The 243,793-nt window shown below is 43.2% G+C and overlaps 2 protein-coding genes across 4 annotated transcripts; one reads left to right on the top strand and one right to left on the bottom strand.

The window, feature by feature from the left end:
- Nucleotides 1-19,199: 19,199 nt before the first annotated feature.
- LOC115464264 (FERM domain-containing protein 6-like) lies at nucleotides 19,200-82,292 on the top strand. The gene is made up of 12 exons (XM_030194663.1): nucleotides 19,200-19,346; nucleotides 22,125-22,215; nucleotides 38,349-38,428; nucleotides 40,589-40,665; nucleotides 45,064-45,250; nucleotides 50,690-50,845; nucleotides 56,899-56,964; nucleotides 63,629-63,697; nucleotides 72,601-72,775; nucleotides 76,297-76,626; nucleotides 81,120-81,248; nucleotides 82,288-82,292. The coding sequence occupies exons 1-12, from the start codon at nucleotides 19,245-19,247 to the stop codon at nucleotides 82,290-82,292; spliced, it is 1,467 nt and encodes a 488-aa protein (XP_030050523.1). The 5' UTR covers nucleotides 19,200-19,244.
- An 8,062-nt stretch (nucleotides 82,293-90,354) lies between these two features.
- On the bottom strand, nucleotides 90,355-184,873 carry LOC115465472 (protein unc-93 homolog A-like). 3 transcript variants are annotated; one of them, XM_030195958.1, is made up of 10 exons: nucleotides 184,800-184,873; nucleotides 177,084-177,242; nucleotides 169,007-169,188; nucleotides 165,783-166,012; nucleotides 158,269-158,403; nucleotides 153,464-153,657; nucleotides 137,988-138,123; nucleotides 110,179-110,310; nucleotides 97,512-97,794; nucleotides 90,398-90,474 (listed from the first exon to the last, which is right to left on the bottom strand). In XM_030195958.1, exons 2-9 carry the CDS (start codon nucleotides 177,222-177,224, stop codon nucleotides 97,523-97,525), a joined length of 1,422 nt encoding a protein of 473 aa, XP_030051818.1. In that variant the 5' UTR covers nucleotides 177,225-177,242; nucleotides 184,800-184,873; the 3' UTR covers nucleotides 90,398-90,474; nucleotides 97,512-97,522. The 3 variants fall into 3 exon arrangements, with proteins under 3 accessions (XP_030051820.1, XP_030051818.1, XP_030051819.1); XM_030195960.1 differs by lacking the exon at nucleotides 97,512-97,794 and having other exon boundaries at nucleotides 90,355-90,474; XM_030195959.1 differs by lacking the exon at nucleotides 110,179-110,310.
- Between the last annotated feature and the right edge of the window lie 58,920 nt (nucleotides 184,874-243,793).

The raw sequence follows: 243,793 nt of genomic DNA, 5'->3' as shown, positions 1-243,793 counted from the left end.
GGAAAGGTTAACTTGAAATCACTCTATAAATACTTTTTTTTAATAGCACAACAGCTTTGAGTTTACCTTGCTTTAGACGCATATTCGTATAGTAAAAGTGATTCGCAGAAGATGAAGTAGGTAATTAACCAGAAAAATAGAACAAATAGGGATATGCCCTCCTCCACAAACTGGACTGAAAAACTCTGCCAGAGAGACACAACCGTGTAGAAAACAAGCCCCACTGCTTTAACAGAAACAAATAATAAAAAGAAAAGCTCAAAACTTTCAGAGCATTTCTCCGGAGCTAAGAAACAACAAGGGATTGTGAAGCAATGAATGCCTTATCCATTAACCACCACAAATAACCACTTTCAGATGAAGAAAGTGCCCCCTTTTGGAAGAGAGGCAGCATCACAGTTGAGCTTTCTGAAGTAAAATCAAGTTTTAGCACCAGGAGCATCTTCTTACAGTTTCACTGGTGTTCTATAGGGCTGCCTGACTATGCTCAAAGGATAAGGGGAAATCCATGTTTCGTTGTATGTCAGTCCTGTACATGTAGAACTTAGGTTGTGTCACTATTTTTCCGAGTTTAACCATACATGTAACAATGGTATAAGGTTTATCTGATCTGTAGAAGTTGTCCAGACATCATATGGTTATATTTTCATATGGCTTGGTTGTATCATTGTTGTGCTGTACTAGTTCCTTAATAAATTTGACCTCTGGTAAATCAAAAAGTGCAGTGAGATCTGATGGAATCCAAAAAGTGTGAAACAGAGAGAAATCATCCAAAGATCAAGATAGGGCTCTGAGAGAAAGAGATGGGCTCTGTCTGGCTCCAGAGTGCATAGTCAATTCCGAGAAAAAAGAAACCAAAACAGGACAGAGGGGGGTAAGTATGCAAACGTAGACAAAATTATTTATTTATTTGTTGCATTTGTACCCCACATTTTCTGACCTATTTGCAGGCTCAATGTGGCTTACATAGTACCGTCAAAGGCGATTGCCCAGTCGGTTGATAACAAATACAGGTTGTATAGTGATCGAATGAGGTACATGCGGAGGATCGGAAGGGATGAAGATTGCGTGATGTCCAGTATGATCATTAGTCATGTTATGTTCCTTGCTGAAGAGGCTTATGTGGGGTCATTGGGGTAGGCCTTTTTGAAGAGGTTGGTTTTTAATGATTTCCTGAAGTTCAGGTGGTCATGGATTGTTTTCACCGCTTTTGGGAAGCCATTCCATAGTTGTGCGCTTATGTAGGAGAAGCCGGATGCGTGAGTTGTTTTTTATTTCAGTCCTTTGCAATTTGGGTAGTGTAGGTTTAGGTATGATCTTGATGATCCGACTCTGTTTCTTATTGGTAGATCTATAAGGTCTATCATGTATCCTGGGACTACGCCGTATATAAACACTTCTTCCAGGCCCCAGCTTCAACCTCAGTCTCCTTCTAATCCAAAGTCCCCCAGTATCAGCCTCCTTCTCTCAACCCACAGTTCCCCTTAAACACAGTTACACATAAAGTGCTATACAGACACAAATATGAGACACAGAGGGGCATTTTGGATATGATGTCTAAATCTGATTTTGGACGTTTTGCACAAAACATCCAAAATCCAAATAGGAAAGGTCATTTTTGAAAAAGAAAACCTTTTTTTTTTTTTTACAAACATACTGTTTCAAACAAGGTTTTGCACATTGGACATTTTTATTTTTTGGTCCATTTTTTGAAAAAAAAAAAAAAAAAAACCCCAAATAAGTGCAAAACATAGAGAATCATGTCATTGGGATGCAGGAGGAACCAGCATTTTTAGTTGACTGGTCCCCTACACATTCCAGGACAGCAATGGGGCACCGTAGAGGGCACTTCTGTGCAGTTCATAAAAATGCTCCCAGGTATACATCTCACCTTTGCTCCGTTATCTTGTCCCCTGAACCCTCCAAAACCCATCCAAAACTGACTACCCCCCCACACTGTACATCACTACAATAGCCCTTGTATAAATCCAACTGTACCCACATATAGGTGCCCTCTTCATCCATAATAGCCCTTATGGATGAAGGGGGCACCTATATTTATTTATTTGTTGCTTTTGTATCCCACATTTTCCCACCTATTTGCAAGCTCAATGTGGCTGCAGTAGGATTTTGGTGACTTTGAGAGGGGTCCTAGTTTCCACCACAAGTAGAGGTAGATAGGTCCCTGAGTCCCCACTCCATATTGCACTGCACTGACCACTACACTACTCCAGGGTCCTGTATGCTGCTCTAATAGACCTGTCTATAACATCTGAGGCTGTCATAGAGGCTGTCATATTATTTATTCACATTTTTGGGGATGGGAGGGGATCAGTGACCACTGGGGGGTATTGGAGGTCACCCCTATTTCCCTCCAGTGGTAATTTAGGGCACCTTTTTATGCCTTATTCATTTTAAAAACAGGTCTAGCTCAAAATGTCTTAGGTTTAGTCCTGGACAGTTTTGTTTTGTTCCATTATGGCTGAAAACTGTCTTAGGAACACCCAAATCCTGCCCTTAACACCCCCTGACATGCCCCCTTGAGATTTGGATGCACTGCAAAAGAACAGCATAGAAAAACATTTGAAAAATAGGTTTTGTGAGAAAAACATCCAAATGCTGCTTTATGCCACTTTTTTGGATGTTTTTCTCTTTTGAAAATGAGCCTCACAGTCCCTATTTTGTCGATAGGGTTACCATATTTGTGGAGACAACAATAAAAAAGGACACAAAAAAAATGAAAATGTTTACTATCTTTGCTAAGAATATATATATTTAAATGGCTTTTAGTTAATGAACACACAACAGTGAGTGACTTATAGTACAGCAGTAGACAATAACCTTCTTTTCAAAACAGGATTTGAGTTTGACTGAATCTGAGCCCACGCAAACTTTTCAGAAGAGCGAGTATCCCTCAACAACTTTGGCTGGATTCTGATATAGGTGTGAAAGTCTTTGATGACATGCTTAAAGTTGTGTTGCATGAACAAAATTCATTTGACAAATTCAATCAGCAGAGAAACAGAGAGAAGGTCAGCAATGCCTTTCTTTCTTTAACACCCCCATATGCCCAGACTGACTATTAGACAAAAAGACGGTTTGTCTAATTATGTGGGTAAAGGTGAGTTGGTCATAGGCACATAAAAAAAAGAGGATATTTTCCTAAAAATTAAAAACCTGGGGGACATATCTGAAGAAGTCCAAAAGGAGAATATGTCCTCTTAATAGAAGAGGTATGGTAACTCTATCACCTAGTCTTGAAAAGGATAGATTGAAAATAATAGTAAGAGCAGAGGAGAAAAGTTAATTGTGGAGGAGTGGCCTAGTGGTTAGGGTGGTGGACTTTAGTCCTGGGGAACTGAGGAACTGAGTTCGATTCCCACTTCAGGCACAGGCAGCTCCTTGTGACCCTGGGCAAGTCACTTAACCCTCCATTGCCCCATGTAAGCCGCATTGAGCCTGCCATGAGTGGGAAAGCACGGGGTACAAATGTAACAAAAATAAAATAGATACTATTGGAGATTCTACATGGAATGTTGCTACTATTGGAGATTCTACATGGAATGTTGCTATTCCACTAGCAACATTCCACGTAGAAGGCTTCGCAGGCTTCTGCTTCTGTGAGTCTGACGTCCTGCACGTATGTGCAGGACGTCAGACTCACAGAAACAGAAACCTGCGCGGCCACATTGGTGATCTGCAAGGGCCGACTTCTACATGGAATGTTGCTACTATTGGAGATTCTACATGGAATGTTGCTATTCCACTAGCAACATTCCACGTAGAAGGCTGCGCAGGCTTCTGCTTCTGTGAGTCTGACGTCCTGCACGTACGTGCAGGACGTCAGACTCACAGAAACAGAAGCCTGCGCGGCCACATTGGTGATCTGCAAGGGCCGACTTCTACCTAGTGGTTAGCGTGGTGGACTTTGGTCCTGGAGAACTGAGGAACTGAGTTCGATTCCCACTTCAGGCACAGGCAGCTCCTTGTGACTCTGGGCAAGTCACTTAACCCTCCATTGCCCCATGTAAACCACATTGAGCCTGCCATGAGTGGGAAAGAGCGGGATACAAATGTAAAAAAAAAAAAATAAAAATTGTAGGGCCAATAGCAGTACCAGTGGAGAGGAACAGAGAGGCCAATCTCTAACCCCCATACTCCACCAGCCAAGTTGAAAAGAGATTTATTTAAGAGGAGAATACCAAAAGCTACATGTTCCAGTGGAAATATAAAAGACCAGTTGTCTGCTCCCATGCCCAGAGGGGCAAAAAAGAAGGCAAAGTCAGTGCAGGCTGTGGAAAGAAAGAAAACCAGCAATAGGTGAACAATTGCTAGCAGAGCGATGGAGTGGGTTTTGGCAGATACAGAATCGGATGAACAATCATGTAAGAGATTTCCCAAATCATCAAATACTAAATGTTTCATAGCTGAGGAGAGTCTGGAAAATCTAGGTACTGACTTTCACCTCTGCCACTTCACTATATAGATAAGCAGTGTCCATACTGACAACTATGAGGTTGATATTCAAAACGATTTAAGTTGGCAGGAAGAGCTCCTGCCTGCTTAAACCAAGTTGTACAGGTTCGTTGCCGATCTTCAGCGACACTTAACCGGGCAGTGCTGCTGATTATTGGCTCTGACCACCTGGTTTTTAAGTAGGATGGAGAGGGGTGCTCCAGAGGCACAGTCAGAGAGGAGCTGGAAGCTATATGGGTGCCGGTAATATTCAGTACTGTTGCTGCATAACTAAACAACCAAATACTTAGATGCCAAGTAGAAAATGACACAGGGATGGGGACCGGCGGTAAAAATAAATAAAATTACCGCATATACCATGGTTGCTGACTGCGAGCTTGAGCCATGAAGTGCTGGACGTTTGGGTTGGTCTGCTCTTTCAAGTCTTGTGAGAACTTGAATATTGCTGGCATCCTCAAACTCAGTTTGACAGAGTCACAGCAGGGACGCCGGGATCCTGCTGGAGGAATGTGCCGCTGAAGCCAGGTGAGGCAAAAGAGGACTTTAGAATGACTGCACTAACTTTGAAATGCATTCAAAGCACATATTGTGAGGCGCTGTACTGCTCAGATGGCCCAAATAGTTCTGTATTGATATTTAAGTTAACAATGGATCAACAAGAACAACAAAAAAAGGGATCTGTAATAATAAAATCTTATTTGGGAGAATTCAAATTTTGTTGTTGTGGATTTTTTTTAAGCTTATATAGTGAGTGTTTGGAACTAAACATTTCCACTAAAATATATATTATTTCTTTTTTTGTGTGGGATAGCACAGGGTAGGAGAGAATGAGAGAATGTTGCTTTCAAATCCTTTGGAAGACTAAAAGTGTTGCAGATGAAATTGACTCTAGTTCCTCAAGATCTCAACTCACTACTTGACCATTAGGCAGCAGTGGGAATTGTGGGAATTGAACTGAGTTCCCCAGCTCTGCAACCCACTGCACTAACCATTAGGCCCCCTGGAAAGTGGAGTATGTGTGCATATTTCTTGTATAGATGCTAATCTACCCACATTTTCCACATGCAAGCTGTTTAACATTATGTTTCCTGAAGAATATATATTTTTGTTGTCTCTCCAAAATTAGAATTGTATTACGCCTTGTATTTTTTTAATGCCAACAATAAAAGCAGAAATGAGGACATAAGGTGGATCACAGCAGCGTTAGGCAAATGTTAAATATAATAAAGGGGGCTTTTTACTGACCTGAGACAGAATAGAGAGGAATGGAATAGTCTGCCACATGAGATCAGGAAACTATCTGTCCTTGTTTCTAGAAAAACTTTTAAATGATACCAAGAAAAAAACAAACAACATTACCAATTACCGCCCGGTAGCATCTATCCCACTGGTAGTCAAATTAATGGAAAGCATGGTAACCAAACAATTCAATGATTACATAAACAAATTCACAATACTACATGAATCACAATCAGGATTTCACCCCCTACATAGCACAGAAACAGTACTAATTACTTTCCTACTAAATTCAAACAGGAAATAGCAATAGGTAAAAGCATACTTCTCCTCCAATTCGACATGTCTAGTGCGTTCGACATGGTCAACCATAAAATACTACTAAGACTCCTAGATTACTTCGGGATTGGTGGAAACACACTCAAATGGATCAAGGGATTCCTAACCACTAGAACATATCAAGTGAAATCAAGCCCAAACATATCATCACCTTGAAAAGCAGACTGCAGAGTACCTCAAGGATCACCACTATCACCGATCCTCTTTAACCTTATGATGACCCCACTAGCCAAGTCCCTATCCAACCAAGGCCTTAATCCATTCATCTATGCAGATGACATCACAATATACATCCCTTACAAACACGATCTGGCAGAAATCACCAATGAAATTAAGCTCAGCTTGAACATCATGGACTCATGGGCAAATGCATTCCAACTAAAACTCAATACAGAAAAAACACACTCTCTCATCATCATATCCCAATACAATATGTATAAACCCACAAACATAAACACCCAGGGTTACACCCTTCCTATCTCAAACAGCCTGAAACTTCTTGGCGTTACAATCGACCGGAACCTCTCACTAGAGAACCAAGTGAAATCTACAATAAAGAAAATGTTTCACGCAATGTGGAAACTCAAACGCGTGAAACCATTCTTCCCGAGGGAAATATTTCGCAACTTGATTCAATCAATGGTACTAAGCCATGCAGACTACTGCAATGGAATCTATGCGAGTTGCAAAGCACAAATCATAAAGAAACTTCAGACCGCTCAAAACACAGCAGCCAGGCTTATATTTGGAAAAACGCAGTTTGAAAGCGCCAAACCCCTCCGAGAAAAATTACATTGGCTCCCAATCAAAGAACATATTGCTTTCAAAATCTGCACCCTTGTTCATAAAATTATTCATGGCGAAGCCCCGGGATACATGACAGACCTCATAGACCTGCCAACCAGAAACACAATAAGATCAGCACGAACATACCTAAATCTCCACTACCCAACTTGCAAAGGACTCAAATACAAATCAACTTATTCATCCAGCTTTTCCTATTTAAGCGCACAACTATGGAATGCACTGCCAAAAGTCGTAAAAACAACTTATGACCACCTAAATTTCCGGAAATCACTATAAACAAGCCTATTCAAAAAGGCATACCCCACCGACCCAACATAAAAGACTGAATAGCTGCAACACAACGAAACCAAAGCTCGGAATGGACATAACTTAACTCTTCCTCCATAAGATCCCCTAATGAGTCTGTCACACATGACCCTTATACTTCCACAATATCACCTGTATTTGTTCATACTGGAATTGGCAAACGCCGATACGGTACTATGTAAGTCACATTGAGCCTGCAAATAGGTGGGAAAATGTGGATACAAATGTAACAAATAAATAAATAAATAAAATAAAAATAAATCTATTCCAGTATCCTGCTTCCAACAGTGGCTAATCCAGGTCACATGGGCCTGGCAGAAATCCAAGTTGTGGCACAATTCCATGCTACAAATTTCAGGGCAAGTAGTGGCTTCCCCCATGTCAAGTTTCGAATTTCAAGTTTATTGACAATGTACTATCCTGCCCAACAGAACAACTGCCTGGAAGAACAATGGAGACAAACATGCAACAATGTTGCTTTCAGCACCTAACCTTTATACCTTTCAGGAAATCTAGACTGCCCCTATTTGACTGACTGTACATTTGTCCTTTAGATTGTAAGCTCCTTTGAGCAGGGACTGTCCTTCTATGTTAAATTGTACAGCGCTGCGTAACCCTAGTAGCGCTTTAGAAATGTCAAGTAGTAGTAGTAAGTAGGAACTACAATGTAAATAGGAAAGAAGAGGGGAGAAAAGAACAAGAAAGAACAAAAGGGAGGGGATAGAGTTTGCCAGGTGCTATTATAAAGGATGCCCTAGATGAACCTTCAGCCTTACACCCTTCCCCCCCATGAGCTAGAGTTCCTCAGCCTGCAGCCCTTTCCTCTAATATTTTGGATGATTGAACTCAAAGATCATGATCATCACTCAGACAGCCTATTACTGATGTTCAGAGAATGTGCAGATGGCTCTTTCAATGTTTTTGGCTGCCAGGACCCATTGTTTGCCATTGTCCGGTTCTAAGAAGCTGGTGCCTTAGTCAACGGCCACAGTTTAGTGTTTGAGTGGAGGAGTGGCCTAGTGGTTAGGGTGGTGGACTTTGGTCCTGAGGAACTGAGTTCAGTTCCCACTTCAGGCACAGGCAGCTCCTTGTGACTCTGGGCAAGTCACTTAACCCTCCATTGCCCCATGTAAGCCACATTGAGCCTGCCATGAGTGGGAAAGTGCGGGGTACAAATAAAATAAAAATATTATGTTCTTGCTAAACAGCCTTTCATTCATAAAATCAAAGCAGTGTACAGTCTAAAAGAGAAAGGAAATAACTCCAGTATATCAAAGTAAAGCATAAGAGAAGAAGGAAAAGAAACGCACAATAACAAATCAAGCTACTGGTCTCCCGGCCTAGCAAAATCCGGAAATGCCAAGACAAATAAATACATTTTTAAAACTGCTTTAAACTTGGGGAAGGAACATTCCAATCAAAGGTAAAGTGGGAGAGAGTTTCAAAGGGAAGGAGAAGCACAGAAAAAAAGCAGAGTGACAAATAGACTGAAGACAAGAACAATGCACTGGGGGTAGATCTGAGCAAGGAGCATTAGAAGGCCGGTAAGGGACAATCAGAGAAGAAAGATAGGTGGGAAGACTAATGTGAAGAACTCTGTGGTAAGACCAAAATTTTATACTGCAAGTGAAAAGTTGTAGGGTGCCAATGGTGCTGAATATGATCAAAATGAGAAGCACAAGTAAAGAGGCGAATAGCAATGTGCTCAACTAATTGTAATCTCTTCAATGCAGACAGGGGAAGACCAGTATAGATAACTTTACAGTAATCTAACTTATACAAGACCAAAGCAAGCAAGAGAGTGACACAAGCAGTATCATCAAGGAAATATCTCAAGGTATGGATATAACAAAGAAAGCAAAAACAGGATTTAATAATGAAGGAAATGTGGGGATGCAGAGATAGTTGATGATCTAACATAACATCAAGATACTTTAAAGTATGCACCAAGGTTATGGGGGAAGACCGGAGGCAATGAACAACTGTGGGGGCAGAAGCATGACCAGTGATCCAAAGAGCAATTGATTTGGCAGGGTTAAGAAACAAACGGTGGTTAAGAAGCCACTTATCAACCGAATCAAGGGTAGATTGCGAAGTAGAAATGTCGAGACAAAGAGGATCCTGAACTGAGACTAATAAGATATCATCCACATAAAAATAAAACTTAGTATTAAAGGACTGAATCAATGTGGCCAGGGGACTCAAAAAGATATTAAAAAGAAAAGGGGAAAGAATAGAACTCTGAGGAACATCACAAGAAAGAGGAAAAGACTCAGACTGTGAATCAGGCAGAATAATCCGAAAAGTGCTTTCATCTAGAAAGGAGGGAAACCACTTAAGGACAGCGTCAGATAAGACAATCTCAGCAAGTCATGGCAAAATAAGAGAATGATTTCCCAGGTCAAAGGCAGCCTTGAGGTCCAAAGATCCCAAAAGTGCTGCCCTTCCTCGGTCAAGGGCAGAATGTACATCATTAAATAGAGATGCAAGAATGGTTTCAGTGGCGTGACCAAGAAAAAATCCAGCATGTCAAATAGATGGAGCTGTCCTGACTACATTCATCCAGCTCTGGAAGTGTTCACATTATATAGTGTCAGATACTTTTACACTATTGGGTAGATTACACAGCTCCTATGTAATGCCTATATCAGTGACCCCTCAGACAAACACTAGTATCCAGTGGTGGGCTGCCAGACAAAACCACCCCCCCATCCCCACCTCAAGCAAGATGGTTGCCTTTAAAAAGAGTGCCTCCTAACTTATCCTACACTGAAAAATGACCCTTGTCTCTGATGGCTGCCACTTCCTGCTGAATCTGGCAAACTATGACAGGCTGCAGTCAGCACATGGTGCACATTTTGAATGTGATACCCTTCAGCGCTTTGCGAACTCCAAACAGTCTAAGGAATAAACAACTTTTGTATACACTTTGCACAGAGAGTTGTGTTATACATGTCAGCGGTCAAACCCTCTCATCTTCCTACCTCCTATCCTTGTTTCTTCCCTAGACAACGAGTCTTATCACAGAATGTATCCGGTCATTTTTATAACTAGCATCAGTCTGCACTACATGTATGCTTGTATCCACGGGCAGAGACCTTTCAACCAGTTTTCTGGACATTCATCTCAGGCTAAGTGCCCATCTCTATCTGTACAATCCTGTATGCAAATGGATGCTTGCAAAGTAAGGGAAGTGTTGTCTGCATTGAAATGTGCCCATATAATTATTGTTTGTATGGTAGATCTGCCAATTTACACCAGGTAGGATCAAACACAAAGCAGCCTTACAAATGGAATGCTCTTTGTGGTGGTAGAGTAGCCTTGTGGTGATGGCATGTGAATTCCATACGTTGTACCTGACATGTTCTGCTCATTCCCACAGTCTTATGCTGTTGAGAATGGAAGCTCAGCCATCCTGGGCCTATACTGGCTGTTTAGTGTGCTCCACACAACCATAGTGCTCACTGAAGTGAAGCTACTGTTTGAGGCAAAGAAATTTATCCATGTTACCCCTATATTGAGAGAAAAGTTTGCAAAATACCGAGAATTTCAATAGGCAGCTCAAAGCCTGGTGTCATCAAAGGTTTTAGGTACATAGGAGGATGGGGCAATACATGAAAAAACAAAATACTATATTGTAATGATGGGCTGCATCTCACTGTGGCAGGAAAAAAAATCCTTGGTGAGAAATTCAGACAATATGTTTCTAGATGTTTAAACTAGAAGGCGGGGGAGGCATATGGAGTCAGGTCAGTTCCAGTGGTCACTACCAGCTAAAGACAAGATATGACAGAATAAAGAAAGCAATGACCTTGAGATGGATGGGCATTGGTTGTCCACAATGAGTGGTGATGCAGAGGAGGCGCTCCAACTGTTGGTAGAGATGGTGAATGGCTTCCTTGTCAAAGCGGAAGCACCCTTTGCACTGCTCTTCAGTGAGGTTAAGAAAATGTGTCCTGTATTAAGGACAGTGTTGTATAGTAACTAAATAAATATAATTAATTACTGTACTTAAATAAAAGGTTTGTCACTTTTACTTGTAGAGAAATACAGGAAACATTTGTTACTTTTTCTTTTACCAAAGTAACAATTTTACCAATTTTTATTACTTTACCTCAGTTACAGTTGATGCTTGCAGTTAAAAGTAAAAGCAGAATCAAGACGTAAATGATGATTCCTTGGAAAACCAAATGAAACAACAAAACCTGGAACAGGATTTTGCTATTGCAAACCTTGTCAAAGAAACAGTGGATCATCTCATCTTAAGTTTTGCTGTTCAGTGAATATAGCTTAAAAGAACAGTAGAGTTACCCGTATTTGTCAAATTGGTTACTGATCTCCAGCCAAATTGAACAGTGATGAGTTGGGTCACTTTGAAGAAGAGATGAAGTTGAAGCTGGTTGCAATTCTTGGTGAACAAACATATTTCTCTATCACAACAGACTGCAGGTCTTCCTATGGAAAATGTTACATTGGGGTGACTGTCCACTGGATTGATAAGAGTTTTTTTGAGAGGAATTCTGCCTGTCTGGCCTTAAGACTGAAAGGTTCCCACACATTTATTTGATATTCTTGCATCATTTCTCAAAGATATTTGGAGTTTGTCATCAGACAAAAAATTTAGAACAACAGATGATTCCAACTTTGTAAAAGTCTTCTCTATAATTGACGATGATAACAAAGATCAAGATGAAGATGCAAGTGATGAGTTATACAGTACTACTTCTAATACAGATGATGATGACAATGATGATGATAAAGTACAGTATTCTTTGCTATAGGGAAGTCAAGTGTTTCAGACACAGATACCCTTGATCCATACCTGCAGCTGCAGACCCAGTTAGAAGACATCAGCAGTTTTTCAGCTTTGTCTGGTTTGAAGGAACTTTTTATCGGACTGAGCACTCCAGTTCCTGCTAGGGCAGTTGTCAAACACCTTTTTAGCTATGCTGGAAACAATTTGTTTCTATATCAATGCCTTTCAAGTATTTAAACGACTGTATCATATCTTCTCTGTCCCTCCTCTCCTCTAGGGTATACATATTCAGGTCTTCCAGTCATTTCTTATACGTCTGTTGGTGCAAACCCCATACCATTTTTGTTGCCTTCCTTTGGGCCGCTTCAAGTATTTTTACATCCTTAAAAAGATACAGCCTCCAAAACTGAACACAATATGGCTCACTTGGCTTTCTATTCCCTAAGTGCATCACTCTGCACTTCTCTGTATTGAATTTTAATTGCCAAACATTAGACCATTCTTCTAACTTTTGCAGATCCATTTTTCATGTTTTCCACTCCCGCTGCAGTGTCCACTCTGTTCCAAATCTTGGTATCATCTGCAAAAAATCAAACCTTACCTTCTAACCCTTCAGCAATGTCGCTCACAAATATATTGAACAGAATTGTCTCCAGCACTGATCCTTAAGGCACTCCACTACTCATCTTTCCTTCCTCCGAGTAAATAAGTTTAAATAAAGTTGGATGGCTTCTGTGCTGCTGCATATTTACCTCATTATACTTAACCATTTTTATATTGCCTTCAAATTTATTTTAATAGTATGATAATGTTTTTATATAATTGGTTCTTTAAATTATAAATGTCATTGTCTTCAATTCACCAGTAGATGGCAACAAAGTATAAATCACAGCTCCAAGGCTTTAACAATTCTAAGGGCAATTATGAACATCAGCTTTTCCTATGCAAATTACTAACACAAGTTTTGGAAAAATATCCTTTTGGTATGCCAGTAAAAGTTACACATTCTTCTGTCTGTATTTCCACAGCTATACAACAATAAGCCAGTAAATAGAAAGCCAAACAATTAAAAAAATAGTTATATCTATCTATATGGAACCCAGATCTCGCTCCCAGCACTAGCTCAGTTCCCAGTGGTTCAGATAACCCCTTAGACCTGGGCCACAAGCATAACTTCTATTAGGCTCTCCCCTCAGTTTCTCCAACTCATACAGTCTCTGGTGTCACACACACACACACACACAATTTAGTTAATGGAGGTTTTTGAGCTGATGAGGAAGTTCACACTGCAGCTTTAGTTGGAAAATTTTAGTGAATAGCTGTCACGACTGTGGTCGTGACTCCACTTTCAGTCTCACCTTGTCTTCTGGTGCTCAGCTTCAGAGGTGGCCCCAGTCTGTTCTTTTCCTTTGCATTGTTGCCCCTGCTGCTACTTCACGTGTGTTTTAAACCTCATTCTGGTGTTCAGTGTGTTTGAAGCCTCTTTTCTGTAGTGCTTCCACTTTCTGTATGTTCCAAGTCTCACTCTGGTGTTCAGTGTGTTTCCTGCCTCTGTCCTGTAGTTGTGACATCATCAGTGAGGGCCTTTATAAGGAAGTTGAGGGCCTTTGCAAAGCCAAAGGCCCCAGGTTTGTCGGTGTGCTTGTTAGCATTTCCGCCCTGTTTCCCTGTTGGTGTGCTTCTAAAGCACTTCTGTCCTGTTCCCTAGTTAGTATGCCTGTGTGGCACTTCTGCTATAGGTCTTTTGTTTGTCTGTGTGCTAGGATTAGCCCTTCTGCCTGAGTTCTTCTGTTTGTGTGCAAGGCTTAGCACCTGCCTTAGTTCCTCAGCTTGTCTGTGTACTGGTGTTAGCACTTCTATCTTGGGTTCCTATTTGTTCTGTTGTGTGTTTGTGTGGCCATGTGGCCCAGCCTTGCGCTCAGCCTAGTCTGCCTTGCCTAGAGCTCAGCCTAGCCTGCCTTGCCTAGAGCTCTGCCTACTCTGCCTTGCCTAGAGCTCAGCCTAGCCTGCCTTGCCTAGAGCTCTGCCTACTCTGCCTTGCCTAGAGCTCAGCCTAGTCTACCTTGCCTAGAGCTCTGCCTAGTCTGCCTTGCCTAGAGCACAGCCTAGCCTGCCCTGCCTAGAGCTCAGCCTAGTCTGTCTTGCCTTGAGCTCTGCCTAACCTGCCTTGCCTAGTGCTCTGCCTAGTTCTCTCTTCTTTCTGCTGTTGTGTTTGGGTTCCCGATTGGCCTTGTGACCTGCATGAGAGAGCTTTGTGTGCATCGGTTCCAGGTCGGTCTCGTGGCCCGATTGAGTGCTTTCTCTTCTGGCTTTACTTAGTTCTGTCCCTGTGTTCCCTGCCTAGTCCAGTCCGTGTTTGTGTCTTAGTGCAGCCTGTGTGCTCTGTGCACTTCTGGTCTGTTTCTGTCTGTGTGCTTATTGCACTTCTAGTCTGCTCCAGTCCAGCTTGTTTAGTCCAGTCCTGGTTGGAGGGTTTTGCCTGCTGCTGCCTCTCGTCAACAGCAGCCCAAGGGCTCACGTTGTTCCTGAGTCAGTGATAGTTTGCTTAGAGCCTGAGACTGGGACAGATTGCTAAGGCCCTCGAGGCCAAGACTGTGACAATAGCCAAGCATCTGAAGCCTTTTTCTCCTATTTAAATGAAAAGTAAATCTGATATACTTACTGTTATGTATAATAGTGCTTAACAAGTTGCACACATAAATCCAAATTGTTGACAATTATCACCAATACTCAATTAATTTGTGCATGCAATTTTAAGTGCCATTTATAGGATTCCCCTGCACAAGGGTAGACATCGTTTTACTTGCATTATTATTTTGAAAACAAAACAATTTATTAATCCAGCTGACATAAAGAGATATAAAGTGCATTTTTTAAAAATAAGGGCCCTGCTTACTAAGCTGTGCGATAGGCGCGCTACCATTTCTAGTGCGTGGTAAACAGCGCGCGCTAAAACACTTGTACACCTTAATAAATAGGGCCCTAATTGTGCCTTTTCAAATGTGATCTATATCATAAAATGTCCATGCAATAAATTATGTGTAGGAATGACCATTCAGACATTGAGACAAAGAATAAGTAAACATTGTAGTAATTACACCATATAGAGGACTGACTCTCCTTTTAATTTCACATTGTTTTGAGTTTAAACACACATTCAGTTCTCTTTCTTGTTAGGCTATAGATCATGTCCATGTTTCTTTGAGGGGAGGACAGTAGTGAATAGGTTGAAAATGGTAGCCCTGTCAGGAGTCAATGCATATAATTGAGTGGCATTACTTTTATTAATAATTACAGAAGCTAATCTGTGATTTAAAAAGAGGATATAGATTATTTAGTGTGAGGTCTAGGTTGAATCTGTAATTTGACAGCAGGTAGGGTTAGGTTGGTTAGTTAATAGCAGGGCTTTTTTGAGGGGGTACTTTGGGGTACTGAGTACTGGCACCTTTTCCATTGTCTACTAAAATTGACCCATGGTCCCCAAGTTTTAATGAAAGAGTTCAGACTCTACACACCAATTCTGCCTTGTCATAAATTTTGTGACTGGTTGCAAGGGGCCTGGTTATTTTGGGGTGGTCCCTCAGTGATCACCCCACCCATGGAGGGTGGCCTGACATTTGAGTACTGCCAACTTTTTTGCTACAAAAAATGCACTGGTTAATAGAGTAGGACTATCCTATAAAGCACTGCCAGTTAGGCATTAGATATCTTTAGTAATACCCATTCAATCTTGATATTAGAGAAGATCACATAAACCAGTTGAATTTAGTTTAGAGATTGAATTTGGCATCTGTGATATAGAGCAGGTTCTGTTTCAAATACAGTACAGTCTTGATTATCCGACCTTTGCTAATCCGACCTTTACTAATTTTACCATCTAGCATATGCAACAGACCCCCACCCCCCCATCCCACCCAGTGATAGCATTGCATTGCCATTAAGAAGTGCGCAGGCTCTTCCTGTTTTGTAGCTTCACATGCTGGTTGCAGGTTAGAATTAATAAACAATATTTTAAATACAGATCCCCTATTCCTGTAGTTTATACATAAAATATGTTTTTTAAATATATTTTTAAGGGATGTGACTGGGTGTATATCCCGTCACCAGGTGCTAGCTCCCCTGGAATAGAGAAGACATCTCCAGCCAAGTATAGGAAGACCACTTGGATTTAGTCCATTTCATCATATTCAGGGTAACCTTCTGGGATCCTGCTGGGGTAGTGGTACTTCAAGGATAGAGACTACATGGGAGGTGGCAGGGACAGACTAACCCAGTCTTAGAAGGTGGTGGAGTGGATTAGTATCGTGAGAAGAATCTGTTGAAGATATAACTTTGTCTGGAACAGTGATCTGCATGCTTATTTGCATACTTGGACTAACTAAGTGTTTGGACTGATTTAAAGCACTAAGAGATGGGAACTTGGACCCATTGGCTCTCAGGGCCTGGGGTGGGGGGGGGGGGGGAATAGAACTGAAGCCCTGGGACTTATCTGGAGTGACCTAGAAGAGTGTTTCTAGACATAGAATATTTTCACCCTGAGTAAGGGACCTGTTAAGGGGACCCAGAGGCTCAGGAGGACCAAAAAAGCAGAGTCTGATCTCTACAGAGGTCTGGATTTTGGCTTGTATTTCAGCAAGCAGTGCTTTTGGATTTCAGCTTGTGCTTTGGCAAGCAGTGCTTAATATGAAACCCTTGGCCTACACTGTCAGGTAAGCGGCTCTGGTTCACAAGGAGTTACCATTGTTTTCTGTATTATCTGACTTTTCACTTAAACAGCAATGGCTCAGTCTCATTTACATCAGATAATCAAGATTATACTGTAGTATTATCAGTTAGGCATAAAATATGCTGCAGAAAGTTGTGGCATTTTAAAGTCAATTAAAGATGTTTGTTAAATTGAACCAGTAAAAGGATAAGATTCTGTAATAAAACAAAGATAAACAGTAGTTCTGCTAAAGAGCAATAAGGATTGGTCATATCTACTCATATGACCATATTTGGTATTTTGAAGTAAGAGCAGGCACTATTTTAGATAGCATGGCTGGCTATGCATATTAGACACTACGAAAAGTATCTGAGGTTTTTATGAAAGCTCATTTGAACATGTTGGCTATACTCTATTGGTAAGAACAGGGGTGGACAGACCACTGGAACAATAGGGCATTGTCCGAGGGTCTACAGAAGTAGGGGACCCCACTTTCCCCTAATTACCAGGTAATTTAATCACTTTTGATAGGTGGAGCCCATGGCCTATATTGCGCAAGGGCCCAGAACACTGTCAGTCCGCCCCTGGGTATGAGGGTAAATGAAGAAGTACGAGAAACTAAACAGAATTTAAAATTGCTTTATTAAATCACTTTTAGCATTTTCCTTATTCAGGTTTACTTAATCGGCGGAGGGTGTTCATGTAGCACAATGAGTGCAATATAAAGGTTTTTTTTTTTTTTTAATAAAACATTTCTATCTAGTTTCTGTTTTAAGAATTAATGTTGGGGGCTTCAAAGTGAATTGATACGTCTAACCACAGTACTGAAACAGTACTGGTTACTCTCATGACCAAATTCAAACAAATGATTGCATCTGGAAAGAACATACTTCTTCTACAATTTCACATGTCAAGCGCTTTCGACATGGTTGATCATGGAATACTACTACATATCCTTGATTACTTTGAAATTGGAGGTAACGTTCTCAACTGGTTTAAGGGATTCCTAACCACACGATCATACCAAGTGACATCTAACTCGACTACCTCAGCCCCATGGATACCAGAATGCGGAGTCCCACAGGGATCTCCCCTCTCGCCGTCTCTATTCAACTTAATGATGATACCCTTGGTTAAGCTATTATCAAACCAAAACCTCAACCCATACATATACGCAGATGATGTAACAATCTACATCCCATTCAAACAAGACCTAAAGGAAATTTCCAATGACATCAACCAAAATCTCGAGATCATGCATTCATGGGCGGATACATTTTGGCTGAAACTTAATGCAGAAAAAACTCAATGCCTAATACTCACCTCTCAACATAACAAGAACAAATTCACCGCCATTAACACACCAAATCTGAACCTGCCAATTTCAGACACCCTAAAAATTCTCGGAGTTACCATCGATCGACACCTAACACTCGAAAGCCACGCGAAAAACACAACCAAGAAGATGTTCCACTCAATGTGGAAATTAAAAAGAGTAAGACCTTTCTTCCTAAGGACTGTTTTCCGTAACCTGGTAGAATCAATGGTGCTCAGTCATCTAGACTACTGCAACACACTCTACGCCGGTTGTAAAGAGCAAATAATCAAGAAACTTCAGACAGCCCAGAACACTGCAGCTAGACTCATATTCGGTAAAACAAAATATGAAAGTGCTAAACCCCTCTGAGAAAAACTACACTGGCTCCCACTTAAAGAACGCATCACGTTGAAAATATGCTCCCTAGTTCACAAAATCATTCACGGAGATGCATCAGCCTGCATGTCAGATTTGATAGACTTACCACTCAGGAATGCCAAAAGATCATCCCGCACATTCCTTAATCTGCTCTTCCCTAATTGCAAAGGTCTAAAATACAAATTAATGCACGCGTCAAACTTGAGCACACAGTTATGGAACGCATTGCCACGCAACTTAAAAACGATCCACAAACTAACGAGCTTCCGCAAACTACTGAAGACCCATCTCTTTAACAAGGCATACCACAAAGACCAACCAATGTGAATACACACAACTCCTCACATATATTCAGGACTATCTTACAATATCTGCTTGTAACACTACTATCATGTTTTACCATTATCATGTTGACCAAGATCCTTCTGTAACACTAAATGTTTATTTTCTAATATATTTCCACCATTCATGTATTGTAAGCCACATTGCGCCTGCAAAAAGGTGGGAAAATGTGGGATACAAATGCAATAAATAAATAAATACATGTTTCTCTTTTGATAAAGTGAGCCCTGAACCAGCCTAGATGGGGGAAATGTGGCCTTTTTCAGTGTCAAAATAAGGCACTGGCAGTTGTAACATGTGCTTTCTTTCAGCTAAATAATTCTCAATCTATATTTTGGGAGGTAGTTACTTTGCTGTCAGGAGTGAAGCAAAACATCTTTTAATGTATGCTTTGTGCTGCCTCTGCTTAGCCCTCCCACCTGCTCAGTGGCAGAAGAGAACAGTGTGCTTTAATTGAAATGAGTAACTGACACTAACAATTATTTGACAGGAGCTACTGCATGACGGTTGTGCTAGTCCAAATCGGTCTTGTAAAAGAGGGCAAAATCAGCAAACAGGAAGCTCTTACTGAAGACTCCGTAATGACCAAACAACTTCTTTTGCAAAGCAAGATGCCAGAACATGAGCAGCACATCATTTGTGTCTTGCTGCCTAACAGACAGCAACTCCATATTACTGTTGGGGTAAGTCTTAAACATCAGACACTAGATGTGGACCTAAATATTATAACAGCCAACATTTATAACATGGATTTTATAAACAACTCAGTTTGTGGACTAACGAATTATTCAGCCGTTGAGCATAATTGCTGTTTTCCAGGATTCAGTAAACTTGAGTGCAAATCCAAACATTTAGTAGCCAGTGTAAAAAAATATATATTTTATTTTTATATTCTTTTAACCGTATTGGCCCAATGTTCAGTTGCAGCACTGTCTGCAGTGTTTAAAGAATACGTGTATGTGGTGCCACTATCTGGATAAGTGGTGGCGCCAAATGTATGTGGCGAGGGGGACGCTATCCCCCTGATTCTTTATATGATGCCCAAAGTTTGGTTTGCTTCCAAGATTCGCTTGCACATCAATTGAATAATGACAATCAGTTATTAATGTTAATTGGCACTCTTTAATTTTTGCATGTGTATCTAGATGCAGGCTATTCTATAAGGTACGGTGCCTAAATCTCATAAAGGCCAAATCAAATCCCGCAGTCTTTGGTAACCAATAATGATATGAAGAAACAACAACCAAGACTGAAAAATGCTGTTCCACTAACAAAGCTAACAGCACTACAAATACATATGTTTAATATCTTTTTTAATCCTTTTTCAATGTTTTTTTTATTTTGCTTTTTTCTTTGACTTCTTTTTAAAGAGTGCCCGCAGCAAAAACCACTTTTTTTTTGGCAATACATTTCTTTGCCAAGCGGTATAGCACTTCTTTCATCGGGTTTCTCTTTGTTTGTATATGTGCTATTGCCTCTTTTTAATAGTGCTACTCTTTAAATAAATAAATAAATCAAATCAAAACGTGAACTTATCTCTGAACGTGTTCTATGATGTGCACAGTGTTTTCTCGCTTGTCACGTATCACTTCACTCTCCACAGCCACTGCCTCTGACCGATTGACTGGCTTTCCCTGAAAACGCCCGACTCCGCGGGTTTCAACAGTCTTTCATCAGGGACTTGGGTTAAAGCCACCCAGGAACTTGGTGTGAAGCCATCTTTTCTTAAGCAATGTGTTAAAAAAGGATTAAAAAAGATATCAAACATATGTGTTTGTAGTACTGTTAGCTTTGTTAGTGGAACAGCATTTTTCAGTCTTGGTTGTAGTTTCTTCATATCTTTAAATCTCATAAAGGGGCATGGCCACAGGCATGTCAGTTCTACATGGAATTACAGAATACTGCCTAACCACACCTAACCTGGGTGCCGGCATTTACATTAGGCTTTAGGAGGTGCGAGTGGGGTTAAATGGGCATGTAGTTGCGGACATCCAGGTATGGGAAATATAAGAAACATTCATAAGTGTAAAGTACAGTAACAAGGACATGTTTCTCACAGAACTGCCGAAGGATGTCCCTCTTACTGGCTCGCCGTCTTCACTGAGCCCTTTAAACTTTAGGATTATAGCTCAGGTAGTTTTGATACCATATTTGGATTATTGCAACTCTTTATATTGCTCAATTACTTTACAGTTAAGAAAAAGGATCCAGTTATTGCAAAATACATCCACAAGAGTGATTTTTAATTTAGGAAAGTTTCATGAAGCCACTCCGCTTCTAAATAGATTACATTGGCTCAAAATAGATTCTCAAATTCATTTTAAAATTGCCTGTACGGTATATAAGAGCTTTCATGGTTTAAATTCAGAATCTGTGGGTGGACTTCTTTTATGTACAGTAAATAGAATTCATTTGAGAAGTTAGAATAGATAGATGTTAGATTTCCCCTCTGTAAAAAAGATGTTTCAAATCTATCTGTGAACGTTCATTCGTATTCCAAAGTTCTAAGATATAGAATAATATTCTTATTGAACTTTAGTTAATAACGCCTTACTTATCTTCGTAAGGCACTTAAAACATATCTGTTTATAAAGCAATCTTTTTTATTCTCAGATAAGTTTAATTTTACTGAAATGTAATAGTGTTGCTGTTATACTCCTTCTGATTGGAAGCCTTCTTGAGATTGTAATCCACTTTGCACTATTTGGATAAAGGCGGGATAAAATCACATAATACAATACAATGCAATACAATAAAAGAGCCAATTTATATGTGTAAATCTATATTTTATGCATGGAAGTGAAGCATAAAATCATGCTCAAACTGCCCTGAAGCTAAAACATGAATATTAGATTGCATTGCTAAAGTTTATAAAAAAAGAGAATGCATTCTACTCTGTAGTGTATCCATTAATGTTTGTACTTACAGTTAAAAAGTACATACTATTCAATATTATCATGCAGCTTTACATATGCTTCAATGGAGTTGTAAGAAAAGGAAGTAAGCCCCTACAACCATAGTCCAGGAAACAAGGATCATAGATAATTGTTGTCTAACAAGCACAATTTTAATTAATTCAGAAAGCGTTTTAGATGTTAGAATACTGCAAAGTGAGCAGAGTACCTGATACACCTCCATAGCTACTGAATTATTAATTTGATTTGAAAGAGTGTTTGGATATGGGGATACAAATAGGCAGGATGTGAATAAAATTGAACACTTTACAAACTGATATCTCTAAAGTAAACACAGTCTTAAGGGAATAATATGCTTGGCAATGCTATAAGGAAGAACAAGACTGAATATACTGAATCTATCTACCCATTTTTGTAACTCTAACTTCCCCGTTTTTCTGCTCAGTTTTATGTGCAGTCTATGGGAATCAACATTCATTACCAAACAGTGGCATAAAATGTCTGCAAATTATGTTCACTGACCATGAAGTTGATGTCTTTTTGCAGATGAAAGCAACTGGTCATGAACTTTTCATCAAGGTGTGTGATGAGGTGCAGATCAGAGATTCTCACTTCTTTGGCCTCAGTGTTGTGAAAAGTAAGTAAGCACACTCCAATTTTGAGTTAGTTTTATTGTCCATGCAGCTTCTGTCTTTCTGGACATCACCTTTATTGGTCTAAATAAAATTCTCTAATCTGCTCTATATTCTTTTTCATTACCATCCTTCTTCTCTATCTCTCAGGGGTGGACTGACTATTCGGGCAACTGGGCAGTGCCCGAGGGCCAAGAGGTTCTGCCCGGATGCCCACCACTTTACCCACTCCCACCCAATACCCTCCTGCCACTGCTACCACTGCTGCTACTGCTGTTACAGCAGTGGTGACAAAAACAGAAAAAAAGATTGTGGCACGGCACCTGCACTGTTCCTGCTCACAGCTGCCAGTCCCGTTTTCCTCTAACAGAATTTCCTGTTCCAGGGCAGAGCCAGTCAGCCGCGAGCAGGAACAGTGTGGCCCCGTGTCCTGGCCTTGATCTTTTTTTCTGTTTTTGCCGCCACTGCTAAAACAGCAGCAGCGGCGGTGGCTGCAGCAGGGGGGTATTGGGTGGGAGTGGGGAGAGCCTGGTACGCCGGTGGCAGTGGGGGTGTCTGGTGGGGGTGGGGGAGAGAAGGGTTGGGTGTTGGGTGGCTGAAAAAACAGACTGAGACGCTGGATGGAGGGGAAGGGGGACAGACACTGGATGGAGAGGAGAGGGGGAACAGATGCCGGATGGATGGAAGGGAGGAAAAATGGGACCTGCTGGATGGAGGGGAGAGAAAAGACAGATGCAGGATGAGAAGGAGATTGAAAGAACTGTAAAATTGTTTTAGAGACAATTTTACAGTTCTTTCAATATATACCATCCTACAATCAGATTCAAAATTGACTACTCCTCAGAAAAAGTCAATTTTTTGGACATCACAGTTTCAATCAGCAATGGCTACATACAAACATCCATATATAGGAAACCCACAGACAAATGCAGCTACCTCCATAACTCCAGCTTCCACCCTTCACATACAAAAAAATCCATTATTCACAGCCAAGCCACAAGATACCAACGTATCTACTCTGATCCAGGGGACAGAGATAGGAACCTCAAAATCCTGACTGCATCCTTCAAACAGAAAGGCTATAACCCCCAAATAATCTCCAAGATATTGCCTCCTCCCTCAAAACACCTAGGGAAAATCTGCTACAGTGCAAGGAAAAGAAAGCCACCTCCCCTTGTAGTGACAAACAACCCTGAACTGGAAAAACTGAGGAAAATCATAAGAGATCTGCAGCCACTACTCCAGGAGAATGGATTACTGAAAGAGATATTTCCATCCCCACCAGTGCTGGCCTTCCGACAACCACCCAATCTAAAACACAAGCTAGTGAGAAGCAGTTCTCAACAGAGACCCATAAAGAAGAGAATGGCACACATCCTTGCAATATATCCAGCTGCAAACTATGCCAAAACATTTCACAAGACCCCACAGTCATTCACTAAGGGAAAATATTCAATATAAAGGAATCCTTCACATGCTCATCTTCCAATGTAGTATATGTCATCCAGTGTGACTGTGGGCAAGTCACTTAACCCTCCATTGCCCCAGGTACAAAATAAGTACCTGTATATATGTAAACCGCTTGGAATGTAGTTGCAAAATACCACAGAAAGGCGGTATATCAAGTCCCATTTCCCTTTCTCTTCTATATTATCCGAATTGTAGTTTACCCAAACCTACCCTACTCATCATGTCTAGTCCCCTACCTACTACTACTTATCATTTCTAAAGTGCTACTAGACGTACACAGCGCTGTACACTTGAACATGAAGAGACAGTCCCTGCTCGACAGAGCTTACAATCTAATTAGGACAGACAAACAGGACAAACAAGAGATAAGGGAATATTAAAGTGAGGATGATACCTATCTTTCACTTCCTTTTTCCTTGATTAGATTGTAAGACGCTCAGGTATTATTTTGTGATGGGTGGGATAGTAAATCCCATAAAAAATTTGAAACTTGGGGAAAACCTTTAGGGACTCTTTCACTAAAGGGTTGCCGGGCGGCAAACAGCCTTGCCATGCAGCAACCCATAACTACTACCAGCCCAATACAGGTAGTTCCACTCTAAAGGCATGCCATTTCTAGCACTAGCAGAAATATTTAAAATATATATCCACAGGGGATTATCCAGTGGTAACTGGGCGGTGTCACACGTTGCCTGGTTACTGCTGGGAGCTGATACCGTCACCTCAATGGGTGGCGGTAAGTGTCCCCCCCCCCCCAAAAAAAAATGGTTGCACAGCAAGTGTGAACCTACTGCATGGCCATTTCTTTTTCCGGCCTTTTTATCTGCTGTGGTAAAAGGTGCCCTGGTGCGTGGCAAAAACGGCCACCACTGCCAGTGCAGGGCTCCTTTTACCGCAACTTAGTAAAAAGACCCCTTAATGCAGTAATCAAACAAGGAAAAATAACTTACAGTTCAAATGTGCTGGGCAAGAGTTTTTGCCTTGAAAACTGGGATTCTGTTCTTAACCAGCTCTCTCTCCATGCAAGAGAAGCTGGGAGGATTTCAGTAACATACTAAGTAGTAATGCTGTTTTGGGGGTCTTTAAATGATTTCATGCCACCCTTTCAAATTACTCAAGAGAAAAGTCACCATTTAGATTTATTTGCTTATACAGGTGGAGAGTATTCTAAATTCCCTTCAATTAAGGTTTTAGATGCTTTTTCGTCTAATGTGATCTAGTCCAATCATTTTACGCTCAAGTTTAAAATCAAACGGGATCGATTTGTAGGAAGGGGTGAGGAAAACTAAAGCATAATACCTTACAAGAGGGAAAATTGATAGTACTCTTTTGGGGGAAAATCTATTCTGTAATGTTCTCATGTAGATCCAGGATGTCTGTTGTGAAAAATCCTAGATGAGATTGCTCCTATTCATACCAAGACTAAACTTATTAGGCATAGCAATGAGTGATTTGAAGAGGAACTTTTACGTTTGAAGCAAACTTGTAGGCAATTAGAACACAAGTGGTTGAAAAGTGGAAAATCTGAGGATAGGCAAATTTAGAGATCAGCAATTCACAATTATAAGGTAGCTCTTACATCCAAACGAAGGTCTTTTCATACTAAGAGAAAAGGAACTGATGTAACTGATACGAAATTCCTTTTTCATTTGGGTAACAGTTTATCTAGTATTGCTCAACATCATTATATGAGTGTAGATAATATTTCAACCATTTCTCAATTAGTGGACTTTTTTCAATCTAAAATTCATAGTGTAAGAACTACATTCTCTAATGAGATTGAATTATTTGAAATGGTTGTTGGTAATGTAGAGTGTTAGGGAATTCCAGGGGATAGATTTGGGTTGATTTTCTACCTATAGACTGGAAAGAAATTCATTATTTTTTCAAGTATTCTAAAACATATTGCCAACTAGATAGTTGTCCACCTATGTGATGTCTTCATCTCCACTTTTGTTCAGAACTTTATTGTTGGAGTGGGTTCGATCTTTACTCTTATTAGATCTAGTTCCAAAAAATTTAGGAGGAATTATTATTACACCATTATTGAAAAACACTAGGGTACCAAATCATCTTGCTTCCAACAACAGGTTGGTCGCATTGATTCCAATATTTACTAAATTTTCAGAGGGCATAGTTTATGGTCAATTGAATGAATATTTGTCTAAACATAATATTTTAAACTCATTCTAGTCAGGGTTTCGAGCCAGGTACAGTACCAAGACAGTTGTAGGATTGTTATTAGATAAAGTTAGATTCTTGCTGAGTAATACTACTACTACTACTACTATTTAGCATTTCTATAGCGCTACAAGGCATACGCAGCGCTGCACAAACATAGACGAAAGACAGTCCCTGCTCAAAGAGCTTACAATCTAATAGACAAAAAAATAAATAAAGTAAGCAAATCAAATCAATTAATGTGAACGGGAAGGAAGAGAGGAGGGTAGGTGGAGGCGAGTGGTTACAAGTGGTTACGAGTCAAAAGCAATGTTAAAGAGGTGGGCTTTCAGTCTAGATTTAAAGGTGGCCAAGGATGGGGCAAGACGTAGGGGCTCAGGAAGTTTATTCCAGGCGTAGGGTGCAGCGAGACAGAAGGCGCGAAGTCTGGAGTTGGCAGTAGTGGAGAAGGGAACAGATAAGAAGGATTTATCCATTGAGCGGAGTGCACGGGAAGGGGTGTAGGGAAGGACGAGTGTGGAGAGATACTGGGAGCAGCAGAGTGAATACATTTATAGGTTAGTAGAAGAAGTTTGAACAGGATGCGAAAACGGATAGGGAGCCAGTGAAGGGTCTTGAGGAGAGGGGTAGTATGAGTAAAGCGACCCTGGCGGAAAATGAGACGGGCAGCAGAGTTTTGAACTGACTGGAGAGGGGAGAGGTGACTAAGTGGGAGGCCAGCAAGAAGCAGATTGCAGTAGTCTAAACGAGAGGTGACAAGGGTGTGGATGAGGGTTTTGGTAGAGTGCTCGGAAAGAAAGGGGCGGATTTTACGGATGTTGTAAAGAAAGAAACGACAGGTCTTGGCGGTCTGCTGGATATGAGCAGAGAAGGAGAGAGAAGAGTCAAAGATGACCCCAAGGTTTCGAGCTGAGGAGACAGGGAGAATGAGAGAGCCATCAACAGAAATAGAAAACGGGGGGAGCGGGGAGGTGGGTTTGGGGGGAAAATGAGAAGCTCGTTTTGGTCATATTTAATTTCAGGTGGCGTTGAGACATCCAGACAGCAATGTCAGACAAGCACGCTGAAACTTTGGTTTGGATGCAAGGTGAGATATCAGGGGTAGAAAGGTAGATTTGGGAGTCATCAGCATAGAGATGGTAGGAAAAGCCATGGGATGAGATTAATGAACCAAGGAAAGAAGTGTAGATAGAAAAGAGGAGGGGACCAAGAACAGAACCCTGAGGTACGCCGACAGGCAGAGGGATAGAAGTAGAAGAGGATCCACCAGAGTGAACACTAAAGGTGCGGAGGGAGAGGTAGGAAGAGAACCAGGAAAGGACAGAGCCCTGGAATCCAAGTGAGGACAGGGTATCGAGAAGTATGCTTTGATTGACAGTGTCAAAAGCAGCGGAAAGATCAAGAAGAATGAGGATGGAATATTGACCTCTGGATTTAGCCAGTAATAGGTCATTGGAGACTTTAGTAAGCGCAGTTTCGGTTGAGTGGAGAGGGCGAAAACCAGATTGTAATGGGTCAAGAATAGCATGTGAGGAGAGAAAATCGAGGCAGCGGCGGTGAACAGCACACTCAAGTAATTTGGAGAGAAAAGGAAGGAGGGAGATGGGTCGGTAATTAGAGGGACAAGTAGTGTCAAGTGAAGGCTTCTTAAGGAGAGGTGTGACCACAGCATGTTTAAAGGCAGCAGGGACAGTTGCAGTGGAAAGTGAGAGGTTGAGAATGTGACAGATAAAAGGAATAAGAGTAGGAGAGATGGCATTAAGAAGGTGGGTGGGAATGGGATCAGAGGAACAGGTGGTACATTTTGAGGAAGAAAGGAGAAGTGTAGTTTCCTCAATAGTAACTTCAGGAAAGGAGGAAAGGGAATGAGGGGAAGGAGAGAGAGGGGGACGGACTAGTGGAGGGAGAGGTGGTGAGGTAGAGAAAGCAGGGTTTATCTTTTGAACCTTGTTGTGAAAGAATTCAGCAAGGGTCTGAGGAGATAATGAAGGGGGAGTTGGGGGAGGGGGCACCTTGAGGAGAGAGTTCAATGTGGTGAAGAGAAGTCGAGGATTAGAGCCAAGAGAGTTGGTCAGTTGGATATAATAATCCTGTTTGGCACGTAAAAGAGCAGATTGGAAGGAGGTCAGCATGAACTTAAAGTGTAAGAAATCAGCAAGGGCCCGAGATTTCCGCCAGAGGCGTTCGGCGGAGCGGGTACAGGAACGTAGGTAGCGGATATTAGAAGTCAGCCAAGTCATGGGGCCCTCATATTACAATTCGATCTTTGAAGTGCCTTTGATTTGATGAACCATGACATTTTGACATTTGAACTCGAAAATATTGGTATTGGTGGTAGAGTATTAAATTGGGTTAAAGGCTTTCTTTTCTGTAGATCTTACAGTGAAGCAGAAGAATTTTCAGATGTTTGGTGTAATCCCTGTACTACAGGGATCTCCATTATATCTGACATTAATGCCTTTTTGTATAGTTTAGGGTTAGAATTAGAATCTCAAGGGTTTGTTACATCTATACAGGTGATTTTACTGTAATGATCCCTATTTATCAGACCCTAAATCAGGAGATTGTAATATTAGAAAAGTGTTTGGCTCTTATTGGTTCCTGGATGGTAAAACATAAGCTTAAACTAAATGCTGAAAAGATGAAGTTCTTGTTAGAGGATCAGGTTTATGATTCACTATCTGATCATATTTTTATTGATCAGATAAAATATACTTTTTTCTCCAATAATTAAGATCTTAATGGGTTTATGTGGATCCAACACTGTCTCTGAATCCACATATAAATGCCCTAGTTAAAAGTTTTTGTTTTTTTTTTACTAAGAAAACTAAGATGTGTTAGGAAATTTTCAAAACTGTTCAATTTAGGGGTCCTTTTACTAAGGTGTGCTGAAAAATGGCCTGCAGTAGTATAGGCATGGGTTTTGGGTATACGCAGAATCATTTTTCAGTGCACCTGTGAAAAAGGCTTTCAAAACAAATTTTGCCAAAAATGGACGTGCGGCAAAATCAAAATTGCCGCATGTTCATTTTGGGTCTGAAACCTTACTGCCAGCCATTGACCTAGCGGTAAAGTCTCACGCGGTAACCAGGTGGCAATGACCTACGTGCGCGAAATGCCACTTGGCTTGCATCAGATATATGCAGCAGAAAATTAAAATTATTTTTTGGCCATGTTTATTGGCCATGCGGCAAAATTGGAATTACGTGGTAGCTGTCCATTAACTCCATTTTGGCACTCATTGGGCGCATGTAGATGCTTATGCGGCTTAGTAAAAGGGCCCCTTAGGTTGTTGGTTCAGAGTTTATTGCTGTCTAAGCTTATTGTAATCTTATTTATTTAGGTGGCACCAAACAAATGTTAAAAAGATTTCAGACAATACAGAACACTGTAGACTGTCTGATCTTTTCTTTAAACAAACATGATAGCATCTCAGGGTATTATATTAGGTTATACTGGCTCCCTATAGAAGCTAGGGTTTTATTCATGTTTTTATGTTTTTTATTTAAGATTTTAGATGGAGCTTCTCCAAAATATTTGTCTTCTCATTTTCAATTTATGAATCTTATTAGAAACAGGAGAACTATTAAAAATTCTCATTTTGCCCTTCCTTTTGTTAAAGGTCAGAAAAGATTTAAGATACAAGAAGAACAAACCCTCTGTACACCTCCGTGTGGAAGGATCCCACGGGGGGGGGGGGGGGGGGTCTATAGAGGGGTAGATTAAAACACTATCAAGCTCCTTAAATCTGGCAAGATATCTTTGTATGTTTTGATCAATTTTATTCCTATCAGGTTTTCAGAAGACTTTGTTATTTAAGAAATGTTTTAGGTTAATAGTTATTATTTTATATTGTATTTTTTCTGTAATTCTAATAAAATGTTGTTTTTTATTGTGCATAAGAACGTTTTAACAAGTACTCATTGACTTAGCACAAATTAATTTATGAGAAAATGTGTGTTAAATCAATTTTAATGTGTATGAATATTGTTAATGTGCACTAATGAGCCAAATGTGAACTAACCAATGCACATTCCTAGTTTCTTGATCCTACAGAGTAAAAGAATTAAAGCATGGATTTAAATCCAGGATAACCTTGCTATACAGCAAAGGTCTGTGAGCTTCAGTGATAATTCGGCAAAAGTGATCTAACAGAGAGACTCTGTTTTTACAGATGTTGATTTATATCATAGGCTGGCATGCTGACCATATTAAATTCATTAAAACTGGAATGTAGAGCTGAAATCTTGCTTAGTATGGAGGAATGTGGAGGAGCTGTGAAAGGAGAGGAGAGAGTGGTGGTATTCAGGTTGTTTCCAGATTTCCGAAGTGGAAGGGTAAAAATGTACATGCTCTAATCAAAAATGCAGAGGAGTCACAACAAATAGCTTTAATCACTACATTCCAAGTTAGCACATACTCCATGACTGATAAATAGCAATGATTAAAAACTGAAGCCACACCTGATTAATCTGTATGAGAGTAATTTTATACAGGTTAGATAAAAGGATGTGTGCTCTGTGAACATGGACCATCTAAATATGCATCTGCACTTTATAACCTCTTAGTTAAAGGGGCAGGGAAAGTACATTTCATAACCATGTGTCTGCTGGCAGTGGCGTACCAAGGGGGGGGGAGGGGCGGTGGGGGCAGTCCGCCCCGGGTGCACGCCGCTGGTGGGTGCCGCGGCGCGCGCCTGCTCCTTCGAGTTCGCTAAACTTTGCTCTTCGCTGCAGCTCCCTCTGCCCCAGAACAGGTTACTTCCTGTTCTGGGGCAGAGGGAGCTGCAGCAAACGAACAAAGTTTAGCGAACTCGGAGGAGCAGGCCCGCGCCGCGGCATCCCCCCCAGCGGCGTGCACCCGGGGGGTGTCATTTCGCCGGAGGGAGGGGAGGTGTCATCTAGCGGGGGGGGGGGGGGGGGGGGGGGGCGCATCGGCGCTCCGGCCCGGGTGCCATCCAGGCCAGGAACGCCACTGTCTGCTGGTGAAAAGTAGGTATGTACAATTTGTCTATTGTTCACCAGCAAGTGCCTACTTTTAAGCAAAAGACACAATTATATTGCATGCACATTGACATTAGGAAAATGATACCTCAGGCAAGAAATCCTACTTTTGGTTTGGCTGACAGCCTCAACCTATACTAGCTGATATGAGCAGGAAGAAGAGGCCAAAGAGAAAGAAGGAACCAGGAGAGGACATGCCTGGCTTATACACACCTCACCAGGTGTTGCGATAGATACGCCTCATACCTCAGAGGGGTATGCACCTATATTTCTGTGACCACAGGAGTCACAGGGATGGACACATAGGGAAATGGGATTATAGATGGCTTTTATTGGACTTAAATATGATTTTAGGGCCCTAGGAAGCTGTGTCGCAAAGATCATATGTCTGTTTACTATCCTAGTGTAGACCCCCACTATGATGTCATTTAATGTGTACTTGAAGGAACAAGCCCTGAAAATGTCACAGTGTTTTCCCGAAAAAAAACCTACCAGAGCCTTTGTCAAATTAAGGCAAATGTTACAAATTAACGCTTATTAAAAAAACTAAAGTAAAATTTTCTAACATCCCGTTTTTCAGGTAAGTAGTTTATAAACTAGTCTTTTAATCTTTTTCTAGATTCAGTTGTGTGAATTACTAAACTTTTTCAGACCCTTAAACAGCTATACTCCAACGAGGGTCTTCAATCAACTAAGCTTAAACACCCTTTGCATTTCTGTCTGAAAGGTGCTATTACAGCTTCTCATGTGAATAATGCTCTGTCCGGGCCCAATGTCCATTTAAAACACCACCAAAAGTCATAGGCGCCCGGTATAAGAGGCTTGGGGAGGCTAAGCCTCCCCAGCCGGGCGAGTGGCGCCGTGAGTGTCCCCTTCCCTCCCTCTCCGTTTATTACTATATCTGCCCCGCGGCCGCGCCATCTTTAATTTACCTCCGCTCCGTCCCCAGCATTGGCCGCATCATTTCAAAGCCTGCCCTGCTGCTCGTCTCTATTCTCCCCTCGCTCCCTTCACGACGTGATTCGTTCTGCAGAGAGAGTCCCGCCTTCTGACATCATTTCCTCGAGGGCGGGACTCTGTCTGAAGAACGAATCACGTCGCGAAGGGAGCGAGGGGAGAATAGAGACGGGCAGCAGGGCGAGCTTTGAAATGATGCGGCCAACACTGGGAGTGGGGACGCAACGGAGGTAAATTAAAGATGGCGCGGGGCAGATAGTAAGCAAGGGGAGGGAAAGGGGAGACCCAGGGCGCCGCTGGCCCAGATGGATGGAGGCAGGGGAGAGGAGAATCAGGCTGGGTATGGATGGAGGGGGGCAGGGGACAGAAGGGAATTGCTGGATGTGCATGGAGAGGAGGGTTGCTGGAATGGGTGGATAGAGGGGATGGCAGGGGAGAGAGGAGGGTTGCTGGACATGGGTGGGTGGCTAGAGGGGAGAGCAGGGTTGCTGGACATGGGTGGATGGAGGGCAGGGGAGAGAACAGGGTTGCTGGACATGGATGGAGGGAAGGGCAGGGGAGAGAGGAGGGTTGCTGGACATGGATGGCTAGAGGGGAGAAGAGGGTTGGTGGACTTGGATGGATGGTGGACAGGGGAGAGAGGGGGGTTGCTGGACATGGATGGAGGGAAGAGAAGACAGGAAGGAGATGCACATGAATGAAGGGGAGAAATTCTAGACATGCATGGAAAGGAGGGAAGACAAAGGAAGGAGATACACATGGATGGATGGGAAGGGAGAGAGAAAAAATGCTGGGCATGGATGGAGGGGAGGGAAGAGAGAGGAAGGAGATAAGATGAGGGAAAAGGGAGAAAACCTGCACATTGATGGAGAAAATAGGCAGAAGCTGGATCCACTGGACAGTCGAGTCTGCAGAGGACCCAGCTTTTACTTACGGATGTAAGGCAAGAAATGAAGAAGAAAGGCAGAAAGTAAAGAAATAAATGGAAAGGAAGCCCTGGAAACGGAGTTAAGAGGACAGATAGCAGCAGAATCGGATACTTGGCCAGCATGATCAGAAAAACAGTCACCAGACAACAAAGGTAGAAACGATCATTTTATTTTCATTATAGTGTTTGGAATATGTCCACTTTGAGAATCAGATGCTCAACATTAAAAGTTTATATTTTTTACTTATTTATGGCATTTCATCCCACATTAAACATGAATTAGGGTGTTTTGTGGCTCTACATGAGAATTGTGGTATTATGATCCCTTGTTTCATATTGTTGATGGGCTGAATTTTCCGTATGGGTGGTATATTGGTGTATTAGGTTCTGCCCAGTGTAATATTTATGGTACAGTAAGGTTCTAAGTGTGTTTTTGCACAAAGTTGTGCATAGTGTTTTGCAGTTGAGCAATTGTGGTTAGTATATGCTTTGAGCAACCACTTTATTCTTTGACATATGATACATAGCTAATATCTAAATTTAATAAAAGGTATTAATTGAATTTTTTTTTCTGTGTGTTATCAGACAATTATGGATTTAAGCTCCTCCCATGGCCCCACCCCTAACCCCGCCCCCTTTAGCCTCCCCAAACAGTTGGGCCACCGACCGCCTATGCCAAAAGTTGTCATTTGTATGCAACAATGAACAGAGTGTGCACTGACAAAAAAAAAATATTCAAAACAACTTCACCGGCTCATGTGCTTTCTTATGGTGGGTACCTTAGGTTTCCAGCAGCTGATTTGGTCTCCGGTTGCCCTCACTGGAATCTCTTTTTGAAGATGCTCTCAGACCTACTAACCTTCTTAAAGAAATCAAAGAAGGAAGTCCCTGACTCCCTGTGTGTGTAACTGATTCAGTATCTTCTTTGGCAGAAAAGCTGTGTATACTAACTATAAAATACAATTATGAGTCCCTGTATTAATGTCCCAAGAACCCCATTAGCTGCGTCTTTAATTCCCATGCAGCACTGAACCATCTATGCTGCTTCTAGCGTTGCTCTCTATGCCCCAACATTCTAAAGCTGCCTGAAGCTTTCGTCACTGCAGCTTCTCTTAAACATGAAATCATCAAATTAGTAACTGTCCTTAATAATCTTCTGTTATATCCCTAAGAGAATATTATTTCTTAAAAATTCCCTACTCTTTAAACTCTTTCCAGAGCTCTGACATCAACTACATTCTAATTAAATTCTAGTTTCCAATGATTTTTTATCCCCTGAACCCCCCCCCCCCCCCGAAATTCTTTTCCCCTTCCTCACTGAAACAGTACCCTTAATCTCCCAGACTACTAAATTTTTAAAACTGGAGACTTACTTTCCTGATGACATCACAGTTTCCTAATCCTTTCTCAAACCCACAGCAGTCACTCTGCCTTGCAGTATCTCAGACAATGCTCCTAACTGCCCCTGAGCCTGACTATCCTGCTTATTTTTGAATGAGAAGGCCGGCCATCTTCCGACACAAATCGTGAGATGGCCGGCCTTCTCCTAAAGCCGGCCAAATCGGTATAATCGAAAGCCGATTTTGGCCGGCTTCAACTGCTTCCCATCGCAGAACCGGCGAAAGTTCAAGGGGGCGTGTCGGCAGCGTACCAAAGGCGGGATGGGGCCGTGGTTAAGAGATGGCCGGCTTCGGCCGATAATGGAAAAAAGAAAGCTGGCCCTGACGAGCATTTGGCCGACTTTACTTGGTCCCTTTTTGTTCACGACCAAGCCTTAAAAAGGTTCCCCAACTGACCAGATGACCACCGGAGGGAATGGGGGATGACCTCCCCTTACTCCCCCAGTGGTCACCAACCCCCTCCCACCCCCAAAAATACATAAAAAACATTTTTTTTGCCAGCCTCTATGCCAGCCTCAAATGTCATACCTAGCTCCATGACAGCAGTATGCAGATCCCTGGAGCAGTTTTAGTGGGTGCAGTGCACTTCAGGCAGGCGGACCCAGGTCCATCCCCCCTTACCTGTTACACTTGTGGTGGTAAATGGGAGCCCTCCAAACCCCCCCAAAACCCACTGTACCCACATGTAGGTGCCCCCCTTCATCCCGAAGGGCTATGGTTGTGATGTACAGTTGTGGGGAGTGGGTTTTGGGGGGGGGGGGTTGGGGGGCTCAGCACACAAGGTAAGGGAGCTATGCACCTGGGATCAATTTGTGAAGTCCACTGCAGTGCCCCCTAGGGTGCCCGGTTGGTGTCCTGGCATGTGAGGGGGACCAGTGCACTACAAATGCTGGCTCCTTCCATGACCAAATGCCTTGGATTTGGCCGGGTTTGAGATGGCCGCCAGTAGTTTCCATTATTGGCGAAAACCAATGGCGGCCATCTCTAACGCCGGCGATCTCTAAGGGCAGGCCAAATGTTGAGATTTGGCCGGCCCCGACCGTATTATCGAAACGAAAGATGGCCAACCATCTTGTTTCGATAATACAGTCTGGTACGCCGCTTGACGGGGCTATCGTTAGAGATGGCCTCCCTTATAGATGGCCGGCCCCCTTCAATTATGCCCCTCTATGTCAAACAACTTTTCCCCTGTTACTGAGCCTTGGCTCCGCACACGCAACTCATTGACACTCTCGGGCCAACGAGACCTCAAAGCAGCCCAAGATGGCTCAAAAGACCACTGGGACCACCCCATTTACATAAACCCCCAACCCTCGGGAAAAAAGGTAATTTTTATTTATTTTTTTTCTCATTTACACTAGATAGGTACTTGTTATGTAGGTAGTCCTGCTCTGTCCTTGTCCTCTTCTAGTGTCAGGGCCATAAGATGACAGATGATCAGGGTAGCATAGATTTCACACAGGAGCTATGTGCCATGTAAGAAGCATGCAGCAGGCACAGGCTGGAATGTGGCTGTGTAGGGATCCCGAGAGATAGCCTACTGACACACATGGTCTATAGAATCACTGAAAGTATGGACATGGTTCAAAGCAACAGAGGAGGCGCACCACACATATGCAGTGCTTTAAGGATTGAACACTAGATGACAGGAAGGCCCACTGCATAGGTGCCATGCTACCAACATGAAAGAACACATAATCTCTGTCTATCTGGACTGAGAATCTGACCCTGCATCATGCTGATTGACTGAAGGAGACAGAGTAGAAGTGGAGCCAAAAGAAACTCACATTAATGCACATCCATTACCATATCTACAGAATTGTGGACATAGCTATTACCATGTGCGTGCATGGCCCATTCACTGGCTGCCAGTCAACATATAACTGCATTTGAATATCAACCCCTAACTTATTTTATAGCCACTCTAAAAGGATAAAGCACAGGCCTGTCACACCAAAGTAGGGCTTCCTGCTAAATATTCAGGCACTTCTGCACTCTCAATGCTGCTCACAACATTTCTATTCTTCCTTCTCTCCCTGGGCACAGCAGCTTCTAACATATACTTGCCACTCATGAAAGCTCACCATGCTACCACACTTCACAGCTATCATTGTACTATGACTACTACTGCTAGTCATTTCTATAGTGCTAATAGATGTAAGCACTGCAGTACACATTATGAGCAGGTACTTTCTCTGTCCCTAGAGGGCTCACAATCTAAGATTTTGTACCTGGGGCAATGGAGGATTAATTGAGTTGCCAAAGGTCATATGAGCTGTAGTGGGAATTGCTACTAAGGAAGAGCAGTCAGTTTCCAAAACTACTCTCAGAATTTCCCATTGTGCCAAGGTCTCTGTATACCTATTATCTGATAGCTACTCCACCGTCATTCATATTTACACTGCTTTCTACTCAGGAAAACCAAGCAATGCAGTCAAAGACCAATAAAATGTGGCAGAAAAGTACAGAAATATTATCTATTGTACTGGGTGTCACAAGTCTGATTAGAAGGAATTTTAGAGTACACTTTGATAAGTTGCCTGTATAAGTTACAAGCTCTCTTTGGCACAATGCAAATACTATGGTGAGTTTTAGCAGTAAATTAGAGAGCATGAGATCATACTTCACATACCTTGGCTTAGGAATGAGGTTCATTACTGTCATGTTATGTGCAAAACTATCAATGTAAAAATAGAGATAAATCTTGGTTTAATCCACACTGTATTCAAAACAACTCAAAAACCAGTCAAGCAATGTAATTCATAACCCTTCAAATAATTTCAACTGTATTTTCAGTTATTTTAAAGTATATTATAAGGAGGGAAATGACCTCAGTAGTCTTTTTGTTATAGTACAAGCACATGTATAATACAGTTGCTAGACCATTACTGAATGGTATTAATAAACAAAATTTGAAACACACATTCCATATGCCTCTCTTTTATCCTTCATCTACTTTTCCTGTATTATCCAACTTTGATTATCCAACAACAGGTCAGTCTACTGTATTGCTTTTTAAGTGTTTGTTCATTGGTGAGCTAACTTACTTGGTGGTGTGGTAAGAATGGCATGTACTACCCTTGTTGAGATCTTCACAGAAGAGGTTATTGTGGGTTTCTCCCCCTTGGAGATAAGATTGGTTAGTTCTAGGAAGTTGATATTTGGGTACTATGGTCCACTGTTGCGGAATTTACTGTCTTTCACACCAAATATGGAGAAAGACTATTTAAATTATCGTAACTTAATGAAAGCATGGTTGTTTTAATGCTGTGAGTGGATAGGTCTATGATTAGGAGAGGGAAAGTTTTAGTTATATGATGGTGATATTAATGGAGTTGTTTTACTGCTGATTTTAATTTTATTTTTGTGATTTCATTTGATGTATGTGATATCATATACTTTTTTAATTATAAGTTTGTGTTTGGCATGCAATTTTAACATTTTAATGTATTTTATATGCATAGACACCTGATGCAGGCTTTTGCCAAAACATGGGCCATGTTGGCTCCAATATAATCTGCTTCTTCCAATCCTTGACACTGTCGTTTTTTCATCTGTGGTCAATTACACTATTATTAAATGTAAGACAAGGTAAAAAGCATTGGTATGTACCAGTAAATAAAGAAGTACAAATATCCTGCATGACCCAACCCCCAAACCTATGATCTCTAGGCATTGGAATAGCCTAGTGATTAGAGCAGCAGGCTGAGAATCAGAGAACCCAGGCTTCAGTTCTCAATGACACTCTTTATGATCTTGGGCAAGTTTCACATTGCCTCAGGTTGAAACTTAGAATATAAACCCTCTTTGGACTTACCTACAGCAGTGTTTCCTAACTCAGTTCTGGAGTATTTCCTTGCCTGTCAGGTTTTTAGGATATCCACAATAAATATGCATAAAAGAGATTTGCATACAATGGAGTCAGTGCATGCAAATCATCTCATGCATGTTCATTGTGGATATCCTGAAAACCTGACTGACAAGGGGGTACTCGAGGACTGAATCAGGTCTTTATCTGCTCTCACTTACTGTGTTACCACGTATGTTACATGAATCTCTGCAGCACTATCTGTACTTTATAAAAGGCTCAGAGCTTGTTAAGCCTTCTATAAAAGCACAGGGTGTTCAACTGAGACTGTCTATAATGCCACATTTTTCTACTGAGTGGGTTTGTTGACAGAAATTGATTTCTTTTTCAGACAATGAATACATATTTATGGACCTGGAGCAACAACTAAGCAAATATTTCACCAAGAAATGGAAAAAAAAAGGAAGTATTGTAAGTTAGACTTCTCTACAAAATAGAAAAAAAACTGCTTATCACAAACATAAGTCCCTATGGCAAGTAAATGCAAATATTTATCAGTTTTGAACAATATTTATCTTATAAAGTACATTTTTCAAGCTATATTTATTTGTTTACTTATTTATATGAAGGGCAATATTCTAAAAATCACCTATGTGTGAAAGGTAAATAGACACGTATTGTACCCACTTATATTTACACCAGTTCGAGCAGGTGTAAACATACATATTTTATAAAATATGCATATAAATCATAGCTCCCCCCCCCCTCGCCCCCAATCATAGAGAGCAGAATGGACTCCCAACCATATTTTGATACACTGGGGCCTAATCACACAGATGAACATCTGCTATATGTAAAGTCTGCATGGGGTGGAAGGAGGCCTCTGGAAGTAGCATGTTTGGGAAGAAATGGGTTTCTGATGATAATGAAAAGGAAAATGATATTCTATTTACAGTTATAGAATAGGAGGGATACAGGTTATTGTTTTGCGAGGGACGGGGAAGTGAGAAGTGCCGGACATCATATAACATGATTGATTGTATGATGAGTATTGTGAGTAATCTGGAGTTTGGGAGGGTACGAAGGAATGAAGGGAGGGGAGGGTTAAAGGGCAAAAGAGAATAGGATGGGAAATCAAAATGCAGTGGTGCCAAGAGATGTGGGAATAGGGAATGAAGGCAATACTCGAGTCAACCTTTAGTAAAAGACACCCTTAAAACAGTGCTGGGTCACAACACACACACACACTGCTATGAAGCAGAAAGTAAAACTGAATTCTACCTTTTTGTTGGCTTACTGTTACACCAACTTTTACAAGAACCAATAAATAGTTACCAAAATGGCTTTGGAGTTAATAAAAACATAAATTACATTAATAAACACTAAAAAAGAACATGTGTTCCACCTATGCATTCCAGTGATGACATAGGGGACAACATGGCCACCTCAACTAAAAACTATCTAAAAAAAAAATCTTAGCTTAAGCAAAATGAAAGTTCCTACAGGAAGGGCAGAAGCTGCTTATGTGGCTCTTATGAATAAAACTTCTTTTTATACTTTTATTTTGCTGCATAGCAGTGTGTGTGTGTGTGACATGAGACCCAGCACTGCTTTAAAAGAGGAACTACACTCACTGACATTAGATGTTGCCCGGGTGAAAACGTCCAAGTGTCCATTAGGGACGTCCTTGTTTTTTTCAATTATGGGCCAAAGACATCCAAGTCCCACCTTCGCTACGCCTCCGACAAACCCCTTTGAACTTTGGACGTCCTTGCGACAGACTGCAGTTGGAGATGTCCAAAATAGGGTTTTGATTATACCGATTTGGACGTCTCTGGGAGAAGGATGTCCATCTTCCAATTTATGTCGAAAAATGGACAGACGTCCTTCTCTTTCGAAAATGAGCCCAAGAGTCTCCCAGTCTCATAAGGTCCTTTTGCAATTTTTCACAATCCTCTTGTGATTTAACAACTTTGAATAACTTTGTGTCATCAGCAAATTTAGTTACCTCACTAGTTATTTCCATCTCCAGATCATTTATAAATATGTCTATCTTCTTTCTCTCTCAGTCCTTTCCCTTTGTTCTCTTGCTGTCCTCTTTCTTCCTTCCTTGTTTGCCCTTTTCTTCATCACCTCCATTTTTCACTTCCTCTAGCTGTTTTTTCCTTCATTTCCTAAGTCTCAGTTCCTCAGTTTTTCCTCCCAGCTCTTCACATCTTTAACCTCTAGCTCCAGTGGCCCAGCAGCCCTTCTGATGGTACTAAGGGGGCTGCACGAGCAAGTTTCTCTCCCTCAGTTTTCACATCAGGCCACATGTGCTAATCCATTTAATGGGCCTTGCCAACATCTCTTTCTCTGGTGACCCAGAGCAGCACACTCTCTTCAACACAGTTAGGCTGCTATAGCATATTTTGAACATGACTCAGCAGCAAATACATCAGGCAATCACCAGCAAAGAAAAATGTATTTGCTAGCACCTGGGATTTTTCTACTTCTGCTTTAAGTATAGTTCCATTTCAGATATGAAATGGAAACATGGCATAACAAGGATCAGCATGGAATGGAAAATCTATGAAGAAAAGAAAATTTTGAGCTGCAGTGACTATTCTTTTCTGTATTACTCTCCTGTAGGGAACAGACAAGTTCACGCCTCCCTTTATTGCCTTCTTCAGAGTCCAGTATTATGTTGAAAATGGAAAGATAATAAGGTAAAATTTTATTATTCAGTGGTCTTATTTACAATCAAGGTTTGTGCTAGATGGGCGGGAACTGTGTATGAACTGTGAACTTAATTTGACTTGAGGTAAATTGTATACCCTAAGATATACAAAGCAGAAGAAGTTGAACACATCCCAAGTATATCACATGTCCATGCCTGTTACAACGCATACACAGATACACTCCCAGATGCACAAACAAACATATACTCACACAGACCAGAAACATGACCTCCCAGCGTCATTTTGACAGGCACTGTCAAGACTCCGTTCCTTTTATCTCACTGCACCTCACGCCTGGAATAGTCTTCCTGAGCCTATACGTCTAGCCCCGTCTTTAGCTGTTTTCAAGTCCAAACTCAAAACCTACCTCTTTACCACTGCTTTTGACTCCTAACTCACTTACCCTGCCCTTTATGCTCACCTCTTTATTCCCTCACCCTTAACTCAAAACCTACCTCTTTACCACTGCTTTTGACTCCTAACTCACTTACCCTGTCCTTTATCCTCACCTCTTTATTCCCTCACCCTTAATTGTTCTGTCTGTTTACCCGTCTTATCTAGATTATAAGCTTTTTGAGCAGGGACTGTCTTCTATGTATGGTGTACAGCGCTGCGTATGCCTTGTGGCGCTATAGAAATGATAAGTAGATACATAGATAGATAGACACTTTCAAAAAGACAGGAGTGACTGGGGTTCATTCCTGCCCCAACCATCCTAGACCAAAGGGAAATGATCAGAGGTGGGGTCTTTGATTGGTGAAGAGGGGATTGGATCGTGTGTGTGTGTGATTTGGGGGGTGGGGTAGGGATTGGATCCGAGGTGGAGGTTGGAAGGATTGGACCAAGGAGGAGCTCTGTCAGCCCCTGTAAATGTCAGCCCCTGTAAAATGCAGCAGGATGCTCCCAGGCCACTGGACTACTGCTGCCCACAAGGTGGCTTGCAAGCAGTATTATTCACTTACCAAGGGAGTCAGCAACCTCGGGACTATTATACTGCAGGTTGCTGAACCTTGTGGTAAATTACCTTGTGAACTTTCCTCCTTAATGGATTTTGTTAAAGTAATAAAATATTATGACTTTAATTTTTATATAAATTAATGATATTTTTTTATACCCTGTGCTTTCCCACTCATGGCAGGCTCAATGTGGCTTAGATACTTATTTGTACCTGGGGCAATGGAGCGTTAAGTGACTTGCCCAGAGTCACAAGGAGCTGCCTGTGGTGAGAATTGAACCCAGTTCCCCTGGACCAAAGTCCACCACTCTAACCACTAGGCCAATCTTCCTCTATTGTTAAAAAGCCCAGTTTGTAATACTGAATAGAAACAACATTTAACGGGCCCTTTTACTAAAGTGTGCCAAAAATTGCAGTTACTGCATTTTAACATGGGCTTGACTACTAATTTTATGCAGCGCATTTAGAGGCCTTTCTCACTGCTTTTAGCAGATCATGTGCTAATGTTACCATTAGTGCATGGTACTTGCAGAGAGTTAATGCTAATGTCGATAATGAAATAATGCCAGTCATCTGTTAAGAAATAGTTAATCCACACAACACATACCACCGCAACATTTTTTATACTGATAGTCTGCTTTAGAATTTTGGCAGAATGCCGGTATACAAAATAATGCAAATAGCAAAAGCGATGTAAGTATAATTTTTTTCAAACAATGTAACCTCATTGCTTAAAATATTATAGGGCGGGGGGTGCTCTGGCAAATCTTTTCATTATTTATAATTTAATTGCTTTTGTATTCAATGTTATAGATATTTCACAATTAAAAGAAAGCCATAATGTTGTATAGTTAATCAACATCTGTTTATTGTCTTACAATTATTTATAACATAATTGTATATGTTTGAGCAGTATGGTGAAATATGTTTATGTATATTTACATATTTAGACTTATTTATATAAAGCTTTTCTCTGTTTATAATTGTTCTATAGATGAGATGTGATGCATCTGATGCTTGTGTAATTGAAACATGGCCACATTGGATGATTTTACTTTCCAGTCACTGATTTTATCTTCAAATAAAAATTATTATCACCAGACTGTTGTTCTTTGTGACCTGCTTTCAACTTTAGGGGCCATTTTACTAAGCCACGTTAACAGCTAGATTCTATATATGGCATCTGAAAATTCTACACAGAAATAAAAATGTGCCAGGGCATATTCTCTAAGGTATGCCTAAATTTTATACAATAGGCTTAAATTTCCGCATGGTATATAGCAGGGGCGTAGCTACGTGGAGCCATGGAGTCATGGGCCCCCGTAGATTTGGTCCTGGCCCCCCCGCTGACGACCCTCTCGATCCTCTCGACCCCCCTTCCCACCGCCAACCTGCCACCGCCGCCGGTACCATTTTCGACATTTTCGACATAAAACGGAAAATGGACGTCCTTCTCATACAGACGTCCAAATCGGTATAATTGAAACCCGATTTTGGATGTCTCCAACTGCAGTCCATCACAAGGACGTCCAAATTTCAAGGGGGCATGTTGGAGATGTAGCGAAGGTGGGACTTGGGCGTGCCTAACGCTTGGACGTCTGTGACCCATAATCGAAAAAAAACAAGGACGCCCCTGATGAACATTTGGACGTTTTCACCCGGACGTGTTTTTATTATAAACTAGTAGAAAAGGCCCGTTTCAGGCAGGAAGGAAACGGGCGCTAGCAAGGTTCCCCCCTCCCCCAGTTCCAGACCCCTCCATCGCTTTCCCCCCCGCCCCGCTCTGCTCTGAGTTCCAGAGCCCACCTCCCTGCCTTCCTCCCTCCGAATTGGAACCCCCCCTCGGAGTTCCTGACCCCCCTGTCGCGACACTCTCGAGCCCGCCTTCCTGCTGCCAAACCTCCGCAGCCGCTGTCGCGTACCTGGCCGCCTGTGTCCGTAACTTTCTGGGTCTCCGAAGCCTCAGCTGACGTCATGACGCATTACGCCATCGGAGACCCAGAAAGTTATGGACACAGGCAGCCAGGTTTTAGAACGTTGGAGGTGAGAATTATTATATAGGGTAAGGCACAAAAACGTGCCCAAAATGACCAGATGACCACAGTAGGCAATCGGGGATGACCTCCCATTACTCCCCCAGTGGTCACTAACCCCTTCCCACCCTCAAAAGCCATCTTTAAAAATATTTTGTGCCAGCCTCTATGCCAGCCTCAGATGTTATACTCAGGTCCATGACAGTGCATGCAGGTTCCTGGAGCAGTTTTAGTGGGTACTGCAGTGCACTTGAAACAGGCGGACCCAGGCCCATACCTTCCTACCTGTTATATTTGTGGAGGAAACAGCGAGCTCTCCAAAACCCACCACAAACCCACTGTACCCATATATAGGTGCCCCCTTTCATCTGTAAGGGCTATGGTAGTGGTGTACAGTTGTGGGTAGTGGGTTTTGGGGGGGGGGGTTGGGGGCTCAGCACACAAGGTATGAGAGCTATGTTCCTGGGAGCAATTTATGAAGTCCACTGCAGTGCCCTCTAGGGTGCCCGGTTGGTATCCTGGCATGTCAGGGGGACCAGTGCACTACAAATGCTGACTCCTCCCATATCCAAATGTCTTGCATTTGGACGTTTTTGACATGGATGTCTTTGGTTTCGAAAATCAACAAAAGTCAAAGATGTCCATGTCTAGGGACCTCCAAATCTAGGGACATCCAAATTTAAGGATTTGGACGTCTCTGACGGTATTTTCGAAACAAAAGATGGACATCCATCTTTTTTTGAAAATATGGGTTTCCCCGCCCCTCGATTTGGATGTTTTGCAAAGACATCCAAATCGCATCTTGGACATTTCTTTCGAAAATGCCCCTCTTTGTGACTCATTCAGCTAACTTATCCAGTTAAGCTGGGTTTCTGGATATGTTGGAGTAAAGTTAACCTGGGGGGAGAGGTAAACTTAGGTGCCCTTTTACTAAGCTGCGTAGGCACCTATGCGCGTACAATGCACGCCAGTTCAGAACTACTGCCTGGCTACTGTGTGGCCCAAGCAGTAATTTCAGTTTTTATGCATGCCCAGTATGCACGCCGGAATATTTCTGGCGTGCGGAGCTAACCGGGCGGTAATCGGCATTGTATGTGTACTGATGATTACTGGCCGGTTAACACGTGAGACCTTACAGCTAAGTGAATGGGTGGTGATAAGGTCTCAGGCCCAAAATGGATTCGCAATCTTCATTTTGCCGCATGTCCATTTTTGGCCAAAAAAGAGGCCTTTTTTGCAGGTGTGCTGAAAAATGGACCTGCGCCTGTCCAATACATGCATCTACACCAGTGCAGGCCACTTTTCAATGGACCTTAGTAAAAAGACCCCTTAGGAATTATAGTCAAAACTAAAATCATTTAATTGAGATGAGAGCTAAACCCTGTTTGTTTCCTGCAGTAGCAAAACAGCAAGGCACCTGTACTACTGCAGCCTCAAGGAACAGATACTGAGGTCATGCTGTATACACAAGGAAGAAGTCTACTTTCTGTTAGCTGCCTATGGATTACAGGCTGACCTTGGAAACTACAAGAAAAATGTTCACGTTGGAAGATATTTTGAGCCTGAAAGATATTTCCCGCAGTGGGTAAGATTGTACAGGAAACCTTCAGATTGTATTTATTTTGTATTATTTAATTATTAATTTTAACAGTGTGATATACAAAATTGTGAGTAGTAAATAATTTTAAACAGAAATTAGCCTGCAACCGTATACTGTGGAAAACATTTTTTTAATTATTATTTTTGACAGAGAACAATGATATTAGAGCATAAAATGTGATAAAACACATAAAAAACAGGTAAGTGCAGATCTCACAAGAGAACAAACAAGAAAAACAAAATAAATTAGCACAAGGTGAAAAAGAGAGAGGAGGAGTGTCGATAATGAGCTGAGTAGTAATAGTTAAGACTGTTATTAAGGAGGGCAGTGACATGTATGCAGTAGAGAATAATGATATAAGTTACGATTTGACTCAGGAATCCTTTTACTAAGGTGCACTGACAAATGGCCTGTGGTAGCGTAGGCGTGGGTTTTGGGCACGTGCAGAATCATTTTTTAGTGCACCTGTAAAAAAGGCCTTTTTAAAACTTTTTTCCGAAAATGAATGTGCAGCAAAATGAAAATTGCTGCGCATCCATTTTGGGTCTGAGACCTTACCGCCAGCCATTGACCTAGTGGTAAAGACTCACACGGTAATCGGGCGGTAATGACCTATGCGCATCAAATGCCACTTGGCGTGTGTAGCTGATGCTCACCAGAAAATAAAAAGTGCATAGCAGACGCGCGCCAAAAATGAAATTACCGCAAGGGCCACACGGTAACCGGGCAGTAACTCAGAACTGGCGCACGTTGGGCACGCGTACGCACTTATGTGCCTTAGTAAAAGGACCTCTTAGATTTTAAGCATCTTGGGGTGTCCAGTGGGTTGAAAGAATAAGGGAACAACTGCCTTGATAAGAAACATCTATGATTATGAGCAATTTAAGACCAATGTGCCAAGCATATGCACATCTGAGTTGGCCTCCTTTCCTCTTCTTTTCCATTTCCTGAATCATATTCTTCAAACTGTGCCACAACATTAAAATATGTTTAAGTGTAAAATCTATACCAGGACTCAATAAATCAAATGCAACATCTCCTAATGAAATGTTGGTGGATGAGGCTGCCTGGAAAAAACGGTCCTTCTCTTTTCTTAGGAAATCTTCCTATGCAAAGTTCCATTCCCTCATAGCAGTGGCGTCGCGAGGGCAGCTGACACCCGGGGCGGGTCGCCGCTGCACACCCCCCCCCCCGGGTGCAGCGCCACGCACCCTGCCCCCTCCATAGCGCAACCCCCCTCCCCCCCGCGAGAACATATCTGGAAGGCAGTGAGGGGTGGGTGGGCGGGAGGGCCAATCCGCCGAGTGCACGCTGCTGGGGGGTGTTGGCGCCTCGTTGGTTCCTTGCTCTCTCTGCCCCGGAACAGAAAGTAACCTGTTCCGGGGCAGAGAGAGCAAGGAACCAGCGAGGCGCCGACACCCCCCAGCGGCGTGCACCCGGGGCGGACCGCCCCACTGCCCCCCCTTCCTACGCCACTGCCTCATAGTATCACCACCCCCCCCCTGGTGCTGGGTCCCATAGCAGCAGTAGTAAAAGCAATAACCTAAGCAGGAAAATGAGTCTGTAAATGTGATGCTGCACTCACTACTGTCTTAGAACCTCACCAGCGAAGGCACAGCAACTAGAAGGGAAATAAGAGTCATATTGGCAAAAGCCCTCTGACATGCCAGGTGGTGGCATATGCCCCAGGCATCTTTTTTGGATGGCTGGAGTTTCATTTAGGGGGTAGTTATCAAGGTGCGGTAAAAGATCGCACTTTGCCGCACTTTGAATTACAGCAGCTTTCAGCAACCTGTGGACAGAACAGATTTTCCCTTCCCTCCCCCTACCCCTGGTTGAAGTAATAAATCCGGTTGAATTTATTACTTATAACCCACCCTTATCGAGGGTGGTAAACAAAAATACATACATAAAATCACATAAAAACAATCTTAATAAGTTCATCATAATACACAATCAAAAAAGAAAACTTAAAAAGATTTTTTAAAACAATGTCCAGATCCTTTAAATGGACAAAGGATCAACACCAGTGGGCACATAGGGATCCTTTTACAAAAGCTGCGCTAGCATTTTTAGCGTGCACTAAACGCTAGCGATGCCATATATTCCTATGGGCGTCTCTAACATTTAGCGCATGCTAATGATTAGTGCATGCTAAAAACGCTACTGCACCTTTGTAAAATACTCCCCTAGTGCACTAAGCATAACAGATGTGCTTTCAATTGTTGTTTAAATATTTGCACATGATGCTCATTTTTAAGTCCACTTGGAGGGGCATAATTGAACGGGGGAACCCAAGTTTTCCTGAGGGCATCCTCGGGAAGGGACGGGGCAACCTGTATTATTGAAACAAGGTGGGCGTCCATCTTTCGTTTCGATAATTCAGTCGGGGATGCCCAAACCTTAACATTTAGGTTGACCTTAAAGATGGTCGTCCTTAGAGATTGTCGTCCCCGTTTTTCAGTGATTATGGAAACCGAGGACGCCCATCTCAGAAATGACCAAATCTAAGCCATTCGGTCATGGGAGGAGCCAGCATTCATAGTGCACTGGTCCCCCTGACATGCCAGGACACCAACCGGGCATCCTAGGGGGCACTGCAGTGGACTTCAGAAAAAGCTTCCAGGTACATAGCTCCCTTACCTTGTGTGCTGAGCCCCCCTAAAAACCCCCAAACCCACTACCCACAACTGTACAACACTACCATAGCCCTAAGGGGGGCACCTAGATGTGGGTACAGTGGGTTTGTGGTGGGTTTTGAAGGGCTCACATTTACCACCACAAGTGTAACAGGTAGGAAGGGGTTGGCCTGGGTCCGCCTGTCTGAAGTGCACTGCAGTACCCACTAAAATTGCTCCAGGGACCTGCATACGGCTGTCAGGAAGCTGGGTATGACATTTGAGGCTGGCAAAAAATAATTTTTAAGTTTGTTTTTAGGGTGGGAGGGGGTTAGTGACCACTGGGGGAGTAAGGGGAGGTCATCCCCGATTCCCTCCGGTGGTCATCTGGTCAGTTCGGGCACCTTTTTGAGGCTTGGTCGTAAGAAAAAATGGACCAAGTAAAGTCACCTAAGTGCTCGTCAGGGACGCCCTTCTTTTTTCCATTATTGGTCGAGGACGCCCATATGTTAGGCACGCCCCAGTCCCGCCTTCGCTATGCTTCCAACATGCCCCCATGAATTTTGGTTGTCCCCGCGATGGAAAGCAGTTGAGGATGGCCAAAATCGGCTTTCGATTATGCCGATTTGGGCGATCCTGGGAGAAGGACGCCAATCTCCTGATTTGTGTTGAAAGATGGGCGCCCTTCTCTTTCGAAAATAAGCCTTACAGTGACTTAAATATCACCATGCTACATTTTGTCAGATTGCATTAGAGCCCTATAAGTCACGTTAAGGGGCAAATAACACAACTGAAAACCCTAACTCATCTTGATAACTTTCCCTCATAGAGTTCTGCTTCTTGATTTGTTGCCACTGCTGCTTGTTAGGAGAAGCAGCAGCGGCCACTGGTACACCAGGGAAGGAACAGAAAAGAGAAAAGACACCTAACAGAAGGGAGGGGGAGAGGTGGAAGATGTTGAATGGAAGGAGGAGGAGAAATTATGGTTAGAAGAGGAGAAATGCTGGATGGGAGAGGAGTAGAGAGAGAGAAGATGAATGGAAAGATAGGGAGAGAAAGAGGTGACATGCAGGATGGAAAGAGGTAGAGAGAGATATGCTGGGTAGAAGGATGAGAGAAAGTGGAGACACTAAGGGGGAGAGAAAGAGGAGAGATGCTGGCTGAGAGGATGGAGAGAGAAAGAGGGTATCCACTGGATGGAAGGGTAGGGCGAGTAAGAGAGGAGAGAAAGAAGGGAGATGTTGGCTTGAAGGATGGGAGAGAAAGAGAGGAAACACTGGATGGAAGGAGGGAGAGAGGGGGGACATGCTGGAAGAATGTGGAGAGAAAGAGGGGAGGCGCTGGATGGAAGGGTAGGGAGAGAAGGAGGGGATATGCTAGATGGAAGGATGAGGAGAGAAAGGGGAGATGCTGGATGAAAGGATGTGAGAGAAAGGTGCAAGATGCTAGATGGGAAGAGACAGAGGGGACATGCTGGAAAAGGGGGAGGGAGAGAAAGAGAGAGAGAGAGAGAGAGAAAGATGCTGGGTAGAAAGATGGAGGGGAAGAGGGAACACTGGATGGACAGAAGGGGAGTAAGGGTAGATGCTGGATGGAAGGATAGGGAGACACTGGATGGAGGGGTGGGGAGAGAAAGAGGAGAGATGCTGGATGGAAAGGGGAGATGGGATAGAGTTAGTAAAAGTTTGGAAGATAAGAAGAAAGGGCATTGGGGAGAACCGGGATGAAGGAAAGGTAGCCAAAGTTAAAAGATGGAAATTAAAGACTAGATAGCAAGAATGAATTAAATCTGGACAGAGAGGCAGAAAAACAAATTCAAGAAAACTGAAAGAGAAGGAAAGAGAAAAATGACAAATGGACAGGAAACCCTGGTAGGAGAGTTAAGAGAGGATGAGAGAAAGCAGAAACCAGAGACTGGGATCAACACAGTCAGAAAAAGTAAATGGCCAGACAAAAAAGGTAGAAAAAATAATTTTATTTTTACCTTAGGATAAAGTAATGTGGTAGCTGTGTTAATAAAGGTTAATAAATACAAATAAACACAAAATAGAAAAAAAGTGATACCTTTATATTGGACTACTTTTAATACATTTTTGACTAGCTTTCAAAGAACAATACTTTCTTCCTACCATAACAGCAGTATACTCTCCTGACCTGATCTGAGGCAGGAGGTTTTGGCCTCTGAAAGCTAATTGAAAAATGTATTAGGCTAGTCCAATAAAAAGGTATTATCTTATTTTCCATTTTCAAGCGCCTGAACTGAGCATGTGTGAGAATGCCTTCATTGGTGGCTGAAGCATGCTACCAACTTCCGCACTGCTTAAACAGTATCGTAGGGGGCTAGGGCAGTGGACCTCTTCTGCTGGTGGGGTTTGGCCATCCCCGCCAGCAATTCATCTGGAGCCACAGTTTTGGAGGAGTCTTAAGCCCAAAGTAGGGGGTGCCAAGGCTCCCTTGCGGTTAAGCTCCTGGGGGATTAGATGCTGGAAAGGGGGTATAATAGAGTGTACTGAAATACTTCTTCTTACCCATCCTTGCTGTCACTGGTATAAGTAGGGTACTTTCTAGAATAGTCATGAGATTGAGGTATGCCAAGAGGGTGGAGTCATGAGGTAAAGTGGGCAGGGTCAGAACAGAGTGGGGCGGGGCTGGGACATATGCTAAAACCTCCCTCAAAAATTAGGCCCCCTTGGCAGATCTGCTTACCTGAACACAGGACTACTTGTCATAGCATTTATTGTACAAATTGCTGAAATAAGGAGATAGCAAGTGAGTGATTATTTTGCCTTTTTCTGCTATTTCACAGGTAATTGCAAAAAGGGGGATTGAGTACATTCTAAGGCATACTCCTGAAATGCATGGAGAGCTGCAAGGGCTCACAGTCAACAAGGCTGTGCTGAAATTCATTAAGGACTCCTGTTTGTTGGAAGATGTTCCAATCCACTATTACAGACTACAAAAGGTAAGCAAAGCACATAAGAAATCCTATTTCTTTTAATGGTTTTTAAATGGTGGTGTCAATGATTTAAGTACACATATGTAACCTGGGTCTCATCCGTGCACTAGCTCTGGCCCTGGGTCACAAAGCAGATTAGTCACATTCAGGGCCTCTCTCACCTCACTCATCCATTCCAGTTTGCCTGTAGTCAAGCTTGGGAGTGAGTCTATGGTCCGGAATAGCGATCTGAGGGTTTGGGAGGCACTTGTACCCTCACCCTTAAAGATAGACTGTAGACACAGTATATGCAAACTCACTGTTATTTCTCTGCAACAGGCAGTACTTCAAACCTTTATTAAGCAGTCCAAACAGCATATAAACTCCAACTTAGATCCAATCCTTCTGGTGTTCCTCAGGGGAACTCCTATACCACTTCTCCTCTCAGGTATATTTACAGGGATATCTAATAGGCACCAAATATGTACATGTATACAGTTCACCTGTCCATGCCTAATCCTGATACTTCAATCGTTTCTCTGTAGAGTGCAGTGGCAGACGGATTATTTGCCAAAAGGTCTTTCATAAACTGCAAAAAACTTGGCCATTTCAGCCCAATTTTAATTGAAGTGTTTTTGTGTATTATGCATCTTTAGTTAGGTCAGGATAATTCTGGATTTTACACCACACATAGGATCCATTTGTACTGAGTTATTGGCAGAAGCATATCTAAGTGGGGTGCAAGGGGAGCGGTCACTCCCCCAAATGGATTTTGAATAAAATGGTACCTATGCGGATCAGCCAATCTGCTTCGTACTGATGCCTATTTTACAAAAGGTCTGCTTGCCTTGACATCAAAACCTGTCTATGCTTCTGGAATTGTATTGGATTTATTGGTTTTATATACTGCATTTAAGTGTCAATTAATTATACAAAATACAGGAATCATACAGTCCCATAAAAATAACATTGGAAAAGGAGGCATGGCCATGGGTTTGGAATGGGCGGGTCATGAGCATCACTAAAAACTACTACTACTACTTAACATTTCTAGAGTGCTACTAGGGTTACGCAGCGCTGTACAGTTTAACAAAGAAGGACAGTCCCTGCTTGAAGGAGCTTACAATCTAAAGGACGAAATGTCAAGTTGGGGCAGTCAAGATTTCCTGAATAGAGGTGTAGAGGTTAGGTGGTGAAGGTGACATTGAAGAGGTGGGCTTTGAGCAAGGATTTGAAGATGGGCAGGGAGGGGGCCTGGCGTATGGGCTCAGGGAGTTTATTCCAAGCATGGGGTAACTACCCACACCGTTATAGAATGCACCTGCTCTGCGCTTAACATAAGCATTTACACCAAGTTTTACTTGGAATAAATGCCCGTGATTAAATTCAGTCATGTAGTTGAATGCTAGGCATATTCTATAAACCATGCCTAACGTTAGGTGTAGTTTATAGAATATGTCTAGGCATATTTATTTATTGCATTTGTATCCTACATTATCCCACCTCTTTGCAGGCTCAATGTGGCTTACAATAAATCATGGATAGTGGAAATGAGAGGAGAATTGACATATGGTGTTACAGAAGTAGTTTGGGTAGCATGGTAATGGAAAACAAGATAATAACATGACATAAGGTATTCTTACATTGCTAGATATGTGTGGGGATTTCACAAGTTTTGGTTTTTATGGTATATCTTGTCGAAGAGATGTGTCTTCAGTTGTTTGCGGAAGTTGGTCAGTTCATAGGTCGCTTTTAGGTTCCGTGGCAATGCGTTCCAGAGTTGCGTGCTCACATAGGAAAAGGTTGATGCGTGCATTAGTTTATATTTGAGGCCTTTGCAGTTAGGGAAATGAAGGTTAAGGAATGTGCAAGACGATCTTTTAGCATTCCTGGGTGGTAGGTCGATCAGGTCCGCCATGTAGGCTGGGGCCTCGCCATGGATGATTTTGTGTACTAGGGTGCATATCTTGAACGTGATGCGTTATTTGAGTGGTAACCAATGTAGCTTCTCTCGTAGGGGTTTTGCGCTTTCGTATTTTGGTTTTCCAAATATGAGTCTGGCTGCTGTGTTCTGGGCTGTCTGGAGTTTTTTGAGAATTTGCTCTTTGCAGCCAGCGTAGAGTGTGTTGCAGTAGTCTAAGTGACTGAGTACCAGTGATTGTACCAAATTCCGGAAAACGGCTCTAGGGAAGTATGGTTTTATTCTTTTTAATTTCCACATTGAGTGGAACATCTTTTTGGTTATGATTTTCGCATGATTCTCTAGTGTCAGGTGTCGGTCGATGGTGACTCCTAAGATTTTCAGGGTTTCCGAAATTGGTAGATTTAGTTTTGGGGTGTTGATGGTGGTAAATTTGCTCATATTGTGCTGAGAGGTGAGTACTAGGCATTGGGTTTTCTCTGCATTGAGTTTTAATTGAAAGGCGTCTGCCCATGAGTGCATGATATGTAGACTTTGGTTGATTTCATTGGAAATTTCTTTTATGTCCTGTTTGAATGGGATGTAGATCATCACATCGTCAGCGTAAATATATGGGTTGAGGTTTTGTTTTGATAATAGTTTGGCCAAGGGTATCATCATAAGGTTGAATATAGTCGGTGAGAGGGGGGATCCCTGTGGAACTCCACATTCAGGCGTCCATGTGGCTGATGTTGTTGAATTTGATGTCACTTGATATGTGCGTGTAGTTAGGAATCCTTTAAAGCAGTTGAGAACATTGCCTCCAATGCCAAAGTATTCAAGGATGTGTAGTAGGATTCCATGGTCAACCATGTCGAAGGCACTTGACATGTCGAATTGTAGAAGTAGTATGTTCTTACCAGTAGCAATCGTTTGCTTGAATTTATTCATGAGAGTAACTAGTACTGTTTCAGTGCTGTGATTGGAGTGAAATCCTGACTGGGACTCATGTAGTATTGAGAACTTGTTTAGATAATCTGTAAGTTGTTTGGTGACCATCCCTTCTGTTATTTTGGTTATTAGGGGAATGGATGCTACTGGTCTATAGTTGGTTAACTCACTCGCGTTTTTCTTTGCGTCTTTGGGTATGGGGGTGAGTAGGATGTTTCCTTTCTCCCTTGGGAAGCGTCCATTTTGTAACATGAAGCTCACATGTTTCGTTAGATCTGTTATAAAGTGTTGGGGGGCCGATTTCATGAGGTTATTTGGACAAATGTCTAATTTGCAGTGAGATTTGGCGAATCTTTTAAGCGTTTGGGAGATGAGGTCTTCCGATAGTGGCTCGAATTCAGTCCAGATCCTATCTGCAGGGTATTCTCCATGGTCTGGGTCCAGACAGTCTAGTAGTGCAGTGTATTCGATGGGGCTAACAGGTATTTTTTGTCGCAGTTGTACTATTTTCTCTTTGAAGTACTTCGCGAGGTCATCGGCTCTTGGTGTGTCTTCGTCATTATTCGTGACTGATGTGGTGTCTATTAGTTTGTTCATAAGTTGGAAGAGTTTGTGTGTATCCTTGTAATTTGGTCCTATTTCGGTTTTGTAGTATAATCTTTTGGTTTTTCTTATGGTGTATTTGTATTTTCTTCAGAGTTGTTTCCAGGCATTAAGTGTGGATTCGTCTTTATTTTTATTCCAGGCGCGTTCTAATTTTCTAACTTGTGTTTTCAGTGTTTACAGTTCTTCGTTGAACCACGGTAATGAGTTCTTTCTGTGTGAGGTTCTGGTTTGAATTGGGGCGATGTTGTCTAATATTGTTCTGCATCTTTTGTCCCATTCTTGGAGGAATTTGATTGTGTCTGTCTTTGTTGTCCATTCGTTATCGTAGATTGGTTGCCAGAATATAGTCGGGTCTATCTTTCCTCTAGTGGTGTAGGTTTCTCGTTCTTGTTTTTTGGTTGTAGTTTTCGTCCTCCATTGGAGGGAGATGTATGCTTTGTAGTGGTCTGACCAAAGTGTGGGTATCCATTTTGTATTTGTTAATATAAGGTTTAGATCTGGGTCAAATTTGTATGCGATAATGTCTAGTGTGTGTCCTTTGTTGTGTGCCGGTTGAGTATTAGGTGCGTGAAGATCCCATAGTTGTAGGAATTCCTTGCATTCTTGGGTGCTTGTTAGGGTGGGATCTTCCAAGTGCAGGTTGATTTCGCCTATAATGATAAGGTTTGAAGTAGAGATGCATGTGTTCGATATGAAGTCCATAAGGTGTATTTGAGTGTCTTGCCAGCTGCCTGGTGGTCTGTAAAGTAGGATAGTGTTGAGGTGTTCCTGCAGGTTTGGGTGATTGATTCTTACCGATGCAATTTCGAGTTGAGGTAGGATGGATTCAGCTAGGGTCCTGATTTTTAAGGCACCATATATAGAATATAGCCCTGTATTCCTATTGGTGTCTTAGTAAAAGGACCCCTTAGTATGATATCTCGTTTCATGAATCTTTAGACCACAGGAAGAAATATATAGGATAATCATTGTGAAAGCCACCTTTAGGTGTTTTCTCCCTATTTTACATTGCAAATTTTTTATTTTATCTATACATTTGCAAAGACCATAGTGTATTCGATCTTAACATTTTGTTGGTACGTGGTACTTATGCATTACAAATATGAATTACAATAAGATGAGCTGTTTGGTGTAGATGTGGACTTAGTAGACTCAAAGATTTAATTACATGAAGTGTGTGAAGTGTTTAATGGTCATTCTTCCTCCTGATTTCTCTTGCTTCTCTTTCTATCATACCAGCCGTTCAGCCCATAAAAACGGGCTAGTATAGGAAGGGGGGGGGGTTTAAAGGCCCCCCCACCCCGCCGCCGAATTCGCCGCTGCCGCTCCCCTTCCGAGTTGCCCCCCCCCCCGGAGCCGTTGCCACCCACCTTCCACCCAGTCGGGCCCTCGCTCCGCTATTGAAACAGCAAGGGCACGCAGCACACAGCTCTACTGCTGAGCTGCTGTGGCAGCCATCTTCTTCTCTGCCTGTGTCCCACCCTCGTGTGACGTAACGTCGTCGAGGGCGGGACACAGGCAGAGAAGAAGAAGGAAGGCCGACGACGGCAGCTCAGCAGAGCTGTGTACTGCGTGCCCTCGCTGTTTCAATAGCGGAGCGAAGGCCCGACCAGGTGGAAGGTGGGTGGCGGCGGCGACTCCGGGTGGGGGGAGTGTTAGCGACGGCTGTGTCCCTCACAAATGCGCAGTAGAGACCCTCTCTGTTCCGCCCCCGTCATCACGTATTGATGCGGGGGTGGGGCAGAGAGGGTCTCTACTGCGCATTTGCGAGTGAGTACGACACTCGCCATTTATATATATTGATTTTACTCTTTGCTGTATTATATCAATGCAAAATCAAACAAAGTTACTGAATTGAAGAAAGTGTCATCACATAGAAGGGACCTACTTAAATGAAACAGCCAGTGAACTGGTGAAAGAGCAATAATGTTTGATATTGGAGAATTAGTTCACTTTGCGTGCATATTATTTGTATTCATTGGCAAAATGCTAATTTGTATACAGAGATTAAGACAAATTTAAATGGTGTGGGAAACTTGATTCCATTATTTTTCTCTTGATTTACTTGAAATGAAGTCAGATTGCTGAATGAATATCAAGGGAAAGAACAGTGAAAAGCAGAGATGTGCATTCATTAGTTTGGCTTGTTAGTGCCTCTTAAAAATGCATTCTAAACCAATTTATTTCACATTAACATACAATTTAACATGATTAAAGTCAATTAGTGCACATTACAAAGTTTTGTGTTTTTTTTATTAATAACAACGTGTGAAATGAACTGAAATAACATCTAAAAATCAGGGAGAAAAAAGCCCAAACAAACTGAAAACAAACAAAACATTTTTTTGCATGTGGCCTTTTTTTTACATTTTACTGCAGACAAAAGAATAATCTGACCGGTACAGTGGCAGAATAATAGCTTGATTACAGCATTTCTAAAATTTAAAAAATAGGAATGCATTTTTAGTGTTGAGCAAAGAGCAGACAAGATGCTTGAAAAGAAAAGATAAAAAGAAAGATTGCTTCATTATTTGAACAGAATTCCTGAGACGGACATCACATTGCTGATAAGTAGCAAATTAGTGCTAAACTAATCTATAGTACTGTTCTTATGTTGTTACAGGATAAGAAGGAAACTTGTCAGACTGTTGTCCTGGGCTTGACACTGCAAGGAATCCATATATATCAGGTGAAGTGATGACAATTTATGCAAGCAGTTGCTGATAATTTTTTTATTTATTTTTTGTTTGTTACATTTGTACCCCATGATGTCTGACTCATGGCAGGCTCAATGCAGCTTACATGGGGCAATGGAGGGTTAAGTGACTTGCCCAGAGTCACAAGGAGCTGCCTGTGCCTGAAGTGGGAACTGAACTCAGTTCCTCAGGACCAAAGTCCACCACCCTAACCACTAGGCCACTCCTCCACTCACCCTGGTTACTGAGATACTTTTAAGGGGTTAGAGCAGATAGTGGTTGGACCATAAGGACAGAGCCGGGTGGACTTCTAAGATCTATGTCCCAGAAACAACAAAGACCATGAGCAACTATATATCATGTTCATTGTTGATTTAATGTTGAATTGAGAATGAATGTGACTGTTAGGCAGAATGGATGGACCATATAGGTCTGTATCTGCCATCACTATGTAACACATAGTATAACAGACCATGATCCAGGTGACTTTTTAACTGGGCAGAGAAAAATCAAGGATTCCTTTCTTCCTAATAGCATCTGATTCTATCACATCACATAAGTACATAAGTACATAAGTAGTGCCATACTGGGAAAGACCAAAGATCCATCTAGCCCAGCATCCTGTCACCGACAGTGGCCAATCCAGGTCAAGGGCACCTGGCACGCTCCCCAAACGTAAAAACATTCCAGACAAGTTATACCTAAAAATGCGGAATTTTTCCAAGTCCATTTAATAGCGGTCTATGGACTTGTCCTTTAGGAATCTATCTAACCCCTTTTTAAACTCCGTCAAGCTAACCGCCCGTACCACGTTCTCCGGCAACGAATTCCAGAGTCTAATTACACGTTGGGTGAAGAAAAATTTTCTCCGATTCGTTTTAAATTTACCACACTGTAGCTTCAACTCATGCCCTCTAGTCCTAGTATTTTTGGATAGCGTGAACAGTCGCTTCACATCCACCCGATCCATTCCATTCATTATTTTATACACTTCTATCATATCTCCCCTCAGCCGTCTCTTCTCCAAGCTGAAAAGCCCTAGCCTTCTCAGCCTCTCTTCATAGGAAAGTCGTCCCATCCCCACTATCATTTTCGTCGCCCTTCGCTGTACCTTTTCCAATTCTACTATATCTTTTTTGAGATACGGAGACCAGTACTGAACACAATACTCCAGGTGCGGTCGCACCATGGAGCGATACAACGGCATTATAACATCCGCACACCTGGACTCCATACCCTTCCTAATAACACCCAACATTCTATTCGCTTTCCTAGCCGCAGCAGCACACTGAGCAGAAGGTTTCAGCGTATCATCGACGACGACACCCAGATCCCTTTCTTGATCCGTAACTCCTAACGCGGAACCTTGCAAGACGTAGCTATAATTCGGGTTCCTCTTACCCACATGCATCACTTTGCACTTGTCAACATTGAACTTCATCTGCCACTTGCACGCCCATTCTCCCAGTCTCGCAAGGTCCTCCTGTAATCGTTCACATTCCTCCTGCGACTTGACGACCCTGAATAATCACAGTTAAGTACATCCATATCCAATATCATGCATGCAGCAGCAAAGTCCTAACTTACTTTTTCAGCATGATGGAGATAAATTGTAGAAAAATGCCAACAAACAAGATTTCCTTTCTGATGTTCTCATATTCCTTCTAGGGACATTAACAGACAGTTGGGCCAAATGACCTAGGTGTAAAAGATTATCCTCACCCCTCCCATGAAAGAGGTTTTCCAAAGCCTTGATTCTCTTTTATAACTATTTTTGCTTGAAATGTCAGACACAGAGCAAATAACAGCTACTACTTTATTGGCTACAGTAGCGTTAACTTCTGACAAGGTCTGGATCTTAAAGAAATTCTTCCAGAAAAAAGAAAAAACCTTTTCGAGGTTTACAAACTCAGGAGTGCTATATACATAAGATACCAAAGATTAACAAAGATAGCGATGTCTACAAAAACATTCCATTTCCAAAGGCTTCTTCTCATTTACCGTGCTGGGAATCGTTAGCTTGATTTAGAAAAAAAGGTCCTTAGCTTGAGATGGTTTGTTTCCCACCGGAGACCCCTGTAACAGTAAAACCAGAGGGTCTAATGGTAGTGTAAATCCAAATCTTTACCTATTCCTCCAAAACATTTGAATGAGTGGACACCCCTACCATATATGAAGGCAAGTACCCACCATGCCACACCCTCTCCAGCACTGATTGGACACTCCTTTCACAAACTTAGAAACACAACTTGGGGGCATATACCATTGAAATAGCAACTTAACCCTTTATTCTATTAAATTAGTTTGAGAAACAGAGTTTTTGTTGTTTTGATGAATAATTTGCCAATCCTTCTCAGAGATTGACCTTCCCAAGTTTTGTTCCCATCAAAAGATCATAAAGATTAGAGATCATTTTCCTTTAAGAAGCCCCTCCTAACAAAAGCTCTTCAAATGGTAATACTGGCCCATTTAAACTGGATTCCACCAATTTGTCCTGTAATAAATTACACATCTAGAGAAAAATAAAACTCAGATCACGGAATTCCATATGTTTCCCACATTTGTTGGAAAAAGTGCGGTGTGCCACCAGAATAAGACTGTCCCACCCTAGTTATACCATAAGCCTCCCATCTGCTAATACTTTTACAAACTCCAGCAAGGAGAAACAACAGAAGAGCCTTAACAGGTGCCGCCATAGACAGTCTTTTCTGGCCCACTAGAGATCTCCATACTCTGGCCCAAAGTGAGATATTGTGGGGCATAATCGAAAGGAGTGCCCAAGTTTTCCTGAGCACGTCCTTGCAGGACGTCCCGGCGAAGGGGCAGGGAAATCTGTATTATTGAAACAAGATGGGCGTCCATCTTTTGTTTCGATAATACGGTCGGGGACGCCCAAATCTTGACATTTAGGTCGTCCCTAGAGATGGTCGTCCTTAGACTTGGTCATTTCTGGTTTTTGGCGATAATGGAAACTAAGGACGCCCATCTCAGAAATGACCAAATGCAAGCCCTTTGGTCTTGGGAGGAGCCAGCATTCGTAGTGCACTGGTCCCCCTTATGTACTTATGTACTTATGTACATGCCAGGACACCAGCCGGCACCCTAGGGGACACTGCGGTGGACTTCAGAAAAACCTCCCAGGTACATAGCTCCCTTACCTTGTGTGCTGAGCCCCCTAAAACCCACTACCCACAACTGTACACCACCACCATAGCCCTTATGGGTGAAGTGGGGCACCTACGTGCGGGTACAGTGGGTTTGTGATGGGTTTTGAAGGGCTCACATTTACCATCACAACTGTAACAGGTAGGGGGGGATGTGCCTGGGTCCGCCTGCCTGAAGTGCACTGCACCCACTAAAATTGCTCCAGGGACCTGCATACTGCTGTGATGGACCTGAGTATGACATTTGAGGCTGGCATAGAGGCTGGCACAAAATATTTTTAAAGCTTTTTGAGGGTTGGAGGGGGTTGGTGACCACTGGGGGAGTAAGGGGAGGTCATCCCCGATTCTCTTCGATGGTCATCTGGTCAGTTTGGGCACCTTTTTGTGCCTTGTTCGTAGGAAAAACACGACCAAGTAAAATCGTCCAAGTGCTCGTCAGGGACACCTTTTTTTTCCATTATGGGTCGAGGACGTCCATGTGTTAGGCACGCCCAAGTTCCACCTTCGCTATGCCTCCAACATGCTCCCTTGAACTTTGGCAATCCCTGAGATGGAAAGCAGTTGGGGACGTCCAAGATCGGCTTTCAATTATACCGATTTGGACGACCCTGTGAGAAGGATGCCCATCTTTCGATGTGTCGAAAGATGGGCGTCCTTCTCTTTCAAAAATAAGCCTGTATATCTGTTCTGCTCTCTCCCTAGGGTGATTAGCATGCAATTTAAACCAGAGTATAGAATATCACTAGGATAAGACTCAGAACACATGAACCAAAATCTTTTTTAATGCAGTAATCAAACAAAGAAAGGTAATTTACAGTTCAGATCTACTGGACAAGAGTTTTTGCCCTGTAAATTGGAAGTCAATTCTCAAACAGCTTTCTCTCCCTGCAAGAGAGAAGCTGGGAGCAATTTCAGCAAATTATATATATTTTTATAATGATGAAAAACTTGATGGAGTTACAAGGGCTTGAAGGGCTCATGCAACAAACACACATTAACAGCTAGATCATAGAAGGAGTATGCTGCAGACAGCTTAACAAATCTGAAGGACAGGAAAGAGGGGGACTACTAGACTAGCATGTTTAGAGAATCAGACAAGCCAACAGAGTCACACAAGAGACAGGGATTTGGGACATATGCTCTGAAAGAGCCTATTATAGGAAACTACAGGATTACAAGAGATTTGTAGTCTTATCCATTTTAAAGGTACACGCAGTGTAATCTGTTACAGACAGTGATCAACGTATTCACATAAGCAACAAACAGCCTGCCTCTATTCACATGGAGGCAGAACAAGATTTCTGTACGAAATGGGAAATGTGCTAAAATAGCATATCTTAACATAGCCCACATTGATAACTATGCCCCTTAATCCCTTTTGTAAAGATTTGGCTGAAATGAGCACTTTAAAGGCTGCTATATGAACCTGATAGAGAATTTTTATTTTACAGATACATGTAAGATGAGAAATACATACTCAAACCATGCCCAAAACACACACACCCTCAAATTCTCTGCCTACCAACTATATCTACATGCCACTAGTGGCTTTCTGAACTTGCCACTGCCATTCATACATGTAGCCTATCTGTACTTGTAAAGGTTGCTATTTCTATGTGCAGATGTGGGTAAAATAACCCCCTTAAGGGCCTCTTTACTAAACAGAGTTAAGATGTTGCATATAATGGGCTAGATTCCATATATGGCACCTGAAAATTCTGTGCAGAAAAAAAATACGCCTAGGTGTATTCTCTAAAGTACGCCTAAATTTTATAGAATAGGCTTAAATTTCTGCATGTCCCCATGCATACCTCCTACCCACCCTTCCCCCTGCCCCCTGCCTGAATTCAAGACTGTCATTGAGATGTTTCACTTATATATACTATCAGCTACCACATTTGCTTATTTCCGATCTGACGAAGAAGGGCAACCTTTGAAAGCTAATCAAGAAATGTATTAAGTTATGTCCAATAAAAAGGTATCATCTTATTTTCTTTTTCATGTTTTATTTTGTTTGATTTCTAACACGGCTACCACACCTCTCTGCATGGTATATAGAATTACACCGAGTGGCTCTCCACATGATCAAATTTAGTCACAGCCATTTATGCTATGTTTTACTTGGCGTAAATCCCGATGCCTAAATTAGAAGCAGAGCAGATGTATTTTATAACAAAGTGCGTAGATTTTAGAAACGCCCATGTCCTGCCTATGGCCACACCCCATTTTTGACTATGCAACTTAGAATTTATGTGCTCCACATGACAGAATATGCTTAGCGAGTTCTGCGTGTAAATCTTAATTAATGACAATTAGTGCTATGCTATGCTACAGTTCTCTTATATGATGGACCTCTCAGCAGAGTACAATCTGAAAAAAATAAAAGAACTCTTCTCTTGAAGAGGAAATTACAACAACAGAAAAAAAAAAGAAAAAAAGAAAATCAATTCTTTAAACTATACTTCTTTCTAACCCCTCAAATTCAAACATCCCTAACTTATTAAGGGCCCTGTTTACTAAGGCATGTTAGAGTTTTTAACATGCCTACAATTAACGTGTGCGCTAACCGTGTAGGGATATTGTAGGTGTATACACAGTTAACAAACAAACATGGTTAACATGCATTAAAAACGCTAATGTGCCTATATCGCGACTTTGTAAACAGGGCCCTAATATATATATATAAGTTGTTTAAAGTTTCTGGAAAAGAAAAATTGACATCACTTGTTTTACATCTTTAAGCAATAAATTCCAGAGTCTAGCTCCCTGGACTGAAAATAAACCGTCATGAATAGACTTATAAACTACATTTTTAAATGAAGGAAAAACCTGCTGATAATTGCATGTTAACATCCATTTGGCAGCGTGGATTGCTAGTTAACCAATTAAGTTACGCACATTAAGGTGCAGTATATAGAACCTGGCAGAATATGTATTAATGGCCAAAGTTGAGGTGTATTAGATGCAAAACATTTGTATGAATTTGGGGGTATATTCTCATTACTTGTCAGCAGTTTTTACAAGCCATTTGAATAAACTGGCTCCAGTCTTATGTGGTTTGTAATTGTGTTGCATATGAGTTGGTTGCTGCCTTCTAAGTTGTTTTTATGAGTTACAATATTTATATATTATGGTATATATACTAACTTTTAACACTTATGGTTTCGATTGAGTTACTTTTAATTCTGATTTTCTGTTATTTAGCTATATATGTTTCAATATGGTGCTTATATTTATGTTAATATTTTATTAATATGTATCTCATTTTGAACAGTATTAAATACCCCTGATGTAGCCCTATTAGTGGGCAAAATATGGCCACATCGGGCAATTTGTTTGTTACACCCTCAAGTGTTGTTGAATTAAAGTTTATTTTGGATTCCTACATACTTTGACTTGCTTATTTCCTCTGCTACTTTGGTATCTGGCATCTGTTAACCACTGGCTTTATTGGAGCTTGACTATATATTTACATCACTTCTGTTTGTTGTAGGATGTCAACCATGTTCGTCAGTTAGTCTATGATTTCCACTGGTCAAATGTTGAGAAGCTCACATTCCTTGTAAGTATCAATAAAAATAAACAAACAAGTTGTAGATGATAACCTTCCAATTGAAGTAACTTCCTGTGTTTAAATATTTTATTATGTTCTTATGAGAGGCAAGGCCTGTCAGGGACTAGGAGGGTAAGAAAGGGAAAGGCAGGAAGAGTCCAACTGTTTTCCCTAATCCCCAGAGAGAGAACCCAAGTAAAACTGCCCTTACTTAGGAAATCATGCTATCAGGGTCCTAGAAAATACATTGGGGCTGCAACAAGCAGAAGCCATGGGAGGAGAGGCAGGAAGGAAACATTTCCAAGGCCAGCTGTGTTCAGTATGGATGACTGTGGAGATGTGGAGTGTGTATGTCTCCCCCTCCCTGCCCCATCACATTCCAAGTCATATCGCTGTGGTCCAGTGGCAGCATGTGCAGCTATTCACTTGTATTATGGCACAGTTTGAGCCTGAATCATATGTGGTTTGCCATGTAATGGCCAGAGATGCAATGGTGGCAAGGAGGTTTGATAACAACAGGTTGCATGATGTCACAAGGCTGAAGCCAATCTCCACCCAAGGAGGTTTTGATTGTCCCCAATGCAGCTGCCACCATCTTGGTACACCCAAAACAATGTTATTGATAGGGCAACAAGCTTTGTCTACTGGCTTCAGCCCACATAATGGGCCAGATAGGCTTATGCTGTCTCCTGTGATCAAACATCCTTGAATGGTGCAATGACATACAAACATCCTTGAATGGTGCAATGACATACTTATATGATTGCATGCAAGGGCAGCTTTACTGAGTCACAGGTATGGCAGTAGCAGATGGTGCCTTGTTTCCAAGCACATCATTCCAGTCTGTGTGTGTGGGGTTGGGGTTTTTTGTTCATCATAATGGGTGGATGCAGTCTTTTGTGTTCCAGTCAGGCTATGCAGGACCACACAGGCTTTGTGCTGGAGATGCCACCTGCCATTGACCTATCTGTGTGGCAAGAGTGACAGCCAAGTGGTAGTAGTGGTGTGCGCATGACAGCCACATGCCTTGTCAATATGGCAGATGTCAATGGATGTGCGCCAGCAAGAATGGCTGGATCTTCCATATGGCCCAGTGACAGTACTTATGCTTCTATGTTTCAGGTGACTTCAAACATTTAGGGGATAGGAAAGACATGGAACATGTATGATTTCTGGCCACCTTCAGATTGCTGTTGAGAGCTTCCACCAACCAATATGATATCCTTGTACACAGCCTAGCCTAGTTACAGGGGTTTGATGAGATAGTTGACATTTTGGCTGACTCTAAAGGGAAAGGGCCTGTGTTCTCACGTGGTGCTGCCTGAGGCATTCCCTGTTTGGAATTAATCATTCCCTGTAGCCCAGTATAGGGGAGACTGTTTGCAGCTGGTGCAATTTAATAAAAGGTATACATTAGAGGGGTGTTTTAGGACTTGTTAGCACCTGTGTGGCATGCTCCAAGTAGAGCCATGAGTCATGGCATATGCTATCACTTCCTTTAAAATGTTTAGGGGGATAAGGGGAGTGAAGCTGGGTGCCCTGCAACCTAGGGTGGCCATGGCACACACCTGAATGACTTTATCCCTTCGCATCGCCATACTGGGACAGACCGAAGGTCCATCAAGCCCAATATCCTGTTTCCAATGTTGGCCAATTGCTTATCCCAGGTATAAGTAATGGATTTTTCCAAGACTATTTTAATAATTTTCTATTAGGAACTAGTCCAAACCTTTATTAAACCTTACTATGATAACCGTTTTCCAGAGTTTAATTACCCGTTGAATGAAGAAATATTTTCTCTAATTTTTTTTAAAATGACTACTTAGTAGCTTCATTGAGTGCCCCCTAGTCCTTGCAAATCACTTGTTTACTCTTTCCAAAAATACATCTACCCATTCCATTCTACTCAGTATTTTATAGACCTCTATCTTCTCTAAGAACAAGCAGGCCAGTTGTATTTGGGTCCATCAGTCTCCTTTTCTGAGGAGCTGGAAGGTTGTGTCTGTGGTCTTCCCTTTAGGCATTTTTCCTTGATTTTTCAAGTGCCTTCCTGTGTGGGTTTTTATCCCTTTTTCATCAATATTTTTTGTTTCTGTACATTTCCCTGTTAAATCTTAGTTATTTTCAGCCCTTCATGTTTTCTTTCTTTGTTCATGGCTCTTTAGGCCTGCTTAGGCCTGAGCACTGGTCTCAATTTGAGTTTTGCCCCTTTTTACTTTCAAGATCACGGATGCAATTGTTTTCTCGATTTCTAAGAAGACCACCACTGACTTCAACAGGTGCTTCCAATGTAATTGGGTGATTTCTATAATGAACCTGCACAATTGGTGCATCAGTGCCTAGAGCCTAAGCACCAGGTTGATTCATGTTCTCTCGGTTTAAAAATGCAGCTGAGGACACAGCATGTCAGGTCTAGCAGGAGAAACCTTTTGGCTCCTTGATGGCACTTATAGCAGACCCCAGGACTGGTCAGCATCAGATCCAACACCGAGGAAGCATAGGACACCGAGGAACTGCAATGTCGAGCGTTGAGGGAAGCCTAAGAAGCATCGGCATCTGTCCTCTTCAAAGAGCGGAAAAAGCGAAGTTACTCACCTGTTGCAGGTGTTCTCCGAGGACAGCAGGCCAAGGAGTTGTCTTCTTCAGCTATATCATTTGACTGAGGCACCCACGCATGAATGGTGGGAAGTTGCTAGAACTTTTTTTAGCTAATGCACGCTAGGCAATGTCCATACTGGGCTCTGTCAGATGACATCACCCACATGTGAGAATACTTGACCTGCTGACCTCACAGGACACTTGCTACAGGTGAGTAGCTTTGCTATATCTCCCCTCAGCCATCTCTTCTCCAAGCTGAAAAGCCCTAACTTCTTTAGTCTTTCTTCATAGGGAAGCCATCCCATCCCCTTTTATCATTTTCATTGCCCTTCTCTATACCTTTTTCTAATTGCATTATATCTTTTTTTGAGATAAAAATTCAATATTTGGATGCCCAGTACCCCAGTCTCGAAAGGTCCTTCTGAAATTTCTCACAATCCTCTTGTGAATTAACAACTTTGAATAACTTTGTTTCATCAGCAAATTTAATCACTTCACTCGTTATTCCTGTTTCCAAATCATTTAAAAATATACTAAAAGGCAGAGCTCCCAGCATAGACCCCTGAGGGAGATTTTAAATTGTTTGGGAATATTAGTGTTTTGAGATTTTCCCACGGTTTTCACTTGCATGCCTTCCTGGTCGCATGGGGATTTGAACATATATTCTCACTATTTTATGACCATACACATATTTCTCTTGCATGTTTTTTTTTTCTATGTGTATTCTGGGGGTTGGAAATATGTCGCTTTTATAAGAAGTCTACACATGCAGACCTGCTTTTTCTAAAATCATACTCTGCATCTACAAGTGATCACTTCCATGTTTACTTTTGTAGAAAGACACACTATCTAAAATGTGCCTGCACATGACAGAATTGATTCTTTAAACAGAATTTAAAAGTTTTGAATAGGAGGCTAGAATCTAGGTGCATATTATTCCTTGAGATCCATTGTGCCTCTGATTTCTGACAGTTAAGAATTAGTTTATGTAAGGTAATATCAGAAAGTTATCTTATCCAATTTATATTCAGGATCTAGAGATCAGTGCTTATTTTTGCACAGGTGATAATCATGATATTTTGTCAACTCAGACAGCTATCTTATCCAAATATAAATTGGATAAGATAGCTGTCTGAGTTGACAATATCATGATTAACATCTGTGCAAAAATAAGAACTGATCTCTAGATCCTGAATTATGGCAAAGGGGTGCAATGAAAACTTAAGAAGTAAAGATTGACCCCTGTGATAGCAGATACAGAATCCTTTCTGAACCTCCCTGAAAAATGTTGAGACAAATAAGATCAAAACCAGATTAGAGCTGTTCCAGAGAGACCTCTAAGTGAGTCAACAGGACAGAATGATTAATGAAATTAAATGCCACATGTGAATCAAGTTGGATCATCAGGACATCCCTGAGACTATCCAAAAAATTGACAATCTCATGGCTACCAGTGCTGTTTCTATGCTGTGAGCACAGTGGAACCCTGAATGGTGAAAGTGAAAACTTTTTTTTGCATTAAAGATACTAAGGACCTGTTTAGCAGTAATTTATGTAATAAAAGAAATATTAGTAATGGGCTGATGGTTATCCAGAGACTGTGCATCCAATTTATATTTTTTTAAAACAATGGTTGAATGATTGAATCTTCCCATTTAATTGCAACTGCTCTTGACCCAAATTGGATTTTACCAGATCCAAAAGAACAGGAAAAAAAAGGACCAATAGTCCTTTAATAATCAAAGGGTTTTAGACATTTAAATTAGTCTCCTTATTTTCTAACTCCTGTCATTCTATCTTGTCTGTCTGTGTTCCATCTTTGCTTATAGCACAAACAAAAGCAGAAAAAGATCCTTACGAAATGAAGAACCAACCGTCCAAAAGTAGGGACAGACAATGGTTATCACAAACTACAGCGGGCAAAGAGGACTGAAGCAAAGATGTTTATTCTTGAAGCACCAACAATAAAAGAAGGGACTCAACATGGTCTGTGTTTTGGTGGGAGTACTGCCTGTCTCAGGGGTCAATATCTCCTGAACTGGTGCCTTATCAAGCAACAGCCAATCCTAAAAATGCCAAGTGTCCCCATATAATGCAAAAGCTCAGCAATCCAAATTATCAGAAGAACTTCAGCTTGATGCAGTCCGTCACTAGAGCTTTGGCATGAGTTCAAGAGATATTGGCCACTGAAACATGGACTGTGGTGGGTCCTTTTTTTTATTATTATTGTTGATGCTACACAAATAAACATTTTTGCTTCAGTCCTCTTTATGTGGGTCATTCCCGCGTGCTAAAGCCATTTTTACTACTTGGATAAAATGACCAGAATTCCTATTTTTGGTGTTAATGGCCATATGCTAATTAATGAAGGGAAATCTTGCCTCACCAATCTAGTACATTTCTTTGAAGGGGTGAACAAACATGTGGATAAAGGCGAGCCAGTTGATATTGTGTATCTGGATTTTCAAAAGGCATTTGACAAACTACCTCATGAAAGCCTCCAGAAGAAATTGGAGAGTCATGGGATAGGAGGTAGTGTCTTATTGTATTTTTGTTACATTTGTACCCTGTGCTTTCCCACTCATGGCAGGCTCAATGCGGCTTACATGGGGCAATGGAGGGTTAAGTGACTTGCCCAGAGTCCCAAGGAGCTGCCTGTGCCTGAAGTGGGAATCAAACTCAGTTCCTCAGGACCAAAGTCCACCACCCTAACCACTAGGCCACTGGATAGAAAACAAAGAGTAGGGTTAAATGGTCAGAATTCTCAATGGAGAAGAATAGATAGTGGGGTTCCTCAGGGGTCTGTGCTGGGACCGCTGCTTTTTAACATATTTATAAATGATCTAGAGATGGGAGTAACTGGTGAGGTAATTCAATTTGCTAATGACACAAAGTTATTCAAAGTTGTTAAATGACGAGAGGATTGTGAAAAGTTACAAGAGGACCTTACTAGACTGGGAGACTGGGCATCTAAGTGGCAGATGATGTTTAATGTGAGCAAGTGCAAAGTGATGCATGTGGGAAAGAGGAACCCGAACTATAGCTATGTAATGTAAGGTTCCACGTTAGGAGTCACTGACCAAGAAAGGGATCTAGGTGTCATCACTGATGATACGTTGAAACCTTCCACTCAGTGTACTGCTGCGGCTAAGAAACCAAATAGAATGTTAGGTATTAATAAGAAAGGAATGGACATTATAATGCCTTTGTATCGCTCCATGGTGCGACCACACCTCGAATATTGTGTTCAATTCCGGTCACCGCATCTCAAAAAAGATATAGTAGAATTAGAAAAGGTACAGAGAAGGATGACAAAAATGATAAATGAGGAAAGGCTGAAGCGTCTAGGGCTCTTCAGCTTGGAGAAGAGACAGCTGAGGGGAGATATGATAGATGTCTATAAAATAATGAGTGGAGTGGAATGGGTAGACATGAATCATTTGTTTACTCTTTCCAAAAATACTAGGACTAGGGGGCATGCGATGAAGCTACAAAGTAGTAAATTTAATACAAATTGGATAAACTCTTTCTTCACTCAATGTGTAATTTTTTTTTGTTACATTTGTACCCTGCACTTTCCCACTGATGGCAAGCTCAATGTGGTGGGCAATGGAGGGTTTTTTTTTTTATTATTTTTTTATTTTTTTAATTAATTTATTTGTAATTTTAATGAGTTTTACAAGATACACTTGTACAGAAAAGGAGTATTACCATACCATACAAGAAAATATTTTATAAAGAAAATCTATTAAATGATAATTACTGCTAAAGTCCACAATTGTAGGCAAGGCACAATTCAAAAATTGGTTAACATAGGAAAAAATGAGTAGAACATGTTCCCACTTATCCTATCACGGAGTAGATACTAATGGAGGAAGCACAAGAGAGTTTACGGCTGGTTCTTGTCTGGAGTCCAGGAATTTTGCTAACTGATCACTCTCAAAGAAAACATATTTAATTGATTGAAATTTAACAACACATTTGCAAGGAAAATTAAGCCAAAAAATTCCCCCCTGTGACAATACACGATCACGAAGTTTCAAAAAAGACTGACGTCTTTTCTGAGTTTGTCTAGCAATATCAGGAAATACTTTGACTTTGCAATTCAGAAAGACTTCATGTCTATGTTTAAAGAAAGTTTTCAAGATCCAGTCCCGATCCGGCTGTAGAACAAAGTCTATAATTAATGTAGCAGGTTGTACTCCACATAGTTCATCTTCAATTGTTTGTGATAAATTCAAATTTAGCTCCTCAAATGGGGTTTCCATAGATGGTATTATGTGCTCACTTGGTTTCTTAACATAGGGAGCCAAATAATAAATCCTTGCTACAGGTGGAAACAATTGTTCAGTAATTTTTAATACTTCAGAAAGATATCTTTTGAATGTTATTAAAGGAGCCACTGCTGGAACTTTAGGAAAATTTATAAATCTCAATGTTTTCATCCTTTGTAAATTTTCTAAAGTTTCTATTTTCCTCTGTAAGTATACATTTTCTTTTATTAAAGTTATTTGACTCTCTTTAATTTGATTTGTTTCAAGTATAATTGTTTGTTCAAAAGTTTTAGATTGTTCCAACTGTTTTTCCAAGTCTGCTATTTTAGCTTGATTTGATTGAGTAACTTTAACTATTGGAGATAGTTTCTGGGTTAAAGAATCTTCTAAACATTCCAAAGCATCCCAAATTTTTTCTAGGGTTATTTTCTCTGGTTTTTTAGGAAATAATTTCAATGTTACCTCTTCCTGAGCTCCTTTCTTAGAGCCAGTCTTGCTCTCTTGTGATTCAACTCCTGCTCCTTCGGTATTCTCAGCAGTAACCACCAGGACTGCTGCACTCGGCGTTCTGCTAGCAGAGTCTGCCCCTGCTCCCAGATCAGACATCTCCTCATCGGGTCTAGTCAATCCAGGGCTCTGGTCTGCCAGCATTGCCGGCATCGAAGGAGGACTCCGTTCCTCTGGGCTCAGAGTGGTCTCTCCCTCAGGCAGGTAGGTCGGTTCTCCTCTCATCGATCCCTCCTGCAGCAAGGGTTGTTGCCCAGTCAATTCTACTCTGGGAACAGTGAAACGGTCCATCGGTCCCAATTCCTGTCTTGCAGAGGGAGCAGGGTAAGCCCTCTGTTTGCCCCATCTCTTGGGCATGGAAATGTATTTTTAAGGAAAAAAAAAACAGCAAGAGGGAGTTGAGTGAGGAGCTGTTTCACACACGTCCTATTCAGACGCCATCTTGCCTCTCTCACAATGGAGGGTTAAGTGACTTGCCCAGAGTCACAAGGAGCTGCCTGTGCCAGGAATTGAACTCAGTTCCACAGGACCAAAGTCCACCACCCTAACTACTAGGCCACTCCTCCACAATTAAACGCTGGAATTCGTTGCCAGAGAATGGGGTAAAGGCGGTTAACTTAGTAGAGTTTAAAAAGGGTGTGGACGGCTTCCTAAAAGAAAAGTCCTTAGACCATTATTAAATTGACTTGGGGAAAATCCACTATATCTGGGATAAGCAGCATAAAATGTATTGAGCTTTTTTTGGGATCTTGCCAGGTATTTGTGACCTGGATTGTGCTTGATGGACCTTTGGTCTGTCGTGGCAATACTTATGTACTAATTTTGCCATTTGCACATGGCCATTAAAACAGATTAGGGTATGAGCCCTTACCACCACCTATTATGTAGGCTGTAAGAACTCATTCATTAAGCATGTGCTAATTGGTTAGTGCATGGTAATTTAGCTGTGCTAACCAATTAGTGCAGAACATGCCAACTCTCCCCCCAGACACACCCCTGCGCCAAGAAATAAATGTTATTTTTTTTAGCTTGTGGGAAGCATGCACACATGGCCAAATTCCCGCGAGACACCTCAGTGTGCCCCGCAGTACACCATACTTTGCTGTGGTAAGCACGTGTTAGTGGTTACCTCAGCTTTGCAAAAGGGACCCTTAGTTTGTACTTGAGACGATGGAGGGTTAAGTGACTTGACCAAGGCCACAAGGAGCATCAGTAGGATCTGAACACTGTTCACACAGCCTTTTGCTTTAACCATTAGGCTACTTAATTCTGGAAAAGAATCTGAAAATTAGCAGCTTTCAGGTATTGTTACTGTGTGACCCTGAGGCTAGCCCACCTTGTAATTAGGCATAATATAGGAATCAATAAAATGGCACAATGTTTAGTATGGTAACTTCACATCACATTGTATGATTAAGCTATGCTGTAGTCAAATTGTTGGGCAGACTAGATGGATCAGCAGTTCTTCACCTGCTATCATTTTCTCTGCTCCTCTCATTATACAGTCACCAACTTTGAAATAAATTATTTCAGGGAAAGAAATTTATAATACAACCTGATGGTTTACCTGCTGGCCAGAAGCTGGTATATTACACAGGCTGCCCTTTTCGGTCAAGGTATTTGCTACAGTTGCTCAGCAACAGTCACCGATTCTACTTGAATGTACAGCCTATAATGAAGCAGATCCAAAAGAGAGAAGAAGCAGAAGGTATGAGACACTTTCATAATTAGGGTGATATGACCTTCTTTTATTCTTTTGCATATTTTCCAGTTATAGAAGTCAGATACGTTATAAAGAATAACATAGTAATTTCCTTGCATAATTTGTTCTCACTGAAAGTACTAATATCCTCATGGTTAGACATTCAGACATTTTACTTTTGTGTTTATTAGCACTGGGTATATGAATTTTATTTAATGCTACCAAATAAGGACATTATGATAATTTTCCTGTTAAAATAGTTACAATTGTCACTATTCTTGAAGAATTCATTTTGAAGTAACTCTCCAACTATTTCAAATCAAGTAAAACTGGAGTGCATATATAACAGTAAGGTACTGTGAATGTTGTTGCAGATAGAAAGGGAAGGGAAGGGAAGGGAAGGGAAGGGGAGGAGCTGATAATATTTTCTCAGGAAATCATTCCCCAATATTATAGCTCTGAATGTTGCACAGTTTCTGATAGAAAGTCAAATGGAGATATTTTTGGTGTATGTTTGGTGAGGATCAGTGCCTTAAGCATGAATAAAATGGTTATCCCAATGCATGTTATACACATTTTAAACTGTCCATTCATATGTTATGCCATGTGCTCACATTTTAGCTTGCATTATAATACTTTTCCTAAAACAAAATTGGCCGTAATTCCTCAGAATCAATCTAAATCCCTCCCTTCTGCATCATTGTCTCATCCACACATTGAGACTCCAGAGCTCTACCTGCCTCTTGGGTCCTGAGCGTGGAATGGGCATCATTTCTGAGAAAGGCATTCTGGGTTCTGGACTTCAACATTCTTCCTAAAAGCCTAAATGTGGCTCCCAGAACCCAGTGACGTAGCCAGATCTATCATTTTGGGTGGACCAACAGTTAGGATGGGTGGGCCTTCCAAAAACTCCTCCTTATTGACCTGCACCTCTCCCCCCTCTTTTCTGACTCTGGATCAAGCATTAGCCCCCCTCCCTTACTGTTGGCCCTGTAGCAACCAGGTCTACCTTTTTCCCCTTGCATTTACAACCTGCTATGAAGTTGACAAAGATAATTTGCATCCTTTACTCTGTTCTCCCATTAAACACTCCTGGATCTTTCACCATTATTGAAACCTATCCAGATTATCTAAAGATCCTGTTTCAATAGTATCCTTCAAGGATACTCCACACTGAATGAACCATGCGCTCCTGTACAGCTGTTGTGCCTACCCCCCCCCCCCCCATTTTAGTTTAAAAGCTGCTCTATCTCCTTTTTAAATGTTAGCGCCAACAGCCTGGTTCCATTCCGGTTGAGGTGGAGTCCATCATTTTAGAACAGGCTCCCTCTTTCCCAGAATGTTGTCCAGTTCCTAACAAATCAAAATCCCTCATCCCTGCACCATCATCTCAAACACACATTGAGACTTTGGAGCTCTGTGTGCCTCTTGGGTCCTCCATGTGAAACAGGGAACATTTCTGAACATGCTACCCTGGAGGATCTGGATTTCAGCTTTCTACCTAAGAGTCTAAATTTGGCTTCTAGAACCTCCCTTCCACATTTTCCTTTGTCATTGGTAACCACATATACCAAGACAGCAGGCTCCACCCATCACTACCTAAAATCTTATCTAGGTGATGTATGAGGTCTTCCACCTTTGTACCAGGCAGGCAAGTGACTAGGCAATCCTCATGTTCACCAGCCATCCAGCTAACTACATGCTTAATAATTGAATCACCAACTACAAGAGCTGGGCAAAAGCTCCGGGAGACACATCCTCAGTGAGAGAGGATATTGCATCCCCTGGTGGTCAGGTCCTGGTTACAGGATTACATCCTACTTCACCAGGGTGATGCTTTCCTTTTAGGAGACCTCCCTCTTCCAAGGCAGCACAGGGGCTAACCAGACTGGAGGTGAGACTTCTCTACAACGTGCATATAGGCCTCCACTTTGTACTTCTCTGTCTCCCTCAGCTCCTCGAAGTCTGCCATTCTAGCCTCAAGAGAACAAACTTGTTCTCTGAGAGCTAGGAGCTCTTTGCATCAGGCACACATATATAACTTTTTGCCAACTGAGAGATAATCACACATGTGACACTCAACACAAAAGACTGGATAGCAGCCCTCGCTGCTGGACTGCTGTCTGCATCTTAGTATTATTGAGTTGTTTAATTAAACTTTATTAAGGTATTAGGGATATTAGATTAATATAAAGAGCCTTAAGATTATATGGTATACTGTGTGATTTACTAAGGGCCCTGTTTACTAAGGTGCTCTAGTGTTTTTAGCGCGGGCTAAAAATTAGCATGTGCTCTAGTGCGCTAGTGCATCTATAGTGCAGCTTAGTAAACAGGGCCCTTAGTGTTTGCTTCTCAGAAAGAAATTAACTGTAATTAAAACTCTGTAATAAAAACTCCCCTCTTCTTATCCTAATTAGAATAACTATAAGTTCAGACTACAAATGAAGAGATGTGCTAGGAGTGGGAGGGAGTTGAGAAGGGAGGGTGGGAGGGAATAAAGACTGAACTAGGCCCTGCTGTGCCTTCTAGAAGCTATCTGTTAATACTGTAGGCTGTGGCAGAAAATTCAAGTTTTAAAATTATGGGGAAAAGGGTATGGAGAATAGTTAATAAAGTTTGCTTTTTTTTAACATTCTGTGTTTATCAATAAACCTACAATTCCTCTTTTAACCCCCAATTTTTAAATCACCAAAGAGTAGAGCAAAAAAAACGTTCATTTACCCACAGAAATGTCCTCTTGTATCAGAATTTTGTGTGGAGAACCAGTTATATGAAGAGTGGCTAAATTCAGGGGCCCTTTTACTACAGTTTAGTATGTTGTAATGGACACTTGCATGCACTAAGTACCATGTGGCCCAGGCTTCCACATACTGCTGCAAAAATAACACATGACATTCATCTCCCACCACTAAAAATGTGCATAACTTATAACAGATTTTTTAAATCCATTTTAAGCTATATGGTCAATAGACTGCTGAATTTACAAATGGTGTCTTCTACTCTTTAATACCCCATACCTAAAAATACCTACTATAAGTTGCATGGTTGATTCTTTATTAAATAATTTGAGGGCTTTCTGTTCATACCAGAATTATATACTCACTATAAGACCACAATACTTGTGTGTCCTGTAATAAAGGGTAGTGGGTTTGATATACCGTCTTTTTGTGGTATAACCAACGTGGTTTACGTTTATTATATGCAGGTACATTTTATGAGTAGGAGAAGAAAATTATTATATAAAAATGTGTTGCAATCTTAAATTAAAAAAAAAACGTTTAGTTGCATAGCAGTTAAATACATAAAATTAATATAGTCAGGATATCTTTGTAAGTTGATCAGCACTGTGCCGTTCAGGGGCAGTTCATTAACTAAGTTGTAAAACCTTGAAATTTAAGATACTTTTAGCAATAAGTCTGACTGTATTAAAGAAATAAAACATTTGTACACCTCCAACCAAATACGGGGGAAAGCCTCTGAAAACTTAATGTCAGTGGATCTAATATTTTTTTGACATTGTTCTCTAGAAAAGGGGTGCTATAGGGAACTTTACATTAGTGACACCCTTGAGATGGATCTTGATCTTGATCACCTGGATAAGCATTTGCATGAGAGTGGAACCAACAAGGACAGCGTGCAGAACAATTGTCTATTTCATCAGTCCAATGCTGAACATGTCAACTCACAAAGCTCTGGCAGAGACATCAATTCAAGGAACAAAATATCAGTGGAACATGCCTTCAGAATGGATAATGCTTATCGGAATGAAAAATCATGCTACTCAACCATCAACCTTGGGAGCTCTGAGATCAACAGCAGCTGCAAAAGAAGAGCAGAAGATGACTTGCAGGATGATGGTAAGAAAGTGTGTGATTGTCAATAGTAACATAAGAACATAAAATGTGCCATGCTATGTCATACCTAAGGTCCATCAAGCTCAGCATTCTGTCTATTGCACAAATATTCAGCAGGATCTCAAAAATTAAATCCAGTTCTTGTTGCTCACATCTAGAGATTAGTGATGGCTTTTCCTAGTCCAAATGGATAAGAATGGTTTATGGACTTTTCCCCTAGGATTGTGAAAAATTACAAAAAGACCTTACGAGACTGGGAGACTGGGCATCCAAATGGCAGATGACGTTTAATTTGAGCAAGTGCAAAGTGATGCACGAGGAAAAGAGGAATCCAAACTATAGCTACGTACATGATGCAAGGTTCCGCAGTAGGAGGTACCGACCAGGAAAAGGATCTAGGTATCATCGTTGATGATACATTGAAACCCTCTGCTCAGTGTGCAGCAGCAGCTAAGAAAGCAAATAGCATGTTAGGAATTATTAGGAAAGGAATGGAAAACAAAAATGAGGATCTTATAATGTCTTGTTATCACTCCATGGTGTGACCGCACCTTGAATACTGTGTGCAGTTCTGGTCACTGCATCTCAAAAAACATGTGGGAACTAGAAAAGGCACAAAGAAGGGTGATGAAAATGGTAAAGATGATGGTATGACTTACCTATGAGGAAAGGCTAAAGCAGCTAGGGCTCTTCTGCCTGGAGAAAAGACGGGTGAGGGGAGATATGAGTGGAGTGGAACAGGTAGATGTGAATTGGGGTTTTTTTTATTCCTTCCAAAAATGCTAGGACTAGGGACACACAATGATGCTACAAAGTAGTAAATTTAAAACAAATTGGAGAAAATGTTTCTTACTCAAACTATGGAATTTGATGCCAAAGAATATGGTAAAAGCAGTTAGCTTAGCAGGGGTTTAAAAAAGGTTCGGATAACTTCCTAAAAAAAGTCCATAAGCTAAACCTGTTTCAATCCAACTAAGTGATCAAAAGGTGACCTAAATGACCAAATAATCACTGGAGGGATTACGGTATAACTCCCCTTACTCCCTTAGTGGTCACTGACCCTCCTCCTAGCCTCCTAACATGTTACAGTGACAGTACATGCCAGACTCTATGACAGCTTCAGATATGATGGCCATTTCTATTAGAGTAGCAAGCAGGTCCCAGGAATAGCCTAGTGGTCAGTGCAGTGGACTGTAGAGAAGGGGTGAACACACATATCCCGCTCTAACTGGTACACTTGTGGTAGAATATGTGAGCCCTCCAAAAAATATTAAATACCTACTACACCTATATATAGGTGACACCTGCAGGGATAAGGGCTATTGTAGTGGTATACAGTTGGGTACAGTATGATTTTGGTGGGTTTTGGAGGGCTCACCATACAATATAAAGGGGTAATGGTGAGATGTGTACCTTGGACCTTTCATGTAGAGTCCACTGCAGTGCCCCCTAGGGTGCCCTACTGCTCTACTGGGATGACTGCATGGACATCCTAATAGCTTGTTTTTGTGCATTTTTCCCTTGGATGTTTTTTTTTTTAATGGTCCTAAAAGGTGGACTCACTGAGCACAAAAATGACTATGGCCATTTTTGAAACAAAAAGTTGAACGTTTTCTGCTTTGAAAATGGCCATGATCACTACTGGATTTTTGGACATCATTCACAGAACGACATATCAAAAATTTCCCTCCACGTATACCAGTGTTTAAACATGAAAAAGTGGAACCTGTGCAGAGTGTCAGATTAAAATCTGTCCACCTTGTTGGGAAGACTGGGTGGACCATGCCAACATTTGCTATGTTACTATGTTATTACTACAGAGCTCAGTCCAGACCCTTAATCACATTCTGGTCTTCAGTCTCCCCCATCTGCTGGCACACAGATTGCCATCTAGCAGCTCGTCCCCCAGCTCCTCACCCAGTCATTCCCCGGCATATTCTCCACCTATCTTGAGCCCACCTCACTTCGCTCCCCAGCAGCAGCCTACCAGAGCTGTTCTCTGATGCTTGGTCCTCCCCAATTTTCATTTTGTTCCATTATTGCAGAAAAAACATCTATCTTTTGGTGCTGCCCATGTCCTACCCAAAACATGTCCCCAACACACCCCTTTGAAATTTGGATGATCTGAGGAGTGTTGAAAATTGAAAGTTGGATGTTTTTGAGAGAAAACCCATCTTTCTGCCACCTTAAGATGTATTTTGGACTTTTTTGTTTTGAAAATGAGCCCCTAAATCTCTATCTCTACCTTCCAAGTTTGGGCCACAGACCATAGAAGTCTATCCAACACATGTCCTACTTCCCAACTACTAGAATTGCCATCAAAGTCAACTCCAACCTTGTTCCTGATTTGCTTTTGCCATTTATGGGACCCAGACTGTAGAAGTCTGCCCAGCATTGGTCTTATTTCTCAACCTCTGAAGTTGACATCAAAGCTACCTCAAGTTATCAGCTCATTTAAATTTTTGCTTTAAGATTTCATCCTTTTTCTATATAGTGATTCTCTGTGTTTATCCCACACATTCTTGAATTTCATCACTATTTTTCTCTTCACAACCTCCTGCAGGAGGGCTTTCCAAGCATCCACCACCCTTTCTGAGAAAACGTATTTCCTATTATTGCTCCTAAGTCTTTCACCTTGCAACCTCAGCTCATGACCTCAAGTTCTACCACTTTCCTGTCTCTGAAAAGGATTATTTTACATATAAATAAATTTTAATTATTTAAACATTTGTATCATGTCCCTCGTCCCTCATTTCTTCTAGGGTCTAAATACTGAGGTCTTTAAGTCTCTTCTCACAAGTCTTTGGCACTATTCCAAATCATTTTTGTCTCCTTCCTCCTATTATCTAAAGAGAAAGCCTGATATAGGTAGAAGATCATTGGGCCAGATATTCAAAAGCACATATATGTAGATAGTAGCAGCCATTATTTTCAGTAGCACTATATGGAATGTGCTGCTGAAAATTTGTACAAATCACACCAGCTCTAACTAGATAGTGCATAGTCCACTGGGCTCATTTTCAAAGTACTTAGACTTACAAAGTTCCATAGGTTACTGTCCTGCTTATTTTCGAACGAGAAGGCTGGCCATCTTCCGACACAAATTGGGAGATGGTCGGCCAACTCCTGAACCCGGCCTAATCGGTATAATCGAAAGCAGATTTTGACGGCTTTAACTGCATTCCGTCGCAGCACCGGCCAAAGTTAAAGGGGGCGTTTCGGCAGGTACGGAAGGCGGGACGGGGGCGTGGTTACGAGATGGCCGGCTTCGGCCGATAATGGAAAAAAGAAGGCCGGCTCTGATGAGCACTTGGCCGGCTTCACTTGGTCCGTTTATTTTTAGAACCAAGTCTCAAAAAAGTGCCCCAACTGACCAGATGACCACCAGAGGGAATAGGGAATCACCTCCCTTTACTCCCCCAGTGGTCACCAACCCCCTCCTACCCACCCCCCAAAAAATTTAAAAACATTTTTTGCCAGCCTCTATGCCAGCCTCAAATGTCATACCCAGCTCCATGACAGCAGTATGCAGGTCCCTGGAGCAGTTTTTAGTGGGTGCAGTGCACTTCAGGCAGGTGGACCCAGGCCCATCCCCCCCCACTACCTGTTACACTTGTGGTGGTAAATGTGAGCCCTCCAACCCCCCCCCCAAACCCACTGTACCCACATGTAGGTGCCCCCCTTCATCCCTAAGGGCTATGGCAGTGTTGTACAGTTGGAGGTAGTGGGTTTTGGGGGGGATTTGGGGGGCTCAGCACACAAGGTAAGGGAGGTACTGTATGCACCTGGGAGCTATTTTTGAAGTCCACTGCAGTGCCCCCTAGGGTGCCCGGGTGGTGTCCTGGCATGTGGGGGGGAACAGTGCACTACAAATTCTGGCTCCTCCCACGACCAAATGCCTTGGATTTGGCTGGGTCTGAGATGGCCGTTATTAGTTTCCATTATTGGCGGGAAACCAATGGCAACGATTTCTAACGCTGGCCATCTCTAACGCCGGCTCAAATGTTGAGATTTGGCAGGCCCCGACCGTATTATTGAAACAAAAGATGGCCGGCCATCTTGTTTCGATAATATGGTCAGGTATGCCACTTTCTGGGGCCAGCCTTGGAGATGGCCGTCCATATAAATGGCTGGCCCTGTTCGATTATACCCCTCAACTTTGTAAGTCTAAGTGCTTTGAAAATATGCCTCCATGTGTGCATTCCATGTACAGCTAGTTGGTGATATTCGGCTGCTATTTGTATAGCTATATTGATAAACACAAAACAGCTAAAAGGCTTTATTGACTTAAACTGCATGGCTGAATATTGCCACTATCCATATAGATAGCATCTGTCATTTAGAAAGGTGGAGGGGGGGGGGAGAGGAAAAATGTTGAATCTGAGTATATAAGGTGGCTATAAAATTTCTTAAATAAAATGTCTTGTATACTTCTGATTAACTGTCAGAGGGCATAATGACCCCAAATCAGTTCTGCACTCTATCATTTTTTGCAGAAATAGAGCTTTCGGTAGATGAGCCTGAAGAAGTCCTTGTTGATGACCCATGGGAATTTATTCAGATCATGGAGGCAGTTGAAAGGAAATCTGTTATTTTCTCTGTTTTAGACAAAGAATGCTGGCAAGGTAAGGTTCTCCAAATTCATCAGAACTGTGCATGCTATCTTGTTTAAATAACACTAAACATATATGATAATTGACGGGTTCCTGAAGAAGTCCCGAGACAGATCTGCCACTGCTGGTAAGGAATCTGAGAGTGTGAGTTAAACTGATGATTTTAGCGTTTTAAAAAAGTTAAGCAACAGCATAATTAAAAGTTTTCTGTTAGTATATTTAAATACCAAGGGGTATGTTTACTAAGGTGCGTTAGCGTTTCTAATGCGCCCTTAAATGTAAGGCTCGTTAAATGCTAACGCGCCTATACATTTCTATGGGCATGTTAGCGTTTAACGTGCGTAAACCATTTACATGCATTAAAAAACACTAACGTGCCCATAGCGCACCTTAGTAAACATAGGTGCAAAAATCAATAAGCTAGTTAAAGCTTTCTGTTAATTTATTTAAAAAGTTACTAAGCAATTGCATATGTAGATACTTGGCAATCCTGCAGAGAGTTCCAAAGGCCTTATCACTCTGGCAGTGTGACCTTTGGCCTCACAGGGTGCAAGGTATGCAGGGGCACAAACACTGCATCACATCCATAGAGGGGAGGGGTATTGCCTCCCCCAAACACTGTAGCACAAAGTCTCCCTGTCTCCTTTCTGTCCTCCATCCCACAAAAGGTGCAGGATATTCTCCTCCTCCCTTTCCTCACCCCCTCCCGCAGAATTCACCCCCCTCAGAAATGGTGTGGAGGGGGCGGTAGTACACTAGCTCCCGCTGTGAGCTGGTGGTAGTGCCAGATTGACACGCAACAAAGTGGCGGTAGCTGTACCGCTGCTTTGTAAATGATTTGATTGAGTTTGGGAAAATATTTTAAAAAGAAATTTCTGGTTTTCTGATATTGTATTTTGAGGTGTGAAACTGATTCTGTGACCTTCTGTGACTGAAAGAAACATCATCTGCTGAGAGATATATTTTTTACTGGATAATTTTAGTTTAATGCAAAATAATGGAGACATAAACCTTGGTCAGTTTTCTGATTGTTTGCCTTGCCTGATCTCAGGTTGAGAACTTCTGTGTAGCAGCGCTGAACTGATCTTTTTCTGTTATTTATTAATTATTATTTGGCTGAGATAAAACTGTTGCCTCTAAAAGTATTTTATTTGATCTGTTATGACGCTGTTCATTGCTGTGGTGAATTTCTGCAGGTTTGTTTCAATCTTTATCCTGTTAGAATATTAACAACTAGTAAAAGAGGCCCGTTTCCAACAGAAAGGAAACGGGCGCTAGCAAGGTTTCAGGGCCCCCTCCCCACTCATCCTCCCCCCTTCCCCCTCCCCCTCTCCCTCCCCCTTCCCCTCCTAAACCTCCCCCCCTCCGACCCCCTCCTCTGACCCCCTCCTCCCCCTTCCTCATCACCTCTCCTCATCACCCCCTCCTCCTCCCCTCCCCCAGGACCCCCACCCTCTCTCATTTGAGGACCCCCACCCCCTCCCCTTCCCCCTCTTGTCTCAGGACCCCCCTCATCTCAGGGCCCCTTCGTACGTGGCAGCTGCTGTGGTTCCAGGGCCCCCTCCCCACTCTTCCTCCCCCTCCTCCTCACCCTACCCCCTACCCCCTCTTCCTCCCCCTCCAACCCCCCTCCTCATCCTCCCACACTCCCAACCTGCCTCCTCTTCCTCTCATCACCCCTTCCTCCCGCTCCAGACCCCCTCCTCCTCCCCCTCCCCCCAGGACCCCACCCTCTGTCGTCTGAGGACCCCCACCCCTCCCCTCCCCCTCTTGTCTGAGGACCCTCACCCCCTCCCACCCCTCCCCTCCCACTCTCATCTCAGGGCCCCCCTCCCCCTCTTTCATCTCAGGACCTCCCCCCTCCCCCTTCCCCCTCTCTCTCGTCTCAAGACTCCCCGTCTCAGGACCCCCCTCTCTGATTTCTGTCACCCAGTGCCTCCCTCCCTCTGTCTCTGTGGCCTCCGAGTGCAAGGAGGACGTGTGCAAGTGCCCCAGCCCTTCATATGTGGCAGTTGCTGTGGTTCCAGGGCCCTCTCCCCACTCCTTCCCTTCCTCCTCCCCTTCCCCTCCCCCTCCTCATCACCCCCCTCCTCCCCCTCCTGACCCCCTCCTCCTCCCCCTCCCCCAGGACCCCCACCCTCTCTCATCTGGGGACCCCCACCCCTCCCACCCACTCCCCCTCTCATCTCAGGGCCCCCTGAGAAAGTACCTGAATAAGATGTGTTCAGCATTGCATACACCTAGTAGTGCTAAAGAAATTATTAGTAGTAGCACTGAATATCTGTGGCGATCAGCAAAACACTGAATATCAACTTCATAACAATGCAAGTATGCAATGCCTCTTCTGTTTTCTTGTTTGATTCAATACTGCAGTAACAGTTCACGGTTGTTGTATGCCCTTGTCAAAATTTGCCCTTGTCAAAATTCTAACTGGATATTTCCTCTGTTTCAAATTCATTATCAACTGTTTAGTTTGTGTTTTAAATGTACAAATCCTCCTGAATCTTAATTATTCTTGAGGGAAGCTGGATGACAGTATTTCTGTCAGTGGATTTGATAGAAACCTTCATATGGAAACTTCTTTTAGTTTGTATAACCTCCACTTCTAAAAGATTAATCTTGTATTGGGAATATTTACCAGTGAATTGAGTGCAAGAACAACATTGCACAAACTTAACCAAATTGCTTTCTCCACCAGTCCATAAAAGGAATGTATCATTTACATTTCTATGCCATCTGTAGACTTTTTTTTTCTTTGAAGGGCAAGAGTAATTTTAGTAAACAAGTTGGTTCTTCTTCAAACTCAGACATGTACAAATTTCCTACTGATGGTGCAAAAGTAGCACCCATGGCCACTCCAAATGTTTGCAAATTAATTTGATTCCCAAACATAAAATAATTATATTTTAATGCTAATCTAGCCAACTTCAACAAAAACTTAGTAGATATGGCATGTGGTCTGTTCCAAGATTTAAGTATGTGTACTATTACCCATAATGCTTTCTGAAAGACAGAAAATTTAATTTTCAACCCTCAAAATAACTGGGAGGAAACATAAACAAGTGAGCTTCTTTCTCATTTTTGCAGAAATAGAGCTTTCAGTAGATGAGCCTGAAGAAGTCTTTGATGATAATCCATGGGAATTTATTCAGATCATGGAGGCAGTTGAACGGAAGTCTGTTGATTCCTCTGTTTTAGACGAAGAATGCTGGCATGGTAAGATTCTCCAGATTCATAACTGTGCATGCTATCTTGTCTAAATAACCCTAAAAATATATAATAACTGATGGGTTCCTGAAGGAGTCCTGAGACAGGATCTGCCACTGCTTGTAAGGAATCTGAGTGAGTATTTACTTGCAGGGAAATTATGGGTTAAATTAATGATTACAATATCATACTTAAAAAAGTTTTCTATTAGTATATCTTAGAAAAGTAAAATAGTTAAAAGCTTTCTGCTAGTTCATTTAATAAGTAATTAAGCAATTGCATATATAGAGACCTTGGGAAATCCTGTAGTAGGTGTGTCTGCAGTCTCATCTCTGGCCATCTTCAAATCTAAGCTAAAAACCCACCTTTTTGATGCTGCTTTTAACTCCTAACCCCCACTCGCCCAGTCAGAACCCTCCTCTTATCATCCTCATTTCAACTGTCTCTTATCCCTTTTTTTTTTAAAATTTTTTATTTATAACCATTTAAATTTTTACAAGCGATAAAACAACTTGCTGGAATTACAGAGGAAGTAATATGTAGGAATTATTTCAGTCAGGCAATTCTATTCTCTTCCTTAGACCACTAAATAGGGAGAGTGAAACAAGATAAGGAGATCAATTAAACAGTAAACAGAAAAAAACGTGGTATTAACCTGATTATCCCCAGATATTACTCGTCTAATTCATTATTCCACATTGATCATCTGGTTGGCTTCTTTAAGGCCAATACGGTGTATAGTCAAATCATTTCATTGAAAAACATACTTATTGTCCAATATTAGTTAGAAATAATACATCTGATTACATTCTTTCTCTTTTAAAAACCAGAAATTATTTAACAATCTCTCTTATCCCTTATATGTCCTGTCTGTCCTAACCCTTATCCCTTACCTGTCCTGTCTGTCTGTCCTAATTAGATTGTAAGCTCTGGCAAGCAGGGACTGTATCTCCATGTTCAAGTGTAAAGCGCTGCGTACGTCCAGTAGCGCTATAGAAATGATAAGTAGTAGTAGTAGAGTTTCAAAGGACCCTATCAACGACAGTGTAAATTGGACCTTACAGTGACCACTCGCTGGGAAGGAAGATTGCACTTTTGACATTTCCAGCCCTGAAAAGAAAGGTAGGAGTGTCCCCTGTTTCCAGTTCTAAGCAATAGAAGAGATTAATGTTAGCGGGAACTGCTCAGGAGTATATAACCCTGTGCCCTTCATCCTAAAGCCCTAGCTAACTAAGTCTATACAGTTTTAGTGATACAGTTATCTGGTCACTTTAATCAAAACAGTAAGTAGAAGTTTAAGGGCAGATACAGCAATCAGAAGCCATTTAAACTCTGCACTGTACTTTGGCCAGTGGAACAGGGAACCTGCTTAGTAGTAAGCTTAGTAGTAAGAAAAAAGTTGGGCTTATTGTGTAATTCCAGCTGAACACCCAGGACCTTCCATACCTACACTTAAGGTAATGGAACATCCTGAGGGAAATAAAGGAGCCACTTACAGCAGCCAGCCTCCTGGGAATACCACCTCCACCTAGGATCAGCATGTCATCTACCCTGCTTCAGAGTCTCAAGAACTCTGAGACTCCCAACACTACTAATCTTAAAGTCTGTAAGTGCCAGTTTTCTTTGCTATCTACCTGATACTAAGTGATACACTCTTTGAAGGAAAGTTATATTGAGAGTATTCACATATTCTCAACATGCTGTTATAGTGTCCCATCTATTGGAGTGGTCTGACTTATTGACCGAGTGAAGAGAGTAGTGTGGGCGTTGATGGTCTCTGGCCTCCCGAAGCATGCCAGCCTCAGGCCCTGGGCCCAAAACCATAAATACTGTTTATGTGCAGAGGCTACCACCTATACAAACAATATAAAACTCTGGCTACACATAGTTAAAAGATTTCTATTAGTGTATTAAAAGTAAGTTTGCCTAGTTGAAAGCTTTCCACTAGTGTTTGATTCCTACCCATCCATCCCAGGCTTAGTCTTTGATTAATGGGCTCAAGTCAATTAGGAAATATTTCACCACAGAGCTTGATTGGGGATTTTCATCTATAAATGATTAACCCTTAGAAATAGATTAATTCTGGGTCTTTGACAGTTCATTGAGAATCAAACATGAGAACATAAACTATACTTACTAAACTTATTGACTTTGTATTAGTTTAAGTATTCTTACTCCATTAGCAACTTTACTATTTGGCAAGGTTACAAGAAGGAAATAGGGGCACTTGAAGCACTATCTGACACCAGCAGAAGCTACATGGATAGTCATCAACTCGGTCACCACTTAAACATAGCATTCTACACCAAGAAACATCAGGAATGTGTCCAAGGAGGATACAAGATATCTATCACATTTTTCTGTAGATGAGAACAGGTTTTGTTTAGACCTGTAATCAAAAATTCTTGGGATAGAATTAGATAATCTATTAATGATGGAACATGTTGAAGAAAAATGATCTTACCTTTAGGAAACTCAGGGCTATTAAAATATGTTTTCCTATGGATATCTTTCGGTTGTTTGTCAAATCGCTTATATTATCTAAATGTCAGATACCAGCCTGTTGACTGGGATGCTAACTATCAGGATCAGGTGGACAAAGAGCTTGGTCTCAGTCTATTGTATCCTAATCTTTTAACTCTGGAGATTTCTGCAGTTTGACTACTGCTATAGGTCTCCTTCTGTCTTCTGTTCACAGAAGCACACCGAGGGCATTTTCTTCCCAAGAGCTTACTGCAGTGCTTAAGTTAAGTGATAAGGAGGTATGAGAAGCTGGAGCCAACAGTGCTGACTTGGTTGTAGTTTTCTAAAGAGCTTACCTGAAAAGGGGAGACATCCATGTTTTTGTCACTAGATGGAAACCCATAGTTTGAACCACTTAAAATTATAACCCGGTGTAATAAATCCTATTGGTTATAATTTTAAGTGTATATACAGATGAGGTGGAGTATTTGTAATAGATCTATTTATATATTTTTCTATATAACTTCTTTATGTCCCATTTATTACTTTCTAATATTATGTTTCTCTCAAATTGATCTGCATATTAAAAGATTTTCTAGAATTTTCATTAACTTTAATGAATATAGACACACATACGTTATGTACTGTTTTGTTTTTATCATTATATCTGTGATGTTTTTAAATTGATATTTTTAAAATATTTTTAAATTGTCTTTAAGAATTATATTAATAAATATTTGTTTAGTATAATGTTGGGTCCTGATTAAAGTTTTTTGGAGCATCTTACCCTTGTGTGTGGTGACTGATCTCTTGACATTGGGCCCTCTCTACCCTATTTCTGTAGGGAGCTAAGTATGACATTTGAGGTTGGCATAGAAGCTGGCAAAAAATATTTTTTACGTATTTTTTAGGGTGGGAGGGGGTTAGTGACCAATAGGGGAGTAAGGGGAGGTCATCCCTGATTCCCTCCGGTGGTCATCTGGTCAGTTTGTGCACCTTTTTGTGGCTTAGTTGCAAGAAAAAATGGACCAAATAAAGTCAGCCAAGTGCTCGTCAGGGACGCCCTTCTTTTTTCCATTACCGGCACCCATGTGTTAAGCACACCCCAGTCCCGCCTTCGCTATGCTTCCGACACGCCCCCGTGAACTTTGGTCATCCCCGCAACGGAAAGCAGTTGAGGATGCCCAAAATTGGCTTTCGATTATGCCAATTTGTGCAACCCTGGGAGAAGGACGCCCATCTCCCGATTTGTGTCGAAAGATGGGCGCCCTTCTCTTTCGAAAATAAGCCTGATAGTGAACCAAGAAAATTTATTGATGCCCTTTTTTGAACAAAGTGTTGTGACTAAAGACTTTTTTTGAAACTCATACATTCAAGACTTACATCCCTTTTTTGTGACCATAGAAGGGTATGGGAATATGAGTTAAGTATACATTATTCCCCAATATTCAGCTGGCACAATCAGCATTTTTTAAAGTGTTGACCATCAGTGGCTATTTTAGACCTGGATATTAAGGGGTCCTTTTACCAAGGCATATAGTCGCCTATGTACATCCAAACTGTGTCAAATTGAAACTACTGGCCGGCTACTGCGTGCGCTGGGTGGTAATTCCATTTTTTGATGTGCGTCCAAAACACGTGGTAGAAATTTTCTACCGCGTGGTGCTTACCTGGTGAAAATCGACAGTGTACATGCACTGATTATTGCCTGGTTAACACGTGAGACTTACCACTAAGTCAATGGGTGGCGATAAGGACTCAGGCTGACAATGGACACATGCTGGTTTTAATTTTGCTGAAATTCATTTTTGCCACCCCCCCCCCCCCCCCCATAAGGCCTTTTTTGCAGGCACACTAAAAAATTGACCTGTGCATGTCCAAAACATGTGCCTACACCATCGCAGGTCATTTTTTTACACGCCTTAGTAAAAGGGCCCCTAAATGTCAAACCATGTCTGGGCACTGGCAGTGAAAGTCTGAGTCTATCCGGACATGTGCTGACTGCCAGCTCTTATTCGGATCCTGGCCAATATTCAGACATACACTGAGTCCTGGGAATTTTCTTACTGAATAAATTAGCTCCAATGGATACTTAAGATCAGAGGCAGTTGATTAAATACTGTCTTAGCACTTATAGGCTAACTTGTGAAGATGAGGCTACTGCTCCCACTCTCCAGCAGGCCTCACTGGCCTGTGGCCTCTGAACAGGATTCCAAACCGTCTTTTCTTAGCATCCTGAGCAATCCAACCTCAAGCTCCTGGGCCCCTTTTTCACTCAGGGTGAGCTGGTTCTCAGTATGCAAATTATATGCAGATTAGCATGTTATCCTTTAACGCTCAGGGTCACCTGGTTCTCCAGAGGCAAAATTAAACAGGTCTTACCAACAGCATATTCAGGCAATTCTTTATTCCAGCCCCTGGGCACAGTTCTTCTAGCCTAAATACTTTATACATTTACATATCTTCTCACTGAGCCTCCCCACACAGATTCCTGGGCTCAGCACTAACCTCAATACTTTGGGGACTTCTAACCCCAGGCTTTGCAGCCTGCTTCTCAGTACTGGGACACACAGCCCTACTTCTTCTTTGGACACCCAGTCCTTCCTTCCTTGGACACCCAGTCCTTTCTTTGAACACACAGTTCCTCTAAGTACTGAGGCTACACAGTCCAACACTAATGCTTTAGGGACTTCTTACCCCAGCCTGTTTTTCTTCCTTGAGCACACAGTCCACCACAAGTCCATAGGGTTTAGCCAGTTCTTTCCCGGGGGATTCTCTTTCTTCCCCTACCAGCTATCCTCCTCTTCCTTTCACAACTCAGGTGGAGTATAAAGTGGTTAATAGCTAAACAGGACCCAGCCCATAACCGCCTGCACCTGTAGCTATCCCAGGACTCTCCCCGGTCCTAGTGACCTCCATCTATTCTCCTAGCGCCCTCTAGTGGCCTACCCTGGACATCCTGGACATTTTTAGGGGAACAGCGCCATCTAGGGGCCTGCCCAGGGTAAGACAGCCTCTTACTTATCACAGTAGGCTAACATTGGCCTTGTCCTGAAACAACTGTAATGCATTCCCAATAAATAAATGGTTTGCATGCTTAAGACAAATTTACATTGAGACTGCTCACCACAAAAGCAATCATTTAATTGCTCTAAGTTTCTGCCACTTTGCAATAATTAATGATTCTAGGCTGCCATTGTTGGCTGGCTGAGATTTCTACAATTTTGAAGCGATAGTTTTATTAAATATGAAGCGATTTCATGTTTCAATAAACATACATTGGTAAATTTTAAAAATCTTTAATGCGGCTATAACATTGCTGAAATAAAATTCTATTTTTGATTAATGATCAGAGAACACAACAACCCAAATGAATTTTCTGCGTTCTCTCATTTTTGCAGAAGTGGAGCTTTCAGTAGATGAGCCAGTTGAGGTCCTCATTGATGACCCATGGAGGAACATTGAGATCAAGGATGCAGTTGAAGAAAAGTCTGTTGATACTCTGATTTAGACCAAGATTGCTGACAAGGTTAAGATTCGCCAAGTCCATCAGAACTGTGCATATTATCTAAGTTAAAAGTGAACCTATATGATCATTTTTCCCTGGAAATGTCAACTGACCCAAGAAACTTCGATATAAGCATTGGTGAATTCCAGGTGTTCTAGCAAAGTACTGCAAAACTGACAATTACAGAAGAATGTTCACACTTATTAACAGAAATATATCTAAGTGGATTCATCCTAGATAAACATTTTTGCTTAATAATATTATAGTGCATTATAGTTAATATGGACAGTTTTTAGAAGATAACTGAAAGTTGCCCTGTAATGCAGCTAAGGTGTGCATGAGTTCAACAACATGCATATTTTTATCCAAACTATGAAAATTAGGGGTGGGTATTTAGTGCACTATTAATGCGATTAATGTTTTTTACATTTTAACTATGATAACATTTTTTAATGATGATCAAAATTTGTAACTCCTGTCTGTTGTCCAGCATTGCTTTCTCTCCCCTGCCTATCCTACTTCACCTTGCCATTACATAGCAGAGAGAAGGCATTGGCATCAGTTGCAAGCATCATGTGAGAATCGCTACCAGAGACCCTGTGAAGAGCCAGACAAATGTTAAGATAAGCACGGGATGGGGGGGGGGGGGGGTGCTGGACCTGTATGCTAGACCTGTATGCTGGGGTTCAGGGAGAGAAATGGAGGTCTGTGTGTCAGGGGTAACAGGTTTAATAGCAGAAGGGGAGACACTATGTATAGGGGAAGGATGCAGCAGGAGAGGAGAAAAGTAGGTACCTGTATGGAAGGGAGGGGCAGCAATGTGCCGTGGGAAGGAAGTGTGTGTATGAAACTTTTCATTATATTCAGCTGGTTTCAAAAATTTCCATGCAGTGGGAATTTACTAGAACCAAGTCATCCAGCCCAGAGGTGCAACTAATCATATAATTAAAAAATTTTAACACCATGATTCATTTTGATTAAAAGTATGTGCCCAAAATACATGTCATGATTAAGTGTGAATCATGTGATTAAAATTTTTGATCACATGAGAATCGCAATTAAAATTCTTAATCGTTGCCCACCTTTAATAAAAATATATTGACAAGGGTATGTTTACATTGGAAGAGCAAAATAGCATACATATAAATGATTTTAAGACCCTACTTTCTGAGGGATATATTCCGTAACTTGACACAATCAATGTATTGAGCCACACAGATTATTGCAATGGAACATATGCGAGTTGCAAAGTACAGCTTATGAAAAAACTCCAGACAGCCCAAAACACAGCTGCCAGACTGATATTCAACAAAAAAAGATTTGATAGAGCTAAACCTCTTCGATTGAAACTACACTGGCTCCCTATCAAGGACCGCATTACTTTCAAAATTTGATCTCTGGTCCACAAGATAATCTACGGTGAAACCCCAGGATATATGATAACAGAATCAGTTCATCACATACTTATCTGAACCTTCACTACCCAAGCTGCATTGGACTCAGATACAAATCAATTTTTCTTACTTAAGTGCGCAAATGTGGAATGAATTACCAACGAGTGTGAAAACGACGCACGGCCATCAAAACTTCAAGCGAACTTTAAAGACCTATCTGTTTTTGCAAGGCCTACCCTATTGATTCTACTTAAATGCCTCAACTCTGCAATGCATCTATACATACATTGCAGTGAATATTTTATTTCTTATTTCCTTGTCTCTTATTGTATCCATTTACCCCTACCTTACCTGACCCTTTTTCTAATTGTATTTGTTTAAAACCTACCGTACTTGGCGTCCACCATTACGGTATTTTGTAAGCCACATTGAGCCTGCTAATATGTGGGAAAATGCGGGATACAAATGTTACAAATAAATACATTTTCAGCTGTGCACCTCTTACTTGGCCACTTTCAAACAGCAGGTATGCAGTAAGTGGACTTTTATCACACATGTACCTTGTGTGGGTACTAATTTTAAAAAGCTGGTGTAGATTGCACGTCACTGCACCATGTAGTTTACAATTGCACAGGCTATTTGAAAAGGACTTCCAGTATGTCACAGAATATACTGTTTTTTTTGTTTTTACTGATTAATGCCAAGTCTGAAAATAGAGGACTTGATATTCAATAGAAGTTTCTTTTCAATGACCCGAAACAGCTCATAGGATTTTTCTTTGCAAAGAAAGCTCCAGTGGGGGTTGAGGTGCTAGCCATGAGTTATTTTTTTTATTTATAACCATTTAAATTTTTACAAGCGATAAAACAACTTGCTGGAAATACAGAGAAAGTAATATGTAGGAATTATTTCACTCAGGTAATTCTATTCTCTTCCTTAGACCACTAAATAGGGAGAGTGAAACAAGATAAGGAGATCAATTAAACAGTAAACAGAAAAAAAACCGTGGTATTAACCTGATTATCCCCAGATATTACTCGTCTAATTCATTATTCCACATTGATCATCTGGTTGGCCTCTTCAAGGCCAATACGGTGTATTTGTCAAATCATTTCATTGAAAACATACTTATTGTCCAACATTAGTTAGAAATAATACATCTGATTCTTTCTCTTTTAAAAACCAGAAGTTATTTAGCAAGACATATACTTAAGTCTCTAATTCAAATCCCACTGATTAAAGTAATCCCAGTTTTCACAGGCTTCACTCCTTTTAAAGTAATAATTTGAGGAAATACTTCTGAGGAAAACTTTAGGAGTCATACCCGGAACTCTGGGAAAAACAATAATCTCGATAGGAATCATCTATAATAATATTCATTTTATTATTCAAAATTTCTGGTCTATTATCATTTTCAGAATCATAACCACTTCTTGCTCATGTAGAATCATTTGTTATATCAATTTTTTTACTCTCAAAGGGTTCAGTTGAATTGTCCATGTAACTCTCTAATAAAATTATATCTGAAACAAAATTATTTACTGCCACCGTTAGGTCCCGAAGCGCCTTCCAGATGGTATTCAATGTAACCTCCGAATGAGTTATTTTTTAAACAGTATTCATTGTAAAACCACAACAACCTCTTCTTGTGTATTATTATTATTATATTTCCTTTATATATTTTCCCTAATTCTTTGTTCCAATATTGCACATTCTTAATAAGAGACAGATATAATACTAATTGATTTCACAATCTGGAAGAAAACCCAAATAAAGAACCTTACTACTGTGGCTATGACACTTACTAATTCACATGGTAACTGCTTGCCAGAGCAGAGAGCAGGAAACGAGTAGATAATTGATGGAATATGGGTGTGGACAGTACTTGCAGTTAGCACATAATAAGTTAATATGGGCCTCTTTTACTAAGGTACACTAGAGTTTTTAGTGTGTGCTAATATTTAGGGTGTGCTAAATCTTAGAGACATCCACGAAATTTATAGATATCTCTAATGTTTAGTGTGCCCTAAATATTAGCGCATGCTAGAGAGCTAGCGCACCTTAGTAAAAGACCCCCTATGTGCTAAATCAGGGGTAGGCAACTCCGGTCCTCGAGAGCCGCAGGCAGGTCAGGTTTTCAGGATATCCACAATGAATATGCAGGAGATAGATTTGCATACCATGGAGGCAGTGCTTGCAAATCTATCTCCTGCATATTCATTGTGGATATCCTGAAAACCTGACCTGCCTGCGGCTCTCGAGGACCGGAGTTGCCTACCCCTGTGCTAAATCATGGCTATAGATTGCATGAGTGCAGTTACTGCCTTCCGAAGAGAAGGTGTTAAATGTGTCTGCATTGTCCATAATGCACCTATCTTGACCAATATTCCATAGATCCCCTTCCACTCCCCCTAAAAAGTCTCCAATAAGAATTACAGAAAGGCCTGAACACCCAGACCTCTTCACAGCCCCCAGCCATCAAATTAACTCTCTCCAATCCCTCTGCACAACATCTGATATCAAATTAAGAACCGCTCTGGAGCCTTCATGGTCCCCAACACCAATTAAAGATGCCTTGACCCTTCTGGACTCCCCCTCATGCTTCAGCAAACCCCCACCACTAGATCTCCTTAGATTCTAAAAAGTTTCAACTCAGGTATAGTAGTGCTTCTCAATTTATTTGTAAACTGCACTTACTTCCAATTCATGAAAGAATTATATTTAAGGCAGCATGTTTGTTTTTTCAGATTTTGTATGGTCTTTCATTGGATTTGTTGATTAATACAGTTTCTGTTTCTTTATTTGGGTTTTCATCCAGATTGTGAAATCAATTAGTATTATATCTGTCTCTTATTAAGAATGTGCAATATTGGAACAAAGAATTAGGGACAAATATATAAAGGAAATATAATAATAATAATAATACACAAGAAGAGGTTGTTGTGGTTTTACAATGAATACTGTTTACAAAATAACTCATGGTTAGCACCTCAACCCCCACTGGAGCTTTCTTTGCAAAGAAAAATCCTATGAGCTGTTTCAGGTCATTGAAAAGAAAATTCTTCCCACCATACAAAATAAAATATCTACAAAGAAATTTCAAAGTGAATGTAACCCCCAGGCCTAAGACCCTTGGTTTTAACGCCATGTTTCGCCTTCTGGTCCGGGTCATTCTAGACAAATCAGGAAATATACAAACACAAGATCCAAAAAAAGTTCATTTATGTAATCCTTCATTATAATGGGGATTACTAAAGATCCTGAGAGAACTCTCCAGAGTTTCTGAGGGGAGGATTCTGAGGTTGTAGGTGGTAAAGAATCCAGCCCAAGGGGTGGGTTACTGTGTAAGATGCAGAAGGAAATGTTTATGGTTGTTGAATGACATTAGGGGAGGAGTTAGGAGTTAATAAATGTTGTTGCACAAGGTCTTTTGTTGCTTGTACCCCTGCTAGCACCCTTGAGAAGAAGGAGGTGTCTAGGATAGGTTCAAGAAACTAAGGCTGACCAAAGAGGTCAAGCATTAACCGTGAAGTGGAGGAGTGCTCCCAGAAGGGAAATAGGGGATCCCAGCCTGGAAGCAGGAACAGGGAAGAGTCTGATCAGAGCCAAAGGTGGTAGCCCGGAGAGGTACTCCTTTGGAAAGGAAAGAGTGTACAGATAGGGAGATCTGGTCCAAAAAGGAAGATTTGCTTGCTACACAAGTGCAGCAGTCATAGCCTTAGATTGTCTCACCCAGAAAGGATGGGTAATGGATAGGAGGAGCTGTAAACATGTACATACTGTAGGATTATAAATTGCAATGAAGAAGAAGATATACCATATCCCTAAATTTGGCTCTGGATTTATAGTTTGTAGCTGCTATCAAATTGGATTACAAATTGACTTTTTGTTTTCCAAAGAAGATTTGAACTGCCTGTTGTAGGAGTTAGTACAGTTCAGTTGCGTGAAGTACAATCCTTGCAAGTGAGAGTGAAGTGCTTGCTCCTGCACTGACCAAGAGTACTCATGTAAAACCCAGTTTAACATCCTATGGCCTACCAGAGTCAGTTCAGCCCCAGCCTACACCCAAGCTCAAGTAAGTCAGTTTGAATTGAGTGTGTGTGATTGGAACTCACTGCTGGAAGATGTGGTAATAGTGGTTAATATATCTGGGTTTTAAAAAGGTTTTGACAAGTTCCTGGAGGAGAAGTTTATAGTCTGTTATTGAGAAGGACATGGGGGAAGTCACTGTTTACCCCAGGATTGATAGCATGGAACTGACTTTTTTGTGGTCCTACTTATGCGGGGACCTTGGCTAGTTAAGTGCTGAATATCGGCACTTAATTGGCAAAGTGCTGACTCCGCCCCCAAAATAGCCAGTTTTGAGTTTGGTGCTAACAGACATTTTTAGCAGCACTAAATGGTTAAGTGCCTTTGAAAATGGCAGGTAAGCCCTTAACAAATGATTTAACTGGCCAGGAACTGTTTCTAGCTGGTTAAATAGCTTTGACTATCAATTCCATTGTTTCTACCAAAAGTAGTATCATCCTTTCACATCAACTTACTTTACTTTGATCCTACACACATATCCGAAGTTCATCTCAGCTGATGGAAGGAATTGTGTGTTTGCATTATCCTGCTGTCCATTGATAACCCCTCATAAAGGAAAGCAACTTCACACTTAGTTACCCTAATATCACTTTATCAGGTAAGAGTACTCCTACACATGTAAGTGACAGTATACTGTAATTTATGTGCTCATTTGGTTTGTAAATGTGGGCACCCTGTTACAAAATTGTTCTTTAACTGTATGTCTTCCATCCATTCTTAATCAAACTTGCTTAGAACATACCAACAAATATCTGCTATAAAATTAACAGCACTCCAAGACATCCCCCTTTCCTATATCAACCTTTTCTTATTGACTAATCTTGTCTATTAACTTGACTTTCACTATTTCTGTACTAACCTGTAAACTACCTTTTTTTGCCTTCTTATAAAAGGCGATAATCAAATTCAATAAACGTAAGCCCTTATATGACAGCTTGATCTCTAGTGGTAAGACCACCATCAGAGACAGAAGACACCATTTTGAGCACAAGCCCTGCCCAGATCCCACTAGACAAGGGGGGATTTTTCAAGGTAGGTGGGAGGGGGGAGAATGGAAGGGTGGTGGCATTTGCTGATTGGGGCCTTCTGGGTAGGGGAGGCTTGTATTGGAGGGATGGCTTTTGGGTGGGATGCTCGAACTGGGGGATCTTTAGAGATCTCAGATTTGGGGAGGTTGTGATTGGGGGTAACAAGGGGGGAACTCACTGTCACTTTGGCCAACCCCTTTAAGAAGTGCATGGAAGCATGGGGCTATGGCTTAGCAGTATGAGGTTATGAGATTCATAAGGCCAATAGTTGAAAAGATTTGTGTGCCAAAAGATATGATGTCACATGGAGACTAGCAGACTGACAATCGTGTTCTTTGCCTCCTCTGTCCTAGGTATGCTGGATGCCTTGGATATGGTGAACAAAGCTGATATAATGCAGTTGATTTATTCACTGCAGGTCCTTCCCACAGAAGACAGTGAATCTAAATTTAAATTGTGGGCTCCAGGGCTCTTCATACCTTTCCCAATATTCTCTTTTTATCATGTTTTGTTGTGCACCACATAATTGCCTTCAATGGCTCTTTTGTGGTATATCAAATGCCATGACAAATAAAATAAATGATACCTTTGATTGGTTTACAGTTTTGTTTGTTCGTCTTCTGGGAGGTTTGTATTTTCTTTATTTTCTGCTTCAAACGCTGTTGACGGCTTCTTCGTGCACTCTAAACATTCCACTATTCCATATAATCCTATTCCAGCAATTAGCATACTTAGGACTACATACAGCTTTACATAAACACATAAAAAATTGGAGTATGCAAAAGCTATAAGAAATCCAAGCGAATTCCAAAGACGATAATTAGCAAAAGCTGCTTCCTTATGCTCACTGAACAAAACTCCGTAGAGAGCTGTGAAAAGGTTAGAGAAAGGTTAACTTATTGAGTTTCTATTAAAACAAAACATTTTCTAGTGTCTAAGTTCAATGAGATTTCCATGCAATGAAAGGTCTAATGTTATACATTCATTTTAGATGGCGTTGGTGCAAATTAGGCTATCGAAACTGAATTGATACATTTCTCCTAAGAATTTCAAAGTCCTTTTGAGCTCTTTCTAAACCATTTACCATTAATCACAACACTCATTTTAGAGAGCTGAAAACTTGAATTCAGATTTTTAGTAAATCAGAAGTAGATCTGACAGTTTGATGAAATCTGCTTTACATTTTCCAAAATTCAAAGCAGGTGTTAAAAATTAGTTGTCAAAAAGATTTTATCCATGTTTGTTGATTTGTTTTGACATATCTATTTTGAAGTTTGTACATTGGTATCTTAAAGCAACATTTCTCAAGCTGATCATTGTGTATGCTAGCAAGTCTGAATTTCAAGATAGAAGTAACTACAACTAACATGCAAGAAACAGATCTAGAAAAATATTTAGCTAAACCTATCTGGCTAGGGTTGCAGCTGAATATTTAGCCAGTTACAGGGCAATTTTACAAACCGGGTATGCAGCACCTTGGCACTCTCCTTTCATCACACCACACACTCTATATACCCACACCTGACAAATTATCCGAGAAGAAGAGTGGAATTTATTATGGCTGCAGTGTTCTATTACTTACATATGTGAAGACATTTACATTATTGTGTAAAGATAACCATGCATGCAATTAACAATATCTAGCAATAAATGATATCTATCTATGTATATGTATATCTATAAAGAGGATTTTGGGCAGGGTTCCTAGCCTTCTGAGTCACATAGCTCCACCGAGGTCTGCCTTACTACCGAGCTACCTTTTCTGCTCTGCCTGAAGCATATACCTTTGCCATGCTGAGGCACTACCATCACCTCCTTGATGAGGGATTGCCATAGAAGCATATCCCCTTTTAGCGTTGACTCTCTTTCTTGATGCCTTCAGCCTCCCCATCTCATACAAGTCTGAGGTAGGAACCGTCGACTTTCCATTATGCTGGCACTGGTCCCCCTCCGTAGAAGACAGGGGTCACCCTTGGTGTTGACGTCACCCATGCCACTGGTAGCATGTGACCCAACTACTCACATTTGACCACTGTTGCAGTTTGAATTGGTCTGAGACATATGGCTGTGTGCTCAATTGACTAGGACTCACCGCCACAGACCAAGACAGTGAAACCTCGCTTGTCGCGGTCTCCCCATCCATCCCCTCTACTCCTAGCTGAGGCCATTCCTTAACTTCTGTGCAGACTGCAATCCCTACTGAAACATGTTTAAGCTGTTCCCCTTCTAGAACATGTAGTCTCCACTGAAGGAGCAGATTTGCTGTAATCCCCACTGAAGGGGCTCGTGTTGTCTTTCTTATCTAATACAATCTCAACTTTTCAATTCTGCCAACATAAATTAGCCCTTCTGCAAGCTGAAGAGAATATACTTTATCTCACTGCATGTGTTTCTTTCAATCATTTCTCCGCATGTGTTTCTTTTCTTGACTTAGCTCATCAAATCCCGTAGCTCATCCAATCTGTTTTAAATCACAAAATATACTTAGAAAATACAGTTTCAACAATCAAGTTATTAGCTTTGAAATGTTTCCCAGCTCTCTCAAATGGCCAGCTGTGAGCAGCCGACATGGTTGTCATGGGTGAAACCTGCATGGTTGTCATAGGTGAAACCCACCTCTGCTCCATGGGGTGGGATGTGGTCCTCAAATGCAACAGCTTTCTCTTATGGGAAGGGGGAAAGGATACATAAAATGGGACTTGATAAACATACCGCCTTTCTGTGGTTTTTTGCAACTGTGGACCTTACATGTTGTTCGTACCACCAGCTGAACCGCAGAAGTAGAATTGAAAAGAAATATCTGCAAGATCAAAGTTATATGATCTGCGGCTGTGACATAGGTGTAGTTAGGATATCAGAGAGTTGCAAGCTGGAAGGCCAGCTGAGGCTATGGAAACCCTGCAATTCAAGTGCATTTGGTATGAAAACAACCTGAACATGCAAGTACAGCAAACTGTCCGGCCGTCGTCTATTGAGATATGTATAGTCAGGCATACTGAATATGTAAGCAACCTGCTAGGTTGAGGTTATTTAAAGATGGTTTTGAAGTGCACTAGTAGTACGTTCTGGTGCTGTTAATACCATAAGAAAAATGCTATCTGAACGGCTATCACGATTAAACTGCAAGCCCAAAAAGGTGTACATTCACCCTCGTGTGTCTGCATGTGCTATATTGAAGCTGGAGCGTGTTTTACCTGGGAAAATTAATATTATATAGTTTAACGTACATCCGTCTATCAACAGCCCTGCATCGTAACTGAAATATGCTAGCCATACTGGCATAAGAGTATTAAATCTGGATGTTGTCCCAGTATACCCACAATCTGTAGCTGAAACTTCAGCAAGGAAGATGTGAACATGACAGGCAAGCTTGTTGCACTTCCAGTGCCAGGGCAAAACTGTAAATGGTAAGGCCGCTGTCCTGGCGCTGCTCTCAGTTTCCAAATGCATGGTTGCCATGCAATAACAGAGAGGAATCATTAATTGAAAAGATCAAACACATTAGATAAAACCGTTTACCGTTAAGTCCAGTGTGCATATACTTCCTTTTTTGTTGGTTTTTTTTTTAATGTGGCTATTAGTAGGGTCTCCAACCAGAGAAAGCTGTAACCAAACTGTAGCCCAATGTCTGCAAGTATAATCTAAATAAATAAATCATTGAAGGCTAAATACACATGGTAAATACGTATGAGTCGCCTGACATCCTGTAGACCAGTTTTGTAGAGAAAGACCACTCGTCTGCCGTAGTGAGCCCAGGAAAATTCTCATTAAGATTCATTCTTGCTCAAACTTACAAGCAATCTGCTGTCTTGCTTAGTCAAACCCAAGCACAGAATAATAACCCCACAAGGTTTCATTTTATTATTTTTTTTATTTAGCACTGTTTGTGATATTTTAGCGCTCTCCCTAATTCACCCCTGCGGCGGCCACATAGTGTATGTAAAATTCAGCGACCCTTTTTAAAACAACTCTTTTATGTTATTCTGCCATATAGAGAGCAATGTTATTAATACACTCAGTGCACAAAGTTACTCCCATCTCTAGATCATTTATAAATATGTTAAAAGCAGCAGTCCCAGCACAGACCCCTGGGGAACCCCACTAACTACCCTTCTCCATTGAGAATACTGACCATTTAACCCTACTCTCTGTTTTCTATCTTTTAACCAGTTTTTAATCCACAATAGGACAGTACCGCCTATCTCATGACCCTCCAATTTCCTCTGGGGTCTTTCATGAGGTATTTTGTCAAACGTCTTCTGAAAATCCAGATATACAATATCAACCGGTTCCCCTTTACCCACATGTTTGTTCACCCCTTCAAAGAAATGTAGTAGATTGGTGAGGCAAGATTTCCCTTCACTAAATCCATGTTGACTTTGTCTCATTAATCCATGCTTTTGAATATGCTCTGTAATTTTGTTCTTAATAATAGTCTCTGCCATTTTGCCCGGCACCGACATCAGACTCACCAGTCTATATCTCCTCTGGAACCTTTTAAAAAAATTGGTGTTACATTGGCCACCCTCCAATCTTCCAGTACCACACTCGATTTTAAGGATAAATTACATATTACTAACAATAGTTCTGCAAGCTCATTTTTCAGTTCTATCAGTACTCAGTCATCTTTCTTAGCTGTGTGTCTACATTTAGAAACCTAGAGGACATCCATGCGGCATTTATTCTATAATAGATGCCCAAAGTTTTATCTTGGGGCATCATAATATGGCCGAGCTCACTTCCACAGCAATGGTGAAGTGATTTTTTCCTGTTGCTAAGGGGAATGTGGAAAGGGGGAAGAGATTGGTGAGGGGTACAAGTAAGTGGGCAGAATGGGGAGCTAAATGATTGAGATAGCAGTGGGGGAAAGGACATGCGAGAGTACAGTGAACGAAGTGAGGTGCTGGAAAGTTGGGCATTCTTGGGTGGGTAGCCAGTGAGGAAAGGGTGGTGGCATAGGCGTAGACTGGGGGGGGCGAGGGGGGGCAATGCCCCCCCAAATGACGCGAGGCGCCGCCGCGCCATTAGTTAAAGAAAAACAAAAAACCACATGCAAGCACGCGCTCCTCTCCATCCGCTTGGCTTCCCTGCCCTCTCTGCGTCCCGCCTTCCTCTGACGTCATTTCCTTTCGGGCGGGACGCAGACAGAGAGGGCAGGGAAGCCAAGCGGATGGAGAGGAGCGTGTACGTCTACCCCTCTCCATAGGCGCCCGGTATAAGAGGCTTGGGGAGGCTAAGCCTCCCCAGCCAGAAGTGCAGCAAGGGCAGGGCAGACTGGACCACCACGGGTGCAGCTCCCGCTGCCTTGAACATCTCCCTCCCTCCCGTGGACCGCGCGATCATTACCGCCACCCCCCCCCCCCCCCGACTACTGCAATATCGCTCTCCCCCTCCGCTCCTGTCCTGTCACGTCGTCTTTGAATGTCAAGGATTCCTTCCGGTAGCATCAAAATTGGCAATGATGTAAGCGCTGCTTTCAGCCTGCCCCGGAAGCACTCTCTGTACAGTTTCCCGCGTAGGAAGGACGCTGTCCAGAGAAGGCTTCTGGGGCAGGCTGAAAGCAGCGCTTACATCATTGCCAATTCTGCTGCTACCGGAAGGAATCCTCGACGTTCAAAGACATGACAGGAGCGGAGGGGGAAAGCGATACCGAACTAGTCCGGGGGGGGGGGGGGGGTGAGCGATGCATCATGCCAGCCAGCTGCTAGACCAAAGGGAAAGGGGGTGGTGAGAGGAGGATGTGAGGTGCCACATCTAAGGGGAAGAGGGAGGAAGGAAAGCAATGGCAGGGAATAGGAAAAGGGGGGTGGAGAAAGGAGTGAGAGTGATGGGAGCAAGAAGGGGAGGGAAGAGAAAGGTGGGATGCATGAGGACGCTGGAGGAGAGAGAGAGAACGTGGAAAAGTGCAGGGGAGAGCCAGGGACATGCAAAAGAGCAGGGGAGAGTCAGAGAGAGATGGGGAGAGAAAGAGGGGACATGGAAGAGAGCAGGGGACAGGCAGAGAGAGATGGGGAGCGAAAGAGGGGACATGGAAGAGAGCAGGGGAGAGCCAGAGAGAGATGGGGAGAGAAAGAGGGGACATGGAAGAGAGCAGGGGAGAGCCAGAGAGAGATGAGGAGAGAAAGAGGGGACATGGAAGAGAGCAGGGGAGAGCCAGAGAGAGATGGGGAGAGAAAGAGGGGACATGGAAGAGAGAAGGGGACAGCCAGAGAGAGATGGGGAGAGAAAGAGGGGACATGGAAGAGAGAAGGGGACAGCCAGAGAGAGATGGGGCGCGAAAGAGGGGACATGGAAGAGAGCAGGGGAGAGCCAGAGAGAGATGGGGAGCGAAAGAGGGGACATGGAAGAGAGCACGGGAGAGCCAGAGAGAAGATGCTGGATGGAAGAGGAGAGAGAGAGAGATTAGTGGAAAGATGGGGAGAGAGAGAGAGAAGCTGCTGGGGAGAAACTGGGGCAGACCCTAGCTGTCAGACGGAGAAATGCTGAGTGAAAGGAGGGAGAAAGAGGGAAAATGCTGGAAGGAGGGGGCAGAAAGAGGGAAGACACTGGACGTAAGGGTAGGGAGGGAAAGAGGAAAGACACTGGAAGGATGGGGATAGAGAGGACATGCTGAATGGAAAAGGGTCGAGAGAGAGAACTGTTTAGAAGGAAGGGAGATAGAGGGAGACAATGGATGGAACTGGAAGGATGGGGATAGAGAGGACATGCTGAATGGAAAAGGGTCGAGAGAGAGAACTGTTTAGAAGGAAGGGAGATAGAGGGAGACAATGGATGGAAGGAGAGGGAGACAATAGACGGAAGGATTGGGAGAGGGTAATGGGTAGAAGGATGGAGAGAGAAAGAGGGATGACACTGGATGGAAGGGTAGAAGAGAAAGACATGGATGGATGGAGGGGAGGGAAGAAGGAGATGCACACGGATGGAGTAGAAGGGAGAGAGGAGAAATGCCGGACATGGATGGAGGGGAGGAAAGACAGAGGAAGTTCATGCACATGGATGGAGGGGAGACATGCTGGATTTGGATGGAGGGGAAATTGCTGAATTTAAGGGCTGGATTGGAACACTTTGAGGGCAGATGCTGAAACTGGAGAAAGGATAAGGACAGGGCTACAGATGGTAGACAGGACGCATAAGGACACAGGAGGATGGTGGACATGTTGAGAGAAAAAATATCAAATGGAAAGAAGACACTGGGACCAAAGAATAGAAAAACTAAATGATCAGACAAAAAAGGTAGAAAAAAGTATTTTATTCAGAATTTATTAACTGGAATATGTCAGCTTTTGGAAATGTGCATCTGTGATATTTTGCATGTAAGTTTCAATTTTTCTAGTATTGCTGCATGCTGAGTCTGACTTCTTGAGGTAACTTTCCAGTTTTGCCTTCATATCTGTTGTGTCATGTGTTTTTCATGTGTAATCAAGGTGCAGTATTCTACTAGTGTGTAGTATTTACAGCCCTTTTTTTTGTTTGTTTCAATAGGTTGTGTACTGGTGTTTTAGAGCCCGGTGTAATTACAGTGCTGCTTTTCCACGCATAAGGTTGTAGCTCATCCTGTCCTTGGAATTAGTGCTGTTATGGTTTGCTAAGGTTATGAGTGTGTTTTTGCACAAGTTTGTGTATAGTGTTTTGCAGTGGAGAGATTGTGTATTGGCATTACTGAGGTGGCACCAAAACATCGGAAAGGGTTTTAGAGCCTAAATCATGACACACTACCTCTTGAAGGATCTATATATAGTTGTTAATAAAAGGAGCTCATTGTGAACACTATCCACCCTAAAAGGGTGTTTTGTGGCTCTACATGAGAATTGTGATATTATGATCCCTTGTTTCATATTGTTGATGGTCTGCATTTCTATATGGGTAGTATATTGGTGTATTAGGGTCTGCCTAGTGTTATGGTACAGTAAGGTTTGAGTATGTTTTTGCACAAATATGTGCATAGTGTTTTGCAGTTGAGCGATTGTGGTTAGTATATGCTTTGAGCAACCACTTTATTCTTTGACATATGATACATATCTAATATCTAAATTTAACAAAAGGTATTGTGACTATTTTATTTTTACTTATTTTTTTTCTGTGTTAATTGTGGCTATAAGCTCCGCCCCTGGCTCCACCCCTAACCCCGCCCCCTTTAGCCTCCCCAAACAGTTGGGCCACCGACCGCCTATGCCCCTCTCTCTTCCTCCCTCCCTCCGGCGCAGGCAGCAGTCTTTTCCAGCGTTCCTGGCAGCAGTAGCGTTGTACACGCTGCCTTTGGCTCTGCCCCGAAGCCTTCTCTTCAAGTTCCTGTTCCCGCATAGGTGGGAACAGGAACTTGAAGAGAAGGCTTCCGGGGCAGACCGAAGGCAGCGTGTACATCGCTACCGCTGCCAGGAACGCTGAAAAAGCTGAAGATTGTTGCCTGCACCGGAGGGAGGGAGGGAGGAAGAGAGGGGGTAAACGGAGTCACCATCTTGGACCTCGCGGGGGGGGGGGGGAGCAGAGGGAAGATGGATGGGACTGGGAGGGGTGGGAAGCAGAGGGAAGGAGCAGGAGATGGATGGGTCTGGGTGGGGTGGGAAGCAGAGGGAAGGAGCAGGAGATGGATGGGACTGGGAGAGGAGGTGAGCAGAGGGAAGGAGCAAGAGATGGATGGGACTGCGAGGGGTGGGGAGCAGAGGGATGGACCAGGAGATGGATGGGATTGGGAGAGGTCAGGCACAGCAGAGGGAAGGAGCAGAAGATGGATGGGACGGAGGGATGGTGAGCAGAGGGAAGGAACAGAAGATGGATGGGACTGGGAGGGGTGGGGAGCAGAGGGAAGGAGCAAGAGATGGATGGGACTGCGAGGGCTGGGGAGCAGAGGGATGGACCAGGAGATGGATGGGATTGGGAGAGGTGAGGCACAGCAGAGGGAAGGAGCAGAAGATGGATGGGACGGAGGGATGGTGAGCAGAGGGAAGGAACAGAAGATGGATGGGACTGGGAGGGGTGGGGAGCAGAGGGAAGGAGCAAGAGATGGATGGGACTGGGAGGGTGGGGAGCAGAGGGAAGCCTACTAGAAAGAAGACACTGCATAAAACAGAAGACACTGGGATCAAAGCGAATAGAAAAACTAAATGATCAGACAACAAAGGTAAATAAAAGTATTTTATTCATAATTTATTAATTGAAATGTGTCAGCTTTTTGAAATGTGCATCTGTGATATTTTGCCTGTAAATTTCATTTCCTTCCTCCATATTAGCATATTCATTTGCATATGTATATATGCAAATGATATGCTAATATGCTCCGCCCATTCTTTGCCCCCCCAAATGAAACAGTCAAACTACGCCTATGGGTGGTGAGGTGGTTAGGGAGCATTTTTTTGATGGTTTGCCATTTTTTGTGTGCAGGTCAATACTAGTATACAATTGGGGCACTGGTATTCTGCTGAATGTTGTTGTGTACTTTTCCAGGTAGCAGAATGGGAGGCCCTGCAGGTTTTTATGGCTCAGGGTAGTGATGGTTTCTGAGGCTCTCTCTGTCAAGAGGTGCTGTGGGATGGATTCCGGCAACAGGGCTTTGTTGGGTCTTTCCTTGCCTGTCTGGAATGGAGTTGGTTGGTGGACTCCTGTTACCTTGGATGAGTTATTTGGCTAGTGTGTGGTAGGTGTTATTTCAGTCCTATATAATAAAATGCACTCCAACATTCTGAAGCTGACTGCATGGCTGAGGCATTCTTGCTCTCTGTATCCATCTTCTGAATTGACATCACGTACTTCCGGGTTCGTCACAAGCAGAAGTGACCAACCACATGAGGTTTCTTGGCTTCAGAATGTTGGAGGTGCATTCTATTAAATAGGATTGGTCAGTTCCTTGAAGCACAGCCAGAGCTCAGCGTCCTGCACAGTAACGCTCAGACACCAGAGAGGGGTGGGGGGGGGCTGACACCAGAGAGAGGGAGGAGGGGGGGCCTGACACTAGAGAGGGGGGGAGGTATCTCTGTCACACACACACTCTCTCTCACACACTCTCTCTCTCTCTCACAGTCAATGTCTTTCTCACACTCTCACACACTGTCTCTCACACACTCTATGTCTTACACTGTATCACATTCACTCTCTATGTGTCACACAGTCACTCACACACTCTCTTGGTCTCATACACTCAGTCTCATAGAGAGTCTGTGTCTCACACACACTCTCTCTCTCGCACACACTATATCTGTGTGAAGCACACTCTCTCTCACACTGTGTCTCACATACGCACTTGCACACACTCTCATTCTCACACACACACTCTCTCTCTCACAGACACACTCGCACCCAGACTCACTCTCTCTCTCTCACACACACACACACACACTCGCACATTCACTCTCTCTCTCACACACAGTCACTCTCACATACACTCTCAAACATACACATGAATAAATAAATAAATAAATAAAAGGAGGGGGTTAATTATGTTCATTTGGGGGAATTTGGGTTGTGTGAGTCAGATACAAGGAACAGTGATTGCGGGAGGTTTTCTGTAGTGGGGCGTGCCTGCCATCAGAGTGGTGGGACACTTTTATTAGCCCTCTCCTCAAGTTACTTCATTGGCTCCCTATCCATTTCCACATACAGTTCAAACTTCTCCTACTGACTTACAAATGCATTCACTCTGCAACTCCTAAGTACCTCTCCATTTTTATCTCTCCCTACATTCCTTCCTGGGAACTCCGTTCATCAGGTAAATCTCTCTTATATGTATCCTTCTCTTTCTCCTTCACTGCCAACTCCAGACCTCATTCCTTTTATCTTGCTGCACCATATGCCTGGAATAGACTTCCTGAGTCAGTATGTCAAGCTCCGTCTCTGGCCATATTCAAATCTATGCTAAAAGCACACAAAGAAATCCAATATAGAAGGCTTGGAACCAAATTAGCTTAGTGGTGATTAGATGGCAACAACGGTAAATTGAAAGTGAAACTAGTGCTGGACAGACTTCTTTGATCTGTGCTCTGATTGTGGCTGGACAGATTCAGCTTCTCTAACTGGAGAACAAGGCCAGTGACGGGCAGTAGCCACTTCCCCTCTCTCTCTCTGTTGGAAACTGTAAAACAGTAGCTAGAAGCAGCACCCTCCTCATTTTTCAGTCATATGCAAAAAAAAAACTGGTATCTAAATAGGGATTGGTCCCTTCACTGATAGTTGTCTATTAAAGGACCAATCAATGGCAGTGGAATTATTTATTTATTTATTTATAGCTTTATAAATCATGAATTCCAAACAAGCTGAACATGATGCATGCACTGAAACTTAATATTCAGCTTAGTGGGAAGAGGTATGAGCCTCTTCATATACTGCTGAAATTCTGGGTCACGTTTGTGTGTTGCAAGGGTGGGGCAGGATTTTGGGGGATGGAGGATGAGATTTGGTCAATACATTTTCAAAATAGAAGATGGGGAAAGAAGTGAGCCACTGGGTTGCACCACATTTTTAAATATGTCAGTGGTGGACAGGAAGTAATTTGACCAAGCTGCATTCTTTAAAATATGTTACGGGGCAGAGTAGCCACCTACATTTTTTTTATAGTGGTATGATTTCATTTTCTTAAAAAATTGTGTACTTCGCGCATATAAATTTGCTCACGATAGTTGAACTCTTCAGTCAGTGTTTCTTTAAAAGTTTAAAGTTATATGCACCAGGTCATAACAGTCTTAACTTTATTCAGATAATTGTTCAGATAGTAGGCTGAACATCACAATTATCCAGATGAAGGGAGTTCCATAACTGGGCACCTGTATTTATACATTATTTACACACAGAATACTCTCCCATTTTTGGGGGTGTGTACACTTACACACATAAGTGGTACCAAAGCAGCTAAGCATGTTCTGTAAAAGCATGTATAAGTGGCATATGGCTAGATTCTAAATATCATGCCTAAAACATTGTTTTAGGCTTAAATTTAGAATTACTTTATAGAATACATCTAAATTTCAGCGCGGTTTATAGATTACACAGAGCGCCCGTCTACGTGACTAAATTTAGATGCGGGCAGTTATGCCAAGTAAAACTTGGTGTAAATTCCGATGCCTAAATGAAGCATGGATCGGATGTATTCTACAACAACGTGCATAGAATTTAGAAACACCCATGGCCCGCCCATTCCACGCCCATGGCCACAGCCCTTTTTCAGCTATGCACCTTAGAATTTACACACCTCACTTTACAGAATACGCTTAGACAGTTGTGCGTGTAAATTCTAATTAATGCCAATTAGGATCGATAATTGCTTGTTAATTGGCAATTATCAGGGCCTATGTAGAATCTGAGGGATAGCACATAAAAGCAAAGGGACATTCAAATGGGTGGAACATGGAAGTGGCTTGCTTGGTGCTGCCATGTATGACACGTACAGAATACTAGGCTCCTGCAGTTACCACAGGTCTATGTGAGGTGTAGATTTTAGGTGCCCCAACAGGTTGTGCTAGTATTCTATAATGAAATACAGGCACCCAGATGGCACAAGCATCAAGGTGCTTAAAAGGAGATGCCCACTTATAGAATTACTCCCGTAGCACTAGTACTGACCACATTGCATGGATATTCAGCTCTGGTTGCAATCTGGAAACTACTTTATTGAGCTGTCGTGTCAGCTGAATGCTGTAGAAGTCAACCCACCAAGGTGGAGGAACAGGATCCGGTACAAACGTATGAGGTCAGACAAAGGAAGAGCGTGATCAACAAAACTCTTCCAATGATACCAGGGAGACAGAGAATATCATATATGCTTTATTCCACAAATGAAATTATGTTAAAAACGATGGCTCGACACTGCACCGCGTTTCGGCTGAAGTGCCTGCCTCAGGAGCCTGTGTATATATGATGGAATCCATAAGCAGCAAAGAATGCTTCACAAAAGAACACTAAAAGGATGCAATCTGTAGAAAGACTATCAATCAAAAATGCACCAAAGACGTGTACTGCTTTGGCTACGGTACAAACTGCTTATAACAAAATATCAAGCCAGAAAGACACGGTGCCATTTAATAGACAGCAAAGGATATTTGAATCTGGATATCCCAGTGGCATCCTGACAACACCATTTATATGTGCATGCAAGCTACCTGTGTAAAAGCTACTATTTATATGTGTAGATGCCATGCAAGGCTTCTAAAATCATCTCCTATATTTCTATTTCTCAGAAGCCTAGGAGCAACTGGGAGCTAGGAGTTGGCTGGTAGTTCTGCAGTAACGTAGCATTTTTATGTTAGAAAACCTTTTAACCTGAAACTTACCATTAACTTGTGTCTGCCAAATAGCATCAGCTATACCCCAGAGAGACGAGAATACGAAAAAGAGAGCAAACTGATTTGGCAGGGGCTTCCATAGCAGCAGTGCTACTATACAGGCAATATTAATAGCTGCAGCTGTGAATATGTTGATAGGGAAAAAGAACACATTTTATGTTGAGAAAACCATGAAAAAAGTTCTATAGATTTCTTTGAATAGTACATTATCCCCAAGATTCTATATAATTGCACCGAGATTTCTGCATGGAAATCGAAGCATATTCCATACCAGTGCGCATAAGCTAATTGGTTAACAAGCTAATCAGTATTCATAATGGGATATAAACAACCAGTTATCAGCGCTAATTGGCATTAATTAGAATTTACACCCAGAACTGTCTAAGCATATTCTGTAATGTGGTGCACGTAAATTCTAAGTCGCATAGTTGACAGGGAGTGTGGCCATGGGTGGGTCAAGGGCATTGGCAGAACAGACCATATCAGATTTAATGGGCCCTTTCACTCCCAAGCAATTTACTTTAGCCAGAGAGTTTTTCTGTTCCCTCCCCCCTCCAAATCCTTTCTTTAAGGAGGGTTTCACTATGCTACAGCTGCTGGAGCTCATTCTCCTACAGAGATGTATTGGGGTATTTTGAGGGAGCTTCATTTCTCTTCTCCTGCTGACCCCCCACACCATGGGCTAGATTTTATATATGGTGCCAAAAAAAAGAAAAAACAACCCAGCGCTGAAAAAAACACTGTCCTATAAATCGTGCTTCAAGTTAGGCGCGGTTTACAGAATAGCACTTATAGCCAGGGGGTTGCACGTACATTTAGGCAGTATTTGCACCAATAAAAACTTGGTGCAAATGCGCATGCCTGAACTTACTTGCAGAGCCCCCATATTCTATAATTCCACACGTAAATCAAAAGCATGCCCCCAATTCGGCCAGACATGTCTATGACCGTCCCATTTTCGCACCCCCTTTTTGGGCCATGTGCAAAATTTAGGCAGAAATCCTGTGCCTAGATTTACAGGTGTAAATTCTAATTATATCTAATTAGTGTCAGTAATTGCTTGTTAAACAGCCAATTAATGGCACTAATTGACTCATTATGGGGCCCTTTTACTAAAGGATTGCCACGCGGAAGATTTCGGTTTTGTGTATTGTGTTTGCATTGTTAGTATACTATGAAATACTTTTGTATCCTTATTTTGAATATTTTTACTGCTGTAATTGTCTATTGTTCATATTTGATTTATTCTTACTATACACTGCCTTGTGTGAATTCCTTCAAAAAGGCAGCAAATAAATCCAAATAAATAAATAATACTACGGTTATGAAGCCGGCCTGGCAATGCTTTCCACAGTGTTATCTCGCAACTCTCCTCCTGCCTTCCAGTGCTCTACCTCCAGCTCCTTACCACTGGCTAGATTCTACCCACAGCATTCGCTGCTGCTAGTTAACTTTGCAAACAAGCAGGACAACCTCAATCACACAGTGGGGAGGATTAGAAAATATTCAACTTGAGGTTTTTAAACTCAAGAGACATTTGTAGACACACCAGCCATTTTTCTACCTTCTGGACATCAGTGCAAAATCCGTTAAATTCTAAAAAGAAAAAAGAAAGCCAGACTGTTGGCAATCCTAACTCCCTGAGTCCTGAGCATATCCTGCAAGGCCTCTCTAAAACATTAATCTGACTCTGTTCATGACAAGCGATATTAGCTGGCAGTATGTACAGCAACCAGTAAGAAAACTATGACTCAGTATGTTTTTTCTTTTATTTTTAGTTACATTTGTACCCTGCACTTTCCTACTCATGGCAGGCTCAATGTGGCTTACATATACAGGTACTTACTGGTACCTGGGGCAATGGAGGGTTAAGTGACTTGTCACAAGCTCTGTAGTCTGATATCCCTTCCACTCTACCACTGCCCCCACCCATGGTCCAGCATCTCTTCCTCTCTCCCTTCTGCCTCCAGGTTCAACATCGCTCCCTCTTTTTTTTCTCCCTGCATTCCTTCCCTGGAGTTCAACATCTCTCTCTCCCTCCCTCCCCTCCACCCCCTATGTCCAACATATCTCCATCTCTCTTCCTTCCCTCCTTCGGTATAATATTTCTCCCTCTGTTCCCTCCTTCCCTGTGCCCCCGAGTCCAATGTCTCTCCATCTGTTTTCCTTCCTTCCTTCCCTCAGCCCCCAGATCCAACATGTTTCCATCTCCTTCTCCTCCACCCCAGGTCCTTCCATTCTTCCCTGGGTATAACATCTCTCCCTCTCTGTTCCCTCTTTCCCACTGCCCCAGGTCCAATATTTATCCATCTCTCATCTCTCTTCCTTCTCTTACCCCACCCTATGTGTCTAACATTTATTGTCATCCTCCTTCCTCTCTGCCCCTGGATCTGACACGTCTCCTTCTCTCTTCTTTCCCTTCTTCTTTCCCTGCATTTAACATCTCTCCCTCTCTGTTTCCTCCTCTAATACCCCTGGGTCCAAAATCATCTTTCCTTTTCTCCCCTTTCCCCCACCCCACCCATCTATTATTTTTACTCTGCTTCTCCTCCACCCCTGGGTCTGGCACTACTTGTCTCTCTCAACTCCTCTCCTTCCCTTCCACCCGCAGCCTGGTATCTCCTCATGTGTCTGACTCCCCCTCCTTTAAAACATGCATTTCTGTGGCAGAATGGCAGTGATCCCTTCAGCAGTGATCCCACCAAGCTCACAGCCTGCTCTCTACTGTACTGTTGCATCCTGCCCTTGTGGAAGTAGGAAGTTGCATCAGAAGGGGGTGGGATTTGTAGAGAGCAGGCTGCAAGCTCGGTCGCAGATAGCTGGAGTGAGTCGCTGCCATTCTACCACAGAAATGCAGGTTTTAAAGGGGAGGGGGTGTGAGACACGGGGAGATACTGAACCGCGAGTGGGGGAGGGAGAGGAGTTCAGAGATACAAGTAGTACCAGATCCAGGGGTGTAGGGGAAGCAGATTGAGAAATGGACACGTGGGGCTGGAAGCACTGGGCCCCGAGCTCTCGGGTACTGCCCAGTTGCCCGAATGGTCAGTCCGCTCTCGTTGACTACTGTTTCTTCTGGAATCTGCGGGCATTCCAAAATTTACACACATTGTTATAGAATATAGCCCTCTACGCCTAAATCTATGCACCAGGATTTACACCATGTTTTTGTTGGTATAAATGGAGGCGCTATGATTTCCATCTAAGTGTATTCTATATAACTTGCCTAAATCTAGGCACCGCTTATACAATATGTTAGGCGAAAATGTTTTTCACATGGATTTTTTAGGTGCCATATATAGAATCCCCCCCCCCCATGTGCAAAGGTGCAATGTTCAAGATTCATCTTTATTTCATATACTGCAAATCCATGAAAATCTAAGTAGATAAAATTAATAGAGAAACCAAAATTTATAGAATGGGGGAGGAGAAACACAAGAGAATACTAGGTTACAATTTTTTCTTAATAAGAGATTAGTAGAAGGGAACAAAAATTATCCTAAAAATAGAAAAGGAGGAGAGGTAAGACAGAAACACAGCACACAAGTAGCATAATCCCAGGGCTCTACTAAAAAAAAGCAATTGACATCAGTACAAAACCTGCAAAGATGTTATTCAAGTGGAGCAAACAGCCTTACTAAAAAAATAAATTTTAGTGCCGTCTTAAAGTTATTAAAAGAAAGTTCTAAATGAAAACTGAGGGGCACAGAGTTTCAAAACATAGGAGCAACTACGGAAAAACATGCAAATCTTTCTCAATGGCAATGAATAGATAGGTACAAAGGGATGACAAGAAGGCACTGATCAGTAGAGCGAAGGGTACGCACTAGAATGGATGGAATAAGTGAACGGAACAGAAACTGAGGGATCCCCAAACAAAAACACAAATTGTCTTGCTGCTCATCCCTAGTCTTTATTTGCCATTTTCTGTGTTTCCGTGTTTTATATGTAACAAATACTATCAGCAAAACTGTTGTGAATTGTAGCACAAGAGAGGAAGGAGAAAGAATTCCCTCCCTACTATACTTCTGATTATCCCAATCTTGAAATCTGATAACAAAATCTCCACACACTGAGCCTCTGATCCTCCCATACTCAACAACGGAACAGGATAGGGAAACATACTGTTTCTACATATAGAAATGGGATCTACCATTTAGTGATAGAGGGTCAGCCACTGTATTAGAGAGACAAAGAAATTTGTTGAGAACACCTTGTTGGAGTTTCTTGTAACATAGTAACATAGTAACATAGTAGATGATGGCAGAAAAAGACCTGCATGGTCCATCCAGTCTGCCCAACAAGATAAACTCATATGTGCTACTTTTTGTGTATACCCTACTTTGATTTGTACCTGTCCTCTTCAGGGCAAAGACCGTATAAGTCTGCCCAGCACTATCCCCGCCTCCCGCCACCGGCTCTGCCACCCAATCTCGGCTAAGCTCCTTAGGATCCATTCCTTCTGAACAGGATTACTTTATGTTTATCCCATGCGTGTTTGAATTCTGTTACCGTTTTCATTAACAGAATTCAAACACGTTGAATTGTTGGAGTTTCTTGTGTCTGAGACTTTTGGTTTAGATTTATTTACTTATTTGTTACATATTTTCCCACCTATTTGATATTATCTGCATAATTTTCCCACCTATTTGATATTATCTGCATAATTGTTTTTTAATACAAAATTGATCTCTTGCTAGTGGCAATCAGTGATTTTTAAATGCTGACTGCCGCAGCCTGAACTAAACCTCGATGTTCAGTGCTGGCACTGAATAAATGGGCTCTGGCCAGCCTTTGGCTGTGTCCAGAATTCCTGTGAGCAGGCTTGATATTCAGCCACTAACCAGTTAGCTAACTAGGTTGTAGGATGAATGTGTTTATGTTTATTATCCAGATTTGATATACTGCCTGCCTTTTACAGATGACAGCGGTTAACACAATAAAAATGACAATTTTAAAAGAAAGGAACGCCAGTTTTATTAATAGGAAAGAGCTAACCACATATTCTCAAGAAACTCACAACCAGTGTTTCCGCATAACAGTATTGTCTTCCCATTAACAGATTTCTAATAAATCCTAAGTTCCTCTTGACCAATAAAAGGAAAAGCCTGCCTAAAATAATAGCTTTTATATCTTTTGGAATAGTGTTCTATAAACAAGGCGCTAAACAGGAAAATGCTCTTTCTCCTGCCCAGACACCCCTTATTCTAGTTCTTGATGGTTCTACCATCCGGTAATCCTGCAACGATCTAAGAACCCTTCATGGAGTATCAGATAAGAGCTGGAGCCAGATGCGGACTGACAGTGATCTGGACCCTGGACACTAAGGGGCTCATTTTCAAAGCACTTAGACTCAAAAAGTTCCAAAGGTTCCTATGTAACCTTTGTAAGTCTAAGTGCTTTCAAAAAATATGCCTCCACGGGTCATGGGCCCCCCCCCCCCCCAACCACCTGTCAAAAATTATTAAATTAGACAGAAGCTAGGGGAGAGTGGATCCTCTACTGCTGTGGGCCTTTGGGCACTGCCCTATTGTCCCAATGGTCAGTCTGCCCCGGTCAGAGCCTCGGCCCCCTGACAAACTCCTCCTTCTAAGACCCTAGCGGTAAATCCACAAGACTACTGCTAGGAGCTGCTCTTGGGTAGGGGGGGGAGTCTGAAAGAGGTCTGATCTTAGGAGGAGAGCAGTTGTGGAAGAGGGGTCAGTTTTTGCTGGGGTAATTTGGCAGAGGAGATGCTGTTAGTGGAGGTGGTAGGGCATTGGGAGGAGACAGTTAAAAATGATTAGGCCCTGGCCACTACTCGCAAGTTACCTGAGCACCAGCCAATATCACTGCTAGTGCCAGCTCTACCAATCTTCACCCCTGCACTGCCCCAACAGACCCTGATTTGTGGAATGGTCAGTGCTGATATTCAGCAGCACTACCTAGAAACATAGAAACATGACGGCACATAAAGGCCATATGACCCATCCAGTCTGCCCATCCTGTAACCCCTAATTCTTCCTGTTCCTAAGTGATCCCACATGCTTATCCCATGCCTTTTTAAATACTGGAACAGTCCTCGACTCCACCACCTCCACCGGGAGGCCATTCCACGTCTCCACCACCCTTTCTGTGAAATAATACTTCCTTAGGTTACTCCTAAGCCTATTCCCTCTTAACTTTGTCATATGCCCCCTCATTCCAGAGCTCTACTTCATTTGAAAAAGGCTCTCTTCCTGTACATGAATGCCCTTGAGATATTTAAATGTTTCTATCATGTCTCCTCTCTCCCAGTGTATACATGTTGAGGTACCTAAGCCTGTCCCTGTAATTTTTGCATTCAAGACCACTTACTAATTTTGTAGCCGCCCCCTGGACCGACTCCATCCTGTTTATATCTTTCCGTAGGTGCGGTCTCCAGAACTGCATGCAGTACTCCAAATGAGGCCTCACCAGAGACTTACAACAGCACTATCACCTCCTTTTTTTCTGCTGGTCATGCCTCTCTTTATGCACCCAGGCAACCTTCTGGCTTTGGCCGTCGCTTTTTCTACCTGTTTGAAAGCTTTAAGGTCATCAGACACAATCACCCCTAAGTCCCGCTCTTCCTTCGCACATTGAAGCACTACACCCCCTATACTGTACCGTTCCCTCATAGTTTTGCGACCCAAGTGCATGACCCTGCATTTTTTGGGATTAAATCTTAGTTGCCAAATATTGGTCCATTCCTCTAGCTTCGCTAGGTCCTTCCTCATGTCATTCACACCCTCCAGGGTGTCCACCCTGTTGCAGAGTTTAGTATCATCCGTAAAGAGACAAACCTTACCAGACAGCCCTTCCGCAATATCGCTCACAAAGACGTTAAAAAGAGCTGGCCCTAGGACCGATCCCTGCGGTACTCCACTGACGACCTCCTTTTCTTCAGAGAAAGCTCCATTTACCACTACCCTCTGTCTTCTACCATTCAACCAATTTTTTACCCAATCAGTTACTCTAGGTCCCACACCGAGGGCACTCAATTTATTTATCAGTCGCCTGTGCGGAACCGTGTCAAAGGCTTTGCTGAAATCCAAGTATACCACATCAAGCGCCCCTCCCACATGCAACTGTTTGGTCACCCAGTCGAAGAAGACAGTCACCTAGTTAAGGAGCCCTTTTACTAAAGGGTTAGTATGCGGCAATGAGCTTGCTGAGCACTGCCGAGCTACTGCAGAAGCCCGGCGGTAGTTTCCATCCCCAGCGTGCACCATTTACAGCACTAGTCAATTTTTTTATTTCTGTAGTGCCAGAATGCCACGATGGTGACTATTTCCTTGTCTATGCTCACCTCGCCCTCTGGTGGCCAGAACCGGTGGCTGCTATGGACTGTCCGGTCCTGATCTTCCGGGCTGCCAGACCTGCTTTTCTTGTTTGTGCCTGAACAGCACACGTAGCTGACTTGTGATTACTGCAGTGAACTTCAGCTGCTGATGGGCTTTATTAACCACCTGGAAACTTCTGTGTTTGCCTTTGCATCGACTATAGCGCTGCGTACGCCTTGTAGTGCTATAGAAATGCTAAATAGTAAATAGTAGTAGTAATGTTGGTGTGCTCTGTGCACTCTGCCTAGTCCAGTTTCTTGTTTGAGTTCCTTGTCTGGTTCTAGCTAATCTGTGTGTATTTTAGCTTTGGTTTTATTGCTTATTTCCTAGTCTTGTTTCTGGTTTGTATTCCTTGTCTAGTTCTTGGTTGTCTGTGTTTCTTTCTTAGTGGCTGCTTGGCAGCTTTCAGTCCTGACTCTGTTGTGTGCATCCTGTTGGTATCCGGTTCCTGCCCAGTCCTGTAAGTCCGGCCAGCCGCCTGCACCCAGGGGCTCAACTTCTGAGGAATGGTGGTCAAGCGCTGGTGATGTCTAGCTGTTCCTGCTCTGCCTGTTCCAGCTTGTTTGCCTCAGCTGCAACTCAAGTCCGGGGTTCCTGTCCTGTTCTGCCTTGTCTCTGGTTTGGAGGTGGTTTTGCCTGCCACTGCCGCTCCACGGCAGTAGTCCAAGGGCTCACAGATCCAGTTTCTGCCTTGAAAACCTAACACAGAACTTAACCAGCGGTAATCGGGCAGTGCCATATGCTGCCTGGTTACCGCAGGTTAGCACAGGAGCCCTTCCCGCCATCTCAGTGAGTGATGGTAAGGGCTCCCTATTGAAATGGCTGTACAGTAAGTGGTTCATTTACCATACGGCCATTTCTTTTCCCCAGAAAAGGCCAGCCTTTTACCTACTGCGATAAAAGGGGGCTTCAGCACGCATCAAAAACACACTCTGACGCTAGCTCAGGCCCCCTTTTACCACAGCTTAGTAAAAGTGTTGTTGCATATTAGGTGATAGCTGGCTCAAGCAATTTAACTGGGTAGGAATCTCTCCTGCCTGGTTAAATTGCTTTGAATATCTACCCCTGAATATATAAACTAAAGTTATATCATAAGAAGGGGGTATTGTGTCCTGTGATGCAGAAACAGAAATAATAGAAAATATAGATTTTCTGAAGCCTTTCCTCTATAAATTACAGACAGAACTTTTTAATTTAAAAATATTAAGCATTTAACAAAATGAAATTGATCTAATGAAGAAGGTAAGTACATAAGTACATAGACAGATCAGGGGTCCATCGAGCCCAGCACCCTGTCACCGACAGCAGCCAAAAGAACAAGCAATTTGTCCCGCCCATCCCAGAGATAGTGGATTATTCCCACATTCATTCAATAACATTCTATGGTCTTTTCCTCCAAGAAGCTGTCCGACCCTTTTTTGAAGTCCACTAAGTTAACCGCCTTAACCACTTTTTCCGGCAACGAATGCCAGATTCCAACTATGCGTTGAGTGAAGAAAAATTTCCTCCGATTCGTTTTAAATTTACCACACTGCATCTTCATCGCATGACCCCTTGTCCTAGTATTTTTGGAAAGCGTCACCAGACGTTCCACATCGACCCGTTCCATTCCACTCATTATCTTATAGACCTCTATCATATCTCCCCTCAGCCGCCTCTTCTCCAAGCTGAAGAGCCCCAGCCTCTTCAGCCTTTCCTCCTAGGGAAGTCGTCCCATCCCTTGTATCATCTTTGTCGCCCTTCTCTGCACCTTTTCTAATTCCACTATATCTTTTTTGAGGTGCGGCGACCAGAATTGAACACAATACTCAAGGTGCAGCCGCACCATGGAGAGATACAATGGCAGAATAATATCCTTATTTTTGTTTTCAATCCCTTTCCTAATGATACGCAACATCCAACATTCTATTTGCTTTCCTAGCCGCAGCAGTACATTGAGCAGAAGATTTCAACGTATCATCAATGATGACACCTAGATCCCTTTCTTGGTCCGTAACTCCTAACGCTGAACCTTGCATGACGTAGCTTTAGTTTGGGTTCATCTTTCCCACATGCATCACTCTGCACTTGTTCATATTAAACATCATCTGCCATTTAGACACCCAGTCTCCCAGTCTCGTAAGGTCCTCTGTAGTTTTTCACAATCTTCCTGCAAGTTGACGACTTTGAATAACTTTTTGTCATCAGCAAATATGATTACCTCACAAGTCACCCCCATCTCAAGGTCATTTTTGAATATGTTAAAAAGCAGAGGTTCCAGCACAGATCCCTGAGGTACCCCATTAACTACCCTTCTCCATTGCGAATATTGACCTTTTAAACCTACTAAGTACATAAGTATTGCCATACTGGGAAAGACCAAATGTCCATCGAGCCCAGCATCCTGTTTCCAACAGTGGCCAATCCAGGTCACAAATGCCTGGCAAGATCCCAAAAATGTACAAAACATTTTATACTGCTTATCCCAGAAATAGTGGATTTTCCCGAAGTTCATTTAATAATGATCTATGGACTTTTCCTTTAGGAAGCCGTCCAAACCTTTTTTAAACTCCGCTAAGCCTTTACCACATTCTCAGTCAATGAATTCCAGAGTTTAATTACACGTTGAGTGAAGAAAAATTTTCTCCTATTTTTCAACCAGTTTTTAATCCACAGTAAGACACTACCTCCGATCCCATGTCCCTCTAGTTTCCTCTGTACTCTTTCATGAGGGACTTTATCAAACACCTTCTGAAAATCTAGATACACAATATCAACCAGCTTACCTTTGTCCACATGTCTGTTTACTCCTTCAAAGAAATGCAGCAGATTGGTGAGGCAAGACTTCCCTTCACTAAATCCATGTTGACTTTGTCCCATCAGTCCATGCTTTTGAATGTGCTCTGTAATTTTATTCTTGATAATAGTCTCTACCATTTTGCCCAGCACCAACGTCAGACTCACCGGTCTATAATTTCCCAGATGTCCTCTGAAACCTTTTTTAAATATCGGCGTTACATTGGCCACCCTCCAATCTTCCGGTACCACACTCGATTTTAAGGATAAATTACAAATCACTAACAGTAGCTCTGCCAGCTCATTTTTTAGTTCTAGCAGTACCCTGGGGTGAATACCGTCCAGTCCAGGAGATTTGCTACTCTTCAGTTTGCAGAATTGCTCCATAACGTCTTCCAGGTTTACAGATATTACATTAAGTTCTTCCGACTCTCAGCCTCGAATATCCGGTATCCCACCCAAATCTTCCTCGGTGAAGACCAAAGCAAAGAACTCATTTAGTTTTTCTGCTATTTCTTTGTCTTTCTTGATCACCCCTTTTACACCCTGGTCATCCAGTGGTCCAACTGATTCTTTTGCCGGCTTCCTGCTTTTAATGTATCTGAAGAAATTTTTACTATCAGTTTTCGCCTCTAACGCTACCTTTCTTTCAAAATCCCTCTTTGCCTTTCTTACCAGCGCTTTGCATCTGACTTGACATTCCTTATTCCGCTTCTTATTTTCTTCATTTGGTTCCTTCTTCCATTTTCTGAAGGATTCCTTTTTAGCTCCAATAGCTTCCTTTACCTCACTTTTTAACCGTGCCGGCTGTCGTTTGGTTTTCCGTCCTCCTTTTCTGATACATGGAATATGTTTGGCCTGGGCCTCCAGGATGGTGTTTTTAAACAGCATCCACGCCTGTTGTAAGTTTCTTACCCTCTCAGTCGCTCCTCTAAGTTTTTTTTTTACCGTTCTTCTCATTTTATCATAGCTTCCTTTCTTAAAGTTAAACGCTAACATATTTGACTTCCTATGTTTACCTTTTTGAAAGCAAATTTCAAAGGCGATCATGTTATGATCAGTGTTGTCAAGCGGCCCCCGGACCATTACCTCCCGTACCAGATCATTCGCTCCACAAATGACTAAGTCTAGAATTTTTTCTTCTCTCGTAGGCTTCTGTACCAGCTGCTCCATAAAGCTGTCCTTTATTTCTTTTTTTGTTGTTGTTGTTTATTTATAGATTTTAAGCTTTACATTTATGCAAAATACATAAATCATAGAATTTACAGAAAGATATAGTAAAATAATAGTAATATTTTTATCCAGGCAATATAAAAAAATATCAGTTAGTCCACATTAAGGGGATCCAAGAACTAGGAACTTAAAGTATTTTTAACACAATTACATTTGTGTAAGAAAACATTTTCTAAGGGATGGAAGGGATTAGAGTTAACGCAGCCGATTTAGCGTATGAGCAGGGCTAATGCCAGGTTACTCTTTACTAACAATAAATTATTTCATCAAAGAAGTTTACCTCCCTAGCATGCCCCGATGTTACATTAACCCAGGGGCGTATCTGCGTGGGGCCACAGGGGCCTGGGCCCCCGCAGAGTTCGCCCTGGACCCCCCTACCACAGACCCTCTCCACCTCCCCCTCCCGCCCGCCCGCCACCAACCCGTCGCCGATCTTTGCTAGCGGGGGACCCCAAGCCCCCGCCAGCCGAAGTCCTCTCTTCCATGCAGGATGCAAGTTTCAACGCTTCCTGTTCTTCTGAGTCTGACGTCCTGCACGTACAACGTGCAGAACGTCAGACTCAGAATTTGGAATTCAGTCTGACGTCCTGTGTGTTGTACGTGCAGGACGTCAGACTCAGAAGAACAGGAAGCGTTGAAACTTGCAGCGGCGCAGCCTGCATGGAAGAGAGGACCTCGGCTGGCGGGGGGTTGGGATCCCCCGCCAGCAAAGGTAAGTGACAGCAGCGGGGGAGGGTGTCATTGTTGGCGAGGGGGGGGTCCGGAAATGGCGGGGGGGGGGGGGGATCGGTGGCGCCGGGGGGGGGGGGCTAAAATGTGCCCCCTCCCTCTGGCTCTGGCCCCCCCTACCGCCCGAGTCCAGATACGCCCCTGCATTAACCCAGTCTATATGGGGCTAATTAAAATCACCCTTTATTATTGCATTACCTATTTTATATGCCTCACTAATTTCCTTTAACATGACTGCGTCTGTCTGCTCATCCTGGTGAAACGTTAAGAGAGGCATACAGATTTTCAAATTACAGGTAACTAACAATTTTATTTACTAGTAAGACTGAGTCAAGTGAGATTCTTTTGGTTGGTGCTGCAATATCTTATTTCCATTTATATTTTCCTACTTTTTTAAATATTCAAATGTGGAATTTCCTTTTCCTACCTAAGGGGCCCTTTCACTAAACCGTGGTAAAAAGTGGCCTGTGTGAGTTTTGGTGCATAAAATTGGCTCGCGTTGGGCCATTTTTTACCATGGTGGGAAAAAGGCCTTTTTAAAAATGGTCGTGTGCTATTATTGAAATTAGCACGCGGCTATTTACTGCCTGAGCCCTTACCGCCACTTATTTAGAAGGTGGTAAGTGCTCACACACTACTTGTGCGGTAATCAGGCAGAGCGCTGCAATGTGGTCATGCTGCCAATTACCACTGGGAATGCCCCCCATAGTAGAAACTAGAAAATTATTTCTACAGTGGGAAACTGCACGCATTAATTTAGGAGCTATTGCTGGGTGCCAGTAGGGTCAATTTGCTGCGCACTACCTGCATGGTAGCCCTACTGCGGCTTAGTAAAAGGGCTTCTAAATCACCTATGGAAAGTTCTCCTTCATGGGATCAGTTTTCAAACTGGTCACCTTGGTGCAAAGTACTTTTTATTAACGGACTCTTCAAAGGCGAAGTGCAAATATACTTTTCATTTGAAAATTTCCATGCCGTGAAAAATTTCCTACAAAATAATAAGACATAGGAGCCCTTTTACAAAGCTGCAATAAGCACTACTGCATGTTTACTGCAACTTAAAATGGGGCAAGCTGAGGTATCCTGTGGCTATTTTTTTGTATGTGCAAATGCAAACTGCGTACTAAAATATTTTTTCAATTTTTTTCACGGAGGGGGCCTGTCTGAAAATTAGTGCTTGGCCATTAATGGAAATATTGAAATTTGTTCATCTTACCCTTGCATAAAAAATGGTGTTAGTACGCGGGAAAGACCTGAGTAAGGGTGCGCTAAGGCCACTTTTTACCATAGTTTGGTAAAAGGGCCCCGTACTGTCCTTTTTACCAAAATATGGTAAGTTTTTGCATGTATCATGCTTTAACAGCAAAATTAATGTGTGATAAGTGTGAAGGCTGTGCAATAATTGTTGGGGCGGGGAGGTGTGGGAGGGGGATGTATCCAGTATGTCAGCTGCAGTTACTGCATGGAAATATTCTTTACCTTGTGTTAAGACTGTTTGGAATTAGTTTGGATGCACTTAATACCTCCTCCTGTGGAGGCAGTAAGGATCCTTCTGCTAACTGCACAAGCAACAGTGCATGGAAGTATGTGCTACAGTGTAGCCAGACCTGACATTTTGGCTGGGCCCAGAGCTAATATGGGTGGGCACTATATATATATATATGGGCATGAGTAGTGTGCCCTACTTCTAGCATTTTTCCTCTCTCTACCTCCTTTCATCCAGCATTTCTCCTGTTTCTCTCTCCATCTGACCAACCAGGGTCTCCCCCTTGCTCCCCTTCCTTCTCCCCAACAGCTTGTCTCTCCCCTGCCCTTTTCCATGTCCCCTCTTTCTCCCACCATCTTTCCATTCATCTTTCTCTCTGTACCCCTCTTCTATCCAGCATCCCAATTCTTCTTTCTTTCCATCCAGCTTCTCCCCTCTCACCTCCATCCAGCATGTCCCCTTTCTCTCTCTCTCCCTTCCACCAACATCTTCCCTCGCTCTCCACCTTCTGTCCAGTGTCTCCCTCCTTTCACCCATCTCCTCTCTATTCCTCCTTTCATCCAGTGTCTCCCCTTTTTCTGCCCTATCCAACATCTTTGATCTCTCTCCCCCCCCCCCATGCAACATACACCCTGACACATTTTCTTCTTCCTCCCCTTCCAAACAAAAGATTTTTTCTATGCTCCTCCACCCCAGCATTTTTTGTTTCCACGTACCTTAGTTCCCCAGGCACCCAAACGCTGCTGAGATCAGCCAGAGAGCTCAACTGCATCCCTTCTACACACTGCCACTGGGCTGCTCACAGAGACGCAACGGCGGCGGTAGCAGCGGAGGATCATCTCAGCGGGAGACTTTCCCGCGGGAGTGCGGGAGATGACCTGCCGAAGCGGGAGTCTCCTGCTGAATGTGGGAGACTTGGCAGGCGGGCCTGAGCCAAGATTGGGTGGGCAGGCCCACCCGTAGCTATGCCCCTGGTACATAGTAACATAGTAGATGACGGCAGAAAAAGACTTGCATGGTCCATCTAGTCTGCCCAACAAGATAAACTCATATGTGCTACTTTTTTTATTTGTACTGTCCTCTTCAGTGCACAGACCGTATAAGTCTGGCCAGCCCTATCCCCGCCTCCCAACCACCAACCCCGCCTCCCAACCACCAGCTCTGGCACAGACCGTATAAGTCTGCCCAGCACTATGCCCGCCTCCCAACCACCAACCCCGCCTCCCAACCACCAGCTCTGGCACAGACCATATAAGTCTGCCCAGCACTATCCCTGCCACCCACCACCGGCTCTGGCACAGACCGTATAAGTCTGCCCAGCACTATCCCCGCCGCCCAACCACCAGCCCCAGCACAGACCGTATAAGTCTGCCCAGCACTAGTCCCGCCTCCCAACCACCAGCCCCAGCACAGACCGTATATGTCTGCCCACACTAGCCCCGCCTCCCAACCACCAGCTCTGCCACCCATTCTAGGCTAAGCTCCTGAGGATCCCTTTCTTCTGCACAGGATTCCTTTATGTTTATCCCACGCATGTTTGAATTCCGTTATCGTTTTCATCTCCACCACCTCCCGCGGGAGGGCATTCCAAGCATCCACCACCCTCTCCGTGAAAAAATACTTCCTGACATTCTTCTTGAGTCTGCCCCCCTTCAATCTCATTTCATGCCCTTTCATTCTACCGCCTTCCCATCTCCGGAAAAGGTTCATTTGCGGATTAATACCTTTCAAATATTTGAACGTCTGTATCATATCACCCATGTTCCTCCTTTCCTCCAGGGTATACATGTTCAGGTCCGCAAGTCTCTCCTCATACGTCTTGTAACACAAATCCCATACCATCCTCGTAGCTTTTCTTTGCACCGCTTCAATTCTTTTTACATCCTTAGCAAGATACGGCCTCCAAAACTGAACACAATACTCCAGGTGGGGCCTCACCAACGACTTGTACAGGGGCATCAACACCTCTTTTCTTCTGCTGGTCACACATCTCTCTATACAGCCTAGTAACCTTCTAGCTACCGCCACCGCCTTGTCACACTGTTTCATCGCCTTCAGATCCTCAGATACTATCACCCCAAGATCCCTCTCCTCATCCGTACCTAGCAGACTCTCACCGCCTAACACATACGCCTCTCTTGGATTTCTACTCCCTAAGTGCATCACTTTGCATTTCTTCGCATTGAATTTTAATTGCCAAACCTTAGACCATTCTTCTAGCTTTTTCAGATCCTTTTTCATGTTTTCCACTCCCTCCGGGGTGTCCACTGTGTTACAAATCTTAGTATCATCCGCAAATAGGCAAACTTTACCTTCTAACCCTTCGGCAATGTCACTCACAAATATATTGAACAGAATCGGCCCAAGCACCGATCCCTGAGGCACTCCACTACTCACCTTTCCCTCCTCCGAGCGAACTCCATTCACCACCACCCTCTGGCGCCTGTCCGTCAACCAGTTCCTAATCCAGTTCACCACTTTGGGTCCTATCTTCAGCCCATCCAGTTTATTTAAGAGCCTCCTGTGGGGAACCGTGTCAAAAGCCTTGCTGAAATCTAAGTAGATTACGTCTATAGCACGTCCACGGTTCAATTCTCCGGTCACCCAATCAAAGAATTCAATGAGATTCGTTTGGCACGATTTCCCTTTGGTAAAACCATGTTGTCTCGGATCTTGCAACTCATTTTCTTCCAGGAAATTCACTATCCTTTCCTTCAGCATCGCTTCCATTACTTTTCCAATAATCGAAGTGAGGCTTACCGGCCTGTAGTTTCCAGCTTCTTCCCTATAACCACTTTTGTGAAGAGGGACCACCTCCGCCGTTCTCCAATCCCTCGGAACCTCTCCCATTTCTAAGGATTTATTAATGTCCTGGGGTGGATCCCATCCGGTCCCATGGCTTTGTCCACCTTTAGTTTTTCTAGTTGTTGATACACACTCTCTTCCGTGAATGGTGCTATATCCACTCCATTCTCAAATGAACATTTGCCAGTCCATCGTGGTCCTTCTCCCGGATTTTCTTCAGTAAAAACAGAACAAAAGTATCTATTTAGCAAATTTGCCTTTTCTTCATCATTATCTACATAGCGGTTTGCAGTATCTTTTAGTCTCACAATTCCCTTTTTAGTCATTCTCCTTTCACTAATATACCTGAAGAAATTTTTGTCACCCCTCCTTACCTTTCTAGCCATTTGTTCTTCCGCTTGCGCTTTCGCCAGACGTACCTGTCTCTTGGCTTCTTTCAGTTTCCTCCGGTATTCCTCCCCGTGTTCCTCGTCTTGAGTTTTTTTTGTATTTCTGGAATGCGAACTCTTTAGCCTTTATTTTCTCAGCCACTTGCTTGGAGAACCATAGCGGTTTCCTTTTTCTCTTGCTTTTATTTACTTTCCTTACATAAAGGTTTGTGGCCCTATTTATAGCTTCTTTCAGCCTGGACCACTGTCCTTCCACTTCTCGTACGTCCTCGCAGCCCATCAGCTCCCTCCTTAGGTATTCCCCCATTTTACTAAAGTCAGCATGCTTGAAATCCAGGACTTTGAGTTTTGAGTGGCAACCCTCCTCTTCAGCAGTCATATCAAACCAAACCGTTTGATGGTCACTGCCGCCCAGGTGGGCACCCACTCGGACATTTGACACGCTATCTGCATTTGTGAGCACCAGATCCAGCGTCGCTCCCTCCCTCGTGGGTTCCATGACCATTTGTCTGAGCAGAGCACTTTGGAAAGCATCCACAATCTCTCTACTTCTTTCCGATTCCGCAGACGGAACCTTCCAATCTACATCCGGCAGATTGAAATCTCCCAGCAACAGCACCTCTCTCTTCTTTCCCAAATTTTCAATATCTGCGATCAGGTCTTTATCTAATTCTTCCAATTGTGTTGGAGGTCTGTAGACAACACCCACGTGGACAGAGGTTCTATCATCTCTTTTTAAGGTGATCCATATCACTTCTTCCTTACCCCAGGTCCCTGTCATTTCAGTTGCTTTGATATCATTTCTCACATATAGAGCTACTCCTCCACCTTTACGACCCTATCTACAGTCCATGTCCATTCTCTGCCTATAACCCACCTAGCTCCCACTCCCTAACACAACATGCAGTGTACACTAATTCACATGGTAACTACTTAACACACTTAAGCAAAAGGGCCCCATAAGACTTCAATGTATGGACGCTTACAGTTGTATATCGAATACACGTGTAAAACCCAATTTCAAAAAGATGCTGGTATTTACATGTGTAAATCCTCATCACATATAAAGAACAAGAGAGTATTTTGGGCATTGTTGGGTTGGGTCAAAAGTCTACACATGCATTCCCTATTTCATAACGGGAATGCAACTGTATGACCCAAAATGTCAGTATCAAGATTTGCAGCTGTTCCCTTTCACATTTGTCTAAAGTGCATATTTGGCCTATCTCTTTATTGCTTATTTCCTCCTCCAAATGGAAAATAAGAATTGTATACGTGTAGTTTGCCAAATAATCAGGCATACATGTGTAAATTGCAAAACTGACACGTCAGCTGCTAACTTTCTACTGTCTGGTATTTAAAAATATATCTTTGTGAAATGGCTGTTCCTCCTGGTAAATGTGTAGGGAATGACATATACACTCCTGTATGTATTTTAGAAATGGCTGTTTATTATCAGATCCTTTTCTAACTACCGGAATTATACATGTTTCTGACAATGATGTGTCAATTTCTACATTCTGCCTAAAATGTGCCTTTACAAGTGTTGTTTTCAGAATCAGCATAAATATGCCCCTATAATCTCTGGAACCCCAAGTATATATTTAACAATATGGGCATAAGGGCCTACATGTGTCTAGCGCATGCCAAATCGGCATTACCGCCCAGCTTCACATGCCCAGGTAGTAATTCCAGGTTTGGCAAGTGCCAAAAACATGTGGTAGAAAATATTTACTATTTTCTACAGCAGGGCGCCTACCTGGTGGTAAATGGCAGTTGGCGTGCGCTGCATGCATACTGCCCGGGTAGCATATGAGACCTTATTGTTAAGTCAATGGGTAGCAGTAAGGTCTCAGGACAAAAATGGACATGCACTGGTTTTCATTTTGCCACACGTCCAGTTTCCAGCCCATTAAAATAATCCTTTTTTTCCAGATGCGGTGGAGAAGTGGTCCAACGTGCGTCGAAAACACACGCCCACACTACCGCAGACCACTTTTTGGCAGGCAAAAGTAAAAGGGCCCCCGAATTAGGTAAACAACTTTGATAATTGCAGGGTGGGGTATTACATAGACTGACTATAAAGATTATTCCTCCTACATAGTCCGAAATATCTATATGCGAATGCCAGAAACCTAAGAAATAAAATGGCAGAGTTAGAATATATTGTACTAAATGAAAAAATAGATATAATAGACATTTCTGAGACCTGGTGGAATGAGGATAACCAGTGGGACACTGTCATACCAGGATACAAATTATATTACAGTGATAGGGGTTGATTCAATTGGTGGAGGGGTAGCATTATATGTTAAGGAGGAACTTGAATCGAATAGACTGAAAATTCTACAGGACACAAAACACATCTTCAAATGCCTATGGATTGAAATTCCATGTGCAGAGGGGAAAAGGATAGTGATAGGAATGTACTACCGTCCACCTGGCCAGGATGAAGATAGATGTAGAAATGTTATCAGAAATTAGAGAGGCTAACAAACTGAAGTACACGAACCCAATATTGACTGGATAAATGTAATATCAGTGCATGCTAGAGAGGTGAAATTCCTTGCTTTATGGAGCAGCTGGTTCAGGAGCCAATAAGAGGAGGAAAAATTCTAGACCTAGTCCTTAGTGGAGCGAATGATCTGGTGCAGGAAGTAATGGTGCTGGGGCCTTTTTGATAACAGTGATCAGAACATGATTTGATATAAGCTCTGGAGTAAGTACACACAGGAAATCCAATAAGTTAGCATTTAACTTTCAAAAGGGAGACTATCCAGCTTATAATCAAAAGTGATCGCCAGCCATTTCCCAACATAAATCGGGAGATGGCCGGCGATCTCAGAAAAGCGGCGAAATCGGTATAATTGAAAACTGCGTTTTTGACAGCATCGCTGCTTTCCCATCGCCTCGCCAGGTAAAGTTCAAAGGGGTGTGTCACCGGCTAAGCGAAGGCGGGACATGGGCGGGCGTGGGCGTGGCTACCAGACGGCCAGCTTTCGCCGATAATGGAAAAAAAAACACGGCGATAAGCAGTATTTCGCCGGGTTTACTTGGTCCTTTTATTTTCACGACCAAGCCTCAAAAAGGTGCCCCAACTGACCAGATGACCACCGGAGGGAATGGGGGATGACCTCCCCATACTCCTCCAGTGGTCACCAACCCCCTCCCACACTAAAAAAAATAAAATTAAAAACCTTTTTTGCCAGCCTGTATGCCAGCCTCAAATGATGTATCCACCTCCATGACAGCAGAATGTGTTCTATCCTCCGACAGCCTTTCCCTGGTTGTGATGTGGCTCTCGGGTGAGTGTGACACCTTTTCTGTTAGGTGCACTGCAGAGTCACATCAGCAATGCATTGTGGTGGGTGTAGGGTACTGGGCTGTACTCCCATGGTACTTTTCCCCCTGCTAACTGGGTCAGAGTGTGCCCTGTTTTACTTCCGTTAGTCCATGAGGTAGTGGCCATGTTTGTAAGCCACTTTTAGATCCCTTTCATGTGTTAGCCACGTTAGAGAACTTACCTTGAATGTGGCTGAAAGAGGGCATTGTACAGCATTCTGCCAGCTCTGACCTACTGCTAATCTCAGTACCAGGAAGACTCTTTGCCAGTGGGGCACAACCTCTGATCTGCAGTTAACTGTGAGTAAACGTGCTTATTCAAATAAAGGACGTTTTCAAAGAGATTAGTCTTCAGGTGTCAACTGGTGTGCCAAGCTTATACAGCAACAACAAGTCCTGTCCCTGGAGCACTTTTAGTGGGTACTGCAGTGCACTTAAGGCAGGCGGACCCAGACCCATCCCTCCCCCCACCTGTAACACTTGTGCTGGTAATGGGAGCCCTCCAAAACCCACTGTACCCACATGTCTAGGGTGCCCAGTTGGTGTCCTGGCATGTCAAGGGGACCAGTGCGCTACAAATGCTGGCTCCTCCCATGACCAAATGGCTTGGATTTTGCTGGGTTGGAGAGCGCCAATATTTTTTTCCATTATCGCTGAAAAACAAACCCAGCCATCTAAAACCCGGAGAAATCCAAGCCATTTGGCCGGGCTAAACCGTATTAACGAAAAAAAATGGCCGGCCATCTTTTTCAATAATACGGTTCCGGCCAGCTGTAGCGCCACCGCCACAATAGATCGCCGGTGACCTATTTGGCTGGCAACGTTCGATTATGCCCCTCTTATGTTAAAATGAGAAGAACGGTGAAAAAGAAATTAGAGGAGCAGCTGCGAAGGTCAAAATTTAACATCAAGCGTGGATGCTGTTCAAATATGCCATCCTGGAAGCCCAGCCAAATATATTCTTTCTATTAAAAAAGGAGAAAGGAAGACCAAAAGACAGCCAGCATGGTAAAAAAGTGAGGTGAATGAAGCTATTAGAGCTAAAAGAAAATCCTTCACAACATGGAAGACGGATCCAACTGAAAATAATAGGAAACAACATAAAGAATGGCAAATTAAATGCAAAGTGCTGATAAGGAAGGCAAAGACAGACTTTGAAAAGAAGATTGCATTGGAGGCAAAAATGCATTGTAAAAACTTTTTTAGGTATATTAAAAACAAGAAGCTGGCAAAAGAATCAGTTGAACCGCTAGATGACCGAAGGGTGAAAGGGGCACTCGGGGACAGTGGCGTACCAAGGGGGGGGGGCAGTCCGCCCCGGGTGCACGCCGCTGGGGGGGTGCTGCGCGCCGGTCAATGTTGTTGGTTTCCATGCTCCCTCTGCCCCGGAACATGGAAACGAATGACGCTGACCGGCACGCGGCACCCCCCCCCCCAGTGGCGTGCACCCAGGGGGGTTCTTTCGCCGGGGTGGGGGGTGTCAGAAGCTTAGCTGAAATTGGGTGGCGGAGCAGGTGGGGGGAAGAGGGGTTGGTGGTTGGGAGGCTAGGATAGGGGAGGGCAGACTTATACGGTCTGTACCAGAGCCGGTGATGGGAGACGGGACTGGTGGTTGGGAGGCGGGAAATACTGCTGGGCAGACTTATACGGTCTGTGCCCTGAAAAAGACAGGTACAAATTCAAGATATGAGTTTATCTTGGGCAGACTAGATGGACCATGCAGGTCTTTTTCTGCCGTCATCTACTATGTTACTATGTTACCAACCTGCTTATAATCGAACGAGAAAAACGCCCAAGTTCCGACCTAAATCGGGAGATGGACGTTTATCTCACAAAAACGAATAAAGCGGTATAATCGAAAGCCGATTTTTGGACGTTTTCAACTGCACTCCGTCGCGGATGCGGACAAAGTTGATGGGGGCGTGTCAGAGGTGTGGCGAAGGCGAACTGGGGCTTGGTTATCTGCCGAACAGAGATGGGCGCATTTCACCGATAATGGGAAAAAAGTATGCGTTTTTAGCTAGAATTTAGGACACTTTTCCTGGACCCTGTTTTTTCACGAATAAGGCCCCAAAAAGTGCCCTAAATGACCAGATGACCACTGGAGGGAATCGGGGATGACCTCCCCTGACTCCCCCAGTGGTCACTAACCCCCTCCCACCACAAAAAATGAAGTTTCACAACTTTTTATTTTCACCCTCAAATGTCATACCCAGCTCCCTGACAGCAGTATGCAGGTCACTGGAGCAGTTGTTAGGGGGTGCAGTGGACTTCAGGCAGGTGGACCCAGGCCCATCCCCCCTACCTGTTACAATTGTGCTGCTTAATGCTTATTAGTCGTCCAACCCCCCCAAACCCACTGTACCCACATGTAGGTGCCCCCCTTCACCCCTTAGGGCTATAGTAATGGTGTAGACTTGTGGGCAGTGGGTTTTGAGGGGGATTTGGGGGGCTCAACACACAAGGGAAGGGTGCTATGCACCTGGGAGCTCTTTTACCTTTTTTTTTGTTTTTGTAAAAGTGCCCCCTAGGGTGCCCGGTTGATGTCCTGGCATGTGAGGGGGACCAGTGCACTACGAATCCTGGCCCCTCCCACGAACAAATGCCTTGGATTTATTCGTTTTTGAGCTGGGCGCTTTCATTTTCCATTATCGCTGAAAAACAAAAACGCCCAGCTCACACATTGTTGAATAAAACATGGACGTCTATTTTTTGTCGAAAATATGGTTCGGCCCGCCCCTTCACGGACCCGTTCTCGGAGATAAACGCCCATGGAGATAGACGTTTTTGTTCAATTATGCCCCTCCAAGTGTCCCTTCGCTGGGGGGTGTCGTGCTGCACGGGGGGGCGGGGCGCATCGGCGATCCGCCCCGGGTGTCAGCGCCCCTCGGAAGGCCACTGCTCGGGGAAGTCAAAGCCATAGTGGAGAGATTAAATGAATTCTTTGCTTCAGTCTTTACTGAGAAAGATGTGGGAGAGATACCGGTGCCAGAAATGGCATTCAATGCTAATGAGTCAGAGAAACTGAAACAAATCTCTGTAAACCTGAAGATGTAATGGGGCAATTTGACAAATTGAAGAGTATTAAATTGCCAGGACCGGATGGTATATATCCCAGAGTACTGATAGAGTACTGATAGAATTGAAAAATGAACTATTATTAGTAATATGTAAATTATCTTTAAAATCAAGCATTTTACCGGAAGATTGGAGGGTGGCCAATGCAGTGCACTTTTTCTAGCAAAAATGGTGCTGTTACTCAAATGCTAGGCCACCCTTCAGGGATGGGGGTAATCACTGAGGGACCCTCCCCACAATAGCCAGGCCCCCTGCAACCAGTCACAGAACCTATGACAAGGCAGAATTGGTGTGTAGAGCATGAGCTCTTTCATTAAAACTTAGGGACAATGGGTCAATTTTAGCAGACAATGGAAAAGGTGCCGGTACTCAGTACCCCCAAGTACCCCCTCAAAAAAAGCCCTGGGCCAATGTAACGCTGATTTTTGAAAAGGGTTCCAGAGGTGATCCAGGAAATTACAGACCAGTGAGCCTGACTTCAGTGCTGGTCAAAATGGTAAAGACTATTATAAAGAACAAAATTACAGAGCATATTCAAAAGCATGGATTAATGAGACAAAGTCAACATTGATTTAGTGAAGGGAAATCTTGCCTCACCAATCTACTTCATTTCTTTGAAGGGGTGAATAAACATGTGGATAAAGGTAAGCCAGTCAATATTGTGCATCTGGATTTTCAAAAAGCTTTTGACAAAGTACCTCATGAAAGACTCCAGAGGAAATTGGAGAGTCATAGGATAGGAGGTAGTGTCCTATTGTGGATTAAAAACTGGTTAAAAGCTAGAAAACAGAGAGTAGGGTTAAATGGTCACTACTCTCAATGGAGAAGGATAGATAGTGGAATTTTGCAAGGGTCTATATTGGAAATGCTGCTTTTAAACATATTTATAAATTATCTATATATGAGAATAACTATTGAGGTAATTAAATTTACCAATGAAACAAGTTATTCAAGTTGTTAAATCGCAAGAAGATTGTGAAAAATTGCAAGATGACCTAATGAGACTGGGAGACTGGGCATCCAAATGGCAGATGATGTTTAATGTGAGCAAGTGCAGAGTGATGCATGTGAGAAAGAGGAACCCAAACTATAACTACATGATGCAAGGTTCCACGTTAGGAGTCACCTACCAGGAAAGGGATCTAGGAGTCATCGTTGACGATACTTTGAAACCCTCTGCTCAGTGTGCTGCTGCACCAAAGAAAGCAAAGAGAATGTGAGGAAATTATTAGGAAAAGAATGGACAACAAAAATGAGGATGCTATTATGCCTTTGTATTACTCCATGGTATGACCGCACCTTGAATACTATGTGCAATTCTGGTTGCCGCATCTCAAAAAAGATATAGTGGAATTAGAAAAGGTACAGAGAAGGGTGACGAAAATGATAAGGGGGATGGGATGACTTCCCTATGAGGAAAGGCTGAACCATCTTGGGCTCTTCAGTGGAGATATGATAGAGGTATATACAATACTGAGTGGAATGGAATGGGTAGATGTGAATTGCTTGTTTACTCTTTCCAAAAATACTAGGACTAGAGGGCACACAAAGAAGCTACAAAGTAGTACATTTAAAATGAATTGGAGAACATCTTTTTCACTCAGCGTGTAATTAAACTCTGGAATTCGTTGCCAGAGAATGTGGTAGTGGGGTTTAAAAAAGATTTAGATAGCTTCATAAAAGAAAAGTCCATAAGCCATTATTAAAATGGACTTGGGAAAATCCCCTCCCTGTACCTTTACAAGGTGAAGGCAGGAGGGCAGGATCAACAGCAACTCCTTCCTGCCTTGGGCCTGCATGGAACACAATGGTAGCTCCCAGGCCCTGCCCAGTGCGTTCAGAGATGTGCTGGGTGGGACTGTGCACCATATAAGGGATGGGAGTGTATGCACGTGCGGGAGAAGGAGTCCGGTTCTGTACCACCAGGGAACATTTTAAAATAAGATTCAGGGGGGGGGGGGGGGGGTCGCAGGAAGGGTCATGGGGAAGGGGATCAAAGTCCACTGGACTACCAGGGAAATTTAAAAAAAAATTGGGGGGGGGGGGGGGGGGGAGCAGGGTCCACTGGATCACCAGAGAAAAATTTTTTAAATACTGTGGGGTCAGGGAGGTCCTGTGCATCAGAGCTGTGAAATGGATTTGACAACAGTGTCAAATCAATTTGACTGCTCGGATTTGTAAACAGCGAGCGATGCACAAAGTGGGATCCATGCAGCCATCATAGCAAGAGCTATAAAGAGAAATGTAAATTGAATAAAACACATTCACTGTTAGCAATGTGCCATAAAACCCTGAAGAATACTTTTCACATTTACTTCCTAGGTCACAGTCAAAGCAGTGTCAATATAACTGGGATCACACAAGGCCCTCTGAGTATTGCCAGCAAAATTGAGCCTCAGGCTCTGAAGTATTTAGGCCCACCTCTGGAACAAGTGAAGTTGCACAATTTACATAATAAATGATGGTGCTGGTGTTGCTGCAAATTCAAGTTGGGACTTCATTGTTCCAAAGGCTGCTTCTTACCAGGGTTCTGGTAACTTCAGCAGTGCAGCAGTCTCTCAGAATAAATCCCGTGGTGTACCGAGCAGCCACAACTTAACCATACCTAGTTCTTCCTCACCTCATAAAACAAGTGATTGTAGGTATTTAAAATATATGGCACTGTTATTACGAGCTCTCAAGACACACTACTAAAATAGCTAGTAGTGGTAGTACACATTTAAATCTCATTCAGGGTGATTTCAAGCTTTTGCAATGTCTATAAAATGTCTGGGTAGAGAGTGAGAAAAGAAACCAAGCGGTCATTTTATTGACTTGATAGAACTCCCCCCCCCCCCCCAGCCCTGATATCGGGGAGGTTTATGTGATATAGAGTCTTGATGTTGGGGTACAGCCAATTGGAGGGGAGGGAGGGAATTGATATCAGAGAAAGTCTTAATGTCTGGTATGGTTGGAGGGTTCTTGATCTCAGAAGAAGGCCAATCAGAGGGTATTGGTGTGAGTGGGATATCAGTGCTGTTGCTGGTGAAGAGTTGAATGTTGTGGTTTCAGTTTGTTCCTGCCCCTTTAAGTTAGCATTTGCAAAGGAGCCTACTTTTTCTGCGGGGAAATTAAGGGTATGCCTCAGTCCACCCTACACTGTCTGCAGCTCTACCCAACCCTGCCCACAGCTCTGCCATGGAACACCCCAATTCTTGGTCCATGGCACCAGAAGTCACCTCCTTTTCCAGTGGCAGCAGGAAGCACCTTAATAAAATGTCATTTCCTATTGCCCCAGGACCAGTCCCACAGCTCTTATTAAGGCATCTCCTGCTGCCGCTGGAAGAAGAAGCTGCTCTGTGGGAGATCCTGACTCCTCAGTGGGAGTGTGAGAGATGACCCACAAAAGCGGGAGACTTGGCAGGTCTGCATTTGCGTGTGCTTTAGAGCAGGTGCAAAGGTTGACACCCTAAATTTTTGCCCAGCACATGTATTTCCTTGTAAAATGGGAAATATAGGGCACATGTATTCCCTTGTAAAATGGGAATAACCATGCTCTCTTGAAACATAGATGTAGTGTAGTTCTCCATGTGGAAATAGTGACTTTCTAAATTGCTATTTACACATGTAGACAAATCTGCTTGTGCTAATGCCTCTACTTAGACATGGAGATGCTTCTATAATAAGGCTTATATATTCTACATAAGAACATAAGAGTAGTCATATTGGGTCAGACCAGTGGTCCATCTAGCCCAGTATCCTGTTTTCCAAACAGTGGCCAAGCCAGGTCACAAGTACCTGGCAGAAACCCAAATTGTGGCAACATGCCATGCTACAATTCCATACTACATACGTCCCATGTCTGTCTCAATAGCAGACTATGGACTTTTCCTCCAGGAATTTGTCCAAACCTTTTTAAAACCCAGATACGTTAACCACTGTTACCACCTCTTCTGGCAAAGAGTTTCAGAACTTAACTGTTCGTTGAGTGAAAAAACATTTCTTCCTATTTGTTTAAAAGTATTTGCATGTAACTTCCTCGAGGGTCCCCTAGTCTTTGTACTTTTGGAACAAGTACAAAAATTGATTTACTTCTACTCATTCTACATTACTCAGGATTTTGAAAACCTCAATCATATCTTCCCTTCATTCGTCTCTTTTCTAAGCTGAAGAGCCCTAACCTCTTTAGCCTTTCCTCATCTGAGAGGAGTTCCATCCCCTTTATCATTTAAGTCACTCTTCTTTGAACCTTTTCTAATTCTGCTATATATTTTTTTTAGATATGGCGACTGAAACTGAACACAATATTCAAGGTGCGGACACACCACGGAGCAATACGAAGGCATTATAGTATTTTCGGTCTTATTCTAGGTCTCAACTCTTTTGGTGTAGAATTCTATAAGACTGGTCGAAATCAAATACATTTTTCTTTTCAGGTATCTATATAGTTGAGTGTCATCAGAGAAGACACAGATAACAATACACGTTGGGAAGAATGCAGTAATCAGCCTTGTGCATATATATTGATGCTGTATATTTCCACCCCACCATACCCCCCACCACAAAACAATTTCAAACAGAAAAAATATGTATCAGAAAAAAAAGAAGAGCCCCAACACATAAAAGAGCAGTCTTACTTACCTAAGGTAAGCAAGGCAATTCTGCCCGTATACTGGGAAATCTTTCCGAAGAAGAGCGAACAAAGTGAAGTGCTCATTCCAAAACAGATCATTACATAGCCAACAAACTGTATTCCAAGGACACAGGTTATATACGACTAAAAGAAAAAGATATGCAGTGGTGTATTATTTTACACTGATTTTTCACACTTCTCATGTTTAATAGCATTGCTCTATTTGTGTAGCTATAGTTTGAAGAGAAAAACACATGTGTAATTTGATTCAGGGGCCCTTTTACTAAGGTACATAAGGAGCTAATAATGTGTGCCTGACACAGCTAAAAATGGCATACCACAGGACATGTTCAGGCATCCAGTATTTGTCAAATGTGCGTGTGCTGTATTCTAAAATGTATCTACGTTAGCGCAGGAATACCACATAAACCCTTACTGTCTACAAAGTGGGTGGTGGTAACTGCTCACGCAGTCATTTTTTAAAATGGCCACATGTTAAATGCACACAAACCAGGACTCAAGCCACCAAAAATATATGAAAATGTCACAGCTCACACCAGTATTAACTCATACATATGAATAGAGTACCCTCAGATATATATTCCACTATTAATGCAGACAATAATGCTGCTATGTAGTGGTATAGCACTTCTTTCATCGGGTCACTCTAAAGGTCTTTTTGGGACCCAATGAAAGAAGTGCTATACCACTACATAGCAGCATTATTGTCTGCATTAATAGTGGAATATATCTGAGGGTACTCTATCTACAATTCATATGTATGAGTTAATACCGGTGTGAGCTGTGACATTAAGTATTTTCATATATTTTTGGTGGCTTGAGTCCTGGTTTGTATACAATTTACTGGATGTTACCAGAGACATTGATATTGTTAATTCGTCTTCTGCATATGTTAAATTCAACATTGGGGCATGATCATGAATACAAAAAATAGAAAATCAGCCATTTTACAGCAGCAGTAATGATGGCCTTGGTGCACGGGAAAAACCCACACAAGGGTGCACTAAGGCCACTTTTTACCACAGTGATTAGAAATAACAACCAATTTAGGGGTCCTTTTACTAAGATGTGCCAAAAAGTGGCCTGTGCTAGTGTAGACATGTGTAAGGACCTGCAAAAAAGGTCTTTTTTTTTTAGCCGAAAATGGGCATGCGGCAAAATGAAAATTGGCATGCATCCATTTTGGGCCTGAGACATAGGCGTAGTTTGACTGTTTCATTTGGGGGGGCAAAAAAAAATGGGCGGAGCATATTAGCATATCATTTGCATATATACATATGCAAATGAATATGCTAATATGGAGGAAGGAAATGAAATTTACAGGCAAAATATCACAGATGCACATTTCAAAAAGCTGACACATTTCAATTAATAAATTATGAATAAAATAAACTTTTATTTACCTTTGTTGTCTGATCATGTAGTTTTTCTATTCGCTTTGATCCCAGTGTCTTCTGTTTTATGCAGTGTCTTCTTTCCAGTAGGCTTCCCTCTGCTCCCCACCCTCCCAGTCCCATCCATCTCTTGCTCCTTCCCTCTGCTCCCCACCCCTCCCAGTCCCATCCATCTTCTGTTCCTTCCCTCTGCTCACCATCCCTCCGTCCCATCCATCTTCTGCTCCTTCCCTCTGCTGTGCCTGACCTCTCCCAATCCCATCCATCTCCTGGTCCATCCCTCTGCTCCCCACCCCTCGCAGTCCCATCCATCTCTTGCTCCTTCCCTCTGCTCCCCACCCCTCCCAGTCCCAACCATCTCTTGCTCCTTCCCGCTGCTCCCCACCCCTCCCAGTCCCATCCATCTCCTGCTCCTTCCCTCTGCTCACCTCCTTTCCCAGTCCAATCCAATTCCTGGTCCTTCCCTCTGCTCCCCACCCACCCCTCCCAGTCCCATCCATCTCTTGCTCCTTCCCTCTGCTCCCCACCTCTCCCAGTCCCATCCATCTTCTGTTCCTTCCCTCTGCTCACCATCCCTCCGTCCCATCCATCTCTTGCTCCTTCCCTCTGCTGTGCCTGACCTCTCCAAATCCCATCCATCTCCTGGTCCATCCCTCTGCTCCCCACCCCTCGCAGTCCCATCCATCTCTTGCTCCTTCCCTCTGCTCCCCACCCCTCCCAGTCCCAACCATCTCTTGCTCCTTCCCGCTGCTCCCCACCCCTCCCAGTCCCATCCATCTCCTGCTCCTTCCCTCTGCTCACGTCCTTTCCCAGTCCAATCCAATTCCCGGTCCTTCCCTCTGCTCCCCACCCACCCCTCCCAGTCCCATCCATCTCCTGCTCCTTCCCTCTGCTCACCTCCTTTCCCAGTCCAATCCAATTCCTGGTCCTTCCCTCTGCTCCCCACCCACCCTTCCCAGTCCCATCCATCTCTTGCTCCTTCCCTCTGCTTCCCACCCCTCCCAGTCCCATCCATCTCCTGCTCCTTCCCACTGCTTCCCACCCTCCCAGTCCCATCCATCTCCTGCTCCTTCACTCTGCTTCCCACCCATCTCCTGCTCCTTCCCACTGCTTCCCACCCTCCCAGTCCCATCCATCTCCTGCTCCTTCCCACTGCTTCCCACCCTCCCAGTCCCATCCATCTCCTGCTCCTTCACTCTGCTTCTCACCCTCCCAGTCCCATCCATCTCCTGCTCCTTCCCTCTGCTCACCTCCTTTCCCAGTCCAATCCAATTCCTGGTCCTTCCCTCTGCTCCCCACCCACCCCTCCCAGTCCCATCCATCTCTTGCTCCTTCCCTCTGCTTCCCACCCCTCCCAGTCCCATCCATCTCCTGCTCCTTCCCACTGCTTCCCACCCTCCCAGTCCCATCCATCTCCTGCTCCTTCACTCTGCTTCCCACCCATCTCCTGCTCCTTCCCACTGCTTCCCACCCTCCCAGTCCCATCCATCTCCTGCTCCTTCCCACTGCTTCCCACCCTCCCAGTCCCATCCATCTCCTGCTCCTTCACTCTGCTTCTCACCCTCCCAGTCCCATCCATCTCCTGCTCCTTCCCACTGCTTCCCACCCTCCCAGTCCCATCCATCTCCTGCTCCTTCCCACTGCTTCCCACCCTCCCAGTCCCATCCATCTCCTGCTCCTTCACTCTGCTTCCCACCCTCCCAGTCCCATCCATCTCCTGCTCCTTCCCACTGCTTCCCACCCTCCCAGTCCCATCCATCTCCTGCTCCTTCACTCTGCTTCCCACCCTCCCAGTCCCATCCATCTCCTGCTCCTTCCCACCGCTTCCCACCCTCCCAGTCCCATCCATCTCCTGCTCCTTCACTCTGCTTCCCACCCTCCCAGTCCCATCCATCTCCTGCTCCTTCACTCTGCTTCTCACCCTCCCAGTCCCATCCATCTCCTGCTCCTTCACTCTGCTTCCCACCCTCCCAGTCCCATCCATCTCCTGCTCCTTCCCACTGCTTCCCACCCTCCCAGTCCCATTCATCTTCCCTCTGCTGCCCCCCCCCCCCCCGCGAGGTCCAGGATCGTGACTCCGTTTACCCCCTCTCTTCCTCCCTCCCTCCGGTGCAGGCAGCAGTCTTCTTCAACCTTTCTGTGCTCCTGGCAGCGGTAGCGACGTACATAAGTACATAAGTACATAAGTAGTGCCATACTGGGAAAGACCAAAGGTCCATCTAGCCCAGCATCCTGTCACCGACAGTGGCCAATCCAGGTCAAGGGCACCTGGCACGCTCCCCAAACGTAAAAACATTCCAGACAAGTTATACCTAAAAATGAGGAATTTTTCCAGTCCATTTAATAGCGGTCTATGGACTTGTCCTTTAGGAATCTATCTAACCCCTTTTTAAACTCCGTCAAGCTAACCGCCCGTACCACGTTCTCCGGCAATGAATTCCAGAGTCTAATTACACGTTGGGTGAAGAAAAATTTTCTCCGATTCGTTTTAAATTTACCACACTGTAGCTTCAACTCATGCCCTCTAGTCCTAGTATTTTTGGATAGCGTGAACAGTCGCTTCACATCCACCCGATCCATTCCACTCATTATTTTATACACTTCTATCATATCTCCCCTCAGCCGTCTCTTCTCCAAGCTGAAAAGCCCTGCCCCGGAAGCCTTCTCTTCAAGTTCCTGTTCCCACCTATGCGGGAACAGGAACTTGAAGAGAAGGCTTCGGGGCAGAGCTGAAGGCAGCGTGTACGTCGCTACCGCTGCCAGGAACAAGAAAGGCTTAGAGAAGATTGGTGCTGCCTGCGCCGGAGGGTAGGAAGAGAGGGGGTAGATAGACACGCTCGTCTCCGTCCACTTCGCTGCTTCCCTGCCCTCTCTGTCTGCGTCCCGCCTTCCTCTGATGTCATTTCCTTTCGGGCGGCCGCGGGACGCAGACAGAGAGGGCAGGGAAGCAGCGAAGCGGACGGAGACGAGCGCGTGCCTGCCTGCTTGTTTTGTTTTTTTTTTTTCATTCTAGCGCCAGTCCACGTCCTCGTCGTTTGGGGGGGCATTGCCCCCCCTCGCCCCCCCCCAGTCTACGCCTATGGCCTGAGACCTTACCACCACCCATTCACTTAGCAGTAAGGTCTCAGGCGTTAACCAAGCGGTAAACATTAGCGCACGTACAATGCCGATTACCACCCGGTTAGCGCTGCGCACCGGAAATTTTCCGGTGCACATAGTGGGTGTGCATAAAAATTGAAATTATCACCTGTGCCACACAGTAGCCGGGCAGTAGTTCTGAATTGGCGCACGTTGGGCATGTATTGGTGCCTACACGGTTTAGTAAAAGGGCTCCTTATAGAATTTGATTCAATCTGAGTAACATATGTGAGGGGATTTTTTTTAATGTAAAAAATTTATAACCCACACAAGGTCACAGCTATTTTAAAACATATCACAAATGTTACTGGTACAATGGAGGATGATATAAAGATTTTGCACAAAAAGGTTGCCTTTCAAGCCCAGGAATTTGACCAACAGACTACTAAGCATGTGTTTTTGGAACAGAGAATAAAGGAAGCACAAATTATTATGTTAGGTTCTGTGCTATTCCAAGATCAATTGGATGTTTCCCAACAAAAATTACTGAACATTTTACTTGTTGCTGCGCTGAGACTGGTTCTTATGCATTGGAAAGATAATTCTAATCTTAATTTTACTTTTTGGTGGCATTCAATTTTACAGATTCATAAATTTGAAACCTCTGTTGCAGACAAAACGGGTGAGACGGTCTACTGCTAAAATTTGGTCTCGTGGATAATTATCTGAAATCTTATAAATTTACGTAACTAGGTTAAGATTTATTATTTTGATTTGCAGTGGGGGGGGGGGGGGTTAAATTCTGTGTTACAGTTGATGTTATTGCTTGATAAATTGTCTTTTTCTAAAACCAATAAAATTCTTGGACATTAAAAAAAAAAAAGGAAGCACAAGTGACAGCGAAGGGTAGCAATATCACACACAGGGAACTGAAATATTTCGAGAATCAGTTAAGGAGGAATAATATGCATTTTTTAAATTTTCCCCAAGTCCCCAATTATATCTGTAATAGACCTGGTGAGGCGTTATTAGAGAAGTACTTAAGATCCCAGAGGAAACTCTCTCTGATTATTACAACACAGTATATTTTGGGGAGAACTGCTGGAGGAATAGATAACCCTGGAAGGAATGTTCTGGATATGGACCTGACTGTTTTTCTTGACTCCTCACTTGAAGTAGGAACACAGAGACTCACTTTCAATGCTACTTTTGGAATTGGATCACAATAATAGATTGCATTTATATTTCCGCAATATTTATCAGCAGTTTATTAGTTCAAATATACAAATATTTCCTGATTTGTCTTGAGATACGCAGAAGAGGCGCCAGGCCTTCTTGGCCTTTTGGCCAAGAGTAGTAACACTAGGAGCCAATTTTTATTGTGAAATTTCCTTGTGTATATGTGGTACTTCATGATAAAGTAACATATGATTTCCTTGATCCTAAACAGCTTTTGGAGTTTATTGTGGCAAAAGAGGAATATAAGATCAACGAATAGTTTTCTCAGGGTTTTGGTTTTCACTGTTAGTAAGGTGGATTGAGATGGGTTCATGGAGTTAACATCATCTCATTTTTTGATTTGTTTTCTTAGGGGCCCTTTTATAAAAGTGCGGTAGGCCTACCATTGACTTGCCACTCAGCGATTCAGCTCTACCACCAGGCTCCCATGAGAGCCCGGCTGTAATTCTGGGCCCCACTGCATGCCATTTCCGGCACTAGAAAATGGTTTTGTATTTGTAATCGGGCAGCGCCGCACACTGCCTGGTTACCACCGAACCACTACCGGAGCCCATACCACTTCCTAAATAGAAGGTGGTAAGGGTTTCCCCCAGGAAATGGCTGCATACCAATGCTTTTGCTTAGTACATAGTCATTTCCTTCTCCTGCACTGAAAAACCTTTTACCCCTAGCGGTAAAAGGGGGGCCTCGGAATGTGGCAAACCTGCATGTCAAACACCACTGCAGGGCCCCTAGAGACAGGGAGACTGGACATCTAAATGGCAGATGATGTTTAATATGAGCAAGGACAAAGTGATGCATGTGGGAAAGAGGAACCCGAATTATAGCTATGTAATGCAAGGATCCATGTTAGGAGTCACCGACCAAGAAAAGGGGTCTAGGTGTCGTCGTTGATGATACGTTGAAACCTTCTGCTCAGTGTGCTGCTGCGGCTAAGAAAGCAAATAGAATGTTAGGTATTATTAGGAAAGGAATGGAAAACAAAAATGAGGACATTATAATGCCTTTGTATTGCTCCATGGTGCAACCACACCTTGAATACCGTGTGCAGTTCTGGTCACCGCATCTCAAAAAAGATATGGTAGAATTAGAAAAGGTAGAATTAGAAAAGGTATAGAGAAGGGCGATGAAAATGACAAAGGGGATGGGATGACTTCCCTACTAGGAAAGGCTAAAGCAGCTAGAGCTCTTCAGCTTGGAGAAGGGATGGCTGAGGGGAGATATGATAGTGGTCTATAAAATAATGAGTGAAGTGGAACGGGTAGACATGAATCGCTTGTTTATGCTTTCAAAAATACTAAGACTAAGGGGCACGCAATGAAGCTACAAAGCGGTAAATTCAAAACAAATCAGAGAATATATTTTTTCACTCAATGTGTTATTAAACTCTGGAATTTGTTGCCAGAGAATGTGGTAAAAGCAGTTAGCTTAGCAGGGTTTAAAATAGGTTTGGCTAGCTTCCTAAAAGAAAAGTCCATAAGCCATTATTAAGATGGGCTTGGGGAAAATCCACTGCTTACTTCTAGGATAAGCAGCATAAAATGTATTGTACTGTTTTGAGATCTTGCTACTGTATATACTTGTAACCTGGGTTGGCCACTGTTAGAAACAGGATGCTGGGCTTGATGGACCTACAATCTGTCCCAGTATGGCAACACTTGTGTACTTATGTATTATTTACTTCCTGATATTGTATCCATTATTGTGGTCTATTATTTAGGATATTTTTCTTCTTTGGATGTATTTCTAACATATTTTGCATTTTTTCTGATCATGGATATCTTTTTTGAAATGATTATAATTCTTTTAAAATAAATGTTAAAAAAAACCATAAATCACTACCTTAAATAATAAGGGAGAACATCTATTCATGGAGCCTAGTTAGGCGCAAATTAAGCACCAAACGTTTGGCATGGTAATGGGAGTTAATGGATGATAGGTGCCAAAATGGAGCTAAAATGGCAGTTAGGTGCCACAGTACACTTAGGCACTATTCTATAACTTGGTGCCTAAGGCGTTCTTTTTCAAATGAAATAAAGTCTCAAAAGTGACACTTTCAAGGGAAACTGTCCATGTTGCAATTTTTGAAACTCAGATTTGAGACTTTTCTCTCCGCAGTTCATACCAGTACATACCAGGCTCTGTGGCAGCTTCAAATATTATGGCCCCAGGTGTAGGCTAGTGGTCAGTATAGTAGACTGTAGAGAAAGAGACCCAGGCCCATATCCCACTCTAAATAGTACACTTATGGTACAAATTGTGAGCCTTCCAAAGCCCACAAAATACCAACTGTACCTATAGATAGGAGACACCTGCAGACCTGAGGGCTTTTGCAGTGGTGTACAGTTAGGTACAGTAGGTTTTTAGATGTTCCTGGAAGGCTCACAATAGAAAATAAGGGTGTTAAGGTGGGATTTGTACCTAGGTCCCTTTATGTGAAGTCCACTGCACTAACCACTAGACTATTCCTCTGCTCTGCTGGGATGTCTGTGTGGCCAGCTTACTAGGAATGCAGCCACAAAGCCTTTCATATGGCTTATTGTGTGTGTTTTTCTATAGGACTTTTTTTCTATTTCAAGAATGGTACCTAAAGAAATATGTGCTGAGCACAAAAACATCTGAAATATATGGATTTTCAAAAAAAAAAAAAAAAAAAAGACGTTTTTCTGATTCAAAAATTGCTTTGTATGGAATGAGATTTTTAGGCATTTTCAGCAAAACGTCTACAATCAGACTTGGACATCATATCAAAAATGCCCCTCCATCTGTTACTACTACTAATAATCATTTCTGTAGTGCTACTAGATGTACACAGTGCTGTACACATTATTTGCAGGTACTTCCTCAGTCCCTAGAGGGCTCACAATATAAGGTTTTGTACCTGGGGCAATGGAGGTTTAAGTGACTTGCCCAAGGTCACAGGGAGCTGCAGTGGGAATTGGACCAAGGTTGCCAGGATCAAAGCCCACTGCACTAACCATTAGGCCACTCTAGCACATAATCACAAAGGGATGTTCCCATGGGAGGGGCATGGGCAGAGCATGGGCATTATGACTATTTCAGCGCACTTTATATCATAGTTGCATGTACATGCTCAACTGGTGATTTTAGATGCCAGCATTTACATCAGCCATAGACATTGCGTAAGTGGTTGCGCCTAACTGCAGACTTATACTAGCATTCTATAACAGATTTCATGCACAGCATTACCATTATATAATAGTAGCTTAGTGCTCAGTTTTTTGGCACATAACTTTAGGCACTGTTTATTGAATTCCCCCAACAAATTACTAATTCTGCCAAAAGCCAGACTTGGTCCAAGAAAACAACAAGGCAGACGATCTGCAAGCTCCAAGATGGAAAAACAACAATGCAGATCAGCAGAAACTAAACATAAATTTATTACGTGAAAACCAAATATTCAAATCAGCCCAAGACAGGCCGTTTTTCGCCCATCAGGGCTGCGTCAGGGGCTATACAATAATCCTTCATTGTCAAGGTTTGGTAGATATGTGCGTTAATGAAAAACAAAATGTATAGAAGTTTGAAATCATAAATCTTCTAAAATATAATTAAAAACCCAGCACAACCAAATGTTGTGATAGGGTGATAGGGTGAATCGGATTGGTGGAGGGGTAGCATTGTATATTAACGAGAGCCTTGAATCAAATAGATTGAAAATTCTGCAGGAAGCAAAACACTCCTTGGAATCACTGTGGATTGAAATTCCATGTGCAAAGGGGAAAAGGATAGTGATAGGAGTGTACTACCGTCCGCCTGGCCAGGACGAACAGACGGATGCGGAAATGTTAAAGGAAATCAGGGACGCAAACAAACTGGGCAACACAATAATAATGGGGGATTTCAATTACCCGCATATAGACTGGGGTAATGTAACATCTGTACACGCAAGGGACATAAGATTTCTTGATGAAATCAAGGACAGCTTCATGGAACAGCTAGTTCAGGAGCCGACAAGAGAAGGAAAAATACTAGACTTAGTCCTTAGTGGTGCTCATGATCTAGTGCAGGGGGGTAACGATACGAGGGCCGCTTGATAACAGTGATCATAATATGATCGGTTTTGATATTGGCATTGAAGGAAGTGAAACTAGGAAATCAAGTACGCTAGCGTTTAACTATAGAAAGGGTGATTACGACAAAATGAGAAAAATGGTGAAAAAAAGACTGAAAGGAGCAGCTCGCAGAGTAAAAAACTTGCATCAGGCGTGGATGCTGTTTAAAAACACCATCCTGGAGGTTCAGGACAAATATATTCCACGTATTAGAAAAAAGGGAAAAAAGACTAAACGTCAGCCGGCGTGGCTAAACAGTAAGATAAAGGAAATCATTAGAGCCAAAAAACAATCCTTCAGAAAGTGGAGAAGAGAACCAACTGAAAGTAACAGGATAGATCATAAGGAATGCCAAGCCAAATGCAAGCGGAGATAAGGAGGGCAAAAAAGGACTTTGAGAAGAAATTAGCGTTGGAAGCAAAAATACATAGTAAAAACTTTTTTAGATACATTAAAAGCAGGAAACCGGCCAAAGAGTCGGTTGGGCCGCTGGACGAAAATGGTGTTAAAGGGGCGATCAAGGAGGACAAAGCCGTAGCGGAGAAATTAAATGAATTCTTTGCTTCGGTCTTCACCGAGGAGGATTTGGGGGGGACACCGGTGCCGGAAAGAATATTTGAAGCGGGGGAGTCGGAGAAACTAAACAAATTCTCTGTAACCTTGGAGGATGTAATGGGTCAGTTCAGCAAGCTGAAGAGTAGTAAATCACCGGGACCTGATGGTATTCATCCCAGAGTATTAATAGAACTAAAAAATGAACTTGCGGAGCTACTGTTAGAAATATGCAATCTGTCCCTAAAATCGAGTGTAATACCGGAAGACTGGAGGGTAGCCAATGTTACTCCGATTTTTAAGAAAGGTTCCAGAGGAGATCCGGGAAATTATAGACCGGTGAGTCTGACGTCGGTGCCGGGCAAGATGGTGGAGGCTATTATTAAGAATAAAATTGCAGAGCATATACAAAAACATGGACTGATGAGACAAAGTCAGCACGGATTTAGTGAAGGGAAGTCTTGCCTCACCAATCTAATGCATTTTTTTGAGGGGGTAAGCAAACATGTGGACAATGGGGAGCCGGTTGATATTGTATATCTGGATTTTCAGAAGGCGTTTGACAAAGTGCCGCACGAAAGACTCCTGAAGAAATTGCAGAGTCATGGAATCGGAGGTAGGGTATTATTATGGATTAAGAACTGGTTGAAAGATAGGAAGCAGAGAGTAGGATTGCGTGGCCAGTATTCTCAGTGGAGGAGGGTAGTTAGTGGGGTCCCGCAGGGGTCTGTGCTGGGTCCGTTGCTTTTTAATGTATTTATAAATGACCTAGAGATGGGAATAACTAGTGAGGTAATTAAATTCGCCGATGACACAAAATTATTCAGGGTCGTCAAGTCGCAGGAGGAATGTGAACGATTACAGGAGGACCTTGCGAGACTGGGAGAATGGGCGTGCAAGTGGCAGATGAAGTTCAATGTTGACAAGTGCAAAGTGATGCATGTGGGTAAGAGGAACCCGAATTATAGCTACGTCTTGCAAGGTTCCGCGTTAGGAGTTACGGATCAAGAAAGGGATCTGGGTGTCGTCGTCGATGATACGCTGAAACCTTCTGCTCAGTGTGCTGCTGCGGCTAGGAAAGCGAATAGAATGTTGGGTGTTATTAAGAAGGGTATGGAGTCCAGGTGTGCGGATGTTATAATGCCGTTGTATCGCTCCATGGTGCGACCGCACCTGGAGTATTGTGTTCAGTACTGGTCTCCGTATCTCAAAAAAGATATAGTAGAATTGGAAAAGGTACAGCGAAGGGCGACGAAAATGATAGTGGGGATGGGATGACTTTCCTATGAAGAGAGGCTGAGAAGGCTAGGGCTTTTCAGCTTGGAGAAGAGACGGCTGAGGGGAGATATGATAGAAGTGTATAAAATAATGAGTGGAATGGATCGGGTGAATGTGAAGCGACTGTTCACGCTATCCAAAAATACTAGGACTAGAGGGCATGAGTTGAAGCTACAGTGTGGTAAATTTAAAACGAATCGGAGAAAATTTTTCTTCACCCAACGTGTAATTAGACTCTGGAATTCATTGCCGGAGAACGTGGTACGGGCGGTTAGCTTGACGGAGTTTAAAAAGGGGTTAGATAGATTCCTAAAGGACAAGTCCATAGACCGCTATTAAATGGACTGGAAAAATTCCTCATTTTTAGGTATAACTTGTCTGGAATGTTTTTACGTTTGGGGAGCGTGCCAGGTGCCCTTGACCTGGATTGGCCACTGTCGGTGACAGGATGCTGGGCTAGATGGACCTTTGGTCTTTCCCAGTATGGCACTACTTATGTACTTATGTACTTATGCAATCCGTCAAACACTCTCGGAACTCTGTGATTATTGTATAGCCCCTGACGCAGCCCTGATGGGCGAAACACAGCCTGTGTCAGGCTGATTTCTACTGATCTGCTTTGTTGTTTTTCCATCTAAAAGCCAGACTTGGATCATTATAGTCATGTTGCTGCAGTGGCGTTCCTAGGGGAGCTGACAACCGGGGCGGATCGCCGATGTGCCCTGCCCCCCGGGTGCAGCGCGACCCCCCCCCCCCCCCCCGGTGCACGCCGCTGGGGGGGGGTGCCGCGCACCTGTCCGCTCCGTTCGTTTCCTTGCTCCCTCTGCCCCGGAACAGGAAGTAACCTGTAACTATTGTTATTTCTAATCACTAAGGGTCCCTTTTACAAAGGTGTGCTCAAAAATGCCTCTCTACCCTTATCTCCCCTTACGTTCCTACCCGTAACCTCTGCTCTCAAGACAAATCACTCCTTTCAGTACCCTTCTCCACCACCGCCAACTCCAGGCTCCGCCCCTTCTGCCTCGCCTCACCCCATGCTTGGAATAAACTCCCTGAGCCCATACACCAGGCCCCCTCCCTGCCCATCTTCAAATCCTTACTCAAAGCCCACCTCTTCAATGTCGCCTTCGGCACCTAACCACTATATCACTATTCAGGAAATCTAGACTGCCCCAACTTGACATTTCATCCTTTAGATTGTAAGCTCCTTTGAACAGGGACTGTCCTTCTTTGTTAAACTGTACAGTGCTGCGTAACCTAAGACCTTGGAAGTTAAGATGATGCAATTTTGACACAAGCAAAAGAAGTCTTAACAGGTTTCCTATCACATTATAAACCATAACATTATACTGTGTTTTCATCTTCTAATCACCCATTCATCTCCTTGTTTCTTTACATTCCACCCTACCTTTCCCCACAAGACTATTTTTTAGAATATTTTATGTTTCACTTATATATTATGATATTGTCATCATTTGCTCATTTCTGACCTAAAGAAGAAGGCATTGCTTTCAAAAGCTAGTCAAAAATCTATATTCAGTTAGTCTAATAAAAAAAAGTTTCATTTTCTATATTATTTTTTTGGTTTATTTCTATTACCTTTAAAGTGGACTAACATGGTACCCACATTATTTTATCCAAACTGGTGTAGACACTCAAATTTAGCTGAGTTCTTCTATCAATGTTTTTTTTTTTTTTAAATTTTGGTGGCTGAGTAAATCTTTTAGTTCCTTCACTTTAGCTGGTTTATTTTGTCACAGAGGCCCAGATGCACAAAACCTAATGAGCCCACAACTTGCGTTTTAAACTGGTTCCAGCCAGTTTAAAACGCAAGTACTTCACCCCGGGCATGCACTAAGGGCATTTTCCCTGCCACGGTAGCAGGCAACGAAAACGGAATGCAAATGATTGAAAAGCTATTATAATGAGCTGCACTACCGTTGCAGCCCATTATAATGAGATGCACTACCGTTTTTCCGATTCCCTTACCGTAGGAACCCTAACGAGATGTCTGACCTCTCGTTAGGGCTCCTGTGAGGGAATCGGAAAGGAAAAGCGCCCCCAAAAAAGGTAAAAAAGAAAAAAAAAAGCAGGGAGCGCATGTGAGGGGCGTCCTTTAAGGACGTACTCTCCCTGCGCTTCTGAGAGACGTCTTCTTTTCGCATTTTTTTTTAGCTCTGCAGGTGCTGGTGTTTTTCCCCCCTTCTATTTTGTCTTCGCCGCCCCTCCACAGCAAAACTTTTATATTTTCCTGGTTGCCGGAGAATCGGGACGTCCCTTTAGATTAGGCTCCTCTTCCTGGTCTCTTCAGCCAATCAGAGCGCGTTTCGCTGACAAAAGCCAGCTAAGCCCGTCGATGATACGCTGAAACCTTCTGCTCAGTGTGCTGCTGCGGCTAGGAAAGCGAATAGAATGTTGGGTGTCATTAGGAAGGGTATGGAGTCCAGGTGTGCGGATGTTATAATGCCGTTGTATCGCTCCATGGTGCGACCGCACCTGGAGTATTGTGTTCAGTACTGGTCTCCGTATCTCAAAAAAGATATAGTAGAATTGGAAAAGGTACAGCGAAGGGCGACGAAAATGATAGTGGGGATGGGACGACTTTCCTATGAAGAGAGGCTGAGAAGGCTAGGGCTTTTTAGCTTGGAGAAGAGACGGCTGAGGGGAGATATGATAGAAGTGTATAAAATAATGAGTGGAATGGATCGGGTGGATGTGAAGCGACTGTTCACGCTATCCAAAAATACTAGGACTAGAGGGCATGAGTTGAAGCTACAGTGTGGTAAATTTAAAACGAATCGGAGAAAATTTTTCTTCCCCAACGTGTAATTAGACTCTGGAATTCGTTGCCGGAGAACGTGGTGCGGGCGGTTAGCTTGACGGAGTTTAAAAAGGGGTTAGATAGATTCCTAAAGGACAAGTCCATAGACCGCTATTAAATGGACTTGGAAAAATTCCGCATTTTTAGGTATAACTTGTCTGGAATGTTTTTACGTTTGGGGAGCGTGCCAGGTGCCCTTGACCTGGATTGGCCACTGTCGGTGACAGGATGCTGGGCTAGATGGACCTTTGGTCTTTCCCAGTATGGCACTACTTATGTACTTATGTACTTATGTACTTATGACGTCCCGATTCTCCGACTCAGGTACCGAAGGAATAGAGAATGCAAGTGAGCTAGAACGAGTAGCTCATTTGCATTCCCTATCGTTGATGCATTCCCGTTCCCTACCGATTCGCTATGGAATCGGTAGGGAACGGGAATTACCGACGTCTTTAATGCATCTGGGCCAGAGTTCTTAGCAGGGACTCCTAAGGCTTGAATATTAGACTAGAACAAGACAAAAACAAGGATTGCTGAAGGTAAGTCATACATATTTTAATGAGTAGTCTGTGTCAAGGGCTGAAATTTTAAACACTTGGGGTCTGTTTACTAAGGTGCACTAACGAATTTAGTGTGTGCTAAATGATAAGATGCCTATTATATTCCTATGGGCATCTTATCATTTAGCATGCACTAAATCTGTTAGCGCACCTTAGTAAAAGGACCCCTTAAATCTGGACCACTGGAGAATAAACAACCTTTGAAGGCTGTTGAACTTTAACACCACTAAAAAGAAACTTAACATTTCTGATACATTTTGGATTAGAAATAAGGGAAATTTCAAACAAATACATACCCCTACTCAAAAATAAACTTTCCTTTGGAAGTTATGACATACTTATATTTAATTTTCAAGAAGGAAATATAAATAAATATTAAAACATGTAGTATTATTAATAATCACCAATAATTGATAGAGATGTAGAGATATTTATTGCATTTCTATTTTAGTTTCTCCTTCTTACCTTTGTGTACTCACTAGAAATAAATGCCACTTCAAGTCCAACAAACATCGTCAAAGGGATAAGAAGACATTGGCGTTTATCTCGAAGATGATAGAAGGTTGCTAAAAATGTTGTACAGAAGGACTGATTTTTGTCCTCCGTGGTCTGCCCTCCCAGAAATATAGCAGTCAGTGCCACTGCCAGAATGCCACAGCCTAATGATAAATTTAAGAACCATTAGATTGATCCAGATACAAATGAAATACTAAGCAATGTAATGAACATCCTTTAATTATTAATTACATGGCAGCTTGACGGTAGGTCTCTATTTCATTTGCACTTGAAAGCACTGATGTAAATGAAGTGACTATTAACATCTAGGAACTCATGCAATTTAATTTCTTAAACAAAATACAATTGAAAGATCCCCTCAGACTGTTGGCAGGTTTACCACATTGGATGTTGCTGTGGCCATTGGCAGGAGAGAATGTGCATCGCATCTGCCCCAGTGATCCCCCGCTGGACCACCAGGGGTTGAGTTAGGACTGAGGACCTGCAGGGAGTTCAGCGGCTCCCACATAGAGGAAAGGGTCAGAAGAGGAAGCCTTGGGGAGGGGGACCTTGCATCATGGGACGCAGAGGGGCCATGAGAAGGGGATCGGCTCATTTTATTTTGTGTCATTTCTCATGATGAGACAAGGGGGGGGGGGGGGCTGAACAAAACAGTAATTCCTATTAATGACATGGGAAATGACATGAAACAAAAAATTACCCCACATATTAAAGTCAATGTGATGACAGGAGCACATGTACTATATGTTACCTGGATATAGGTGTGCTTAGGGATGGGTTTAGGGCATAGAATGGGCAAAATTACAATTTATGCATGTGCTTTATTAAATATATGCATTCACTGCAGCTTCATTTAACTACAATTTCTACAACTTTTCGGTGAAAATATTATAAAGATACATACAAGGGCTACGAGAAGGGGCGGTCCCAACCGTATTATCGAAAAAGATGGGCGGCCATCTTTTCTTTCGATAATACGGTTGGGTCCGGCCAAATGTCAGAGATGGGTGGGTTTGAGATGGTCAGCATCGGTTTTCAGCAATAATGGAAACCGAACGCTGCCATCTCAAAAACGAACACATCCAAGGCATTTGGTCGTGGGAGGGGCCAGGATTCATAGTGCACTGGTCCCCCTGACATGCCAGGACACCAACCGGGCACCCTAGGGGGCACTTTTAAAAATAAAAACAAAACATTAAAATACCTCCCAGGTGCATCGCTCCCTTACCTTTGGTGCTGAGCCCCCCAAATCCTCCCCAAAACCCACTCCCCACAACTCTACACCATCTCCCGAGGGTGCCCAAATTGGTATAATCGAAAGCCGATTTTGGGCGCCCCCAACTGCACTCCGTCGCGGAGACGAACAAAGTTCACGGGGGCGTGTTGGCACAGTAGCAAAGGCGGGACAGGGGCTGGCATGGGAATGGTTAACAGATGGGCGGCTTCAGGCAATAATGGAAAAAAAAAGGGTGCCTGCAGCGAGAATTTAGGTCGCTTTTTTTGGACCCTTTTTTTTCACGACCAAGTCCCAAAAAAGTGCCCGAACTGCCCAGATGACTACCGGAGGGAATCAGGGATGATCTCCCTGACTCCCACAGTGGTCACCAACCCCCTCCCACCAAAAAAAAAACAACTTTAAAAACTTTTTTTGCCAGCCTGTATGCCAGCCTCAAATGTCATACCCAGCTCCATCACAGCAGTATGCAGGTCCCTGGAGCAGTTTTTAGTGGGTGCAGTGCACTTCAGGCAGGTGGACCCAGGCCCAACCACCCCCCCCCCCCCCCCCTACTTGTTACACTGTGGATTTAAGCTAATATTGTATAACAGCTTAGTGCACATCATTCTGCTACCTAACTTTAGGCAGTTTATAGAGAACAAACAAAAAAGCCCGTTTCTGAACAAATGAAACGGGCCCCAGGAAGGCTGTCGTCTAAGCGTTTTCTCGTCTCCCCTGCCCTCCCCTCCATGTCGAGTGACTCTCCCCTGACCTCCCTTCCATGTCCAGTGATTCTCCCCTGCCCTCCCCTCCATGTCCAGCGATTCTCCCCTCCTCTCCTCTGCCCTTCCATCTCATCTCATCCATGTCCAGCAATCCTCCCCTCCACTCCATACCTGAGCTTGGCTCATGTCGCCTCCAGCCTTTCCTTGCCTTCCCTCTACCACTACTACTACTACTATAAATCACTTCTATAGTGCTACCAGTCATATGCAGCGCTTTACAATTGAACATGAAGAAGACAGTCCCTGCTCAAAAGAGCTTACAATCTAAATCAGGACAAACAGACAGGACCAAAAAGGAGAAGGGAAGGACAGACAGAAGGACACATAAGGATAAGATAAAAGTTACAAGTCAGGGGTCGAAAGCAGCATCAAACAGGTAGGCCTTTAGCCCGGATTTGAAGGCAGCCAGGGATGAAGCTAGACATAATGGCTCAGGAACCCTATTCCAGGCATAAGGTGCGGCAAGATAGAAGGAGCGGAGTCTGGAGTTAGCGATGGAGGAGAAGAGTGTAATTAGGAGAGATTTGCCTAGTGAACGGAGTGTCCCGCCCTCCTCTGACATCATTTTGTCTTTCCACGAGGGCGGGACACAGAGGGAAGGGAACGCTGGAGGTGAGCTGACATAAGCTCATTAGCATACAGTTATGATCCCAGCCAGACATCCAGGGACGCAGATTGACCAATTATTATTTAGAGAGATTATCCCCTTTAATGCACATTAGGACTCACTACTGAAATTTAAACCACCACATGACCAACATTCTCTGGTTTGTGTCTTTACCATATTCTACTCAGGCTTTTGCTATAAAATTCATTTTATGAAAAGACTGTCATACAGTTTTGTTTTTCAGAGGTGCCCTGATTTGTTAATTGCCAAAGGAAGAATTTTAGGGATTTGTAGATGTGATCTCATTTACAGACAGTTTCTCCGATGCCACCTCAAGCTCTCAACAGACACTGGAAAGAAAGCAATGATCAAACAACAAAGGTAGAAAATGCCCCCCCCCCCTCAATTTATTAATAATATTATGCCAGCTCTGGGAAATGTGCATCTCTGACTTCTTGCATTTCAGTTTCTATTTGTATTACTTTGATAGGTTTTCTATATAGATTTGGACTGTGTTTGATTTTTACAGGGTTTGTTTCCCGGAGCTCTAAAGGGATTCTCCCCTACCCCGGGGCAGCTGATATTATAGAGACCCATCTTAATTTGTCTACCCAGAGTCTATTCAGACCTAGCTAGGCTACTGTCATGATTTGTTCACTCATTGCCATGAGAATCCTTGGACTAGAGCCATGTGCTGCAGGTGAAACTTAAGGCTGGCTAGTATTGAGCCATGGCTACTAGTATTGAGCACTGGCTAGGATTTTCTTCATCTGTGAATGCAGCATATCCAGCATCAGTGAACAAAGGAACAGAAGTCAGGCTTTGGCAGATGATCCCCGAACTCACATGTGAAGGGCAACTATGTAGCTTTGGTGCCCACATTTATGTGTGCATTACGAGGTAAATTCTATAAATGGCACCTAAAAATCGCTGCTGAAAATTGTACATACTGAGTGCTATTCTAAAAAGGGTACACATCCTTTATAGAATAGTGCTTAGGGCACCGGCAATTACACCTGCTAAAAGCTGATATAAATACCAGTGCCTAAATTAGACGTGACCCTGCCGAATTCTGCATGTATGTGCATAAAATTTTGGAACACCTCCGGAACACCCTTGAAATGCCCCAAGCCATGCCCCCAAAATTTTACGCACATTCGGATTTACATGCAGATTGTTATAGAATACGATCTGTGTGTAAATCCTAACTAAAGTCAATTGACACCAATAATTGGTTGTTAGCCAATTATTGGCACTGATTGGCTTGTTAAGCAATTAAGTTGCGTGTGCAAATTGACTATGCATGCTGATTTGCCTGCGCAAGTTTAGACGCCATATATAGAATCTGGGGGTATGTGTGTAAATGTTTAGAATAATGGCATATATGCGTGGAACTGCTGTTGTACAATTTGCGCTTAGGGGTGAATTCTATATATGTTGCCTAAAAAATTGTTGCCCCAAAAAACTGCTATTCTATAAGTTGCACTTAAGTTTGGTATGGTTTATAGAATAGTACTTAAGCACAGGGGTGGTGTGCACATTTAGGCGCCGCTATTTGCACCAACAAAAATGTGATGGAAATGCTAATGCCTAAATTTAGGCTCATTGCCCCAATTGCATATGTAACTTGAAACCACGTCTACACTCCACCCCGAAACACCCATGACCCACCCATTTCCATACCCCCTTTTTTGGGCTGCGTGTAAAATGTAAGCATGGGTCCCACCAATTAAATCTAATTACTGCCAATAATTGCTTGTTAAAAAAACAATTATTGGCACTAATTGGCTCATTATTCTATTAAATTGCATATGCAAATTGGGTGCATGCCCAAATTTGCACACACAATTTTTGGCAACTTTTATAGAATTAGGGAGTTAGTGCCTGTATCTCAGTGCCTATCGTTAGGTGCCAATTACTGAACCTACAGCCTAGTGTACAATATTACTACTAAGCCACTAGGCTTGACCATAGAGTTGAAACTTTGACAATGGCATTATCGCTTATAAGTTTTAGATTTGTATTAATTTAACTATATTTTGCAATGAAAAGATAATTATTTTATTTATTATGGAATCATGAAAATTACAAGCAACTACCTTCACCACTTGGACCCCCCCAGACCTTCTCCCCAAATAAAACTTACCAGTGTAAACAGCTAGCAAAGTGTAGACTAAGATTTTAGCTGGATGATGGGATTCTGTAGAGTTATTTGAAGTAAATGCTCCTGGGCAATCACCTGCTCCACAATGTGCATAGGCTGATGAATTCAGGATCTCCACTAAGAAAATGTGAATGAAAACTTGGTGATTACAGATAAATATCAATATAATATATTGAAGGTGATTCAGAAGGGTTAGGTATGATTTACACATATAAAAAGCTGATTTACTCATGTAAATTTCCCTATACATATAAGTGGTGATTTTAGGACATTTTCACTTATTAGCCCCATTTCCATCTTAGATAAAACATAGAATTGGAACAGAGATATCCAAGTTGGGATGTGACACATTCTGGCGGTATGTTAGAAAAGGATCTGCTGACATTGAGCCTTTTCTAAAAACATACAGGAATGCACATGTATGCACTAATTACATACAATGGAGGCAATCATTTTACAACTAGGCAACATATATGTCTACTTGTCAGCTCTTAAATGTTAGTTGGCATTTCAGAATCTAGACTTGTAAGTGCCAACGCAAAGACGAGCCATTTTGGAAACCTATGCATCTAAATGCTCCCAAATAAACACAGATCATTCAGCATAATCAATTTTATGAGAAAAAACACTGGGGAATTAAGGGGCAAAATCTCCTAACTCCTCCTGTAGAGTGCTGCCCAAAATGAGTACCTTTACAAAACCTATATGTACCCAGGATCAGCTATAAATCCCCGATGTTGATCACCGTGATCACAGACATGTATCCCCCTTTTGAAATAGGAATACACATGTATGTTCTTGCCCTGGGCTAGTCCTGCCCACCCCATATCTCCTTGCCATATGCATGTATTGCAGGTCTACTATGACACCCTGTCAAAAGAAACCGGTCAAAAGAAACCAGACAAAAAAGTTCCCGACATAAAAGTCCCTGACAAAATAGACTCCTGACAAAAGGGCCTGATGAAATAGATTTACTGAGAAAGTCCACGGCTTGTCACTTGAAAGTCCTGGCACCTGCCTACGGCTTGACTTCACTATCCACACTTGGTATCTAGTGAGAATCATAAATCTGCTTGACAAGATAATCCAGCTTGATTAAGGAGGTTTCCCTGCCCTGTTTTGTGTAGAGTCTATTTTGTCTTGGGGGTTTTTTTGTCGGTTTTTTTTTTTGTCATGGTCTATTATCTCGGGGTGCTGGTCTACTACATGTGTAAATCCCAACTTTCTAAAATTAGCCAGTCAACATTCTGCCCACAGCAGTCAGTGTTTTTTTAAAAAAATGCCAATTGGCACAGGCAGAATTAGCTTCAAATATTCAGTGCTGGGTCTTGTTGGGGCACCAGCACTGAATATTCAGGAGTAATTAAAGTCTGACTGCCTAAGTTTATGTGGGTCCCAACTCAGTATCAGCTGGGATCTGTATAAAGAACACATGTGCCCTCTGCTCCTTTGACTCCCACTCCCTCCCCCACAATGCTGATCCCCCTTCCTTCTATCATCAATGTGAAGAAGGGCTGACCACCCCCACCTCTCTCTTTCCCATAGCCCCCTGGGTCTACCTAGTAGAGGCCTAATGGTCTAGTTGAGTCAAAAGGGCTCCTGCCCATCACAGCCCCTTTTACAAAATGGCCACCACAACTTCTAATGGCACCCTCACAGTACTAGTGAGAATCATGAGACTGCTACTAGAGGTTGGGGTAGACCTTTTGTAAAAGCAGTTGTGATGGGCAGGAACAAATGGGTATCATTCCTGCCTTTTGTACCCCACTAGAGCACCAGGACTCTACTAGATAGGCGCTGTGGGTGTTCAAGCACCCCCAATATTTTAACCCGCCGTCGGAAGAACGGGCAGCTCCTTGTGACTCTGGGCAAGTCACTTAACCCTCCATTGCCCCAGGTACAAATAAGTACCTGTATATGTAAGCCGCATTGAGCCTGCCATGAGTGGGAAAGCATGGGGTACAAATGTAACACAAAAAAAAAAGTTCCAGTTCCAACCCCAGCCAGCCTGACCTGCCCGCCCTCTTCTCTCTCAACAGTCCTCCGTCCTCACCTTCCTGCTGCCCAGAATTTAAAACTCATCTTACCTTGGGTTCCAGCAGCAGTGAAAGGCGAGCAGGCTCAGCTTCAGCCTTCCCTTCTCTCTCAGCTCTGGTCCCGCCCTCATTTCCTGTTTCCGTGAGGGCGGGACCAGAGCTGAGAGAGAAGGAAAGGCTGAAGTTGATCCTGCTCGCCTTTCACTGCTGCCGGGACCGAGGTAAGGTGAGTTTTAAATTCTGGGCACCAGGAAGGCGAGGACAGAGGACAGTTGTGGGAGAAGAGGTTGGGCTGGGGTTGGGACTGGAACTCGAAGGAGAGGGAGGGGCTGAAAATGGGCAGGTGGTGGTTGGGGGTTTGTTACTGGACATGAAGGGGAGGGGAGGGGAGAGAGGAGAAATCGCTGGACATGGAAGAGAGGGCAGAGGACAGATGACACTTGTTGGACATGGATGGTTGAGAGGGGAGGGCAGGAGAGGGAGGAGAATTTGCTGGACATGGATGAGAGGGGAAGGGGAGAGATGACACTTGTTGGACATGGATGGATGAGAGGGGAGGGCAGGAGGAGAATTTGCTGGACAATGATGAGAGGAAAGGGCAGGGGAGAGAGGAGAATTGCTGGATATGAATGGAGGGGGAAGGGGGGAGGGGGTATGTCCTACGGGAGAGGAAGAAGGTGGAAGTGGGAGTGGACAGGGTTTCTTGGTCAGCCCTTCTTCACGTAGTGGGTGGGAAGGAGCAGAATCGGGATTATGGGGAGGGAAAAGGCACCTATAAATCTGTCCAGCCCCATCCCTATCTCTCTTTCCTTCCCTTATCTCCAGGCTATTCTTCTATTTCTTACCCTCTACCCCACCTCCTATTGCCTCTCTTTAACCATTATTTTAACCCCATTTCACTCTCATTCAGCCCCTTCGTCTCATATCCCTTCCCATTACTCCCATTCCTTTTCAATGCCTTTCATCCTCTCTCCTGTCTTCCAGGTCATTCATATTACATCTCAACCATTCCCCACACTTCTTCCCCTCTCTCTTACTCAAAATTTCATTCATTTTCCCAATCTATCAACACCCCCCCCCCCCCCAGTCATACCTACCAATTCCCCAGGTCTTACCTATCCCCTCAAAATTCCTTTGCCATCTCTCCCATCCATAATTCCCTGCTCTCCCCCCTCAAAATAATTCTCCCCCCCACCCTTGAGTAACATCCATCTTCTGCTCTGTTCCCATACCCCCCACCCCTGAGTCCCATTCATCTTATTTTTCTAGGGTTTCTGGTCCATTTGACATTTCTTCTCTCGCCATGTCCACCATCATTCCCTGTGTGTCCATACCTGCCCTAAGATCTCCCCTCTGTCCAGGGCCATGCTGATGCAGTAAGCGCCGCAGGGGGGCGCCACTGCCCTGCCATCCCTCTGCTCACTTGCAAAATCTTTCACCTGAACTTGTGATTCTCCTAGCTCCGCTGCCCTCCCCTTTTCATGCAAAGGAGCAGTATTAATTGAGGCAGGCACGCTCTTCAAGTTACTGAGAATCCAACCAGATTGCTATTTATGCTTCGGTTTGGGACTAGCTCCTCAGTCAGGGTGAGTTTCAGAGCTTGAAACATCATTCAAGTTAAAGAGAACCTGAAATTTTAAAAGTGCTAAAAATAAGTTTTAAAAGTATTTGCCTTAAATCTAATTGCAGAATTCAGGTGCTGGGAGTCTGTACTTGGTTGTCATATGCTCAGATTTGTTTAAATCATATGCAAATTAGTCCGGTGTTTTTCACTAAACATTCCCATGAGTGTCTGTATGTTAATCTGCATTCAAATAGAGCTCTCTGATTGGATGATCAGCTTCTGTTACGAAATCTGCCCGGGAAGTGAACAGAGTGAGAGCTGTCCTTTGCCAAGAGAGACATCCAGCTGTGACTTCCTGTGTTTGTTGACTGAAGTTATAAAAGAGTGCCTGATTGTGGTAAATGAGAAAATATAAGTGAAAAGAGATTGGTGGCGATTGAAGTTTCTCTAGTGAGAAAAGGATCTGAATATTTCAGGATTACTTGAAGTTTATGAAGAATAGAAAAGGGTGAATTTCAGTTTAAGAGTGTTTAAATCCTATAAGCTATATAAAGGCTAGGTAGATTTAAGTGACTGTAAGCAAGGAAACCTTAATATTTGATCTGAAATAGTTGATCAGAGATAAATGTTTGATCTGAATTTTATCCTTTGGTGCAAAGGAGATTAGAATGCAATAGAGTATTTCTTTCTGTTTACCAGTACAGTCAAATAATTCCATTCCACTTAAATAATTTTTGTTATATATATGAGGGAGTAGTATCTGGATTTATTGTAAATCAAATTGATTCCATTCACAGGAATTCATATTCACCTTCATGCATTCATCCGATATTATCTTTTAAGGATGAAGTTTTATTTTATGTTCACTCTGTCTCTTGTGAGCTGAGCACAGTTAGTTTCCTCGGCTGGCACGACTACATATTAGAGGTATTTTGATACTGTGTGAAGTTTTACCACAGACAGGTGACATATATAAAACATTCTCCTTGGATAGGATGTGATATGTGAAAATACATTTTGCTTTAATGAAATTGCTAAACTTTAGAGTCAGAGACTTATCAATGAGGGATACATACAGTGCTATTTTTTCCTGAGGTCTGGCTTACTTGCCTGCTCCCTTCTGTTCCTGCTCTGCTGGACGGGGGGAGGGGGGGGGGGCGCCAACCGATAGTCTGCAGGGGGGCACCAGAGACCCTAGGCACGGCCCTGCCTCTGTCCCTGGCCCTATTCCTCCCCCTTGTTCAGCACCTATTCTCTTTGTCCCCATACCCCTTCCCCTGTGTCCAGCATCACCCATCTATGCTCCTGTCCCTCATCGTGACCAGCTTCTCCTTGTTCTCCTGCACTTTCTATCCCAGGGCCAGTATATCTCTCCCCTTGCCCCCTCCCCACAGTCCAGCATCTCTGTCTCTCCAACTCTTTCCCCCATCTCCCCACCATCCAGTCTCTCTTTTCCCTCTGCTCACTCTTTACCATCCCAACATCTTTCGATTTCTCTCTCCCCCTTCCCTCAGTGGCACCAGCATCTCTTTGCTCTTTTCCTCACCCCTTCATCTGATCTCTTAGTTCTCTCGATTCCGCCAACTTCATCCAGTATCTCTCCTCAACCCCACCCCTGAGATCAGACATCTCTGTTTCTCTCCCCATGTCTGCTCGCCCACAAGTTCGGCATCTTTATCTTCCCTGTTCTCCCGGCATGGTCTAGCACGGCTGGCACATTCTCTCTATTCCCCTCCTCCTCCCCCCCCCCCCCCCCCCCGCAGTGGTTTTCCAATAATTTGCTACATTGCCGGCAGTGTCAGCCATTCAAGTAGACTACCACTGGCTGGCTTGAGAACTGTTTTCTGTGCTGCATCCTGCCTAGGAACAGGGCCGGCCTTAGCAATTGCGGGGCCCTGTTCAGACCAGTTCAGTGGGCTCCCCCCCTGCCCGCACCTGCTTGCTCACCCCCCCCCCCCCCCCACACACACCTGCGTCCACCACTATAAGCCAGAATTTATCAGTTTAAAAGGAGGTTTAGGGTTCTTGGAGCCCCACCTCACCCCATACCTTGATAAGCATCCACCATGTTTCAGTAGAGAGTGGCAGACAGCGGCAGTGATTTTCATATCTCATCAGCTGCCAAACCTAGAGCCTCTTCGCTGCTGCATCCTGCCCTTGCGGAAGCAGTAAGTGACATCAAAAGGGGGCGGGACACACCGAAGAGGCTCTGGGCTTGGCAGCTGATGGGATATGAAAATTGCTGCTGCTGCCTGATGCTCTCCAGTGAAATGTGGATGCACATTAAGATACAGAGCAGGGAGCTGTTCCGAGGGAGGACAGACGTGCCAGGGATGTGGTCTGCCTGAATGACTGACACTGCAGGCAAAGTACCAAAGGTTGGAGGACTGCTGGGGGAAAGAGGAAGTGGAAGGGTATAGAGAGGAGGTCCCAGGCCATGCTCAGGCAGGGGGAGAGGAAGAGGGAGAGGTACTGAATCTGAAGGGGGGGGCAGGTATATGATGCCATGTAAAATTGGGGTGACAAAGGGGTGGTAAGCCATTTTGTTGGGATGGCACTTACTACCACATGCCACCCCATACTGATGCCTATGGCTGGGACCCACATAATTGTCTTTTCTGCAGTCCTATTTATGTTGTTAAATTAGCCAGTTAAAGGCCCCTTTTTGCATAGGTGCGCTAGCATTTTAGTGTGCACTAAAAATTAACATGCGATAAACGCTAAGATGCCCATTATATTCCTGTGGGCATCTTAGCATTTAGCGTATGTGAATTTTTAGCATGAACTAAAAACACTAGCTTGCCTTTGTAAAAGACCCCCTAAGTTCTGAATGTTAGCACTTAACCAGCCAAGTGCTGGTTCTGCCCCTGGAACACCCCCAAAATAGCCGGTTTTGAGTTTAGCGCTAACCAGTTATTTTCAGCAGCTCTAACTGGTTAAGTGCTGCTGAAAATGACCGGTAAGCCCCAAACAGGTGATATAACCCACCAGGAGCCATTTCTAGCTGGTTAAATTGCATTGAATATTGACCCCTAAGATGTCAAAGTCAAAACATTCACAGCTCCTCCAGCATTTTACTGTACACCACCTTGAGTGAATTCCTTCAAAAAGGCGGTAAATAAATCCGAATAAATAAATAAATAAATAAATAAATAAATAAATAAATAAAAGGCTTTGCTACCCAAATCTCAGCCTTTTAGAAAAGAAATATATGGATGTCAGGACCCCTATGTTTTTATAATCAGTATGAATTAGAATATGCCTAAAAATGTTTTACTTGGATATTCTGTAGCATTATGGCAGGCAGAACAGAAGCAGATCAGAAACAGAAAATAAATCTTCCAAATCTTTATTCTGAAATTAAACCAGCAAGCTTGGAAAATTTTTATCTGTGTCTGATCTGCTTCAGTTCTGCCTACCCTCTTGGAGTTTGCAGATCGCCTGACCAGTTGCTTTCTTATTCTTTAGCATTATACTGACATCTAGTGATTAAATTGAAAATCACATTTTTTTGTTTTACTTTTTATATTTTTATTTATGACATCTTTTGGTTGTGCATTAATTTATTCGCTATTTGTACAGCCAGGGTTGGCCAGTGATCTTTAAGTATATTCAGCATCACTTGATATGAATAGCAGTGCTAAATATACATAATATATTTAAACATCCCAGCTGGTCTTTAAAAAATATACTGACTGTGGTATTTGAACTTTGACCTGTGATATTTTTTAATTCAATAGTAAAATAAGCTTGATGACTGCAATGTGTGCTGTTGCTGTACACACCAACTTAATTATGAGATTATCCAAGGTCCAGTTTGTGGTCATAATTAACTGAAGACTCAAAAAATGAATCAAACTGTTTTGAAGGGAGAGTTCATTAAATAAGTATTTTACCTTTAGTAGAATTGTGGCCAAATATCAATGATGATATGAGATTTCCAAACACACCTGACAATTGGAAAATAAGAAAGAAAATTCCGAAGTATTGGTTGACAATATCTTTTCCGAGCTTCCCTGCTTTCTCAGCATATTTATTTCCAATCACAGTGAGGTAGGTACTTTTGCTGGTCCACAGAGGGCCACCTCCTAAACCCAAGATGAAGGCTGTAGGGATTAAAGTGTACCTGCAGAATAGCATATTTAATTAATTTATTTGAGGAATTAATTTACACATTTATTTACTTCTGCTTATCCGTAGTATAGATAAAAGGCAATATAAACTCTGTTTTGCATTGGTTATTGTTAGAAATTAAGAGCCTGATATTCAGCTGGTGGCGATCAGTGTTTTGTTGACCGCTGCTGGCGCTAAACCCTGGAAATTCAATGCTGGGCCAGATCTGGGCTCCAGCATTGAATTTTTGAGTTTCCAGAGCCAGCTGAACTTAACCAGCTATGGTTTACCACATAAAGATAGGACTGAATTTTATGCGGTCCTATTTTTGAGGTTAACTTGGCTGGTTAAGTTCTGAATATCAGCCAAGTGCTGACTCCGCCCCCAGAATGCCCCCAAAATAGTCAGTTTTGAGTTCAGCGCTAACCAGTTATTTTCAGTGGTACTAACTGGTTAAGTACCACTCAAAATGATTGGTTAGCCCCAAACAGACAATTGCCTCTCCTCCAATGAGGGTGAGGTAAGGGTGAGGTCATCTGTATTAGCCCAACAGCATGGAATTGCCATTACTGAATACTAGCTTAAGTCCACATTTTCACATCTAACTTTAGGCACAGGTATATACACCAGCCAAAGGTTGGCATAAATGCTGACTCTTAACTACTAAGTACAAAACAGGGGAATCCTCTACGATGATGAATCACAGCAGGAAAAAGTAGAGGCTGACCAAAGACGATTCACCACTGGAGACTTGAATCCAACAGTCTTTATTAGTATAATTAAAAGATGGACCCGACACGGGCCATGTTTCGACGCATGCAAGCGTCTACATCAGGGGTCAAGTAATATACTCCGGATGGAAGCACGGAGCCACAGCTCTGCTGGTATGCGAAGCTGTCACCTTTCGAAACGTGTTAACACTAAAAACCAATGGATGAACACTTGCAACGACTGCAAGTGTTCATCCATTGGATTCCAGTGGTGAATCGTCTTTGGTCAGCCTCTACTTTTTCCTGCTGTCAATCTTAACTACTGGCATATAGCGCATAAATGCAAGTATTCTATAAACTGCGTCTAAATGCTGGATACGTCCCTGATCCACCCATGCCCTGCCCTTGGCCAAGCCCCCTTTGGAGTTGCGCACTATAGAAATTGGGCACACTGTTTATAGCATAAGGGTATAGATCAGTTATGCATGTAATTCCTAATTAGTGCCAATTAGCACTTGTTAAGGCCAATTACTGATAGTTACCACCAATTAAGCACAATTTGGGGCCCTTTTACAAAGGCACACCGAAAAATGGCCTGCTCTGATGTAGGCGCGTAATTTGGACGTGCACATGTCCATTTTTCAGTGCACCTGCAAAAAAGGCCTTTTATGTGGCCGAAAATGGATGTGCGGCAAAATTAAAAGGGAAAGAGACTTGATATACTGCCTTTCTGAGGTTTTTGCAACTACATTCAAAGCAGTTTACATATATTCAGGTACTTATTTTGTACCTGGGGCAATGGAGGGTTATGTGACTTGCCTAGAGTCATGAGGAGCTGCAGTGGGAATTGAACTTAGTTCCCCAAGATCAGAGTCCACTGCACTAACCACTAGGCTACTCCTCCACTCCAGGGCATGTCCATTTTTGGTATGAGTCCTTACCGACACCCATTGACTTATCGGTAAGGTCTCACACGTTAACTGAGCGGTAATCAGGAGAACAGGCTAAATATCAAAATAAATAAATTTCTACTTTTTTAACCTATGGCAATGGTTTTAAAAATACCCTCTCTGGGGCTAATTTTATGAAGCATTTTACCCTTGTAATGCATGTTTTACATGCAGAAAATGGCTCTTATAAAACTGTGTGCAGGTACACATGAATATAAAGTAGGTGTACCAAAAGATTGTACCCACATTTACATGACCGTAATGGACATTACCGGACTCTTCTTCCCCCTTTCCCTCCCTAAGTTCCCCCCAATTGTACCTACCATACATGTACCTCATTCTATCACAATATCACTTTGTATTCATTCATACTATGTATTTGTTCAGACCGGAATCGGCTAACACCGCTAACGGTTATATGAAAGCCACATTGAGCCTGCAAAAAGGTGAGAAAATGTGGGATACAAATGTAACAAATAATAATAATAATCAAGTTAAATCTAATCAGCCTTTCAGAAGGAATCTTAAAACTTGACTTTTTAAGAAATATATTATTTGTTGAATTTAATTGTGATTGTTTATTATTTGATTGACTTTTTGTAATTCCCAGGAGAATGTCCCAGTTGTTCTTTTATATGTGATCTTCTTGGTTGTAGCGGTATATAAGTACTATTGTTATATTGTGTTATAATCTGCATTTGGCGTTCATAGGGGTGTAGTTTGGACAGAGCCAGATAAGAGTTGAGATACACATATGCATTTCACAAAATTTTTACATGTGCATTTATATTGAAATTCAGTCAATGTAGTAAATAGATTAAGAACATTCAACATATGTGCTCTGTTATGAAATTACTTCTTACATGCCACTGGGGAAAAACGCATTTGTTAGAACTATCTAAAATCTGATGTAAACATAAATGGCCATAGCATCTCTCCTTTACTTATATTCTCAAATTTATTTTTTATTTTGCAACATTGGATTGAAAAGCTTAGCCATAACATTTAAGGCATGATAGAAATTTCTATTAATTAAAACACAAATATTGATCCCAACCCAAAAGATATCTACCCAAAATCCTACATTAACCTACCACACTCTAGCAGTCAAAGGTTCAGGGGAAAAGGCCAAGCTTTATTTTTTTTTCCTGACTAAAGGGAAGACTATACAGGCAGCAAACAATATTTAAACACACTTTTGTATAATATATCTGGGAAGAACAATGTACTGTACTATAAACATAAAACTTTAACGAATCAAGCAAACATTGTGGAGCTGTAAAAAAATAAACAGCAGTAAGTTAGGAGAAGAACACAAAAAAGGTGCGAGAATATTGTTAGTAGTACCTGGATGGGTAGAAGTTTCCCACAGTATATGTGATATAGCAGCACATGGCAGCTACAATAGCCCACTTGCAACCAATCGTCTTGATGATAATCGGAGGAAGGAACATTGAAGAGAGGAGAAGAGTTCCATAAATAATACTTAAAGACAAAACGCCCAGTCCTTCTTCGACATTAAGACTGCTCTATAAAATGAAAAGTATAGAGTTATACCTATGCAAGAACACATTAAGTGGCCTTTTACTATGCTCATAGGCACCTATGCACGCCCAACGCATGCCAAATTGGACTTACCACCTGGTTACCATGTGACCCTTGCGGTAATTTCAATTTTGGTGCGCATCTGTTATGCGCGTCTGAAAAATATTTTTTATTTTCTGGTGCGTGGCAGCTATGCATGTCAAGTGGCATTTGATGTGCATAGACCATTCCTGCCCAGTTACCACGTGAGACCTTACCAATGGCTTGGGGTAAGGTCTCAGACCCAAAATGGATGCGCGGCAATTTTCATTTTGCCGCACATCCATTTTTGTCAAAAAAATAAAGGCATTTTTTATAGGTGTGCTAAAATATAATTCTGCGCTTGCCCAAAAAACGCATCTACGCTACCGCAGGCCATTTTTCAGCACACCTTAGTAAAAGGAACCTTAAGGATTCTGTTTACTAAGATGCGCTAGCATTTTTAGTATGCACTAAATGCTAGAGACACCCATATATTCCTATGGGTGTCTCTAGAATTAGCTCGCATTAATTTTTGCATGAGCTAACAACACTTGCGCGCCTATAGCACAGCTTAGTAAACAGGGCACTAAAAATCAAATTGGTCACACACTATGGTGAGGTTAGACAAATGTTTCAAGTCATGTGCTTAACAATATGTGCCTGAGGATTTATGCTTCTAAGTTTGAAAGTTAGGCTTCTAAATTGGCCTCTTTGAAAATCTACTAGAACTGAATGCCAAAGGGATCAATTCAATACAGAGAGCTAAAACTTAGGTGCCTAAAATTTGAGTGCTTAACTAGTATTTTATAATGGCACATTTGCTCATCAAAGCCATTACAGAATACTTGCGTAAGTCCACATTAAAGTACCTAACTTTAGGCGCGACCACTTAGAGTGGTAGAATGGTGTGAGATATATACTTTTTAAAAAAATAAATAAAATATCTATGGCTGGTGTAAGTGGTCATACTTAAATGCAGTTACATATGAGAACGCTTAAGTATCTGGTTATAGAATAACGCCTAAGTGCACTTACATACGTAACTGCCATTTTATCCCCATTTTGCCACTCTGTTTTCATACCTACAGTTAGGCACCAAGGGCCCCTTTTACCAAGTTGCAGCAAAAGAGGACCTGTGCTGGCATCAGTGCGTGTTTTTCACATGCACCAAGACCTCTTTTACCACAGCAAGGAAAAGGGAAGTCTCTCTCTCTTTCCTGCAGAAAATGGCCATGCGGCAAGTAAAGCACTTATGTGGCCATTTTGGGAGAGCCCCTACCGCCAGGGCTGCCGAGAGGGGGGGGGGCAGGGGGGAAAATTCCCTGGGCCCAGGCCTCCAAGGGGGACCAGGCGCCGGAGTCCCCGGTCTCACCAGCCCACCCTCAGCTCCGTCAACAGCCACCCTCCGTCCGTCGCCGGGCCCCCTGCATTCAAATCACAGCGCCTCGCTTCGGGCCTTCCCTCCCTGTGTCCCGCCCTCTTCTGATGTAACTTCCTGTTTCCGCGAGGGCGGGACATGGAGTGAAGGCCCGAAGGGAGGTGCTGTGATTTGAATGCAGGGGGTCCAGCCCAGTGGCGGACGGAGGGGGACTGCCGACAGAGCTGGGGTGGGCGGGTGGAGACTGGGGACTGAGGCGCAGCGGCCTTGGGGGGTGGGCAGTGGGGGCGGTGGCCTTGGGGGGGCGGGGCACCGGGGGAAGCCTTGCCCTGGGCCCGGCCCAGTCTCTCGGCGGCCCTGCTTACCGCCACCTAAATGTGGTGGTGGTGAGGACTCCCGCACTAACCCAGTGGTAACCGGGCAGCGCACAGCACTGTCCGATTACTGCCAGGTACACTCCAGCACTACAAAAACAAATATATTTTTGTAGCACCAGATATGACAGAGTGCTAGGAGTGGGAAGTACTGCCGGGCTGCTGCAGTAGCCCGGCAGTACTTTTTGTGCACCGAGCAGTAAGCCTGCATTAGGCTTACTGCCACTTAGTAAAAGGAGCTCCTAATTAGCACCTAACTTGTGGTGTACTATATAGAACTACCCCCTTACTTCTGGATTCTATAAAGATCACCCTAATTTGGGTGCCTAAAACTGGGTGCAAATTCCAAATCAGTGTCCAAAATAATTAGTTAATGGGCTCCAATGTTTTAATTATTGGAGCTAACAAGCACTTAATTGGTACTAATTCTGATTAGTAAAAATGTCTAATTCTGATTAGAAAAATGTCAGGAAGTATTTTTTCATGGAGAGAGTAGTGGATGCTTGGAATGCCCTCCCGTGGGAGGTGGTGGAAATGAAAATGGTAACAGAATTCAAGCACGCGTGGGATAAACATAAAGGAATCCTGTTCAGAAGGAATGGATCCTAAGGAGCTTAGCCGAGATTGGGTGGCAAAGCTGGTGGCGGGAGGCGGGGATAGTGCTGGGCAGACTTATACGGTCTGTGCCAGAGCCAGTGGTGGGAGGCGGGGCTGGTGGTTGGGAGGCGGGGATAGTGCTGGGCAGACTTACACGGTCTGTGCCCTGAAAAGGACAGGTACAAATCAAGGTAAGGTATACACAAAAAGTAGCACATATGAGTTTATCTTGTTGGGCAGACTGGATGGACCATGCAAGTCTTTTTCTGCCGTCATCTACTATGTTACTATGTTACTATGATTTGGTTGCCAGTCTAGCTATGTAGTATTCTGAAACAATGGGCACCTAAATTAGATCGTGTGGAATTCAAAAGGGGGTGTGGTCATAGAAGGGACATGGGCAGGTTCACAAATGATGCATGCGGAGTTACAGAATAGCGGGGATCTGCACCCAATTTGCATGCCATGATTTACACCAGGTTTCAGCTGGCGTAAGTCCTCAGGCCCAAAGTTGAGTGCTGAATTCACTGCTCAACGCTATTCAACAGAGTGCTCATCCTGAAGCATCCTTTATAGAACAGCATCAAATTTTTCAGCGTCAAAGTTTCAGTGCCATTTATACAATCTGACCCTAAATGTATACTCACAAGTTACACTAAACTTCTAAATTTAGGAGCTTAAAAAGTGGGTGATAATATGGGCCGGACATAGGTCAAGGAAAAAAAATCTTATGAGCCTAGCACTGATTTTCAGTACTAAGCTGATAAATTAGGCTCATACATCTAGGCAAATGACTTGCAGGCCTAAATGAATAAGTAAAAGGGCCATTTTTCTAAAGCTTAGAATGCACTACTGGACTTGGCATTTGCTAAATGCTAAGAAGCCCATAGGTATAAAGTTGGTACATGCTAAGCTTTTAGCAAAAGGGCCCATAATCTTTTAAGCTCCTAACTTAAGATAAAGTTTCAGCTGAAAAGTTAGGCACCTAAGTTTGGCTAAAAATAGGGCAAACCTTTAGGAGCCTAACTTAGGAATCTAGATTTAGGAGCTCAACTTTTTTTGAATATTGGGCTCTTATTAAATAAATGTTTATTTAATAAAACATTAAAGGGTCCTTTTAGTAAACTGAGATTTAAAAAAAGTGACCTTAGCGTGCCTTTATGCGTTTTTTCCCACGTGCTAAGGCCTTTTTTACCACAGCCATTTTTTCTATCACTGACCATGCACCAATATTGCCATTAGCTTGCGACCATTAAAAAGAATTACCATGGGAGCACTTACTGACACCTATTTTGTAGGTGATAAGGGCTCACAAGGTAATCCTGCACCAATCAGTTAGCACACGATAATACAGACATGCTAACTGATTAGCACAAGCACGCCTACTCTCTGCCTCCAGTCACACCCCCTCCAACAAAAAATAAAAAATATTTTTTAGCACTTGACTAGCGAGTGCTAATTTGGAACATTCCTCAGGATGTCTGAGTGTATCTTGCGGTAAACCATTTTAAGCTGTGGTAAGCATGTGCTAGTGCTTAAGGCAGCTTAATAAAAAGACCTCTAGTTTTGTAATTTGACTTTTGATAGCTTCAGAGAACATCATAACTGAACATTACCTGGGCAAATATTCAGAACGGTGTGGTCATATGCCTGTTGTCTCAGGGACTATTATAGTTTGGCCTCAGGCACCATTGGAAGTACAAGTATCATATAAGAACATAAGAATAGCCGTACTGGGTCAGACCAATGGTCCATCTAGCTCAGTATCCTGTTTACAACATTGGCCAATCCAGGTCACATATACCTGGCAGAATCCCAAAGAGTAGCAAGATTCCATACTACCAATCCCAGGGATAAGTAGGGACTTTCTCTATGTCTCTCTTAATAGCAGATTACGGACGTTCCTCCAGGAACTTCTCTAAACGTTTTTTAAACCCAGATACACTAACTGCTGTTACCACGTTTTCCAGCATCGAGTTCCAGAGCTTTAACTATTTGTTGAGTGAAAAAATATTTGTTTTAAGTATGCCACTATGTAACTTCATGGAGTGTCCCACGGTCTTTGTACTTTTTGAAAGAGTAAACAATCAATTTATGTTTACCTATTCTAGTCCACTCAGGATTTTGTAGACCGCTATCATATCCCCCCTCAGCCATCTCTTCTCCAAACTGAAGAGCCCTAACTTCTTAAGCCTTACTTCGTATCAGAGGAGTTCCATCTTTCTGCATGCCAATACATTTCCTAATGAATTGAAAGCAATGTGGCCCTAGTAAATTTCCTATGCCTCTGTCTGGGGTACCACTTTGGGGATAATGAGCCTTCTCCTTTGTGGGTAACCTCTATCACCTGTGTGGGGTGAAATCAAAAGAAGGCAGTCATGCATTTAGAGACATGATGGCAGCTGTGGTGGGCAGGAGCTGGGAGGCAGCAGCAGAAATTTCTAGAATATTCATGTGGCAATATATGTGGGACTCATCTAGCAGCCATCCCCTGGTGATCTGGATACTCAAACTTGTCATGGATTCCATAGTGATTCAGGATGTGATTCTATATGGCAGGAGTCTAGGAATCTTGGGAAGACATCTGTGATGGTCTCAAGTGTTGTAGGGGTAACATGATATGGCAGTTTAGTACTAATATTCAGTGGCACTGCCTGGTTAAGTGCATCTGAATATTGTAGGCTGGCCTACTCAGCGTGTTTTAACCAGGCAGGAACCTCTCCTGCCCAATTAAACCCTTTTGAATATTGGGCCCTGAATGGGCATTACTGGTTATGAAATAAAGTACACAAAGGGAGCAGACATGGCTGAAAGGAAGGGAGAACAACCAGGAGATCTCACCAATCGTTCTTTCTTATAAGGACGATTCAACTTGGCTATGTTTCAGTGCAAACGCCTGCATCAGGGGGTCATACAGATTCTCAAAGAAAAAAGGGGGCCCTTTTACTAAGGTACGCTGAAAAATGGTCTGCAGTAGTGTAGACGTGTATTTTGGGCATGCACAGAATTATTTTATAGCGCACCTGTAAAAAATGCCTTTTTAAAAAATTTCTGCCGAAAATGGACGTGTGGCCAAAATGAAAATTGCCACGCATCCATTTTGGGTCTCAGACCTTACCACCAGCCATTGATCTAGTGGTAAGGTCTCACGTGGTAACTGGGCAGTAATGGTCTACGTGCATAAAATGCCGATTACCGCCCGATTTCTAGTGCACATATCAGAGGCGCATCAAAAATGAAATTACACAAGGGCCAAGTGGTAGCCGAGCTGTAACTCAAAACTGACGCACATAAGGCACACAGAGGTACCTACACAGCATAGTAAAAGGGCTCCAAGAATTGTACTGCAAAGTCTGCACAGCAATGTGTGTTCTTCACTTGTAAATAAACACAAGTTGAAAATACTCCTTAAAAGCCTGTGGAGCAAAGTCCACTTCAAACAAGCAATCAAGCCAAGTTCTGCTCCCTTTGTGTGGTGCACGTGTGCGGAAGTACTCTTCCTGTTTTCCCAAGTGCAAAAAATTATTTAAATTAACTGGCACATGCATTTTCCCGACTTCAGTGTACTCACCCTGCTGCCTCCCCAGATCCTTGAGTACCTACTCTGGTCATTCATTTAGATTTAGCCACAGGATTTAGGGTTTCTTCAGATCCTGAGTCTAGAAACAGAGGACCAAGTATTTAAAGGATTTATACTCCTAACTTTGAGAATTGTGCTCCTACATTGGTCTCTAAGAATTTATTAGGGATGCCTTTGTAATGGACTGAGTATATTTTTTGACAAGCTTTCGAAGGCAGAACCTTCATGTTCAGGTCAGCTGTCCAGATACTGAGCATTGCTAAATTTTCAGACAGAGCAAACAATGCTGCCATTATACCGATAGTAGAGATATTTAAGGGGGAAAGTTATCAATGTGAGTTACTGTTAAGATGTTATTTTACTCTTAACCATAGTTATTAGTAATTAGGACTCATTGCATAAAATTGGCCCTGTGCTAAAATAGCGTTAGTGGTAAAATAACACATCTTAATGGTAGCCCATGTTGATAACTGCTTTTATCAGGCTGCAGTTTTTCTGCCTAACTTTATCCAGATAGCTATCTGGAGAGCAGTTTGAATATTGCTACTAACTGGATTAATTTTGCCTCCATTCATGCTCTGCCCCCATATTGCTTTGGTACCATCTAGTTAGAGTTGGGGTGCATAAGTACATAAGTACTGCCATACTGGGACAGATCAAAAGTCAATTAAGCCCAGCATCCTGTTTCCAACAGTGGCCAATCCAGGTCACAAATACCTGGCAAGATCCCAAAAAATTACAATACATTTTATGCTGCTTATCCTACTACTACTACTACTTAGCATTTCTATAGCGCTGCCAGGGTTACGCAGCGCTGTACAAGTTTAAACATGGGGAAGGACAGTCCCTGCTCAAGAGAGCTTACAATCTAAAGGTAACAAACTATGTAGTAAGTGTAGGTATCATGAATGGGGAAGGTGGTTAGGCGCCAAAAGCAAGGGAGAAGAGATGGGCTTTGAGTAAGGGAGAAGAGATGGGCTTTGAGTAAGGACTTGAAAATGGTCAGGGAGGGTGCATGGCGTATGGGCTCAGGAAGTCTGTTCCAGGCATAAGGTGATGCGAGGCAGAAGGGGCGGAGTCTGGAGTTAGCGGTGGTGGAGAAGGGTACAGATAGGAGTGATTTGTTCTGAGAGCAGAGGTTACGGGTGGGAACATACGGGGAGAGGAGGGTAGAGAGGTAATGGGGGGCAGCAGATTGAGTGCACTTGAAGGTCAATAGGAGAAGCTTGAACTGTATATGGTAGCGGATCGGGAGCCAGTGAAGCGACTTGAGGAGAGGGCTGATATGAGAGTATCGGTTCACGCGGTAGATAAGACGTGCGGCAGAATTTTGGACAGATTGAAGGGGAGATAGGTGGCTAAGCGGGAGGCCAGCGAGGAGAAGGTTGCAATAGTCAAGACGAGAGGTAATGAGCGAGTGGACGAGGGTTCGGGTGGTCTGTTCACAGAGGAATGGGCGAATTTTGCTAATATTATAGAGGATAAGCGGATAGGTCGAGGAGGATGGAACAGGTCATTGCAGACTTTAGAGAGTGCTGTTTCTGTCGAGTGTAGTGGGCGAAAGCCCGATTGAAGCGGAAATAAGCAGTGGATTTTCTCCAAGTCCATTTTAATAATGGTCTATGGACATTTCCTTTAGGAAGCCATTCAAACCTTTTTTAAAACCCCACTAAGCTAACCACCTTAACCACATTCTCTGGGTGGTTTGTAAAGATTTTCAGGGGCACTATCTGGATAATGTCCCTGACAATCAATGGACGGCCCCATTCAGAGACTTTATCTGACTAGCAAGTGCTGCTACCAAGATGTAGTTGAATATTGGGTCCTGCATTTTCAAAAACATTTTGGAACTGTCTGAGAAAATTTCTAGCCCAACCTGTATGTAAAATTTCATAATTCTTTCCCAGAGAAGACTGAAACAATTCTTACCTGCAGATTCTGAAGCCCTCCATATGCAGTAAACAGCAGCAAAAATCCAATAGAAACCACAATGACATCCTTAAGATGTTGTTCTTTAAAGAAAGTGCAAATTTGATGCATCAATCTTGTACTTTTTGGAAGGCACTTCATACTTCTGAATCAATCTTCCTATACAAGGAAGAGAGGAAACATCATTATTATTATCTTCATTTATTAACATTTTCCCATTAAAGAGTTCAAAGCTTGTTAATTTAATATAGTTTGACATTTTTATTCTGTTTAACCCCAAACAGGGCTCAAGTGGATTACAATTCAAGCAACAAAAACTAAAAATATCTTGCAATAAGAATCATACAATTTTAACAGTTTATCGTTTACATTTCAATCAACTGACTAGTTCAATTATCTCTATAATTTTCTCTCCATCTTTACTTCCTCTTAATAAATATTTACTAAAATTACTTTCATATTCATTTAATATAAATTGCAGAACAGTCCAAGTCTTAATCTTTTTCCTTAAATCTGAGACTGTTCCTCCCTTAATTGTCTAAAACCTTTCCTCTCATTATTCCTGAGGGGTGATTTTCAACCTGTACTCTTGTACTGATGCAATATTTAATAGACCTTCTCCCGTTGATCTCAAATCTTTTTCTGAGGGGACAGATTTATATCAAGTCCTGTAAGAAAGTGTCATGTCATTTATTATTTTGAAAGTCATCAAAATAATTTTAAAATGTATCCTAGCCATTAAAGGAAGCCAATACAACAGACTAGGGTCTTCAGTTGAACCAAGTACAGCAAATAAATACAATAAATGGACAATAACCACAGTGAGGTGAATAAATAGATGTTAATTTCTAGCTAGTCATTTAGGGCTAGATTCACTAAATGGGGCTCAAGAATTGGTGCCAAAAATGGCTGCTCAAAGCTATTCTATAATGGACACTCAAAGATGGGCACCCATTATAGACTAGCATTGTGGCAGAGTGGAGGAGTGGCCTAGTGGTTAGAGCACCAGTCTTGCAATCCAGAGATAACCAGTTCAAATCCCACTGCTGCTCCTTGTGATCTTGGACAATTTGCTTAACCCTTCATTACCTCAGGTACAAAATTAGATTGTGAGCCCTCAGGGGACAAAGAAATATCCAGTGTACTTGAATGTAACTCACCTTGAGCTACTACCAAAAAAGGTGTGAGCAAAATCTAAATAAATTGTGTGGTGATTTTGGCACATTCATTTGGACACCAGGACTTATGCCTGTTGAAACCAAGTGTAATTTCTGGTGCCCAATTTGGGTGCACACCCCCAGTATTTTATAACACTGCATACAAATTTTAGGAATGCCTTTGACTCCCATCTGCACTTTGTATGCCCACACCCCTTTTGGGAAATGTACTATGGGATTTGGGTGCACATTATTATAGAATAGCAAGATGTGCATGCAAATCAAAATTGGTGCCAATTAGTACCCAATAATTGGCACTATTTGGCTCATTAGCCAATTTGGTTGGGCATATAGCTTGCATTGACGCCCATATCTCAGTGCCCAATTATAATCTGGGCATGAATACATAAACTTATACAGATAATTTAGCCATATAGGACTAGATTCTATATATGGCGCCTGAGAAATCCACATGGAAAAAAATATGTCTCAGCATCTAATATAATAAAACGCACCCTCAACGTTCTGAGGACAACGTTCTGAAGCCATCTGACGTCACTCCCAGGCTGAAGGGTTCGTGGATTCGTGGTGTGAAGCCTTCAAGCCAGCCAGCCGTCTCTGCCCCGCCCTTGCGTCAAACGTCATGACGTCGAGGGCGGAAAAAAAACCAAACAATTCCGGCAGCGCAGCGTCAGGGAAGGAGGCGGCGCTCCCGACGTCTCTAGCCTTCCCTTCCCTGTGTTCCGCCTTCTTCTGACATCAAGGATGACGTCAGAAAAAGGCGGAACACAGCGAAGGGAAGGCTAGACGTCGGGAGCGCCGCCTCCTTCCCTGACGCTTCGCTGCCGGAACCGCCACGGAGGTAAATTTAAAAAGAAGAAAAAAAAAAAAAGGAAGTTGGGGGGAGAGAAGAGGGTGGCCAGTAAAGTTGAACAATGGGAGCGGGAGGGCAGGGGAGAAACGACAGCATGGATGCGAAGGGGGGGGGGCATGGATGCGAAGGGGGGGGGGGAGAAGAGGGCGGGCCAGGCTGGGACATGGGAGAGAGAGGAGCATGGATGCGAGGGGGGTCATGGAAGGGAGAGAGGGGACTTGCTGGAAAAGGTTGAATGGAGGCGGCAGGGGACAGAGGAGCATGGATGGGCATGGATTGGGAGGGCAGGGCTCAGGGAGAGAGGGGAATTGCTGGAAAGAGATGAATGGAGGGGGCAGGGGACAGCGGAGCATGGATTGGGAGGGCAGAGCTCAGGGAGAGAGGGGAATTGCTGGATAGGGATGAATGGAGGGGACAGATGGGCATGGATGGATATGGATTGCAGGGCAGGGCTCAGGGAGAGAGGGGAATTGCTGGATAGGGATGAATGGAGGGGGCAGGTGACAGAGGAGCATGGATGGGCATGGATTGGGAGGGCAGGGCTCAGGGAGAGGGGAATTGCTGGATAGGGATGAATGGAGGGGACAGATGGGCATGGATGGATATGGATTGCAGGGCAGGGCTCAGGGAGAGAGGGGAATTGCTGGATAGGGATGAATGGAGGGGGCAGGTGACAGAGGAGCATGGATGGGCATGGATTGGAAGGGCAGGGCTCAGGGAGAGAGGGGAATTGCTGGAAAAGGATGAATGGAGGGGGCAGGGGACAGATGGGCATGGATTGGGAGGGCAGGGCTCACACTCTCTCTCTCATATACAATGTCTTTCTGACTCTCACTCTCACACACTCTGTCTCACACTGTATCACATTCACTCTCTATGTGCCACACAGTCACTCACACACTCGCTTGGTCTCATACACTCAAACAGAGAATCTGTGTCTCACACACACTCTCTCTCTCGCCCACACACACACACTCTCTCTCACACTGTGTCTCACATACACACTTGCACACACTCTCATTCTCACACACACACTCTCTCACAAACACACTCACACCCAGACTCACTCTCTCTCTCACACACACACACTCACACTTTCACTCTGACTCTCAAACAGCCACTCTCACATACACTCTCCCAAACATACACACTCCGAGGAAAACCTTGCTAGCGCCCGTTTCATTTGTGTCAGAAACGGGCCTTTTTTACTAGTATTCTATAAAGTATGCCTAAATCTAGGCATACTTTATAGAAGAAGATTATTGAATACACTGCGCACCTGTCCATGCGACTACATTTAGTTGCGGGCAGTTACACCAAGTAAAGCCTAAATTAGGCACAGACCAGGTGTATACTATAACAATGCACATAGATTTTAGAAACATCCATGACATGCCCATTCCATGCCCATGACCATGCCTATGCCCCCGTTTCAACTAAGCAACTTAAAATTTGCATGCATCACATTGCAGAATATTCTTAGACAATTGTACATGTAAATTCTATTGTCAATTAGTGTCAATAATTGCTTATTAATTGATAATTAGTACTGATTGGCTTGTTAACTAATAAAGTTGTGCATGCAAATCCAGAATACGACTGAATTTGTGTGTGCAACTTAAATCACGTTATATTTATTTATTTATTACATTTGTACTCTGTGCTTTCCCATGCATGGCAGGCTCAATGCGGCTTAAATAGTAGCAATATGAAGAATTACAAAGTCATAAAAAAGGATATACAATTTGAAGTAAACGCAATATTAATGGGGTTAACGGATAAGTAAATTGAACATAGGAGGAATTTGGTGCAGAAGGAAATGAGCGTTAGGAGGTAGGCGTAGGAAGATGGAGAGGAATGGATATAGGATAGCAATAAGGATAATGGGAAACATGGTCAATGTATAACAATCATCAATAAGAATCATGTGGGGAGGCTTAGTTAGGTTGAATCGTTAGGGTAGGCTATATTGAAGAGACGGGTCTTCAGTGCTTTTCTGAAGGGCAAAAGGCCGTTGATTGTTTGGATGCATCTTGGTAGAGCATTCCAAATCTGGCTACCTAAAAAGGAAAAATTGGATCCGTAGAAGGATTTGTACTTAATACCTTTTCAGTTGGGGAGGTGTAGATTAAGGTAAGTATGGGAAGACGTCAAACTGTTTCTGGTTGGGAGGTTGATAAGGTAGTTCATGTAGGTGGGGGCTTCGAAAGTTGAGGCCTGCAGTTCTTGTTTATAGAAATCTTCAAAATGCTTTTGAAATATATCTGCTATTTCTCGAGGATTATTAGTCACCTTTCCATCTAGCCTTCTTATACTTGATATGTATTTGGTGGTACCTTTATTTCTTATTAAATTTGTCAACAACCTTCCTGATCTATTCCCTTGCATGAAATATGTATATTTTGTATATAATAGCTTCTTTGTTGTCCGCTCATGTATTAAGCTATTTAGTGCTGCCCTTGTTGCCAACATATTCTCATATAATTCCGGTTGGGGGGCTCTGATATATTTCCGCCTGATTCCCTGCAGCTTCTTTTCTAATTCCACTATTCCCTGGGAGAGTCTTTTGTTCCTTGCACTTATATGTGCAACTATTAGTACCGCTTTTCTTGTTGGCCAAAATAATAATGGAGTATCTGCATGCTGTTGATTATTTAACAGGAACGTTTCCCACTTGCGACCCAAACATTTTTTAAAATCCTCATCATGGAAAAGGTAGGATGGGAATCTCCAACCTCCCCCCCCCCCCTCATGTAATAATAGGGGTCTGGGTCTATTTCAATCCAAACTGGCGCATGATCTGATATCTCTTTGACTCCCTGTTGAGCTTGCTCTATTCTTGGGGAAAATCCTTCTTGAACCAGGATATAGTCTAGACAGAGTACGGTGTGCCCTCGAGGTATGTGTATAGTCTCATTCTAGTGGGTGGAGGGCTCTCCAGGCATCTATCAGCCTCAAAGATTCGCAAAATACTTTTAAGGTGCTATCCCTAGAGCCCCTGCCCCTGTCCACTGGAGCCGAAAGGTCCATAAGGGGATCTATCACCTGGTTCATATCACCCGTTACGATTAATGGGAGGCGGGGGAGAGCCTGGCATTTACTAAGAAGAGTGGAGAAAAATCTATCCCCTTCCTGTGGACCATATACTGTAAGAACTACAAATTCCCTCCCTCTCGCCTGCAATTGTATCGCTAAGTATCTGCCCTCGCTGTCATGGAGTAAGAGTAGATTTGCTTTGTAATGAGCATCTGATGAGGATCACTACTCCTCCCTTACGTCCCGTCGCTGGGGAACTATAAACTTCTCCCACCCATCGTCTCTTCATTTTCAAATGTTCCTGCTGTGAGAGTCTCATTTCCTGCATACATATCACATCTGCCTTGTGGCGCTATAATGCCTGCAGTATCTTAGTACATTTTATGGGTGACGTAACCCCCCCCCCCCACGTTCCAGGTTAATAAGCACAAATTATACTGCGAGGGTGTCACGTGGTATCCATTTGAAGTCCAAATTCCCTGATAATGTTCCCATCATCCCTACCCACAGGGCCCCAACCCATACCCCAAGGGATCTGCACAATCGTCCTGTTTGGTCGTACTTCGCTTCCACACCACCGGTCCTCTTTCACTCCTGTTAAGTTTATAACCACGATTCCCTTACATGGTCTGTAGCCCCACCCAGCGCATTCCAGGATGCAATGGGCAGAGCTGGGCGCCGTCATTTTGCAGCGGCGTCGACAGGAAGAGGAGGGAGGCAGGCAGGCTGTGTCCCTCCTCCAACGAAAGGTAGGGGGGCCAGCCGGGAGGGAGGGAGGGTCACCACGGACCACCAGGGATTCAATGGAGAATGCTGGGGGGGGAGGAGTTGGGGTAGGCTGGAGGTCCACCGGACCTCCAGCCCCACCCCCCCCCACCCCCCGTCGATGGATAACAGTGTGTGATAGCCTTTGGCTGGAGGCGGCCACAACGATTTCTGGGGGTTTGGGGGGTTGGAGACCCACCGAACCTCCAGCCCCCCCCCCCGTCGCTGGGTGAGAGGGTGGGACAGCGTTTGGCCGGAGGCGGCCACCACGATTTCTGGGGGTTCAGGGGCTGAAGACCCACCAGATCTCCAGCCCTCACTGGGCATGGAGGGGGTCGGATCGTCAGGGGGACTGGAGGGAGAGGGTTTGGCCAGCGGCGGCGGCCTCAACGTTTTCTGGGGGTTTGTGGGGGGCTGGAAACACACGTTGTTCGGTCCTCCAGCCCTCGTTGTTCGGGCCTCGGCAGGCTGTTTGACAGGTTTGGGCTTTTGATAGCCCAGACCTGTCAAATAAGTGCAGGAGGATTGTGCTGAGCGCATGCTCAGGCGCAATTCTCCCATACTTAAACATGATAATCAAATATAATAGCGCTGCTTAGATTTGCATGCATTTTCTTTGATCATCGATGCAGAAAAGCCTTGCGCTGTCCCGGCGCTATTTTTAGGGCGCTGTTTGGAACAGCGCGGGGCTTTTGATCATCTGGGCCTAGATCCTCCAGCTTCTGGGCTTGATCTTGCAGTTGCTGGGTAAGCTTCCCTATGATCATTGTCGTTCCCGGGGCTGAGTCCTCCAAGGCTGACACTCGATGTTCTAATTCTCCTGCTCTTCTCGTTGTTTCAGTCAACAATGTTTCCATACTGGTCATCTGGTTCGAAAATTGTTGAAACTTCGGTTCCAGTGCTTGCCTTATTGCCTTTGTGATCTGCGCTAGTTGCTGTTCAGTGAACGCTGCAGTCTCTTGCTGCCCATCTGCCATCTTTGTCTCCACCGGTCGCGCTTTTTCTCTCACCATTTTCTGGGACTTTCCTGTCATCTCCCCACTTAAAGTTCGAATATATCTGTCCATGCAGGTTACTGCAGCCTTGAAACTCAATAAATATCCCCTGGACAATCTCCTTCGGGCGATAGTTTATGTAGAGAGAGCGGGACCCCCAGAGAGGAGAAACTCACGTCTTCTTCCCCTCACTGCATTACATGATCTCGGACCCCAAGTTTTAATGATAGACCTCAGGCTTTACATACCAATTCTGTCTTGTAATAGATGCAGAGGTCCTGGCTATTATGGGGTGGGTCCTTCAGTGATTACCCAACTCCTGAAGGGTGACCTAGCATTTGAGTACCGAAACCTTTTTTTGCTAGAAAAAAAACACACTGCTCTTTAGTAAACAGGCTCCTAAATGAACCGAATCCATTTTAACATCAGAATACTTTTCTTAAAATACAGTTTACTTTCTCTGCCATTGCTTTAGAAAATTCTGCACGGAAACATCCTATTAAGTTCATGTAGCTTTTTAAATGAAACATAGATGAATTTAAATAACATTGAACCACTTTACAATGTACTTGATAATGTATATGATAAAAAAATATATTTAATGCACTTCCTTAAGAAATCAAAATTCAGATTTGCCCAGAATGATGTTAAGCACTTTGCTAAACATTACTCAACATGCAGTGAACCAGTTGAACCACTGGACCTTTGTTTTTCATTAGGCTGAACTGTAGCCATTAAATTATGCTACCTTCTTGTTAAGAACCATTACAGTTGATGTATAACTTACAAGTAACTTATATGTTTGTATCTGCATATCATAATTACACCATTAAACTAATGAGTTTTGTTTAATCTTGATTCTTCACTGTGTTAGAGAATCAGGACTCACCGTTTTCACTGGGTTCTCGATAAATCTGATTCTCTTCCTCTTGTCAACAGTAGATATAAAGAATAAACAACAGCTACCAGCACACTTGTAAGACTGAACTGGGAATATTCTTGGCAGATCTACACTACCTTGGTGTTTAACTTCTGGGCAACACCCTGAATATCTAAATTAAACTTCTTCCAGTAAGGTCGCTCCTTTAGTATATAGTGAGCTCACTGACTAAGCCATGCCTATTTGTGTTGTGATCTAATTACCAGATTACTTATTAACAGCATCTCTGTCTTTTTGTCTTCCTAAATGTGTTTCAAGTGAACGGCACTTTTTTGTCTTCCTTAAAGCTTCAATTGCTTCCATGTATGTTCTCTAGCTATTGGTTATTGCTATTGTTCAATGTCTTAGTGTTGCATTCATACTCTCCTTTCTTCCCCTTTCATTCATTTACTTTTATTAGATATGGGGGAAGGAGTGTTGTTTCATTGATGAAGGCAGTAGCATAGCCAGTCAATTTGGGGTGGGCCTGAGCCCAAAGTGGATGGGCACTAAATTTTCTCTCTACCTCCTTCCCCAGCACTTCCTAACTCAAAATTTAAATACTTTAGCTGATGAGGATCACCAAGCTCTGTCACCTGAAGGCTTCTACCCAAGATGGCCAGAATTCTCTTTTACCAAGCTTGGCAGGCAGCAGCAACTCCTTGAGTCTCCAATACCGGCATCCTATGTATGCTTAGTTGTCAGTGGCTCAAGGATACTTCACCATCTGCCAAGCTCAGTATAAGGAAGTTCTGGCCACCTTCAGAAAAGATCCTCAGGTAGCAGGACTTGGGGATCCCCACCAGCTACAGCAAGGCCATGCTGGGGCCCAGGGCAGAAAATAAAGAAGCCCTCTCCTTTCTGCCTCCTCTCTAATCTGCCATTACGGATACACTGACAGGCCCTCACCAAATACAGAACAAGGGGTCACAAATTAGAAATAAAAATACATAGAGAAAAATTGTACTGGGAACCTCAGTATGTACTGCATCAATGGAGAAATGAAAACAAATTTTCCTTTTCTACTGAACACAATAAAAAGACACCTGCTATGCACATTTCCCAAAGCTAACATATTCCATTTAAAACATTCCAAATAAAATTATTTTTCTACATTTGTTGTCTTGGACATTTTATTTTTCCATCATGTTGGTTTCAGTTTTTCTTTCCCGCTTTCCTGTCTTCTGCTAATTCTTCAAGTAGTTGCTGTCCATTTGTCTTTTCTCTTCTCTCATTCCATTTCCTCACTACACCTGCCTCTGAAATATTTATCTTTCCATTTTAGCTCTTTCCTTTCTGTTTTTTTTTTCTTTTCTGCCTCTGTCCACTCAAATTTCACCCATTTTTCTAAACCTTTTCCTTCTTCTTACTTTTCAGATATCTCCTTTCAACTAGCAGCTCTTCCATTCCCTATCTCACTCCTTTCCAGCCTTCCATTCCCTTCCATCTTCAATATATGTGCCATTACCATATTTCTACTCCCTCTAATCATTATCCTCTCATTCATTTCCTTGCCTGCTCCCCTCCCTTGGCTTCTCCCACATGGCTTCCACCATTCCCAGTGTCTTCCTCCCTCCACCCTTCTATTTATTTATTTATTACATTTGTACCCCGCGCTTTCCCACTCATCACAGGCTCAATGTGGCTTACATAGCCCAACATACTATTACTACTTATCATTTCTATAGCGCTACTAAACGTACACAATGCTGTATACTGGACATAAAGAGACAGTCCATGCTCAACAGAGCTTACAATCTAATTAGGACAGACAGGACAAATAAGAGATAAGGGAATTACTAAGGTGGGAATGATAAACATGGATACTGAACAAGTGAGTAAGGGTTAGGATTTAAAAGCAGAATCAAAAAGGTAGGCTTTTAGCCTAGATTTGAAGATAGATGGATTTTGACTTACCGGCTCATCTGCTCTCTCTTTCTCCCCTTCTTACCCTCATAGCCTAACATTCCCCTCTCCCTGTCCCTTCCATCCCCACCAGCATCTGCCTGTCCCTTCTCTCTACCCTCCTACCCCTCCTTCATTATCCAGTGTTTCTCCCTCTCTCTTCCCTCCTACCCATTGTCCAGCATCTCTCCCTCACTCCCTTCTGCCCCTGGATCCAACATCTCCCTCTTCCCCCTTCTTGTGCAGCATCTCTCCTTCCCTATCCTCCACCTCCATGTCCAACATCTCTCCCTCTCTCCCATTGTTTACTATCTCTCTCTCTCTCTCCCTGCCTTGAGCCCTGTTCTCTCTCTCTCACTCCTCCACTCCACTCCACTTCAGCCATGCTCATCATTTCTCCCTTTCATCTCTTCCTCCCTTCTCTCCACTGCCATGTCCAACACTTGTTTCTTCTCGCATCCTATACCACTCCTGTGCAGCCTTTCCCTCCCTCTCCCCACCCCACCCACCCCACCCATATCCAACAATTTTCCCTTTCTCCCCCCCTGCAGCATCTCTCCCTCTTTCTCCACTCCCCCTCCCCATGTCAAAAAATTATTCCTTCACTCCATCTAGCATTACCCTTGTCTCTCTCCCTGCCCAACAGCCACCCATCGGGATGCTGCAGATTTTGCTTTCTCCCTCCCCCAGCCACCCGCCGGCATGCTATAGATTTTTGTTGACATAAAGAGGTTGAACAGGATCGGTAAGAAGGGAGATCCTGTTCAACTTCTTTATGTCATCCCTTGTCTCAATACACCTGGGACTTAATGAACTACTATTATCCTACACAGATGACATCCTGCTTCTCTTACCAGTAACAACATCAAACAAAGATCCAACTCAGTCTGAAGCAAATGGTATGACTGCTGTTAGCACCTGGGCCCTAACCAATAAACTGAAGCTGAATGTGCAAAAAGCCAAGATCCTGTGGTTCCAAAATCAGGGAGTTGAGGTCCCATCATCAATATCTTTGTCCAGTGGTCAAAGCTTTACAGTGGAATCTGAAACCAGAGTATTAGGGGGTCTTGCTTGATTATTCACTTACCTTCTTTTCCCATATTAATCAGTTGTGGAAGAAAACACTATTCAAAATAAGACAGCTAGGTCTTGTCAAACCATTCTTCGACCAAAAATCCTTCGCACTACTAGTCCAAATCTTAGTTCTACTTCACTTGGATTACTGTAACATTCTATTTCTTGGTATTAAATGGCAATATCAGAAAAAAATACCTGCAAATCATACAGAACACAGCTGCAAGGCTAATATATAGATATACCCTGTGTTAGTAGACCAGTAGTTGGAAAGTTACTTTCAGGTTAGCGTGGGAGCCCTTACCGCCAACTCAATGGGTGGTGGTAAGTGCTCCCCCCGAAATGATAAAAAGGGGCCACGTGTGCATCAAAAACATGTACCGACACCAGCACAGGTCCCCTTTTCCCACAGTTTTGTAAAAGGACCCCTCTGTTTTTTATGTTTCTAAATTAGCCCTTTTCGTGTCTGCCCAAACCAGTGTCCCCTTGAAATTCTCTGTTACTGAGGAAAATGTGTTGGCTAGTTGTAATTATGAATAAAGGCCACTGGCTGGCACTATTTACCAAGCTATTACATCAGCTGCTTGTTTATTCATGTTCTGTATATGTATATTTCCTATTTTGCAATGCCACATGACCCTCAAAAAAGTTTTCCATCGGCATTTACACCTGTTCTAAATTCTGCACATGTATCAGCTAACTGTTCATTCAGATCTGGGCTTTGGAGGAGTGACTGAATGGCAATTGTGCTTATCTCTCTGGTGTTTAAAATCACCAAAAAAAATCAGAGAATTTCAGTTTTGAAGGTTGGCTCTTTAATTGGTTCATCTTGGATATAGGTGTGCAGGTAGGTAAATCTAAGCATGTTTGCTAAGCTGTGTTAAGCAGCTAGCAGAGGTTTTACCATGTGTTAAACATTAGCATAAACCTACGCTAATGTCTAATGCACCTTACAACAGCCAGCATGGTAAAAATTCCATGCTAGCTGACCAATGCTGGTAATAACGAAGAGTAGGTGTGATGGGGTGGAGCAGAGGAGTGACCATCGGTGACAGCACTCAGATTATAACCACATGCTAGCTGTCAAGACTGACGATAATGCTGCTGCAATTGCTGCCAGCAAATGAGGAGGCAGTAGGTGCAGAAGAGCTATCAGCCAATTGCCTTGGGACACTCCTCCTCCTGCTCCCCTCCTCCAACCCCACAATCTATCCCCTAATCACCCACCCAAGTCCTGTAAAGCGCATTTCCCCTCTTCACTAATTAACCCCATCCCAAAGTGTATTCGTCCTCTTCTGAAAATCACCCCCCCCCCCAAGATCAAGACACAACACTTGATTCTTACGTGACCCTACCCCACCACTAGACCCTCCCAAGGCTCCCGAGGCCATTCATGGTTGGCTTGTGGGTAGTACCAAAATCAGGAAAAAGCAGGAGATGGCCTCTACGTGAATGCAAAGCAAATAGAAGAGTAGAGGACAACACACTGACTTCCACACAGGGAGTGTTCAAAAATAGATCTTTATTATGGCACAAACAAAAGATCCGACACAGGCTGTGTTTCGGTGGTGTGCCCGCCTGCCTCAGGAGTCAGATTCACTGTATAAAAATACATAAAATATAATCAAAAACTCATAAAGGACAACAAATTAAAGAGCACATAGAACCAAAATAGTAATTGATGAATATAGAGAACAAAGGGCTGAACAAATAACAAAAGGCATAAGAACAATGGCAATATGAACCTGAGGAATCAAAATATATATATATATATATATATATATATATATAAAGGTCATAAATCACAAAGTACAAAAGTAAAACTATCAATAAACTGCAAGAATACTATGTACTAGTGATTAATATAAACCATATCTCTGTTAAAAAAGTATATTAAAAAGGGAATAGTTTACTACTACTACTACTTATCATTTCTATAGCGCTACAAGGCATATGCAGCGCTGTACACCATACACAAAAAAGACAGTCCCTGATATATTTTTAAAAAGTCATATTAAAAAAGGGAGGACTGCTAAGTTCACTGAAATAGTCAAAGTAGGATTATCCTAAATAATAAATGGAAAGGACAAAAAACAAAAACATATATAAATAACAGAAAAATGAAAAACGAAAATGAAATTGAGCTGGAGGATAATAATGGGACACACCTTAAAACAGCAAAACTAAGTCAAAATACCTGGAGTGAAAACAGCTCTGAGTTGACATAATCAGGCATAGAGGGGCATAATCGAACAGGGCGCCCACGTTTTACTGAGGACGTCCTCGCAGGACGTCCCAGTGAAGGGCCGGGGAAACCCGTATTATTGAAACAAGATGAGCGTCCATTTTTCGTTTCGAAAATACGGTCAGGGATGCCCAAATCTCAACAACCTTAGAGATAGTCGTCCCCGGTTTTTGGCAATAATGGAAACCAAATGCAAGCCCTTTGGTCGTGGGAGGAGCCAGCATTCATAGTGCACTGGTCCCCCTGACATGCCAGGACACCAACCGGGCATCCTAGGGGGCACTGCAGTGGACTTCAGAAATTGCTCCCAGGTGCATAGCTCCCTTACCTAGGGTGCTGAGCCCCCCAACCCCCCCCAAACCCCACTCCCCACAACTGTACAACACTACCATAGCCCTAAGGGGTGAAGGGGGCACCTACATGTGGGTACAGTGGGTTTGTGGTGGGTTTTGAAGGGCTCACATTTACCACCACAAGTGTAACAAGTAGGGGGGGATGGGCCTGGGGTCCGCCTGCCTGAAGTGCACTGCACCCACTAAAACTGCTCCAGGGACCTGCATACTGCTGTTAGGGAGCTGGGTATGACATTTGAGTCTGGCATACAAGCTGGCAAGAAATATTTTTAAAGTTTTTTTTAGGGTGGGAGGGGTTACTGACCACTGGGAGAGCAAGGGGAGGTCATCCCCGATTCCCTCCGGTGGTCATCTGGTCAGTTTGGGCACCTTTTTGAGGATTGGTCGCAAGAAAAAATGGACCAAGTAAAGTCGGCCAAGTGTTCGTCAGGGATGCCCTTCTTTTTTCCATTATCGGCTGAGGACGCCCATGTGTTAAGCACGCCCCAGTCCCGCCTTCGCTATGCTTCCGACATGCCCCCAGGAACTTTGCTCGTCCCAGCGATGGAAAGCAGTTGAGGGAGCCAAAAATCGGCTTTCGATTATGCCGATTTGGGCGACCCTGGGAGAAGGACACCCATCTCCCGATTTGTGTCGAAAGATGGGCACCCTTCTCTTTGGAAAATAAGCCTGATAGTCAGCTATAAAAGAGTAAAAACGACACCCATATGAGTGACAAAAAATGCACAAAAATATAAAAACATAGCATGGCTAGACCATGCGTATCCACAACAAATGTAAATAAAATCTCAGGTAAAGAAAAATATATATATATATAAAATAAATTGCAGGGCTGCATATTTACAAGTATAAACACTTGGAGGGTCATCTGGGCGGGGTTTGATTACTGAAGAGGGAAAATGCACTTTGAGAGCGTCATCTGTGTGGGGGATTCATTGCTGAGAAGGGTATTGCGCAGACTTTACACTTACCGTACCAGCAATCCTGCAGCAGGTAACCATTAACAACATCCTTGTTTTCCCTTCCCTACATGTGACAGAGACTTTTCCCTATGGACCTGGTTGATGACTCCCATTGTCAACTCCCACTCCCATTGTCAACTCCCAGTGAGCAACTAGTGAAAGATACAATGTGACACACAAAAAAAACAAGAGCAGTCATAGAAAGAACATTTGGCATCCTGAAACCAAGACTCAGGTGTCTGGACCGGTAAAGAGGTGAACTGCTTTACAACCCAGAAAAAGTGGGTGACATCTTCACAGACTGCTGCATGCTCCACAACCTAGCCCTTACTCTCAAGATATCAGAGCCAGAGAGACCTATGCTGCTAAAGACTGACACTGATGAAAAGGGGGAGGTTGTGTAACATCAGGAGCTGACACCCCCACTGGCTTAACAGGGGAAACAAGAAACTAGGCATAAGTACATAAGTATTGCCATACTGGGAAAGACCAAAGGTCCATCAAGCCCAGCATCCTGTTTCCAACAGTGGCCAATCCAGGTCACAAATACCCGGCAAGATCCCAAAAATGTACAAAACATTTTATACTGCTTATCCCAGAAATAGTGGATTTTCCCCAAGTCCATTTAATAACGGTCTATGGACTTTTCCTTTAGGAAGCCATCCAAACCTCTTTTTAACTCCGCTAAGCTAACAGCAGTAAGACATGAATTCATTCATACAGATTTCTTGTAAATGAGCAATAATTTTTATTTTATGTGAACCCAAGTACACATATGCTTCCCTACAAACAAAGGTGAATTGCAGTGAATTTGTACCCAAGGTGCATCTAAGAACAGTATTCCCTCTATCATATGTGCTAGTGAGTGCTCTGTTGGTTAAGAGTGCCCCTCTTGGCCATTTAACTTTCCAGGAATATCCTTGGGAATGTCAGATGCTGCTTCTTTCAACTGTGGATCTTGGATGTTCCTAGGTGATTGTAGTGTCCAGTGGCGTACCAAGGGGGGGCGGTGGGGGCGGTTCGCCCCGGGTGTCAGTGGGTGGGGGGGCGGTCCGCCCCGGGTGTCAGTGGGTGGGGGGGTGCTCCGTTGCTGACTGCAGTCAGCCCTCGTCTCCTCTCCATCCTGTGCCTTTAAAATAATCTGAAAAGCAGCATGGCAGGCAGCGCTTCGCGTCTGCCCTGCCTGCTTGTAAAAGAAAGCGCCGGCAAACCTCCTCGTCGACGTCACGACGTCGCGTTGGGTCTTCCCTCACTGGGTCCCACCCCCCGCGAGGGCGGGACCCAGTGAGGGAAGACCCGATGCGACGTTGCAACGTCGACGAGGAGATTTGCCGTTTTCTTTTACAAGCAGGCAGGGCAGACACGAAGCGCTGCCTGCCATGCTGCTTTTCAGATTTTTTTTAAAAGTCCCGGATGGAGGCAGGAGACGAGGGCTGTCGTCGAAGGTGGTAGGTGGGTCGAGTTGGGGGGGGGGCTTAGATGGGCGAGGAGGGTTTCAGATGGGAGAAGGGGACTTGAGAGGGGGCCTCAGATGGGAGAAGGGGACTTGGGGAGGGGGGTCTCAGATGGGAGAAGAGGGGAGAAGGGGACTGGGCTGGGGAGAAGGGGGTGGGGGGTCTCAGATGGGAGAAGAGGACGTGGGGAGGGGGGTCTCAGATGGGAGAAGAGAGGAGAAGGGGCCTGGGCTGGGGAGAAGGGGGGTGGGGGTCTCAGATGGGAGAAGGAGATGTGGGGAGGGGGGTCTCAGATGGGAGAAGAGGGGAGAAGGGGACTGGGCTGGGGAGAAGGGGGTGGGGGTCTCAGATGGGAGAAGGGGACGTGGGGAGGGGGGTCTCAGATGGGAGAAGGGGACATGGGGAGGGGAGGGGGTCTCATGGGAGAAGAGGGGAGAAGGGGACTGGGGTGGGGAGGGGGATCTCAGATGGGAGAAGAGGGGAGAAGGGGACGGGTGGGGAGAAGGGGGTGGGGAAGGGGCCAATGCGAGAAAATGGGAGCCATGCCTGGGGCTGGTGGAAAAATGGGTCTGGGGCAGAAAAGGGGTCCCTAATGCAAGCCATGTGGATGAAGGGGGCTGGAACTGGGGGCTGAAAAGGAGGGTAGGTGGGATAAGGGGGCTAGTACTGGAACTGGGGGCTGAAAAGGGGCAGAGGCTGAAGCTGGGGGGACTGGGGGCTGAAAAGGGGACAGGGAGAAGTGGCTGGGGCTGAAGCTCGGGACTGGTGAGAGAAAAGGGCTGGGGCTGAAACTGCGGACTGGTGGGATAGTGGGGCTGAAAAGGGGGAGCAAGTGGGAGATGTGGGCTGGGGCTAGAACTAGGGGCAGGTGGGATAAGAGGGCTGGAACAGGGGACTGAAAAAAGGGGCAGAGAGAGAGAGAGAGAGGGGACAGATGATGGATGGATGGATGGATGGATGGATGGGGGGGTGAGGGAGGGCAGACCTTAGATGGATGGGGGGAGAGGGGAGGGCAGACCCTTAATGGATGGGGGGTGAGGGAGGGCAGACCTTGGATGGTTGGGGGGGAGAGAGGGAGGGCAGAAAGTGAATGGAAGAGGGAGAGAGCGGGCAGACAGTGAATGGAAGGGGCAGGGAGAGAGGGCAGACATTGGATGGAGGGGACAGCAGAGAGGGCAGACACTGGATGGCAGAGAAAGAACGAAGACAGATGCTGGATGGAAGGAAGACAGTGAAAAGAAGATGAGGAAAGCAGAAACCAGAGACAACAAACTGTAAATAAAATATATATTTTTGTTTTTTTTTGCTTTAGGATAAAGTAGTATTGTAGCTGTGTTAATAAATGTTTATAATAGAACATGTAAATAAGGTAATCTTTTTATTGGACTAATTTTAATACATTTTGACTAACTATCGGAGAACAAAACCCCCTTCCTCAGCTCAGGTTAGGACACTGTAACATACTATACTGTATTGACCTGAGGAAGAAGGTTTTGGCCTCTGACAGCTAAATGTATTAGTCCAATAAAATGGTATTTTATTTTCTATTTTTGTTTTATTTCTATTTGTTAATTTGTAAAGTGGTGATTGGTATTTGTTAGTTTTTTTTTCCAAATTTACATCTGCTGCCTTTATATTTTGCACAGTACTAGGGGACATTTTCTGTGGTGTTGCATTGCATGCAGAGTCTGGCATCTTGGGGGTTCAGTTTAATTTTTGCCTAAATGGAAAGTTTATGATTACTTGTTCTATAGTGGATTAGGGTGTATCTGTGTTTGTGAAAAAGACATGACTTTCAGTTGGCATTGACTGTGCAGGATTGACGATCTGTACTATCTGTCTGGTTTCGTTTTACAATAGGTGAATTGATGTTCTAGTGCTCACTGTAGTGTTTAAGATGCTTTCTTTTTCCTTGTGTGACTCGTAGAAATGCCTGCTTATGGTATGGTAGAATTGCTCTATAGGTCCTGAGTGTTTTGTATTCTTGGTATGCCTAGTACTAGAATTTGGAGGGGGGTGTTAAAAATGACCGGCCCTGGGTGTCAACTACCCTAGGTAGCCACTGGTAGTGTCTTCTGCCTACCGGACTCTTCAGCATGGGAGGAACAAGCCTCCCATCCCTGCTGCCCTTCTCCCCAATGGGCTAAGAGACTACAGCTTCTACAGGAAAAAGAACATTGGGACATATGTAAGAACATAGCTGTGACTAAATGGACATCTGGGTAAGGAATGGCCCTGAGTAGAATGTCAACAGCACCGTCACAGACATTGGCTATAATGTTGTCAAGAATGGTATTGCTGATGGAACTAGAGACATTCCACAATACTTATCTGGACCTTGTTGCATCACGACCATGTCTACAAGTATCTTTTCAGCAGTGAGAGACTATGAGGCATATTTTCAAAGCACTTAGACTTACAAAGCTCCATAATAACCTATGGAACTTTGTAAATCTAAGTGCTTTGAAAATGAACCCTTAAGGGTATAACCCCTGGCCACAACATAACTAGTGTATGACAGAGCTTGATTATACTAGTCTTGTGGTACAGCTTATGCAGATCACAGAATATGCAGTTTTCTGTGCTAAAATAAAGAAAGGCTTTTGCGCAGGCTTTTACCCAGGCATGAGGAAAGAACCTGTGACTCTGTTAGAATTGTCAAGATGACAATTTGGCTGGTAAAAGACAAAGGAATGTGGGTAACCATGACAAGCGCCCTTGGTCATATCTATCCCATCTGCCTGGAGCCAATATTCAGGAGAAAGCCTCCAGAACAAAGTCAAAACACATTCCTGTGGTTTCTTTAATCACAATATCAGGGCACAGGCGACTCACCTATCATGATTTTATCAAATCATCGAAGACATTGCTGATATCACAATGATATAAAAGGGCATCTGCTGTGGCAAGAGATTATCTACCTAGCTACCTACCAGCCTAACTACTATCATCGACCTACTTCTTCTTTACCTCATCTGATCATCATTGGAATACTTTAAAGGTACAGACCACCATAACAACTGAAGGTCAAGTACAAGCACTGCCAGTGACAAGGCAAAGCCGGCTATTCCAGTCATCCTCAAGAAGAGACTTACAGCACCTACTCAAGTTGGGTAAGTCAGGATCCGTTATCACTTTCCTATGGGGAGAAAAACAGTGGGCATTTTGTCAGAGACTGTGTTTTTACTTCAACTGATACCTGACTAGTGTTCATTCTAGCACTGAAAGAACTTGTATTCGGATCTATCGCACTGTCACATTCTAAACACTTAGACATAACTTTATGTCCTAGTTATTTCTGTTTCTATTTTAGTTTATATTCTAGCCTTATACATAAATTATGTTGCTATTATTATTAGTTGCACGTGTCTTAGAGAACAAGGTCAGCTAGAAGAGACATGGTTTTATTATTCCAGAGTGCTAGCCAGTTATTTTATTCCAAAAAACCTGCAACAGGACAGGATGATTTCCCTATGAGAAGTCACAGAAAAGCCAAAAAAGTAGGGAATGGACCTAGGACAACTCCCCAAATAAATAAATAAACTAATTAATTAATTAATTAATAATAATATTAATGATAATAATAAAATATCCAGAGGTTGCTGTAGATTTATTGAATGTCAAAATACATGCAAAGTCAATATATGTAGACTCAACACGGAACCATGTTTCAGCAATATAATTGTATGCCTCAGGAGTCAAATGTATCTAAAAATTAAAAAATATATGCAACAATTAACAACATAAAAATGTATTCATAAATAGTGTTCAAATGCTAAAAAATAGATAGATAGATAGATAGATAGATAGAAGTACATAAAAAATGAATAACAGATTATGAGAGGTACACAAAACAGTTATTTTATATACGTCTTTATCCTTCCACATCTAGTGGTGATTACTGGTATTACCCTCACACAACTATCCCTAAATTATCCTCCAATACAGCACATCACAGTGCTCATGTGAAGGCATGTGAGTATGGCTGTATACCAAACTAACAGAATGGCTATAATAACATTGTATTGCAATCCTTATATCATAGCATTTTAGCAAAGATGAGGGCAAGGAGTTGCTTCACATGTCTGCCTCAATAGTAAAGTAGAGGATATGTACAAAACAATATGATTAACTTTCTTTTTAATCAATTTCCTCTTAACTTTTCATTTCTCTGTAACCACTTTTATTTGTATCAGCCAGCTAGATCCTTGAGATCTGTTACAGCTAATTTATTTGATGTGCTTACTCCTCCGGTGGTGCATCTTGAAAAATACAGAGCCTCAATTTTATATATTATGGAATTCATATTGCAGAATAAGTTACCCCTAACAATGAGAATGCTTAAATCCTTGGATCAGTTTAAATGAATACTAAAGACATATCTTTTCCACTGTGCCTTTTCAGATTATTTTAGAATTTAACGAGGCTGAAGAATGAGCCATTTTGCTAAAGTCAGGTTGGTGATGTGAGAGATAGAGAACTATAATAAGAAAGGAGCAGTTGTCTGTTTTATGTATTTTATATGGTCTTTGATGTATACAATGATTTTGTATACCTGGAAGCTTGGGCAGGTCATAGAGTGGTATTGGATACAGGGACAATGTCTATCCCAGAATATTGTCAATTGCCAAATATTCCTTCAGTTACAGCAATGCACAGTGCTCTTCTTTTCTATTTATTTTATTACATTTGTACCCCACGCTTTCCCACTCATAGCAGGTTCAATGCGGCTTACATATTATATCCAGGTACTTATTTGTACCTGGGGCAATGGAGGGTTAAGTGACTTGCCCAGAGTCACAAGGAGCTGCCTGTGCCTGCAGTGGGAATTGAACCCAGTTCCCCAGGACCAAAGTCCACCACTCTAACCAATAGGCCACTCCTCCACTCTATGCCATGGTTGTATAATATTTTATAAGAGGGTATATAATTGTCAATCACATGTGTTGCTGTCACAAGCATTCAGGGTGTCTTTTACAAAGGCGTGTTAGTGTTTTCAGTGTGTACTAATGATTAGCATATGCCTAGTGATGAACTCCATGGAGGGGGGGGAAAGGGGATAGGGGAGGGAAGGGGGATATATAACTCACAATAGCTACAAGGTGGCACAGTAGCTAACTGCAGATGTTTATAAAGGTATGTTGGGACGTTTAGGGCCAACAGCCTATTGTTAGTTCAAGTTGGACGCACTTGTTCCTATGGACTGTTCTGCATTGGTGCAGCAAAGTTAGTAGTTTATAGAGGCGGTGATAATCAACGAGGGGCTATAAGAGACAAGGATCCTCAGGAGGTCAGTGGCCTCTGGCCTCATGAGTTCAATTGTTTGGATGGGACTGTTCTTTATGCGTTGGGGGGGGGGGAACTTGATGTTCAGCACCTAATCAAAAAAGGGGGAGGGAGGGGAGGGATGGGAAGGAGGGGGAAAGGGGGAATGCATCAAAAATGGTGGGGTAAAACTGGATGGCAGGAATGATAGCGAGCTCAGTGAATGTTGTATTGGGTATTTTGGGTATTTTGCCCTATTGTTTGTACAGGTGAAGAAAGAGAGATAGGTATCAGATCTGTCACCAATAAATATATTGAAACATAATGATTAGCACATGCTATACACTAGAGACATCCATAGAGGATCTCTAGCGTTTAGTGCACGCTTATTTTTAGTGCTTGCTAAAACGCTAGCGCGTCTTTGTAAAAGGACCCCTCAATTTCTAGACACCAAAATGGGTAGAATTGGATACACATTTCACACCTGTTCCTTGATGCTCCCAATTTGGATCCTCAGGAGCTTAGCCGAGATTGGGTGGCAGAGCCGGTGGTGGGAGGCGGGGCTGGTGGTTGGGAGGTGGGGATAGTGCTGGGCAGACTTATATGGTGTGTGCCAGAGCCGGTGGTGGGAGGCGGGACTGGTGGTTGGGAGGCAGGGATACTGCTGGGCAGACTTATACGGTCTGTGCCAAAGCCGGTGGTGGGAGGCGGGGCTGGTGGTTGGGAGGCGGGGATAGTGCTGGGCAGACTTATACGGTCTGTGCCCTGAAGAGGACAGGTACAAATCAAAGTAGGGTATACACAAAAAGTAGCACATATGAGTTTATGTTGTTGGGCAGACTGGATGGACCGTGCAGGTCTTTTTCTGCTGCCATCTACTTTTTTACTATGTAATTTGGAGTTTGATGCACACCAATATGCCTGGACACACAATATTGGAATCTTCAGAGTGATTACAGGAAAGCTTCCTACTTTGGCAATCTTTACCCATAGATTGGAGAGGCACAAGCTTAAGGACTGCTTCTCTGTTCCTTGGGCCTCTCTGACTTGTTTCTAGGCTGGGTTTTTATTTGCCTTGCTTGAACCCTCACCCCTCTCTACTGTGTATCAAGGAATTTGACTCTTTAAGATGGCCCAGGGAGCAAACAGCTCTATACAGGAGAAAGTTTCTTTAAGGGGGACTTGCAGTCTTCTATACACTCCCTCACATTTCCACATTTAGACAAATAAGGTTTGACACAATTTGTTCTATTTTTAGCATTATTACTCCGAATATCTAGAATCACTTTCCTACTTCTTTATAGTTGGAACCTTCTTTTCAGCAATTTAACAACATTTTCAAGGCCTATTTTTTGACAGAGCATTTAATTTCAGAAACTTTTAAATATGCAGAGGATGAAGGTGAATGCAGAGTTTCAGCATGGAATCCTATTACAGATTACAGACTATCTTTTAAACTGCTTTTATCTAGTCTCTCTCATTAAGATTTGGAATTTTTATTTTCTACACCAGTTTTAGTATTGCAAACTGCCTAGATGGAACCCCCAATATGCAACACGATTAGAAATAAATAAACTTGAAACCTAAGGGTTGGATGGGAGGGTGGGCGCAGTGGTGGTGGCGAGGGGCAGTTATTCAGGAGCCTCTACTGCCTCCTCCTCCTTCTCCTCCTCCATGGTGTCTTCCTCCTCTGCAGCTTGTGGAGCTGCAACCAGGCCTGTGCCATCACCCTGAGTGTTTGTAATGCAGCGAGAGGGACATTATCTGCCCAGCCTAGAGATGTATGTATGCATTTCAGGAATAGACACATGAGTGTTTGCAGTGAAATGTATATTCAATGATCAGGTAACCACAGAACACTGCATGCTTAGCTTGAGATGATGCTGGAGAGGTGTTTATTATTTAGGTTATGATTTCATCTAAAAGTAAAGGAATCGAGAGGCAGGACGGATAGATTGAGGTCCCATGGAACAAGCCTTGTAGGACCCTACATTGTTGTTACACCATGAGCTTTTAAAGTGCTGGTGAAGGACACTAAAAAAAATTTCTTTTTTCTAGTCAGATTATGACATATTAAACAGTGGTGGATATTGCCAGCAACGGAGATACATCTGCTGACAAGTACAGCATGCAGTGAAGTTTCCTTTAAATACTCAAACAGAGACAAATTGCTGTCAAGGACTGTGACCATTGAGGATCCTCTCGATTATTCAAACGCTAAGTGTCTATTTCTTTGATCAAATATATTTAAGATAGCATATCTTCGAGTGCATGAATATTGAAGAGACTATATATTTTAGAATAGTATGATCAGAGCACATTTGGTATTTTAGATGTGTGGGAGGTTTTATTGGAGAAAGTGATAGGATTAATTTACTCAGTTCCAAGATTTGTGAGGGGAGAATTCACATATTGAAGAGTGTATTATTGGAACACGGGTGTTTTCAAAAAACTTTATATATATAAAAAATACACCTAAGAGACGTTCTATGATCGAGAAATTTGTACACCCTAAGAGGCATCACGTATTATTGTGGTGTCTCGCTTGGGTGAGTTTATAACTCTGAGAACATCTCTATTATATATAAAAAATTTTCTATTCCTGTTGTATCACCCGGAGCTGTATTAAGCTAATCCCTTCACTTATTTATCTCCTTGTTTGATTTTTCTCTGGTGTTATACCATTAGTTTTACTTTTTCCAGAGAACTATTGGGAACAATTTTGACCATTATTATTTAGGTTTGGCATAATGTTTGAGTGTGGTCCAGCTGCTATGCAATCAACTGCAGTGGAATCATTTCCACAGCATGTGCTTCGGAGCATGAGATGGGTTTCTGAGAATAATTGCAAGGTAGAGGCAAAATTGGAGGGATAGCTTGGGCAGGTCATGGAGTGGGATTGGATACAGGGATCCTATGAACCCTAGGCCCTCTTGTACTAAACTGTGCTATGGGCTTCCTCTCATTTGCCACATGGGTATCGCTAGTGCGGCTTTGTAAAAAAGGTCCTTAGACTCTTGATAACATTCTATTCTTTTATTGCTGTAGATTCTCACCATTACTCTTTATTGTTTCATAATTGTCTCTGAACAGCGTTGTTTGATTCAAGCTTCTTTTTTTGTATATTGTTTTCTGTTTTGCCATTTCTGTACTATCAGATTATAGAGTTCCTTTATATATATATATATGCAAACCAATTTTTGTACTCATGTTTATATTATAAACCAATAAACCTTCATGGGAAAAAATGCCTGGTGTGCTTTTTCTCTTGTTAATAGGAGGCCAAAAAATACTTTGCAGAGCCTAATTCAACTAGTTTAAAATGCAGACGATTTTAAAAATATTATCAGCCAAAGACCTTGCTATGTAACTGTTAACTATCTAGACCCAATCACTGCTGTTGCAAAGTATATGCCAAATGCAAGGCAACTATCTAAAATTGCAAATTAATAAAGACAATAAACTGGGAAATATTTTTTTACAGAAATGGATTAAAACTCTTGTCTAGTATTTCAGCCATGCAAGGCTTACACCTGTGACCTTAGTATTTAGGGTACCATGCTGTTGCCTCTGAACCACAGGGGTGTGATTGGATGGAAGAAAATAGGAAAATATGCTGGACGATAAAAGCAATGCAAGAGAGATGATGAAGCTGTGAAAAAGGGATTCTGAATTACACATAAATTTCATTCACATCCTATTAAAAAAAAGATGATATATGGAGTTGACCCCTCTGTACATTCTGTACTTGTGTCAACATGGAGCCTGCCCAAACATTGTTCTGGTGTGGAAGCAGCTGGGTGCCCTGCCCTCTGGATTATATCATAAAAGACAGTTAGGTGAGGGAAGAGAAAAGATAAAAGCAATTCAGCTCACATCCTAAAACTTCATATCATCATTTTCCAATCTGATGTGTCAATTCCAAAGAGCATTTCATGATTTTATTTGAAAAAGTGTGTCTGAGCTACAAAGTAGACATTTGCCACCGAAAAGAATTGTTCGTACTGTTCCATAAAATATATGTTTCCTGTGAGAATAGAAAAGCTATTATATCTGAAAAAATAAGATTGGATCAAGGTATATTTTGACCATAACATATATGTGAACAAAAAGACTGGTGACTTGCAAGGTAATTTTCTAATCGTAATTAAGCATGTATGCTGGTATATATGTCTGAAATTTCCCTTATAAATTATCTCCAGGTACTAGTATCCTTCTTTTGAGCAGGTGTACATTTCTGCAAGAGAATGTATGCACTATTAGGAACAGTTCTGAAAGACTATTTTATAGAGGCACATAGGTGTTTAAAAGGTCCTTTTAAAAAGCTGTGCCTTAGCATGCCCTTACACAGGTCTTTCCCATGTACTAAAGCCATCTATATTGCTGATGGAAAATGGCTGATTTTCCATTTTCTGAATTAAGGCCCACTCACTAATGTTGCCATTCGCCCGCAGCCACTACTAAAAATAAGTACATGAGCCCTTACCACCACTTATTTTGTTAGTGATAAAGGCTCATATGCTAATCCCATGCATGGCATTGTAGATGCCAATTAATGCAGAAACACCCATTCTCTACCTCAAAACATGCCCCTTCCCAGAAAAAGAAAACATTTTTTTAGTGTGTGGTTTGCACACTCAGGTATGGAATTTACTGCGGGCGTCTCAGGATGACCTACAGTAAGCCCTTTCAAGCTGCGTTTGACATGAAAGACTCCAGAGGAAATTGGAAAGTCTAGGGATAGGAGGTAGTGTTCTATTGTGGATTACAAATTGGTTAAAGGATAGAAAACAGAGAGTAGGGTTAAAGCCACATTGAGCCTGCAAATAGGTGGGAAAATGTGGGATACAAGTGCAATAAATAATAATAATAATAAATGGTCAGTATTCTCAATGGAGAAGGGTAGATAGTGGGGTTCCACGGTGGTCTGGGTTGGGACCGCTGCTTTTTAACATATTTATAAATGATCTAGATATGGGAATAACTAGTGAGGTAATTAAATTTGCCAAAGACACAAAAAGTTATTCAAAGTTGTTAAATCGCTAGAGGATTGTGAAAAATTGCAAGACGACCTTACGAGACTGGGCAACTGGGCGTCCAAATGGCAGATGATGTTTAATGTGAGCAAGTGTAAAGTGATGCATGTTGTGACAAGGCAAGTCCCAGAGATTCCCCAGTGAAGCAGTTGAGCCCAGAACTATGGGTCCCAGAAGTCCTTGCAAGAATGAGAGAAGAGAGTAGTCCTAAAAAAATGGAATGGATTCCCAGCCCCAGCAGGGGGAGCAATGGCTCGAGGCAGGGTGAGCTTGTTACTCCCTTCCCCACTAGAGGGAGAGGGAAGGATGAAGTTCAGTTTCCCTGGCTTCGCCATCAGTATATAATTCCCTCCAGCAGTGAGAAGGGGAGGGCAAATTTCCTGGAGGCTCTCAGTCACCAGGAGAGAGGGGAGATGAATGGAGAGAGAGATTCCATGGAGTATGTGGAGAAAGGAAGTAGCCTGCCACTAGAGCTGCCTAAGGGAGAGGAGCCAGCTACCATGGAGTGGGAGAATTCAAAGGTTGCCCTGCCCAGCACTTAAAGTCAGTGGAGGAGGCCACACCGGGCGTGGTGCTGAGAGGTGGGAGAAACTGCCAACCCTATTCTTTACAGGGCCTCTGTGCTGTGAAAAGGCAGTTGATTTGTGGTATTGGTTTGATGTACAAAGACTGTCTATGAAGATCTGTTCTGAACTGTTGTGCTATATTGGAAGTGAGCTGAACTCTTACTAAACCCTTCTGAAGGAGGAGGGAAGGGAAAGCTAAGGCCCTAATGGAAGACCTGTAGTCTTGAGGAGCTGAGCGTTAGCTGAGGGATTTTGGGACCTGGACTGTACTTTTTTTTCCTTTTGAAGATTATCTTATGAGAACTGTACCTTTTTCTTTTGAAGACTATATTGAGAGGGCTGTACCTTTTGTTTTGAAGAATATATTATGATTTTTGGTATGAAATTGCCTTGATAATAAAATACTTTGGCCCTGAGTCCCAGTATCAGCAGCATTCTGTCCGGGAACCCTGGGAGCCCCTCAGGCTTGCTGGCTCCACCCAAGAGGAGGAAGCAGACCCCCCTTTACAATGTGGGAAAGAGGAACCCGAACTATAGCTACATGATGCAAGGTTCCACACTAAGAGTCACCAATCAGGAAAAGGATCTAGGAGTCATCGTTGATGATACTTTGAAACCATCTGCCTAGTGTGCTGCGGCAGCAAAAAATGCAAATAGAATGTTAGGTATTATTAGGAAAGGAATGGAAAATAAAAATGAGGATGTTATAATGCCTTTGTATTGCTCCATGGTGCGACCGCACCTTGAATACTGTGTGCAATTCTGGTCACTGCACCTCAAAAAAGATATAGTGGAATTAGAAACGGTACAGAGAAGGGCAATGAAAATGATAAAGGGGATAGGATGACTTCCCTATGAGGAAAGGCTAAAGTGGCTGTGGCTCTTCAGTTTGGAGAAAAGATGGCTGAAGGGAGATATGATAGAGGTCTATTAAATAATGAGTGGAGTGGAACGGGTAGATGTGAATCGCTTATTTACTCTTCCCACATATCCCACACACACACACATACAAAAGCACAGGGATAGCATAGGGTGTGATCGACAGAGAGAGCTTGGGAGTGGGAGGGTGGAAGAGCAGGGATGGAGCAGTTAAGAGGGGGCTTTGCCAGCAGATAAGTCTTGTGGAGGAGAGGGCAATTTCGAGGGAGGGCTAGAGGGAAGCAGAGTGGGTAGATATGGGACACCAGAAACTTCAAGGAAGCAAAATGAAGGCAGTGAATAGGATAGTCTGAAGATGAGAGAGGACGGACCACTTACTGAGGTGCCAGACAACAGCAGCAAGCATCATACAACTTTTCCAGGTCAAAAGAGACATCTTCTTTCCATTTTGGTCAGTATAAGTAGTAGTAGGTGTAAAGGTGGGCAGAGACTTTTGATGACATATGTGTGCCTGAAGCTTATAGAAAACGTCAAAATGTGCGTACTTTTCAGGCCCTCCACAGCACACCCTTTCTCCACCCCAAACACACTCCTTCTCATGGAATGTACTTGTGGACACTATTGCCTTATGTGTGCATTTTATTCCCTTATAGAACAGCACATAACACAATTTCTGAGGGCAAAGTCGCCAATGGGTTGATTTTGCACATACTCTGATGGCAATGTATGTCACTCCTAAGCCAAGGTATTTGGAGCATGATCTCAGTCTCTCAACTTTACTGCTAATGTTCACTGTACTATTTGAGGATATTTTTTTTTAGTATTTATTTAAAGTCATGCACAGAGAGAAAATTGTAACTGCATTTTCATGTAGGACTAGTCCAGGTCCCTAGTAAGGATAAGGAGAGAACCAAATTTGTCAGTATATAATACAGGTTCTTATTCCACAGCTGAGGTTTCAGAAGCAGTTAAAAAGTGATAAGCGTAAGTGAGAAAATGAAATGCACTTGTGGTTGTGGGAAGATGGAAAATGCATAGTCAGCTCCTGCTAAACATCTACACCACCTGCGGCCAATTGTTTGTATATTTCCTCCTTCTATAGCTGCCTGTCAGAGAGAAAATGAGATTATTTCACACGCTTATCAGTGAGAACAATGAGCAAATCCTTATACCTGGAAATTTTTCTGCTAATTCCTTTCATTTCCCCTATATATATGGAGAGAGAGAGAGACAGAGACAGACAGAGAGATAGACTTTTTTTCAAAGGTATTCTCATGAGTAAAACACAGTTCTACAAATTGGGATTAAGCTATGCAGGGGTAAAAGTAGATAGTTCTTTTATCTGTTCTTCAGCAGTTATTGGGACAGAATCTATAAATCACATTCAAAAATGGGCACCTGAAAAGATTGGTGCTAAACGCAAATTTATAAAGGGCATGTGCCCTTTATAGAATCTTGCTTATTGCCGATTGCTGCACCCAAACTTTAAGTGTCATTCTTATGCCTGCTGAAACCTGGTATAAATACTGACATCCAAGTTGAGCATGCCGACCCAGTATTCTATAACTATGCACACAAATTTTTTGTAGCACTCAACATGTCCATGCCCCCTCCCATGGCCATGCCTCTTTTTGACTTATGCACTATTGGGCCCATTTACTAAGCCATGGGAAGAAGTGGCCTGTGGCAGTGCGAGTGTGTCTTTTGAGCGCACACCAGGCCAGATTTTGCTGCATCCTGGAAAATGGGCCTTTTTTAAGGGGCCGGAAAATAAAAAACCAGTGCATCCATTTTTGGCCTGAGACCTTACTGCCACTGAGACTTAGCGGTAAAGTCTCACGTGCTACCCAGGCAGTAGGCATACAGCACACCAGGGGCGTAGCCAGACTTCGGCGGGAGGGGGGTCCAGAGCCCGAGGTGAGGGGGCACATTTTAGCCCCCCCCCCAGTGCTGCCGACCCCCCCGCCATTGCTGACCCCCCCCGCTGCCGCCGCCGCCACCACCATCAACAGCAACAACAATTTTGACCCCCCCCTCCCACTGCCAACCCTCCCCTGCCATCACCTACCTTTGCTGGCGGGGGACCCCAACCCCCGCCAGCTGAGGTCCTCTTCTTCCTTCGTTCTGTTTCTGAGTCTGACGTCCTGTGTGCAGGACGTCAGACTCAGAAACAGAACGAAGGAAGAAGAGGACCTCGGCTGGCAGGGGTTGAGGTCCCCCGCCAGCAAAGGTAGCAGACAGCGACGTCGACGGCGGGAGGGGGGGTTGAGAGGATCGTCATCAGGGGGGGTCCAGGGCCAAATCTGCGGGGGCCCAGCCCCCGTGGCCCCATGTAGCTACGCCCCTGCAGCACACACCCACTGCTGTTTACCACTGGGTAAGCACCACATGGTAGAAAATAGAACATATTTTCTACCGTGCATTTTCAGCATGTGCCAAATTCAGAATTACTGCCCGGGGCACATGGTAGCCAGATGGTAATGCTGATTTGGCCCACGTTGCACACTTGTAGGCCCTTACGTGCCTTTATAAGAGGGCCTTTATGGGAGTTAGACACACTGTCCTATAGAATCATGCAGACAGATGTGTGTGCAAATTCTAATGCGTGCCAATTAACTTCAATAATTTGACTGTTAGCACCCAATTATTGATTGTTCTGAAATCATTATTCAATTCATTTGTAAGCACAATTCAGAAGCATGGCCAAATTTGGATGCACATATCTGGGCACCATATATAAAATCCAGGGAATTAATGAACACTCTTCTATTGAGATAAGTGTGTACCATATATATTCATTAAAGATGCACAAAGAGTTTTGTAACAGCTCTAAGAAACTATCACCCGCACTGGATCGCAGCGTTGATTATGATGTCATATTACTTGTTGAATAGAGTTATGAAATATTATAGTTTATGGTGAATATGGGATTCATTAAAATAACCTATTTTGTGCAAGCATGACCTAGAAGAAAGAAAATGTGAATGTTTTATAGTTTTGGAATATAATATAGGTGTTTTTTTTTAGTGTTTCTAACTTATGCAACAAATACTCAGTAAATTCATTTTTCTGCTCCAATTTTGCCCTGCAACATAACAAAATTATTTTCTAAAGAAAGAGTAGACTTTAGTAATAAGTAAGGAACTTTCAGATTTTTTAGTCAGGGGTACTAGAAATTTCCAATGCTAATTGTCTCTGCCCCTCTCTTACAATCAAGAGAGAATTCTTTCTGGGCATGGCACATGGAATCCATTTTTTCCATTGCTTCATACATTTTCTCCTCTTCTTCCTACTTGCAGTTTCAAAGTTGTATCCTCTCCCACTTCCTTTGGAGAGCTAATCACACCCTGAATACTCCCTCAATCACTATCAGCCTGCAGCCTCAGATTTTGGCTCCAAACCTACATTCTCACATGCTAGCAAAAAGTATTGCTTGGGTTGGCTATTTCAACTTTGCCAGTTTCATTAGAGCATGGATTTTCCCATGCTTTTTTTTTCTCACTTTCTACCTTTGTGCTCATTGATATCTGGTATGGGGCAATGGCAAAATAGATCAAAACCTGGAAAAAAAAATACATTGCCATATCATCAGAAACCAAGTTGTAATTTTTTAAAAAATTATGAATTTTGTAACATTATAAAACTATTTTCATGGAAAGATATCTTTAGTAAAGATATTAATCACAATTACATTCAGGAAGCACATCTTCAGGAAACCTATCAGCTTGTTAGTTATCTGATCTTGGTGTGGGAATGGAGAAGAAGGAAGGGAGGTTACAATTAATGATTAATCTTATTCTTACCATATTACTGTTCCTTATGGGAATTTTAAAAAGCTTGATCCAAAGCAATACAATAGTAACAGTACTAAAATTTGTGAAATTCATGTTCTCAGGACATTATGTTCTATCCTGCACACATCTGGCAAAATATATGCTTAGTTCAGATTTGGCACTTTAATCATATTTGAATTTTCTACAGACAGTAACATAAAATGCTCACATTTATCCCTTCATGTGTGAAGAAAAGGGATCTGCTGTATTTTATTTGTCCTGCCTTGCCACGGTGTACTTCAAATTGATATGAGATGGAGTAAGATATGGGAGATTGAAGAAAAAGGGGGCAAGTCTAGGGAACTATCTTTAAAGATTAGGGGACCCATTTACTCAAGGGCATTAAGCCCTAATGTGCAGTTAGCAGATGAGAAAAGGCTTACACAAAATGCATTAAAGCATGTTGTGATAATTTCCCTGTTTTTGCATGCTAAGCACACGTTAACTGTTTTTCTAAATATATTATTTGAGAGGGCATGTCCTAGACAGAGAGTGGGCATTCCTGTGTTGTCCAGCTAGCGTGCTATAATTAGTTCAAACTGGATAACACGGGGTTAAGAGAAAAACAAGAGAGGCAAGCACAGCAGAACAAGCAGCAGACCAACACATGTTGGAAGCAGTAGCAAGAGCTTTAATTCAACCCGAAATACTTACGCTTGACATGGGAACGTTTCGCCAAAGGCTGCATTAGAGGCAAAACTAGAGAGGCAAAGTCAAATGCACACTTCTCCCTAGTGTAACATTCAAGGAGGTAAGTCCTGCAGCAAACCCTCAGGAGAATCTCCAGCATAATCTGCCCATGACCTTCCCATTTCCATGCCCCATTTTTTTGACTCAGTTGTACATTTTAATTAATTCTAATTAGTGCCAATAATTGCTTGATAAAGAGCCAATTATTGACACTAATTAGCTCATTATTCAATTAAATTGTGTGCAAATTGGGTACTCACCCAAATTTGCATGTGCAGTTTGTAGCATTCTTTATAGAATTAGGCCATTAGTGCCTCCTAAATAGGGGACTGGAACTGCTCCCACATTCATTTTTTTAAGAAATGTGAACATTAGTGCATGACCTGCAAAAAAAGGAAAAAGCCCTAAAAAGTGTTGCGTAAAATCTGGGCTTGCATGAGGGAAAGTCCTGTGTTAAAATGCACTAAGCCCAAATTTTACTGTGTGCTAATAAAAGGGCCACTTTGCTTTTAATGTGTGCTATTGCAAAATAGCACAAGTTAGAACATAAATAAAATAAAAACAATTCCACCACAAAAGCTTCCATCATTAAAATAAAACAGAAAATAAAAATGCACAAGTCTCTAATGAAGGGCTAAACACATCCCGTCCAATATTCAATGCTATTTAACCGGCCAGGAATGGCTCCTGGCTGTTTAAATAGCCTTAAGCCATATAAGCACTAATATTCAGCGCAAGATAGCCAGCTATTTCCTCTGAATATTAACACTTACTGCCGGATTCTATATAGCTCACCTAGAGTTACACGTGGTTCTGCATGTAAATTTAGGTATATTCTATAACTATGCGCATAGATTAATTGTTTTAACAAGCTATTAAGCATTGTTAATGTACCAGTATGGGCCGGAGCAATCCCCAGTCACTCCTGCCTATGCTGGCTCCAATCTCAAAATGGCTGTTGTGACCTTCCGTGGCAGTCTCGGCAGCCATTTTGACTGTGGAGCCAGCATAGGCAGGAGTGACTGGGGATCACTCCTGCCCCATTGAGGCCTCTAGACCACTAGGGCTTCAAAGGTAGGCCTGGGGAGGATGTATGGGTGGTGAGAAGGCAGCGCCTGTGGTCAGGGAAGTCAGAGAGTGGTCCCACTTGTGGTCTGGGTGGAAGTTTGGTTTCAGCTGAAAATGCACTGGCACCAAAACCAAAATTCGGCTGGCTTCTATTCTATAACAGTGCACCTATATTTGGACACTTATAGGGTACCTATGGTGTTTATTGTATAAAGGTGCCTACTTTCTTTTATAGAATACTAGCAAAACAGGTGAAATACTTGCTTATAATTTAGGCAGGAGCACTTATGCTAGCCATAGAACTGGTAGAAATGTTCATGCCTAAATTCCAGAGATATGCACAGAACTTTAAGCATTATTTATTTGTCCTCTCCCCCTTTGTGGTTCTTTAAAAATATACATATAAAAATATTATATACATAAAATATTATTTATCCCAAAAATATAATCCATTTTTGAACAACATTGTGGCAATTCCAATTGTTCATAGAATTTTTCGTAGAATCTCACGTTGTATTATGCAACCAATGATTTATATTTGATTGGTTTTTAAAATAATCATATAATTTTTTTTACATTTTCTATTTTTTTATTTTCTATTTTTTATTATTATTTTTCATGTGTTATCCTTGTTTTTATCAAAAAATATATATATTTTTCCAATTTAAACCTCAATTCCAGAAAAAACAAATATCTAATATAATAAAACGCACCCTCAACGTTCTGAGGACAACGTTCTGTGAAGCCTTGAAGCCTTGAAGCCTGAAGCCTGAAGCCTGAAGCCTTGAAGCCTTGAAGCCTTGAAGCCATGAAGCCATCTGACGTCACTCCCAGGCTGAAGGGTTCGCGCCGGATTCGTGGTGTGAAGCCTTCAAGCCAGCCAGCCGTCTTTGCCCCGCCCTCGCCTCAAACCAAACAAATCCGGAAGCGAAGCGTCAGGGAAGGAGGCGGCGCTCCCGATGTCTAGCCTTCCCTTCGCTGTGTTCCGCCTTCAAAAGAAGGCGGGAGACAGCGAAGGGAAAGCAAGACGTCGGGAGCGCCGCCTCCTTCCCTGACGTTTCGCTGCATGAACCGCCACGGAGGTAAAGTTAAAACGAAGAAGAAAAAAAAAGGGATGCATGGATGCGAAGGGGGGGGGAGAAGAGGGCGGGCCAGGCTGGGACATGGGAGAGAGAGGAGCATGGATGCGAGGGGGGGGGTCATGGAAGGGAGAGAGGGGACTTGCTGGAAAAGGATGAATGGAGGCGGCAGGGGACAGAGGAGCATGGATGGGCATGGAATGGGAGGGCAGGGCTCAGGGAGAGAGGGAAATTACTGGAAATGGATGAATGAAGGGGCCAGGGGACAGAGGAGCATGGATGGGCATGGATTGGGAGGGCAGGACTAAGGGAGAGAGGGAAATTGCTGGATAGGGATGAATAGAGGGGACAGATGGGCATGGATGGATATGGATTGCAGGGCAGGCCTCAGGTAGAGAGGGCAATTGCTGGATAGGGAAAAATGGAGGGGCCAGGTGACAGATGAGCATGGATTGGAAGGGCAGGACTCAGGGAGAGGGAAATTGCTGGATAGGGATGAATGGAGGGGACAGATGGCCATGGATGGATATGGATTGCAGGGCAGGCCTCAGGCAGAGAGGGAAAATGCTGGATAGAGAAAAATGGAGGGGCCAGGTGACAGAGGAGCATGGATGGGCATGGATTGGAAGGGCAGGACTCAGGGAGAGGGGAATTGCTGGATAGGGATGAATGGAGGGGACAGATGGGCATGGATGGATATGGATTGCAGGGCAGGCCTCAGGCAGAGAGGGGAAATGCTGGATAGGGAAAAATGGAGGGGGCCAGGTGACAGAGGAGCATGGATGGGCATGGATTGGGAGGGCAGGACTCAGGGAGAGGGGAATTGCTGGATAGGGATGAATGGAGGGGACAGATGGGCATGGATGGATATGGATTGCAGGGCAGGCCTCAGGTAGAGAGGGGAAATGCTGGATAGGGATGAATGGAGGGGCCAGGTGACAGAGGAGCATGGATGGGCATGGATTGGGAGGGCAGGACTCAGGGAGAGGGGAATTGCTGGATAGGGATGAATGGAGGGGACAGATGGGCATGGATGGATATGGATTGCAGGGCAGGCCTCAGGCAGAGAGGGGAAATGCTGGATAGGGAAAAATGGAGGGGCCAGGTGACAGAGGAGCATGGATGGGCATGGATTGGAAGAGCAGGACTCAGGGAGAGGGGAATTGCTGGATAGGGATGAATGGAGGGGTCAGATGGGCATGGATGGATATGGATTGCAGGGCAGGCCTCAGGCAGAGAGGGGAAATGCTGGATAGGGATGAATGGAGGGGGCAGGTGACAGAGAAACATGGATGGCCATGGATTGGGAGGTGCAGGGCTCAGGGAGAGAGGGGAATTGCTGGAAAAGGATGAATGGAGGGGGCAGGGGACAGATGGCCATGGATTGGGAGGGCACGGCTCACACTCTCTCTCTCATATACAATGTCTTTCTGACTCTCACTCTCACTCTCACACACTCTGTCTCACACTGTATCACATTCACTCTCTATGTGCCACACAGTCACTCACACACTCGCTTGGTCTCATACACACACTCTCTCTCACACTGTGTCTCACATACACACTTGCACACACTCTCATTCTCACACACACACTCTCTCACAAACACACTCACACCCAGACTCACTCTCTCTCTCACACACTCACACTTTCACTCTGACTCTCAAACAGTCACTCTCACATACACTCTCCCAAACATACACACTCCAAGGAAAACCTTGCTAGCGCCCGTTTCATTTGTGTCAGAAACGGGCCTTTTTTACTAGTATGTATATATATTATTATTTTTTTCATACATTTTTTTAAATAAAATCTCTATCATAGCTTCCTTTTCCTCCCTCTTTTCCAGGGTATGTACATGCATAAACATTTATGTCTGTCCCTATTCCCCCGGATTCTATATAATTCGCCTAGAGATCTGCACCGAAATTGACATGGATTCTGTTAATGAGCACTGCTAACAGCACTTCACAGGCAAAAACGAGCACTGCTTAGAATTTAGGCACACAACTTGCTAAGCGTATTCTGTAATGATGTGCACTGAATTTCTAATGCATGCAGGCAAAAAGGGGAGTGGTTATAGGCATTTTGTGGGTGTTCCAAAAGTTATGTGCCTACTTATAGAATATGGCCCAGTGTGCCTAAATCTACATACCAGGATTCACACCACATTTTCTTTGGTGTAAGTAGATTTAGGGAAGGGCACAGGAAATGGGACTTGATATACCACCTTTCTGAGGTTTTTTTGCAATTACGTTTAAAGTGGTTTACATATATTCAGGTAGCTATTTTTGTACCAGGGGCAATGGAGGGTTAAGTGACTTGCCCAGAGTCACAGGGAGCTACAGTGGGAATCAAACTCAGTTCCCCAGGATCAAAGTCCACGGCACTAACCCCTAGGCTACTCCTCCACTCCTTAGGTGCTGAAATATCAACTAAGCATATTCTACAATTGGCGTCTAAATCTATGTGCTGATTATAGAGTATGCTTAGTCAGCACTGATTTCAGCACCAATTTTTTAGGCGCCAGATATAGAATCTTCCCCTTTATGCTTTATGACAAAGAGCACTGAACATTTTATTAGCTGCCCTCTGGACCAATTCCATCCAGTTTATATATTTTTTGATGGTGCAGTTTCCAGAATTGCATGTCGTACCCCATAGAAAGACACAAACATTGTTTTGATCTTTTAAACAACAAAAAATAAGAGCCTGCCATTTTTTCTCTTTGCTTTGTTCCCATGCCACCAAGAGAAAGATAAAGAGAATTTAAAAAAAAAACAGAAAACACCTTCATTTATAGTATAAGCTGCAAAGAATCTATATAATGTGATCACAATGTGCCCTCCCCAGACCACTGTAAAAGGAGAATGGGAAAGAGTGTGGGGGAGGGGGGACAGAGATGCATAAATGCACATTTTGTTTTCTTTCTCGTTATTTCTCGGTGACTTGGTAACTAAGTCCAGGAGGCAAGCATTTTGAAATATCAAGGGAGAGAATGTGATATACAGGTTGAGTGTGACATCTGGAAGATGCATTAATCTTCATTGCAAAGCACCTCAGTCATAATTAATGATGTTTGATAATTAACTGGAAATAATGAGATACAATCATGCTGAAAACAATGCATGTCTGCAAGTCTGTTTCAACATGCGAGTTAAAGGCTTGTCATCCACCTGTGTCTGATCAAAAGCAGAAACACAAGAGCACATTTATAACCAAGTGTGTTGTGCTCTTGACAATGGGCAAAGGCAGGCATTCTGATTCAACCTTTTTCGTTTTTAAGGCAGCAGCCAATTTGATCAGCCGAATGTGAAGCAGCAGATCCTTTTTTAAAAATGAACTGAAAGTTGGAGATGGTCAGGGAATCCTTTCTGTCCTGTGGTTATAGCATTGTGACATATGTATTTTAAAAAACTTATCTTCATCTCGTAGAAGTGGAAAACCAAATACTTGTGTTTCAGCCATTTACACTTAATACTGTTATTTTTTTTATTATTTCACTGATGTATAAGAAAAGAGCTATTTATTGAAGTGTTTGTCTACATTTTGCCTGTTAGATGGGTGTCCAAGATTTTTATTGAAGGAAACCCCATTGGATTTTATATTGCTGGTTTGGCAATTTGTCACTTTATGTTAGCACATAGGTTGCTTCCTACTGACAAAGGTAAAATTTTGCTTAATCCGATTTTGAAGAATCCAGTGGCAAGTAGGAGTGGTTTCCATCCCACTGATTGAAAAATTATGGAAGTGCTTATTGCTGCAGTTAACATAACTTTTGATGGACCTTCAGTCTGTCCCAGTATGATAACACTTATGTACTTACGTACTCTGTTTTGCATGATTCTCAGTCAGGTTTTAGAGAAGGTTAGAGCATCAAAATGATATTGGCCGCTTTGGTTACTGAACTTAAGAATTAAGTTATGGTAGGCGAGTAATCATTCTTCAATTTGATATGTCCAGCACTTTTGAGATTGTTGATCATGGGATATTACTGCAAATTTGGACTTTTTGGGTATTGGTGGAACTGTTTTAAATTGGTTCCAAGGTTTTCTGGAAAGTAGATCATATCAAGTAAAATGTATGGGTCATTATTCTTTTGACTGGATATCAGCTTGTGGTGTTCCACAGGGTTTTAGGAAGGAAACTAGAGGGGTTAGGACTGTGATCTTGTCTGTATACTGATGATGTTACTGTTTACATCCCTTTTAATGGTAGGAATAAGGTTATTTACCTGCAGTGGGTAAAAATCCCCCCCCTCCCCAAAATGGTCATGAGGTGGTGGTAAGGGGTCCCGTGATAACCGGGCAGTAACCGGGCAGTGTGCAGCAATGCAGGGTTAGCACCACGCTAGACAAAAAAAATTTCTTGGGAGCATCAGAAATGGCACTCGCTCAACCCAGAACTACCACCGGCAGCCACGTTGTCCCGATGGTATTTCAGTTTTAGCTTGCGATAAGCCCACATTGTGCTTACTGCCACTTTGTAAAAGAGCCCTTCAATAAAGATATTTGGTGATGACAAAGATCCATTTGATTCTGAAGGTCTTCTATAATCTTCAAAGATATTGTCTGGAGAATGTTAGTATGCAATGCAATTACGTCCATAGTCACTATCTTGATAGGTTAATAAACAGAAATACCCAGTGAATGCAGATGTCACACTAGTAAGGAGAAGTGAGCCCTTGGGCCACTGCTGAGGAGCGGCATCAGCAGCGGCAGGAGAATCATCCAAAACAAGAGACAAGGCAGAACACAGACAGTCAGATACAACCAGGACTGGAGCAGCCGGACTGAGTGGAGGAGTGGCCTAGTGGTTAGGGTGGTGGACTTTGGTCCTGGGGAACTGAGGAACTGAGTTCAATTCCCAGCACAGGCAGCTCCTTGTGACTCTGGGCAAGTCACTTAACCCTCCATTGCCTGCCGCATTGAGCCTGCCATGAGTGGGAAAGCGCGGGGTACAAATGTAACTAATAAAATAAATAAAAGCTGTAGCTGAAGTAGAGCAAGCTGGAACAGGCAGGGCAGGACACAGTAGAAGCTTCCAGGAAACCAAACAGAGTCTTAGGCTGGCGGCAAGCAGTAGAAATAAACCAGGGAACAAGCCGAGTCTTGGGCAGGCAGCAAGCAGTAGACATAAACCAGGAAACACGCCGAGTCTTGGACAGGCAGCAAGCAGGAGAAATAAACCCCTGGAAAACAAACAGGGCAGGTCTACCACAGGCTAAGGAGAACTGGTAGCACTGCAACAACTCTCACCGACGAGAAGCTCATCAGATGACCTCTGTTGCCAAGGCAAAGTAGAAAGTTTCCAGGTGGTTCATAAAGGCAACTGACAAGGGAGTTCACCAGGTAAGGGTGCTGCTAAGTTCCCAAAATCCCAAGACAATCTGGAAGGCCGGAAGATCCGGACCGGACCGGCATGACTTCTGGAACATGGGAAACAGCAACCAGATAGTCCATTGCAGCCACCAGGTCTGACCACCAGGGGGCGAAATGAATGAGCGCATGAAACATGGCCACAATCGTAACAGCAGATGTTGAATATAATGGGTAGAATCTCTCATGTAAGAGAGAATTTTGAACTTGCCAGCTTTTTGTCTGTCACCCTTCCCTTGTGTCACTAGCTAGCGCTGTGAGCGTTGCATTTGCTCCAGTCCCTTTTGGGACCCCTTGTTGTTCTTTTTCCCTTCCCTAATGTATGATTTGGTTCCAGTTCGGCCATGAGGCCCGCCTGAGTGGTCTATCTCCCTTTTCTGGTGGTGCTAGTTGTTTCTCCTGAGTGTGTGGGACTTTGTGGCCGTGGTATTGCTTAGCGCCTATTTGGTCCACCCTAGGCCTTGGCCAAGGTCCTTCCTAAGCCTCAGCCTAGGCAGAAGGGCTCACAAACAGTTTAACATGTGCTTTGGGTTCTTCTTGCCAATATTGGTGCTACTTGCTATTCTGCCTTTCTACCTTTGACTTTGGGATTTTCCTGTTAATGCCAGTGCTGCTTTACACCTCTCATGGGGCTTTGGGGGTCTTCCTGACAATGTTGGGACTGCTTAATCCGCTCATGGTAATCCCTGAAAATTTGGGGGCTCTGTTACCATTCTTTCAATACCTTGAGGTTTTTCTGCCAATGATGGTGTTGTTTTACTCTCATTGTTTTGAGGGTGCTTCTGCCTATGTTGGGGTCACTATACCCCTCTTCTGGTGCCTTAGGGTCTCAGTGCCATTTTGGCCCTGCTCTGATACCTTCCCTTGTGCCTTGAGGTCTTCGTACTTCATCCTTTTCTCTTTCCCTTGGAGGGTAATTCTATAAGGAAAGTGACAAATTTTAGGTGCCAAGAACTTGCATAAATGAGCAGAATACTGGCATATACAAGTGAATGAGTGCACATAAATGCCAATATTATGGTCACACATTATTCATTAAAATGGTTCCAAAATGCGAGGTGGGTGTACACATGGGCAAATGTGGATGGGATGCACAGTTACACACATAGATTACAGAATACAATTTAAGCAAAGCTGCACCCCTGTGGAAACAGGAAGTTACATCATAGGGGTGGGATGCGGCAGAGAGGAGACTCCAGGGCCAGCACAGGCAACTTTCTCTGAAATGCTGCTGCTGCTGTGCAAAAGAAACAAGATGAAAGGTAAACTGGGGGGAGCTGCCATGGCACCTGTTCAAACGTCATGGATGGGGGACTAACTAAAAAAGGTACTGGCACAAAGAAAGCCCTGGGCATGTGGGAGGAAAGTACTGAGCCCCCCACTGCCCTGGGCCCCCCATTCCCTGGGCCCTTGGGCATTGCCTGGTAGCCTGTATGGTCAGTCCACCCCTGAAAGGAAGATAGGCTGTCCTAAATTAGTCTGGTGAGCGATGCAGGTGCCAGAATTGAATATGCGGCCCCCACATACCACCCCTGACCTGCCCATTTTTTCTGGAGGCAGTCAGAGGTGATTTTCAGCAGCACTGCCCACTTTAGTGCTGCAGAATATTGGGGATTAGGTGGCGACAGGGGATTTAAGTGGAAAGGAGCCTCTCCTGCCTACTTAATTCAATTTGAAAATCGGCCCATTAGAGCCTAATTTCTGTGGCGCACAAGTACAAGGGAGTGTGGACTAGGGAAGGGGATGGGGGGGGGGGGCTAAGTTTACAAAATACTGTCAATTACATGCATAACTGCCAGTATTTAAGTGCAAGTATTTACACCAGCCTTTCACCATTCTGTGTTTCTGTGGATAACATGCTTATTCTCCTGGTCTCATCAGCTCGTAACCTTGGAGTCATCTTCGACTCCTCTCTCTCCTTCTTTGCACATATTCGGCAGACTGTTAAAACCTGTCATTTTTTTCTATAATATCACCAAAATTTGTCCTTTCCTTTCTGAGCACACTACCAGAACCCTTACTCACACTCTTATCACCTCTCACTTAGACTATTGCAACTTGCTTCTCACAGATCTCCCACTTTAGCCATCTCTCTCCTCTTCAATCTGTTCAAAATTCTGCTGCACGACTCATATTCATCCAGTGTCGCTATGCTCATATTAGCCCTCTCCTCAAGTCACTTCACTGGCTCACTATCCGTTTCCGCATATAGTTCATGCTCCTCTTATTGACTTATAAGTGCATTCACTCTGCAGCTCCTCAGTACCTCTCCACTCTCATCTCTCCCTACAGTCCTCCCTGAGAAATCCATTCACTGGGTAAATCTCTCTTAACTGCACCCTTCTACACTGCTAACTCCACACTCCGTTCCTTTTATCTTGCTGCACCATATGCCTGGAATAGACATTCTGAGCCGGTACGGCAAGCTTCATCTCTGGCTGTCTTCAAATCTAGGCTAAAAGCCCACCTTTTTGATGCTGCTTTTAACTCCTAACCCTTACTCACTTGTTCAGTACCCTTATTTTATCATCCCCACCTTAGTAATTCCGTTATCTCTTTTTTGTCCTGTTTTTCTGTCCTAATTAGATTGTAAGCTCTGTCGAACAGGGACTGTCTCTTCATGTTCAAGTGTATAGCGCTGTGTACGTCTAGTAGCACTATAGAAATGATAAGTAGTAGTAATAGTAGTAGTAGTAAGTGCTCGTGAATGAAGTTAGAGCTAAAATGCTGACTTATGCTAGTATTCTATAAAGGAATCTGGAGGCCCAGATACCGTTATAGAATTTGTGCTTAGTGTCCAACTTTAGGCGACCTTTATAGAATTATCTCCTTAGTGTCTTCATTTCAGTCTTTGTGATGATGAAAAGTACATACATATACTTTTAGCCAGTGCAGGAAGGGCAAATTTCATCCCATGAAATTTATCTGGATGCTTTGCAAACTGAACGAAGGAATTAGAAAAGGTTCAAAAAAGAGCTACCAAAATGGTAAAGCGGATGGAACTCCTCCCATATGAGGAAAGACTAAAGAGGTTAGGCCCCTTCAACTTGAAAAGAGATGGCTGAGGAGGGATATGATTGAGGTTCATAAAATCCTGTGTGGTATAGAATAGGTAAAAGTGAATCAATTTTTCACTCTTTCAAAAGTACAAAGACCAGGGGACACTCAATGAAATTACATGGTACTACTTTTAAAACGAATAGGAGGAAATATTTTTTCACTCAAAGAATATTTAACATCTGGAACTTGTTGCCGGAAGATGTGGTAACAGCAGTTACCATATCTGGGTTTACAAAAGGTTTGGACAAGTTTCTGGAGGAAAAGTCCATAGTCTATTATTGAGATGGTCATGGTGGAAGCCACTGTTTGCCCCGGGATTGGTAGCATGGAATGTTGCTACTAATTGGGTTTCTTCCAGGTACTTGTGACCTGCATTGGCCACTATTGGAAGCAGAATAGTGGGCTAAATGGACCTTTGGTCCGACCCATTATGGCTATTCTTATGTTCTTAATGAGTCAGAGCAGGCACAGAGGCAAGAGCACAGAAAACGTTATTGATTAAAATGTATTTCGCAATAAAGCTTTCTGTGCTCTTGCCACTGTGTCTGCTCTGGCACCTTCATTTCTTTTGGAAATTGTGGACCATTTGCCAGTCTGTTTTCAGGGACCTTCTCTGCTTTGAAAATTGTTCGCCCTAGGGCTTTATCCAGTTTTCCTGAAATACACACGCTGGTTGATATTCAGCGCTATTAGCTGACCAGGAACGGCTCCTGACCGGTTAAATAGCACTTAACCGGCTAAGCGCTAATATTCTACGTGAGATAGCTGGTTATCTCCACTGAATATTATCACTTAGCATATTGCGGTTAACTAGCTTTTTCATGCAATATAACTGGCTAGCCATGAATATTCAGTGCATTGTCTGCTAAGTTTGGTGGCCCAATCGGGTGACCCAAATAACAGGCGTATCTTCAGCCTCTATAAACTTAACTGGCCAGAGCTGAATATTGACTTGGCCAATTAATTTTAAACCGGCAAAAAAACCCCCCCGGATATTCAATGCCAGTCATCAGAAATGGCTCAGCATTGACTATCTGGGCTCAGCACCGATCACGGGATTTAGCTGGCCTGTCTCCCTTAGGCTGAATATCGGCAGGACAGTGTCTGAGTCACATTTTAGGAACACCTTAGTAACATAGTACATGAGAATTGATGGAGAGCTAAATGGCCAATCCAATCTGCCCAATAAGGTGGTTAGGGTTTGTAACTGCCACTCTGTGCAGGTTATCTTCCCTCCCCCAAGCATGACTTCACTTAGAGCAATCATTTTTATTAAAAAAAAATTCACTGAATATCTTTCTGCTAGAAATATATTAAGTGCCTAATTTGACCTAAGTGTTGAAGGGACCATTTACTCCTTGGTCTGTTGAAGAAGAGACCAGATGCTTACCAGGAGTGTTAATAATAAATGAACTGAAAATAAAATTGTTCTGTCAGCACCACATTCTGAGAATGCATGTCGCTAGATTGTAATTAGCTAATTAAATGCCTGGGTTCACAGAATAGCCTGTTTTGATGGGAGGAGAGGAAAGGGGGCTCGTTTACAGTCCTACAGGTGAAACATGAGCAGGAAACAACTTGGAACATGTAGTCAGGAGATCAGTTATCACCTCCTGCTTAATGGTCTGCTTTTCCTGTAAAGGTTATAGGGAAGGGCATGTCTGAAGCCTACAAAACTAATTACCATTATCAATGCAGAGAAAAGGAAAGTTGATTAAATGTAAAGAAGGAGAAAAAAGTAAGCCCTCCAAAATTCCATGACAATGCATATGCACATTTGCATAACAGGGCAAGCAACGTAGAAAAGATAGTGTAGTCAGGTGTACAGTTCTCTAGCAACATGTAGGATTGTTAGAACAATTCTATATGATACCTCCTCGCCCTCCCAAAAAAACACCCCAAACTGTGACAATCTAGTATATACTGTTACACCCAAGTTGACTGCAAGCTGCGTGGTTCAATTTCAATATAATGCAGCATGATCACTTGGTCTGTTGTCTTCTTTCTGTGTTCTGTTTAGTCTCCTTCCTCTCCCTGGCACATCACATTCACGTCAATAAAAAAGGGTATCTTCCTATTTTATGGACTAACATGGTTACCGAACCACTTTACTCAATATATCACTTAGAAGCCATCCTGCTAGTCACTAAGGGGCCCTTTTACTAAGCAAAGTAGGCAACTACGCGTGCTCAATGCACATCAAGTTTGAGTTACTAGCCAGCTACTGCATGGCCCTTGTGGTAATTTCATTTTTGAGATGCGTCCGCTATGTATACCAGAAAATACTTTTATTTTCTGGAGCACAGGTGGTAATCGGGCGGCAACCTGCATTTTACATGCGTAGACCATTACTGCCTGGTTCCTGTGTGAGACTTTACCGCTAGGTCAATGGCTGATGGTAAGGTCTCAGACTCAAAATGGATGAGCGGCAATTTTCATTTTGCTGCACATCCATTGTCAGCAAAAATTTTAAAAAGGGATTTTTTACAGGTGCGCTGAAAAATGATTCTGCACGCATCCAAAACACACATCTACAGTACCGTAGGCCATTTTTCAGTGTGCCTTAATAAAAGGGGCCCCTAATATTTTCCCTGTCTTCACCATTATCCCATCACACCGTCTATTGAATGCATAACTTACTGGATGTTTCTCTGCAGAATGAGTAATTTTGATGAGCAAAAGAGAGGGTCCAAAAGTACACAAACAGGTACAACAAAAAAAAGAAGCACAAATGGGCCTTCAAGAATGGAACAATTAAGAGTCCTTTAATGAATGGACTCAACACAGGGCGTGTTTTTGGCATGTATACACCTACATCAAAGGTCACTAGACTATGAACTCTTAGGAACGCCACACAACCAAGAAATTATTATTGCTCCTCAATAAAGCATACAAACAATATTCAGAGCACAGCAACTCAAATGCCACAGTGTAAACATTGACGGTTTCTGCTGTAGCCCACGGCGTTCCAAGACACAGTTGATTTTGGGCATATTGACTGCTATTCTGTTAGATCGACTTAATGCATCTCAGCTGATATTTTCAACTAGTACACTGTGGCGTTGAGTTGCTTTGCTCTGGATTTTGTTTGTATGTTTTAAGATCTGGTGAGCGCACTTAGCTCTCTGAGGCACTATTTCCTTCATCTTTGGCCATAAATGGTTTCTCACCTCGGCTGCTTTTATGAGGAGAAAATCTGGCCCTGGATCATCCTTTTCCACTTCAGACTCTCGAGGCTGCCCGATCAATGCATCAGCCACCTGATTGGTTTTCTCAGGCTTGTAGCTAATTTTGAATTCTAATTTGTCTAGTTGTGCAAGCCACCACTGCTCTGTGACATCTATTTGGTGGACTCCAGATAACGCAGTGGATTGTGCTCTGTTTGCATATTAAGTAGTCTTTGAGTTTTTCCATTGCTGCCCATTTAAGCACCGGAAGTTCAATTTTAAAATGCTATAATTCTGGTCATTTCATTCAGACTTACATAAGCCCCTACTGGCATAAGCTATTACCTTTGCGATACCATCTTGGACTTGGCTGAGAATGGCCCAAGGCCTCGGTGACTGGCTTCAGTCATTAATATGAAAGGATGATCAAACCTTGGGTAGGTTATCACTGGTGCTCTTGAGCCTCCTGACATTCAGACGTCCATTGGATATGAACATTTTCCCCCTGTTGTTTAGTCTTTCCAGTCAATCTATGAAATGGCTTAGTGATTTTTGCAAAGGAAGGCACAAACTTCCGATAGTAGCTTGCCATCCCTAAAAACTGACACACCTCCATAGTGGTTGCTGGCACTTTCCAGTCTTGAATGGCTGCTGTTTTCTCTTCGTCTATAGCTACTCCTTCTGCTGCCACCACGTGCCCAAGGTATTTCACTTTTTTCACTAGCAGGATGCATTTTTTCGGTTTCAATTTCAATCCGCATTCAGCTAAGCGCATGAACAGTTTGTCCAGTTGTTCCAAGTGACTACTGAAATCTTTTGAGAAAATTAAAATGTTCTCTAAGTAGAGAAGGAGTATATAAAAAATGTTGCAGGAGTATTATTCAACCTGAAAGGCATTTGGGTTCACTGGTATAAACTGAAAGATGTGGTCACGGCAGTTTTCTGCTTGTTTCTTTCATTCATCACCACTTGAAAGTACTCCAAGGTCAGGCCAAGCAAGGAAAACAGGGTAGCCTGACTCAGAGCATTTACAGCTTCATCGATGCACAGGAGCGGGTATGTGTCTTTCACAGTAATACTGTTGATCCTCCTGTAATCCATGCAAAATTGGATTGACCTGTCTTTTTTCAGATTATGACAACGGGCAAAGCCCAAGGGCTCAAAATCAGTTCTAAGGTGCCTTGTGTAACCACATCCAAGACATGCTTCTTGAACTCTTCATATACATGAAATGAAACTTATCTGTAGGCTTGTTTAATAGGCAGGTGGGTCCCTGTATTGATAGTGTGATGTATACGATCCATATAGCCTATGTTGTTATCGTCCTTTGAGAACACCAGCTGATGCTCGCAACCTGGTGCAGTCAATGGTGTTAAGCCATTTGGACTATTGCAATTCCATTTATGCTGGATGTAAAGCATAAATCATTAAGAGACTTCAGACAGCCCAAAACACTGCAGCCAGACTCATATTTGGAAAGGCGAAATATGAAAGTGTCAAACCCCTCAGAGAAAAATTACACTGGCTACCATTAAAAGATCGAATTACATTCAAAATCTGTACCCTGGTCCACAAAATTATTAATGGTGAGGCCCCGACATATATGTTTGACCAAACCTCGTCAATTTACCAGCAAGGAATACAACAAGTTTGTCACGTACTTTCTTGAATCTCCATTATCCCAATTGCAGAGGACTTAAATTTAAATCAATATATGAATCTAGTTTCTCCTACATTTGTACACAACGTTGGAATGCACTGCCGAATGGCATAAAAACAACAAACACGATTTGGCAGTCTTCCGGAAACTATTAAAGACTAACCTGTTCAGAGAGAATTATCAAAAGGACCCTTCTTAAAAAACAGGACATCAAAACTGTACCAGAATTAGTTAACATTGAATTATTCTTATTTTGGTCAGTTTATCACATTGTCATTATTGAACGCTTTTCACTACCCTTGATTTCAGCACCTGAAATGCATTGATTACCGATTTTATTCTAATTTACTGTGTACTCTATATACTCTGATTGGAACATTCTTCTGTATTTCTTATTCCGGAAATGGCGATCACCACTACGGTATTTGTAAACCACATTGAGCCTGCAAAGAGGTGGGAAAATGTGGGATATAAATGCAGAAAATAACTTAAATAAATAAATACTATCAGTTTAAGTTCATCGCTCTGCTCCTCAGTCAGCTCGACCCAATTAATTTTCACAGCGAGATTCCTAATAACCTCCTTGGTTTCAGGGCTCTCCACAAACATTGCCTGGCATTTTCTCACCACCATTGTATCCCCTTCCAAGTGGCACTGTTCCGATGAAGGCGCCAGGATCTCTCTTGGCCAGAGCACTTTCGCACCTCAGATTCTTGTCAGCAATCTGACCTTCCGCTGACCTGCATTCAGCACCTGCATCACTACTTTGTCCCAGTTGGGTTTGACTAGCACACTGTGCATTTTCTTTTTTCTTTTTTTTTAATTTTATTTATCATTTTACTTAATTACATTCACATTTATCACATAAATGTAAGGAAATACAGAAATTAATATAAAAAGGAAAACATTTTCTCTCAACAATATATATTTACATAATTGTCCACAATTGGAGGATCCAAGATCAGGAAAACAATCTTAAAGAAAATAAGAAAAACTCAAAATGGTTAATCTTACACGTCACATTTTCTGAGGGAGGAAGGTTAATCGGTTATTGCAGCCGGTACAGTGGTAACTGAAGGAAGTTGCTGCAGAGGATTCTTCATCTGTTTCCACAAACTCTTATAATTTCTTAGGTTCAAACAAATAAGTAATAAGGAAAATAAAACACTTACAAGGGAATCATGCTAGGAAGATCCCACCTGGGGCAATGATTCCTGGCTTAAAAGCCAAGACTTCATACCTCCCAGTCTGCGATTCCCTTTACATACTGTGCATTTTCAAAGCCCGACACAGCTTCCCAGTAGCATGGACTCTGTCAGTGGAGGCAGAACTACTTTTTTCCTTCCCACCAACTTAATGAATCTGATTTTCTCCTTTTCACTGTTTCAAACTTCTTTCCATATGTGGTGGACCTCTCTTCTTCTGAGCCAATCCTCTGCAAGAAGATCCCAGTTCATCTCCTGGACAATATTCATCCCCGCAATGCCTGGCACTGGATTCACCCGCTTGTAGGCAACATCGTCTTGTACGATAAGTATTCTGCAGTGCTTTACTGTTTCACCCAAACAAGTGATGTCAGTGTCAATACAACCAATTATTGGTATGTCAGTCCCATTTATTGCAGACAATTTCACCATGGATGCTCCCTTCAGCTCTATGCCATTTTGCAGGTGCTTCCAGAAGAAACTTGCGGCTATCATTGACACTTCCAAACCAGTGTCCACACTGCATTGCACCTCTGTCCCTCCAATATGAATTTCCAGAACAGGACTCGCACCAAATGTTTTGCTTCCCCTGTCCCCAAATTTCTGAGCACAGTGTTGTTGCAATCTAATCACTGAAGTAGAAGCTGTCTTTGAGGTGGATGGAACTGCTGCAGATAACTCTGCTGGAATCTCTCTGAAAGTTGCTTCAGGTCTCCAAGGTTTTGCACTTGGTGGAGCTCTTAACACAGCATTGGACATCGTACCATAGGTGGATCTGGCTTAGTCTACACCAGGACCATTCACCCTCACTCTTTCACTTCTGCATTCACGTACTACATAACCTGGCTCTGTACATTTGTAGCACACCAACTGTCTGCATTCATTTCTTAGAGGCACTCTGTTCTCTCTCCCTTGCCTTTCAGGGCTGCTATAAACCCATCTTCTCTGCAACCGATAGTCACCGACCCAGTCTGGTCTGTGCTCTGAATTCTCAGAATTTTTGTAGGTCTTTCCTCCCAGACTAGAAGCAAGTCTTCCTTCGCCCACCTTACTGCTTCCTGGAGCAATGCAGTGAACGTTACCTCAAGAGCTCGCACTATCTTTTTTTTTAAATCTCATGTTGCACGCTTTCTTCCCATATCCCAATCTCTCTTTGAGCATCTTCTGGGGACCGCTGAAGCAGTTGGTATCTATCGTTTCTATTCTTGAGAGCTTCTAATGCAGACCATACATGTAGGTCCTAATATCCTCTCTGGGAGCCTTCTGACATCATTTCATCTTTCTGTGAGGGCGGGACTCTGAGAGAACAAACTCACGAAGGGAAGGCTTGATGGGCAGGGCTTTCAATGACACGGCCGCTTCGACGGAGGTAAAAAAGATTTAAACCAGAGGCTGGCCTTGGTGTAAGTGTTCTTTCTGCTAGGAGGAGATCTTTTGCTGACGGGGCTTGTGGATCCCCTGCCAGCTCGGGTATTTCTTTTGGTTTTATTGGGGGGAGGAGAGAACCAGAGGGAGGCTGAGGAGAGCAGGAGAGCACCGGAGGAGGAGAAGGAGGGCAGGGAGAGCACTGGAGAGGGACTGAGGAGGGCAGGGAAGAGATGAGTTTTTGGGCCCACCTTCTTTGGGCTCAGGCCCACTCTAAATTTGCCAGCTGGCTACGCTCCAGGACTGTAGAAGTCTGCCCAGCTTCGGCCTTGTTCTTCAGCTACTGAAGTGAATATATCCAGCCATGATCTTGCCACAGACTGTAGAAGTCTGCCCAGTTCTGGCTTTGCTTTCCAATTAATGGTGTTGCCATCTAATCACTGTGTAACCAGGGTCACACACTCCAATTGGCTCAACTCAGTCTGACCTGAGTCAAAGGGAAAATGTATTTCTCTCAGTGCTCTATTCTTTCTCCACTCAGCTCACCACTCATGCAGTTACAGGTTCCACTAAATGATCTTGGGAGTGGGTCAATGCTCCAGGATAGAGATCTGGGGATTTGGAAGTTCAACAGGGACTTTGGGGTGATGCTTCTCTCATTCAGGCAGGGCCGGTCTTAAGGCGAGGCGACTGAGGCGGCCGCATAGGGCCCCGCGCGGCGCGCCTAAGGTCGCCCCGCCCCGACCGCCCGAGTTCCAGTCTTCCCTCCCTCCCTCCCTCCCTCCCTCCCTCGGATGGCGCGCGACGGCGGAGTGGTGGGGCGGTCCGCCCCGGATGTCAGCGGGTGGGGGGTGCCCTGCACCCGCTGCTCCCACCCTGTCCTACCTTTAAAAAAAGAATTTGGTAGCGCCGGAGTGACAGGCAGCGCCTCCCGTCTGCCCTGCTACTAAAAATGTCTTCGACGTCGTCATTGGGCCTTCTCACATTGAGTCCCACCCTTCTCTGAGGTAACTTCCAATTACCGCGAGGGTGGGCGGGACTCAGTGTGAGAAGGCCCAATGACGACGTCGAAGACATTTTTAGTAGCAGGGAGGGCAGACACGAGGCGCTGCCTGTCCCTCTGGCGCTTCCAAATTCTTTTTTTTAAGCCAGTGAGGGTGGTGGGTGGCAGGAGAACAAAGCTAGTAGGTAGGTTGGGGGGGGGGACTCAGATGGGAGAAGGGTGTGTGGGGTGGGGGTTCTCAGGTGGGGGAAGGGTGGGGAGGGGGTTTTCAAATGGGAAGGAGACTACTACTTAACATTTCTAAAGCTGAGGTGGGGAGGGGGTTCACGGATGGGAGAAGGGGGTGGGGAGGGGGTTCTTGGATGGTTGAAGGGGACGGGTGGGGAGGGGACTGGAGTTCTTGGATGGGAGAAGGGGACTGAGGAGGGAGTTCTCGGATGTCAGAAGGGGACGGGTGGGGAGGGGACTGGGGTTCTTGGATGGGAGAAGGGGACCAAGGTGGGGAGGGGGTTCACGGATGGGAGAAGGGGGTAGGGAGGGGGTTCTTGGATGGTTAAAGGGGACAGGTGGGGAGGGGACTGGTGTTCTTGAATGGGAGAAGGGGACTGGGGAGGGGGTTCTCAGATGGGAGAAGGGGGCAGGCACTGGGGTCTGAGAAGGGGCCATATGGGAAAATGGGGGCCATGCCTGGGGCTGGTGGGAAAATGGGGCATGCGTGGGTCAGGTGGGAGAATGGTTCTGAAAAGGGGGCCCTAATACAAGGCATGTGGATGAAGGGGGCTGGAACTGGGGGCTGAAAAGGAGGGTAGGTGGGATAAGGGGGCTAGTACTGGGACTGGAGGCTGAAAACGGGATAGGGAGAAGTGGCTGGGGGGCTGAAGCTCGGGACTGGAGGGAGAAAAGGGCTGGGGCTGAAATGGGGGACTGGTGGGATAATGGGGCTGGAACTGGGGACTGAAAAAGGGGCGGAGAGAGGGGCAGATCCTGGATGGGGTAGCGAGAGGGAGGGCAAACCCTGGATGGATGGGAGAGGGAGGTCAAATTGTGGATTGAAGGGGCAAAGAGAAAGGGCAGACAGTGGATGGCAGTGATAGAAAGGGCAGACAGTGAATGGATGGGGGAGAGAGAGAGGGCAGACAGAGGCAGACGGTGGATGGATCCATGGAAGGAGCAGAGATAGAGGGCAGATGTGGATGGAAGGGGCAGGGAGAGAGGGCAGACATTGGATGGAGGGAACAGCAGAGAGGGCAGACACTCAATGACAGATGCTGGATGGAAGGAAGACAGTGAAAAGAAGATGAGGAAAGCAGAAACCAGAGACAACAAACTGTAAATAAAATATATATTTTTATTTTTTTGCTTTAGGATATAGTATTGTAGCTGTGTTAATAAATGTTTATAAATAGAACATGTAAATAAGGTAATCTTTTTATTGGACTAATTTTAATACATTTCGACTTAACTTTCAGAGAAGAAAACCCCCTTCCTCAGGTCAGGATAGGATACTGTAACAGTACTATACTGTATTGACCTGAGGAAGGAGATTTTGGCCTCTGGAAGCCAAATGTATTAGTCCAATAAAATGGTATTATTTTATTTTCTGTATTTGTTTTATTTCTATTTGTTAATTTGTAAAGTGGTGATTAGTATTTGTTAGTTTTTTCAAATTTACATCTGCTGTCTTTATATTTTGCACAGTACTAGGGGTCATTTTCTGTTTCTGTGGTGTTGAATTGTATGCAGAGTCTGGCATCTTGGGGGTTCAGTTTAATTTTTGTCTAAATAGAATGTTTAAATATTACTACTTATTCTATAGTGGATTAGGGTGTATCTGTGTTTGTGAAAAAGACATGGCTTTCAGTTGGCATTGACTGTGCAGGATCGACGATCTGTACTATTCTGTCTGGTTTCGTTTTACAATAGGTGAATTGATGTTCTAGTGCTCACTGTAGTGTTTAAGATGCTTTCCTTTTCCTTGTGTGACTAGTAGAAATGACTGCTTATGGTATGGTAGAATTGCTCAATAGGTCCTGAGTGTTTTGTATTCTCAGCATACCTAGTACTGGATTTTGGAGGGGGTGTTAAAAAATGACCGGGAGGGAGGGGGGCCTTGGAGCTGGGAGCCCTAGGGGGGGAAGCCCTGGAGCTGGGGGCCTTGGAGCTCAGAGGGAGCAGCCCGGGAGCTTGGAGGGAGGGGTAGCCGGCCCTGGAGCTAGGGTGGGGGTGGAGCTAGGTGGGGGCGGAGTTAGGTGGGGGCAGGGCTAGGGTGGGGCCCCATCAAATTGGTCTGCATAGGGCCCCGCACTTGCTAAGACCGGCCCTGCATTCAGGAGCACCCGCTTTCACTCTCTTGCCAATAACCATGCTGCTCTCTGGTTGTTTCATCAAATATGAAACCAACTTTGCTGGAACTTTGCTGCAACCCACAGTCAAAACTTCAAATTCTTTATATACACAGTTCTATTCAAGATCAGTTGTGACATTCTTGACCTCTCTTCCTCCCACTCCAGATAATTCATAACTGTACATATTTACATCCCTCCTGTCCTTTACCCATCCTTTTGTGACAGGAATACTGTAAATCCAAGGCTGTTTCCAATACTTCACAATTCTACTACAACTCCTTGCAAGCACAGACCCTTTAGGCTATCCTCCTTCTAGCAGTGTACCTCTCAGGACTACACTCCGGCTTTGGACAGGCTTTCCCTGTCCTAATCCTGCTTCTAGGCTGAACTCCCCTTGTCCACCTGAAGCTCTCTCTCCTTCTCCGTTGCCACTTATAGGGTAGCAACATCTCTTATAAGCAGCCTGTATTTATTTATTGCACTCCAGGTTCCCCAATACTCCCAAGGGTCCTGGCGGGGGTATAGACAACCAAAGACCTTGTGTACCTCTTTCCAACTCCTTTTATTAAACTTATACTCCAACCCTGATGTCACTCTCTACAGGGAAACACTTTCTCTCTGCAACTTATTTCAACAACACTCTTTGGGCTGGACTTCCTCCCACCCAGGGACATCCCAACTCTCCAACCCACTTGCAGGGATCTCCCTCTCTCCAGGTCCTCTGAAACTGTAACACTGTAAGCTCTAGTATTACCCATATCATGGGGTATTACAACCCCTAAGCTTGTTTGGTTCTATGCCTTCTATACAGGATTCCTTTATGTTTATCCCATGCATTTTTTAATTCTGTTACCATTTTCATTTCTACCACCTCTCGCAGGAGGTCATTCCAGGTATCTACCACTCTTTCCATGAAAAAGTATTTCCTGACATTATTTTTGAGTTGGCCTCCCTGCAACCTCAATTCATGTCCTCTAGTTCTACCACCTTCCCGTCTTTGTAAAAGGCTTGTTTATAGATTAATACCTTTTAAATATGTGAATGTCTGTATCTCCTTCAAGTCCTCAGGTCCTACAAACCCTGGGCTTTGTGACATTATGCTTGAAGACAATTGAAATTCGGTTGTTTGCCAATGGTGTGTTAATATGAAAAACCCTAAAGTAATGTATTTGTAAGGGCCATCTATGACACAATTTCCATTTCACCTTTCTATAAATGAATAATCTCTCCCTATTGTAAAAGCACTTAGATATTTGAGAGTCATGACTGATTCTACTGGATACATGAAAACATATGTGGCATATGTGGTGGACTGCTTTCTGTAAATTGCAATTATTTATGCTGTCTTTTAGAATTCTTTTTATTATACAGAAAGTTCTTTTAGCAAATTCAAGAAGGGTGTCAAGACCTAGTTATTTGTTACGTCTATCCCCAGTACTAATTTTTCACTGACAGAGAGGATGATTCACTGTACCTATTCTCAGTATTAACTTTCCACTAATATAGGATTATTCCATGCTCCCTCCATTTTGTGTCTTGTTAATTATTCCTTTTTCCTTGGATTAGATGTCCCCCCCCCCCTCTCTCTCTCTGTAATGTACTGTATTGTGGAATTTTAAGTCACTTTTTTGTTTCCAGTTTGTGATTGATGTTGTACTGACTTTATAATGGTGCTGCTAACTGCCTTGATGTCAAATGGCATAAAACCAAAGAACAGACAAGGTGTGCCAGAATAAGAAACAGGACAGCTGGCTGTAAGAACTTCTAATGCGTGACATTTTAGCCATTTTCACAGGTTTTAAGTTCTCACAGCCAGAGCTGTTCTATTTTGTATTCTGGCAACACCTCACCTGTTCTCTTTCTCCTTGGTTTTACTATATTTTTGTTATATATTTTTAGCCCTTGGCATCCTTTTCATCACAGAACGTTTTGAGTTCTTTATTCAAGTTTCTGCAGAGTCTATTTGTTTGTGACCATTTTAACCCCCCTGTTTACTAAGCCGCGCTAGCAGCTGCCTCGCGGCCATGCCGACGCAGCCCATTCAAAGTGTATGGGCTGTGTTGGCACTAGCGCCCAGTAGCTGCTCTTGTGACTTAGTAAACAGGGGGATAAGAATATAGATATATATATAGAGAGATGATATAGATACAGAGATATAGAGGTCCTTTTACTAAGGTGCGCTAATGGATTTAGCGAGTGCTAATGATTAGTGATAAGTTGGTGCAATTTCTTGGCATTCTGTTCTGCTCCAGGCACTTATTCCTATTTTTTCAGAGTGGACTATTATTTTGAGCTACTACTCACATACCTAGTGTTGCTTGAATTGATCCCTGAAGCAGGTGTTAGTCACATCGAAACACAGCCCATCTTGAGAACCCTTTGTGCATTTTTCTGAACTGCTTGTGCTGTGTACTTTGACCGTATCTGCTGTATGTTGCTAAAAGATAAGACGCCCATTATATTCCTATGGGCCTCATTTAGCATGTGCTAATCATTAGCATGCACTAAATCTGTTAGTGCTCCTTAGTAAAAGGACCCCAGAGAGAGAGAGAGAGAGAGAGAGAGATGCCATTTAGAATCACTCACAACAATGCCCTGTAAATCACACTGAATAGCAACTTTTCAGCAGTTCTGATATATTTCTGTTGTATTCATATAAACCCATTTTTTAGCTGGTTTTCATACATTTGAATTGTGGAAATGTCAAACACCTTTGGACCTGATATTCAACCTGTGGTGATCAACAATGTTTAAGCCTCTAACAGTCATGGGCTGAATCAAGGCCAGATATTTAGTGCCAGCCACATCTGGGTCCCATCATTGAATATCCAGGTAAATGGAGTCACCCGGAAGCTAACTGGGTACCAGTTGATATTCAGACTGGTGCCTGGTTAGCTTGCCAGATAAAGTTAGGAAAGCCTTTTTGCTGTCCTAAATTTATGCCCTTACGCAACTGGTTAGCGGACTGAATATCACCGCAAATCGGTAAAATGCTGGCTCCTCCCAAGCTCCATTCCCAGACCACCCTAGCACTAAGTGGGCAGCGTCGTAGTGGTCATAGGCAATATTCAGCTACTGAAATGCTGCTGAATATTGCCAGATGGCCAGTTCAGTGGGGGTTAACTGAACTGGAAACTTTGAATATTGGACCCTTTGTTTTTTATTACACAATCTGTGCACCAGTATGGCATTTTATTTGTGTATTAATTTTGATGTATTCAATTATTTTTTATACAATCGGGATTGGTATTCTAGTTTTATTTATAGGGCCTGACATTCAGCCAGCAGCATTCAGCATTTTGCTGACCGACACTGGCATTATATCCAGAAATTCAATGCCAGGCCATGTCTGGGCTCTGGCATTGAATTTCCAGATACATGGAATTATAGCTAGCTATGGGGGTCTTTTACAAAGGCACATTAGCATTTTTAGCACATGATAAATGCTAGAGACTTCCATAGGAATATATGGGCGTCTCTAGCGTTTATTGCATGCTTATTTTTAGCGTATGCTAAAAACACTAGATTGACTTTATAAAAGACACACAGTGCAATATTCGTCACTTAACCAGATATAAAGAGTCGCATAAAGGGTCCCTTTTACTAAGCCATGGTAGGGCTAATGCGTGAGCAGCTTGCGCTAAATTGACACTACCGTTGGGGTAGCGCGGGCACCCCGCAGTACTTTCAAAGTTGGTGTGCTCTGTTTCCCGTTGTAGAAAATAATTTTCTATTTTCTACTGTGGGGAGCATCCCCGGCGGTCATCTGCAGCATAGCCACATTGGCACGTACTGTCTGATTAAGAAAACTAAAGCACGTAATGAACTTAACACAACTTTTCCGCTCTACAATTCCTAATGTGGCTCTGCCATATGAACTTTATCTTACCACAACATCGCATTGTATTTGTTCACACCAGAATCTGCAAATGCCTTCCGGTACTATGTAAAGCCACATTGAGCCTACAAATAGGTGGGAAAATGTGGGATACAAATGTAACAAATAAAAATAAAAAATTATCTCAGGAGTAGCGCGTAAGCCTTACTGCCAAGTAAATAGGTGGCGTTAAGGGGCCAGGCAGTAAATAGCTGTGCACTACTTTTCATAACAGCACAGTCATTTATTGCCCCATTATAAAAAGGCCTTTTTACCTGCTGTGGTAAAGAAAAATGGCCCAGCGCGCACTAATTTCATGCAGCCAAACTAGTGCAGGACACTTTTTACCCCAGCTTAGTAAAAGGGCCCCAATAAATAATGAGGTCCTATTTATGCAGTTAACTTTAACTGGCTAAGTGCCAAAATATTGCACTTAGCTGGCTAAGTGTGAACTCCGCCCCCAGAATATCCCCAAAGTATCTGGTTTCAGCTTGGGCACTGATCGGCCATTTTCAGTGCTATCTGGTTAAGTGATGCTGAAAACGCCCCGTTAGCCCCAGACAGGCGATTTTAAAAGTGTTCAGACATTATTTGTATTTTGAAAAAAAAAAAAACAGGAATTCGAAGAAGGTAGAATTGAGTATTATCTGTCTGATGTTTGTTTCTATAGAGAACACCTAAAGAAAAACAATTATACAGAATTTTTAAAAAATATGTATTCTAAATATAAATTTTAAATTTGAATTGAAAAGTGCTCGGGTCACACATCAGTCATTATAAAAGTGACTGGCAGAGTAGAGAACCATCATCGTACTCAACCAGATAAGAATTGTGCTGGCTTTCCCTTCTATCCTTGTCTGTCCTTGGCACTGCAAATATATCTTTCCTAAAAGATTTAAAAAAAAAAAAACTGTTTTAAATCTGCTCAGCAAATATTGTGATCTAACTGGTGTGATCTCATTGTTGTGTTTCTAATTGGTTTTGTTTCTAACTGGTTTATTGATATCTGATTGTTGTGTTTCTAACTGGTTTATTGATATCTGTAAATTTGAAAACTAGATTTTCAGATTTCAAAACTGCCAGGAAGTATTAGAAATCTCTTTCTTTTACTAAAAGTGTGCTGCTGAGCTGTTCCCCTCCCCCAACCACCTGGTTTTCAGCAGACATTTTAAACACTTAGGTGTGGTGATTTCTGTTTTCTGTGGAGCTCCTGAGCAGCCTGCAGCTCTTTGCTTGTTTGCTGCCTGAAAGAAACTCAAAACAGATAAGAATTGTGCTGGCTTTCCTTACCCTACAGCTGTGGTTTCTGCACATTTCTGGTACATTTCTTAACCTTGTCTTCCCCTTGTCCCAAACAGCTGTGTAGAATAGTGGCTTAACACAGTCCTAGAGATAGGTTTTACAGCAAACACATTCCACAGGTAAAGTTTAAGCCCACCCACCCCAAGACTGACACTTCCTAAATAGCTTTTCTGAATAATTACTTATCACAAATTAACTCCACCCTAATTACAACTGTCTCAGATTGCTGAGGAGTAAAATTAATCTTGCACACGGTTAAATCCCATCATAGCATACCTGTTCATACCCATTCATCAAATCAGGATGACTTTTATTCTCTGTAATAATTGTGGTGCTTTAGTTTCAAGGCCAATCATCTGGAGCCTTAAGGCTTGTCATATCTGTCATCAGCTCAATAGTTTAAAACAGGAGCTCAGTAAAGTAAAGCAGGAATTAGATGCACTTAAAGCAACTTCTAAGACTGCACAACATCAAGCCAAATTCACACCACTACCCCAAAGGATAAAACCACCTAAGAATAGATGGTTCAAGGTAGGCTCAGGCAGACTTCGTTATGTGACACAGAGGCATCCACCCTCACAAGTGTTGCCCCTACAGAATTCTTTTGCTCCATTACAGCACTGTGATGTTCCTCAAAATGGAACTGATGCGGAAGAACAAGCAATGGAGGTGAAACAAAAAGATATGAAGGTACCCAAAGACAATAAACAACCCCAAATCACAAATGTTGAAACACATACCAGTAAATGTACATGGAAAGCGATGACCACAAATGCTCGCAGTCTAAGCAATAAAGTTCATGACCTTCAAGCCCTGATGTTGGAGGCAGACTTAGACATTGTTGCAATCACAGAGACGTGACTAAATGGTTCCCATAAATGGGATGCAACCATACCGGGCTATAATCTATTTAGGAAGGATAGAGAGGGTCGAAAAGGTGGAGGAGTAGCTCTGTATGTGAGAAATGACATCAAGGCAACTGAAATGTCAGGGACCTGGGGCAAGGAAGAAGCGTTATGGATCACCTTAAAAAGAGATGTTAAAACTCTGTACATGTCGGTGTTGTCTACAGACCTCCGACACAATTGGAGGATCTAGATAAAGATCTGGTCACAGATATCCATAAGTTGGGAAAGAAGAGAGAGGTGCTGTTGCTGGGAGATTTCAATCTGCCGGATGTAGATTGGAAAGTTCCATCTGCAAATTCGGAAAGAAGTAGAGAGATCGTGGATGCTTTTCAAAGTGCTCTGCTTAGACAAATGGTGACAGAACCCACGAGGGAGGGAGCGATGCTGGATCTGGTGCTCACAAATGGGGATAGTGTATCAAATGTCCGAGTGGGTGCCCACCTGGGCGGCAGTGACCATCAAACGGTTTGGTTTGATGTGACTACTACTACTAATACTTGACATTTCTAAAGCGCTACTAGGGTTACGCAGCGCTGTACAATGTAACATAGAAGGACAGTCCCTGCTCAAAGGAGCTTACAATCTAAAGGACAAATATACAGTCAGTCAAATAGGGGCAGTCTAGATTTCCTGAAAGGTATAAAGGTTAGGTGCCAAAAGCAACATTGAAGAGGTGGGCTTTGAGCAAGGATTTGAAGATGGGTAGGGAGGGGGCTTGGCGTAAGGGCTCAGGAAGTTGATTCCAAGCATAGGGTGAGGCGAGGCAGAATGAGCGGAGCCTGGAGTTGGCGGTGGTGGAGAAGGGTACTGAAAGGAGGGATCTGTCCTGTGAACGGAGGTTACGGGCGGGAACGTAAGGGGAAATGAGGGTAGAGAGGTAATGAGGGGCTGCAGACTGAGTGCATTTGTAGGTAAGAAGGAGAAGCTAGAACTGTATGCGGTATCTGATTGGAAGCCAGTGAAGTGACCTGAGAAGAGGGGTGATATGAGTATATTGGTTCAGGTGGAATATAAGACGTGCAGCAGAGTTCTGAACAGATTAAAGGGGGGATAGATGGCTAAGTGGGAGTCCAGTAAGGAGTAGGTTGCAGTAGTCAAGGCGAGAGGTAATGAGAGCGTGGACGAGAGTACGGGTGGTGTGCTCAGAGAGGAAAGGGCTGATGTGGAGGGCGACCACTCAAAAATCAAAGTCCTGGATTTCAAGCGTGCTGACTTTAGTAAAATGGGGGAATACCTGAGGAAGGAGCTGATAGGCTGGAAGGATGAACGAGAAGTGGAAGGACAGTGGTCCAAGCTGAAAGAAGCTATAAATAGGGCCACAAACCTTTATGTAAAGAAAGTAAATAAAAGCAAGAGAAAAAGGAAACCGATATGGTTCTCCAAACAAGTGGCTGAGAAAATAAAGACTAAAGAGTTGGCGTTCCTGAAATACAGAAAGACTCAAGAAGAGGAACATGGGGAGGAATACCGGAGGAAACTGAAAGAAGCCATGAGAGAGATACGTCTGGCGAAAGCGCAAGCGGAAGAACAAATGGCTAGAAATGTAAGGAGGGGTGACAAAACTTTCTTCAGGTATATTAGTGAAAGGAGGAAGACTAAAAGGGGAATTGTGAGACTGAATGATGCTGAGAACTGCTATATAGATATTGATGAAGAAAAAGCAAATTTGCTAAATAGATACTTTTGTTCTGTTTTCACAGAAGAAAATCCTGGAGCAGGACCGCAATGGACTGGCAAAAGTACATGTGAGAATGGAATGGATATAGCACCGTTCACAGAAGAGAGTGTGTAAAAACAACTTAAAAATCTAAAGGTGGACAAAGCAGTGGGACCGGATTGGATCCACCCCAGGATATTGAGGGAGCTCAGAGAGGGTCTGGTGGGTCCTCTTAAAGATTTATTTAATAAATCATTGGAGACGGGAGAGGTTCCGTGGGATTGGAGAACGGTGGAGGTGGTCCCTCTTCACAAAAGTGGTGATAGGGAAGAAGCTGGAAACTACAGTAATGGAAGCGATGCTGAAGAAAAGGATAGTGAATTTCTTGGAAGCAAATAAGTTGCAAGATCCGCGACAACATGGTTTTACCAAAGGGAAATCGTGCCAAACGAATCTCATTGAATTCTTTAACTGGGTGACCGGAGAATTAAATCAAGGACGTGCTATGGACGTAATCTACTTAGATTTCAGTAAAGCTTTTGACACGGTTCCCCACAGGAGGCTCTTGAATAAACTAGACGGGCTGAAGATAGGACCCGAAGTGGTGAACTGGATTAGGAACTGGTTGACGGGCAGATGCCAGATGGTGGTGGTAAATGGAGTTCGCTCGGAGGAGAGAAAGGTCAGTAGTGGAGTGCCTCAGGGATCGGTGCTGGGGCCGATTCTATTCAATATATTTGTGAGTGATATTGCCGAAGGTTTAGAAGGTACAGTTTGCCTTTTTGCGGATGACACCAAGATTTGCAACAGAGTGGACACTCCGGAGGGAGTGGAAAGCATGAAAAAAGATCTGCAGAAGCTAGAAGAATGGTCTAACGTTTGGCAATTAAAATTCAATGCGAAGAAATGCAAAGTGATGCACTTAGGGAGTAGAAATCCACGGGAGACGTATGTGTTAGGCGGTGAGAGTCTGATAGGTAAGGACGGGGAGAGGGATCTTGGGGTGATAGTATCTGAGGACCTGAAGGCGAAGAAACAGTGTGACAAGGCGGTGGCCGTAGCTAGAAGCAGGGCCGTGCCTAGGGTCTCTGGCGCCCCCCTGCAGACTATCAGTTGGCGCCCCCCCCCCCCCCCCCGTGAAAATGATCACCCCCCCCCCCCCATGAAAATGATCGCTCACCACTTGCCACACTGAAAGGAATTGTCAGCAATATTCTTAGAAACAAATTGCTATACATTGCAAAATAAGATAGCAGATGTAAATTCTCAAAGTGGACATATTCCAAACGCTAAAATGAAAATAAAATAATTTTTTTCTACCTTTGTTGTCTGGTGACTTTCTTTTTTCAATCATGCTGGTCCAGTATCTGATTCTGCTGCTATCTGTCCTCTTAACTCCATTTCCAGGGCTTCCTTTCCATTTATTTCTTTACTTTTCTCCTTTCTTCTTCATTTCTTGCTCTATATCCATTTCCAGCAATTTCTCCTCTCTCCCTGGGTCCTGCCCTCCCATCCATGTCCATTCTTGTCCCTCTCTGCCCTTCCCTCCTCTATCCATAGCCAGCAATCCTCCTCTCTCCCCTCCCCTCCCCTCCATTTCCAGCAATTTGTCCTCTCCCTGGGCCCCCATGTCCATCCTTGTCCCTCTCTGCCCTTCCCTCCTCCATCCATAGCCAGCAATCCTCTCTCCCCTCCCCTTCCAGCAATTTGTCCTCTCCCTGGGCCCTGCCCTCCCATCCATGCCTCTCTGCCCTCCCATCCATTCAGGGTCTGCCCTCCCTCTCACTCCCCATTCCATCCAGGATCTATCCCCCCTCTCTCACTGCCCCCTCTTTTCGGCTCCCAGTTCCCACCTGCGGCTGCCCCTAGTTCCAGATCCATTGATTCTCCCATCCACCCCTGCCCCAGGCATGACCCCATTCTCCCTCCTGCTCACTTTTCAGACCCCAGTTCCAGCTCCATGCCCCTTCTCCCATCTGTCTCCCACCCAGTCCCTTCTGCCCATCCGAGTCCCCCTCACCCCATCTGTCTCCCACCCAGTCCCTTCTGCTATCCAAGTGCCCCCCACCCTCACCCCATCTGTCTCCCACCCAGTCCCTTCTGCCCATCTGAGTCCCCCTCACCCCATCTGGCTCCCACCCAGTCCCTTCTGCTATCCAAGTGCCCCCCACCCTCACCCCATCTGTCTCCCACCCAGTACCTTCTGCCCATCCGAGTCCCCCTCACCCCATCTGTCTCCCACCCAGTCCCTTCTGCCCATCCGAGTCCCCCTCACCCCATCTGGCTCCCACCCAGTCCCTTCTGCTATCCAAGTGCCCCCCACTCTCACCCCATCTGTCTCCCACCCAGTACCTTCTGCCCATCCGAGTCCCCCTCACCCCATCTGGCTCCCACCCAGTCCCTTCTGCTATCCAAGTGCCCCCCACCCTCACCCCATCTGTCTCCCACCCAGTCCCTTCTGCCCATCCGAGTCCCCCTCACCCCATCTGTCTCCCACCCAGTACCTTCTGCCCATCCGAGTCCCCCTCACCCCATCTGACTCCCACCCAGTCCCTTCTGCTATCCGAGTCCTCCCCCACCTTCACGGTCACCCCATCTGTCCCCCACCCTCACCCTGCCTCGTCTTCTCCCTGCCACCCGTCTTTAAAAAGAAATTGCCGACGCGATAGCAAGCGCAGCACCTCGTGTGCAAGTAAAAGAAGCGAATCCGATCATCTCATTGGGCCTTCCTTCACTGTCCCGCCCTAGAGGAAATAGGAAGTTGCGTCAGAGGAGGGCGGGACAGTGAGGGAAGGCCCAATGAGATGATCGGATCCGCTTCTTTTACTTGCACACGAGGTGCTGCGCTCGCTCGGCAAATAAATTTAAAGGGCTGGTGCGGGGGGGGGGGGGGTGCCAGGATGAAGAGCAGCGGGAGCGGCGGCACCCCCCTCTCTGGTGCCAAAAGATTTAAAGTCCTCGGCGGGGCGAGGGTAAGCACCGCGGCGGCGCCCTCCAGAGGTGGGCGCCCCCCTGCGGCGCTTACCTCGCTTACCGCATCGGCACGGCCCTGGCTAGAAGATTGCTAGGCTGTATTGAGAGAGGTGTGACCAGCAGAAGAAAAGAGGTTTTAATACCCCTGTATAAGACGTTGGTGAGGCCCCACCTGGAGTATTGTGTTCAGTTTTGGAGGCTGTATCTTGTGAAGGATGTTAATAAAATGGAAGCGGTGCAAAGAAAAGCTATGAGAATGGTATGGGATTTGCGTTACAAGACGTACGAGGAGAGACTTGTTGACCTGAACATGTATACCCTGGAGGAAAGGAGAAACAGGGGGCAGACTCAAGAAAAATGTCAGGAAGTATTTTTTCACGGGGAGAGTGGTGGATGATTGGAATGCCCTCCCGCGGGAGGTGGTGGAGAGGAAAACGGTAACGGAATTCAAACATGCATGGGATAAACATAAAAGAATCCTGCTCAGAAGGAAGGGATCCCCAGAAGCTTAGCTGATGGTGGGAGGCAGGGCTGGTGGTTGGGAGGTGGGGATAGTGCTGGGCAGACTTATACTGTCTGTGCCAGAGCCGGTGGTGGGAGGCGGAGCTGGTGGTTGGGAGGTGGGGATAGTGCTGGGCAGACTTATACGGTCTGTGCCCTGAAAAAGACAGGTACAAATCAAGGTAAGGTATACACAAAAATGGCACATGTGAGTTTATCTTGTTGGGCAGACTGGGTGGACCGTGCAGGTCTTTTTCTGCCGTCATCTACTATGTTACTATGTTACTATGTATCATCGCACTCTTGGCGATCTCAAAGATCCGGCGATAAACAGGATGGGACTTTCATCGTTTTTGAAAATTTTTCACTTCCTGGACTGAGCACGGATCCAACCTCGCGGTCATTGGCGTTTATTACAGCATTCAGAGAATTCGCAGATAAGAACTCATATAACGCGGATCAACTGTGCTATCTCTGTTTACGTGTATAAGCGGGTTTTACATCACTAGTGGACACATTATGAGGATTATTAATAGCTATATAGATGTGTCATTCTATCATCAATTTAGCACAATGTTCTGGATTATATAGTATGAGATATTACTATTGAATATAAGTAACATCAGCTGTAAACATCAACATAATCAATAGGACAGCGTTTGAGGTCACTAATTGAAGCCTTTCTGCTGATTGATAATAAGGGGTCTATTGTGACTGGACCCGGATCTTTGAGAACGCCAAGAGTGCGATGATGGTTCTCTACTCAGCCAGTCAATTTTATAATGACTGATGTGTGAACCGAGCACTTTTCAATTCAAATTTAAATTTATTTTTAGAATACATATTTTTTTTAAAACTCCTCATAATTGTTTCTTTGGGTGTTCTCTATACCTTACAATAATGTATTTGAAATAAGAGGTATAAGGTTATAGTTAAAAATTTCCTACTTATTTTTTGTGATGTCTGTTTCTGCCAGTTATGCAAGCAAGACAATGTGATCCTCAGTATACAAAGCTGCTAAAATATCCAGCAGCACTAGTCTAAAGGCTGATCCCCTGTCACGGTTTCCGTGAAGATCACCTATCAAGGATATGGAAAATTTTGTGTTCCACATCCATGTCTGATGCCAGACTGACATGGATTTAGCCAGTTCCTTCCCTTTAACTGATCACTGACTTGAACACAAATTATCTGCTCTATAAATTTTCCCAGAAAAGGGATGTTAGATGCTGGCTGGTAGCTTTGCAGCTTGTCCTGATCAAGAGAGTCCTTTTCAGTAGGGACAAAGCAGCAGTGTAGCTTGGTTTGAATGGACCCCCAGACAGACAAATTAAGAGGGGCCCTTATAACACTATCTCTCCCAAAAGTAGCGAGAAAGGGGAGGGGGAGATTCCGTAAAAGCTCGAGAAATCAAACCTTGCAAAATGCAAACATATGTCAGACCTATTTAAGAAAAATAGAACTCAAACTGCTACAGATATCTACCTTAGTTCTATCTTTTCTGAAGAATACAGACAGAGCCTTAAATAAAGAATAAACAACCACTAACAAGAAATAGGTGGGTCAATATTCAAAGTGATTTAAGCTGGCAGGATTGCTACTTGGCCATTTAAATCACTTGTGCCTGCCCAGCCGCATTAACCAGGCAGTGCCGCTGAATATTGTCACTCACTGGCCATGTTCGAAGTGGGCAAGTGAAGGGCGGTACAGGCAGTGGACCTGGGGAGGAGCCAGGAGTTATATGGGTGCCACTAGCAATATTCAGTGCCAGTGCCCATATACAGTGGGGGAAATAAGTATTTGATCCCTTGCTGATTTTGTAAGTGTGCCCACTGACAAAGACATGAGCAGCCCATAATTGAAGGGTAGGTTATTGGTAACAGTGAGAGATAGCACATCACAAATTAAATCCGGAAAATCACATTGTGGAAAGTATATGAATTTATTTGCATTCTGCAGAGGGAAATAAGTATTTAATCCCTCTGGCAAACAAGACCTAATACTTGGTGGCAAAACCCTTGTTGGCAAGCACAGCGGTCAGACGTCTTCTGTAGTTGATGATGAGGTTTGCACACATGTCAGGAGGAATTTTGGTCCACTCCTCTTTGCAGATCATCTCTAAATCATTAAGAGTTCTGGGCTGTCGCTTGGCAA

The sequence above is a fragment of the Microcaecilia unicolor genome, chromosome 3 (assembly GCF_901765095.1).
Source record: "Microcaecilia unicolor chromosome 3, aMicUni1.1, whole genome shotgun sequence".
NCBI lineage: Eukaryota > Metazoa > Chordata > Amphibia > Gymnophiona > Siphonopidae > Microcaecilia > Microcaecilia unicolor.
Note: the sequence above shows the minus strand (reverse complement) of the source record. Positions and strands in the feature narration are given on the sequence as shown.

Coding starts and splice junctions, on each gene's coding strand:
- LOC115464264 (XM_030194663.1), top strand. CDS start 19,245: ATGACCAAACAACTTCTTTTGCAAAGCAAGATGCCAGAACATGAGCAG. Junction 22,216..38,348: donor TGGCCTCAGTGTTGTGAAAA/GTAAGTAAGCAC, acceptor TTTCTTTTTCAG/ACAATGAATACATATTTATG. Junction 72,776..76,296: donor AAAGAGAGAAGAAGCAGAAG/GTATGAGACACT, acceptor ATTGTTCTCTAG/AAAAGGGGTGCTATAGGGAA.
- LOC115465472 (XM_030195958.1), bottom strand. CDS start 177,224: ATGAAGTGCCTTCCAAAAAGTACAAGATTGATGCATCAAATTTGCACT. Junction 166,013..169,006: donor GGAAACTTCTACCCATCCAG/GTACTACTAACA, acceptor GCTATTCTGCAG/GTACACTTTAATCCCTACAG. Junction 110,311..137,987: donor AATTGCCTTGCTTACCTTAG/GTAAGTAAGACT, acceptor ACATATTCACAG/CTGCAGCTATTAATATTGCC.